We start from the raw sequence: 288,358 nt of genomic DNA on the forward strand, positions 1-288,358 counted from the left end.
GAAGACTCTTGAGAGTGACTTGGACTGCAAGGAGATCAAACCAGTCCATTCTAAAGGAAACCAGTCCTGAATATTCATTGGAAGGACCGATGCTGAAGCTTAAGTCCCAGTACGTTGGCCACCTGATGGAAAGAACTGACTCATTGGAAAAGACCCTTATGCTGGGAAAATTTAAAGGCGGGAGGACAAGGGGATGACAGAGGATTATATGGTTGGATTGCAGTATCGACTAAAGTACACGAATTTGAGCAAATTCTGGAAGGTCATGGAGGACAGGGAACTTGGTGCAGTACAGTTCATGGGGTCATGGAGATTCAGACATGACATAGTGATTTAATATCAATAAGAACAACGTGGCTAACCATGAGTGTATAATTTCTATTTTTTAGGAGTCTCACAGAAAATTTACAACTGGTTTATGAACTAAGATCACGGGGTCTATATTGAGATGGCACATTAGTGCCATTCACTTTTATTTAATTATTTTTAATTTTAATTGGAGGCTAATTACTTTACATTATTGTATTGGTTTTGCCATACATTGACATGAATCTGCTCCGGGTGTACATGTGTTCCCCATCTTGAACCCCCTCCCGCCTCCCTCCCCATCCCATTCCTCTGGTTCATCCCAGTTCACCAGCCCCGAGCATCACTTTTTAAAAACAATCTTATAATATCTGAGTCCATTCAAAGTTAGATGGAGGAACTTGAACTCAAGGAAATCATCGAGAGTTCAACCATAAAGGCAGCTTCTATACAAAGCAATGGGCATGCTGGCTAAGCTTTGTATCTCTGAGCTCTTTATAATGGCCCTAAATAGCATTATTATTTTCACACAGCCTAAAGGAAACATGTTTGATTAAAATTTAAACACATCAATATGTGATCACAACCGTTTCCTAAACGAAGAAGTCACACAGTACATATGGCATAGCCACAAATTAGTAAAATTCATGCCTGAAATATTTCCCCATACTTTGATGGATAGCTTCTGATATTTGAAGTTTTCAAAATTGTGTTTTCATTTTTCTTATTCCCACTATATGGTTTCTTTTCGCTGAATCATGAATGCTTCCACTGTCTTTACCCTTCTCCATTTTTGCAATCCATTTTAGCATGACTTTTACACAGTGACTAAAGAAGGAAGACAACAGAAATGCAAGACTCTAGGGTACCAGCCAAGCCGCGTTCAGGTTTGTTTGGAAACAGTGAAGTGTAGCTACCTCAGGCCCAGTTACCAGCAGTGGCCTTGATGGTGACCTGAAGCCCAGGAGACAGGTTTGCTCTCACTTTTGTATCACATTCATTAACATCACAGTCAATTCATTGATGTTGCTATGTCCACCTTGGTAAATCCATGGTGAACCACAAGTGGTCACTGATAATCTGAGGACATTCGTTGTCTGCATTAAGCTGTCCCAACGTGAGAAAGGCTTGTGGACTCAGCATGGCCTTGGGAAAATTGCTTATTCTTGTCAGGGCTATGAGAGTCTGAAGCTGCTTTGGATGCCTTTTTTTTTTTTTTTATTTTTTTAAGCACACTGATAATTTTCAGTGGCTCAGACACTGAGCAGTGGTGTTTGCAGGCTTCAGTAATACAGATGTTCATTTTCACATTCCATGTTGCTGAATGATTGCAGGAAGGTGAGATGGAGGCCAGGAGAGAGAGAATGGACATAGAGGGTGTGGCGGTGACACACAGTAGGTCAGAGCTGTTTCTTGTCCAGACACGCGGGCAGGGCAGAGGGGAGTTGCAGTGCTCCAGGTGGGGAAGGAGCTCACCACTAGGAGGTCACTGCCTACCTGTCCCAGCAGGTAAGCTGTCTTCACACCAACAGACACGGCAGGGGGCTGTATCATACTCCAGTGTGAAGGGTCGGGAAACACAATACTTAAAGTGCTCAAAAGGTTGCCTGGCCTGATGTCACCACTCAGGAACAGAAGTTGATGAACCCAAGGTAGGCTGACATTGGCCAATAGAAACCAATTCCATGGCTGGGGTCACAGCAATACAAATAATTTTTGAACCTCGATTGGATAATATGTGTATGCTGCTTAAAACACTCTTGGGACTTCCCTGGTGGTCCCGTGAATAAGAATCTGCCAGCCAGGGCAGGAAACATAGGTTCAATCCCTAGTCCAAGAAGATCCCACATGCCATGTCGGAACTAAGCTCATGTACCACAACTACTGATCCTGCACTCTAGAACTCCGAGCTGTAACTACTGAAGCTCATGCACCCCAGTGCTTATGCTCAGCAACAAGAGAAGCCACTGCAGTGAGAAGTTCGCACAACACAATTAGACTGTACTCCACCGTCCCCACTAGTGGACAAAGCCCACGGGCAGCAGGGAAGACTCAGCAAATCAAAAATAATTAATTATAAATGCAGAAAAGAATCTGTTAGGTTTATCAGCACACACGTTCTATAAAGCATCTTAGGCTTCTCAGAACACACATTCTATAAAGCATCTTAGTAAGACAGCAAGGAGTGACTGATTAATTGTAGGAAAAGGTGGGGATGAGGAAAATCGTACCTCCTTCTGTTGCCATGGTTAACAGTAGCATTCTGTGCAGGATGAAGTGAGTGGGTCCATACAGGATGGACCATTCTTCATGCCCGCCGTGTGTCACAATAATCTAACTGACAACAAGTTAAGGTGGGGCTGTTTGTATCTTTTCTCTCTCTCACAGACGCGGGTCACAATGAACTTCAACCCATTAGTGGGGACGAGAACACGCTCTTAGCATATAATGTCAACGTGGATGGACATGGCAAGGAGACAAAACTGGTGGAATTATTTGGTAGGTATGATATTAAATCCCCATAACCATTGTCATGTAACACGCACACTGTAAGGACTTTCATTCAGAATATCAGGAAGTGCTGACAGCATTCCATATTCAGGGTGGAAGGCCTGCGTGTTTATGCTCACCAAATTAAGGATCCTGGAAGGTAATCTACCAAGAAACAGGAGGCCATAGGGTGCAGAATATCACATCATCAGGCATTTCACAATGATTCCTATGTGTTCAAATATTAGAAAATGAAGTTTTGCTGGAATATTTTATTTTACATATGTCAACATATTTCAAGTCTTGTCTATAATGAGGATGACAAATAATCAGAATATACAGTATACCTTAGGAATAATTCCAGCTACTGAATAAATACTTGGTGTTTAACAAATATCAATAGGCTTTTTACCAAATTTATTCTTTGTACCTTGAGAAATGCAAATACAGAAGGCATACTATAAAATTTTTTCAGTATAGGACTTTTGACTTTGAAGAGAGAACTTAACCTAGGCCCGATGTTGTTTCAAGGACAGACACCTTCTCCAAATCTCAGTTACAGGCTCACGTTAATATAAACAGAAGTTCAAAGTTTTAGTGACTGAAAAGTTTTTCATTTTAATGACCCAAATCCCTAAAGTCATGCTGATGAAGTTTTAATATAAAAAATTAGGTAAAATTTTATTTATTTATTTTAAATAAATAAATTTTAAAATTTTATTTATTTTTTAATTGAAGGATAACTGCTTTATAGATTCTATTGTTTTCTGCCATATACCAACACAAATCAGCCATAGGTATACATATGCTTGTGTGAAAGTTGCTCAGTCATATCTGACTCTTTGTGACCCCATGGACTATACAGTCCATTGAATTCATCAGGCCAGAATAATGGAATGGGTATTCTTTCCCTTCTCCAGGGTAACTTCCCAACCCACAGATCAAGCTCAGGGCACCCACATTGCAGCAGAGTTCTTTCCTAGCAGAGTCACAAGGGAAGTCAATAGGTATATATATGACCCTTCCCTTTTGAAACTGCCTCCCATCTCCCTCCCACCCCTCTAGGTTGATATAGAGCCCCTGTTTGAGTTACCTGAGACATACAGCAAATTCCCACTAGCTACCTATTTTAACTATGGTCATGTCATTTTGCATGATACTCTCTCCATATATCGCACCGTCTCCTCCCCTCTCCCCATGCACATACGTCTCTTCTCTATGACTGATTCTCCACTGATGCGCTGAAAATAAGTCCATTTTCAGTACCATCATTCTAGATTCCATAAGTATGTGTTAGTATACAATATCAGTTTTCTGATGCACTGTAAGCCTTGGAACACTTATAAGAAAATCTTTGACCTGTTCCACGTTTCAAATGCATTGTTCTTATGAAAACTGATATCACCCACTCAAGTAACCATGCAGAAGCACTGAGAGGTGTGTGTGCCATGGGGACAACAGTTGTCTATTTCAGAAAATGTTATTGGGTACAATGGCAGGTTCATGAAAGAGTAAATCACGCCCTGTTATTATGTGTGATCCGGTGAATGTGTCCATGGAAGGGGAGAAAGGTGGTTCCTACTAAGCTTGGTGTACAAACAGATATGAGAGGCAGGTATATACGCGAGGAAGGTGAGACAAGCAAGTAGGCTCCATATTAGGATGGACTCAGCCCCAAATTCACGAAGATCCTGGCAAGTTTTTGGGGTCCAGGTCCTGATGCTGAGGAGTAGGGTGTCCTACTCACCAAGTTGGACTGGGGTCAATTCTTAAGACAGAAAGCACATATTTGTCTCGTGGGAACCACTGAAAGCTCTTAGATTCCAGAATTGAACATATGATTGTCACGTTCCATTTCTTCTTCTGTAGATTCAGAAATTTCCATGGGTTCCCCGGGGGTCGACAATTCTGTTTTCTGTTCTGTGATTTTACAGGCAAAGGAAATAATGTAGACTCGAAATACAAAGAGAAGTTTGACAGCATGGTGAGAGAAAAAGGGATTCCGGAAGAAAATGTCCTGAACTTAATCGACATTGGTAAAGGAATCATACTTTTTCCCCTGCCCATATCACTCACTTGTTGTGTATAAACCAGAAAACGAGTCAGCTTATTCAAAATATCTTCTTACACATTTAATCTCTTTGAAGATACTTTATTACAAGAAAGGAAGGAAGGAAGAAAACTTGGAAATGCTGGGGAGTGTTTCATTTCTCCCATTTTGTTTTTCCCTAGATAACTGTCCAGAGGAGTGAAAAAAAAGTGACTCTGGCACTCTCGTAAGTAAACTCAGTCCGTTTTAAACGATGCCCCTTCCAGATGAAGCAATAAGATAACAATGTTATTTCATATGTGTGAAATGTTTGTCCCACCACTTTAAATGTATCACTGAAGAATTTTCTATTCTGTAATATTGCTGCTCTTGAGCCATATTATTGTAAACACTTTGATTAATTAACGCCAAGCAGCTGTGGTGAGAGAGTCTTATCCTACAGAAATCTTGCAGACTAGAGTCATCTGACAGAAGCAGGAATCCCCATGAGTTGGTGGAAATTATTAGTGTTCCCATCAGCCCTGACCTCGTGGTTGTCCCCACACATTCCTCCCCCAAGAGAATCGGTATGAAACAGAGCTCTGCTTCCCTGAAGCAGGGCTTCCCTGATACCTCAGTTGCTAAAGAATCCACCTGCAATGCAGGAGACCCCGGGTCGATTCCGGGGTCTGGAGGATCTGATGGAGAATGGAAAGGCTACTCCAGTATTCTTGGCCTTCCATTGTGGCTCAGTGGGGGAGACCTGGGTTGGATCCCTGGGTTGGGAAGATTCCCTGGAGAAGGGAAAGGTTTCTCCAGTATACTAGTGTGGTGAATTCCATGGATTGTCACGGTCCATAGCATTACAAGGAGTTGGAGATGACCGAGCGACTTCCACTTTCACACTTTTCACAAGACCAGTGTTTGATCTCATATGATTCCGAGAGAAACAGTAGATGCCTTCCCACCACACTGTCTGAAACATGCATTTGCAATATATTCCTACTCAGATGTTATGGCGTTTAATGCTCTGTCGAGAAAGAATCTTAACAAAAAGAGTGACTAAAAGCACGAGCATCCAGGTGAATGTGATAACAGCGATGTGGTACCTATTTTCAATGGAACAATACTCAGCAAGAAAAAGAAGCAACTAACTCTATTTACAGCAACATGGATGGACCAAGATATTTGTCACGCTGAGTGAAAGAACTCAGAAAGAGAAAGACCAATGCCAGAAATGTCACTTCTAGGTTTCAGTTTAGTTCACTAATTGTCATATCCAACTCTTTGTGACCCCATGGACTGCCGTATTCCAGGAATCCCTGTCCATCATGAACTCTCAGAACTTGCTCTAACTCATGTCCATTGAGTCAGTGATGACATCCAACCATCTCATCCTTTCTCGTCCCCGTCTCCAACGCCTCCAATCATCCCCAGCATCAGGATGTTTTCAAATAGGTCATTTATTCGCATTAAGTGGCCAAAGTATTGGAGTTATAGCTTCTACATCAGTACTTCCAATGATTATCAAGACTGATTTCCTTTAGGGTGGACTGGTTGGGTCTCCTTGCAGTCCAAGGGACTCTCAAGGGTCTTCTACAACTCCACAGTTCAAAAGCATCAATTCCTTGGCGCTCAGCTTTCTTTAGAGTCCACCTTTCATTTTAGTGTAGATAAATGCCATGGTTCAGATGGTCACAAATTTGCCAACAATGCAGGAGACCCACATTTGATCCCTGTTTCAGGAAGATCCCCTGGAGAGTGAAATGGTAGCACACTCTCTTATTCTTGCCTGGAGCATCTCCATGGACAGAGGAACCTGGTGGGCTACAGTCCAAGGGGTCACCAAGAGTTGCACACGACAGAGTGACTTTCACTTTCTCAAAGATATCACTTGTGCTTGGAATCTAAACCATGACATAGAGGAAAATATTTACAAAACGGAAACAGGCTCACAGAAGTGGAGAAGAAACTTGTGGTTGTCAAATCGGAGGGACTTGGGGAAGAGAAGAATCGGGAGGTTTGTGGTTGAAAAGGGAAAGTGGAAGAAAGGGCTAGTTGCTCAGTCATGTCCGAATCTCTGCGACCCCATGCACCATAGCCTTCCAGACTCCTCTGTGCATGGGATTCTGTAGGGAAAAATACAGGCGAGGGTAGCCATTCCCTCCTATATAGGATCTCACCAACACAGGGATTGAACCTGGGTCTCCTGAATTGTTTGCAGATATCTTACACTCTGAGAAGTGTGGGGTTAGTAGATGCAAACTATTATATACAGGATGGATAGAGCACAATTTTCAACTGCATAGCACAGGGGACTGTACACAACACTCTGTAAAGCCTAAATGGGAAAAGAATCGGGAAAAGAATAGATCCTTGTTTTTGTATGTATAATCACTTGGCTGTACACCTGAAATCAATGCAACATTGATAATCAACAGTGCTCTATACTTAAAAAGGTAAAGAAGTTAATTCTTGAAGACCCAAACGAAAAAGGTTGCAGGATTAGAGTTGTCTGCTGCAAATACCGAGCCTTAAAATCATCACTAGATGAAGATGTACATGCATTGTGAAATCATTACTCATAGAATCAATCCCCATGGAAAATTCCCAACCTTGTGTACATGCTAGGGAAAATTCCACAGGCAACTTGCTGTCACAGAGATGTGGAGTGCTGAGGTCCACCTGGATTTGGACACTGGATCAGCGACCAACTCCCTGTACCCTGGACAGCTGACTGCCTGAGGCTCACCCCTGTCAGCCATCACACGGTCGACTCTACTAAACTCTGGTTCTGTTTTATTAACCTAGAGAAAGAGTTACTGAGACCAGACATGGCCTTGTCTCCATGGAATCAAGATCAAAAACACGAAGACGACTTTCCTGGTTCCTGATTAACATGATCCTGCTCTCTTCACACTCACACTCCCTCTCCTATCGTATCGCTCCCCGTCACTACATCATGTCTTGATTGGTGTTATTAGATTGCTGAGGGTTTAAATAAATCAATTGCATATCTGCCCTGCACATGCATGTCTATGCAAAAGTCAACTCATTTAAAACACACAAATGTCCACATTAAGTATTCAGGAAACTGTGCCTTTCATAGGACAGGTGTGCATCAGAGACACTCCTTGTGGAGATTTGGTAGACATGCCTTCAGGTGTCCAGGGAAGAGGGAGAAAGGAGACTAAAGCATCATGGGGCAGAGTTATGGATCCTCAACCATACGGGCTTCTCTGATGGATCAGATTGTAAAGAATCTGCCGGCAATGCAGAAGACCCAAGGTCTATCCTTGGGAGAGGAAGATCCTCGGGAAGAGGAAACGGTAACCCACTCCAGTGAAGAATGCCATGGACAGAGGAGCCTGGTTGGCTACAGTCCATAACATCCTAAAGAGATGGACAGGCCTGAGCGACTAACACTTTCACTTCCAGTGTACTGTATGGAAGGGGTCAGTCTGATCAAAGGAGAGTGTCTAAAATGCATCTTATTCATTCCCAAGAAAGGAACATACATTCCACTCACTAAGGCTTGTGCACGGAAAGCGCAGGATGACATTACTATTCAGTTCAGTTCAATCACATAGTCGTGTCCGAATCTTTGCGACCCTATGAATCGCACAACCCAGGCCTCCCTGTTCATCACCAACTCCCGGAGTCCACCCAAAGTCATGTCCATCGAGTCGGAGATGCCATCCAGCCATCTCATCCTCTGTCTTCCCCTTCTCCTCCTGCCCCCAATCCCTCCCACCACAAGGGTCTCTCCCAGTGAATCAAATCTTCACATGAGGTGGTCAAAGTATTGGAGTTTAAGCTTGAGCATCAGTCCTTCCAATGAAACCAAGGACTGATCTCATTTACGATGGACTGCGTGGATCTCCTTGTAGTCCAAGGGACTCTCAAGAGTCTTCTCCAACACCACAGTTCAAAAGCATCGATTCTTCAGTGCTCAGCTCTCTTTTTCAGTCCAACTCTCACATCCATACAAGACCAGTGAAGAAATCATAGCCTTGACTAGACGGACCTTAGTTGACAAAATAATATCTCTGCTTTTTAATATGCTATGTAGGTGGGTCATAACTTTTCTCCCAAGGAGAAAGCGTCTTTTCATTTCATGGCTACAGTCACCATCTGCAGTGATTTTGGAACCCAAAAAATAAAGTTTGACACTGCTTCCACTGTTTCCCAACCTAGTTCACGTGAAGTGTTGGAACCAGATGCCACGATTTTGGTTTTCTGAATGTTGAGCTTTAAGCCAACTTTTTCACTCTCCTTTTTCAATTTCATCAAGAGGCTCTTTAGTTCCTCTTCACTTTCTGCTATAATGGTGGGGTCATCTGCATATCTGAGGTTATTGATATTAGTCCCGACGGTCTTGATTCCAGCTTGTGCTTCTTCCAGCCAAGCATTTCTCATGATGTACTCTGCATATACTTTACATAAGCAGGGTGGCAATATACAGCCTTGACGGACTCATTTTCCTTTTGTGAACCAGTCTGTTGTTCCATGTCCAGTTTTAACTGTTGTCTCCTGACCTGCATACAGGTTCCTCAAAAGGCAGGTCAGGTGGTCTGGTATTCCCATCTCTTTCAGAAGTTTCATAGTTTATTCTGATCCATACAGTCAAAGGCTTTGGCATAGTCAATAAAGCAGAAATAGATATTTTTTCTGGAATTCTCGTGCTTTTTCGATGATTCAGTGGATGTTGGCAATTTGATCTCTGGTTCCTCTGCTTTTTCTAAAACCAGCTTGAACATCTGGAAGTTCATGGTTCACATATTGCTGAAATCTGGCTTCGAGAATTTTGAGCATGACTTTACTAGCATGTGAGATGAGTGCTATTTTGCGGTACTTTGAGCGTTCTTTGGCACTACCTTTCTTTAGGGTTGGAATGAAAAAAAAAACTTTTTCATTCCTGTGTCCACTGCTGAGTTTTCCCAATTTGCTGGCATAATTAGTTAAGCACTTTCACATCATCATCTTTCAGGATTTCAAAGAGCTCAACCGGAACTCCATCACCTCCACTAGGTTTCTTCGTAGTGAGGTTTCCTAAGGCCCACTTGACTGCACATTCCAGGATGTATGACTCTATGTGAGTGATCACACCATCGTGATTATCTGGGTCTTGAAGATCTTCTTTGTACAGTTGTTCTGTGTATTCTTGCCACCTCTTCTTAATATCTTCTGCTTCTGTTAGGTCCCTATAATTTCAGTCCTTTCTACAGCCCATCTTTGCATGAAATGATCCCTTGATATCTCTAATTTTCGTGAAAAGATCTCTAGTCTTTCCCATTCTATTGTTTTCCTTTATTCCTTTGCATTGATCGCTCAGGAAGTCTTTCTTACCTCTCTTTGCTATTCTTTGGAACTCTGCATTCAGATGCTTATATCTTTCCTTTTCTCCTTTGCCTTTTGCTTCTGTTCTTTTCACAACTATTGGTAAGGCCTCCTCAGACACCTTTTTTTTTTTTATTTATTTTTCTTGGGGATGATTTTGCTCCCTGTCTGGTGTACAATGTCATGAACCTCCATCCATTGTTCTTGAGTAACTCTGTCTATCAGATCTAGTCCCTTAAATCTATTTCTCACTTCCACTGTGTAATCATTAGGGTTATGATTTAGGTCATTCCTCCCCATGGTCATATATGAATGTGATAGTTGGACTGTGAAGAAAGCTGATTGCCGAAGAACTGATGCCTTTGATCTGTGGTGCTGGAGAAGATGCTTGAGAGTCCCTTGGACTGCAAGGAGATCCAACCAGTCCATTCTAATGTAGATCAATCCTGGGTGTTGATTGGAAGGACTGATTCTAAAGCTAAAACTCCAATATTTTGGCCACCTCATGTGACTAGTTGACTCACTGGAAAAGAGTCTGATGCTAGGAAGGATTGGCGGTGGGAGGAGACCAGGACGACAGAGAATGAAATGGCTCGATGGCATCACCGACTCAATGGACGAGAGTTTGAGTGAACTCCGGGAGTTGGTGATGGACAGGGAGGTCTGGCGTGCTGTGATTCTTAGGGTCACGACTGAGCGACTGAACTGAACTGAATGGTCTAGTGGTTTTCCCTACTTGCTTCATTTTATGGCTGACTTTGGCAATAAGGAGTTCACGATCTGAGCCACAGTCTGCTGCCGGGCTCGTTTTTGCTGACTGCATAGAGTTTCTCTATCTTTGGTTGCAAAGAATATAATCAATGTGATTTTAGTGCTGACTATCTGATGATATCCATGTGTCTAGACTTCTCTTGTATTTTTGGAAGAGGGTATTTGCTATGACCCGTGCATTCTCTGGGCAGAACACTGTTAGCCTTTGTCCAGCTTCATTCTGTTCTCCAAGTCAAATGTGCCTGTTATCCCAGGTGCTTTTTGACATCCTACATTGTCTTCCACGCCTTATAATGAAAAGGACATCTTTTTTTATTTTGTTAGTTATAGAACGTCTTGTAGGTCTTCATAGTATTGTTGAACTCTAGCTTCTTCAACATTATTGGTCTGGGCATAGACTTGGATTACCGTGATATTGAATAGTTTCTCTTGGAAATGAACAGAGATCATTCTGTCGTTTTTGAGGCTGCATCCAAGTACCGCATTATGGACTCCTATTGACTATGATGGCTGATCCATTTTCTAAGGGATCCCTGCCCACAGAAGTCTATATAATGGTCATCTGAGCTCAATTCACTCAATCCAGTCTATTTTAGTTCGCTGGTTCCGAAAATGTCGACATTCACTCTTGCCACCTCCTGTTTGATCACATTCAATTTACCTTGATTTATGGAACTATCATTCCAGGTTCCTAAGCAATATTGCTCTTTACAGCATCGGACATTGCTTGTATCACCAGTCACATTCACAGCAGGTTACTGTTTTTGCTTTGGCTCCGTCTCTTCATTTTTTCTGGAGATATTTCTCCATTGATCTCCAGTAGCCTATTGGTCACCTACTGACTTGGGGAGGTGATCGTTCAGTGCCTTATCATTTTGCCTTTTCTTACTGTTTATGGGGTTCTCTAGGCAGGAATTCGGAAGTGGTTTGCCATTCCTTTCTCCAATGGACCGCATTTTGTCATATCGCTCCACCACCCCCTGTCCATCTTTGCTGGCCCTTCACAGCCTGGCTCATAGTTTCATTGAGTTAGACAAGGCGGTAGTCCATGTGATTAGATTGTTTAGTTTTCTATGATTGTGATTTTTAGTCTATCTGACCTCTGATGGAAAAGGATCAGAAGCTTATGAAAGATTCCTGAAGGGATAGTCTCACTGAGGGGGATAGTGGGTCATGTTCTAATTGGTGAGGCCCTGCTCAGTAAATCTTTAATCCAATTTTCTGTTGATGGGTGGAGCTGTGTTCGCTCTGGGGCCAAACTATGGTGCAAGTATTGAAGATAATGGTTCAGTTCAGTTCAGTTCAGTTCAGTCGCTCAGTCGTGTCCAACTCTCCGCGACCCCATGAATCACAGCACGCCAGGCCTCCCTGTCCATCACCAACTCCCGAAGTACACTCAAACTCATGTCCACAGAGTCGGTGATGCCATCCAGCCATCTCATTCTCCGTCTTCCCCTTCTCCTCCCGCCCCCAACCTTTCCCAGCATCAGAGTCTTTTCCAGTGAGTCAACTCGTCGCATGAGGTGGCCAAAGTATTGGAGTTTCAGCTTTAGCATCAGTCCCTCCAATGAACATCCAGGATTGATCTCCTTTAGAATGGACTGGTTGGATCTCCTTGCAGTATAAGGGACTCTCAAGAGTCTTCTCCAACACCACAGTTCAAAAGCATCAATTCTTCGGCGATCAGCTTTCTTCACAGTCCAACTCTCACATCCATACATGACCACGGGAAAAAACATTGCCTTGACTAGACGGACCTTGGTTGGCAAAGTAATGTCTCTGCTTTTTAATATACTATCAAGGTTGGTCATAACTTTCCTTCCAAGGAGCAAGCGTCTTTTAATTTCATGGCTGCAATCAGCATCTGCAGTGATTTTGGAGCCCAAAAAATAAAGTCTGACACTGTTTCCACTGTTTTTCCATCTATTTCCCATGAAGTGATGGGACCAGATGCCATGATCTTTGTTTTCTGAATGTTGAGCTTCAAGACAACCTTTTCACTCTCCTTTTTCACTTTCATCAAGAGGCTTTTGAGTTCCTCTTCACTTTCTGCCATAAGGGTAGTGTCATCTGCATATCTGAGGTTATTGATATTTCTCCCAGCAATCTTGATTCCAGCTTGTGCTTCTTCCAGCCCAGCGTTCCTCATGATGTACTCTGCATATAAGTTAAATAAGCAAGGTGACAATATACAACCTTGACGTACACCTTTTCCTATTTGGAACCAGTCTGTTGTTCCATGTCCAGTTCTGACTGTTGCTTCCTGACCTGCATACAGGTTTCTCAAGAGGCAGGTCAGGTGGTCTGGGATTCCCATCTCTTTCAGAATGTTCCACAGTTTATTGTGATCCACACAGTCAAAGGCTTTGGCATAGTCAATGAAGCAGAAAGAGGTGCGGCCGTGAGGAGCTACCCCACGCCTGAGGCCAGGGCCGGTGGCCGAGAGGAGCTACCCCACGTCCAACAGGCGGTGGTTGCGCGGGCGCAGGAGGGCCGAGAGGAGCTACTCCGCGTTCAAGGTCAGGAGGGGCGGCCTTGAGGAGATACCCCTCCTCCAAGGTAAGGTACAGCGGCTGCACTTTGCTGGAGCGGCCGTGAAGAGATTTTCCACGACCAAGGTAAGAGAAACCCAAATAAGACGGTAGGTATTGCTAGGGGGCAAGAGAGGGCAGACAAACTGAAATCATAATCACAGGAAACTAGCCGATCTGATCACATGGACCACAGCCGAATGTGGTCCCCTGGAGAAGGGAATGGCAATCCACTTCAGTATACTTGCCCTGAGAACCCCGTGAACAGTAACAAAGGGCAAAATGATAGGATGCTGAATGAGGAAGATATTGGTGAGCTCCCTCAAATGGTCCCATGCATGTGCTGCTAGAGTTCCTGTGCTTAACCCTGAAGCAGGCCACCACCAATCCACACTGTCACCCACCAGATTCTCCCGGACACCCACAGGCATGTCCGGGACAGTCTCCTGTGGAGTCACTGTTACTTTTCCCTGGGTCCTGGTGCACAAATTCCTGCTGTGTCCTCCAAGAGTCTATTTCGAGTCCTGTGTAAGTTCTGGCAACTCTATGGTAGGGTTAATGGCGGCCTCCTCCAGGAGGAATTATGCCATACCAACACCCAGGGCCCCTGTCCCTTGACACTCCCAGAAGCGTCCTTCTGATGAAGCAGAACAGCAACTACCCACTTTTTCCATAAGATTGTGGAATGGACTTTGAGAGTGTCGAACTTAGCGAAGAACCAAAGGTGACTCCATTTGGAACTGTTTCTTTGACTTGCTTTCTGTTGCCATTCTTACTATAATCATACCTTATGGCCTGCCTCAGAAGGCCCTACCCTTCAGCCTGACATTTCTCAGCTCACAGGGAAATAAACTGACCCTACCCAGCTATGAAAAGAAGAAATTACCCAGGGGAAGGGAACAAGATAGCGGAGGAACAGGACGGAGAGACCACTTTCTCCCCCACAAATTCATCAGGACAATATTTGAACGCAGAGTAAAGTCCACCAAACAACTTCTGAATGCTGGCAGAGGACATCAGGCACCCAGAAAAGCAGTCCATTGTCTTCAAAAGGAGGTAGGAAAAATCATAAAAGATAAAAAGAGAGACAAAAGAAGTAAGGACAGTGCTCTGTCCAGCTAGGGAGGCTTTAAAAAGAGAGAAGATTCCAAACACCAGGAAACACTCACTGGCGAGTCTGTGGCAAGCCTTGGAAACTTAGAGGGCCACATAACCAGCAGGAAAAAGAAAGAAAGAATTCAAACCCACAGATTACCCGCCAAACATTAACTCCAAGAGGAGAAGCAGTGCAGACGCCTGCACCCGCCATTAGCAAGAGGGGGCTGGGCAGGGAGGAGTCGGCTGAACTGCTTAGAGAGAGGACTGGGCATGAATGCCACGAGAACCATTTGAGAGAACTAACAGGGGCTAGCAAAGCAGACTGGGATAGCTTCCCTCGTGAAAAGGCGGAAAGACCTAACCTAAGACTCTGCCAGCCTCGCTCACAGAACAAAGAACCCCATCCCCCTCCGAGATAGGCAGGAAGGGCAGCCAGAGCCAGAGGGGGCATCCGCGGCGCATCCAATACCAAACTGAAGGCTGGCTTGTTGCTAATCAACACTTCTTGGGCTCCGGCCGGTAGATATCCGCCTCAAAAATTGCGTCGGTTGTACACACAGAAAACCGAATGGCAGGGAATGGGTAGGCCATAAGTTACAGAGACCGCACTAGAAAAACACCTGGTCACCTAAGCTGCTTGGACCGGGGATGGCACAAAACGCAGGCCCTAACTAGCCTGCGCCTTTGTGGAGTACCCGAGAAACTGAACTTGAGCCGCTCAGACCTGGGAAGTGCATACAACCCAGCTCCGGCCTCGGACAGTTCCCAGCAGAGCACCTAGAGACTGTGCAGTGTAGACTGGGACAGCATACGTGCTGTGAGTGGGGACAAACCCATTGTGGCTGAGACACTGCGAACACTCCCCACAGATGCCAGAGATATTTGTCTGCAGCGTTCCTTCCTTCCCAGAACAGGATTGAAAACTGACCCTTAAAAAGTGTCCACCACCGCCCCCTAGTGTCAGGGTTGAAATTAGACACTGAAGAGACCAGCAAACAAAAGCTAAAACCGAGGGAACCGCCTTGGAAATGACAGATGGAGAAGTCTAGATGCTATTCCAAGAATAAGACAGAAAACCAGAGGGAAGAAGCTTAGGCCGAATCCTGAGAACACCAGAGAACTCCTGACTGCAGGGAAAATTATTGGATAGGAACTCATCAAACCCCTCCATACCTACACTAAAACCAAGCACCACCCAAGGGTCAACAAGTTCCAGAGCTAGACATACCACGCAAATTCTCCAGCAACACAGGAAAATAGCCCTGAGCTTCAATATAAACGCTGCCCAAAGTCACTCCAAATCCACTGACATCTCATAAATCATTACTGGACAATCCATTACAATCCAGAGAGAAGAAATCCAGCTCCAACCAACAGAACACTGACACAAGCTGCCCTCACCAAGGAACCTTGACAAGTCACCCAACCAACCCCACACACAGCAAGGAAACTACATAATAAAGAGAACTCCACAAACTGCCAGAAGACGGAAAGGTCACCCGGAGCAAAGCAATATAAGCAAGATGAAGAGGCAGAGAAATACCCAGCAAGTAAAGGAACAAGATAAATGCCCACCAACACAAACAAAAGAGGAAGATATGGGGAATCTACCTGATAAAGAATTTCGAATTTTGATGGTGAAAATGATTCAAAATCTTGAAAGCAAAATGGAGTTACAGATAGATAACCTGGAGAAAAGGATTGAGAAGATGCAAGAAAGATTCCATAAGGACGTAGAGGAAATAAAAAGTCAATATACAATGAACAATGCAATAGATGAGATCAGAAACACTTTGGAGGGAACAAACAGTAGAATAACAGAGGCAGAAGACAGGATAAGCAAACCAGATGATAGAACCGTAGAAATAAATGAACCAGAGAGGAAAAAAGAAAAACGAATTGATAGAAATGAGGACAATATTAGAGACCTCTGGGACAATGTTAAACGTCCCAACATTCGAATCATAAGAGTCCCAGAAGAAGAAGAAGACAAAAAGAAAGACCATGAGGAGATAATAGTTGAAAACTTTCCTAAAATAGGGAAAGAAATAATCAACCAAGTCCACGAAACCCAGAGAGTTCCCAACAGGATAATCCCAAGGCGAAATACCCCAAGACACAAATTAAACAAATTAATAAATATCAAACACAAAGAACAAATATTAAAAACAGCAAGGGAAAAGCAGAAAATAAAACACAAGGGGATTCCCATAAGGATAACAGCTGATCTTTCAACAGAAACTCTTCAGGCCAGGAGGGAATGGCAAGACATACTTAAAGTGATGAAAGAAAATAACCTATCCCCTTACTGTACCCAGCAAGGATCTCATTCAAATACGAAGGAGAAATCAAACGCTTTACAGAGAAGCAAAAGCTGAGAGAATTCAGCATCAACAAAACAGCTCTCCAACAAATGCTGAAGGAACTTCTCTAGGCAGGAAGCACAGAAAGGATGTATTAAATTTAACCCAAAGCAATAAAGAAAATGGCAATGGGATCATACATATCAATAATAACCTTAAACATAAATGGGTTGAATGCCCCAACCAAAAGACAAAGGCTGGCTGAATGGATACAAAAATAAGACCCCCATATATGTTGTGTACAAGAGACCCACCTCAAAACGAGGGACACATACAGACTGAAAGTGAAGGGCTGGAAAAAGATATTCCACGCAAATAGAGACCACAAGAAAGCAGGAGTAGCAATACTCATATCAGATAAAACAGAGATTAAAACAAAGATTGTGAAAAGAGACAAAGAAGGAAACTACATAATGATCAAAGGATCAATCCAAGAAGACATAAAAATTATAAATATTTATGCACCCAACATAGGAGCACTGCAATATGTAAGACAATTACTAACAAGTATGAAAGGGGAAATTAACAACAATGCAATAATAGTGGGAGATTTTAATACCCCACTTACATCTATGGATAGATCAACTAAACAGAAAATTAACAAGGAAACACAAACTTTCAATGATACAATAGACCAGGTATACCTAATAGATATCAATAGGACATTTCACCCCAAAACAATGAATTTCACCTTTTTCTCAAGCGCACATGGAACCTTTTCCAGGATAGATCACATCCTGGGCCATAAATCTAGCCTTGGTAAATTCAAAAACATTGAAATCATTCCAAAAATCTTTTCTGACCACAATGCAGTAAGATTAGATCTCAATTACAGGAGAAAAACATTAAAATGCCAACATATTGAGGCAGAACAACACACTGCTGAATAATGAACAAACCACAGAAGAAATCAAAAGAGAAATCAAAATATGCATAGAAATGAATGAAAGTGAAAACACGACAACCCAAAACCTCTGGGACACTGTAAAAGCAGTGCTAAGGGGAAGGTTCAGAGTAATACAGGCACACCTCAAGAAACAAGAAAAAATTCAACTAAATAACCTATCTCTACACCTAAAGAAACTAGAAAAGGAAGAAATGAAGAACCCCAGGGTTAGTAGAAGGAAAGCAATCTGAAACATTAGGGCAGAAATAAATGCAAAAGAAACAAAAGAGGCCATAGCAAAAATCAACAAAACCGAAAGCTGGTTCTTAGAGAGGGTAAATAAAATTGACAAACCACTAGCCAGACTCATCAAGAACCAAAGGGAAAAGAACCAAATCAATAAAATTAGAAATGAAAATGGAGAGATCACAACCGACAACACAGAAATACACAGGATCATTAGAGAATACTATCAGCAGTTATATGGCAATAACATGGACAACTTGGAAGAAATGGACAAAGTCTTGTCAAAGTACAACTTTCCAAAACTGAACCAGGAAGAAATAGAAAATCTGAACAGACCCATCACAAGCACAGAAATAGAAGCTGTAATCAAAAATCTTCCAGCAAACAAAAGCCGAGGTCCAGACGGCTTCAGAGATGAATTCTACCAAAAATTTAGAGAAGAGCTGACACCTATTCTGCTTAAACTCTTCCAGAATATTGCTGAGGATGGTAAACTTCCAAACTCATTCTATGAGGCCGCCAACACACTACTCACAAAGCCTGGTAAGATCCCACAAAGAAAGAAAACTACAGGCCAATATCACTGATGATCATAGATGCAAAAATCCTTCACAAAATTCTAGCAATCAGAATCCAACAACACAATAAGAAGATCATACATCATGACCATGTGGGCTTTATCCCAGGAATGCAAGGATTCTTCAATATCCTCAAATCAATCAATGTAATACACCACATTAACAAACTGAAAAATAAAAATCATATGATTATCTCAGTAGATGCAGAGGAAGCCTTCGACAACATTCAACATCCATTTATGATAAAAACCCTCCAGAAGGTGGGAATAGAAGGAACATACCTCAACATAATAAAAGCTATATATGACAAACCCACAGCAAACATTATCCTCAATGGTGAAAACTGAAAGCATTTCCCCTAAAGTCAGAAACAAGACAAGGGTGGGCACTCTCACAACTACTCTTCAACATAGTTTCAGAAGTTTTGGCCACAGCAGTCAGAGCAGAAAAAGACATAAGAGGAATCCACACGGGAAAAGAAGAAAAACTTTCACTGTTCTCAGATGACATGATCCTCTGCACAGACAACCCTAAAGACTCTACGAGAAAACTACTAGAGCTAATCAATGAATACAGTAAAGTTGCGGGATATAAAATCAACACACAGAAATCCCTTCATTTCTGTACACTAATAATTAGAAAATAGAAAGAGAAATTAAGGAAAGTATTCCATTCACTGTTGCAACGAAAAGAATAAAATGCTTAGGAATATATCTACCTAAAGAAACAAAAGACCTGTACATAGAGAACTATAAAACCCTGGTGAAAGAAATCAGAGAGGACACTAAGAGATGGAGAAATATACCGTGTTGGAGGATTGGAAGAAAAAATAATGTGAAAATGTGTATACTACTCAAAGTAATTTATACATGCAATGCAATGCCTATCAAGCTACCAATGATGTTTTTCACAGAGCTAGTACAAATAATCTCATAATTTGTATGGAAATACAAAAAACTTCGAATACCCCAAGCAATCTTGTAGAAAAATGGAACTGGAGGAATCAACCTGCCGGACTTCAGGCTCTATAACAAAGCCACAGTCATCAAGACAGCATGGTACTGGCATAAAGACAGAAATACAGACCAATAGAACAAAATAGAAAGCCCAGAGATAAATCCAGGCACTTATGGACACCTTATCTTTGACAACGGAGGCAAAAATATAAAATGGAGAAAAGACAGTATCGTTAACAAGTGATGCTGGGAAAACTAGTCAGCCCCTGGGTAAAAGAATGAAACCAGAACACTTCGTAACACCATACACAAAAATAAACTTCAAATGGATGAAAGATCTCAATATAAGACCAGAAACTATAAAACTCCTAGAGGAGAACATAGGCAAAACACACTCCGACATAAATCACAGCAGGATCCTCCATGACCCACCTCCCAGAATATTGGAAATGAAAGCAAAAACATACAAATGGTACCTAATTAAAATTAAAAGCTTCTGTACAACAAAGGATACTACAAGCAAGGTGAAAAGACAGCCTTCAGAATGGGAGAAAATCATAGCAAATTAAATTACTGACAAAAATTAATCTCAAAAATATACAAGCAACACCTGCAGCTCAATTCCAGAAAAATAAATGACCCAATCAAAAAATGGGCCAAAGAACTAAACAGACATTTCTCCAAAGAAGACATACGTTGGCTAACAAACACATGAAAAAATGGTCAACATCTGTCATATTCAGAGAAATGCAAATCAAAACCACAATGAAATACCATTTCACACCAGGGAGAATGGCTGCTATCCAAAAGTCTACATGCAATAAATGCTGGAGAGGGTTTGGAGAGAAGGGAACCCTCTTACACTGTTGGTGGGAATGCAAACTAGTACAGCCACTATGGAGAACAGTGTGGAGATTCCTCAAAAAACTGGAAATAGCACTGCCATATGATCCAACATTCGCATTCCTGGGCATACACACTGAGGAAACCAGAATTGAAAGAGACACGTGTACCCCAATGTTCATCGCAGCACTGTTTATAACATTAAGGACATGGAAGCAACCTAGATGTCCATCTGCAGACGAATGGATAAGAAAGCCTTGGTACATATACACAATGGAGTATTACTCAGCCATTAAAAAGAATGCATTTGAATCAGTTCTAATGAGGTAGATGAAACTAGAGCCTATTATACAGAGTGAAGTAAGCCAGAAAGAAAAACACCAACACAGTATACTAATGCATATATATGGAATTTAGAAAGATGGAAATGACAACCCTGTATACAAGACAGCAATAGAGACACAGATGTATAGAACAGCCTTTGGGACTCTGTGGGAGAGGGCGAGGGTGGGATGATTTGGGAGAATGGCATTGAAACATGTATACTATCATATGTGAAACGAATCACCAGTTCAGGGTTGATGCATGTTACAGGATGCTCGGGGCTGGTGTGCGGGGATGACCCAGAGGAAGCATAAGGGGAAGAGTGAGGTAGGAGAGGGGTTCAAGAAGGGGAACTCATGTACACCCGGGGCAGATTCATGTCAATGTATGGCAGAAGCAACCAATATAATATTGTAACATAATTAGCCTTCAATAAAAAAAAAAAAAGGAATAAATAACCACACACATTCCGAAGGCTGGTCCATCCTGGGATGTTCTTCAAGACTGAAAATACTTTTTACTTTATTTCCACACTGACTCTCACGCGCTATTCTGCCTTTTACTTTAGTTTGTCATCACTGCTCTCCCTCTGGCTCTATAAAAGAACCTGGCCTCCAGACCCTGACAAGACGGTTACTTCGAGACATTCGTCTACCATCTTCTCAGCAGACTGTCCAAAGTAATTCCTATTCCTTGCCTCCCCACCACCTTTATCGAATTCACTGGTCTGTCAGTAGGAAAACTAGAGAGTCCATGTGCCATGACTAAAGACCCCAGCTATGATGAAACAAAGATTTTACGTGCAGCAACTGAGACCTGGTGCAGACAAATAAATTAATGCAGAAATAAATAAAACAAAGATCATGGCATCTGGTCCCATCACTTCATGGGAAATAGATGGAAAAACAGTGGAAACAGTGTCAGACTTTGTTTTTTTGGGCTCCAAAATCACTGCAGATGCTGATTGCAGCCATGAAATTAAAAGACGCTTGCTCCTTGGAAGGAAAGTTATGACCAACCTTGATAGTATATTAAAAAGCAGAGACATTACTTTGCCGACCAAGGTCCGTCTAGTCAAGGCTATGGTTTTTCCCGTGGTCATGTATGGATGTGAGAGTTGGACTGTGAAGAAGGCTGATCGCCGAAGAATCGATGCTTTTGAACTGTGGTGTTGGAGAAGACTCTTGAGAGTCCCTTATACTGCAAGGAGATCCAACCAGTCCATTCTAAAGGAGATCAATCCTGGATGTTCATTGGAGGGACTGATGCTAAAGCTGAAACTCCAATACTTTGGCCACCTCATGAGACGAGTTGACTCACTGGAAAAGACTCTGATGCTGGGAAAGGTTGGGGGCGGGAGGAGAAGGGGACGACGGAGAATGAGATGGCTGGATGGCATCACCGACTCTGTGGACATGAGTTTGAGTGTACTCCGGGAGTTGGTGATGGACAGGGAGGCCTGGCGTGCTGTGATTCATGGGGTCGCGGAGAGTCGGACACGACTGAGCGACTGAACTGAACTGAATACTATATTTTTGTAATAAAAGTCATATACACAATTACTTTCTTAAAAATAGTGGGTTTGTGTTTTGTTAGTTCAACTTTACACTCTAACTGCATTGCAACCTTGACCATGTATGCTTGAGGCAACCTGGAATTTTGAGTGGCCAAGATCAATAGGCCTCCTAGCACTGTTTAGTTAGGAGTTGCACAATATAAAATGTAAAAACAGTGGTTACAGAAAGAAAAAGAAAAGAAAAACAGAAAAGTAAAGCAAAATTCATTATCTGTTGTTAGAAGCTTCTCAGTTACAAAAAATATGAAAAAATTTGAGGAGAAAACAGGAAGCTGTACCAAGCAGTACTTAGCCTTATTTGGAGGGAGTTACAGCAGTACTGTACTTGTAAGATGGTTCTGGTTTTATTTATTATTCTATTGCCTACATTTTCACCAATATTAAGGAGAGTTGGGCTGAAAGGGCATACAAGACCTTTCAGTGCAAAGCAATAGGATTTTTTTTTAAATCAGTTTCCTTAAGAATGAAATCTTATTTCTTTTCAATTCTATCTTTTAATTGGTGGAGAATGTTTTACAATGTTCTCTGGGCTCCTGCCAATGCAAATCAGCCATAATTATTCATTAATCACCTCCTTTTTGTGCCCCCTCCCCTCACCGCATTTCACCCCTCCAGGACATCACAAGCGCCTCTCTGGGCTCCCTGTGTTTCACCAACTTCTCATCAGCTGCATATCGTTTGCGGGGAAGAAACAGAGAGGCAGATACAGAGAACAGAGTGTGAGCACAGGGAGGGAAGAAGAGTACGGGGACCAGTGGAAACCAACACGATTACTACAACTGTCACAAGAATCTCTGAGAAGAACTAGTGTCTCATCTCCCCTTGATTGGCAGTTAGAAAGACTTCCTTAGATGGTATGGGCCTAGGATACACTCCCAGGGGACACATGTTGGTAAGAGTCCAAAAGGAAACCCTGGGAATGCTGGCGGTACAAAATAGAGATGGAAGGGTGATGATGGGTTGATAAGGGGTGTTAGCTGGGATCACAGGACCACTCAAATTTACCCGAGTCAGGGACTTCTCTGGTGGTCCAGTGGTTAGGATCCTGTCCTTCCCCTGCACAGAGTATAGGGTTCATAGGGGTTTCATCCCTGTTGGAGAACTAAGAACCTGCATGCTGCATGGGGCAGCCTAGATAAAGAAACAGACAAAAAAAAAAAAGAAAATTAAATTAATATCTGGGTCAAAGAACAAGGAGAGGAAACGGTTTCAGGATATTCAGAGACATGAAACCTTCAATCACGTAGACTTTCCAGCTGAAAATATGACACGATAATATACAGAGGAATGCATGAACAAAGGAGATAACATGATAGAGTAAAAGGAAAAAATATAGATACTATTGTCAGTCCATGAAGGGAAGTGATTCTCTGAGGATATGAGCTGAGGACAGCCTTGAGATGACAAACTCTCCTCAAAGGTCTGAATTCAATCCAAATGAAGGGATCTGAGCTCCAATCAGTACCAGGAGCAGACAGCACTGGGTCAATTCTCACTTAGTTGACTCAGGAAATGTGAATCTCATTTCTTCTTTTCTATACTCAGAAAAAAATAAATGTTTTAAAGTATTTATTTGACAAATAACAGTGAATGAAGATGAAAATAAGTAAATTTTGATAAAAAAAAAGACCAAAAAATAAAAAAAGACTCACTGTTTCAGTGACCTACTGTTAGGAATTTTTATTTTTCCATTAAAAATTCTAACAATGGCAGGAACCACTGTCCAGCGTTTTTTGCTCACTGTGAGAAACAACTGAGTTAGTGAGTAATATTGTATTACAGATTAAATGGGTAAAAAGGTGTCTGGACAGAAATCACTGAAAATAAACTACTGATACGCCTTCTTCAGATGACTTTAAGCAGTGTATTACCAGATCGACCTCTTAGTACTTAGGAGGAAAAAGCCCACATTGGGGCAGGAAAAGGTGATGAATACTCTGTGCTGCCCTGCTCCCCACCTCAGAATAATAGGATTCTTTCCAAGGTTCTCTTAGGAAATAGTGTTCCCTTGGCTAAACCACACAGTCAATCTTTATTTTTAGAAAATAAATCTTACACTATCTCCTCCATATTAACAGAACCATGCAGAAGTGAGGGATATGTACCTTGGACAGCTCATCTCATTTTGGATCTCGTGATAAGCAGGAAAATAACTAATTGTCCTCTTGCAATATTGGAGGTACTGCAATTTCTCACTTTAATTGTCAAATGCCCACATCCACATATGCTTCTCTTAAAACAAATATCATTATTAAAATGACAGAATGCCAGAAAAGTTTATCTCTACCAACCAGGATATTGAAGATGCCGTCTGTTTTAACTGTGGTCATATGATGAACAACCATTGGTTCACGATGTGTCACGCCAACGGATGCAGTCTATAAAAGTGGCAGCACTTTTGCATCCTTTCCAACCACTGGGACACCCTCAGCTTCTAGAGCAGAAGGGCCACGAGACTCAACAAGATGAAGGCTCTGCTGTTCAGTCTTGTCCTTGGACTGCTTGTTGCCAGTCAAGGTGAAGCTCAGACAGACCTCTCACAGGTACCAGGGCATTTGCACGGTGGTCCAAGCTTGGGAGGAGTTCTTAGCGTGTATCCGTGTGAGTGTCCTTTTCGAGGTTTGGTCATGTGGACTGCTAAGTCTCGCCATCTCCCTGCAACTGAAAATTGCTCCATTCACTGGCTCTACGCCTGCTGTTTGTCATGTCTGTATCATCTCTACCATCCATTCATCGGCTCTCATGTATGTTCACTACACTTGTAAAACCGAAGGATGATCTCACAGCTGTTGGATTGGGTCTCTTGCATTTGACAACATAGCTCAAGCTATCTCATTAATACCTCAATTATTTCCTTTATCTGACTTGAGTTTTCATATGATTTTATACCTAGAGCTGTGTTCATAAAGATAGGTAACTTCTGCTAAGTGAAAGGGCAGGGAACCTCCTGAGGGATGCTGTCGGGCAGAATTTACAGAGATGGACTAAGATTTCTGAACAGATCTTTGCTTTTAGTTTACAGGAAGATGGTTAACCGAATACCTGGCAGCCAGTAACATAGAGAAGATCACCGAGGGGGGCCCATTCCACGCTTTCATGCGTTACGTTGAGCTTGATGAAGATAATGGCACAATACACTTCCAATTTTATGTCAAGTAAGTAAAACTCACCCAAAAGGAAAACACCTGTAAACTCTGGCCTGAGGGAGGATGTCTCTTCCCATCTGCAGGAAGTTCTCTGGGTGATGTTGAGAGGAAGACGCCCTGAGCTGTGGGCCTGAGCAGGGATACTCAGCTGGGGGGAGGGTAGTTTCTCTGTGAGCACCAGGGAATGTCCCGAAAAATCTGCAGAGAGGGGAAACCAGAAGCTCCACTATCATCAGCTCATTAGAGTAAAAAGGGACACAGCCGAGGAAAGAGGCTCATGTCCTGGAACCCACAGTTCCCACCAGGCTCTTGACCCCTTCCTGCAGAATTTGTAAGAGACGGTTCCCACTGAGCCCAGAAGTGAGAACAGTGGGGAGAGCACACAGTGAGCTCTGCCCTCGGGGCTTCCTCACGGGAGGTTTCAACATCACTGAGTTTCCCAAAGTCGTCAGAGCCCCTAGTGACTTTCCCAAGTCCCTTCCCAGGCGCATCCATTGCACGTGACAGCAGTTCGATCACTGGTTTGGGAAGATCCCCTGGAGGAGGAAATGGTGACCCATTTCAGTATTCTTGCCTGGAGAATCCCATGAACAGAGATGCCTGCTGTTCTATATAGTCCAAGGAGTCGCAAAAAGTCAGACGGCACTGAGCAACCAAGCACACACACACATTGATCCAAGTACCATTCATGGAATGTCCACTATACTGCAGACGGTTCCTAGGAACGTGAAAAGTATGGCAGAAATCAACACATTTGTTCAGCAATTATATCCTACCCACTCCATCCGAAAAAACAAACCAGAACATGGAACCTTAGGTATACATTGTGAGGAATAAAAATATTAAGAACAGAAACATCTAAATATGTTATGCTTGGAGATATTGCTTTATAAATATATATCACGGATTATGTATTATATATAAACATACGGTTCATAGCATCAGTTCATTCGCTCAGTCGTGTCTGTCTCTTTGCGACCCCATGAACTGCAGCAAGCCAGGCCTCCCTGTCCATCAACAACTCTCAGACTTCACTGAAACTCATGTCCACTGAGACGGTAATACCATACAACCATCTCATCCTCTTTCGTCCCATTCACCTCTTGCCCTCAATCTTTCCCAGCATCAGGGTTTTTTCCAAGGAGTCAGTTCTTTACATCAGGTGGCCAGAGTATTGGGCTTTCAGCTTAGCATCAGCCTTTCCAATGAATATTCAGGACTGATTTCTTTAGGATGGACTGGTTGGATCTCCTTGCTGTTCAAGTGACTCTCAAGAATCTTCTCCAATACCACAGTTCCAAAACATCTATTTTTCGGTGCTCAGCTTTTTTTTTAAATTCCCGCCTCACATCCATACATGACAACAGGAAAAACCATAGCCTTGACTAGACAGACCACTGTTGGCAAAGTAATGTCTCTGCTTTTTAATGTACCATCTCGATTGGTCATAACTTCCCTTCCAAGGAGTAAGCGTCTTTTAATTTCATGTCTACAGTCAGCATCTTCAGTGAATTTGGAGCCCAAAAAATAAAGTCTGACACTGTTTCCACTGCTTCCCCATCTATTTCCCATGAAGTGGTGGGACCAGATGCCATGATCTTAGTTTCTGAATGTGGAGTTTCAAGCCAAACTTTTCAGTCTCCTCTTTCACTTTCATCAAGAGGCTTTTTAGTTCCTCTTCACTTTCTGCCATAAGGGTAGTGTCATCTTCATATCTGAGGTTATTGATATTTTTCCTGGCAATCTTGATTCCAGCTTGCACTTCTGCCAGCCCAGTGTTTCTCATGATGTACTCTGCATATAAGTTAAATAAGCAGGGTGATATATACAGCCTTGACGAACTCCTTTTCCTATTTGGAACCACCGTGTTGTTCCATGTCCAGTTCTAACTGTTGCTTCCTGACATGCATATACGTTTCTCAAGAGGCAGGTCAGGTGGTCTGGTATTCCCATCTCTTAAAGAATTTTCCACAGTTTATTGTGATTCACACAGTCAAAGGCTATGGCATAGTCATTAAACCCGAAATAGATGTTTTGGAACACTTTTGCTCTTTTGATGATCCAACAGATGTTGTCAATTTGATCTCTGATTCCTCTGCCTTTTCTAAAACCTTCTGGAACATCTGGAAGTTCACGGTTCATGACTTGTTGAAATCTGTCTTGGAGAATTTTGAGCATTACTTTGCTAGTGTGTGAGATGAGTTCAATTGTTTGGTAGTTTGAGCATTCTTTGCTATTCCCTTCCTTTGGCATTGGGATGAAAGCTGGCATTTTCCTGTCCTGTGGCCACTGCTGAGTTGTCCATATTTATTGCCATATTGAGTGGAGCACTTTCATAGCATCATCGTTTAGTATTTGAGATAGCTCAACTGGAATTGCATCACCTCCACTAGCTTTGTTCATAGTGATGCTTCCGAAGACCCACTTCACTTCACATCCCTGGATGTCTGGCTCCTGGTCAGTAATCACACAATCGAGATTATCTGAGCCGTAAAAGTCTTTTTTGTATAGTTTTCTTTGTATTCTTGCCACCTCCTCTTAATATCTTCTGCTCCTGTTCGGTCCATTTCTGTCCTTTATTGTGCCCATCTTTGCATGGAATGTTCTCTTCAGTTCAGTTCAGTTCAGTTCAGTTCAGTTCAGTGTCTCAGTCGTGTCCGACTCTTTACGACCTCACGAATCACAGCACGCCAGGCCTCCCTGTCCATCACCAACTCCCGGAGATCACTCAAACTCATGTTCATCGAGTCAGTGATGCCATCCAGCCATCTCACTCTCCGCCGTCCCCGTGTCCTCCCACCTCCAATCCCTCCCAGCATCATACTACTTTCCAGTGAGTCAATTCGTCGCAAGAAGTGGCCAAAGTATTGGAGTTTCAACTTTAGCATCAGTCCTTCCAATGAACACCCAGGATTGATCTCCTTTTGAATGGACTGGTTGGATCTCCTTGCAGTCCAAGGGACTCTCAAGACTCTTCTCTAGCACCACAGTTCAAAAGCTTCAATTCTTCGGCGATCAGCGTTCTTCACAGTCCAACTCTCACATCCATACACGAGCACGGGAAAAACCATAGCCTTGACCAGACGGACCTTGATTGGCAAAGTAATGTCTCTGCTTTTTACTATGCTATCAAGTTTGATCATAACTTTCCTTCCAAGGAGTAAGCGTCTTTTAATTTCCTGGCTGCAATCAGCCTCTGCTGTGATTTTGGAGCCCCCCAAAATAAAATCTGACACTCTTTCCCCTATTTCCCCATCTATTTCCCATGAAGTGATGGGACCAGAAGCCATGATCTTCGTTTTCTGAATGTTGAGCTTCAAGCCAGACTTTTCACTCTCGTCTTTCACTTTCATCAAGAGGCCTTTGACTTCCTCTTCACATTCTGCCTTAAGGGTGGAGTCATCTGCATATCTGAGGTTATTGATATTTCTCCCGGCAATCTTGATTCTAGCTTGTGCTTCTTCCAGCCCAGTGTTCCTCATGATGTACCCTGCATATAAGTTAAATAAGCAAGGTGACACTATACAACCTTGACGGACTCCTTCTCCTATTTGGAACCAGTCTGTTGTTCCATGTCCAGTTCTAACTGTTGCTTCCTGACCTGCATACTATCTCTAATTTTCTTGAAAAGATCGATAGTCTTCCGCATTATATTATTTTCCTCCTTTTCTTTGCACTGATCACTGAGGAAGGTTTTCTTATCTCTCCCTGCTATTTTTTGGAACTCTGCATGCAAACGGGTGTATCTGTCTTTTTCTCCTTAGCTTTTTGCTCTCTTCTTTTCACAGCTATTTGTAAGGCCCCTCAGATAGCCATTTGCTTTTATTCATTTCTTTACCTTGGGCATGATCTTGCTCCCTGTCTCCCATGCAATGTCACGAACCTCCGTCCATACTTCATCAGGCACTCTGTGTATCAGATCTAGTCCCTGAAATCTATTTCTCATTTCCACTGTTTAATCATAAGGGATTTGATTTAGGTCATATCTGAATGGTCTAGTGGTTTTCCCTACTTTCTTCAATTTAAGTCAGAATTTGGCAATATGGAGCTCATGATCTGAGCCACAGTCAGGTCCCGGTGTTCTTTTGGCGTACTGTATACAGCTTCTCCATCTTTGGCTGCAAAGAACATAATCTATCTGACCTCAGTGCTGGCCATCTGGAGATGTCCATGTGTAGAGTCTTCTCTTGTGCTGTTGAAGAGGATGTTTGCTATAACCAGTTCGTTCTCTTCGCAAACCTCTTTTAGCCTTTACCCTGATTCATTCTGTACTCCATGGTCAAATCTGCTTGTTACTCCAGGAGTTTCTTGACTTCCAACTTTTGCATTCCAGTCCCCTATAATGAAGAGGATTTCTTTTTAGGATGTTCGTTCTAAAACGTCTTGTAGGTCCTCATGAAACCATTCTATTTCAGCTTCTTCAATGTTACTGGTTGGGGCATAGACTTGGATTACCGTGCTATTGATTGGTTTGCCTTGGAAATGAACAGTCACTCTTGCCATCTCTTGTTTTACCGCTTCAAATTGTCTTAATTCTTGCACCTAACATTCCAGGTTCCTATGCAATATTGCTCTTTACAGCATCGGACCTTGCTTCTATCACCAATAACATCCCAAACGGTCGTTGTTTTTGCCATCCCTTCATTCTTTCTGGATTTTGTGTCTACTGATCTCCAGTAGCATACTGGGCACCTACCGACCTGGGGAGTTCACCTTTCAGTGTCTATTATTTGCCTTTTCATACTGTCCTTTTCTTTACTCATCACTACATGTCTATGCCTATAGCCATAGGTAAGAATAGATCTGTATATTCTAAACATTTTGGCTCTTCACGTGAGCAAATTATGCAGTCTGAATCATCTTCCCCAGCGTCCTCTCTCAGCTGCTGCTGCTGCCAAGTCATTTCAGTCGTGTCCGACTCTGCGTGACCCCATAGACGGAAGCCCACCAGGCTCCCCCATCCCTGGGGTTCTCCAGGCAAGAACACTGGAGTGGGTTGGCATTTCCTTCTCCAATGTATGAAAGTGTAAAGTGAAAGTGAAGTCGCTCAGTCGTGTCCGACCCTTAGCGACCCCACGGACTACAGCCTACCAGGCTCCTCCATCCATGGGATTTTCTAGGCAATAGTACTGGAGTGGCTTGCCATTGCCTTCTCCGCCTCTCTCAGCACCAAGTTTAAAACTGTTATCAGTGTCTGCATGTGAAAGGAATCACGTTTTCCAAGCCAAATGAAAGGAGTTTGTCTGCTCAGATAAAATGTTGTGTATTTGCAGTTATGTGGGATAATTGTTGTGTTCCCACTTTGTGGTTGTTTTTCAGTGAGTTCAATGCATTTCAATTCCCTAATGACTAAGAGGGCTTCCCTAATAGTTCAGTTGGTAATAAAAGTCTGCCTGCAATACAGGAGACCCTGGTTCAATTCCTGGGTCAGGAAGATCCCCTGGAGAAGGGATAGATTACCCACTCCCGTATTCTGGCCTGGAGAAGTCCATGGACTATAGAGTCCATGGGGTCACAAAGAGGTAACATGAATGAGTGACTTGCACTTTCACTTTCAATGGCTGAGAACACTCACCACACTTCACTTTGGGCATTCTTTTCCAAGGTGTCTGTTCAAAAATTAATCCAGTTCCTGTGGGGTTAAATGCCTTTTAGTATTTTTTCATGAAAATTCTTTAAGTGGGCCAAATATACCTATATCACAGACATGTACAGAGGACAAATGTGAAGCCACGTACTCCTGTTATAGAGCTGACAATATATACTTATCATATACTATATCGATAAATTTCTTCATGATATCGTACAAACACATCGTGCATATTTAAGTGTTTGCTTGTGTAAGTGTCCGTGTGAGTGTGAAATGTGTCTGTATACAGACTTGTGTCTTTCAAGTTTAATCCTCATATGGTATTGTGATGGAGGAACAGTGTGTGTTTAGAGAAAATTAAACTTTTTTTTTAAATTTTGTGATTTTTGTCTCTCATATTGTCTAATGAGGGCTTCCCTGGGGGCTCTTACATTGTGTAATAAAGCCTGGTGGATTTCATGTTGTCTAATAAGGCCTGGTGGCTCTCATATTGTTTAATAAGGGCTTTCCTGATGTCTCAGAGGGTAAAGAATCTGCCTGCAATGCAGGAGACCCGGATTCGATCTCTGGGTCAGGAAATTCCCATGCAGAAGGAAATGGCAACCCACTCCAGTCTTCTTGCCTGGAGTTTCCCACAGACAGAGGAGGAGACTGGTGGGCTACAGTCCATGGGGTCGCAGAGAGTCAGACACAACTGAGTGACAAACTCTTTCCTTTCATTGTCTAATGAATCACTGCCAGGGTTGTGACCATGCTCAAGGTTTGTCTTGATGGCTATGCCTCTCAGTTCCAGAAACCATATAAAGGAAAAGTTCATTCTTTTTCTTTCTTCCTAAAATTCTAGATTTTGCCATGATTATTGTCTTTACACACGACCTGCTTTGTATCTGCGGTTATCTTCGGAACTACTAGTCAGATTTAGTGTGTCGCCAAATCATCCAGGCCGTTTGATAATTGCTGGATCTGAGACAGCATATGTTGTCTCCTTTGAAGGTCAATTTGTTCACCAGCATTGAGGTGATACCTGACACATATTCTTGGGTGTCATACAGAAAGAATCCTAAATATACATCAAATTTTTATTATGTTAATCAACCAACATGAATATTTTTTGTTTTTAAGGAAGAATGGAGAATGCATCAAAAAATATGTCTCAGGCACAAAGGAAGAAAACTATTATGCTATTGACTGTAAGTATGAATGTTTTACTGGAAAGACGACGTTCAGGTAGAAATCTTGGTCCCAATTTTCTTCAATAACCCCATACACCTGAATTCTACTCCCACTAAAAATCAGAGGTCAGGGACTGGAAAGCCTTCCCTCAATGGAGTGTTACTCAGCGAGACCAGATCCAGACATCCTAGACTGTGAAGTTAAGTGGGTCTTAGGAAGCATTATGGAGAAGGCAATGGCAAGTCACTCCAGTACTCTTGCCTGGAGAATCCCATGGATGGAGGAGGCTGGTAGGCTGCAGTCCGTGGGGTCGCTAAGGGTCGGGCACGACTGAGCGACTTCACTTTCACACATTGGAGAAGGAAATGGCAACCTACTCCAGTGTTCTTGCCTGGAGAATCCCAGGGATGGGGGAGGCTGGTGGGCTTCTGTCTATGGGGTCACACAGAGTCGGACACGACTGAAATGACTTAGCAGCATCAGCAGGAAGCATTATAAAAAACGCTAGTGGAGGTGACAGAATTCAAACTGTGCTCTTTAAAATCCTAAAAAGTAATGCTGTTAAGGGTTGTAAGCAATGTGTCATCAACTTTGGAAACCTTGGCAGTGGCCACAGAACTGGAAAAGGTCAGTTTCCATTTCAATCTCCAAGAAAGACCATGACAAAAAATGTTCAAACTTCCGCACAGCTATGCTCACTTCACATGCGAGCAAGGTTCAGTTCAGTTCAGTTCAGTCGCTCAGTCGTGTCCGACACTTTGCGACCCCATGAATCACAACATGCCAGGCCTCCCTGTCCATCACCAACTCCCGGAGTTCACTCAAACTCATGTCCATCGAGTCAGTGATGACATCCAACCATCTCATTCTCTGTTGTCCCCTTCTCCTCCTGCCCCCAATCCTTCCCAGCATCAGAGTCTTTTCCAGTGAGTGCTCAAGATCCTTCAAGTCAAGATTCAGAGGTACATGATCAGACAACTTCCAGAAATATAGGCTTTTTTTTGGAAAAGGCAGATGAACCCAATTAAATTGTCAAAATTCACTGGATCATGGAGAAAGCAAGGCAGTTCCAGAAAAAAAAACAATTTTTTTTTCTGCTTCATTGATTATGGTAAAACTTTTGACTTTGTGAATCACAACAAACTGTGTAAAATACTTCAAGATATGGTAATACTGGATTGCCTTACCAGGCTTCAGAGAAACCTGTATATGGATCAGTCAGCAATAGTGAGAACTGGACACGCAACAACAGATTGGTTCAAAATTTGGAAAAGAGTACAAGATAGTATATACGGTCATGTGGCTTCTATAACTTATATACAAAGTACATCATGCTGAGTGTCAGGCTGGATGAAAGACAAGGTGGAATCAAGATTGCTGGAAGAAATAGCAACAGCATCAGATATGCAGATGATACAACTTTATGGAAGAGAGTGAAGAGGAACTAAAGAGTCTCATGATAACGGTGAAAGAAGAGACTGAAAAAGCTGGTCTCAAACTCAACATTCAACACCAGGAAGATCATGGCCTCTAGTCCCCTCACTTTATGGCAAATAGAAAGTGCAAGAGTAGACGCAGTGACAGGTTTTCTCTTCTTGGACTCGAAAGTCTCTGTGGATTGTGACTTCAGCCACGTAATTAAATATAACTGATATTTGGAAAGAAGGCTATGACAACCCAAGAGAGCTTAGTAAAATGCAGATACATCACTTTGCCAACAAAGTTCCGTTTAGTCAACAGTATATTTTTTTTTCCCGCATTTATGTATGGATTTGAGCGTTGGACAGTAAAGAAGGCTGCGCAACAAAAAACTGATGCTTTTAAACGGTGGTGAGGGGGAAGACTCTTGAGAGTGACTTGGACTGCAAGGAGCTCAAACTAGTCCATTCTAAAGGAAACCAGTCCTGAATATTCATTGGAAGGACCGATGCTGAAACTGAAGTCCCAGTACATTGGCCACCTGATGGAAAGAACTGACTCATTGGAAAAGACCCTTATGCTGGGAAAATTTAAAGGCGGGAGGACAAGGGGATGACAGAGGATTATATGGTTGGATGGCAGTATTGACTCAAAGTACATGAATTTGAGCAAATTCTGGAAGGTCATGGAGGACAGGGAACTTGGTGCAGTACAGTTCATGGGGTCATGGAGAGTCAGACATGACATAGCGATTTAATATCAACAAGAACAACGTGGCTAACCATGAGTGTATAATTTTTATTTTGTAGGAGTCTCACAGAAAATTTACAACTGGTTTATGAACTAAGATCACGGGATCTATATTGAGATGGCACATTAGTGCCATTCACTTTTATTTAATTATTTTTAATTTTAATTGGAGGCTAATTACGTTATTGTATTGGTTTTGCCATACATTGACATGAATCTGCTCCGGGTGTACATGTGTTCCCCATCTTGAACCCCCCTCCCACCTCCCTCCCCATCCCATTCCTCTGGTTCATCCCAGTTCACCAGCCCCGAGCATCACTTTTTAAAAACAATCTTATAATATCTGAGTCCATTCAAAGTTCGATGGAGGAACTTGAACTCAAGGAAATCATCGAGAGTTCAACCATAAAGGCAGCTTCTATACAAAGCAATGGGCATGCTGGCTAAGCTTTGTATCTCTGAGCTCTTTATAATGGCCCTAATTAGAATTATTATTTTCACACAGCCTAAAGGATACATGTTTGATTAAAATTTAAACACATCAATATGTGGTCACAACCCTTTCCTAAACGAAGAAGTCACACAGTACATATGGCATAGCCACAAATTAGTAAAATTCATGCCTGAAATATTTCCCCATACTTTGATGGATAGCTTCTGATATTTGAAGTTTTCAAAATTGTGCTTTCATTTTTCTTATTCCCACTATATGGTTTCTTTTCGCCGAATCATGAATGCTTCCACTGTCTTTACCCTTCTCCATTTTTGCAATCCATTTTAGCATGAATTTTACACAGTGCCTAAAGGAGGAAGACAACAGAAATGCAAGACTCTAGGGTACCAGCCATTGCCGCGTTAAGGTTTGTTTGGAAACAGTGAAGTGTAGCTACCTCAGGCCCAGTTACCAGCAGTGGCCTTGATGGTGACCTGAAGCCCAGAAGACAGGTTTGCTCTCACTTCCCTATCACCTTCATTAACATCACAGTCAATTCATTGATGTTGCTATGTCCACCTTGGTAAATCCATGGTGAACCACAAGTGGTCACTGATAATCTGAGGACATTCGTTGTCTGAATTAAGCTGTCCCAACGTGAGAAAGGCTTGTGGACTCAGCATGGCTTTGGGAAAATTGCATATTCTTGTCAGGGCTATGAGAGTCTGAAGCTGCTTTGGATGCCTTCTTTTATTTTTTTTTAAGTACACTGATAATTTTCAGTGGCTCAGACTGAGCAGTGGTGTTTGCAGGCTTCAGGAATACAGATGTTCATTTTCACATTCCATGTTGCTGAATGATTGCAGGAAGGTGAGATGGAGGCCAGGAGAGAGAGAATGGACATAGAGGGTGTGGCGGTGACACACAGTAGTTCAGAGCTGCTTCTTGTCCAGACCCGCGGGCAGGGCAGAGGGGAGGGGCAGCGCTCTAGGTGGGGAAGGAGCTCACCACTAGGAGGTCACTGCCTACCTGTCCCAGCAGGCAAGCTGTCTTCACACCAACAGACACGACATGGGGCTGTATCATACTCCAGTGTGAAGGGTTGGGAAACACAATACTTAAAGTGCTCAAAAGGTTGCCTGGCCTGATGTCACCACTCAGGAACAGAAGGTGATGAACACAAGGTAGGCTGACATTGGCCAATAGAAACCAATTCCATGGCTGGGGTCACAGCAATACAAATAATTTTTGAACCTGGATTGGATAATATGTGTATGCTGCTTAAAACACTCTCGGGGACTTCCCTGGTGGTCCCGCGGATAAGAATCTGCCAGCCAGGGCAGGAAACATAGGTTCAGTCCCTTGTCCAAGAAGATCCCACATGCCGTGTCGGAACTAAGCTCATGTACCACAACTATTGATCCTGCTCTCTAGAACTCCGAGCTGTAACTACTGAAGCTCATGCACCCCAGTGCCTATGCTCAGCAACAAGAGAAGCCACTGCAGTGAGAAGTTCGCACACCACAGTTAGACTGTATTCCACCGTCCCCACAAGTGGAGAAAGCCCACGGGCAGCAGGGAAGACTCAGCAAATCAAAAATAATTAATTATAAATGCAGGAAAAGAATCTGTTAGGTTTATCAGCACACACGTTCTATAAAGCATCTTAGGCTTCTCAGAACACACATTCTATAAACCATCTTAGTAAGATAGCAAGGAGTGACTGGTTAATTATAGGAAAAGGTGGGGATGAGGAAAATCGTACCTCCTTCTGTTGCCATGGTTAACGGTAGCATTCTGTGCAGCATGAAGTGAGTTGGTCCATACACGATGGACCGTTCTTCATGCCCGCCGTGTGTCACAATAATCTAACTGACAGCAAGTTAAGGTGGGGCTCTTTTTATCTTTTCTCTCTCTCACAGTCTCGGGTCACAGTGAATTTCAACTCCTTAGTGGGGACGAGAACATGCTCTTAGTGTATGTTGTCAACGTGGTTGGACATGGCAAGGAGACAGAAGTGGTGGGATTATTTGGTAGGTATGATATTCTAAAATTCCCATAACCATTGTCATGTAACCCATACACTGTCAGGACTTTCATTCAGAATATAAGGAAGTGCTGACAGCATTCCATATTCAGGATGCAAGGCCTGCGTGTTTATGCTCACCAAATTAAGGATCCTGGAAGGTAATCTACCAAGAAACAGGAGGCCATAGGGTGCAGAATATCACATCATCAGGCATTTCACAATGATTCCTATGTGATCAAATCTTAAAAAAATGAAGTTTGCTTATAATATATCATTTTACATATGTAAACATATTTCAAGGCATGTCTGTAATGAAGCTGACTTTATTTCATGTTTAAAATTTTATTTATTTTTTAATTGAAGGATAACTGCTTTATAGATTGTACTGTTTTGTGCCAAATACCAACATGAATCAGCCATAGGAATACATATGCTTGTGTGAAAGTTGCTCAGTCATATCTGACTCTTTGTGACCCCATGGACTATACAGTCCATTGAATCCATCAGGCCAGAGTACTGGAATGGGTAGCCTTTCCCTTCTCCAGGGTAACTTCCCAACCCACAGATCAAGCTCAGGGCACCCACATTGCAGGAGAGTTCTTTCCTAGCAGAGTCACAAGGGAAGTCAATAGGTATATATATGACCCTTCCCTTTTGAAACTGCCTCCCATCTCCCTCCCACCCCTCTAGGTTGATATAGAGCCCCTGTTTGAGTTCCCTGAGACATACAGCAAATTCCCACTGGCTATCTATTTTACCTATGGTCATGTCATTTTGCATGATACTCTCTCCATACATCTCACCGTCTCCTCCCCTCTCCCCATGCACATACGTCTCTTCTCTATGACTGATTCTCCACTGATGCCCTGAAAATAAGTCCATTTTCAGTACCATCTTTCTAGATTCCATAGATATGCAGAGTCCATATGTATGTGTTATTATACAATATCAGTTTTCTGATGCACTGTAAGCCTTGGAACACATATAAGATAAATCTTTGACCTGTTCCATGTTTCAAATGCATTGTTCTTATCAACACTGATATCAGCCCCTCAAGTAACCACGCAGAAGCACTGAGAGGTGTGTGTGCCATGGGGACAACAGTTGTCTATTTCAGAAAAGGTTATTGGGTACAATGGCAGGTTCATGAAAGAGGACATCATGCCCTGTTATTATGTGTGATCCGGTGAGTGTGTCCATGGAAGGGGAGAAAGGTGGTTCCTACTCAGCTTGGTCTACAAACAGATATGAGAGTCAGGTATATACGCGAGGAAGGTGAGAGAAGCAAGTAGGTTCCATATTAGGATGGACTCAGCCCCAAATTCATGAAGATCCTGGTAAGTTTTTGGGGTCCAGGTCCTGATGCTGAGGAGTAGGTTGTCCTACTCACCAAGTTGGACTGGAGTCAATTCTTAAGACAGAAAGCACATGTTTGTGTCATGGGAACCATTGAAAGCTCTTAGATTCTACAAGTGAACATCTGATTGTCACGTTCCATTTCTTCTTCTGTAGATTCAGAAATTTCCATGGGTTCCCGGGGGTCGACAATTCTGTTTTTTGCTCGGTGATTTTACAGGCAAAGGAAATAATGTAGACTCGAAATACAAAGAGGAGTTCGACAACACGGTGAGAGAAAACGGGATTCCGGAAGAAAATGTCCTGAACTTCATCGACATTGGTAAAGGAATTATACTTTTTCCCCTGCCCATACCATTCACCTGGTGGGTATAAACCAGAAAACAAGTCAACTTATTCAAAATGTCTTCTTCCACATTTAATCTCTTTTAAAATCCTTTATTACAAGAAAGGAAGGAAGGAAGAAAACTTGGAAATGCTGGGGAGTGTTATTAATCGGTGGCTCTTTCATTTCTCCCATTTTGTTTTTCCCTAGATGACTGTCCAGAGGAGTGAAAAAAAAGTGACTCTGACACTCTCGTAAGTAAACTCAGTCCGTTATAAATGCTGCCCCTTCCAGATGAAGCAATAACGTAACACTGTTATTTCATATGTGTGAAATGTTTGTCCCACCACTTTAAATGTATCACTGAAGAATTTTCTGTTCTGTAATATCGCTTCTCTTGAGCCATATTATTATTTTTTTTTATTTTTTTTATTTCTAAAAAAGAATTTTATTAAAAAAGCACAAATGCAAAGAAATGAACAGAGGAAAATTTATGCGTCGAACCTGGACTGGTCACTTATGATAATATACATGCTACAATTCCATTCTCTCCAATCATTCCACCTTCACCCTCTCCCACAGAGTCCCAAAGACTGTTCTAAATGCCTATGTCTCTTTTGCAGTCTCTTATACAGAGTTTAGGTTACCATTTTTCTAAATTCCATATATATGCGTTAATATACGGTATTGATGTTCTTCTTTCTGGCTTACTTCACTCTGTATAATTGGCTCCAATTTCATCCACCTCATTAAAACTGATTCAAATGCATTCTTTTTGATGGCTGAGAAATACTCCATTGTGTATATGTACCAAAGCTTTCTTATCCATTCATCTGCAGGTGGACATCTAGGTTGCTTCCATGTCCTGGCTATTATAAACAGTGCTGCAATGAACATTGGAGTACATGTGTCTCTTTCAATTCTGGTTTCCTCGGTGTGTATGCCCAGGAGTGCGATCGCTGGATCATATGGCAGTTCTATTTCCAGTTTTCTGAGGAATCTCCACACTGTTCTCCATAGTGGCTGTACTAGTTTGCATTCCCACCAACAGTGTAAGAGGGTTCCCTTCTCTCCACACCCTCTCCAACACTTATTGCATGTAGACTTTTGGATAGCAGCCATTCTGACTGGTGTGAAATGGTATCTCATTGTGGTTTTGATTTGCATTTCTCTGATGATGAGGGATGTTGAGCATTTTTTCATGTGTTTATTAGCCATCTTTATGTCTTCTTTGGAGAAATGTCTGTTTAGTTCTTTGGCCCATTTTTTGATTGGGTCACGTAGTTTTCTGGAATTAAGCTGCAGGAGCTGCTTGTATAATTTGGAGATTAATCCTTTATCAGTTGCTTCATTTGCTATTATTGTCTCCCATTCTGAAGGTTGTCTTCTCACCTTGCTTAGAGTTTCCTTTGCTGTGCAGAAGCTTTTGATTTTAATTAGGTCCCATTTGTTTATTTTTGCTTTTATTTCCAATATTCTGGGAGGTGGGTCTTGGAGGATCCTGCTGTGATTTATGTCGGAGAGTGTTTTGCCTACGTTCTCCTCTAGGAGTTTTATAGTTTCTGGTCTTACATTTAGATCTTTAATCCATTTTGAGTTTATTTTGGTGTATGGTGTTAGGAAGTGTTCTAGTTTCATTCTTTTACAAGTGGCTGACCAGTTTTCCCAGCACCACTTGTTAAAGAGACTGTCTTTTCTCCATTTTATATTCTTGCCTCCTTTGTCGAAGATAAGGTGTCCATAGGAGCGTAGGTTTATCTCTGGGCTTTCTATTTTGAGCCATATTATTATAAACACTTTGATTAATTAACGCCAAGCAGCTGTGGTGAGAGAGTCTTATCCTACAGAAATCTTGCAGACTAGAGTCATCTGACAGAAGCAGGAATCCCCATGAGTTGGTGGAGATTATTAGTGTTCCCATCAGCCCTGACCTCGTGGTTGTCCCCACACATTCCTCCCCCAAGAGAATCGGTATGAAACAGAGCTCCGCTTCCCTGAAGCAGGGCTTCCCTGATACCTCAGTTTCTAAAGAATCTGCCTGCAATACAGGAGACCCCGGATCGATTCCGGGGTCTGGAGGATCTGATGGAGAAAGGAAAGGCTATCCACTCCAGTATTCTTGGACTTCCCTTGTGGCTCAGTGGGAGAGACCTGGGTTGGATCCCTGGGTTTGGAAGAATCCCTGGAGAAGCGAAAGGTTTCTCCAGTATACTAGTGTGGTGAATTCCATGGATTGTCACGGTCCATAGCATTACAAGGAGTTGGAGATGACCGAGCGACTTCCACTTTCACACTTTTCACAAGACTAGTGTTTGATCTCATATGATTCCGAGAGAAACAGTAGATGCCTTCCGACCACACTGTCTGAAACATGCTTTTGCAATATATTTCTACTCAGATGTTCCAAAAGGGAGATATTTAAACTTTCTAAACTAATACAACCTCCAGAAACGACACTAAGCTAAAGTATGGCGTTTAATGCTCTGTCGAGAAAGAATCTTAACAAAAGGAGTGACTAAAACACGAGCATCCAGGTGAATGTGATAACAGCGATGTGGTACCTATATTCAATGGAACATTACTCAGCCAGAAAAAGAAGCAACTAACTCTATTTACAGCAACATGGATGGACCAAGATATTTGTCACGCTGAGTGAAAGAAGTCAGAAAGAGAAAGACCAATGCCAGAAATGTCACTTCTAGGTTTCAGTTTAGTTCACTAATTGTCATATCCAACTCTTTGTGACCCCATGGACTGCCTTATTCCTGGCCTCCCTGTCCATCATGAACTCTCCGAGCTTGCTCTAACTCATGTCCATTGAGTCAGTGATGACATCCAACCATCTCATCCTTTCTCGTCCCCGTCTCCAACGCCTCCAGTCATCCCCGGCATCAGGATGTTTTCAAATAGGTCATTTATTCACATTAATTGGCCAAAGTATTGGAGTTATAGCTTCTACATCAGTACTTCCAATGAATATCAAGACTGATTTCCTTAAGGGTGGACTGGTTGGATCTCCTTGCAGTCCAAGGGACTCTCAACAGTCTTCTCCAACTCCACAGTTCAATAGCATCAATTCCTTGGCGCTCAGCTTTCCTTAGAGTCCACCTTTCATTTTAGTGTAGATAAAATGCCATGGTTCAGATGGTCACAAATTTGCCAACAATGCAGGAGACCCACATTTGATCCCTGTTTCAGGAAGATCTCCTGGAGAGTGAAATGGTCGCACACTCTAATATTCTTGCCTGGAGCATCTCCATGGACAGAGGAACCTGGTGGGCTACAGTCCAAGGGGTCACCGAGAGTTGCACACGGCAGAGTGACTTTCACTTTTGCATAGATATCACTTCTGCTTCGAATTTAAACCATGACATGGAGGAAACAGGCTCACAGACGTGAAGAACAGACTTGTGGTTGTGAAGTCGGAGGGACTTGTGTAAGAGAAGAATCGGGAGGTTTGTGGTTGAAAAGGGAAAGTGGAAGAAAGGGCTAGTTGCTCAGTCATGTCCGAATCTCTGCCACCCCATGCACCATAGCCTTCCAGACTCCTCTGTGCGTGGGATTCTGTAGGGAAAAATACTGGCGAGGGTAGACATTCCCTCCTATATAGGATCTCACCAGCACAGGGATCGAACCTGGGTCTCCTGAATTGTTTGCAGATATCTTACACTCTGAGAAATGTGGGGTTAGTAGATGCAAACTATTATATACAGGATGGATAGAGCACAATTTTCAACTGCATAGCACAGGGGACTGTACACAACACTCTGTAAAGCCTAAATGGGAAAAGAATCGGAAAAAGAATAGATCCTTGTTTTTGTAAGTATAATCACTTGGCTGTACACCTGAAATCAATGCAACATTGATAATCAACAGTGCTCTATACTTAAAAAGGTAAAGAAGTTAATTCTTGAAGACCCAAAGGAAAAAGGTTGTAGGATTAGAGTTGTCTGCTGCAAATACCGAGCCTTAAAATCATCACTAGGTGAAGATGTACATGCATTGTGAAATCATTACTCATAGAATCAATCCCCATGGGAAATTTCCAACCTTGTGTACATGCTAGGGAAAATTCCAAGGCAACTTGCTGTCACAGAGATGTGGAGTGTTGAGGTCCACCTGGAATTGGACACTGGATCAGCGACCAGCTCCCTGTATCCTGGACAGCTGACTGCCTGAGGCTCACGCCTGTCAGCCATCACACAGTCGACTCTACTAAACTCTGGTTCTGTTTTATTCACCTAGAGAAAGACTCACTGAGACCAGACATGGCCTTGTCTCCGTGGAATCAAGATCAACAACACGAAGACGACTTTCCTGGTTCCTGATTAACATGATCCTGCTCTCTTCACACTCACACTCCCTCTCCCATCGTATCGCTCCCCGTCACTACATCATGTCTTGATTGGTGTTATTAGATTGCTGAGGGTTTTAATAAATCAATTGAATATCTGACCTGCACACGCATGTTTGTGCAAAAGTCAACTCATTTAAAACACACAAATGTCCACATTAAGTATCCATGAAACTGTGCCTTTCTTAGGACAGGTGTGCATCAGAGACACTCCTTATGTAGTTTTGGTAGACATGCCTTCAGGTGTCCAGGGAAGAGGGAGAAAGGAGACTAAAGCATCATGGGTCAGAGTTATGGATCCTCCACCATACGGGCTTCTCTGATGGATCAGATTGTAAAGAATCTGCCGGCAATGCAGAAGACCCAAGGTCTATCCTTGGGTGAGGAAGATCCTCAGGAAGAGGAAACGGTAACCCACTCCAGTGAAGAATGCCATGGACAGAGGAGCCTGGTTGGCAACAGTCCATAGCATTCTAAAGAGATGGACAGGCCTTAGCGACTAACACTTTCATTTCCAGTGTACTGTACGGAAGGGGTCAGTCTGATAAAAGGAGAGTGTCTAAAATGCATCTTATTCATTCCCAAGAAAGGAACATTCATTCCACTCACTAAGGCTTGTGCACGGAAAGCGCAGGATGACATTACTATTCCGTTCAGTTCAACCGCTTAGTCGTGTCCGAATCTTTGCAACCCTATGAATCGCACAACCCAGGCCTCCCTGTTCATCACCAACTCCCGGAGTCCACCCAAAGTCATGTCCATCAAGTCGGAGATGCCATCCAGCCATCTCATCCTCTGTCTTCCTCTTCTCCTCCTGCCCCCAATCCCTCCCACCATAGGGGTCGCTCCCAGTGAATCAACTCTTCACATGAGGTGGTCAAAGTATTGGAGCTTAAGCTTCAGCATCAGTCCTTCCAATGAAACCCAGGACTGATCTCATTTACGATGGACTCCGTGGATCTCCTTGCAGTTCAAGGGACTCTCAAGAGTCTTCTCCAACACCACAGTTCAAAACCATCAATTCTTCAGTGCTCAGCTCTCTTTTTCAGTCCAACTCTCCCATCCATACAAGACCACTGAGGAAACCATAGCCTTGACTAGACGGACCTTGGTTGACAAAATAATATCTCTGCTTTTTATTATGCTATGTAGGTGGGTCATAACTTTCCTTCCATGGAGAAAGCGTCTTTTCATTTCATGGCTACAGTCACCATCTGCAGTGATTTTGGAACCTAAAAAATAAAGTTTGACACTGCTTCCACTGTTTCCCCACCTAGTTCACGTGAAGTGTTGGAACCGATGCCACGATTTTGGTTTTCTGAATGTTGAGCTTTAAGCCAACTTTTTCACTCTCCTCTTTCACTTTCATCAAGAGACTCTTTAGTTCCTCTTCACTTTCTGCCATAATGGTGGGGTCATCTGCATATCTGAGGTTATTGATATTAGTCCCAACAGTCTTGATTCCAGCTTGTGCTTCTTCCAGCCCAGCATTTCTCATGATGTACTCTGCATATACGTTATATATGCAGGGTGGCAATATACAGCCTTGACGGACTCTTTTTCCTTTTGGGAACCAGTCTGTTGTTCCATGTCCAGTTCTAACTGTTGTCTCCCGACCTGCATACAGGTTCCTCAAAGGCATGTCAGGTGATCTGGTATTCCCATCTCTTTCAGAAGTTTCATAGTTTATTCTGATCCATACAGTCAAAGGCTTTGGCATAGTCAATAAACAGGAATAGATATTTTTCTGGAATTCTCTTGCTTTTTCGATGATTCAGCGGATGTTGGTAATTCGATCTCTGGTTCCTCTGCTTTTTCTAAAACCAGCTTGAACATCTGGAAGTTCACGGTTGACATATTGCTGAAATCTGGCTTGGAGAATTTTGAGCATGACTTTACTAGCATGTGAGATGAGTGCTATTTTGCGGTACTTTGAGCATTGTTTGGCATTACCTTTCTTTAGGATTGGAATGAAAACTGACCTTTTTCATTCCTGTGTCCACTGCTGAGTTTTCCCAATTGGCTGGCACAATTAGTCAAGCACTTTCACATCATCATCTTTCAGGATTTCAAAGAGCTCAACCGGAACTCCATCACCTCCACTAGGTTTCTTCGTAGTGAGGTTTCCTAAGGCCCACTTGACTGCACATTCCAGGATGTCTGACTCTATGTGAGTGATCACACCATCGTGATTATCTGGGTCTTGAAGATCTTCTTTGTACAGTTGTTCTGTGTATTCTTGCCACTTCTTCTTAATATCTTCTGCTTCTGTTAGGTCCCTACAATTTCAGTCCTTTCTACAGCCCATCTTTGCATGAAATGATCCCTTGATATCTCTAATTTTCTTGAAAAGATCTCTAGTCTTTCCCATTCTATTGTTTTCCTTTATTCCTTTGCATTGATTGCTCAGGAAGTCTTTCTTACCTCTCTTTGCTATTCTTTGGAACTCTGCATTCAGATGCTTATATCTTTCCTTTTCTCCTTTGCCTTTTGCTTCTCTTATTTTCACAACTATTGGTAAGGCCTCCTCAGACACCTTTTTTTTTTTTCCATTTATTTTTCTTGGGGATGGTTTTGCTCACTGTCTGGTGTACAATGTCATGAACCTCCATCCATTGTTCTTGAGTAACTCTGTCTATCAGATCTAGTCCCTTAAATCTATTTCTCACTTCCACTGTGTAATCATTAGGGATATGATTTAGGTCATTCCTCCCCGTGGTTATATATGAATGGCTGACTTTGGCAATAAAGAGTTCACGATCTGTGCCACAGTCTGCTGCCGGGCTTGTTTTTGCTGACTGCATAGAGTTTCTCTATCTTTGGCTGCAAAGAATATAATCAATGTGATTTCAGTGCTGACCATCTGATGATATCCATGTGTCTAGACTTCTCTTGTATTTTTGGAAGAGGGTATTTGCTATGACCCGTGCATTCTCTGGGCAGAACACTGTTAACCTTTGTCCAGCTTCATTCTGTTCTCCAAGTCAAATGTGCCTGTTACTCCAGGTGCGTTTTGACATCCTACTTTGTCTTCCAGGCCTTATAATGAAAAGGACATCTTTTTTTATTTTGTTAGTTATAGAAGGTCTTGTAGGTCTTCATAGTATTGTTGAACTCTAGCTTCTTCAACATTACTGGTCTGGGCATAGACTTGGATTACCGTGATATTGAATAGTTTCTCTTGGAAATGAACAGAGATCATTCTGTCGTTTTTGAGACTGCATCCAAGTACCGCATTTTGGACTCTTTGGTTGACTATGATGGCTGATCCATTTTCTAAGGGATTCCTGCCCACAGAAGTCGATATAATGGTCATCTGAGCTCAATTCACTCAATCCAGTCTATTTAAGTTCGCTGGTTCCTAACGTGTCGACATTCACTCTTGCCACCTCCTCTTTGATCACTTCCAATTTACCTTGATTTATGGAACTATCATTCCAGGTTCCTATGCAATATTGCTCTTTATAGCATCGGACATTGCTTGTATCACCAGTCACATCCACAGCAGGGTACTGTTTTTGCTTTGGCTCCCTCTCTTCATTCTTTCTGGAGATATTTCTCCATTGATCTCCAGTAGCCTATTGGTCACCTACTGACTTGGGGAGGTGATTGTTCAGTGCTGCATCTTTTTGCCTTTTCTTACTGTTTATGGGGTTCTCTAGCCAGGAATTCAGAAGTGGTTTGCCATTCCTTTCTCCAATGGACCACATTTTGTCATATCGCTCCACCACGCCCTGTCCATCTTGGCTGGCCCTACACAGCCTGGCTCATATTTCATTGAGTTAGACAAGGCGGTCGTCCATGTGATTAGATTGTTTAGTTTTCTATGATTGTGATTTTTAGTTTATCTGACCTCTGATGGAAAAGGATCAGAAGCTTATGAAAGATTCCTGATGTGATAGTCTCACTGTGGGGGATACTGGGTCTTGTTCTGATTGGTGTGGTCATGCTCACTAAATCTTTAATCCATTTTTCTGTTGATGGGTGGAGCTGTGTTCCCTCTGGGGCCAAACTATGGTGCAAGTATTGAAGATAATGGTGACCTCCCTCAAATGGCCCCATGCATGTACTGCTAGAGTTCCTGTGCTTAACCCTGAAGCAGGTCACACCAATCCACACTTTCACCCACCAGAGACTCCCGGACACCCACAGGCAAGTCCGGGACAGTCTCCTCTGGGGTCACTGTTCCTTTTTCCTGTGTCCTGGTGCACAAATTCCTGCTGTGCCCTCCAAGAGTCTATTTCGAGTCCTGTGTAAGTTCTGGCAACTCTATGGTGGGGTTAATGGCGGCCTCCTCCAGGAGGAATTATGCCATACCAACACCCAGGGCCCCTGTCCCTTGACACTCCCAGAAGCGTCCTTCTGATGAAGCAGAACAGCCACTACCTTCTTTTTCCATAAGATTGTGGAATGGACTTTGAGAGTGTCGAACTTAGCGAAGAACCAAAGGTGACTCCATTTGGAACTGTTCCTTTGACTTGCTTTCTGTTGCCATTCTTACTATAATCATACGTTATGGCCTGCCTCAGAAGGCCCTACCCTTCAGCCTGACTGTGAAAGTGCCTTTTCTCAGCTCACAGGGAAATAAACTGACCCTACCCAGCTATGAAAAGAAGAAATTACCCAGGGGAAGGGAACAAGATAGCGGAGGAACATGACGGAGAGACCACTTTCTCCCCCACAAATTCATCAAGAGAACATTTGAATGCGGAGTAAAGCCCACCAAACAACTTCTGAATGCTGTCAGAGGACATCAGGCACCCAGAAAAGCAGCCCATTTTCTTCAAAAGGAGGTAGGAAAAAACATAAAAGATAAACAGAGAGACAAAAGAAGTAAGGATGGTGCTCTGTCCAGGCTAGGGAGGCTTTAAAAAGAGAGAAGTTTCCAAACACCAGGAAACACTCACTGGCGAGTTTGTGGCAAGCCTTGGAACCTCAGAGGGCCACATAACCAGCAGGAAAAAGAAAGAAATAATTAAAACTCACAGATTACCCGCCAAACATTAACTCCAAGAGGAGAAGCAGTGCAGACGCCTGCATCCGCCATTAGCAAGAGGGGGCTGGGCAGGGAGGAGTCGGCTGAACTGCTTAGAGAGAAGACTGGGCAGGAATGCCACGAGAACCATCTGAGAGAACTAACTGGAGATAGCAAAGCAGACTGGGATAGCTTCCCTCGTGAAAAGGTGGAAAGACCTAACCTAAGACTCGGCCAGCCCCGCTCACAGAACAAAGGACTGAGCAGAGCGAGCCAGCTGCGATCAGCCCAAAACCCATCCTACACCAAGACAGGCAGGGAGGGCAGCCAGAGCCAGAGGGGGCAACCGCGGCCCCAGAAACGCATCCGATATCAAACTGCAGGCTGGCTTTGTTGCTAATCAACACTTCTTGGGCTCAGGCCGGTTGATATCCGCCTCAGAAAGTGCGTCAGTTGTACACCCAGAAAACCAAGTGTCAGGGACTGGGGAGGCCATAAGTTACAGAGACTGCACTCGCAAAACACCTGGTCACCTGAGCTGCTTGGACCGGGGAAGGCACAAATCGCAGACCCTACCTAGCCTGTGCCTTTGTGGAGTACCCTAGAAAGTGAACTTGAGCCGCTCAGACCTGGGAAGTGCATACAACCCAGCTCCGGCCTCGGACAGTTCCCAGCAGAGCACCTAGAGACTGTGCAGTGTAGACTGGGTCAACACACGTGCTGTGAGTGGGGACAAACCCATTGTGGCTGAGACACTGCGAACACTCCCCACAGATGCCAGAGATATTTGTCTACAGCGTTCCTCCCTTCCCAGAACAGGACTGAAAACTGACCCTTAAAAAGTGTCCACCACTGCCCCCTAGTGTCAGGGCTGAAATTAGACACTGAAGAGACCAGCAAACAGAAGCTAAAACAGAGGGAACCGCCTTGAAAATGACAGATAGAGAAGTCTAGATGCTATTCCAAGAATAAGACAGAAAACCAGAGGGAAGAGGCTTAGGCCGAATCCTGAGAACACCAGAGATCTCCTGACTGCAGGGAAAATTATTCGATAGGAGCTCATCAAATGCCTCCATACCTACAATAAAACCAAGCACCACCCAAGAGTCAAAAGGTTTCAGAGCTAGACATACCACGCATATTCTCCAGCATCACAGGAAAATAGCTCTGAGCTTCAATATACACGCTGCCCAAAGTCACTCCAAATCCACTGACATCTCATAACTCATTACTGGACAATCCATTACAATCCAGAGAGAAGAAATCCAGCTCCACCCACCAGAACACTGACACAAGCTGCCCTAACCAGGGAACCTTGACAAGTCACCCAACCAACCCCACACACAGCGAGGAAACTACATAATAAAGAGAACTCCATAAACTGCCAGAAGACGGAAAGGCGACCCCAAGCAAAGCAATATAAGCAAGATGAAGAGGCAGAGAAATACCCAGCAAGTAAAGGAACAAGATAAATGCCCACCAACACAAACAAAAGAGGAAGATATGGGGAATCTATCTGATAAAGAATTTCGAATTTTGATGGTGAAAATGATTCAAAATCTTGAAAGCAAAATGGAGTTACAGATAGATAACCTGGAGAAAAGGATTGAGAAGATGCAAGAAAGTTTCCATAAGGATGTAGAGGAAATTAAAAGTCAATATGCAATGAATAATGAAATAGATGAGATCAGAAACACTCTGGAGGGAACAAACAGTAAAATAACAGAGGCAGAAGACAGGATAAGCAAACCAGATGATAGAATTGTAGAAATAAATGAACCAGACAGGAAAAAAGAAAAACGAATTGATAGAAATGAGGACAATATTAGAGACCTCTGGGACAATGTTAAACGTCCCAACATTCAAATCATAAGAATCCCAGAAGAAGAAGAAGACAAAAAGAAAGGAGATAATAGTTGAAAACTTTCCTAAAATAGGGAAAGAAATAATCACTCAAGTCCAAGAAAACCAGAGAGTCCCCAACAGGAAAAACCCAAGGCGAAATACCCCAAGACACAAATTAATCAAATTAATAAAGATCAAACACAAAGAACAAATATTAAAAGCAGCAAGGGAAAAACAACAAATAACACCCAAGGGGAGTCCGATAAGGATAACAGCTGAACTTTCAACAGAAACTCTTCAGGCCAGGAGGGAATGGCAAGACATACTTAAAGTGATGAAAGAAAATAACCTAACCCCTTACTATACCCAGCAAGGATATCATTCAAATACGAAGGAGAAATCAAACACTTTACAGAGAAGCAAAAGCTGAGAGAATTCAGCATCACCAAAACAGCTCTCCAACAAATGCTAAAGGATCTTCTCTAGACAGCAAGCACAGAAAGGATGTATTAACTTGAACCTAAAGCAATAAAGAAAATGGCAACGGGATCATACATGTCAATAATCACCTTAAACGTAAATGGGTTGAATGCCCCAACCAAAAGACAAAGGTTGGCTGAATGGATACAAAAACAAGACCCCCATATATGTTGTCTACAAGAGACCCACCTCAAAACGAGGGACACATACAGACTGAAAGTGAAGGGCTGGAAAAAGATATTCCACCAAGTAGAGACCACAAGAAAGCAGGAGTAGCAATATTCATATCAGATAAATCAGAGATTAAAACAAAGACTGTGCAAAGAAACAAAGAAGGAAACTACATAATGATCAAAGGATCAATCCAAGAAGAAGACATAGCAATTATAAATTTTTATGCACCCAATATAGGAGCACCGCAATATGTAAGACAATTACTAACAAGTATGAAATGGGAAATTAACAACAATGCAATAATAGTGGGAGATTTAAATACCCCACTTACATCTATGGATAGATCAACTAAACAGAAAATTAACAAGGAAACACAAACTTTAAAAGATACAATAGACCAGGTATACCTAATAGATATCAATAGGACATTTCACCCCAAAACAATGAATTTCACCTTTTTCTCAAGCGCACACGGAACCTTTTCCAGGATAGATCTCATCCTGGACCATAAATCTAGCCTTGGTAAATTCAAAAACATTGAAATCATTCCAAAAATCTTTTCTGACCACAATGCAGTAAGATTGGATCTCAATTACAGGAGAAAAACATTAAAATGCCAACATATTGAGGCAGAACAACACGTTGCTGAATAATGAACAAACCACAGAATAAATCAAAAGAGAAATCAAAATATGCATAGAAATGAATGAAAATGAAAACACGACAACCCAAAACCTCTAGGACACTGTAAAAACAGTGCTAAGGGGAAGGTTCAGAGCAATACAGGCACACGTCAAGAAACAAGAAAAAAGTCAACTAAATAACCTAACTCTACACCTAAACAAACTAGAAAAGGAAGAAATGAAGAACCCCAGGGTTAGTAGAACGAAAGAAACCTGAAACATTAGGGCAGAAATAAATGCAAAAGAAACAAAAGAGCCCATAGCAAAAATCAACAAAACCGAAAGCTAGTTCTTAGAGAGGGTAAATAAAATTGACAAACCCTAGCCAGACTCATCAAGAAACAAAGGGACAAGAACCAAATCAATAAAATTAGAAATGAAAATGGAGAGATCACAACCAACAACACAGAAGTACACAGGATCATTAGAGAATACTATCAGCAGTTATATGGCAATAAAATGGACAACTTGGAAGAAATGGACAAATTCTTGTCAAAGTACAACTTTCCAAAACTGAACCAGGAAGAAATAGAAAATCTGAACAGACCCATCACAAGCACAGAAATAGAAGCTGTAATCAAAAATCTTCCAGCAAACAAAAGCCGAGGTCCAGACGGCTTCAGAGATGAATTCTACCAAAAATTTAGAGAGAAGCTAACACCTATTCTACTCAAACTCTTCCAGAAAATTGCTGAGGAAGGAAAACTTCCAAACTCATTCTATGAGGCCACCATCACACTAATCGCAAAACCTGGTAAAGATCCCACAAAAAAAGAAAACTACAGGCCAATATCACTGATGAACATAAATGCAAAAATCCTTCACAAAATTCTAGCAATCAGAATCCAACAACACAATAAGAAGATCATACATCATGACCATGTGGGCTTTATCATAGGAATGCAAGGATTCTTCAATATCCGCAAATCAATCAATGTAATACACCACATTAACAAACTGAAAAATAAAAATCATATGATTATCTCAGTAGATGCAGAGGAAGCCTTCGACAACATTCAACATCCATTTATTATAAAAACCCTCCAGAAGTTGGGAATAGAAGGAACATACCTCAACATAAGAAAAGCTATATATGACAAACCCACAGCAAACATTATCCTCAATGGTGAAAACTGAAAGCATTTCCCCTAGAGTCAGGAACAAGACAAGGGTGCGCACTCTCACCACTACTCTTCAACATAGTTTCAGAAGTTTTGGCGACAGCAGTCAGAGCAGAAAAAGACATAAGAAGAATCCACTTTGGAAAAGAAGAAGTAAAATGTTCACTGTTCGCAGATGACATGATCCTGTACACAGACAACCCTAAAGACTCTACGAGAAAACTACTAGAGCTAATCAATGAATACAGGAAAGATGCGGGATATAAAATCAACACACAGAAATCCCTTCATTCCTGTACACTAATAATTAGAAAATAGAAAGAGAAATTAAGGAAACTATTCCATTCACTGTTGCAACGAAAAGAATAAAACACGTAGGAATATATCTACCTAAAGAAACAAAAGACCTGTACATAGAGAACTATAAAACCCTGGTGAAAGAAATCAGAGAGGACACTAAGAGATGGAGAAATATACCGTGTTGGAGGATTGGAAGAAAAAATATTGTGAAAATGAGTATACTACTCAAAGTAATTTATACATGCAATGCAATGCCTATCAAGTTACCAAAGATGTTTTTCACAGAGCTAGTACAAATAATCTCATAATTTGTATGGAAATACCAAAAGCTTCGAATAGCCAAAGCAATCTTGAAGAAAAATGGAAATGGGGGAATCAACCTGCCGGACTTCAGGTTCTATAACACAGCCACAGTCATCAAGACAGTATGGTACTGGCATAAAGACAGAAATATAGACCAATGGAACAAAATAGAAAGCCCAGAGATAAATCCAGGCACTTATGGACACCTTAACTTTGACGAAGGAGGCAAGAATATAAAATGGAGAAAAGACAGTATCGTTAACAAGCGATGCTGGGAAAACTGGTCAGCCACTTGTAAGAGAATGAAACCAGAACACTTCCTAACACCATACACAAAAATAAACTCCAAATGGATGAAAGATCTCAATGTAAGACCAGAAACTATAAAACTCCTAGAGGAGAACATAGGCAAAGCACACTCCGACATAAATCACAGCAGGATCCTCCATGACCCACCTCCCAGAATATTGGAAATGAAAGCAAAAACATACAAATGGTACCTAATTAAAATTAAAAGCTTCTGCACAACAAAGGAAACTATAAGCAAGGTGAAAAGACAGCCTTCAGAATGGAGAAAATCATAGCAAATGAAATTACTGACAAAAATTAATCTCCAAAATATACAAGCAACACCTGCAGCTCAATTCCAGAAAAATAAATGACCCAATCAAAAAATGGGCCAAAGAACTAAACAGACATTTCTCCAAAGAAGACATACAGGTGGCTAACAAACACATGAAAAAATGGTCAACATCTGTCATAATCAGAGAAATGCAAATCAAAACCAGAATGAAATACCATTTCACACCAGGCAGAATGGCTGCTATCCAAAAGTCTACATGCAATAAATGCTGGAGAGGGTTTGGAGAGAAGGGAACCCTCTTACACTGTTGGTGGGAATGCAAACTAGTACAGCCACTATGGAGAACAGTGAGGAGATTCCTCAAAACACTGGAAATAGAACTGCCATATGATCCAGCAATCGCATTTCTGGGCATACACACTGAGGAATCCAGAATTGAAAGAGACACGTGTACCCCAATGTTCATCGCAGCACTGTTTATAATAGCCAGGACATGGAAGCAACCTAGATGTCCACTTGCAGAAAAATGGATAAGAAAGCTTTAGTACATGTACACAATGGAGTATTACTCAGCCATTAAAAAGAATGCATTTGAATCAGTTCTAATGAGGTAGATGAAACTAGAGCCTATTATACAGAGTGAAGTAAGCCAGAAAGAAAAACACCAACACAGTATACTAATGCATATATATGGAATTTAGAAAGATGGAAATGACAACCCTGTATACAAGACAGCAATAGAGACACAGATGTATAGAATAGCCTTTGGGACTCTGTGGGAGAGGGCGAGGGTGGGATGATTTGGGAGAATGGCATTGAAACATGTATATTATCATATGTGAAACGAATCACCAGTTCAGGGTTGATGCATGTTACAGGATGCTCAGGGCTGGTGTGCGGGGATGACCCAGAGGAAGCATAAGGGGAAGAGTGAGGTGGGAGAGGGGTTCAAGAAGGGGAACTCATGTACACCCGAGGCAGATTCATGTCAATGTATGGCAGAAGCAACCAATATAATATTGTAACATAATTAGCCTTCAATTAAAAAAAAAAAGGAATAAATTACCACACACATTCCGAAGGCTGGTCCATCCTGGGATGTTCTTCAAGACTGAAAATACTTTTTACTTTACTTCCACACTGACTCTCACGCGCTATTCTGCCTTTTACTTTAGTTTGTCATCACTGCTCTCCCTCTGGCTCTATAAAAGAACCTGGCCTTCAGACCCTGACAAGATGGTTACTTCGAGACATTCGTCTACCATCTTCTCAGCAGACTGTCCAAAGTAATTCCTATTGATTGCCTCCCCACCACCTTTCTCGGATTCACTGGTCTGTCAGTAGCACAACTAGAGAGTCCATGTGCCATGACTAAAGACCCCAGCTATGATGAAACAAAGATTTTACGTGCAGCAACTGAGACCTGGTGCAGACAAATAAATTAATGCAGAAATAAATAAATCTAATACTATATTTTTGTAATAAAAGTCATATACACAATTACTTTCTTTAAAATAGTGGGCTTGTGTTTTGTTGGTTCAACTTTAGACTCTAACTGCATTGCAACCTTGACCATGTATCCTTGAGGCAACCTGGAATTTTGAGTGGCCAAGATCAACAGGCCTCCTAGCACTGTTTAGTTAGGAGTTGCGCAATCTAAAATGTAAAAACAGTGGTTACAGAAAGAAAAATTTAAGAAAAGAAAAAACAGAAAAGTAAAGCAAAATTAATAACCTGTTGTTAGAGGCTTCTCAGTTACAAAAACATGAATAAGTTTGAGGAGAAAACAGGAAGATGTGCCAAGCAGTACTTAGCATAATTTGGACGTAGTTATAGCAGTAAACTTTATGTAAGATGGTTCTGGTTTTATTTATTATTCTATTGTCTACATTTTCACCAATATTAAAGAGAATTGGGATAAAGGGCATACGAGACCTTTCAGTACAAAGCAATAGGATTTTTTTAATCAGTTTCCTTAAGAATGAAATCTTATATCTTTTCTATTCTCTCTTTTAATTGGTGGAGAATGTTTTACAATGTTCTCTGGGCTCCTGCCATACAACATTGGAAATCAGCCGTAATTATTCATTAATCACCCCCTTTTTGAGCCCCCTCCCCTCACCGCATCTCACCCCTCCAGGTCACCACAGAGCGCCTCTCTGGGCTCCGTGTTTCACCAACTTCTCATCAGCTACATATCGTTTGCAGGGAAGAAACAGAGAGGCAGATATAGAGAACAGAGTGTGAGCACAGGGAGGGAAGAAGAGTGCTGAGACCAGTGGAAACCAACACGATTACTACAACTGTCGCAAGAATCTCTGAGAAGAACTAGTGTCTAAGTTCCACTTGATTGGCTGTTAGAAAGACTTCCTATGATGGGATGGGCCTAGGATACACTCCCAGGGGACACACGTTGATAAGAGTCCAAAAGGAAACCCTGGGAATGCTGGCGGTACAAAATAGAGATGGAAGGGTGATGATGGGTTGATAAGGGGTGTTGGCTGGGATCACAGGACAACTCAAATTTACCCGAGTCAGGGACTTCTCTGGTGGTCCAGTGGTTAGGATCCTGTCCTTCCCTTGCACAGAGTATAGGGTTCATAGGGGTTTCATCCCTGTTGGAGAACTAAGAACCTGCATGCTGCATGGGGCAGCCTAGATGAAGAAACAGACAAAAAAAAAAGAAAGAAAGAAAGAAAATGAATATCTGGGTCAAAGACCAAAGAGAGGAAACGGTTTCAGGATATTCAGAGATATGAAACCTTCAATCACGCAAACTTTCCAGCTGAAAATATGACACGATAATATACAGAGTAATGCAGGAACAATGGAGATAACATGATTTTGTAACTGAAAGAAAAGAGAGTAAAAGGAGAAAATATAGATACTATTTTCGGTCCATGTGAACATGAAGGGAAGTGATCCTCTGAGGATGTGAGATGAAGACGTCCTTGAGACGACAATGTCTCCTCAAAGGTCTGAATTCAATCCAAATGAAGGAATCTGAGCTCCAATCAGTCCCAGGAGCAAACAGCGCTGGGTCAGTTCTCACTTCGTTGACTCAGGAAATCTGAATCTCATTTCTTCTTTTCTGTACTCAGAAAAAAATAAATCTTTTAAAGTATTTATTTGACAAAAAAACAGTGAATAAAGATGAAAATAAGTAAATTTTGATGAAAAATGATGAACAAAATGACTCGCTATTTCTGTGATCTTGAGTTAGGAAATTTGTTTTTTCCATTAAAAATTCTAAAACTTTCAAGAACTGCTGTCCAGCCTTTTTTGCTCACTCGGAGAAACAACTGAGTTAGCGAGTAAATATTATATTAAGAATTAAATGGGTAAAAGGGTGTCTAGACAGAAATCGCTGAAAATAAACTACTGATATGCCTTCAACAGATGACTTTAAGCAGCATATAACCAGATCGCCCTCTTAGTACTTAGGAGGAAAAAGCCCACATTGGGGCAGGAGAAGGTGACGAATACTCTGTGCTACCTGCTCCCCACCTCAGAATAATAGGATTCTTTCCAAGGGACTCTTGGGAAATACTGTTCCCTTGGCTAAATCACAAAGTCAATCTTTACTTTTAGAAAATAAATCTTACACTATCACCTGCATATTAACAGAACCATGCAGAAGTGAGGGATATGTACCTTGGACAGCTCATCTCATTTTGGATCTCGTGATAAGCAGGAAAATAACTAATTGTCCTCTTGCAATATCGGATGTACTGCTGTTTCTTACTTTAATGGTCAAATGCCCACATCCACATATGCTTCTCTTAAAACAAATATCATTATTAAAATGACAGAATGCCAGAAAAGTTTATCTCTGCCAACCAGGATCCTGAAGGTGCCGTCTGTTTTAACTGTGGTCATTTGACGAACAACCATTGGTTCACGATGTGTCACACCAACAGATGCAGGCTATAAAAGTGGCAGCACTTTTGCATCCTTTCCAACCCCTGGGACACCCTCAGCTTCTAGAGCAGAAGGGCCACGAGAGTCAACAAGATGAAGGCTCTGCTGTTCAGTCTTGTCCTTGGACTACTTGTTGCCAGTCAAGATGAAGCTCAGACAGATGTCTCACAGGTACCAGGGCATTTGCACGGTGGTCCAAGCTTGGGAGGAGTTCTTAGCGTTATCCGTGTGAGTGTCCTTTTTGAGGTTTGGTCATGTGGACTGCTAAGTCTCGCCATCTCCCTGCAACTGAAAATTGCTCCATTCACTGGCTCTATGCCTGCTGTTTGTGAGGTCTGTATCATCTCTACCATCCATTCATCGGCTCACATGTATGTTCACTACTCTTGTAAAACCGAAGCATGATCTCACAGCTCTTGGATTGGGTTTCCTGCATTTGACAACATAGCTCAAGCTATCTCATTAATACCGCAATTATTTCCTTTATCTGAATTGAGTTTTCAAGTGATTTTATACGTAGGACTGTGTTCATAAAGATAAGTAACTTCTGCTAAGCGAAAGCACAGGGAATCTCCTGAGGGATGATGTCGAGCAGAATTTACAGAGATGGACTAGGATTTCTGAAGTGAATTTTGCTTTTAGCTTACAGGAAGATGGTTAACCCAATACGTGCAGCGAGTACCAAAGAGAAGATCACCGAGGGAGGGGCCATTCCACGCTTTCATGCGTTACATTGAGCTTGATGAAGAAAATGGAACAATACTGATGCACTTTTATGTCAAGTAAGTAAAAGTCACCCAAAAGGAAAACACCTGTATACTCTAGACTGGGGGAGGGTGTCTCTTCCCCATCTGCAGGCAGCTCTCTGGGTGATGATGAGAGGAAGACGCCCTGAGCTGTGGGGCTGAGCAGGAATCCTGGGCTGGGGGGAGGGCAGTTTCACTGTGAGCACCAGAGAATGTCCCGTAAGTCTGCGGAGAGGGGGAACCAGAAGCTCACTGTCATCAACTCATTACAGTAAAAAGGGACCCAGCCGAGGGAAGAGGCTCATGTCCTGGAACCCACAGTGCCCACCAGGCGCTTTGACCCCTTCCTGCAGAATTTGTAAGAGACGGTTCCCACTCTTACGGTGAGTGAGCCCAGAAGTGAGAGCAGGGGGAGAGCACACAGTGAGCTCTGCACTCGGGGCTTCCTCATGGGAGGTTTCAATATCACTGAGTGTCCCAAAGCCGTCAGAGCCCCTAGTAACTTTCCCAAGTCCCTTCTCAGGCGCTGCCATTGCACGTGACAGCAGTTCGATCACTGGGTCTGGAAGATCCCCTGGAGAGGAAATGTTGACCCACTTCAGTATTCTAGCCTGGAGAATCCCATGAACAGAGATGCCTGCTGGGCTATAGTCCAAGGGTTCGCAATAGGTCAGATAGGACTGAGCAACCAAGCACACACACACAGAGATCCAAGTACCATTCATGGAATGACCACTATACTGCTGATGGTTTCTTAGGAACATGCAAAGTATGGCAGAAATCAACACATTTGTTCAGCAATTATCTCCCACCCCACCCCACCCCACCCGAAAAAAACAAACCAGAACATGTAAACTCAGGTATACATTGTGAGGAATAAAAGTATTAAGAACAGAAACAACTAAATATTTTATGCTTGGAGATATTGCTTTATACATATATATCACGTATTATGTATTGTATATAACCATATGGCTCATAGCATCAGTTCATTCGCTCAGTCATGTCTGTCTCTTTGCGACCCCATGAACTGCAGGAAGTCAGGCCTCCCTGTCCATCAACAACTCTCAGACTTCACACAAACTCATGTCCATTGAGACGGTAATGCCATCCAACCATCTCATCCTCTGTCAACCCATTCACCCCTTACCCTCAATCTTTCCCATCATCAGGGTTTTATCCAAGGAGTCAGTTCTTTGCATCAGGTGGCCAGAGTATTGGAGTTTCAGCTTAGCACGAGCCTTGCCAATGAATAATCAGGACTGATTTCTTTATGATGGACTAGTTGGATCTCCTTGCAGTTCAAGGGACTCTCAAGAATCTTCTCCAATACCACAGTTCAAAAGCATCTAATTTTTGGTGCTCAGCTTTTTTTTACAGTCCAAGCCTCACATCCATATATGACAACTGGAAACACCATAGCCTTGACTAGATAGACCTTTGTTGGCAAAGTAACGTCTCTGCTTTTTAATATGCCGTCTTGATTGGTCACAACTTTCCTTCCAAGAAGTAAGCGTCTTTTAATTTCATGTCTGCAATCAGAATCTGCAGTGATTTTGGAGCCCAAAAACAAAGTCTAACACTGTTTCCACTGCTTCCCCATCTATTTCCCATGACTTGATGAGACCGGATGCCAGGATCTTAGTTTTCTGAATGTGAAATTTCAAGCCAACTATTCCACTCTCCTCTTTCACTTTCATCACGACGCTCTCTAGTTCTTCTTTATTTTTGCCATTAGGGTGGTGTCATCTGCACATCGGTGGTTATTGATATTTTTCCTGGCAATCTTGATTCCAGCTTGCACTTCTGCCAGCCCAGTGTTTCTCATGATGTACTCTGAATGTAAGTTAAATAAGCAGGGTGATAGATACAGCCTTGACGAACTCCTTTTCCTATTTGGAACCAGTCTGTTATCCCATGTCCAGTTCTAACTGTTGCTTTCTGACCTGCATATACGTTTCTCAAGAGGCAGGTCAGGTGATCCAGGATTTCCATCTCTTTAAGAATTTTCCACAGTTTATTGTGATTCACAATGTCAAAGGCTTTGGGCATAGTCAGTAACCTCGAAATAGATGGTTTACTGGAACTCTTTTGCTCTTTTGATGATCCAACAGATGCTGTCAATTTGATCTCTGGTTCCTCTGCCTTTCCTAAAACCTTCTGGAACTTCTGGAAGTTCACGGTTCATGACTTGTTGATGTCTGTCGTGGAGAATTTTGAGCATTACTTTGCTAGTGTGTTAGATGAGTTCAACTGTTTGGTAGCTTGAGCATTCTTTGCTATTCCCTTCCTTTGGCATTGGGATGAAAGCTGGCATTTTCCTGTCCTGTGGCCACTGCTGAGTTGTCCAAATTTATTGCCATATTGAGTGCAGCACTTTCATAGCATCATCGTTTAGTATTTGAGATAGCTCAACAGGAATTGAATCATCTCCACTAGCTTTGTTCATGGTGATGCTTCTGAAGGCCCACTTCATTTCACATTCCCGGATGTTTGGCTCCTGGTCAGTGATCACACCATCGTGATTATCTGGGCCAAAAAAGTTCTTTTTTGTATAGTCTTCTGTGTATTCTTGCCACCTCTTCTTAATATCTTCTGCTTCTGTTCGGTCCATTTCTGTCTTTATTTTGCCCATCTTTTCATGGAATGTTCCCTTTGTATCTCTAATTTTCTTGAAGAGATCGCTAGTCTTTCGCATTATATTATTTTCCTCTATTTCTCTGCATTGATCACTGAGGAAGGCTTTCTTATCTCTCCCTGCTATTCTTTGGATCTCTGCATGAAAACGGGTGTATCTATCTTTTTCTCCTTTGCTTTTTGCTTCTCTTCTTTTCACAGCTATTTGTAAGGCCCTTCAGACAGCCATTTTGCTTTTATTCATTTCTTTACACTGGGGATGATCTTGCTCCCTGTCTCCCATAGTATGTCACGAACCTCCATCCATACTTCATCAGGGACTCTGTCTATCAGATCTAGTCCCTGAAATCTATTTCTCACTTCCACTGTTTAATCAGAAGGCATTTGATTTAGGTCATATCTGAATGGTCTAGTGGTTTTCCCTACTTTCTTCAATTTAAGTCAGAATTTGGCAATATGGATTTCACGATCTGAGCCACAGTCAGGTCCCACTCTTCTTTTGCCGGACTGTATATAGCTTCTCCATCTTTGGCTGAAAGAACATAATCTTCAGCCGGATCCAGACATCTTAGACTGAGAAGTTAAGTGGGTCTTAGGAAGCATTATGAAACAATGCTAGTGGAGGTGACAGAATTCAAGCTGTGCTCTTTAAAATCCTAAAAAGTGATGCTGTTAAAGGGCTGCAGGCAATGTGTCAGCAACTTTGGAAACCTTGGCAGTGGCCACAGAACTGGAAAAGGTCAGTTTCCATTTCAATCTCCAAGAAGGACCATGACAAACAATGTTCAAACTACCGCACGCCTATGCTCACTTCACATGTGAGCAAGGTTCAGTTCAGTTCAGTTCAGTCCCTCAGTCGTGTCTGACCCTTTGCGACCCCATGAATCACAGTACGCCAGGCCTCGCTGTCCATCACCAACTCCCAGAGTTCACTCAAACTCATGTGCATCGAGTCGGTGATGCCATCCAGCCATCTCATTCTCTGTCGTCCCCTTCTCCTCCCTCCCCCAATCCTTCCCAGCATCAGAGTCTTTTCCAGTGAGTGCTCAAGATCCTTCAAGTCAAGATTCAGTGGTACATGATCAGGCAACTTCCAGAAATATAGGCTTTATTTCGAAAAGGCAGATGAACCCGATCAAATTGTCAACATTCACTGGATCATGGAGAAAGCAAGGCAATTCCAGAAGAAAAAAAAAACAACTTTTTTTCTGCTTCATTGACTATGGTAAAACTTTTCACTTTGTGGATCACAACAAACTGTGGAAAATTCTTCAAGATATGGTAATACTGGATTGCCTTAGCAGGCTTCAGAGAAACCTGTATGTGGATCAGTCAGCAATAGTGAGAACTGGACATGTAAAAAAAGATTGGTTAAAAACTGGGAAAAGAGTACAAGATAGTATAGACGGTCATGCAGCTTCTATAACATATATACAGAGTACATCATGCTGAGTGTCAGGTTGGATGAATGACAAGCTGGAATCAAGATTGCTGGAAGAAATAGCAACAGCATCAGATATCCAGATGATACAACTTTATGGAAGACAGTGAAGAGGAACTAAAGAGTCTCATGATAACGGTGAAAGAGGAGACTGAAAAAGCTGGTCTCAAACTCAACATTCAACACCAGGAAGATCATGGCCTCTGGTCCCCTCACTTCATGTCAAATAGAAAGTGCAAGAGTGGATGCAGTGACAGATTTTCTCTTCTTGGACTCGAAAATCTCTGTGGATTGTGACTTCAGCCACGTAATTAACGATGATATTTGAAAAGAAGGCCATGACAACCCAAGAGAGCTTATTAAAATGCAGATACATCACTTTTCCAACAAAGGTCCGTTTAGTCAATAGTATGTTTACTTTTTTCCCCACATTTATGTATGGATTTGAGCGTTGGACCATAAAGAATGGTGCGCACCAAAGAACTGATGCTTTTGAATGGTGGTGCTGGAGAAAACTCTTGAGAATGACTTGGACTGCAAGGAGATCAAACCAGTCCATTCTAAAGGAAACCAGTCCTGAATATTCATTGGAGGGACCGATGCTGAAGCTGACGTCCCAGTACACTGGCCACCTGATGGAAAGAACTGACTCATTGGAAAAGACCCTTATACTGGGAACATTTGAAGGTGGGAGGAAAAGGGGATGACAGAGGATTATGTGGTTGGATGGCAGTATCGACTCAAAGTACATGAATTTGAGCAAATTCTGGAAGATCATGGAGGCCAGGGAACTTGGTGCAGTACAGTTCATGGGGTCATGGAGAGTCAGACATGACATAGCGATTTAATGTCAACAAGAACAACGTGGCTAACCATGAGTGTGTAATTTCTATTTTGTAGGAGTCTCACAGATAATTTACAACTGGTTTATGAACTAAGATCACGGGGTCTATATTGAGATGGCACATTAACGCCATTCACTTTTTTAAATTTATTTTTTATTTTAATGGAGGCTAATTACTTTACATTACTGTATTGGTTTTGCCATACATTGACATGAATCTGCTCCGGGTGAATATGGGTTCCCCGTCTTGAACCCCCCTCCCACCTCCCTCCACATCCCATCCCTCTTGTTCATCCCAGTTCACCAGCCCCGAGCATCACTTTTTAAAGACAATCTTATAATATCTGAGTCCATTCAAAGTTAGATGGATGAACTTGAACTCAAGGAAATCATCGAGAGTTCAACCATAAAGGCAGCTTCTATACAAAGCAATAAGCATGCTGGTTAAGCTTTGTATCTCTGAGCTCTTTATAATGGCCCTAAAGAGAATTATTATTGTCACACAGCCTAAAGGAATCATGTTTGATTAAAATGTAAACACATCAATATGTGATCACAACCCTTTCCTAAACGAAGAAGAAACACAGTACATATGCGATAGCCACAAATTAGTAAAATTCATGCCTGAAATATTTCCCCATACTTTGATGGATAGCTTCTGATATTTGAAATTTTCAAAATTGTGCTTTCATTTTTCTTATTCCCACTATACGGTTTCTTTTGGCCAAATCATGAACGCTTCCACTGTCTTTACTCTTCTCCATTTTTGCAATCCATTTTAGCTTGAATTTTACACAGTGACTTAAGAAGGAAGACAACAAAAGTGCAAGACTTCTTGGAAGGTCTCTAGGTAACCAACCATTGCAGGCTTCCGGTTTGTTTAGAAACGGTGAAGTGAAGCTACCTCAGGCCCAGTTACCAGCAGTGGCCTTGATGGTACCTGATGCCCTGAAGACAGCTTTGTTCTCACTTTCCTATCACCTTCATTAACATCACAGTCAATTCATTGATGTTGCTATTTCCACCTTGGTAAATCCATGGTGAACCACAAGTGGTCACTGATAATCTGAGGACATTCATAGTCTGAATTAAGCTGTCCCAACGTGAGCAAGGCTGGTGGACTCAGCTTGGCCTTGGGAAAATTGCATATTCTTGTCAGGGCTATGAGAGTCTGAAGCTGCTTTGGATGCCTTCTTTTTTTTTTTTTTTTAAGCACACTGATAATTTAAAGAGGCTCAGACACTGAGCAGCGGTTTTTGCAGGCTTCGGGAATACAGATGTGCATTTTTACATTCCATGTTGCTGAGTGATTGCAGGAAGGTGAGATAGAGGCCAGGAGAGAGAGAATGGACATAGGGGGTGTGGCGGTGACACACAGTAGGTCAGGGCTGCTTCTTGTCCAGACATGCGGGCAGGGCAGAGTGGAGGGGCAGAGCTCCAGGTGGGGAAGGAGCTCACCATTAGGAGGTCACTGCTTACCTGTCCCAGCAGGTAAGCTGTCTTCACACCAACAGACACGACAGGGGGCTGTGTCATCGTCCAGTGTGAGAGGCTTGAGAAAAACAATACTTAAAGTGCTCAAAAGGTGACCTGCCTGATGCAACCACTCAGGATCAGAAGGTGATGAACACAAGGTAGGCTGACATTGGCCAATAGAAACCAATTCCATGGCTGGGGTCACAGCAATACAAATAATTTTTGAACCTGGATTGGATAATATGTGTATGCTGCTTAAAACACTTTCAGGGACTTCCCTGGTGGTCCCGCGGATAAGAATCTGCCAGCCAGGGCAGGAAACATAGGTTCAATCCCTAGTTCAAGAAGATCTCACTCACATGGCGTGTGGGAACTAAGCTCATGTACCACAACTACTGATCCTGCTGTCTAGAACCCCAAGCTGTAACTACTGAAGCTCATGCACCCCAGCACCTATGCTCAGCAACAGAGAAGCCACTGCAATGAGAAGCTCGCACACCAAAATTAGACTGTACTCCACCGTCACCACAAGTGGAGAAAGCCCATGGGCAGCAGGGAAGACTCAGCAAATCAAAAAATAAATACTTAAAAATGCAGAAAAGCAATCTGTTAGGTTTATCAGCACACACGTTCTATAAAGCATCTTAGGCTTCTCAGAACACACATTCTATAAAGCATCTTAGTAAAACAGCAAGGAATGACTGGTTAATTGTAGGGATGAGGAAAATCATACCTCCTTCTGTGGCCATGGTTAACGGTAGCATTCTGTGCAGCATGAAATGAGTGGGTCCATACACGATGGACCATTCTTCATGCCCACCGTGTGCCAAAATAATCTAACTGACAACAAGTTAAGATGGGGCTGTTTGTATCTTTTGTCTCTCTCACAGACGCGGGTCACAGTGAATTTCAGCTCCTTAGTGGGGACGAGAACACACTCTTAGTGTAAGATGTCAACGTGGATGGACATGGCAAGGAGACAGAACTGGTGGGATTATTTGGTAGGTATGATATTCTAAAATTCCCATAACCATTGTCATGTAACACTTACACTGTCAGGATTTTCATTCAGAATATCAGGAGGTGCTGCTGACAGCATTCCATATTCAGGATGCAAGGCCTGCGTGTTTATGCTCATCAAATTAAGGATCCTGGAAGGTAATCTACCAAGAAACAGGAGGCCATAGGGTGCAGAATATCACATCATCAGGCATTTCACAATGATTCGTATGTGTTGAAATCTTTAAAAATGAAGTTTTACTAGAATATTTTATTTTACATATGTCAACAAATTTCAAGCCATGTCTGTAATGAAGCTGACTTTATTTAGTGTTTAAAATTTTATTTATTTCTTAATGGAAGGATAACTTCTTTATAGATTGTACTGTTTTCTGCCAAATACCAACATGAATCAGCCATAGGTATACATATGCTTGTGTGAATGTTGCTCAGTCATGTCTGACTCTTTGTGACCCCATGGACTATACAGTCCATAGACTTCATCAGGCCAGAATACTGGAATGGGTAGCCTTTCCCTTCTCCAGGGTAACTTCCCAACCCACAGATCAAGCCCAGGGCACCACATTGCAGGAGAGTCACAGGGAAGTCAATAGGTATATATATGTCCCTTCCCTTTTGAAAATGAATCCCATCTCCCACCCACCCCTCTAGGTTGATATAGAGCCTATGTTTGAGTTCCCTAAGACATACAGCAAATTCCCATTGGCTATCTATTCTACATATGGTCATGTCAGGTTGCATATTTCTCTGACCATACATCTCACCGTCTCCTCCCCTCTCCCCATGCACATACGTCTCTTCTCTATGACTGATTCCCCACTGATGCCCTGCAAATAAGTCCATTATCAGTACCATCTTTCTAGATTCCTTAGATATTCAGATTCCATATGTATGTGCTAGTGTACGATATCAGTTTTCTGATGCACTGTAAGCCTTGGAACAGACACTTATAAATCTTGGTCCTGTTCCACGTTTTAAATACATTGTTCTCATGAACACTGACATCACCCTCTCAAGTAACCACACAGAAGCACTGAGATTGTGTGTGCCATGGGGACAACAGGTGTCTATTCAGAAAAGGTTATTGGGTACAATGGCAGGTTCATGAAAGAGTACATCATGGCCTGTTATTATGTGTGATCAGGTGAATGTGTCCATGGAAGCGGAGGAAGGTGCTTCCTACTAAGTTTGGTGTACAAACAGATATGAGATGCAGGTGTATATGCGAGGATGGTGAGACAAGCAAGTAGGTTCCATATTAGGATGGACTCAGCCCCAAATTCATGAAGATCCTGGCAAGTTTTTGGGGTCCAGGTCCTGATGCTGAGGAGTAGGGTGTCTTACTCACCAAGTTGGACTGGGGTCAATTCTTAAGACAGAAAGCACATGTTTGTGTCGTGGGAACCACTGAAAGCTCTTAAATTCTACAAGTGAACATCTGATTGTCACGATCCATTTCTTCTGTAGACTCAGAAATTTCCATGGGTTCCCCGGGGTCGACAATTCTGTTTTTTGCTCGGTGATTTTACAGGCAAAGGAAATAATGTAGACTCGAAATACAAAGAGAAGTTCGACAACACGGTGAGAGAAAAAGGGATTCCGGAAGAAAATGTCCTGAACTTCATCGACATTGGTAAAGGAATTATACTTTTTCCCCTGCCCATACCATTCACCTGGTGTGTATAAACCAGAAAACAAGTCAACTTATTCAAAATGTCTTCTTCCACATTTAATCTCTTTTAAAATCCTTTATTACAAGAAAGGAAGGAAGGAAGAAAACTTGGAAATGCTGGGGAATGTTAGTAATCGGTGGCTCTTTCATTTCTCCCATTTTGTTTTTCCCTAGATAACTGTCCAGAGGAGTGAAAAAAAGTGACTCTGACACTCTTGTAAGTAAACACAGTCCATTACTAATGCTGCCCTTCCAGACGAAGCATAACTGAACACTGTTATTTCATATGTGTGAAATGTTTGTTCCACCACTTTAAATGTATCACTGAAGAATTTTTGTTCTATAATGTGCCTGCTCTTGAGCCATATTATTGCAAACACTTTGATTAATTAACGCCAAGCAGCTGTGGTGAGAGAGTCTTATCCTGCAGGAATCTTGCAGACCAGAGTCATCTGACAGCAGCAGGAATCCCCATGAGTTGGTGAAAATTATTAGTGTTCCCATCATTCTTGACCTCGTGATTGTCCCCACACAGTCCTCCCCCAAGTGAATCGGTATGAAACAGAGCTCTGCTTCCCTGAAGCAGGGCTTCCCTGATACCTCTGTTGGCAACCAATCCGCCTGCAATGCAGGAGACCCCGGATCGATTTCGGGGTCTGGAGGATCTGCTGGACAAGGGAAAGGCTACCCACTCCAGTATTCTTGGTCTTCCCTTGTGGCTCAGTGGGGGAGACCTGGGTTGGATCCCTGGGTTGGGAAGATTCCCTGGAGAAGGGAAACGTTTCTCCAGTATACTAGTGTGGTGAATTCCATGGATTGTCTCGGTCCATGGCATTACAAGGAGTTGGAGATAACCGAGCGGCTTCCACTCTCACACTTTTCGCAAGACTAGCGTTTGATCTCATATGATTCTGAGAGAATCAGTAGATGCCTTCCCACCACACTGTCTGAAACATGCGTTTGCAGTATATTCCTACTCAGATGTTCCAAAGGGAGATATTTAAACCTTCTAAACTAATAAAACCTCCAGAAAGGACACTGATCCAAGCTAAGGTATGGCGTTTAATGTTCTGTTGAGAAAGAATCTTAACAAAAAGAGTGATTAAAAGCACGAGCATCCAGGTGAATGTGATAACAACGATGTGGTACCTATATTCAATGGAACATTACTCAGCCAGGAAAGGAAGCAACTAACTTTATTTACAGAAACATGGATGGACCTAGATGTTTGTCACTTTGAGTGAAAGAAGTCAGAAAGAGAAAGACCAATACCAGAAATGTCATTTATAGTTTTCAGTTTAGTTCACTAACTGTCATATCCAACTCTTTGTGACCGCATGGACTGCCGTATTCCAGGCCTCCCTGTCCATCATGAACTCTCGGAGCTTAATCTAACTCATGTCCATTGAGTCAGTGATGACATCCAACCATCACATCTTTTCTCGTCCCCATCTCCAACCCTCTCGAATCATACCCAGCATCAGGATGTTTTCAAATAGGTCATTTATTGGCATTAGGTGGAAAAGTATTCGAGTTATAGCTTCTGTATCAGTACTTCCAATGAATATCAGGACTGATTTCCTTTAGGATGGAGTGGTTGGATCTCCTTGCAGTCCAAGGGACTCTCAAGGGTCTTCTCCAACTCCACAATTCAAAAGCATCAATTCTTTGGTGCTCAGCTTTCTTTAGAGTCCACGTTTTATTTTAGTGTAGATAAAATGCCATGGTGCAGATGGTCACAAATTTGCCAACAATGCAGGAGACCCACATTCGATCCCTGTTTCAGGAAGATCCCCTGGAGAGTGAAATGGCAACACACTCCAGTGTTCTTACCTGGAGCATATCCATCGACAGAAGAACCTGGTGGGCTACAATCCAAGGGATCATGGAGAGTTAGACACGACTGAGTGACTTTCACTTTTGCATAGATATCACTTCTGCTTGGAATCTAAACCATGACATGGAGGAACTTATTTACAAAACGGAAACAGGTTCACAGGGGTAGAAAACAGACTTGTGGTTGTCAAGTCGGAGGGACTTTAGTAAGAGAAGAATCGGGAGGTTTGTGGTTGAAAAGGGAAAGTGGAAGAAAGGGCTAGTTGCTCAGTCATGTCCGAATCTCTGCCACCCCATGCACCATAGCCTTCCAGACTCCTCTGTGCATGGGATTCTGCAGGTAAAAATGCTGGCGAGGGTAGCCATTCCCTCCTATATAGGATCTCACCAACACAGGGATTGAACCTGGGTCTCCTGTATTGTTTGCAGATATCTTACACTCTGAGAAGTGTGAGGTTAGTAGATGCAAACTATTATATACAGGATGGATAGAGAATAATTTTCAACTGCATAGCACATGGGACTGTACACAACACTCTGTAAAGCCTAAATGGGAAAAGAATCTGAAAAAGAATAGATCCTAGTTTTTGTATGTATAATCACTTGGCTGTACACCTGAAATCAATGCAACATAGATAATCAACTATACTCTATAATTTAAAAAGCAAAGAAGTTAATTCTTGAGGACCCAGAAGACAAAACTTGCAGGATTAGAGCTGTCTGCTGCAATTACCGAGCCTTAAAACCATCACTAGAGGAAGATGTATATGCATTGTGAAATCATTACTCATAGAACCAATCCCCATGGGGAATTTCCAAACTTGTGTACATCCTAGGGACAATTCCACGGGCAACTTGCTGTCACAGAGATGTGGAGTGTTGAGGTCCACCTGGAATTGGACACTGGCTCAACTACCACCTCCCTGTAACCTGGACAGCTGACTGCCTGAAGCTCACCCCTGTCAGCCATTACACCGTTGACTGAACTAAACCTCTGGTTCTCTTTTATTCACCTAGAAAAAGAGTCACTGAGACCAGACATGTCCTTGTGTCCGTGGAATCAAGATCAACAACACGAAGACGACTTTCCTCGTTCCTGATTAACATGATCCTGCTCTCTTCACACTTACACTCCCACTTCCACCTCATCGCTCCCCATCATTACATCATGGCTTGATTCGTGTTATTTGATTGTTGAGGGTTTAAATAAATCGATTGAATATCTGCCCTGCACACGCATGTCTGTACAAAAGTCACCTCATTTAAAACACACAAAGTCCACATTAAGTATCCAGGAAACTGTGCCTTTCATAGGACAGGGGTTCATCAGAGACACTCCTTATGTAGATTTGGTAGATATGCCCTCAGATGTCCAGGGAAGAGGGAGAAAGGAGACTAAAGCATCATGGGGCAGAGTTATAGATCCTCCACCATACGGGCTTCTCTGATGGATCAGATGGTAAAGAATCTGCCTGAAATGCAGAAGACCCAAGGTCTATCCTTGGGGGAGGAAGATCCTCGGGAAGAGGAAACGGTAACCCACTCCAGTGAAGAATGCCATGGACAGAGGAGCCTGGTTGGCTACAGTCCATAGCATCCTAAAGAGATGGACAGGCCTGAGCGACTAACACTTTCACTTTCTGTCTCTGTTCGGAAGGGGTCAGTCTGATCAAAGGAAAGTGTCTAAAATGCATCTTATTCATTCCCAAGAAAGGAACATACATTCCACTCACTAAGGCTTGTGCACAGAAAGCGCAGGATGACATTACTGTTCTATTCAGTTCAATTATTCAGTCGTCTCTAAATCTTTGCGACCCCATGAATCGCAGCATGCCAGGCCTCCCTGTCCATCACCAACCTCCGGATTTCACACAAACTCATGCTCATTGAGTCGGCGATGCCATCCAGCCATCTCATCCTCTGTCGTCCCCTTCTCCTCCTGCCTCCAATCCCTACCAGCATAAGGGTCTTTCCCAGTGAGTCAACTCTTCACATGAGGTGCCCAAACTATTGAAGCTTCAGCTTCAGCTTCAGTCCTTCCAAGGAACACCCAGCACTTATCTCATTTAAGATGGACTGTTTGGATCTCCTTGCAGTCCAAGGGACTTTCAAGAGTCTTCTCCAACACCACAGTTCAAAAGCATCAATTCTTCAGTGCTCAGCTCTCTTTTATAGTCCAACTCTCACATCCATACATGACCACGGGAAAACCCATAGCCTTGGCTAGATGGACCTTAGTTGACAAAATAATATCTCTGCTTTTTAATATGCTGTGTAGGTGGGTCATAACTTTCCTTCCAATGAGTAAGCGTCTTTCCATTTCATGGCTATAATCACCATCTGCAGTGATTTTGGAACCCAAAAAATAAAGTTTGACACTGTTTCCCCCTCAAGTTCCCATGAAGTGATGGAACCAGATGCCATGATTTTGGTTTTCTGAATGTTGTGATTTCAGTCAACTTTTTCACTCTCCTCTTTCACTTTCATCAAGAGGCTCTTTAGTTCCTCTTCACTTTCTGCCATAACAGTGGTGTCATCTGCATACCTGAGGTTATTGACCATGTATCCTTGAGGCAACCTGGAATTTTGAGTGGCCAAGATCAATAAGCCTCCTAGCAGTGTTAAGTTAGGAATTGTGCAATCTAAAATGTAAAAACAGTGGTTACAGAAAAAAAAAGAAAGAAAAGAAACCAGAAAAGTAAAACAAAATTAATAATCTGTTGTTAGAGGCTTCTCAGTTACAAAAACATGAATGAATTTGAGGAGAAAACAGGAAGATGTACCAAGCAGTACTTAGCATTATTTGTACGGAGTTACAGCAGTAAAAATTTTGTAAGATGGTTCTGGTTTTATTACTATTCTATTGCCTACATTTTGACCAATATTAATGAGAGTTGGGATGAAAGGGTAAAAGAGACCTTTCAGTACAAAGCAATAGAATTATTTTTTTATCAGTTTCCTTAGGAATGAAATCTTATTTCTTTTCTATTCTATCTTTTAGTGAGTGGAGAATGTTTTACAATGTTCTCTTGGCTTCTGCCATGCTGCTGCTGCTGCTAAGTCGCTTCAGTCGTGTCCAACTCTTTTGCAACCCCATAGACGGCAGCCCACCAGGCTTCCCCGTCCCCGGGATTCTCCAGGCAAGAACACTGGAGTGGGTTGCCATTTGCCATACAACAGTGCAAATCAGCAAAAATTATTATTTACTCACCTGCCTTTTGAGCTGCTCCCCTCACACCATCTCACCTTTCCAGAACATCACAAGCGACTCTCTGGGCTCCGTGTTTCACCAACTTCTCACCAGCTACATATCGTTTGCAGGGAAGAAACAGAGAGGCAGATATAGAGAACAGAGTGTGAGCACAGGGAGGGAAGAAGAGTGCTGAGACCAGTGGAAACCAACACGATTACTGCAACTGTCGCAAGAATCTCTGAGAAGAATTAGTGTCTAATTGCCCCTTGGTTGGCAGTTAGAAAGACTTCCTAAGATGGGATGGGCCTAGGATACACTCCCAGGGGACACACGTTTGTAAGAGTCCAAAAGGAAACTTTGGGAATGCTGGTGGTACAAAAGTAGAGATGGAAGGGTGATGATAAGTGGTGTTAGCTGGGATCAATTGACCACTCAAATTTATCTGAGCCAGGGACTTCTCTCGTGGTCCAGTGGTTAGGATCCTGTCCTTCCCCTGCACAGAGTATAGGGTTCATTTGGGTTTCATCCCAGTTGGAGAACTAAGAACCTGCATGCTGCATGGGGCAGCCAAGATAAAGAAACAGACAAAAGAAAGAAAGAAAGAAAATGAATATCTGGGTCAAAGACCAAAGAGAGGAAATGGTTTCAGGATATTCCGAGACATGAAACCTTCAATCACGCAGACTTTCCAGCTGAAAATATGACAGGATAATATACAGAGGAATGCATGAACAAAGGAGATAACATGATTTTGCAACTGAAAGAAAAGAGAGCAAAAGGAGAAAATATAAATACTATTGTCAGTCCATGTGAACATGAAGGGAAGTGATCCTCTGAGGATGTGAGCTGAGGATGCCCTTGAGAGGACAAAGTCTCCTCAAAGGTCTGAATTCATTCCAAATGAAGGAATCTGAGCTCCAATCAGTCCCAGGAGCAGACAGCACTGGGTCAGTTCTCACTTAGTTGACTCGGGAAATCTGAATCTCATTTCTTCTTTTCTATACTCAGAAAAACATCTCTTCACAGCCACTCCAGCAAAGTGCAGCCGCTGTACCTTACCTTGGATGAGGGGTTTTTCCTCAAGGCCGCCCCTCCTGACCTTGAACGCGGAGTAGCTCCTCTCGGCCCTCCTGTGCCCGCTCAGCCACTGCCTGTTGGATGTGGGGTCTCTCCTCTTGGCCGCTGGCCCTGGCATCAGGCGTGGGGTAGCTCCTCTCGGCCGCGCCTCTTTGCCTGGTCGGCTGAAACGGGGCTGGCATCTCTCGCGTGAAGGTAAGAAAAACGCAAATAAGATGGTAGGTATTGCCAGGGGGCATCAGAGGGCAGACACACTGAAATCATAATCACAGGAAACTAGTCGATCTGATCACATGGACCACAGCCGAATGTGGTCCACTGGAGAAGGGAATGGCAAACCACTTCAGTATACTAGCCTTGAGAACCCCATGAAGAATATCAAAGGGCAAAATGATAGGATACTAAATGAGGAATTCCCCAGGTCGGTAGGGGCCCAGTATGCTACTGGAGATCAGAGGAGAAGTAACTCTAGAAGGAATAAAGGGATGGAGCAAAAGCAAAACCAATACCCAGTTGTGGATGTGACTGGTGATGGAAGCAAGGTCCGGTGCTGTAAAGAGCAATATTGCATAGGAACCTGGAATGTTAGGTTCATGAATCAAGGCAAATTGGAAGTGGTCAACCAGGAGATGGCAAGAGTGAATGTCGACATTCTAGGAATCAGTGAACGAAAATGGACTGGAATGGGTGAATTTAACTCAGATGGCTATTATATCTACTACTGTGGGCAGGAATCCCTTAGAAGAAATGGAGTAGCCATCATGGTCAACCAAAGAGTCCAAAATGCATTACTTGGATGCAATCTTAAAAACGACAGAATGATTTCTGTTCTTTTCCAAGGCAAACCATTCACTATTACAGTAACCCAAGCCTATAACCCAACCAGTAACGCTGAAGAAGCCGAAGTTGAACAGTTCTATGAAGACCTCCAAGACCTTTTAGAACTAACACCCAAAAAAGATGTCCTTTTCATTATAGGGGACTGGAATGCAAAAGTAGGAAGTCAAGAAACACATGGAGTAACAGGCAAATTTGGCCTTGGAACACGAAATGAAGCAGGGCAAAGGCTAATAGAGTTTTGCCAAGAGAACGCACTGGTCATAGCAAACACCCTCTTCCAACAACACAAGAGAAGAATCTACACATGGACATCACCAGATGGTCAACACCGAAATCAGATTGATTACATTCTTTGCAGCCAAAGATGGAGAAGCTGTATGCAGTTAGCAAAAACAAGACCAGGAGCTGACTGTGGCTCAGATCATGAACTCCTTATTGCCAAATTCAGACTTAAATTGAAGAAAGTAGGGAAAGCCACTAGACCATTCAGATATGACCTAAATCAAATCCCTTATGATTATAGAAATAGATTTAAGGGTCTAAATCTGATAGATAGAGTACCTGATGAACTCTGGACGGAGGTTCCTGACATTGTACAGGAGACAGGGACCAAGACCATCCCCATGGAAAAGAAATGCAAAAAAGCAAAATGGCTGTCTGAGGAGACCTTACAAATAGCTGTGAAAAGAAGAGAAGCGAAAAGCAGAGGAGAAAAGGAAAGATATAAGCATCTGAATGCAGAGTTCGAAAGAATAGCAAGGAGAGATAAGAAAGCCTTCCTCAGTGATCAATGCAAAGAAATAGAGGAAAACAACAGAATAGGAAAAACAAGAGATCTCTTCAAGAAAATTAGAGATTCCAAGGGAATATTTCATGCAAAGATGGGCTCGATAAAGGACAGAAATGGTATGGACCTAACCGAAGCAGAAGATATTAAGAAGAGGTGGCAGGAATACACAGAAGAACTGTACAGAAAAGATCTCCACGAATAAGATAGTCAAGATAACGTGATCACTGACCTAGAGCCAGACATCTTGGAATGTGAAGTCAAGTGGGCCTTAGAGAGCATCACTACGAACAAAGCTAGTGGTGGTGATGGAAATCCAGTTGAGCTATTTCAAATCTTGAAAGATGATGCTGTAGAAGTGCTGCACTCAATATGCAAGCAAATTTGGAAAACTCAGCAATGGCCACAGGACTGGAAAAGGTCAGTCTTCATTCCAATCCCAAAGGAAGGCAATGCCAAAGAACGCTCAAACTACTGCACAATTGCACTCATCTCACACGCTAGTAAAGTCATGCTCAAAATTCTCCAAGCCAGGCTTCAGCAATATGTGAACCGTGAACTTCCAGATGTTCAAGCAGGTTTTAGAAAAGGCAGAGGCACCAGAGATCAAATTGCCAACAACCGCTGGATCATGGAGAAAGCAAGAGAGTTCCAGAAAAACATCTATTTCTGCTTCATTGACTATGCCAACGCCTTTATGTGTGGATCACAATAAACTGTGGAACATTCTGAAAGAGTTGGGAATAGCAGACCACCTGACCTGCCTCTTGAGAAACCTGTATGCAGGTCAGGAAGCAATAGTTAGAACTGGACATGGAACAACAGACTGGTTCCAAATAGGAAAAGGAATGCGTCAAGGCTGTATTTTGTCACCTTGCTTATTTAACTTATATGCAAAGTACATCATGAGGAACGCTGGGCTGGAAGAAGCACAAGCTGGAATCAAGATTGCTGGAAGAAATATCAATAATCTCAGATATGCAGATGACAATGCCCTTATGGCAGAAAGTGAAGAGGAACTCAAAAGCCTCTTGATGAAAGTGAAAGAGGAGAGTGAAAAGGTTGGCTTGAAGCTCAACATTCAGAAAACAAAGATCATGGCATCTGGTCCCATCACTTCCTGGGAAATAGATGGAAAAACAGTGGAAACAGTGTCAGACTTTATTTTTTTGGGCTCCAAAATCACTGCAGATGCTGATTGCAGCCATGAAATTAAAAGACGCTTACTCTTTGGAAGGAAAGTTATGACCAACCCTGATAATATACTAAAAAGCAGAGACATTACTTTGCAACCAAGGTCCATCTAGTCAAGGCTATGGTTTTTCCCTTGGTCATGTATGAATGTGAGAGCTGGACTGTGAAGAAAGCTGATGGCCGAAGAATTGATGCTTTTGAGCTGTGGTGTTGGAGAAGACTCTTGAGAATCCCTTTTACCGCCAGGAGATCCAACCAGTCCATTCTAAGGGAGATCGCTCCTGGGTGTTCATTGGAAAGACTGATGCTTAAGCTGAAACTGCAATACTTTGGCCACCTCATGCGACGAGTTGACTCACTGGAAAAGATTCTGATGCTGGGAAGGTTTGGGGGCGGGAGGAGAAGGGGACGACCGAGAATGGGATAGCTGGATGGAATCACTGACTCTGTGAACATGAGTTTGAGTGACCTCTAGGAGTTGGTGATGGACAGGGAGGCGTTGCGTGCTGTGATTCATGGGGTCGCAGAGAGTCGGACACGACTGAGCAACTGAACTGAACTGAACTGATACTCAGAAAAAAAAAATCTTTTAAAGTATTTATTTGCCTATTAACAGTGAATGAAGATGAAAATAAGTAAATTTTGATTAAAAAGAAAAAAAAAAAAGACTCACTGTTTCAGTGACCTTGTGTTAGGAATTTGCTTTTTCCATTAAAAACTCTAAGAATTGTAGGAACTGCTATTCAGATTTTTTTTTTGCTCAAGGGAGAAAGAACTGAGTTGGTGAGTAAATATTATATTAAGGATTAAATGGGTAAAAGGGTGTCTAGACAGAAATCGCTGAAAATAAACTACTGATATGCCTTCATCAGATGACTTTAAGCAGCATATAACCAGATCGCCCTCTTAGTACTTAGGAGGAAAAAGCCCACATTGGGGCAGGAGAAGGTGACGAATACTCTGTGCTACCTGCTCCCCACCTCAGAATAATAGGATTCTTTCCAAGGGACTCTTTGGAAATAGTGTTCCCTTGGCTAAATCACAAAGTCAATCTTTACTTTTAGAAAATAAATCTTACACTATCTCCTCCATATTAACAGAACCTTGCAGAAGTGAGGGATATGTAACTTGGACAGCTCATCTCATTTTGGATCTCGTGATAAGCAGGAAAATAAATAATTGTCTTCTTGCATTATTGGATGTACTGCAGTTTCTCACTTTAAAGGTCAAATGCCCACATCCACATATGCTTCTCTTAAAACAAATATCATTATTAAAATGACAGAATGCCAGAAAAGTTTATCTCTGCCAACCAGGATCCTGAAGGTGCCGTCTGTTTTAACTGTGGTCATTTGACGAACAACCATTGGTTCACGATGTGTCACGCCAACAGATGCAGGCTACAAAAGTCGCAGCACTTTTGCATCCTCTCCAACCACTGGGACACCCTCGGCTTCTAGAGCAGAAGGGCCACGAGACTCAACAAGATGAAGGCTCTGCTGTTCAGTCTTGTCCTCGGTCTGCTTGTTGCCATTCAAGGTGAAGCTCAGACAGACGCCTCACAGGTACCAGGGCATTTGAACGGTGGACAAGCTTGGGAGGAGTTCTTAGCGTGTATCCGTGTGAGTGTCCTTTTTGAGGTTTGGTCATGTGGACTGCTAAGTCTCGCCATCTCCCTGCAACTGAAAATTGCTCCATTCGCTGGCTCTATGCCTGCTGTTTGTGATGTCTGTATCATCTCTACCATCCATTTATCGGCTCTCTTGTATGTTCACTACTCTTGCAAAACCAATGGATGATCTCTCAGCTGTTGGATTGGGTCTCTTGCATTTGACAACATAGCTCAAGCTATCTCAGTAATACCTCAATTATTTCCTTTATCTGACTTGAGTTTTCACATGATTTTATACCTAGGGCTGTGTTAGTAAAGATAGGTAACTTCTGCTAAGTGAAAGGGCAGGGAATCTCCTGAGGGATGGTATCGAGCAGAATTTACAGAGATGAACTAAGATTTCTGAAGGTAATTTTGCTTTTAGTTTACAGGAAGATGGTTAACCCAATACACGTCAGCCAGTAACATGGAGAAGATCACCGAGGGGGCGCCATTCCCCGCTTTCATGAGTTACATTGAGCTTGATGAAGAAAATGGAACAATACTGATGCACTTTTATGTAGTAAGTAAAAGTCACCCAAAAGGAAAACACCTCTAAACTCTGGCCTGAGGGAGGGTGTCTCTTCCCAGTCTGCAGGAAGCTCTCTGGCTGATGTTGAGAGGAAGACTCCCTGAGCTGTGGGGCTGAGCAGGGATCCTGGGCTGGGAGGAGGGCAGTTTCACTGTGAGCACCAGCGAATGTCCTGATAATTCTGCGGATTGGGGGAACCAGAAGCTCACTGTCATCAACTCATTACAGTAAAGAGGGACACAGCCGAGGGAAGAGGCTCATGTCCTGGACCCCACAGTCCCCACCAGGCGCTTGACCCCTTCCTGCAGAATTTGTAAGAGATGGTTCCCACTGAGCCCAGAAGTGAGAGCAGGGGGAGCCCACACAGTGAGCTCTGCCCTCGGGGCTTCCTCATGGGAGGTTTCAACATTACTGAGTTTCCCAAAGTCGTCAGAGCCCCTAGTGACTTTCCCAAATCCTTTCCCAGGCACTGCCATTGCACGTGACAGCAGTTCAATCCCTGCGTCAGGAAGATCCCCTGGAGAAGGAAATGGTGACCCACTTCAGTATTTTTGCCTGGAGAATCCCATGAACAGAGATGCCTGCAGGGCGATAGTCCAAGGGTTCGCAATAGGTCAGACAGGACTGAGCAACCAACCACACACACACAGAGATCCAAGTACCATTCATGGAATGTCCACTATATTTTAGGTGGTATGCTAGGAACATGCAAAGTATGGCAAAAATCAACACATTTGTTCAGCCATTATCTCCCACCCCACCCCACCCGAAAAAAACCAGAACATGTAAACTCAGGTATACATTGTGAGGAATAAAAGTATTAAGAACAGAAACAACTAAATATTTAATGCTTGGGGATATTGCTTTATAAATATATATCATGGATTATGTATTATATATAACCATATGGTTGATAGCATCAGTTCATTCGCTGAGTCGTGTCTGTCACTTTACGACCCCATGAACTGCAACAAGCCAGGCCTCCCTGTCCTTCAACAAGTCTCAGACTTCACTCAAACTCATGTCCATTGAGACGGTAATACCATCCAACCATCTCATCCTCTGTCGTCCCATTCACCTCTCGCCCTCAATCTTTCCCAGCATCAGGGTTTTTTTGTCCAAGGAGTCAGTTCTTTACATCAGGTGGCCAGAGTATTGGACTTTCAGCTTTGCATCAGCCTTTCCAATAAATACTCAGGACTGATTTCTTTAGGATGGACTGGTTGGGTGTCCTTGCAGATCAAGGGACTCTCAAGAATCTTCTCCAATACCACAGTTCAAAAGCATCTATTTTTTGATGCTCAGCTTTTTTTTACAGTCCAAGCCTCACATCCGTACATGACAACTGGAAACACCATAGCCTTGACTAGATAGACCTTTGTTGGCAAAGTAAAGTCTCTGCTTTTTAATATGCCATCTCGATTGGTCTTAACTTTCCTTCCAAGGAGTAAGCGTCTTTTAATTTCATGTCTGCAATCAGGATCTGCAGTGATTTTGGAGCCCCAAAAAATAAATTCTGACACTGTTTCCACTGCTTCCCCATCTATTTCGCATGAAGTGATGGGACCGGATGCCAGGATCTTACTTTTCGGAATGTGGAGTTTCAAGCCAACTTTTCCACTCTCCTCTTTCACTTTCATCACGAAGCTCTCTAGTTCTTCTTTATTTTTGCCGTTAGGGTGGTGTCAATTGCACATCTGTGGTTATTAATATTTTTCCTGGCAATCTTGATTCCAGCTTGCACTCTGCCAGCCCAGTGTTTCTCATGATGTACTCTGCATATAAGTTAAATAAGCAGGGTGATATATACAGCCTTGACAAACTGCTTTTCCTATCTGGAACCAGTCTGTTGTTCCATGTCCAGTTCTAACTGTTGCTTCCTGACCTGCATATACGTTTCTCAAGAGGCAGGTCAGGTGGTCCGTTATTCCCATCTCTTAAAGAATTTTCCACAGTTTACTGTGATTCACACAGTCAAAGGCTTTGGCATAGTCAGTAAACACGAAATAGATGTTTTGGAACACTTTTGCTCTTTTGATGATCCAACAGATGTTGTCAATTTGATCTCTGGTTCCTCTGCCTTTTCTAAAACCTTCTGGAACATCTGGAAGTTCACGGTTCATGACTTGTTGAAGTCTGTCTTGGAGAATTTTGAGCATTACTTTGCTAGTGTGTGAGATGAGTTCAATTGTTTGGTAGTTTGAGCATTCTTTGCTATTCCCTTTCTTTGGCATTGGGATGAAAGCTGTCATTTTCTTGTCCTGTGGCCACTGCTGAGTTCTCCAAATTTATTGCCATATTAAGTGCAGCACTTTCATTGCATCATCATTTAGTATTTGAGATAGCTCAACTGGAATTCCATCACCTCCACTAGCTTTGTTCATAGTGATGCTTCAGAAGGCCCAGTTCACTTCTCATTACTGGATGTCTCTCTCCTGGTCAGTGATCACACCATCGTGATTATCTGGGCCGAAAAGGTCTTTTTTGTACAGTTCTTCTGTGTATTCTTGCCAACTCTTCTTAACATCTTCTGCTTCTGTTCGGTCTATTTCTGTCCTTTATTGTGCCCATCTTTGCATGGAAAGTTCCCTTAGTATCTCTACTTGTCTTGAAGAGATCTCTAGTCTTTTGCGTTATATTATTTTCCTCTATTTCTTTGCACTGACCACTGAGGAAAGCTTTCTTATCTCTCCCTGCTATTCTTTGGAACTCTGCATGGAAACGGGTATATCTGTTTTTTTCTCCATTGCTTTTTGCTTCTCTTCTTTTCACAGCTATTTGTAAGGCCCTTCAGATAGCCACTGTGCTTTTATTCATTTCTTGACCTTGGGGATGATCTTGCTCCCTGTCTCCCATGCAATGTCACCAACCACCATCCATAGTTCATCAGGCACTCTTTCTATCAAATCTAGTCCCTGAAAACTTTTTCTCACTTCCACTGTTTAATCATAAGGGATTTGATTCAGGTCATATCTGAATGGTCTAGTGGTTTTCCCTACTTTCTTCAATTTAAGTCAGAATTTGGCAATATGGTGTTCATGATCTGAGCCACAGTCAGGTCCCACTCTTCTTTTGCCGGACTGTATACAGCTTCTCCATCTTTGGCTGAAAGAACATAATCTATCTGATCTCAGTGTTGGCCATCTGGTGATGTCCACGTGTAGAGTCTTCTGTTGTTCTGTTGGAAGACAATGTTTGCTAAGACCAGTTCGTTCTCTTCGCAAAACTCTATTAGCCTTTGCCCTGCTTCATTCTGTACTCCAAGGCCAAATTTACTTGTTACTCCAGGTGTTTCTTGACTTCAAATTTCTCCATTCAAGTACCCTATAATGAAAAGGACTTCTTTTTGGGTTGTTACTTCTAAAACATCTTGTAGATCCTCATAAAACCGTTCTATTTCAGCTTCTTCAATGTTACTGGTTGGGGCATAGACTTGGATTACCGTACTGTTGATTGGTTTGCCTTGGAAACAAACAGAGGACATTCTGTCGTTTTTGAGATTGCATCAAAGTTCTGCATTTCCAACTCTTTTGTTGACTATGATGGCTACTCCATTTCTTCTAAGGGATTCCTGCCCACAGTAGTAGATACAATGGTCATGTGAGTTAAATTCACCCATTCCATGTCCATTTTAGTTCACTGATTCCTAGAGTGTCAGTGTTCACTCTTGCCATCTCTTGTTTGACCACTTCCAATTTGTCTTGATTCATGCACCTAACAGTCCATGTTCCTATGCAATATAGCTCTTTACAGCATAGGACCTTGCTTCTATCACCAGTAACATCCCCAAATGGGTGTTGTTTTTGCCATCCCTTCATTCTTTCTGGACTTCTTTTTCTACTGATCTTCAGTATCATATTGGGCACCTACTGACCTTGGGAGTTCACCTTTCAGTGTCCTATTATTTGCCTTTTCATACCACCCTTTTCTTTACTCGTTATTAAATGTCTACGCCTAGAGCCATAGGTAAGAACAGATCTGCTTATTCTAAACTTTTCTGGCTCTTCACGTGAGAAAATTATGCACTCTGAATCATATTCCCCACCTTCCCTCTCTCAGCACAAAGTTTAAAGATGTAATCAGCGTCTGCATATGCAAGACGTTTTCCAAGCCAAATGAAAGGAGTTTGTCTGCTCAGATAAAATGTTGTGTATTTGCAGTTATGTTGGATAATTGCTGTGTTCCCACTTTGTGGTTGGTTTTCAGTGAATTCAATGCATTTCAATTCCCTAATGACTAAGAGGGCTTCCCTGATAGCTCAGGTAGTAAAGAATCTGCCTGCAATGCAAGAGAGCCTGGTTCAATTCCTGGGTCAGGAAGATGCTCTGGAGAAGGGATAGGCTACCAACTCCAGTATTCTGGCCTGGAGAATTCCATGGACTGTATAGCCCATGGGGTCAGAAAGAGGCAACATGAATGAGTGACTTGCATTTTCACTTTCAATGACTAAGAACACTCACCACACTTCACTGTGGGCATTCTTTTCCAAGGTGTCTGTTCAAAAATCAATCCATTTCCTGTAGAGTTATATTCCTTTTAGTATTTGTTTCATGAAAATTCTTTATATGGGCCAAATACACATTTATCACATACATGTACAGTATGTGAAGCCACGTACTCCTGTTATAGAGGTGACAATATATACTTATCATATACTATATCCATAAATTTCTTCATGATATCATACAAACACATCGTGTGTATTTAAGTGTTTGCTTGTGTAAGTGTCCGTGAGAGTGCAAAATGTGTCTGTATACAGACATGTGTCTTTCAAGTTTAATCCTCATATGGTATTGAGATGGAGGAAGAGTGTGTGTTTGGAGAAAATTAAACTTTCTTTAAATTTTGTGATTTTGGGCTCTCATATTGTCTAATGAGGGCTTCCCTGGGGGCTCTTATATTGTGTAAGAAAGCCTGTTGGATTTCATATTGTCTAATAAGTTCTGGCGGCTCTCTTATTGTCTAAAAAGGGCTTTCTCTGGTGTCTCAGAGTGTAAAAAATCTGTCTATAATGCAGGATACCTGGATCCGATCTCAGGGTCAGGAAACTCCCATGCAGAAGGATTTCACAACCCACTCCAGTCTTCTTGCCTGGAGTTTCCCACAGACAGAGGAGGAGACTGGTGGGCTACAGTCCATGGGCTCGCAGAGAGTCAGACACAACTGAATGACAAACACTTTCCCTTTCATTGTCTAATAAATCAGTGCCAGGGTTGTGACAATGCTCAAGGTTTGTCTTGACGGCTAAGCCTCTCATTTTTCAGAAACCATATAAAGGAAAAGTTCATTGTTTTTCTTTCTTCCTAAAATTCTACATTTCGCCATGTTTATTGTCTTTGGACACGACCTGTTTTGTATCTGTGGTTACCTTTGGAACTACTAGTCAGATTTAGCGTGTAGACAGATCATCCTTGCCGCTTGATATATGCTGGATCTGAGACAACATATTTTGTCTCTTTTGAAGGTAAAATTGTTCACCAGCACTGAGGTGATACCTGACACATATTCTTGGGTGTCACAAAGAAAGAATCCTAAATATACATCAAATTTTTATTATGCTAATCAATCAACATGAACATATTTTGTTTTTAATGAAGAATGGAGAATGCATAGAAAAATATGTCTCAGGCACAAAGGAAGGAAACGTTTATGCTCTTGACTGTAAGTATGAATGTTTCAGTGGAAAGACGACGTTCAGGTAGAAATCTTGGTCTCAGCTTTCTTCACTAACCCCATACACCTGAATTCTACTCCCACTAAATTCAGAGGTCAGGGACTGGATAGCCTTGCCTCAACGGAGTGTTACTCAGAGAGACCAGATCCAAACATCCTAGACTGAGAAGTTAAGTGGGTCTTAGGAAACATTATAAAACAACGCTAGTGGAGGTGACAGAATTCAAGTTGTCTTCTTTAAAATCCTGAAAAATGATACTGTTAAAGGGCTGCAAGCAATGTGTCAGCAACTTTGGAAACCTTGACAGTGGCCAAGGACTGGAAAAGGTCAGTTTCCATTTCAATCTCCAAGAAGGACCATGACAAAGAAGGTTCAAACTACCGCACTGCTGTGCTCATTTCACATGCGAGCAAGATAGTGCTCAAGATCCTTCAAGTCAAGATTCAGAGGTACATGATCAGAAAACTTCCAGAAATATAAGCTTGATTAAGAAAAGGTAGAATAACACGATGAAATTGTCAACATTCAGTGGGTCATGGAGAGAGCAAGGCAATTCCAGAAAAAACAATTTTTTTCCTGCTTCATTATGGGAAAGCTTTTGACTTTGTGGATCACAACAAACTACGGAAAATTCTTCAAGATATGGTAATACTGGATTGCCTTACCAGGCTTCAGAGAAACCTATATGTGGATCAGTCAGCAACAGTGAGAACTGGACAGGGAAAAACATATTGGTTCAAAATTGGGAAAAGAGTACAAGATAGCAAATACGGTCATGCGGCTTCTATAACTTATATGCAGAGTACATCATGCTAAACCCCAGGCTGGATGAATGACAAACTGGAATCAAGATTGCTGGAAAAAGTAGCAACAGCATCAGATATGCAGATGATACAACTTTATGGAAGAGAGTGAAGAGGAACTAAAGAGTCTCATGATAACGGTGCAAGAGGAGACTGAAAAAGCTGTTCTCAAACTCAACATTCAACACCAGGAAGATCATGGCCTCTGGTCCCTCACTTTATGGCAAATAGAAAGTGCAAGAGTGGACGCAGTGACAGGTTTTATCTTCTTGGGCTCGAAAATCTCTGAGGATTGTGACTGTAACCACGTAATTAAAGATAACTGATACTGGGAAGGACAGCTATGACAACCCAAAACAGCTTATTAAAATGCAGAGACATCACTTTACCAAAAAGTTCGTTTTAGTCAACTGAATGTTTTTTTTCCCCCGTATTTATGTATGGATTTGAGAGTTGGACCATAAAGAAGGCTGCCCACCAACGAATTGATGCTTTTGAATAGTGGTGCTGGAGAAGACCCTTGAGAGTCCCTTGGACTACAAGGAGATCCAACCAGTCCATCCTAAAGGAAATCAGTCCTGAATATACATTGGAAAGAATGATGCTGCAGCTGAAGTCCCAGTCCTTTGGCCACCTGATGTGAAGAACTGACTCATTGCACAAGACCCTGATGCTGGGAATATTTGAAGGCTGGTGGAGAAGGGGATGACAGAGGATTAGATGGTTGGATGTAATTATCGGCTCAAAGTACACTAATTTCAGCAAAATCTGGAAGCTCATAGAGGACAGGGAACTTGGTGTGGTACAGCTCATGGGGTAATGGAGAGTCAGACATGACATAGAGATTTAATATCAACAAGAAGGATGTGGTAAACTTGAGTGTATATCGATTTTGTAGGATTCTCACAGATAATTTTCAACAGATTTATGAACTGAGGTCCCGCACACCACAACTAGACTGTACTCCACCGTCACAAGTGGAGAAAGCCAACGGGCAACAGGGAAGACTCAGCAAATCAAAAATAAATAAATAAAAATCAGAAAAAGAATCTGTTAGGTTTCTCTGCATGCACGTTCTATAAAGCATCTTAGGCTTCTCAGAACACACATTCTATAAAGCATCTTAGTAAGACAGCAAAGAGTGGCTGGTTAATTGTAGGAAAAGTTGTGGATGAGGAAAATCGTACCTCCTTCTGTTGCCATGGATAACGGTAGCATTCTGTCCAAGCATGAAGTGAGTGGGTCCATACAGGATGGACCGTTCTTCATGCCCGCCATGTGCCACAATAATCTAACTGACAAGTTAAGGGTGGGCTGCTTGTATCTTTTCTCTCTCTCACAGATGCGGGTCTCAATGAATTTCAACACATTAGTGGGGACGAGAACACTCTCTTAGTGTATAATATCAACGTGGATGGACATGGCAAGGAGACAGAACTGGTGGGATTATTTGGTAGGTATGATATCCTAAAATTCCCATAACCACTGTCATGTAACAGGTACACTGTCAGGACTTTCATTCAGAATATCAGGAGGTGCTGACAGTATTCCATATTCAGGGTGCAAGGCCTGCGTATTTATGCTCACCAAATGAAGGATCCTGGAAGGTAATTTACCAAGAAACAGGAGGCCATAGGGTGCAGAATATCACATCATCAGGCATTTCACAATGATTCCTATGTGCTGAAATCTTAAAAAAAAAATACAGTTTTGCTAGAATATTTTATTTTACATATGTCAACAAATTTCAAGCCATGTCTGTAATGAAGCTGACTTCATTTCATGTTTAAAATTTTATTTATTTTTTAATTGAAGGATAACTGCTTTATAGATTGTACTGTTTTCTGCCAAATATCAACATGAATCAGCCATAGGTAAACATATGATTGTGTGAAAGGTGGTCAGTCTTGTCTGACTCTTTGTGACCCCATGGACTATACAGTCCATCGAATTCATCAGGTCTGAATACTGGAATGGGCAGCCTTTCCCTTCTCCAGGGTAACTTCCCAACACACAGATCAAACCCAGGGCTCCCACACTACAGGAGAGTTCTTTACTAGCAGAGTCACAGGGAAGTCAATAGGTATATATATACATACACATATATGTCCCTTCCATTTTGAAACTGCCTCCTATCTCCCTCCCACCCCTCTAGGTTGAAATAGAGCCTGTGTTTGAGTTCCCTGAGACATACAGCAAATTCCCATTGGCTATCTATTTTTCATATGTTCATGTCATTTTGCATATTTCTCTGACCATACATCTTACCGTCTCCTCCCCTCTCCCCATGCACATACGTCTCTTCTCTATGACTGATTCTCCACTGATGCCCTGCAAATAAGTCCATTATCAGTACCATCTTTCTAGATTCCATAGATATGCAGATTCCATATGTATATGTTAGTATACAATAACAGTTTTTTGATACACTGTAAGCCTTGGAACACTTATTAGATAAACCTTTGACATGTTCCATGTTTCAAATGCATTGTTCTTATCAACACTGATATCACCCCGTCAAGTAACCACACAGGAGCACTAAGAGGTGTGTGTGCCATGCGGACAACAGGTGTCTATTTCAGAAAATGTTACTGGGTAGAATGGTAGGTTCATGAAAGAGTAAATCACGCCCTGTTTTTATGTGTGATCAGGTGAATGTGTCCGTGGAAGGAGAGAAAGGTGGTTCCTACTAAGCCTGGTGTACAAACAGATATGAGAGGCAGGTATATACGCAAGGAAGGTGAGACAAGTAAGTAGGTTCCATAGTAGGATGGGCTCAGCCCCAAGTTCATGAAGATCCTGGCAAGTTTTGGGGGTCCAGCTCCTGATGCTGAGGAGTAAGTTGTTCTACTAACCAAGTTGGACTGGGGTCAATTCTTACGACAAAAGCACATGTTTGTGTCGTGGGAACCATTGAGCGCTCTTGGATTCTACAAGTGAACATCTGATTGTCACGTTCCATTTCTACTTCTGTAGATTGAGAAATTTCCATGGGTTCCCGGGGGTCGACAATTCTGTTTTTTGCTCGGTGATTTTACTGGCAAAGGAAATAATGTAGACTCGAAATAAAAAGAGAAGTTCGACAACGCGGTGAGAGAAAAGGGGATTCCAGAAGAAAATGTCCTGGACTTCATCGACATTGGTAAAGGAATTAAATTTTTTCCCTGCACATACCATTCACCTGTTGTGTATAAACCAGAAAACAAGTCAACTTATTCAAAATGTCTTCTTCCACAAGTAATCTCTTTTAAGATCCGTTATTAAAACAAAGGAAGGAAGGAAGGAAGAAAACTTGGAAATGCTGGGGAATGTTAGTAATCGGTGGCTCTTTCATTTCTCCCATTTTGTTTTTCTTATTTTGTTTTTCATTTCTCCCATTTTGTTTTTCAGAGGAGTGAAAAAAAGTGACTCTGACACTCTTGTAAGTAAACACAGTCCATTATTAACGCTACCCCTTCCAGATGAAGCAACAAGTAACACTGTTATTTCATATTTGTGAAATGTTAGTTCCACCACTTTAAATGTATCACTAAAGAATTTTTTGTTCAATAATGTCGCTGCTCTTGAGCCATATTATTGAAAGCACTTTGATTAATTAATGCCAAGCAGCTGTGGTGAGAGTCTTATCCTGCAGAAATCTTGCAGATTATAGTCATCTGACAGAAGCAGGAATCCCCATGAGTTGGTGGAAATTATTAGTGTCCCCATCCGTCCTGACATCGGGGTTGTGCCCACTCATTCCTCCCCCAAGAGAATCGGTATGAAACAGAGCTCTGCTTCCCTGAAGCAGGGCTTCCCTGATACCTCAATTGGTCAAGAATTCGCCTGCAATGCAGGAGACCCCGGATCGATTCCTGGGTCTGGAGGATCTGCTGGAGAATGAAAGGCTACCCATTCCAGTATTCTTGGGCTTCCCTTGTGGCTCAATGGGGGAGACCTGGGTTGAATCCCTGGGTTGGGAAGATTCCCTGGAGAAGGGAAAGGCTTCTCCAGTATACTGGTGTGGTGAGTTCCATGGACTGTCATGGTTCATGGCATTACAAGGAGTTGGAGATGACCAAGCGACTTCCACTTTCACACTTTCCGCAAGACCACTGTTTGATCTCATATGATTCCGAGAGAAACAGTAGATGCCTTCCAACCACACTGTCTGAAACATGCATTTGCGATATATTCCTTCTCTGGTCTCACCTCCTAGTGGTGAGTTCCTTCCCCACCTGGAGCGCTGCCCCTCCGCTCTGCCCTGCCTGCGTGTTTGGACAAGAAGCAGCTCTGACCTACTGTGTGTCACCGCCACACTCCCTATATCCTGGCCTCCATCTCACCTTCCTGCAATCACTCAGCAACATGGAATGTAAAAATGCACATCTGTATTCCCGAAGCCTGCAAACAGCACTGCTCAGCGTCTGAGCCACTGAAAATTATCAGTGTGCTTAATAAAAAAAAAGGAAAAAAAAAAAAAAAGAAGGCATCCAAAGCAGCTTCAGACTCTCATAGCCCTGACAAGAATATGCAATTTTCCCAAGGCCATGCTGAGTTCACCATCCTTGCTCACGGTAGGACAGCTTAATTGAAACTATGAATGTCCTCAGATTATCAGTGACCACTTGTGGTTCACCATGGATTTACCGAGGTGGACATAGCAACATCAGTGAATTGACTGTGATGTTAATGAAGGTGATAGGAAAGTGAGAGCAAAGCTGTCTTCAGGGCGTCAGGTACCATCAAGGCCACTGCTGGTAACTGGGCCTGAGGTAGCTTCACTTCACTGTTTCTAAACAAACCTGAAGGCTGCAATGATTGGTCCCCTAGAGACCTTCCAAGAAGTTTTGCACTTTTGTTGTCTTCCTTCTTAAGTCACTGTGTAAATTTCAAGCTAAAATGGATTGCAAAAATGGAGAAGAGTAAGGCAGTGGAAGCGTTCATGACTTGGCCAAAAGAAAACATATAGTGGGAATAAGAAAAATGAATCTTGACTTGAAGGATCTTGAGCACTCACTGGAAAAGACTCTGATGCTGGGAAGGATTGGGGGAGGGAGGAGAAGGGGACGACAGAGAATGAGATGGCTGGATGGCATCACCGACTCGATGCACGTGAGTTTGAGTGAACTCTGGGAGTTGGTGATGGACAGCGAGGCCTGGCGTACTGTGATTCATGGGGTCGCAAAGGGTCGGACATGACTGAGGGACTGAACTGAACTGAACTGAACCTTGCTCGCATGTGAAGTGAGCATAGCCGTGCGGTAGTTTGAACATTGTTTGTCATGGTCCTTTTTGGAGATTGAAATGGAAACTGATCTTTTCCAGTTCTGTGGCCACTGCGAAGGTTTCCAAAGTTGCTGACACATTGCCTGCAGCCCTTTAACAGCATCACTTTTTAGGATTTTAAAGAGCACAGCTTGAATTCTGTCACCTCCACTAGCATTGTTTCATAATGCTTCCTAAGACCCACTTAACTTCTCAGTCTAGGATGTCTGGATCTGGCCTCCCTGAGTAACACTCCGTTGAGGGAAGGCTATCCAGTCCCTGACCTCTGATTTTTAGTGGGAGTAGAATTCAGGTGTATGGGGTTAGTGAAGAAAGCTGAGACCAAGATTTCTACCTGAACGTCGTCTTTCCAGTGAAACTTTCATACTTACAGTCAATAGCATAAACGTTTCCTTCCTTTGTGCCTGAGACATATTTTTCTATGCATTCTCCGTTCTTCCTTAAAAACAAAATATATTCATGTTGGTTGATTAACATAATAAAAATTTGGTTTCTTTCTGTATGTCACCCAAGAATATGTGTCAGGTATCACCTCAGTGCTGGTGAACAATTTGACCTTCAAAAGAGATAAAATATGTTGTCTGAGATCCAGCATATATCAATCGGCAAAGATGATTTGTCTACACGCTAAATTTGACTAGTAGTTACAGAGATAACCACAGACACAAAGCAGGTCGTGTGTAAAGCAATAAACATGGCGAAATCTAGAATTTTAGGAAAAAAGGAAAAGAATGAACTTTTCCTTTATATGGATTCTGAAAACTGAGAGGCTTAGCCATCAAGACAAACCTTGAGCATGGTCACAACCCTGGAAGTGATTCATTAGACAATGACAGTGAAAGAGTTTGTCATTCAGTTGTGTCTGACTCTCTGCGAACCCATGGACTGTAGCCCAACAGTCTCCTCCTCTGTCTGTGGGAAACTCCAGGCAAGACTGGAGTGGGTTGCCATTTCCTTCTGCATGGGAATTTCCTGACCCAGAGATCGAATCCGGGTCTCCTGCATTACAGGCAGATTCTTTACCCTCTGAGACACCAGGGAAAGCCCTTATTAGACAATATGAGAGCCACCAGGCCTTATTAGAAAACATAAAATCCACCAGGCTTTCTTTCACAATATACGAGGCCCCAGGGAAGCCCTCATTAGACAATATAAGAGCCCAAAATAACGCAATTTAAAAAAAGTTTAATTTTCTCCAAACACACACTCTTCCTCCATCACAATACCATATGAGGATTAAACTTGAAAGACACGTGTCTGTATACAGACAGATTTTACACTCACACGGACACTTAACAAGCAAAAATTTTAGTACACACGATGTGTTTGTACGATATCATGAAGAAATTTATGGATACACTATATGATAAGTATATATTGTCAGCTCTATAACAGGAGTACGTGGCTTCACATATGTCCTCTCTACATGTATGTGAAAAAGGTGTATTTGGCCCATATAAAGAATTTTCATGAAACAAATACTAAAAGGGAAATAACTCTACAGGGACTGGATTTATTTTTGAACAGACACCTTGGAAAAGAATGCCCACAGTGAAGTGTGGTGAGTGTTCTTAGTCATTGAAAGTGAAAGTGCAAGTCATTCAGGTATGTTACCTATTTGAGACCCCATGGACTATAGATTCCATGGAATTCTCCAGGCCAGAATACGGGAGTTGTAGCCTATCCCTTTTCCAGGGCATCTTCCTGACCCAGGAATTGAACCAGGGTCTCCTGCATTGCAGGCAGATTCTTTACCACCTGAGCTATCAGGGAAGCCCTCTGAGTCATTAGGGAATTGAAAGGCATTGAACTCACTGAAAAACAACCACAAAGTGGGAACACAGCAATTATCCAACATAACTGCAAATACAAAAAAATTTTATCTGAGCAGACAAACTCCTTTCATTTGGCTTGGAAAACGTGATTCCTTGCATATGCAGACACTGATAACTGTTTTAAATTTTGTGCTGCGAGAGGAAGGTGGGGAAGATGATTCAGACTGCATAATTTTCTCACGTGAAGAGCCAAAACTTTTGCAATTTGCTGATCTGTTCTTACCTCTGGCTCTAGGCATAGACATTTAATGATGAGTAAAGAAAAGGACAGTATGAAAAGGCAAAAAATAGGACACTCGAAGGTGAACGCCCTAGGTCGGTAAGGGCATAGTATGCTAGTGGAGATCAGTAGAGAAAGAAGTCCAGAAAGAATGAAGGGATGCCGAAAACAACGCCCATTTGGGGATGTTACTGGTGATAGAAGTAAGGTCTGATGCTGTAAAGAGCAATATTGCATAGGAACCTGGACTGTTAGGTGCATGAATCAAGACAAATTGGAAGTGGTCAAACAAGAGATGGCAAGTGTGAACATTGACACTCTAGGAATCAGTGAACTAAAATGGACTGGAATGGGTGAATATTAACTCAGATGAACAATAAACTTACCACTGTGAGCAGGAATCCCTTAGAAGAAATGGAGTAGCCATCATGATCAAGAAAAGAGTCGGGAATGCAGACCTTTGATGCAATCTCAAAAACGACAGAATGATCTCTGTTCATTTTGAAGGAAAGCCAATCAACATTACGGTAATCCAAGTCTATGCCCCAACCAGTAACATTGAAGAAGCTGAAATAGAATGGCTTTATGAGGACCTACAAGACGTTTTAGAACTAGCATCATAAAAAGAATTCCTTTTCGTTATAGGGGACTGGAATGGAAAAGTTGGAAGTCAAGAAACAGCTGGAGTAACAAGCACATTTGGCCTTGGAGTACAGAATGAAGCAGGGCAAAGTCTAATAAGCTTTGCGAAGAGAACGAACTGGTTATAGCAAACAGCCTCTTCCAACAGCACAAGAGAAGACTCTACATATGGACATCACCAGATGGCCAACACTGAGATCAGATAGATTATGTTCTTTCAGCCAAAGATGGAGAAGCTGTATACAGTACAGCAAAAGAAGACCAGGAGCTGACTGTGGCTCAGATCATGAACTCCATATTGCCAAATTCTGACTTAAATTGAAGAAAGTAGGGAAAACCTTTAGACCATCCAGATATGACCTAAATCAAATGCCTTCTGATTAAACAGTGGAAGTGAGAAATAGATTTCAGGGACTAGATCTGATACACAGAGTCCCTGAAGAATTATGGACGGATGTTCGTGACATTGCATGGGAGACAGGGAGCAAGATCATCCCGAAGGTAAAGAAATGAATAAAACCAAAATGGCTGTCTGAAGGGCCTTACAAATAGCTGTGAAAAGAAGAGAAGCAAAAAGCAAAGGAGAAAAAGACAGATATACCCATTTGCATGCAGAGTTCCAAAGAATAGCAGGGAGAGATAAGAAAGCCTTCCTCAGTGGTCAGTGCAAAGAAATAGAGGAAAATCATAAAATGCGAAAGACTAGCGATCTCTTCAAGAAAAGTACAGATCCTAAGGGAACATCCCATGCAATGATGGGCACAATAAAGACAGAAATGGACCGAACAGAAGCAGAAGATATAAAGAAGAGGTGGCAAGAATACACAGAAAACTATACAAAAAAGACCTTTTCGGCCCAGATATCATGATGGTGTGATCACTGACCAGGAGCCAGACATCCAGGAATGTGAAGTGAAGATGGCCCACGGAAGCATCACTATGAACAAAGCTAGTGGAGGTGATGCAATTCCAGTTGAGCTATCTCAAATACTAAACGATGATGCTATGAAAGTGCTGCACTCAATATGGCAATACATTTGGACAACTCCGCAGTGGCCACAGGACAGGAAAGTGCCAGCTTTCATCCCAATGCCAAAGGAAGGGAATAGCAAGAAATGCTCAAACTACCAAACAATTGAACTCATCTCACACACTAGCAAAGTAATGCTCAAAAATCTCTAAGACAGACTTCAACAAGTCATGAACCGTGAACTTACAGAAGTTCCAGAAGGTTTTAGAAAAGGCAGAGGAACCAGAGATCAAATTGACAACATCTGTTGGATCATCAAAAGAGCAAAATAGTTCCAGAAAACCATCTATTTCGAGTTTACTGACTATGCCAAAGCCTTTGACTGTGTGAATCACAATAAACTGTGGAAATTCTCAAAGAGATGGAAATACCGGATCATCTGACCTCCCTCATGAGAAATGTATATGGAGGTCAGGAAGCAACAGTTAGAACTGGACATGGAACAGCAGACTGGTTCCAAATAGAAAAAGCAGTTTGTCAAGGCTGTATATATCACCCTGCTTATTTAACTTATATGCAGAATACATCATGAGAAACACTGGGCTGGCAGAAGTGCAAGCTGGAATCAAGATTGCCAGGAAAATTATTAATAACCACAGATGTGCTGTTGACACAACCCTAATGGCAAAAATAAACAAGAACTAGAAAGCCTCGTGATGAAAGTGAAAGAGGAGAGTGGAAAAGTTGGCTTGAAACTCCACATTCCGAAAACTAAGATCCTGGCATCCGGTCCCATCACTTCATGGGAAATAGATGGGGAAGCAGTGGAAACAGTGTCAGACTTTATTTTTGGGGGCTCCAAAATCACTGCAGATCCTGATTGCAGACATGAAATTAAAAGACGCCTGCTCATTGGAAGAAAGTTATGACCAATCAAGGTGGCATATTAAAAAGCAGAGACATTACTTTGCCAACAAAGGTCTATCTTGTCAAGGCTATGGTTTTTCCAGTTGTCATGTATGGATGTGAAGCTTGGATTGTAAAAAAAGCTGAGCACCAAAAAATAGATGCTTTTGAACTGTGGTATTGGAGAAGATTCTTGAGAGTCCCTTGAAGTGCAAGGAGATCCAACCAGTCCATCCTAAAGAAATCAGTCCTAAATATTCATTGGAAAGGCTGATGCTAAGCTGAAAGTCCAATACTCTGGCTACCTGATATAAAGAACTGACTCCTTGGAAAAAACCCTGAAGCTGGGAAAGATTGAGGGCAAGAGGTGAATGGGACGACAGAGGATGAGATGGTTGGATGGTATTACCGTCTCAATGGACATGAGTTGGGTGAAGTCTGAGAGCTGTTGATAGACAGGGAGGCCTGGCTTGCTGCAGTTCATGGGGTCGCAAAGTGACAGAAACGACTGAGCGAATGAACTGATGCTATCAACCATATGGTTATATATAATACATAATCGGTGATATATATTTATAAAGCAATATCTCCAAGCATAAAATGTTTAGTTGTTTCTGTTCTTAATACTTTTATTCCTCACAATGTATACCTGAGTTTACATGTTCTGGTTTTTTTCGGGTGGGGTGGGGTGGGAGATAATTGCTGAACAAATGTGTTGATTTTTGCCGTACTTTGCACGTTCCTAGGAAACCATCTGCAGTATAGTGGACATTCCATGAATGGTACTTGGATCTCTGTGTGTGTGTGGTTGGTTGCTCAGTCCTGTCTGACCTATTGCGAACACTTGGACAATAGCCCAGCAGGCATCTCTGTTCATGGGATTCTCCAGGCAAGAATACTGAAGTGGGTCACCATTTCCTTCTCCAGGGGATCTTCCTGATCCAGGGATCGAACTGCTATCACGTGTAATGGCAGCGCCTGGGAAAGGACTTGGGAAAGTCACTAGGGGCTCTGACGACTTTGGAAAACTCAGCAATGTTGAAACCTCCCATGAGGAAGCCCCGAAGTCAGAGCTCACTGTATGCTCTCCCCCTGCTCTCACTTCTGGGCTCAGTGGGAACCGTCTCTTACAAATTCTGCAGGAAGGGGTCAAGCGCCTGTTGGGGACTGTGGGTTCCAGGACATGAGCCTCTTCCCTGGCTGTGTCCCCCTTTACTGTAATGAGTTGATGACAATGAGCTTCTGGTTCCCCCTCTCCGCAGAGTTTTCGGGACAATCCCTGGTGCTCACAGGGATACTGACCTCCCCCCAGCTCAGTATCCCTGCTCAGCCCCACAGCTCAGGGCGTCTTCCTGTCAACATCAACCAGAGAGCTGCCTGCAGATGGGGGAGAGACACCCTCCCTCAGGCCAGAGTTTAGAGGTGTTTTCCTTTTGGGTGACTTTTACTTACTTGACATAAAAGTGCATCAGTATTGTTCCATTTTCTTCATGAAGCTCAATGTAACGCATGAAAGCGTGGAATGCCCCCCCCCCCCCCCCCGCTCGGTGATCTTCTCTTTGTTACTGGCCGCCACGTATTGGGTTAACCATCTTCCTGTAAGCTAAAAGCAAAATTCCCTTCAGAAATCTTAGTCCATCTCTGTAAATTCTGCTCGATACCATCCCTCAGGAGATTCCCTGCCCTTTCACTTAGCAGAAGTTACCTATCTTTATGAACACAGCCCTAGGTACGAAATCACGTGAAAACTCAAGTGAGATAAAGGAAATAATTGAGGTATTACTGAGATAGCTTGAGCTATGTTGTCAAATGCAAGAGACCCAATCCAACACCTGTGAAACCATCCTTCGGTTTTACACGAGTAGTGAACATACATGAGAGCCGATGAATGGATGGTAGAGATGATACAGACCTCACAAACAGCAGGCATAGAGCCAGTGAATGGAGCAATTTTCAGTTGCAGGGAGATGGCGAGACTTAGCAGTCCACATGACCAAAACCTCGAAAAGGACACTCACACGGATACACGCTAAGAACTCCTCCCAAGCTTGGACCACCGTTCAAATGCCCTGGTACCTGTGAGGCGTCTGTCTGAGCTTCACCTTGACTGGCAACAAGCAGACCGAGGACAAGACTGAACAGCAGAGCCTTCATCTTGTTGACTCTTGTGGCCCTTCTTCTCTAGAAGCTGAGGGTTTCCCAGTGGTTGGAGAAGATGCAAAAGTGCTGCCTCTTTTGTAGCCTGCATCTGTTGGCGTGACACATCATGAACCAATGCTTGCTTCTCTTATGACTACAGTTAAAACATAAGGCACCTTCAGTATCCTGGTTTGCAGAGATGAACTTTTCTGGCATTCGGTCATGTTAATAACGATATTTGTTTTAAGAGAAGCATATGTGGATGTGGGCATTTGACCATTAAAGTGAGAAACTGCAGTACGTCCAATATTGCAAGAGGACAATTATTTATTTTCCTGCTTATCACGAGATCCAAAATGAGACGAGCTGTCCAAGGTACATATCCCTCACTTCTGCATGGTTCTGTTAATATGCAGGTGATAGTGTAAGATTTATTTTCTAAAGGTAATGATTGACTGTGTGGTTTAGCCAAGGGAACACTATTTCCAAAGAGACCCTTGGAAAGAATCCTATTATTCTGAGGTGGGGAGCAGGTTAGCACAGAGTATTTGTAACCCTCTCCTGCCCCAATGTGGGCTTTTTTCCTCTAAGTAGTAAGAAGTCGATCTGGTAATGCACTGCTTAAAGTCATCTGAAGAAGGCATATCAGTAGTTTATTTTCAGTGATTTCTGTAGAGACCCCCTTTTACCCATTTTCACCTTAATATAATATTTACTCACTAACTCAGTTGTTTCTCCCAGTGAGCAAAAAAGGCTGGACAGCAGTTCTTGAAATTTTTAGAATTTTTAATGGGAAAAAAAAATTTCCTAACTCAAGATCACAGAAACAGTGAGTCATTTTGTTCATTTTTTAAATCAAAATTTACTTATTTTCATCTTTATTCACTGTTTTTTTTTGTCAAGTAGATACTTTAAAAGATTTATTTTTTTCTTAGTACAGAAAAGAAGAAATGAGATTCAGATTTCCTGAGTCAACGAAGTGATAACTGACCCAGTGCTGTCTGCTCCTGCGACTGATTGGAGATCAGATTCATTCATTTCAATTGAATTCAGACCTTTGAGGAGAGTTTGTCATCTCAAGGGCGTCCTCAGCTCACATCCTCAGAGGATCACTTCCCTTCATGTTCACATGGACCGAAAATAGTATCTATATTTTCTCCTTTTACTCTCTTTTCTTTCAGTTGCAAAGTCATGTTATCTCCATTGTTCATGCATTCCTCTGTATATTATCGTGTCATATTTTCAGCTGGAAAGTCTGTGTGATTGAAGTTTTCATGTCTCTGAATATCCTGAAACCGTTTCCTCTCCTTGTTCTTTGACCCAGATATTAATTTAATTTTTTTTTTGAGTCTGTTTCTTTATCTAGGCTGCCCCATGCAGCATGCAGGTTCTTAGCTCTCCAACAGGGATGAAGCCCGTATGAACCCTATAGTCTGTGCAGGGGAAGGACAGTATCCTAACCACTGGACCACCAGAGAAGTCCCTGACTCGGATAAATTTCAGTGGTCCAGTGATCCCAGCTAACACCCCTTATCAACCCATCATCACCCTTCCATCTCTATTTTGTACCACCAGCATTCCCAGGGTTTCCTTTTGGACTCTTACCAACATGTGTCCCCTGGGAGTGTATCCTAGGCCCATCCCATCTTAGGAAGTCTTTCTAACTGCCAATCAAGGGGAGATTAGACACGAATTCTTCTCAGAGATTCTTGCGACAGTTGTAGTAATCGTGTTGGTTTCCACTGGTCTCCGTACTCTTCTTCCCTCCCTGTGCTCACATTCTGTTCTCTATATCTGCCTCTCGGTTTCCTCCCCGCAAACGATAGGCAGCTGATGAGAAGGTGGCGAAACACAGGGAGCCCAGAGAGGCGCTCTGTGGTGACCTGGAGGGGTGAGATGCAGTGAGGGGAGGAGGCTCAAAAAGGAGGTGATTAATGAATAATTACGGCTGATTTCCAATGTTGTATGGCAGGAGCCCAGAGAACATTGTAAAACATTCTCCACCAATTAAAAGATAGAATTGAAAAGAAATAAGATTTCATTCTTAAGGAAACTGATGTAAAAAATCCTATTGCTTTATACTGCAAAGTCTCGTATGCCCTTTCATCCCAACTCTCTTTAATATTGGTGAAAATGTAGGCAATAGAATAATAAATCAAACCAGAACCATCTTATAAATACAGTACTGCTGTAATTCCCTCCAAATAAGCCTAAGTACTGCTTGTTACAGCTTCCTGTTTTCTCCTCAAATTTATTCATATTTTTGTAACTGAGAAGCCTCTAACAACAGGTTATTAATTTTGCTTTACTCTTCTGTTTTTTCTTTTTTTAAATTTTTCTTTCTGTAACCACTGTTTTTACATTTTAGATTGCGCAACTCCTAACTAAACAGTGCTAGGAGGCCTATTGATCTTGGCCACTCGAAATTCCAGGTTGCCTCAAAGATACATAGTCAAGATTGCAATGCATTTAGAGTCTAAAGTTGAACCAACAAAACACAAGCCCACTGTTTTTAAGAAAGTAATTGTGTATATGACATTTATTACAAAAATATAGTACTAGATTTATTTCTCCATTAATTTATTTGTCTGCACCAGGTCTCAGCTGCTGCACGCAAAATCTTTGTTTCATCATTGCTGGGGTCTTTAGTCATGGCACACGGACTCTCTAGTTGTGCTACTGACAGACCAGTGAACCCGAGAAAGGTGGTGGGGAGGCAAGCAATAGGAATTACTTTGGACAGTCGGCTGAGAAGGTGGTAGAAGAATGTCTCGAAGTAACCATCTTGTCAGGGTCTGGAGGCCAGGTTCTTGTATAGAGCCAGAGGGAGAGCAGTGATGACAAACTAAAGTCAAAAGGCAGAATAGCACGTTAGAGTCAGTGAGGAAGTAAAGTAAAAAGGATTTTCAGTCTTGCAGATCATCCCAGGATGGGCCAGCCTTCGGAATGTGTGTGGTAATTTCTTTTATTTATTTAATTTATTTTTATTGAAGGCTAATTATTTTACAATATTATATCGGCTGCTTTTGCCACACATTGACATGAATCTGCCCCGCCTGTACATGAGTTCCCCTTCTTCAACCCCTCCCTCCTCCCCTTATGCTTCCTCTGGGTCATCCCCGCACACCAGCCCTGAGCATCCTGTAACATGCATCGACCCTGAACTGGCGATTCATTTCACATATGATAATATACATGTTTCAATGCCATTCTCCCAAATCATCCCACCCTCACCCTCTCCCACAGAGTCCCAAAGGCTGTTCTATACATCTGTGTCTCTTTTGCTGTCTTGTATACAGGGTTGTCATCTCCATCTTTCTAAATTCCAAATATATGCATTAGTATACTGTATTGGTGTTTTTCTTTCTGGCTTACTTCACTCTGTATAATAGGCTCTAGTTTCATCTACCTCTTTAGAACTGATTCAAATGCATTCTTTTTAATGGCTGAGTAATACTCCATTGTGTTCATGTATCGAAGCTTTCTTTTCCATTCGTCTGCAGATGGACATCTGGGTTGCTTCCATGTCCTGACTATTATAAACAGTGCTGCGATGAACATTGGGGTACACGTGTCTCTTTCAATTCTGGTTTCCTCATTGTGTATGCCCAGGAATGCGATTTCTGGATCATATGGCAGTTCTATTTCCAGTTTTTTGAAGAATCTCCACACTGTTTTCCACAGTGGCTGTACTAGTTTGATTTCCCACCAACAGTGTAAGAGGGTTCCCTTCTCTCCACACCCTCTCCAGCATTTATTGCTTGTAGACTTTTGGATAGCAGCCATTTTGCCTGGTGTGAAATGGTATTTCATTGTGGTTTTGATTTTCATTTCTCTGATTATGAGGGATGTTGACAATTTTTTCATGTGTTTGTTAGCCACCTGTATGTCTTCTTTGGAGAAATGTCTGTTTAGTTCTTTGGCCCATTTTTTGATTGGGTCGTTTATTTTTCTGCAATTGAGCTGCAGGTGTTGCTTGTATATTTTAGAGATTAATTCTTTGTCAGTTATTTCATTTGCTATGATTTTCTCCCATTCTGAAGGCTGTCTTTTCATCTTGCTTATACTTTCCTTAGTAGTGCAGAAGCTTTTAATTTTAATTAGGTCCCATTTGTATGTTTTTGCTTTTATTTCCAATATTCTGGGAGGTGGGTCATGGAGGATCCTGCTGTGATTTATGTCGGAGTGTGTTTTGCCTATGTTCTCATCTAGGAGTTTTATAGTTTCTGGTCTTACATTGAGATATTTCATCCATTTGGAGTTTATTTTTGTGTATGGTGTTAGGAAGTGTTTTGGTTTCATTCTTTTACAAGTGGCTGACCAGTTTTCCCAGTATCACTTGTTAACGATACTGTCTTTACTCCATTTTATATTCTTGCCTCCTTTGTCAAAGGTAAGGTGTCCATAAGTGCCTGGATTTATCTCTGGGCTTTCTATTTTGTTCCATTGATCTATATTTCTGTCTTTCTGCCAGTACCATACTGTCTTGATGACTGTGGCTTTGTTATACAGCCGGAAGTCTGGCAGGTTGATTCCCCCGGTTCCATTTTTCTTCCTCAAGATTGCTTTGGCTATTCGAGGTTTTCTGTATTTCCATACAAATTGTGAGATTATTTGTTCTAGCTCTGTGAAAAATATCGTTGGTAGCTTGATAGACATTGGATTGAATGTATAAATTACTTTGAGTAGTATACTCATTTTCACAATATTTTTTCTCCAATCCTCGAACATGGTATATTTTTCCATCTATTAGTGTCCTCTCTGATTTCTTTCACCAGGGTTTTATAGTTCTCTATGTACAGGTCTTTTGTTTCTTTAGGTAGATATATTCCTAAGTATATTATTCTTTTCGTTGCAACAGTGAATGGAATAGTTTCCTTAATTTCTCTTTCTATTTTCTCATTATTAGTGTATAGGAATGAAGGGATTTCTGTGTGTTAATTTTATATCCTGCAACTTTACTGTATTCATTGATTAGCTCTAGTAGTTTTCTCGTAGAGTCTTTAGGGTTTTCTGTGTAGAGGATCATGTCATCAGCGAACAGTGAAAGTTTTACTTCTTTTCCAATGTGGATTCCTCTTATGTCTTTTTCTGCTCTGACTGCTGTGGCCAAAGCTTCTTAAACTATGTTGAATAGTAGTGGTGAGAGTGCGCACCCTTGTCTTTTCCTGACTTTAGGGGAAATGCTTTCAGTTTTTCACCATTGAGGATAATGTTTGCTGTGGGTTTGTCATATATAGCTTTTATTATGTTGAGATATGTTTCTTCTTTTCCCAACTTCTGGAGGGTTTTTATCATAAATGGATGTTGAGTTTTGTCGAAGGCTTTCTCTTCATCTATTGAGATAATCATATGATTTTTATTTTTCAGATTGTTAATGTGGTGTATTACGTTGATTGATTTGCGAATATTGAAGAATCCTTGCATCCCTGGGATAAAGCCCATATGTTAATGATGTATGATCTTCTTATTGTGCTGTTGGATTCTGATTGCTAGAATTTTGTGAAGGCTTTTTGCATCTATGTTCATCAGTGATATTGGCCTGTAGTTTTCCTTTTATGTGGGATCTTTACCAGGTTTTGGGATTGGTGTGATGGTGGCCACTTAGAATGAGTTTGGAAGTTTCCCTTCCTCAGCAATTTTCTGGAAGAGTTTGAGTAGAATAGGTGTTAGCTCTTCTCTAAAATTTTGGTAGAATTCAGCTGTGAAGCCGTCTGGACCTCCGCTTTTGTTTGCTGGAAGATTTCTGATTACCGTTTCAATTTCTATGCTTGTGATGGGTCTGTTCAGATTTTCTGTTTCTTCCTGGTTCAGTTTTGGAAAGTTGTACTTTTCTAAGACTTTGTCCATTTCTTCCAAGTTGTCCATTTTATTGCATATAATTGTTGATAGTATTCTCTAATGATCCTTTGTATTTCTGTGTTGTTGGTTGTGATCTCTCCATTTTCATTTCTAATTTTATTGATTTGGTTCTTGTCCCTTTGTTTCTTGATGAGTCTGGCTAGTGGTTTGTAATTTTATTTACCCTCTCTAAGAACCAGTTTTCGGTTTTGTTGATTTTTGCTATGGCCTCTTTTCCTTCTTTTGCATTCATTTCTGCCCTAATGTTTCAGATTTCTTTCGTTCTACTAACCCTGGGGTTCTTCATTTCTTCCTTTTCTAGTTTCTTTAGATGTAGGGTTAGGTTATTTAGTTGACTTTTTTCTTGTTTCTTGAGGTGTGCCTGTATTGCTCTGAACCTTCCCCTTAGCACTGCTTTTACAGTGTCCCAGAGGTTTTGGGTTGTCGTGTTTTCACTTTCATCATTTCTATGCATATTTTGATTTCTCTTTTGATTTCTTCTGTGGTTTGTTCATTATTCAGCAGCGTGTTGTTCAGCCTCCATTTGTTGGCATTTTTAATAGTTTTTCTCCTGTAATTGAGATCTAATCTTACTGCATTGTGGTCAGAAAAGATTTTTGGAATGATTTCAATGTTTTTTAATTTACCAAGGCTAGATTTATGGCCCAGGATGTGATCTATCCTGGAAAAGGTTCCGTGTGCGCTTGAGAAAAAGGTGAAATTCATTGTTTTGGGGTGAAATGACCTATAGATATCTATTAAGTCTACCTGGTCTATTGTATCATTTAAAGTTTGTGTTTCCTTGTTAATTTTCTGTTTAGTTGATCTATCCATAGATGTAAGTGGGGTACTAAACTCTCCCACTATTATTGCATTATTGTTAATATCCTCTTTCATACTTGTTAGTAATTGCCTTACATATTGCAGTGCCTCTATGTTGAGTGCATAAATATTTATAATTGTTATATATTCTTCTTGGATTGATCCTTTGATCATTATGTAGTTTTCTTCTTTGTCTCTTTTCACAGTCTTTGTTTTAATCTCTATTTTATCAGATATGAGTATTGCTACTCCTGCTTTCTTTTGGTCTCTATTTGCATGGAATATCTTTTTCCAGCCCTTCACTTTCAGTCTGTATGTGTCCCTCGTTTTGAGGTGGGTCTCTTGTAGACAACATATATGGGGGTCTTGTTTTTGTATCCATTCAGCCAGCCTTTGTCTTTTGTTTAAGGCATTCAACCCATTTACGTTTAAGGTAGTTATTGATAAGTATGATACCATAGCCATTTTCTTTATTGCTTTGGGTTCAAGTTTATACACCCCTTCTGTGCTTGCTGTCTAGAGAAGATCCTTTAGCATTTGTTGGAGAGCTGTTTTGGTGATGCTGAATTCTCTCAGCTTTTACCGTCTGTAAAGCTTTTGATTTCTCCTTCATATTTGAATGAGATCCTTGTTGGGTACAGTAACCTGGGCTGTAGGTTATCTTCTTTCATCACTTCAAGTATGTCTTGCCATTCCCTCCTGGCCTGAAGAGTTTCTGTTGAAAGAATAGCTGTTATCCATATGGGAATCCCCTTATTTGCAATTTGCTGCTTTTCCCTTGCTGCTTTTAATATTTGTTCTTTGTGTTTGATATTTATTAATTTGATTAATTTGTGTCTTGGGGTATTTCTCCTTGGGTTTTTCCTGTTGGGGACTCTCTGGGTTTCTTGGACTTGGGTGATTATTTCTTTCCCTATTTTAGGACAGTTTTCAACTATTATCTCCTCATGGTCTTTCTTTTTGTCTTCTTCTTCTTCTCGGAATCCTATGATTCGAATGTTGGGACGTTTAGCATTGTCCCAGAGTTCTCTAAAATTGTCCTCATTTCTATCAATTCGTTTTTCTTTTTTCCTCTCTGGTTCATTTATTTCTACAATTCTATCTTCTAGCTCGCTTATCCTGTCTTCTGCCTCTGTTATTCTACTGTTTGCTCCCTCCAGAGTGTTTCTGATCTCATCTATTGCATTTTTCATTGTATATTGACTTTTTATTTCCTCTAAATCCTTATGGAATCTTTCTTGCATCTTCTCAATCCTTTTCTCCAGGTTTTCTATCTGTAACTCCATTTTGCTTTCAAGATTTTGAATCATTTTCACCAGCAATATTCAAGATTCTTTATCGGGTAGATTCCCTATATCTTCCTCTTTTGTTTGTATTGGTGGGCATTTATCTTGTTCCTTTACTTGCTGGATATTTCTCTGCCTCTTCATCTTGCTTATATTGCTTTGCTTGGGGTGGTCTTTCCATCTTCTGGCAGTTTGTAGAGTTCTCTTTATTATGTAGTTTCCTTGCTGTGTGTGGGGTTGGTTGGGTGGCTTGTCAAGGTTTCCTGGTTAGGGCAGCTTGTGTCAGTGTTCTGGTGAGAGGAGCTGGATTTCTTCTCTCTGGAGTGTAATGAATTGTCCAGTAATGAGTTATGAGATGTCAGTGGGTTTGGAGTGACTTTTGGCAGCCTGTATATTGAAGCTCAGGGCTATTTTCCTGTGTTGCTGGAGAATTTGCGTGGTATGTCTAGCTCTGGAACTTGTTGACCCTTGGGTGGTGTTTGGTTTTAGTGTAGGTATGGAGGCAGTTGATGAGCTCCTATCGATTAATGTTCCCTGGAGTCAGGAGTTCTCTGATATTTTCAGGATTCGGGCTTAAGCCTCTTCCCTCTGGTTTTCGGTCTTATTCTTGGAGTAGCCCCTAGACTTCTCTATCTGTCATTTCCAAGGTGGTTCCCTCTGTATTAGCTTCTGCTTGGTGGTCTCTTCCGTGTCTAATTTCAGCCCTGACACTAGGGGGCGGTGGTGGACACTTTTTAAGGGTCAGTTTGTCAGTCCTGTTCTGGGAAGGGAGGAACGCTGCAGACAAATATCTCTGGCGTCTGTGGGGAGTTCTCGCAGTGTCTCAGCCACAATGGGTTTGTCCCCACTCACAGCATGTGTGCTGTCCCAGTCTACAATGCACAGTCTCTAGGTGCTCTGCTGGGAACTGTCTGAGGCCAGAGCTGGGTTGTATGCACTTCCCAGGTCTGAGCGGGTCAAGTTCAGTTTCTTGGGTACTCCACACAGGCGCAGGCTTCGTTGGGCCTGCATTTTGTGCCTTCCCCGGTCCAAGCAGCTCAGGTGACCAGATGTTTTGTCAGTGCGGTCTCTGTAAGTTATGGCCTCCCCAGTCTCTGCCATTTGGTTTTCTGTGTGTACAACCGACGCAATTTTTGAGGTGGATATCTACCGGCCCGAGCGCAAGAAGTCTTGATTAGCAACAAAGCCAGCCTGCAGTTTGGTATCGGATGCGTTTCTGAGGCCGCGGTTGCCCCCTCTGGCTCTGGTTGCCCTCCCTGCCTGTCTCGGTGGGGGATGGGGTTCTTTTTTATGTGAGCGGGGCTGGCAGAGTCTTAGGTTAGGTCTTTCCACCTTTTCACGAGGGAAGCTATCCCAGTCTGCTTTGCTATCCCCAGTTAGTTTTCTCAGATGGTTCTCGTGGCATTCATGCCCAGTCCTCTCTCTAAGCAGTTCAGCCGACCCCTCCCTGCCCAGCCCCGTCTTGCTAATGGCGGATGCAGGCGTCTGCACTGCTTCTCCTCTTGGAGTTAATGTTTGGCGGGTAATCTGTGGGTTTTAATTCTTTCTTTCTTTTCCTGCTGGTAATGTGGCCCTCTGAGGTTCCAAGGCTTGCCACAGACTCGCCAGTGAGTGTTTCCTGGTGTTTGGAAACTTCTCTATTTTTAAAGCCTCCCTAGCCTGGACGGAGCACTGTTCTTACTTCTTTTGTCTCTCTTTTTATCTATTGGTTTTTCCTACCTCATTTTGAAGACAATGGGCTGCTTTTCTGGGTGCCTAATGTCCTCTGCCAGCATTCAGAAGTTGCTTGGTGGACTTTACTCCAAGTTCAAATGTTCTCTTGATGAATTTGTGGGGGAGAAATTGGTCTCTCCGTCCTGTTCCTATGCTATCTTGTTCCCTTCCCCTGGGTAATTTCTTCTTTTCATAGCTGGGTAGGGTCAGTTTATCTCCCTGTGAGCTGAGAAAAGGCACTTTCACAGTCAGGCTGAAGGGTAGGGCATTCGGAGGCAGGCCACAAGGTATGATTATAGTAAGAATGGCAACAGAAAGCAAGTCAAAGAAACAGTTCCAACTGGAGTCACCTTTGGTTCTTCGCTAAGTTCGACACTCTCACAGTCCATTCCACAATCTTATGGAAAAAGAGGGTAGTGGCTGTTCTGCTTCATCAGAAGGACGCTTCTGGGAGTGTCAAGGGACAGGGGCTCTGAGTGTGGGTATGGCATAATTCCTCCTGGAGGAGGCCGCCATTAACCCCACGATAGAGTGGCCAGAACTTACACAGGACTCGAAATAGACTCTTGGAGGGCACAGCAGGAATTTGTGCACCAGGACCCAGGAAAAAGGAACAGTGACCCCAGAGGAGACTGTCCCGGACTTGCCTGTGGGTGTCTGGGAGTCTCTGGTGGGTGAAAGTGTGGATTGGTGTGGCCTGCTTCAGGGTTAAGCACAGGAACTCTAGCAGTACATGCATGGGACCATTTGAGGGAGGTCACCATTATCTTCAATACTTGCACCATAGTTTGGACCCAGAGGGAACACAGCTCCACCCATCAACAGAAACCTGGATTAAAGGTTTACTGAGCAGGGTCTCACCAATCAAAACATGACCCAGTATCCCCCTCAGTGAGACTATCCCATCAGGAATCTTTCATAAGCTTCTGATCCTTTTCCATCAGAGGTCAGATAAACTAAAAATCACAATCATAGAAAACTAAACAATCTAATCACATGGACGACCACCTTGTCTAACTCAATGAAATATGAGCCAGGCTCTGTAGGGCCAGCCAAGATGGACAGGGCGTGGTGGAGAGATATGACAAAATGCGGTCCATTGGAGAAAGGAATGGCAAACCACTTCTGAATTCCTGCGTAGAGAACCCCATAAACAGTAAGAAAAGGCAAAAAGATGCGGCACTGAACGATCACCTCCCCAAGTCAGTAAGTGACCATTAGGCTACTGGAGATCAATGGAGAAATATCTCCAGAAAGAATGAAGAGACGGAGCCAAAGCAAAAACAGTACCCTGCTGTGGATGTGACTGGTGATACAAGCAATGTCCGATGCTGTAAAGAGCAATATTGAAGGAACCTTGAATGATAGTTCCATAAATCACGGTAAATTGGAAGTGATCAAACAGGAGGTGGCAAGAGTGAATGTCGACATGTTAGGAACCAGCGAACTAAAATAGACTGGATTGAGTGAATTGAGCTCAGATGACCATTATATCGACGTCTGTGGGCAGGAATCCCTTAGAAAATGGAGCAGCCATCAGAGTCAACCAAAGAGTCCAAAATGCGGTACTTGGATGCAGTCTCAGAAACGACAGAAGTATCTCTGTTCATTTCCAAGAGAAACTATTCAATATCACGGTAATCCAAGTCTATGCCCAGACCAGTAATGTTGAAGAAGCTAGAGTTCAACAATTCTATGAAGACCCACAAGACCTTCTATAACTAACAAAATAAAAAAAGATGTCCTTTTCATTGTAAGGCCTGGAAGACAAAGTAGGATGTCAAAAAGCACCTGGAGTAACAGGCACATTTGATTTGGAGTACAGAATGGAGCTGGACAAAGGCTAACAGAGTTCTGCCCAGATTATGCACTGGTCATAGCAAGTACCCTCTTCCAAAAATACAAGAGAAGATCCTACACATGGACATCATCAGACAGTCAAAACTGAAGTCAGATTGATCATATTCTTTGGAGCCAAAGATAGAGAAACTCTATGCAGTCAGCAAAAACAAGCCCAGCAGCAGACTGTGGCTCAGATCGTGAACTCTTTATTGCCAAAGTCAGCCATAAAATGAAGAAAGTAGGGAAAACCACTTGACCATTCAGTTCAGTTCAGTCGCTCAGTCGTGACCCTAGGAATCACAGCACTCCAGACCTCCCTGTCCATCACCAACTCCCGGAGTTCACTCAAACTCATGTCCATCGAGTCGGTGATGCCATCCAGCCATCTCATTCTCTGTCGTCCCCGTCTTCTCCCACCGCCAATCCTTCCTAACATCAGATTCTTCCAGTGAGTCAACTCGTTGCATGAGGTGGCCAAAATATTGGAGTTTTAGCTTTAGAATCAGTCCTTCCAATCAACACTCAGGATTGATCTACTTTAGAATGGACTGGTTGGATATCCTTGCAGTCCAAGATACTCTCAAGCATCTTCTGCAGCACCAGAGTTCAAAGGCATCAATTCTTCGGTGATCAGCTTTCATCACAGTCCAACTATCAGATTCAAATATGACCACGGGGAGGAATGACCTAAATCATATCCCTAACGATTACACAGTGGAAGTGAGAAATAGATTTAAGGGACTAGATCTGATAGACAGAGTTACTGAAGAACATTGGACAGAGGTTCATGACCTTGTACTCAAGACAGGGAGCAAAACCATCCCCAAGAAAAATAAATGAAAAAAAAAAAAAAGGTGTCTGAGGAGGCCTTACCAATAGTTGTGAAAAGAAGAGAAGCAAAAGGAAGAGGAGAAAAGGAAAGATATAAGCATCTGAATGCAGAGTTCCAAAGAATAGCAAAGAGAGGTAAGAAAGACTTCCTGAGTAATCAATGCAAAGGAATAAAGAAAAACAATAGAGTAGGAAAGACTCGAGATCTTTTCAAGAAAATTAGAGGTATCAAGGGAATATTTCATGCAAAGATGGGCTGTAGAAAGGACTGGAATTGTAGGGACCTAACAGAAGCAGAAGATATTAAGAAGAGGAGGCAAGAATGCATAAAACAACTGTACAAAGAAGATCTTCAAGACCCAGATAATCACGATGGTGTGATCACTCACATAGAGTCAGACATTCTGGAATGTGAAGTCAAGTGGGCCTTAGGAAGCCTCACTAAGAAGAAACCCAGTGGAGGTGATGGAGTTCAGGATGAGCTCTTTGAAATCCTGAAAGATGATGATGTGAAAGTGCTTGACTAATTATGCCAGCAAATTGGGAAAACTCAGCAGTGGACACAGGAATGAAAAAGCTCAGTTTTCATTCCAACCCTAAAGAAAGATAATGCCAAAGAATGCTGAAAGTACCACAAAATAGCACTCATCTCACATGCTAGTAAAGTCATGCTCAAAATTCTCCAAGCCAGATTTCAGCAATATGTGAACCGTGAACTTCCAGATGTTCAAGCTGGTCTTAGAAAAAGCAGAGGAACCAGAGATCAAATTGCCAACATCTGCTGAATCATCGAAAAAGCAAGAGAATTCCAGAAAAATATCTATTTCTGCTTTATTGACTATGCCAAAGCATTTGACTGTATGGATCAGAATAAACTATGAAACTTCTGAAAGAGATGGGAATAGCAGACCACCTGACCTGCCTTTTGAGAAACCTGTATGCAGGTCAGGAACCAACATTTACAACTGGACATGGAACAACAGACTGGTTCCCAAAAGGAAAAAGAGTCCGTCAAGGCTGTATATTGCCACCCTGCTTATATAACGTAAATGCAGAGTACATCGTGAGAAATGCTGGGCTGGAAGAAGCACAAGCTGGAATCAAGACTGTCGGGACAAATATCAATAACCTCAGATAAGCAGATGACCCCACCATTGTGGCAGAAAGTGAAGAGGAACTAAAGAGCCTCTTGATGAAAGTGAAAGAGGAGAGTGAAAAAGTTGGCTTAAAGCTCAACATTCAGAAAACCAAAATCAGTGCATCTGGGTCCATCACTTCATGTGAATTAGATGGGGAAACAGTGGAAGCAGTGTCAAACTTTATATTTTGGGTTCCAAAATCACTGCAGATGGTGACTGTAGCCATGAAATGAAAAGACGCTTTCTCCTTGGAAGGAAAGTTATGACTCACCTACATAGCCTATTAAAAAGCAGAGATATTATTTTGTCAGCCAAGGTCCATCTAGTCAAGGCTATGTTTCCTCTAGTGGTCATGTACGGATGTGAGAGTTGTACTGAAAAAGAGAGCTGAGCACTGAAGAATTTATGCTTTTGAACTGTGGTGTTGGAGAAGACTCTTGAGAGTCCCTTGGACTGCAAGGAGATTCACGCAGTCCATCCTAAATGAGATCAGTCCTGAGTGTTCATTGGAAGGACTGATGCTGAAGTTTAAGCTCCAATATTTTAACCACCTCATGTGAAGAGTTGATTATGGTGGGAGTAATTGGGGGCAGGAGGAGAAGGGGAAGACAGAGGATGAGATGGCTGGATGGCATCTCCGACTCGATGGACATGACTTTGGGTGAACTCCGGGAGTCGGTGATGGACAGGGAGACCTGGGTGCTGCGATTCATAGGGTCACAAAGATTCGGCCACGACTAAGCGATTGAACTGAACTGAATACTAATGTCATCCTGCGCTTTCCGTGCACAAGCTTTAGTGAGTGGAATGTATGTTCCTTTCTTGGGAATGAATAGGATGCATTTTAGGCATTCTCCGTTGATCAGACTGACCCCTTCCATACAGTACCCTGGAAGTGAAAGTGTTAGTCGCTCAGGCCTGTCCATCTCTTTAGGATGCTATGGACTGTAGCCAACCAGGCTCCTCCGTCCATGGCATTCTTCACTGGAGTGTGTTACCGTTTCCTCTTCCCGAGGATCTCCCTCATTCAAGGATAGACCTTGGGTCTTCTGCATTGCCGGCAGATTCTTTACCATCTGATCCATCAGAGAAGCCCGTATGGTGGAGGATCCATAACTCTGACCCATGATGCTTTAGTCTCCTTTCTCCCTCTTGCCTGGACACCTGAAGGCATGTCTACCAAATCTACATAAGGAGTGTCTCTGATGAACCCCTGTCCTGTGAAAGGCACAGTTTCCTGGATACTTAATGTGGACATTTGTGTGTTTTAAATGAGTTGACTTTTGCACAGTCATGCATGTGCAAGGCAGATATTCAATCGATTTATTTAAACCCTAAGCAATCAAATAACACGAATCAAGACATGATGTAGTGATGGGGAACTATACGATGTGAGAGGGAGTGTGAGTGTGAAGAGAGCAGGATCATGTTAATCAGGAATCAGGAAAGTCTTCTTCGTGTTGTTGATCTTGATTCCACAGAGACAAGGACATGTCTGGTCTCAGTGAATCTTTCTGTAGGTGAATAAAACAGAACCAGACGTTTAGTAGAGTTGACCGTGTGATGGCTGACAGGGGTAGGCCTCAGGCAGTCAGCTGTTCAGGGTACAGGGAGCTAGTCGCTGAGCCAGTGTACAACTCCAGCTGGATGTCAGCACTCCACACCTCTGTGACAGTAAGTTCCCTGTGGAATTGTCCCTAGGATGGACACAAGGTTGGAAATTTCTTTGGGGATTGATTCTATGAATAATGATTTCCCAATGCATGTACATTTTCATCTAGTGATGATTTTAAGGCTTGGTAATTGCAGCAGACAAATCAAATACTGTAAGTTTTGTCTTTTGAGTCTTCAAGAATTAAATTCTTTACTTTTTTAAATATTAGAGTATAGTTGATTATCAATGTTGCATTGATTTCAGGTGTACAGCCAAGTAATTATACATACAAAAATTAGTATCTATTATTTTTCTGATTCCTTTCCCATTTAGGTTTTACAGAGTATTGCGTACAGTCCTCTGTGCTGTGCAGTTGACAACTGTTTTCTATCCATACTGTATATAAAAGTTTGTATCTAATAACCCCACACTTCTCAGAGTGTAAGGTATCTGCAAACAATTCAGGAGACCCAGGTTCGATCCCTGTGTTGGTGAGATACTATATACGATAGAATGGCTACCCTCGCCAGTATTTTTACCTGCAGGATCCCATGCACAGTGAAGTCTGGAAGACTATGGTGCATGGGATCACAGAGGTTTGGATATGACTGAGCAACTAGCCTTTACTTTCACTTTCTCTTTTCAAGCACAAACCTCCCGACTCTTCTCTTCCCCAAGTCCCTCCGAATTGACAACCGCAAGTCTGTTGTCCACGTCTGTGAGCCTGTTTCTGTTTTGTAAATAAATTCCTCCATGTCATGGTTTAGATTCCAAGCAGAAGTGATATCTATGAGAAAGTGAAAGTCACTTAGTCGTGTCCAACTCTCCGTGACCCCTTGGACTGTAGCCCACCAGGTTCTTCTGTCCATGGAGATGCTCCAGGTAAGAATACTGAAGTGTGTTGCCATTTTAGTCTCCAGGGTATCTTCCTGAAACAGGGATCGAATGTGGGTCTCCTGAATTGTTGGCAAATTTGTGACCATCTGAACCATGTCATTTTATCTACACTAAAATGAAAGGTGGACTCTAAAGAAAGATTAGCGCCAAAGAATTGATGCTTTTGAACTGTGGAGTTGGAGAAGACTCTTGAGAGTCCCTTGGATTGCAAGGAGATCCAACCAGTTCATTCTAAAGGAAATCAGTCTTGATATTCATTGGAAGTGCTGATGTAGAAGCTATAACTCCAATACTTTGGCCACGTAATGCGAATAAATGACCTATTTGAAAACATCCTGGTGCTGGGGATGATTGGAGGGTTTGGAGACGGGGACGAGAAAGGATGAGATGGTTGGAGGTCATCACTGACTCAATGGACATGAGTTAGAGCAAGCTTCGGGAGTTCATAATGGACAGGGAGGCCTGGATTATGGCAATCCATGTGGTCACAAAGAGTTGGATATGACAAGTAGTGAACTAAACTGAAGACTATAAGTGATATTTCTGGCATTGTTCTTTCTCTTTCTGACTTGTGCATCCATGTTGCTGTAAATAGAGGTAGTTGCTTCTTTTTCTGGCTGAGAAATGTTCCATTGAATATAGGTACCACATCTGCTCGTGCTTTTAGTCACTATTCTTGTTAAGATTCTTTCTCAACAGAGCATTAAACGCCATAGTTTAGCTTAGATCAGTGTCCTTTCTAGAGATTGTATTAGTTTAGAAAGCTTAAATATCTCCCTTTTGGAACATCTGAGTAGGAATACATCGCAAATGCATGTTTCAGACAGTGTGGTGGGAAGGCATCTACTGTTTCTTTCGGAATCATATGAGATCAAACAGTGGTCTTGCGGAAAGTGTGAAAGTGGAAGTCTCTCGGTCATCTTCAACTCCTTGTAATGCCATGGACCACGACAGTCCATGGAACTCACCACACCAGTATACTGGAGAAGCCTTTCCCTTCTCCAAGGAATCTTCCCAACCCAGGGATCCAACCCAGGTCTCACCCACTGAGCCACAAGGGAAGCCCAAGAATACTGGAGTGGGTAGCCTTTCCTTTCTCCAGCAGATCCTCCAGACCCAGGAATCGATCCGGGGTCTCCTGCATTGCAGGCGGTTTCTTTACCAACTGAGGTATCAGGGAAGCCCTGCTTCAGGGAAGCAGAGCTCTGTTTCATACCGATTCTCTTGGGGGAGGAATGTGTGGGGACAACCACGAGGTCAGGACTGATGGGAACACTAATAATTTCCACCAACTCATGAGGATTCCTGCTTCTGTCAGATGACTCTGGTCTGCAAGATTACTGCAGGATAAGACTCTCTCACCACAGCTGCTTGGCGTTAATTAATCAAAGTGCTTTCAATAATATGGCTCAAGAGCAGTGATATTATTGAACAAAAAATTCTTTAGTGATACATTTAAAGTGGTGGAACTAACATTTCACAAATATGAATAACAGTGTTACTTATTGCTTCATCTGAATAGGGGAGCGTTAATAATGGACTGTGTTTACTTACAAAAGTGTCAGAGTCACTTTTTTTCACTCCTCTGGACGGTTATCTAGGGAAAAACAAAATGGGAGAAATGAAAGAGCCACCGATTACTAACATTCCCCAGCATTTCTAAGTTTTCTTCCTTCCTTCCTTCCTTTGTTTTAATAACGGATCTTAAAAGAGATTACTTGTGGAAGAAGACATTTTGAATAAGTTGACTTGTTTTCTGGTTTATACACATCAGGTGAATTGTATGTGCAGGGAAAAAATTTAATTCCTTTACCAATGTCGATGAAGTTCAGGACATTTTCTTCTGGAATCCCTTTTTCTCTCACCGCGTTGTTGAACTTCTCTTTGTATTTCGAGTCTACATTATTTCCTTTGCCGGTAAAATCACCGAACAAAAAACAGAATTGTCGACCCCTGGGAACCCACGGATTTTTCTGAATCTATAGAAGAAGAAATGAAACGTGACAATCAGATGTTCACTTGTAGAATCCAAGAGCTCTCAATGGTTCCCATGACACAAACATTTGCTTTTGTCTTAAGAATTGACCCCAGTCCAACTTGGTTAGTAGGACACCTTACTCCTCAGCATCAGGAGCTGCACCCCAAAAACTTGCCAGGATCTCATGAATTTGGGGCTAAGCCCATCCTACTATGGAACCTACTTACTTGTCTCACCTTCCTTGCGTATATACCTGCCTCTCATATCTGTTTGTACACCAGGCTTAGTAGGAACCACCTTCCTCTCCTTCCACGGACACATTCACCTGATCACACATAATAACAGGGCGTGATTTACTCTTTCATGAACCTACCATTCTACCCAGTAACATTTTCTGAAATAGACACCTGTTGTCCCTATGGCACACACACCTCTTAGTGTTCCTGTGTGGTTACTTGAGGGGGTGATATCAGTGTTGATAAGAACAATGCATTTGAAACATGGAACAGGTCAAAGGTTTATCTTACAAGTGTTCCCAGGCTTACAGTGTATCAGAAAACTGATATTGTATTCTAACACATACATATGGAATCTGCATATCTATGGAATCTAGAAAGATGGTACTGATAAAGGACTTATTTAGAAAGATGGTACTGATAATGGATTTATTTGCAGGGCATCAGTGGAGAATCAGTCATAGAGGAGAGACTTATGTGCATGTGGAGAGGGGAGGAGACGGTAAAATGTACGGACAGAGAAATATGCAAAATGACATGGACATATGAAAAATAGATAGCCAATGGGAATTTGCTGTATGTCTCAGGGAACTCAAACAGGGGATCTATCTCAACTTAGAGGGTTGGGAGGGAGATAGGAGGCAGTTTCAATATGGAAGGGACATATATATATATATATATATATTGACTTCCCTGTGACTCTGCTAGTAAAGAACTCTCGTGCAGTGTGGGAGCCTTGGGTTTGATCTGTGTGTTGGGAAGTTACCCTGGAGAAGGGAAAGGCTACCCATTCCATTATTCTGACCTGATGAATTCAATGTACTGTATAGTCCATGGGGTCACAAAGAGTCATACATGACTGAGCAACTTTCACACAAGCATATGTATACCTATGGCTGATTCATGTTGGTATTTGGCAGAAAACAGTACAATCTATAAAATAGTTATCCTTCAATTAAAAAATAAATAAAATTTTAAACATGAAATAAAACAGCCTCATTACAGACATGGCTTGACATTTTTCACATATGTAAAATAAAATATTCTGGTAAAATTTCATTTTTTAAGATTTCAACACATAAGAATCATTGTGAAATGCCTGATGTGATGTTCTGCACCCTATGGCCTCCTGTTTCTTGGTAAATTACCTTCTAGGATCCTTAATTTGGTGAGCATCAACACGCAGGCCTTGCACCCTGAATATGGAATACTGTCAGCACCTCCTGATATTCTGAATGAAAGTCCTGACAGTGTACCTGTTACATGACAGTGGTTATGGGAATTTTAGAATATCATACCTACCAAATAATCCCACCAGTTCTGTCTCCTTGCCATGTCCATCCACGTTGATATTATACACTAAGAGAGTGTTCTCGTCCCCACTAATGAGTTGAAATTCATTGTGACCCGCATCTGTGTGAGAGAGAAAAGATACAAGCAGCCCAACCTTAACTTGTCAGTAAGATTATTGTGGCACACGGCGGGCATGAAGAACAGTCCATCGTGTATGGACCCACTCAATTCATGTGTGCACAGAATGCCTCCGTTATCCATGGCAACAGAAGGAGGTACGATTTTCCTCATCCCCACCTTTTCCTACAAATAACCAGCCACTCCTTGCTGTCTTACTAAGATGCTTTATAGAACGTGTGTTCTGAGAAGCCTAAGATGCTTTATAGAACGTGTGTGCTGATAAACCTAACAGATTCTTTTTCTGATTTCTGTTTATTTATTTATTTTTGATTGGCTGAGTCTTCCCTGCTGCCCATGGGCTTTCTCCACTTGTGGTGACGGTGGAGTACAGTCTAGTTTTGGTGAGCGGGACCCCGAGACCTCAGTTCATAAACCTGTCAATAATTATCTGTGAGAATCCTACAAAATCGATATACACTCATGTTTACCACATCCTTCTGGTTGATATTAAATCGCTATGTCATGTCTGACTCTCCATGACCCCATGAACTGTACCACACCAAGTTCCCTGTCCTCCAAGATCTTCCAGAATTTGCTGAAATTCATGTACTTTGAGCCGATAATTCCATCCAGCCATCTAATCCTCTGTCATCCCCTTCTCCTCCAGCCTTCAAATATTCCCAGCATCATTGTCTTTTGCAATGAGTCAGTTCTTCACATCGGGTGGCCAAAGTACTGGGACTTCAGCTTCAGCATCGTCCTTCCAAAAAATATTCAGGACTGATTTCCTTTAGGATGGACTGGTTGGATCTCCTTGCAGTCCAAGGGACTCTCAAGGGTCTTCTCCAGCATCACCTTTCAAAAGCGTCATTTCTTTGGTGCGCAGCCTTCTTTATGGTCCAACTCTCAAATCCACACATAAATACAGCAAAATATATATATATATATATATATATATATATATACATACATATAAATATTCAGTTGAGTAAAACGACCTTTGTTGGTAAAGTGATGTCTCTGCATTTTAATAAGCTGTTTTGGGTTGTCATAGCTGTCCTTCCCAGTATCAATTGTCTTTAATTATGTGGTTGCAGTCACAATCCTCAGAGATTTTCGAGCCCAAGAAGATAAAACCTGTCACTGCGTCCACTCTTGCACTTTCTATTTGCCATAAAGTGAGGGGACCAGAGGCCATGATCTTCCTGGTGTTGAATGTTGAGTTTGAGAACAGCTTTTTCAGTCTCCTCTTGCACCGTTATCATGAGACTCTTTAGTTCCTCTTCACTCTCTTCCATAAAGTTGTATCATCTGCATATCTGATGCTGTTGCTATTTCTTCCAGCAATCTTGATTCCAGTTTGTCATTCATCCAGCCTGACACACAGCATGATGTACTCTGTATATATGTTATAGAAGTCGCATGACTGTATATACTATCTTGTATTCTTTTCCCAATGTTGAACCAATCTGTTGTTCCATGTCCAGTTCTCACTATTGCTGACTGATCCACATACAGGTTTCTCTGAAGCCTGGTAAGGCAATCCAGTATTACTATATCTTGAAGAATTTTCCACAGTTTGTTGTGATCCACAAAGTCAAAAGTTTTACCATAGTCAATGAAGCAGAAAAAAAATTGTTTTTTCTGGAATTGCCTTTCTCTCTCCATGACCCACTGAATGTTGACAATTTGATCGGGTTATTCTACCTTTTCTTATTCAAGCCTATATTTCTGGAAGTTGTCCGATCATGTACTGCTGAATCTTGACTTGAAGGATCTTGAGCACTATCTTGCTCGCATGTGAAATGAGCACAGCAGTGCCGTAGTTTGAACATTCTTTGTCATGGTCCTTCTTGGAGATTGAAATGGAAACTGACCGTTACCTCAGTGCTGGTAAACAATTTGACCTTCAAAAGAGACAAAATATGTTGTCTCAGATCCAGTAATAATTAAGTGGCAAGGATGATTTGTCTACACACTAAATCTGACTAGTAGTTCCAAAGATAACCGCAGACACAAAACAGGTCGTGTGTAAAGCAATAAACCTGGTGAAATCTAGAATTTTAGGAAGAAAGAAAAAGAATGAACTTTTCCTTTATATGGTTTCTGAAAACTGAGAGGCATAGCCATCAAAACAAACCTTGAGCATGGTCACAACCCTGGCAGTGATTCATTAGACAATGACAGTGAAAGAATTTGTCATTCAGTTGTGTCTGACTCTCTGCGACCCCATGGACTGTAGCCGAACAGTCTCCTCCTCTGTCTGAGGGAAACTCTAGGCAAGAAGACTGGACTGGGTTGCCATTTCCTTCTGCATGGGAATTTCCTGACCCAGAGATCGAATCCTGGACTCCTGCATTACAAGCAGATTCTTTACCTTCTGAGACACCAGGGAAAGCCCTTATTAGACAATATTAGAGCCACCAGGCCTTATTAGACAACATGAAATCCACCAGGCTTTCTTACACAATATACGAGGCCCCAGGGAAGCCCTCATTAGGCAATATGAGAGCCCAAAATCACACAATTTAAAAATACTTTAATTTTCTCTAAACACACACTCTTCCTCCATCACAATACCATATGAGGATTAAAATTGAAAGACACGTGTCTGTATACAGACATATTTCACACTCACACGGACCCTTAACAAGCAAACACTTTAGTACACACGATGTGTTTGTATGATATCATGAAGAAATTTATGGATACACTGTATGATAAGTATATATTGTCAGCTCTATAACAGGAATACGTGGCTTCACATATGTCCTATGTACATGTATGTGAAAAAGGTGTATTTGGCCCATATAAAGAATTTTCATGAAACAAATACTAAAAAGGAAATAACTCTACAGGGACTGGATTAATTTTTGAACAGACACCTTGGAAAAGAATGCCCACAGTGAAGTGTGGTGAGTGTTCTCAGTCATTGAAAGTGAAAGCAAGTCATTCAGTCATGTTTCCTATTTGCGACCCCATGGACTATAGATTCCATGGAATGCTCCAGGCCAGAATACGGGAGTTGTAGCCTATCGTTTCTCCAGTGAATCTTCCTGACCCAGGAATTGAACCAGAGTCTCCTGCATTGCAGGCAGATTCTTTACCACCTGAGCTATCAGGGAAGCCCTCTGAGTCATTAGGGAATTGAAAGGCATTGAACTCACTGAAAAACAACCACAAAGTGGGAACACAGCAATTATCCAACATAACTGCAAATACAAAAAAATTTTATCTGAGCAGACAAACTCCTTTCATTTGGCTTGGAAAACGTGATTCCTTGCATATGCAGACACTGATAACTGTTTTAAATTTTGTGCTGCGAGAGGAAGGTGGGGAAGATGATTCAGACTGCATAATTTTCTCACGTGAAGAGCCAAAACTTTTGCAATATGCTGATCTGTTCTTACCTCTGGCTCTAGGCATAGACATTTAATGATGAGTAAAGAAAAGGACAGTATGAAAAGGCAAAAAATAGGACACTGGAAGGTGAACTCCCTAGGTCGGTAAGGGCACAGTATGCTACTGGAGATCAGTAGAGAAAGAAGTCGAGAAAGAATGAAGGGACGGCAAAAACAACGCCCATTTGGGGGTGTTACTGGTGATAGAAGTAAGGTCCGATGCTCTAAAGAGCAATATTGCATAGAAACCTGGACTGTTAGGTGCATGAATCAAGACAAATTGGAAGTGGTCAAACAAGAGATGGCAAGAGTGAACATTGACACTCTAGGAATCAGTGAACTAAAATGGACTGGAATGGGTGAATATTAACTCAGATGAACAATAAACCTGTCACTGTGGGTAGGAATCCCTTAGAAGAAATGGAGTAGCCATCATGAACAACAAATGAGTCGGGAATGCAGAAATTTGATGCAATCTCAAAAACGACAGAATGATCTCTGTTCATTTCCAAGGCAAGCCAATCAACAGTATGGTAATCCAAGTCTATGCCCCAACCAGTAACAATGAAGAAGCTGAAATAGAATGGCTTTATGAGGACCTACAAGACGTTTTAGAACTAGCATCATAAAAAGAATTCCTTTTCATTATAGGGGACTGGAATGGAAAAGTCGGAAGTCAAGAAACACCTGGAGTAACTAGCACATTTGGCCTTGGAGTACAGAATGAAGCAGGGCAAAGGCTAATAATCTTTGTGAAGAGAACGAAATGGTTATAACAAACAGCCTCTTCCAACAGCACAAGAGAAGACTCTACATATGGGCATCACCAGATGGCCAACACTGAGATCAGATAGATTATGTTCTTTCAGCCAAAGATGGAGAACTGTATACAGTACAGCAAAAGAAGACCAGGAGCTGACTGTGGCTCAGATCATGAACTCCATATTGCCAAATTCTGACTTAAATTGAAGAAAGTAGGGAAAACTTTTAGACCATTCATATATGACCTAAATCAAATGCCTTCTGATTAAACAGTGGAAGTGAGAAATAGATTTCAGGGACTAGATCTGATACACAGAGTCCCTGATGATGTATGGAGGGAGGTTCGTGACATTGCATGGGAGACAGGGAGCAAGATCATCCCGAAGGTAAAGAAATGAATAAAAGCAAAATGGCTGTCTAAAGGGCCTTACAAATAGCTGTGAAAAGAAGAGAAGCAAAAAGCAAAGGAGAAAAAGACAGATATACCCATTTGCATGCAGAGTTCCAAAGAATAGCAGGGAGAGATAAGAAACCCTTCCTCAGTGGTCAGTGCAAAGAAATAGAGGAAAATCATATAATGCGAAAGACTAGCGATCTCTTCAAGAAAAGTAGAGATACTAAGGGAACATTCCATGCAAAGATGGGCAAAATAAAGATAGAAATGGACCGAACAGAGCAGAAGATACAAAGAAGAGGTGGCAAGAATACAGAGAAAACTATACAAAAAAGACCTTTTCGGCCCAGATATCATGATGGTGTGATCACTGACCAGGAGCCAGACATTCAGGAATGTGAAGTGAAGATGGCCCACGGAAGCATCACTATGAACAAAGCTAGTGGAGGTGATGCAATTCCAGTTGAGCTATCTCAAATACTAAACGATGATGCTATGAAAGTGCTGCACTCAATATGGCAATACATTTGGACAAATCAGCAGTGGCCACAGGACAGGAAAATGCCAGCTTTCATCCCAATGCCAAAGGAAGGGAATAGCAAAAAATGCTCAAACTACCAAACAATTGAAATCATCTCACACACTAGCAAAGTAATGCTCAAAATTCTCCAAGACAGACTTCAACAAGTCATGAACCGTGAAATTCCAGATGTTCCAGAAGGTTTTAGAAAAGGCAGAGGAACCAGAGATCAAATTGACAACATCTGTTTTATCATCAAAAGAGCAAAATAGTTCCAGAAAAGCATCAATTTCGAGTTTACTGACTGTGCCCAGAGCCTTTGACTGTGTGAATCACAATAAACTGGGAAATTCTTAAAGAGGTGGAAATAACGGACCATCTGACCTCCCTCTTGAGAAACGTATATGCAGGTCAGGAAGCAACAGTTAGAACTGGACATGGAACAACAGACTGGTTCCAAATAGAAAAAGCAGTTTGTCAAGGCTGTATATATCACCCTGCTTATTTAACTTATATGCAGAATACATCATGAGAAACACTGGGCTGGCAGAAGTGCAAGCTGGAATCAAGATTGCCAGGAAAAATGTTAATAACCACAGAGGTGCAGTTGACACCACCCTAACGGCAAAAATAAACAAGAACTAGAGAGCCTCGTGATGAAAGTGAAAGAGGATAGTGGAAAAGTTGGCTTGAAACTCCACATTCCGAAAAGTAAGATCCTGGCATCCGGTCCCATCACTTCATGGGAAATAGATGGGGAAGCAGTGGAAACAGTGTCAGACTTTATTTTTTGGGGCTCCAAAATCACTGCAGATCCTGATTGCAGACATGAAATTAAAAGACGCTTGTTCATTGGAAGAAAGTTATGACCAATCAAGACGGCATAGTGAAAAGCAGAGACATTACTTTACCAACAAAGGTCTATCAAGTCAAGGCTATGGTTTTTCCAGTTGTCATGTATGGATGTGAGGCTTGGACTGTAAAAAAAGCTGAGCACCAAAAATTAGATGCTTTTGAACTGTGGTATTGGAGAAGATTCTTGAGAGTCCCTTGAAGTGCAAGGACACCCAACCAGTCCATCCTAAAGAAATCAGTCCTGAATATTCATTGGAAAGGCTGATGCTAAGCTGAAAGTCCAATACTCTGGCCACCTGATGTAAAGAACTGACTCCTTGGAAAAAACCCTGAAGCTGGGAAAGATTGAGGGCAAGAGGTGAATGGGACGACAGAGGATGAGATGGTTGGATGGTATTACCGTCTCAATGAACATGAGTTTGTGTGAAGTCTGAGAGTTGTTGATGGACAGGGAGGCCTGGCTTGCTGCAGTTCATGGGGTCGCAAAGAGACAGACACGACTGAGCGAATGAACTGACGCTATGAACCATATGGTTATATATAATACATAATCGGTGATATATATTTATAAAGCAATATCTCCAAGCATAAAATATGTAGTTGTTTCTGTTCTTAATACTTTTATTCCTCACAATGTATACCTGAGTTTACATGTTCTGGTTTTTTTCGGGTGGGGTGGGGTGGGAGATAATGGCTGAACAAACGTGTTGATTTCTGCCATACTTTGCACGTTCCTAGGAAACCATCTGCAGTCTAGTGGACATTCCATGAATGGTATTTGGATCTCTGTGTGTGTGTGCTTGGTTGCTCAGTCCTGTCTGACCTACTGCGAACCCTTGGACTATCGCCCAGCAGGCATCTCTGTTCATGGAATTCTCCAGGCAAGAATACTGAAGTGGGTCACCATTTCCTCCTCCAGGGGATCTTCCCTACACAGTGATCGAACTGCTGTCACGTGCAATGTCAGCGCCTGGGAAAGGACTTGGCAAAGTCACTAGGGGCTCTGACGACTTTGGGAAACTCAGTAATGTTGAAACCTCCCGTGAGGAAGCCCCGAGGGCAGAGCTCACTGTGTGCTCTTCCTCTGCACTCACTTCTTGGCTCAATGGGAACCGTCTCTTACAAATTCTGCAGGAAGGGGTCAAGCGCCTGGTGGGGACTGTAGGTTTCCAGGACATGAGCCTCTTCCCTCGGCTGTGTCCCTCTTTACTGTAATGAGTTGATGAGAGTGAGCTTCTGGTTCCCCCTCTCCGCAGAGTTTTCGGGACAATCCCTGGTGCTCACAGGGAAACTGCCCTCCCCCCGGCTCAGTATCCCTGCTCAGCCCCACAGCTCAGGGCGTCTTCCTCTCAACATCAGCCAGAGAGCTGCCTGCAGATGGGGGAGAGACACCCTCCCTCAGGCCAGAGTTTACAGGTGTTTTCCTTTTGGGTGACTTTTACTTACCTGACATAAAAGGGCATCAGTATTGTTCCATTTTCTTCATCAAGCTCAATGTAACGCATGAAAGCGTCGAATGGCCCCCCTCGGTGATCTTCTCTTTTTTTCTGGCCACAACATATTGGGTTTACCATCTTCCTGTAAGCTAAAAGCAAAATTCCCTTCAGAAATCTTAGTCCATCTCTGTAAATTCTGCTCGATACCATTCCTCAGGAGATTCCCTGTCCTTTCACTTAGCAGAAGTTACCTATTTTTATGAACACAGCCCTAGGTATAAAATCACGTGAAAACTCAAGTCAGATAACGGAAATAATTGAGGTATTACTGAGATAGCTTGAGCTATGTTGTCAAATGCAAGAGACCCAATCCAACAGCTGTGAGATCATCCTTCGGTTTTACAAAAGTAGTGAACATACATGAGAGCCGATGAATGGATGCTAGAGATGATACAGACATCACAAACAGCAGGCATAGAGCCAGTGAATGGAGCAATTTTCAGTTGCAGGGAGATGGCGAGACTTAGCAGTCCACATGACCAAACCTCGAAAAGGACACTCACACGGATACACACTAAGAACCCCTCCCAAGCTTGGACCACCGTTCAAATGCCCTAGTACCTGTGAGGCGTCTGTCTGAGCTTCACCTTGACTGGCAACAAGCAGACCGAGGACAAGACTGAACAGCAGAGCCTTCATCTTGTTGACTCTCTTGGCCCTTCTACTCTAGAAGCTGAGGGTGTCCCAGTGCTTGGAAAGGATGCAAAAGTTCTGCCCCTCTTATAGCCTGCATCTGTTGGCGTGACACATCATGAAACAATGCTTGTTTCTCTCATGAACACAGTTAAAACAGAAGGCACCTCCAGTATCCTGGTTGGCAGAGATAAACTGTTCTGGCATTCTGTCATTTTAATAAGGATATTTGTTTTAAGAGAAGCATATGTGGGTGTGGGCATTTGACCTTTAAAGTGATAAACTGCAGTACGTCCAATATTGCAAGAGGACAATTATTTATTTTCCTGCTTATCACGAGATCCAAAATGAGAAGAGCTGTCCAAGGTACATATCCCTCACTTCTGCATGGTTCTGTTAATATGCAGGTAATAGTGTAAGGTTTATTTTCTAAAAGTAAAGATTGACTGTGTGGTTTAGCCAAGGGAACACTATTTCTAAAGAGACCGTTGGAAAGAATCCTATTATTCTGAGGTGTTGAGCAGGTCAGCACAGAGTACTTGTCACCTTCTCCTGCCCCAATGTGGGCTTTTTTCCTCCTAAGTACTAAGAGGGCGATCTGGTAATACACTGCTTAAAGTCATCTGAAGAAGGCATATCACTAGTTTGTTTTCAGCGATTTCTGTACAGACCCCCTTTTACCCATTTAATCCTTAATATAATATTTACTCGCTAACTCAGTTTTTTGTCCCAGTGAGCAAAAAGCCTGGACAGCAGTTCTTGAAATTTTTAGAATTTTTAATGGAAAAAACAAATTTCCTAACTCAAGATCACAGAAACAGTGAGTCATTTTGTTCATCTTTTTTTAATCAAAGGTTACTTATTTTCATTTTTATTCAATGTTTGTTTTTTGTCAAATAAATACTTTAAAAGATTTATTTTTTTCTGAGTACAGAAAAGAAGAAATGAGATTCAGATTTCCTGAGTCAATGAAGTGAGAACTGACCCAGTGCTGTCTGCTCCTGAGACTGATTGGAGATCAGATTCATTCATTTCGATTGAATTCAGACCTTTGAGGAGAGTTTGTCGTCTTAAGGGCGTCCTCAGCTCACATCCTCAGAGGATCACTTCCCTTCATGTTCACATGGACCGAAAATAGTATCTATATTTTATCCTTTTACTATCTTTTCTTTCAGTTGCAAAATCATGTTATCTCCATTGTTCAAGCATTCCTCTGTATATTATCGTGTCATATTTTCAGCTGGAAAGTCTGTGTGATTGAAGGTTTCATGTCTCTGTATATCCTGAAACCGTTTCCTCTCCTTGTTTTTTGACCCAGATATTAATTTAAAAAAATTTTTTTTGGGGTCTGTTTCTTTATCTAGGCTGCCCCACGCAGCATGCAGGTTCTTAGTTCTCCAACAGGGATGAAACCCGTATGAACTCTATACTCTGTGCAGGGGAAGGACAGGATCCTAACCACTGGACCACCAGAGAAGTCTCTGACTCGGATAAATTTGAGTGGTCCTGTGATCCCAGCTAACACCCCTTATCAACCCATCATCACCCTTCCATCTCTATTTTGTACCGCCAGCATTCCCAAAGTTTCCTTTTGGACTCTTACCAACGTGTGTCCCCTGGGAGTGTATCCTAGGCCCATCCCATCTTAGGAAGTCTTTCTAACTGCCAATCAAGGGGAAATTAGACACTAGTTCTTCTCAGAGATTCTTGCGACAGTTGCAGTAATCGTGTTGGTTTCCACTGGTTTCAGCACTCTTCTTCCCTCCCTGTGCTCACACTCTGTTCTCTATATCTGCCTCTCTGTTTCTTCCCCGCAAACGATATGCAGCTGATGAGAAGTTGGTGAAACACAGGGAGCCCAGAGAGGCGCTTGTGATGTCCTGGAGGGGTGAAATGCGGTGAGGGGAGGGGGCACAAAAAGGAGGTGATTAATGAATAATTATGGCTGATTTGCATTGGCAGGAGCCCAGAGAACATTGTAAAACATTCTCCACCAATTAAAAGATAGAATTGAAAAGAAATAAGATTTCATTCTTAAGGAAACTGATAAAAAAAAAAAAACCTATGCTTTGTACTGAAAGGTCTTGTATGCCCTTTCAGCCCAACTCTCCTTAATATTGGTGAAAATGTAGGCAATAGAATAATAAATAAAACCAGAACCATCTTACAAAAACAGTACTGCTGTAACTCCCTCCAAATAAAGCTAAGTACTGCTTGGTACAGCTTCCTGTTTTCTCCTCAAATTTATTCATATTTTTGAAACTGAGAAGCCTCTAACAACAGGTTATTAATTTTGCTTTACTTTTCTGTTTTTCTTTTCTTTTTCTTTCTGTAACCACTGTTTTTACATTTTAGATTGCGCAACTCCTAACTAAACAGTGCTAGGAGGCCTATTGATCTTGGCCACTCAAAATTCCAGCTTGCCTCCAGGATACATGGTCAAGGTTGCAATGCAGTTAGAGTCTAAGGTTGAGCCAACAAAACACAAGCCCACTATTTTTAAGAAAGTAATTGTGTATATGACTTTTATTACAAAAATATAGTATTAGATTTATTTATTTATGCATTAATTTATTTGTCTGCACCAAGTTTTAGTTGCTGCATGCAAAATCTTTGTTTCATCATAGCTGGGGTCTTTAGTCATGGCACATGGACTCTCTAGTTGTGCTATTGACAGACCAGTGAATCCCAGAAAGGGGGTGGGGTGGCAAGGAATCGAAATTACTTTGGACATTTGGCTGAGACGATGGTAGACGAATGTCTCGAAGAAAACATCTTGTCAGGGTCTGGAGGCCAGGTTCTTTTATAGAGCCAGAGGGAGAGCAGTGATGACAAACTAAAGTCAAAAGGCAGAATAGAGTGTGAGAGTCAGTGAGAAAGTAAAGTAAAAAGGATTTTCAGTCTTGCAGAACATCCCAGGATGGTCCAGCCTTCGGAATTTGTGTGGTAATTTATTCTTTTTTTTTAAATTTATTTTTATTGAAGGCTAATTATGTTACATTATATTGGTTGGTTTTGCATACATTGACATGAATCTGCCCCGCCTGTACATGAGTTCCCCATTTTGAACCCTTCTCCCACCTCCCTCTTCCCCTTATGCTTCCTCTGGGTCATCCCCACACACCAGCCCCGAGCATCCTGTAACATGCATCAACCCTGAACTGATTATTCGTTTCACATGTGATAATATACATGTTTCAATGCCATTCTCCCAAATCATCCCACCCTCACCCTCTCCCACAGAGTCCCAAAGACTGTTCTATACATCTGTGTCTCTTTTGCTGTCTTGCATACAGGATTGCCATTTCCATCTTTCTAAATTACATATATATGCATTAGTATACTGTGTTGGTGTTTTTCTTTCTGGCTTACTTCACTCTGTATAATAGGCTCTAGTTTCATCTACCTCATTAGAACTGATTCAAATGTATTATTTTTTTTTTTTGCTTTTTATTTTTATTTTTTTTGTAATTAATTTATTTTTTATTGGAGGCAAATTATTTTACAATATTATATTGGTTGATTTTGCCATACATTGAAATGAATTCGCCCCGGGTTTAAATAAGTTCCTCTTCCTGAACCCCTCTCCCACCTCCCTCCTCCCTTTATCCTCCCTCTGGGTCATCCCCGCATGCCAGCCCCGAGCATCCTATAACATGCATTGACCCTGAACTAGTGATTCATTTCACATATGACAACATACGTGTTTCAATGACATTCTCCCAAATCAAATGTGTTATTTTTAATGGCTGAGTAATACTCCATTATGTTCATGTATCGAAGCTTTCTTTTCCATTCGTATGCAGATGGACATCTAGGTTGCTTCCATGTCCTGACTATTATAAACAGTGCTGCGATGAACATTGGGGTACACGTGTCTCTTTCAATTCTGGTTTCCTCAGTGTGTATGCCGAGGAATGCGATTGCTGGATCATATGGCAGTTCTATTTCCACTTTTTTGAGGAATCTTCACACTGTTTTCCATAGTGGCTGTACTAGTTTGCATTCCCACCAACAGTGTAAGAGGGTTCCCTTCTCTCCACACCCTCTCCAGCATTTATTGCTTGCAGACATTTGGAGATCAGCCATTCTGCCTGGTGTGAAATGGTATTTCATTGTGGTTTTGATTTCCATTTCTCTGATTATGAGGGATGTTGAGCATTTTTTCATGTGTTTGTTAGCCACCTGATGTCTTCTTTGGAGAAATGTCTGTTTAGTTCTTTGGCCTATTGTTTGACTGGGTCGTTTATTTTTCTGGAATTGAGCTGTAGATGTTGCTTGTATATTTTTGAGATTAATTCTTTGTCAGTTGTTTTATTTGCTATGATTTTCTCCCATTCTGAAGGCTGTCTTTTCACCTTGCTTATAGGTTCCTTTGCTATGCAGAAGCTTTTAGTTTTAGTTAGGTCCCATTTGTATATTTTTGCTTTTATTTCCAATATTCTGGGAGGTGGGTCATGGAGGATCCTGCTGTGATTTATTTCGGAGCGTGTTTTGCCTATGTTCTCCTCTAGGAGTTTTATAGTTTCTGGTCTTACATTGAGATCTTTCATCCATTTGGAGTTTATTTTTGTGTATGGTGTTAGGAAGTGTTCTGGTTTCATTCTTTTCCAAGTGTCTGGCCAGTTTTCCCAGCACCACTTGTTAAAGAGACTGTCTTTTCTCCATTTTATATTCTTGCCTCCTTTGTCAAAGGTAAGGTGTCTATAAGTGCCTGGATTTATCTCTGGGCTTTCTATTTTGTTCCATTGGTCTATATTTCTGTCTTTATGCTAGAACAATACTTTCTTGATGACTGTGGCTTTGTTATAGAGGCTGAAGTCCGGCAGGTTGATTCCCCCAGTTCCATTTTTCTTCAACATTGCTTGGGCTATTCGAAGTTTTTGGTATTTCCATACAAATTATGAGATTATTTGTTCTAGCTCTATGAAAAACATCGTTGGTAGCTTGATAGGCATTGCATTGCATGTATAAATTACTTTGAGTAGTATACTCATTTTCACAATATTTTTTCTTCCAATCCTCCAACACGGTATATTTCTCCATCTCTTAGTGTCCTCTCTGATTTCTTTCACCAGGGTTTTATAGTTCTCTATGTACAGGTCTTTTGTTTCTTTAGGTAGATATATTCCTAAGTATTTTATTCTTTTCGTTGCAACAGTGAATGGAATAGTTTCCTTAATCTCTCTTTCTATTTTCTCATTATTAGTGTACAGGAATGAAGGGATTTCTGCGTGTTGATTTTATATCCCGCATCTTTACTGTATTCACTGATTAGCTCTAGTAGTTTTCTCGTAGAATCTTTAGGGTTGTCTGTGTAGAGGATCATGTCATCTGCGAACAGTGAAAGTTTTACCTCTTCTTTTCCAATGTGGATTCCTCTTATGTCTTTTTCTGCTCTGACTGCTGTGGCCAAAACTTCTGAAGCTATGTTGAAGAGTAGTGGTGAGAGTGCTCACCCTTGTCTTGTTCCTAACTTTAGGGGAAATGCTTTCAGTTTTCACCATTGAGGATAATGTTTGCTGTGGGTTTGTCATATATAGCTTTTATTATGTTGAGGTATGTTCCTTCTATTCCCAACTTCTGGAGGTTTTTTATCATAAATGGATGTTGAATTTTTTCGAAGTCTTTCTCTGCATCTACTGAGACAATCATATGATTTTTATTTTTCAGTTTGTTAATGTGGTGTATTACATTGATTGATTTGCGGATATTGAAGAATCCTTGCATTCCTGGGATAAAGCCCACATGGTCATGATGTATGATCTTCTTATTGTGTTGTTGGATTCTGATTGCTAGAATTTTGTGAAGGAATTTTGCATCTATGTTCATCAGTGATATTGGCCTGTAGTTTTCTTTCTTTGTGGGATCTTTACCAGGTTTTGGGATTAGTGTGATGGTGGCCTCATAGAATGAGTTTGGAAGTTTCCCTTCCTCAGCAATTTTCTGGTAGAGTTTGAATAGAATAGGTGTTAGCTCTTCTCGAAATTTTTGGTAGAATTCATCTCTGAAGCTGTCTGGACCTCAGCTTTTGTTTGCTGAAAGATTTTTGATTACAGCTTCTATTTTTGTGCTTGTGATGGGTGTGTTCAGATTTTCTATTTCTTCCTGGTTCAGTTTTGGAAAGTTGTACTTTGACAAGACTTTGTCCATTTCTTCCATGTTGTCCATTTTATTGCCATATAACTGCTGATAGTATTCTCTAATGATCCTTTGTATTTCTCTGTTGTCGGTTGTGATCTCTCCATTTTCATTTCTAAGTTTATTGATTTGGTTCTTGTCCCTTTGTTTCTTGATGAGTCTGGCTAGTGGTTTGTCAATTTTATTTACCCTCTCTAAGAACCAGTTTTCGGTTTTGTTGATTTTTGCTATGGCCTCTGTTGTTTCTTTTACATTTATTTCTGCCCTAATATTTCAGATATCTTTCGTTCTACTAACCCTGGGGTTCTTCATTTCTTCCTTTTATAGTTTGTTTAGGTGTAGAGTTAGGTTATTTAATTGACTTTTTTCTTGTTTCTTGAGGTGTGCCTCTATTGCTCTGAACCTTCCCCTTAGCACTGCTTTTACAGTGTCCCAGAGGTTTTGGGTTGTCGTGTTTTCAGTTTCATTCATTTCTATGCATATTTTGATTTCTCTTTTGATTTCTTCTGTGGTTTGTTCATTATTCAGGAGCGTGTTGTTCTGCCCCCATATGTTGGCATTTTAATATTTTTCTCCCGTAATTGAGATCTAATCTTACTGCATTGTGGTCAGAAAAGATTTTTGGAAAAATTTCAATGTTTTTGAATTTACCAAGGCTAGAATTATGGCCCAGGATGTGATCTATCATGGAAAAGGTTCCGTGTGCGCTTGAGAAAAAGGTGAAATTCATTGTTTTGAGGTGAAATGTCTTATAGATTTAGGTCTAACTGGTCTATTGTATCATTTAAAGTTTGTGTTTCCTTGTTAATTTTCTGTTTAGTTGATCTATCCATAGATGTAAGTGGGGTATTAAAATCTCCCACTATTATTGCATTGTTGTTAATTTCCCCTTTCATACTTGTTAGTAATTGTCTTACATATTGCAGTGCTCCTATGTTGGGTGCATAATTATTTATAATTGTTATGTCTTCTTCTTGTATTGATCCTTTGATCATTATGTAGTTTCCTTCTTTGTCTCTTTTCACAGTCTTTGTTTTAATCTCTGTTTTATCTGATATGAGTATTGCTACTCCTGCTTTCTTTTGGTCTCTATTTGCGTGGAATATCTTTTTCCAGCCCTCCACTTTCAGTCTGTATGTGTCCCTCGTTTTGAGGTGGGTCTCTTGTAGACAACATATATGGGGGTCTTGTTTTTGTATCCATTCAGCCAGCCTTTGTCTTTTGGTTGGGGCATTCAACCCATTTATGTTTAAGGTGATTATTGATATGTATGATCCCGTTGCCATTTTCTTTATTGCTTTGGGTTGAAGTTAATACATCCTTTCTGTGCTTCCTGCCTAGAGAAGTTCCTTTAGCATTTGTTGGAGGGCTGTTTTCTTGATGCTGAATTCTCTCAGCTTTTGCTTCTCTGTAAAGCGTTTGATTTCTCCTTCGTATTTGAATGATATCCTTGCTGGGTACAGTAAGGGTTTAGGTTATTTTCTTTCATCACTTTAAGTATGTCTTGCCATTCCGTCCTGGCCTGAAGAGTTTCTGTTGAAAAATCAGCTGTTATCCTTATGGGAATCCCCTTGTGTGTTATTTGCTGCTTTTCCCTTGCTGCTTTTAATATTTGTTCTTTGTGTTTGATCTTTATTAATTTGATTAATTTGTGTCTTGGGGTATTTCTCCTTGGGATTATTCTGTTGGGGACTCTCTGGTTTTCTTGGACTTGGTTGATTATTTCTTTCCCTATTTTAGGAAAGTTTTCAACTATTATCTCCTCATGGTCTTTCTTTTTGTCTTCTTCTTCTTCTGGGACTCTTATGATTCGAATGTTGGGACGTTTAGCATTGTCCCCGAGGTCTCTAATATTGTCTTCATTTCTATCAATTCGTTTTTCTTTTTTCCTCTCTGGTTCATTTATTTCTACAGTTCTATCATCTGGTTTGCTTATCCTGTCTTCTGCCTCTGTTATTCTACTGTTTGTTCCCTCCAAAGTGTTTTTGATCTCATCTATTGCATTGTTCATTGTATATTGACTTTTTATTTCCTCTACGTCCTTATGGAATCTTTCTTGCATCTTCTCAATCCTTTTCTCCAGGTTATCTATCTGTAACTCCATTTTGCTTTCAAGATTTTGAATCATTTTCACCATCAAAATTCGAAATTCTTTTTCAGGTAGATTCCCTATATCTTCCTCTTTTTTTTTGTGTTGGTGGGCATTTATCTTGTTCCTTTACTTGCTGGGTATTTCTCTGCCTCTTCATCTTGCTTATATTGCTTTGCTTGCGGTGGCCTTTCCGTCTTCTGGCAGTTTGTGGATTTCTCTTTATTATGTATCTTCCTCGCTGTGTGTGGGGTTGGATGGGTGACTTGTCAGGGTTCCCTGGTTAAGGAAGCTTGTGCCGGTGTTCTGTTGGATGGAGCTGGATTTCTTCTCTCTGGAATTTAATGAATTGTCCAGTAATGAGTTATGAGGTGTCAGTGGGTTTGGAGTGACTTTGGGCAGCGTGTATATTGAAGCTCAGGTCTATTTTCCGGCCTTGCTGGAGAATTTGCGTCGTATGTCTAACTCTGGAACTTGTAGACCCTTGGGTGGTGCTTGCTTGTAGTGTAGGTATGGAGGCGTTTGATGAGCTCCTATCGATTAATGTTCCCTGCAGTCAGGAGTTCTCTGGTGTTCTCAGGATTCGGGCTTATGCCTCTTCCCTCTGGTTTTCGGTCTTATTCTTGGAGTAACCTCTAGACTTCCCTATCTATCATTTCTAAGGTGGTTCTTTCTGTTTTAAGCTTCTGTTTGCTGGTCTCTTCAGTGTCTAATTTCAACCCTGACACTAGGGGGCAGTGGTGGACACTTTTTAAGGGTCATTTTTCTGTCCTGTTCTGGGAAGGGAGGAACGCTGCAGACAAATATCTCTGGCATCTGTGGGGAGTGCTCACAGTGTCTCGGCCACAATGGGTTTGTCCCCACTCATAGCACGTGTGCTGTCCCAGTCTATACTGCACAGGCTCAAGCTTGCGCTACTGGGAACTGTCCGAGGCCGGAGCTGGGTTGTATGCACTTCCCAGGTCTGAGCGGCTCAAGTTCAGTTTCTAGGGTACTCCACACAGGCGCAGTTTTCTTTGGGCCTGCGTTTTGTGCCTTCCCCTGTCCAAGCAGCTCAGGTGACCAGGTGTTTTGTGAGTGCGTTCGCTGTGACTTATCGCCTCCCTGGTCTCTACCGCTCGGTTTTCTGGGTATACAACTGGGGCACTTTCTGAGGGGATATCAGCCGGCCCGACCTCAAGAAGTCTTGATAAGCAACATAGCCAGCCTGTAATTTGGTATCGGATGCGTTTCTGGGGCCGCGGTTGTCCCCTCTGACTATGGCTGCCCTCCCTGCCTGTCTCGGCGGGGGATGGGGTTTGGGCCGACCCCAGCCAGCTCACTTTGCTCAGTCCTTTTTTCTGTGAGCGGGGCTGGTGGAGTCTTAGGTTAGGTCTTTCCACCTTTTCACGACGGACGCTATCCCAGTCTGCTTTGCTAGCCAGAGTTAGTTCTCTCAGATTGTTCTCTTAGCCCTCTGAGGTTCCAAGGCTTGCCACAGACTCGCCAGTGAGTGTTTCCTGGTGTTTGGAAACTTCTCTCTTTTTCAAGCCTCCCTACCCAGGACGGAGCTCCATCCTTACTTCTTTTGTCTCTCTTTTTATCTTTTATGTTTTTTCCTACCTCCTTTTGAAGACAATGGGCTGCTTTTCTGGGTGCCTGATGTCCTCTGCCAGCATTCAGAAGTTGTTTGGTGGACTTTACTCCGCGTTCAAATGTTGTCTTGATGAATTTGTGGGAGAGAAAGTGGTCTTGCCGTCCTATCCCTCCGACTCTTGTTCCCTCCCCCTCTGTAATTTCTTCTTTTCATAGCTGGATAGGGTCAGTTTATCTCCGTGTGAGCTGAGAAAAGGCACTTTAACAGGCAGGCTGAAGGGTAGGGCCTTCTGACGCAAGCCATAATGTATGATTATAATAAGAATGGCAACAGAAAGCAAGTCAAAGAAACAGTTCCAACTGGAGTCATCTTTGGTTCTTCGCTAGATTTCAACACTCTAAAAGTCCATTCCACAATCTTATGGAAAAAGAGGGCAGTGGCTGTTCTGCTTCATCAGAAGGACGCTTCTGGGAGTGTCAAGGGACAGGGACTCCAGGTATGGGTATGGCATAATTCCTCCTGGAGGAGGCCGCCATTAACCTCACCATAGAGTTGCCAGAACTTACACAGGACTCGAAATAGACTCTTGGAGGGCACAGCAGGAATTTGTGCACCAGGACCAAGGAGAAAGGAACAGTGACCCCACAGGAGACTGTCCTGGAATTACCTGAGGGTGTCGGGGAGTCTCTGGTGGTTGAAGGTGTGGATTGATGATGGCCTGCTTCAGGGTTAAGCACAGGAACTCTAGCAGTATATGCATGGGACCATTTGAGGGAGGTCACCATTATCTTCAATACTTGCACGATAGTTTGGCCCCAGAGGGAACACAGCTCCACCCATCAACAGAAAACTGGATTAAAGATTTTGTGAGCAGGGCTTCACCAATCAGAACAAGATCCAGTATCCCCCTCAGTGAGACTATCCCATCAGGAATCTTTCATAAGCTTCTGATCCTTTTCCATCAGAGGTCAGATAAACTAAAAATCACAATCGTAGAAAACTTAACAATTTAATCACATGGACAACCGCCTTGTCTAACTCAATGAAACTATGAGCCAGGCTGTGTAGGGCCAGCCAAGATGGACAGGGCGTGGTGGAGAGATATGACAAAATGCGGTCCATTGGAGAAAGGAATGGAAAACCACTTCCGAATTCCTGCGTAGAGAACCCCATAAACAGTAAGAAAAGGCAAAAAGATGCGGCACTGAACGATCACCTCCCCAAGTCAGTAGGTGACCAATAGGCTACTGGAGATCAATGGAGAAATATCTCCAGAAAGAATGAAGAGACGGAGCCAAAGCAAAAACAGTACCCTGCTGTGGATGTGACTGGTGATACAAGCAATGTCCGATGCTGTAAAGAGCAATATTGCATAGGAACCTGGAATGATAGTTCCATAAATCACGGTAAATTGGAAGTGATCAAACAGGAGGTGGCAAGAGTGAATGTCGACATGTTAGGAACCAGCGAACTAAAATAGACTGGATTGAGTGAATTGAGCTCACATGACCATTATATCGACTACTGTGGGCAGGAATCCCTTAGAAAATGGATCAGCCATCAGAGTCAACCAAAGAGTCCAAAATGCGGTACTTGGATGTAGTCTCAAAAACGACAGAATGATCTCTTTTCATTTCCAAGAGAAACTATTCAATATCACGGTAATCCAAGTCTATGCCCAGACCAGTAATGTTGAAGAAGCTAGAGTTCAACAATGCTATGAAGACCTACAAGACCTTCTATAACTAACAAAATAAAAAAAGATGTCCTTTTCATTGTAAGGCCTGGAAGACAAAGTAGAATGTCAAAAAGCACCTGGAGTAACAGGCACGTTTGTCTTGGAGTACAAAATGAAGATGGACAAAGGCTAACAGAGTTCTGCCCAGAGAATGCACTGGTCATCGCAAATACCCTCTTCCAAAAATGCAAGAGAAGTCTAGACACATGGACATCATCAGATGGTCAGCACTGAAATCACATTGATTGTATTCTTTGCAGCCAAAGATAGAGAAATTCTGTGCAGTCAGCAAAAACAAGCCCGGCAGCAGACTGTGGCTAAGATGGTGAACTCCTTTTTGCTAAGTTCAGTTCAGTTCAGTTCAGTGGCTCAGTCGTGTCTGACTCTCCACGACCCCATGAACTACAGCATGCCAGGTTTCCCTGTCCATCACCAACTCCCGGAGTACACTCAAACTCATGTCCACAGAGTCGGTGATGCCATCCAGCCATCTCATTCTCCGTCGTCCCCTTCTCCTCCCGCCCCCAACCTTTCCCAGCATCAGAGTCTTTTCCAGTGAGTCAACTCGTAGCATGAGGTGGCCAAAGTATTGCAGTTTCAGCTTTAGCATAAGTCCTTCCAATGAACATCCAGGATTGATCTCTAGAATGGACTGGTTGGATCTCCTTGCAGTATAAGGGACTCTCAAGAGTCTTCTCCAACACCAAAAGTCAGCCATAAAATGAAGATAGTAGGGAAACCCATTAAACCATTCAGTTCAGTTCAGTCGCTCAGTCGTGACCCTAGGAATCACAGCACGCCAGACCTCCCTGTCCATCACCAACTCCCGGAGTTCACTCAAACTCATGTCCATCGAGTCGGTAATGCCATCCAGCCATCTCATTCTCTGTCATCCCCGTCTCCTCCCACCGCTAATCCTTCCTAGCATCAGATTCTTCCAGTGAGTCAACTCGTAGCATGAGGTGGCCAAAATATTGGAGTTTTAGCTTTAGAATCAGTCCTTTCAATCAACACCCAGGATTGATCTAATTTAGAATGGACTGGTTGGATATCCTTGCAGTCCAAAATACTCTCAAGCATCATCTCCAGCACCACAGTTCAAAGGCATCAATTCTTCGGTAATCAGCTTTCATCACAGTCCAACTATCACATTCAAATATGACCATGGGGAGGAATGACCTAAATCATATCCCTAATGATTACACAGTGGAAGTGAGAAATAGATTTAAGTGACTAGATCTGATAGACAGAGTTACTGAAGAACATTGGACAGAGATTCATGACATTGTACAGCAGACAGTGAGCAAAACCATCCCCAAGAAAAAGAAATGAAAAAAAAAAAGGTGTCTGAAGAGGCTTTACCAATAGTTGTGAAAAGAAGATAAGCAAAAGGCAAAGGAGAAAAGGAAAGATATAAGCATCTGAATGCAGAGTTCCAAAGAATAGTAAAGCGTGGTAAGAAAAACTTCCTGAGCGATCAGTGCAAAAGAATAAAGGAAAATAATAGAATAGGAAACACTAGAGATTTTTTCAAGAAAATTAGCGATATGAAGGGAATATTTCATGCAAAGATGGGCTGTAGAAAGGACTGGAATTGTAGGGACCTAACAGAAACAGAAGATATTAAGAAGAGGTGGCAAGAATACACAAAACAACTGTACAAAGAAGATCTTCAAGACCCAGATAATCACGATGGTGTGATCACTCACATAGAGTCAGACATCCTGGAATGTGCAGTCAAGTGGGCCTTAGGAAGCCTCACTACGAAGAAACCTAGTGGAGGTGATGGAGTTCCGGAAGAGCTCTTTGAAATCCTGAAAAATGATGATGTGAAAGTGCTTGACTAATTATGCCAGCAAATTGGGAAAACTCAGCAGTGGACACAGGAATGAAAAAGCTCAGTTTTCATTCCAACCCTAAAGAAAGATAATGCCAAAGAATGCTCAAAGTACCACAAAGTAGCACTCATCTCACATGCTAGTAAAGCCATGCTCAAAATTCTCTAAGCCAGATTTCAGCAATATGTGAACCGTGAACTTCCAGATGTTCAAGCTGGTTTTAGAAAAGGCAGAGGAACCAGATATCAAATTGCCAACATCTGCTGAATCATCGAAAAAGCAAGAGAATTCCAGAAAAAATATATATTTCTGCTTTATTGACTATGCCAAAGCCTTTGACTTTATGGATCAGAATAAACTATGAAACTTCTGAAAGAGATGGGAATAGCAGACCACCTGACCTGCCTTTTGAGAAACCTGTATGCAGGTCAGGAACCAACATTTAGAACTGGACATGGAACAACAGACTGGTTCCCAAAAGGAAAAAGTGTCCGTCAAGGCTGTATATTGCCACCCTGCATATATAACGTATATGCAGAGTACATCATGAGAAATGATTGGCTGGAAGAAGCACAAGCTGGAATCAAGACTGTCGGGACAAATATCAATAACCTCAGATAAGGAGATGACCCCACGATTATGGCAGAAAGTGAAGAGGAACTAAAGAGCCTCTTGATGAAAGTGAAAGAGGAGAGTGAAAAAGTTGGCTTAAAGCTCAACATTCAGAAAACCAAAATCATTGCATCTGGTTCCATCACTTCATGTGAATTAGATGGGGAAACAGTGGAAGCAGTGTCAGACTTTATTTTTTGGGTTCCAAAATCACTGCAGATGGTGACTGTAGCCATGAAATGAAAAGACGCTTTCTCCTTGGAAGGAAAGTTATGACCCACCTACATAGCATATTAAAAAGCAGAGATATTATTTTGTCAGCCAAGGTCCATCTAGTCAAGGCTACGGTTTCTCCAGTGGTCATGTATGGATGTGAGAGTTGGACTGAAAAAGAGAGCTGAGCACTGAAAAATTGATGCTTTTGAACTGTGGTGTTGGAGAAGACTCTTGAGAGTCCCTTGAACTGCAAGGAGATTCACGCAGTCCATCCTAAATGAGATCAGTCCTGAGTGTTCATTGGAAGGACTGATGCTGAAGTTTAAGCTCCAGTATTTTAACCACGTCATGTGAAGAGTTGATTATGGTGGGAGTAATTGGGGGCAGGAGGAGTAGGGGAAGACAGAGGATGAGATGGCTGGATGGCATCACCGACTCGATGGACATGAGTTTGGGTGGACTCCGGGAGTTGGTGATGGACAGGGAGACCTGGGTGCTGCGATTCATAGGGTCACAAAGATTCGGACACGACTAAGCGATTGAACTGAACTGAATACTAATGTTATCCTGCACATTCCGTGCACAAGCCTTAGTGAGTGGAATGTATGTTCCTTTCTTGGGAATGAATAGGATGCATTTTAGACACTCTCCTTTGATCAGACTGACCCCTTCCGTACAGTACACTGGAAGTGAAAGTGTTATTCGCTCAGGCCTGTCCATCTCTTTAGGATGCTTTGGACTGTAGCCAACCAGGCTCCTCTGACCATGGCATTCTTCACTGGAGTGGGTTACCGTTTCCTCTTTCCGAGGATCTTCCTCACACGAGGATAGACCTTGGGTCTTCTGCATTGCCGGCAGATTCTTTACCATCTGATCCATCAGAGAAGCCCGTATGGTGGAGGATCCATAACTCTGACCCATGATGCTTTAGTCTCCTTTCTCCCTCTTGCCTGGACACCTGAAGGCATGTCTACCAAATCTACATAAGGAGTGTCTCTGATGAACACCTGTCCTATGAAAGGCACAGTTTCCTGGATACTTAATGTGGACATTTGTGGGTTTTAAAAGAGTTGACCTTTGCACAGACATGCATGTGCAGGGCAGATATTCAATCGATTTATTTAAACCCTCAGCAATCAAATAACACTAATCAAGACAAGATGTAGTGACGGGGAGCAATACGATGTGAGAGGGAGTGTGAGTGTGAAGAGAGCAGGATCATGTTAATCAGGAACCAGCAAAGTCGTCTTCATGTTGTTGATGTTGAATCCACGGAGACAACGATATGTCTGGTCTCAGGGAATCTTTCCGTAGGTGAATAAAAGAGAACCAGAGGTTTAGTAGAGTTGACCGTGTGATGGCTGACAGGGGTAGGCCTCAGGCAGTCAGCTGTCCAGGGTAAAGGGAGCTGGTCGCTGAGCCAGTGTCCAAATCCATGTGGACGTTAGCACTCCACATCTCTGTGACAGTAAGTTCCCTGTGGAATTGTCCCTAGGATGGACACAAGGTTGGAAATTTACTTGGGGATAGATTCTATGAATAATGATTTCACAATGCATGTACATTTTCATCTAGTGATGATTTTAAGGCTTGGTAATTTCAGCAGACAAATCAAATCCTGCAAGTTTGTCTTTTGGGTCTTCAAGAATTAAATTCTTTACTTTTTTCACATATTAGAGTATAGTTCATTATCAATGTTGCATTGATTTAAGGTGTACATTCAAGTAATTATATATACAAAAATTAGTATCTATTATTTTTCTGATTCCTTTCCCATTTAGGTTTTACAGAGTATTGCGTACAGTTCTTTGTGCTGTGCAGTTGAAAACTGCTCTCTATCCAAACTGTATATAATAGTTTGTATCTAATAACCCCACACTTCTCAGAGTGTAAGGTATCTGCAAACAATTCAGGAGACCCAGGTTCGATCTATGTGTTGGTGAGATCCAGTATAGGATGGAATGGCTACCCTCGCCAGAATATTTACCTGCAGAATCCCATGCACAGTGAAGTCTGGAAGGCTATGGTGCATGCGGTCACAGAGGTTTGGACATGACTGAGCAACTAGCCCTTTCTTTCACTTTCTCTTTTCAAGCACAAACCTCCCCACTCTTCTCTTCCCCAAGTCCCTCCGACTTGACAACCACAAGTCTGTTGTCCACGTCTGTGAGCCTGTTTCTGTTTTGTAAATAAATTCCTCCATGTCATGGTTTAGATTCCAAGCAGAAGTAATATCTATGAGAAAGTGAAAGTCACTCAGTCGTGTCCAACCCTCCGTGACCCATTGGACTGTAGCCCACCAGGTTCTTCTGTCCATGGAGATGCTCCAGGTAAGAATACTGGAGTGTGTTGCCGTTTCAGAATCCAGGGGATCTTCCTGAAACAGGGATCGAATGTGGGTCTCCTGAATTGTTGGCAAATTTGTGACCATCTGAACCATGGCATTTTATCAACACTAAAATGAAAGGTGGACTCTAAAGAAAGATTAGTGCCGAAGAATTGATGCTTTTGAACTGTGGAGTTGGAGAAGACTCTTGAGAGTCCCTTGGACTGCAAGGATATCCAACCAGTTCATCCTAAAGGAAATCAGTCCTGATATTCATTGGAAGTACTGATGTAGAAGTTATAACTCCAATACTTTGGCCACCTAATGCGAATAAATGACGTATTTGAAAACATCCTGATGCTGGGGATGATTGGAGGGTTTGGAGACGGGGAGGAGAAAGGATGAGATGGTTGGAGGTCATCACTGACTCAATGGACATGAGTTAGAGCAAGCTTCGGGAGTTCATAATGGATAGGGAGGCCTGGAATACGGCAATCCATGTGGTCACAAAGAGTTGGATATGACAAGTAGTGAACTAAACTGAAGACTATAAGTGATATTTCTGGCATTGGTCATTCTCTTTCTGACTTGTGCATCCATGTTGCTGTAAATAGAGTTAGTTGCTTCTTTTTCTGGCTGAGTAATGTTCCATTGAATATAGGTACCACCTCTTTGTTATCACATTCACCTGGATGCTCGTGCTTTTAGTCAGTCTTTTTGTTAAGATTCTTTCTCAACAGAACATTAAGCGCCATACTTTAGCTTAGATCAGTGTCCTTTCTGGAGGTTGTATTAGTTTAGAAAGCTTAAATATTTCCCTTTTGGAACATCTGAGAGACCAGATCCAGACATCCTAGACTGAGAAGTTAAGTGGGTCTTAGGAAGCATTATAAAACAACGCTAGTGGAGGTGACAGAATTCAAGTTGTCTTCTTTAAAATCCTGAAAAATGATGCTGTTAAAGGGCTGCAAGCAATGTGTCAGCAACTTTGGAAACCTTGGCAGTGGCCAAGGACTGGAAAAGGTCAGTTTCCATTTCAATCTCAAAGAAGGACCATGACAAAGAATGTTCAAACTACCGCACTGCTGTGCTCATTTCACATGCGAGCAAGATAGTGCTCAAGATCCTTCAAGTCAAGATTCAGAGGTACATGATCAGAAAACTTCCAGAAATATAGGCTTGATTAAGAAAAGGTAGAATAACACGATGAAATTGTCAACATTCAGTGGGTCATGGAGAGAGCAAGGCAATTCCAGAAAAAACAATTCTTTTACGGCTTCATTATGGGAAAGCTTTTGACTTTGTGGATCACAACAAACTGCTGAAAATTCTTCAAGATATGGTAATACTGGATTGCCTTACCAGGCTTCAGAGAAACCTGTATGTGGATCAGTCAGCAACAGTGAGAATTGGACATGGAACAACATATTGTTTCAAAATTGGAAAAGAGTACAAGATAGCAAAAACGGTCATGAGGCTTCTATAACTTATATGCAGAGTACATCATGCTAAACCCCAGGCTGGATGAATGACAAACTGGAATCAAGATTGCTGGAAGAAATAGCAACAGCATCAGACATGCAGATGATACAACTTTATGGAAGAGAGTGAAGAGGAACTAAAGAGTCTCATGATAACGGTGCAAGAGGAGACTGAAAAAGCTGGTCTCAAACTCAACATTCAACACCAGGAAGATCATGGCCTCTGGTCCCTCACTTTATGGCAAATAGAAAGTGCAAGAGTGGGCGCAGTGACAGGTTTTATCTTCTTGGGCTCGAAAATCTCTGAGGATTGTGACTGTAACCACGTAATTAAACATAACTGATACTGGGAAGGACAGCTATGACAACCCAAAACAGCTTATTAAAATTCAGAGGCATCACTTTACCAACAAAGGTTATTTTAGTCAACTGAATGTTTTTTTTTCCCCGTATTTATGTATGGATTTGAGAGTTGGACCATAAAGAAGGCTGCGCACCAACGAACTGATGCTTTTGAATAGTGGTGCTGGAGAAGACCCTTGAGAGTCCCTTGGACTGCAAGGAGATCCAACCAGTCTATCCTAAAGGAAATCAGTCCTGAATATTCATTGGAAGGACTGATGCTGAAGCTGAAGTCCCAGTCCTTTGGCCACCTGATGTGAAGAACTGACTCACTGCAAAAGACCCTGATGCTGGGAATATTTGAAGGCTGGTGGAGAAGGGGATGAAAGAGGATTAGATGGTTGGATGGCATTACAGGCTCAAAGTACATGAATTTGAGCAAACTCTGGAAGATCATGGAGGACAGGGAACTTGGTGTGGTACAGCTCATGGGGTAATGGAGAGTCAGACATGACATAGTGAGTTAATATCAACAAGAAGGATGTGGTAAACTTGAGTGTATATCGATTTTGTAGGATTCTCACAGATAATTTTCAACAGATTTATGAACTGAGGTCCCGCACACCACAACTAGACTGTACTCCACCATCACCACAAGTGGAGAAAGCCCAAGGGGAAAAGGGAAGACTCAGCAAATCAAAAATAAATAAATAAAAATCAGAAAAAGAATCTGTTAGGTTTATCTGCACGCACGTTCTATAAAGCATCTTAGGCTTCTCAGAACACACATTCTATAAAGCATCTTAGTAAGACAGCAAGGAGTGGCTGGTTAATTGTAGGAAACGGTGTGGATGAGGAAAATCATACCTCCTTCTGTTGCCATGGATAACGGTAGCATTCTGTCCAAGCATAAAGTGAGTGGGTCCATACAGGATGGACCGTTCTTCATGCCCGCCATGTGCCACAATAATCTAACTGACAAGTTAAGGGTGGGCTGCTTGTATCTTTTCTCTCTCTCACAGATGCGGGTCTCAATGAATTTCAACTCATTAGTGGGGACTAGAACACTCTCTTAGTGTATAATATCAACGTGGATGGACATGGCAAGGAGACAGAACTGGTGGGATTATTTGGTAGGTATGATATTCTAAAATTCCCATAACCACTGTCATGCAACAGGTACACTCTCAGGACTTTCATTCAGAATATCAGGAGGTGCTGACAGTATTCCATATTCAGGGTGCAAGGCCTGCTTATTTATGCTCACCAAATGAAGGATCCTGGAAGGTAATTTACCAAGAAAGAGGAGGCCATAGGGTGCAGAATATCACATCATCAGGCATTTCACAATGATTCCTATGTGTTGAAATCTTAAAAGAAATGAAGTTTTGCTAGAATATTTTATTTTACATATGTCAACAAATTTCAAGCCATGTCTGTAATGAAGCTGACTTTATTTCATGTTTAAAATTTTATTTATATTTTAATTGAAGGATAACTGCTTTATAGATTGTACTGTTTTCTGCCAAATACCAATATGAATCAGCCATAGGTAAACATATGATTGTGTGAAAGGTGCTCAGTCTTGTCTGATTCTTTGTGACCCCATGGACTCTAAAGTCCATAGACTTCATCAGGCCAGAATACTGGAATGGGTAGCCTTTCCCTTCTCCAGGGTAACTTCCCAACACACAGATCAAACCCAGGGCTCCCACACTCCAGGAGAGTTCTTTACTAGCAGCGTCACAGGGAAGTATATATATATATATATATATATGTCCCTTCCATTTTGAAACTGCCTCCTATCTCCCTCCCACCCCTCTAGGTTGAAATAGAGCCCCTGATTGAGTTCCCTGAGACATACAGCAAATTCCCATTGGCTACCTATTTTACATATGTTCATGTCATTTTGCATATTTCTTGACCATACATCTTACCGTCTCCTCCCCTCTCCCCATGCACATACGTCTCTTCTCTATGACTGATTCCCCACTGATGCCCTGCAAATAAGTCCATTATCAGTACCATCTTTCTAGATTCCATAGATATGCAGATTCCATATGTATATGTTAGTATACAATAACAGTTTTTTGATACACTGTAAGCCTTGGAACACTTATAAAATAAACCTTTGACCTGTTCCATGTTTCAAATGCATTGTTCTTATCAACACTGATATCACCCCGTCAAGTAACCACACAGGAGCACTAACAGGTGTGTGTGCCATGCGGACAACAGATGTCTATTTCAGAAAAGGTTACTGGGTAGAATGGTAGGTTCATGAAAGAGTAAATCACACCAGTTATTATGTGTGATCAGGTGAATGTGTCCGTGGAAGGACAGAAAGGTGGTTCCTACTAAGCCTGGTGTACAAACAGATATGAGAGGCAGGTATATATGCGAGGAAGGTGAGACAAGTAAGTAGGTTCCATAGTAGGATGGGCTCAGCCCCAAATTCATGAAGATCCTGGCAAGTTTTGGGGGTCCAGCTCCTGATGCTGAGGAGTAAGTTGTTCTACTAACCAAGCTGGACTGGGGTCAATTCTTAAGACAAAAGCACATGTTTGTGTCGTGGGAACCACTGAGAGCTCTTAGATTCTACAAGTGAACATCTGATTGTCACGTTCCATTTCTTCTTCTGTAGACTGAGAAATTTCCATGGGTTCCCGGGGGTTGACAATTCTGTTTTTTGCTCGGTGATTTTACAGGCAAAGGAAATAATGTAGACTCGAAATACAAAGAGAAGTTCGACAAGGCGGTGGGAGAAAAAGGGATTCCAGGAGAAAATGTCCTGGACTTCACCGACATTGGTAAAGGAAGTAAATTTTTTCCCTGCACATACCATTCACCTGTTGTGTATAAACCAGAAAATAAGTCAACTTATTCAAAATGTCTTCTTCCACAAGTAATCTCTTTTAAGATCCGTTATTAAAACAAAGGAAGGAAGGAAGGAAGAAAACTTGGAAATGCTGGGGAATGTTAGTAATCGGTGGCTCTTTCATTGCTCCCATTTTGTTTTTCCCTAGATAACTGTACAGAGGAGTGAAAAAAAGTGACTCTGACACTCTTGTAAGTAAACACAGTCCATTATTAACTCTGCCCCTTTCAGATGAAGCAACAAGTAACACTATTATTTCATATTTGTGAAATGTTAGTTCCACCACTTTAAATGTATCACTAAAGAATTTTTTGTTCAATAATGTCGCTGCTCTTGAGGCATATTATTGAAAGCACTTTGATTAATTAACGCCAAGCAGCTGTGGTGAGAGAGTCTTATCCTGCAGAAATCTTGCAGACCAGAGTCATTTGACAGAAGCAGGAATTCCCATGAGTTGGTGGAAATTATTAGTGTTCCCATCAGTCCTGACCTCGTGGTTGTCCCCACACATTCCTCCCCCAAGAGAATCGGTATGAAACAGAGCTCTGCTTCCCTGAAGCACGGCTTCCCTGATACCTCAGTTGGTAAAGAAACCGCCTGCAATGCAGGAGACCCCGGATCGATTCCTGGGTCTGGAGGATCTGCTGGAGAAAGGAAAGGCTACCCACTCAAGTATTCTTGGGCTTCCCTTGAGGCTCAGTGGGGGAGACCTGGGTTGAATCCCTGGGTTGGGAAGATTCCCTGGAGAAGGGAAAGGCTTCTCCAGTATACTGGTGTGGTGAGTTCCATGGACTGTCATGGTCCATGGCATTAAAGGAGTTGGAGATGACCGAGCGACTTCCACTTTCACACTTTCCGCAAGACCAGTGTTTGATCTCATATGATTCCGAGAGAAACAGTAGATGTCTTCCCACCACACTGTCTGAAACATGCATTTGCGATGTATTCCTACTCAGATGTTCCAAAAGGGAGATATTTTAGCTTTCTAAACTAACACAACCTCCAGAAAGGACACTGATATAAGCTAAACTGTGGCGTTTAATGTTCTGTTGAGAAAGAATCTTAACAAAAAGTGTGACTAAAAGCACGAGCATCCAGGAAAATGTGATAACAAAGATGTGGTACCTATATTCAATGGAACATTACTCAGCCAGAAAAAGAAGCAACTAACTCTATTACAGCAACAGGGATGCACAAGTCAGAAAGAGAATGACCAATGCCAGAAATATCACTTATAGTCCTCAGTTTAGTTCACTACTTGTCATATCCAACTCTTTGTGACCACATGGATTGCCGTATTCCAGGCCCCCCTGTCCATTATGAACTTCCGAAGCTTACTCTAACTCATGTCCATTGAGTCAGTGATGACCTCCAACCATCTCATCCTTTCTCCTCCCCGTCTCCAAACCCTCCAATCATCCCCAGCATCAGGATGTTTTCAAATAGGTCATTTATTCGCATTAGGTGGCCAAAGTATTGGAGTTATAGCTTCTACATCAGTACTTCCAATGAATATCAGGACTGATTTCCTTTAGGATGAACTGGTTGGATATCCTTGCAGTCCAAGGGACTCTCAAGAGTCTTCTCCAACTCCACAGTTCAAAAGCATCAATTCTTCGGCACTAATCTTTCTTTAGAGTCCACCTTTCATTTTAGTGTTGATAAAATGCCATGGTTCAGATGGTCACAAATTTGCCAACAATTCAGGAGACCCACATTCTATCCCTGTTTCAGGAAGATCCCCTGGATACTGAAACGGCAACACACTCCAGTATTCTTACCTGGAGCATCTCCATGGACAGAAGAACCTGGTGGGCTACAGTCCAATGGGTCACGGAGGGTTGGACACGACTGAGTGACTTTCACTTTCTCATAGATATCACTTCTGCTTGGAATCTAAAGCATGACATGGAGGAATTTATTTACAAAACAGAAACAGGCTCACAGACGTGGACAACAGACTTGTGGTTGTCAAGTCGGATTGACTTGGGGAAGAGAAAAGTGGGGAGGTTTGTGCTTGAAAAGAGAAAGTGAAAGAAAGGGCTAGTTGCTCAGTCATGTCCAAACCTCTGTGACCCCATGCACCATAGCCTTCCAGACTTCACTCTGCATTGGTTTCTGCAGGTAAAAATACTGGCGAGGGTAGCCTTTCCATCCTATACAGGATCTCACCAACACAGGAATCGAACCTGGGTCTCCTGAATTGTTTGCAGATACCTTACACTCTGAGAAGTGTGGGGTTATTAGATACAAACTATTATATACAGTATGGATAGAGAACAGTTTTCTCTGCACAGCACAGAGGACTGTACGCAATACTCTGTAAAACCTAAATGGGAAAGGAATCAGAAAAATAATAGATACTAATTTTTGTATGTATAATTACTTGGCTTTACACCTGAAATCAATACCACATTGATAATCAACTATACTCTAATATTTAAAAAAGTAAAGAATTTAATTCTTGAAAACCCAAAAGAAAAAAGTTGCAGGATTTGATTTGTCTGCTGAAATTACCAAGCCTTAAAATCATCACTAGATGAAAATGTACATGCATTGTGAAATCATTATTCATAGAATCAATCCCCAAGTAAATTTCCAACCTTGTGTCTATCCTAGGGACAATTCCACAGGGAACTTACTGTCACAGAGATGTGGAGTGCTGACATCCACCTGAAGTTGGACAATTGCTCAGCGACCAGCTCCCTGTACCCTGAACAGCTGACTGCCTGAGGCCTACCCCTGTCAGCCATCACACGGTCGACTCTACTAAACCTCTGGTTCTCTTTTATTCACCTACAGAAAGATTCACTGAGACCAGACATGTCTTTGTCTCTGTGGAATCAAGATCAACAACACGAAGACGACTTTCCTGGTTCCTGATTAACATGATCCTGCTCTCTTCACACTCACACTCCCTCTCACATCGTATTGCTCCCAGTCACCACATCTTGTCTTGATTAGTGTTATTTGATTGCTGAGGGTTTAAATAAATCGATTGAATATCTGCCCTGCACATGCATGTCTGTGCAAAGGTCAACTCTTTTAAAACACACAAATGTCCACATTAAGTATCCAGGAAACTGTGCCTTTCATAGGACAGGTGTTCATCAGAGACACTCCTTATGTAGATTTGGTAGACATGCCTTCAGGTGTCCAGGGAAGAGGGAGAAAAGAGACTAAAGCACCATGAGTCAGAGTTATGGATCCTCCACCATACGGGCTTCTCTGATGGATCAGATGGTAAAAAATCTGCCTGAAATGCAGAAGACCCAAGGTCTATCCGTGGGTGAGGAAGATCTTCGGAAAGAGGAAACGGTATCCCACTCCAGTGAAGAATGCCATGGACAGAGGAGCCTGGTTGGCTATAGTCCATAGCATCCTAAAGAGATGGACAGGCCTGAGCGACTAATACGTTCATTTCCAGTGTACTGTAAGGAAGGGGTCAGTCTGATCAAAGGAGAGTGTCTAAAATGCATCCTATTCATTCCCAAGAAAGGAACATACATTCCACTCACTAAGGCTTGTGCACAGAAAGCGCAGGATGACATTACTATTCAGTTCAGTTCAATCACTTCGGCGTGTTCGAATCTCTGCGAACTGATGAATCGCAGCACCCAGGTCTCCCTGTCCATCACCAACTCCCGGAGTTCATCCAAACTCATGTCCATCGAGTTGGTGAGGCCATCCAGCCATCTCATCCTCTGTCTTCCCCTTCTCCTCCTGCCCCCAATCCCTCCCACCATAAGGATCTCTCCCAGTGAATCAACTCTTCACATGAGGTGGTCAAAGTATTGGAGTTTAAGCTTCAGCATCAGTCCTTCCAATGAACACCCAGGACTGATCTCATTTAGGATGGACTGCGTGGATCTCCTTGCAGTCCAAGGGACTCTCAAGAGTCTTCTCCAACACCACAGTTCAAAAGCATCAATTCTTCAGTGCTCAGCTCTCTTTTTCAGTCCAGCTCTCACATCCATACATGACCACTGGAGAAACCATAGTCTTGACTAGATGGACCTTGGTTGACAAAATAATATCTCTGCTTTTTAATATGCTATGTAGGTGGGTCATAACTTTCCTTCCAAGAAGAAAGCGTCTTTTCATTTCATGGCTACAGTCACCATCTGCAGTGATTTTGGAACCCAAAAAATAAAGTCTGACACAGTTTCTACTGTTTCCCCATCTAGTTCATGTGAAGCGATGGAACCAGATGCCATGATTTTGGTTTTCTGAATGTTGAGCTTTAAGCCAACTTTTTCACTCTCCTCTTTCACTTTCATCAAGAGGCTTTTTAGTTCCTCTTCACTTTCTGCCATAATCGTGGGGTCATCTGCATATCGGAGGTTATTGATATTTGTCCTGAAAGTCTTGATTCCAGCTTGTGCTTCTTCCAGCCAAGCATTTCTCATGATGTACTCTGCATATACTTTACATAAGCAGGGTGGCAATATACAGCCTTGATGGAATCTTTTTCCTTTTGGGAACCAGTCTGTTGTCCCATGTCCAGTTCTAACTGTTGTTTCCTGACCTGCATACAGGTTTCTCAAAAGGCAGGTCAGGTGATCTGGTATTCCCATCTCTTTCAGAAGTTTCATAGTTTATTCTGATCCATACAGTCAAAGGCTTTGGCATAGTCAATAAAGCAGAAATAGATATTTTTCTGGAATTCTCGTGCTTTTTCGATGATTCAGCAGATGTTGGCAATTTGATCTCTGGTTCCTCTGCTTTTTCTAAAACCAGCTTGAACTTCTGGAAGTTCACAGTTCACATATTGCTGTAATCTGACTTGGAGAATTTTGAGCATGACTGTACTAGCATGTGAGATGAGTGCAATTTTCGGTACTTTGAGCATTCTTTGGCATTACCTTTCTTTAGGATTGGAATGAAAACTGACCTTTTTCATTCCTGTGTCCACTGCTGAGTTTTCCCAATTGGCTGGCACAATTAGTCAAGCACTTTCACATCATCATCTTTCAGGATTTCAAAGAGCTCAACTGGAACTCCATCACCTCCACTAGGTTTCTTCGTAGTGAGGCTTCCTAAGGCCCACATGACTTCACATTCCAGGATGTCTGACTCTATGTGAGTGATCATACCATTGTGATTATCTGGGTCTTGAAGATCTTCTTTGTGCAGTTGTTCTGTGTATATTTGCCCCCTCTTCTAAATATCTTCTGCTTCTGTTAGGTCCCTACAATTTCAGTCCTTTATCGAGCCCATCTTTGCATGAAGTGTTCCCTTGATATCTGTAATTTTCTTCAAAAGATCTCTAGTCTTTCCCATTTATTGTTTTCCTTTATTCCTTTGCATTGATCGCTCAGGAAGTCTTTCTTACCTCTCTTTGGTATTCTTTGAAACTCTAAATTCAGATGCTTATATCTTTCCTTTTCTCCTTTGCCTTTTGCTTCTCTTCTTTTCACAACTATTGGTAAGGCCTCCTCAGACACGTTTTTTTGTTTTTTTTTTTTTTTTTTCTTCATTTCTTTTTCTTGGGGATGGTTTTGCTCCCTGTCTGTTGTACAATGTCACAAACCTCCGTACATTGTTCTTCAGTAACTCTGTCTATCAGATTTAGTCCCTTAAATCTATTTCTCACTTCCACTGTTTAATCGTTAGAGATATGATTTGGTCATTCCTTCCCATGGTCATATATGAATGCGAGAGTTGGACTGTGAAGAAAGCTGATCGCCGAAGAATTGATGCCTTTGAACTGTGGTGCTGGAGAAGACGCTTGATAGTCCCTTGGATTGCAAGGAGACCCAACCAGTCCATTCTAAAGGAGATCAATCCTGGGTGTTGATTGGAAGGACTGATTCTAAAGCTAAAACTCCAATACTTTGGCCAACTCATGCGACGAGTTGACTCACTGGAAAAGAGTCTGATGCTAGGAAGGATTAGGGGTGGGAGGAGACTATGGTGCAAGTATTGAAGATAATGGTGACCTCCCTCTAATGGTCCCATGCATGTACTGCTAGAGTTCCTGTGCTTAACCCTGAAGCAGGTCAACATCAATCCACACCTTCAACCACCAGAGACTCCCCGACACCCATAGCTAATTCCGGGACAGTCTCCTGTGGGGTCACTGTTCCTTGCTCCTTGGTCCTGGTGCACAAATTCCTGCTGTGCCCTCCAAGAGTCTATTTCGAGTCCTGTGTAAGTTCTGGCAACTCTATGGTGGGGTTAATGGCGGCCTCCTCCAGGAGGAATTATGCCATACCCACACCTGAAGCCCCTGTCCCTTGACACTCCCAGAAGCGTCCCTCTGATGAAGCAGAACAGCCACTGCCCTCTTTTTCCATAAGATTGTGGAATGGACTTTTAGAGTGTCGAACTCTAGTGAAGAACCAAAGATGACTCCAGTTGGAACTGTTTCTTTGACTTGCTTTCTGTTGCCATTCTTATTATAATCATACATTATGGCTTGCGTCAGAAGGCCCTACCCTTCAGCCTGAAAGTTAAAGTGCCTTTTCTCATCTCACACGGAGATAAACTGACCCTACCCAGCTATGAAAAGAAGAAATTACCGAGGGGGAGGGAACAAGAGTCGGAGGGATAGGACGGCAAGACCACTTTCTCCCCCACAAATTCATCAAGACAACATTTGAACACGGATTAAAGTCCACCAAACAACTTCTGAATGCTGGCAGAGGACATCAGGCACCCAGAGAAACAGCCCATTGTCTTCAAAAGAGTTAGGTAAAACATAAAAGATAAAAAGAGAGACAAAAGAAGTAAGGATGGAGCTCCGTCCTGGGTAGGGAGGCTTGAAAAAGACAGAAGTTTCCAAACACCAGGAAACACTCACTGGCGATTCTGTGGAAGCCTTTGAACCTCAGAGGGCTAAGAGAACAATCTGAGAGAACTAACTGGGGCTAGAAAAGCAGACTGGGATAGCGTATCTCGTGAAGGGTGGAAAGACCTAACCTAATACTCCACCAGCCCCGCTCACAGAACAAAGGACTGAGCAGAGTGAGATGGCTGCGGTCGGCCCAAACCCCATGCCCCGCCAAGACAGGCAGGGAGGGCAGCCAGAGTCAGAGGGGGCAACCACGGTCCCAGAAACGCATCTGATACCAAACTGCAGGCTGGCTTTGTTGCTAATCAAGACTTCTTGAGCTCGGGCCTGTTGATATCCGCCTCAGAAAGTGCGCCAGTTGTATACCCAGAAAACCGAGCGGCAGAGACTGGGGAGGCCATAAGTTACAGAAACCGCACTCACAAAACACCTGGTCACCTGAGCTGCTTGGACAGGGGAAGGCACAAAACGCAGGCGCAACGAAGCCTACGCCTGTGTGGAGTACTCTAGAAACTGAACTCGAGCCGATCAGACCTGGGAAGTGCATAGAACCCAGCTCCGGTTTCAGACAGTTCCCAGCAGAGCAACCTAGAGCCTATGCAGTATAGACTGGGACAGCACACGTGCTGTGAGTGGGGACAAACCCACTGTGGCTGAGACACTGTGAGCACTCCCCACAGATGCCAGAGATATTTGTCTGCAGCGTTCCTCCCTTCCCAGAACAGGACTGAAAAATGACCCTTAAAAAGTGTCCACCACTGCCCCCTAGTGTCAGGGTTGAAATTAGACACTGAAGAGACCAGCAAACAGAAGCTTAAAAGAGAGAGAACCACCTTGGAAATGACAGATAGGGAAGTCTAGAGGCTACTCCAAGAATAAGACCGAAAACCAGAGGGAAGAGGCTTAAGCCCGAATCCTGAGAACACCAGAGAACTCCTGACTGCAGCGAAAATTAATTGATAGGAGCTCATCAAACACCTCCATACCTACACTACAACCAAGCACCACCCAAGGGTCAATAAGTTCCAGAGCTAGACATACCACGCAAATTCTCTAGCAAGACTGGAAAATAGCCCTGAGCTTCAATATACACGCTGCCTAAAGTCACTCCAAACCCACTGACATCTCATAACTCATTACTGGACAATTCATCAAATTCCAGAGAGAAGAAATCCAGCTCCACCCACCAGAACACTGACACAAGCTTCCCTATCCAGGGAACCTTGACAAGTCACCCATCCAACCCCACACACAGCGAGGAAACTACATAATAAAGAGAACTCCACAAACTGCCAGAAGACGGGAAGGCCACTCCAAGCAAAGCATTATAAGCAAGATGAAGAGACAGAGAAATACCCAGCAAGTAAAGGTACAAGATAAATGCCCACCAACACAAACAAAAGAGGAAGATACAGGGAATCTACCTGAGAAAGAATTTCGATTTTTGATGGTGAAATTGATTCAAAATCTTGAAAGCAAATTGGAGTTACAGATAGATAACCTGGAGAAGAGGATTGAGAAGATGCAAGAAAGATTCCATAAGGATGTAGAGGAAATAAAAAGTCAATATACAATGAACAATGCAATAGATGAGATCAGAAACACTCTGGAGGGAACAAACAGTAGAATAACAGAGGCAGAAGACAGGATAAGCAAACCAGATGATAGAATTGTAGAAATAAATGAACCAGAGAGGATAAAAGAAAAACGAATTGATAGAAATGAGGACAATATTAGAGACCTCTGGGAAAATGTTAAACGTCCCAACATTCGAATCATAAGAGTCCCAGAAGAAGAAGAAGACAAAAAGAAAGGAGATAATATTTGAAAACTTTCCTAAAATAGGGAAAGAAATAATCACCCAAGTCCAAGAAAGCCAGAGTCCCCAACAGGATAATCCCAAGGTGAAATACCCCAAGACAGAAATTAATCAAATTAATAAAGATCAAACATAAAGAACAAATATTAAAAGCAGCAAGGGAAAAGCAGCAAATAACACCCAAGGGGATTCCCATAAGGATAACAGCTGATCTTTCAACAGAAACTCTTCAGGCCAGGAGGGAATGGCAAGACATACTTAAAGTGATGAAAGAAAATAACCTAACCCCTTATTGTACCCAGCAAGGATCTCATTCAAATACGAAGGAGAAATCAAACGCTTTACAGAGAAGCAAAAGCTGAGAGAATTCAGCATCACCAAAAGAGCTCTCCAACAAATGCTAAAGGATCTTCTCTAGACAGGAAGCACAGAAAGGATGTATTAACTCGTACCCAAAGCAATAAAGAAAAAGGCAACGGGATCATACATATCAATAATCACCTTAAACATAAATGGGTTGAATGCCCCAACCAAAAGACAAAGGCTGGTTGAATGGATACAAAAACAAGACCCCCATATATGTTGTGTACAAGAGACCCACCTCAGAATGAGGGACACAAACAGACTGAAAGTGAAGGGCTGGAAAAAGATATTCCACGCAAATAGAGACCAAAAGAAAGCAGGAGTAGCAATACTCATATCAGATAAAATAGAGATTAAAACAAAGAGTGTGAAAAGAGACAAAGATGGAAACTACATAATCATCAAAGGATAAATCCCAGAACAAGATATAACAATTATAAATAATTATGCACCCAACATAGGAGCACTGCAATATGTAAGACAATTACTAACAAGTATGAAAGGGGAAATTAACAACAATGCAATAATAGTGGGAGATTTTAATACCCCACTTACATCTATGGATAGATCAACTAAACAGAAAATTAACAAGGAAACACAAACTTTCAATGATACAATAGACCAGGTAGACATAATATATATCTATAGGATATTTCACCCCAAAACAATGAATTTCACCATTTTCTCAAGCGCACATGGAACCTTTTCCAGGATAGATCACATCCTGGGCCATAAATCTAGCCTTGGTAAATTCAAAAACATTGAAATCATTCCAAGCATCTTTTCTGACCACAATGCAGTAAGATTAGATCTCAATTACAGGAGAAAAACATTAAAATGCCAACATATGGAGGCAGAAAAACACACTGCTGAATAATGAACAAACCACAGAAGAAATCAAAAGAGAAATCAAAATATGCATAGAAATGAATGAAACTGAAAACACGACAACCCAAAACCTCTGGGACACTGTAAAAGCAGTGCTAAGGGGAAGGTTCAGAGCAATACAGGCACACCTCAAGAAACAAGAAAAAAGTCAACTAAAGAACCTAACTCCACACCTAAAGAAACTAGAAAAGGAAGAAATGAAGAACTTCAGGGTAAGTAGAAGGAAAGAAATCCGAAACATTAGCGCAGAAATAAATGCAAAAGAAGGAAAAGAGGCCATAGTAAAAAACAAAACCGAAAGCTGGTTCTTAGAGAGGGTAAATAAAATTGACAAACCACTAGCCAGACTCATCAAGAAAAAAAGGGACAAGAACCAAATCAATAAAATTAGAAATGAAAATGAAGATCACAACCGACAACACAGAAATACAAAGGATCATTAGAGAATACTATCAGCAGTTATATGGAAATAAAATGGACAACTTGGAAGAAATGGACAAAATCTTGTCAAAGTACAACTTTCTAAAACTGAACCAGGAAGAAATAGAAAATGTGAACAGACCCATCACAAGCACAGAAATACAAGCTGTAATCAAAAATCTTCCAGCAAACAAAAGCCGAGGTCCAGACGGCTTCATAGACGAATTCTACCAAAAGTTTAGAGAAGAGCTAACACCTATTCTACTCAAACTCTTCCAGAAAATTGCTGAGGAAGGGAAACTTCCAAACTCATTCTATGAGGCAACCAACACACTAATCCCAAAACCTGGTCAAGATCCCACAAAAAAAGAAAACTACAGGCCAATATCACTGATGAACATAGATGGAAAAATCCTTCACAAAATTCTAGCAATCAGAATCCAACAACACAATAAGAAGATCATACATCATGACCATGTGGGCTTTATCCCAGGAATGCAAGGATTCTTCAATATCCGCAAAATCAATCAATGTAATACACCACATTAACAAACTGAAAAATAAAAATCATATGATTATCTCAGTAGATGCAGAGAAAGCTTTCGACAAAATTCAACATCCATTTATGATAAAAACCCTCCAGAAGTTGGGAAAAGAAGGAACATACCTCAACATAATAAAAGCTATATATGACAAAACCACAGCAAACATTATCCTCAATGGTGAAAATTGAAAGCATTTCCACTAAAGTTAGGAACAAGACAAGGGTGTGCACTCTCACCACTACTATTCAACATAGTTTCAGAAGTTTTGGCGACAGCAGTCAGAGCAGAAAAAGACATAAGAGGAATCCACATTGGAAAAGAAGAGGTAAAAGTTTCACAGTTCGCAGATGACATGATCCTCTACACAGACAACCCTAAAGACTCTACCAGAAAACTACTAGAGCTAATCAATGAATACAGTAAAGATGCGGGATATAAAATCAACACACAGAAATCCCTTCATTCCTGTACACTAATAATTAGACAATAGAAAGAGAGATTAAGGAAACTATTCCATTCACTGTTGCAACGAAAAGAATAAAATATTTAGGAATATATCTACCTAAAGAAACAAAAGACCTGTACATAGAGAACTATAAAACCCTGGTGAAAGAAATCAGAGAGGACACTAAGAGATGGAGAAATATACCGTGTTGGAGGATTGGAAGAAAAAATATTGTGAAAATGAGTATACTACTCAAAGTAATTTATACATGCAATGCAATGCCTATCAAGCTACCAACGATGTTTTTCACAGAGCTAGAACAAATAATCTCATAATTTGTATGGAAATACCAAAAACTTCGAATAGCCCAAGCAATGTTGAAGAAAAATGGAACTGGGGGAATCAACCTGCCGGACTTCAGCCTCTATAACAAAGCCACAGTCATCAAGAAAGTATTGTTCTAGCATAAAGACAGAAATATAGACCAATGGAACAAAATAGAAAGCCCAGAGATAAATCCAGGCACTTATGGACACCTTACCTTTGACAAAGGAGGCAAGAATATAAAATGGAGAAAAGACAGTGTCTTTAACAAGTGGTGCTGGGAAAACTGGTCAGACACTTGGAAAAGAATGAAACCAGAACACTTCCTAACACCATACACAAAAATAAACTCCAAATGGATGAAAGATCTCAATGTAAGACCAGAAACTATAAAACTCCTAGAGGAGAACATAGGCAAAACACGCTCCGAAATAAATCACAGCAGGATCCTCCATGACCCACCTCCCAGAATATTGGAAATAAAAGCAAAAATATACAAATGGGACCTAAGTAAAATTAAAAGCTTCTGCACAGCAAAGGAACCTATAAGCAAGGTGAAAAGACAGCCTTCAGAATGGGAGAAAATCATAGCAAATAAAACAACTGACAAAGAATTAATCTCAAAAATATACAAGCAACACCTGCTGCTCAATTCCAGAAAAATAAACGACCCAATCAAATAATGGGCCAAAGAACTAAACAGACATTTCTCCAAAGAAGACATCAGGTGGCTAACAAACACATGAAAATGTGCTCAACATCCCTCATAATCAGAGAAATGCAAATCAAAACCACAATGAAATACCATTTCACACCAGGCAGAATGGCTGCTATCCAAAAGTCTACATGCAATAAATGCTGGAGAGGGTGTGGAGAGAAGGGAACCCTCTTACACTGTTGGTGGGAATGCAAACTAGTACAGCCACTGTGGAGAACAGTGTGGAGATTCCTCAAAACACTGGAAATAGAACTGCCATATGATCCAGCAATCGCATTCCTCGGCATACACACTGAGGAAACCAGAATTGAAAGAGACACGTGTACCCCAATGTTCATTGCAGTACTGTTTATAACAGTCAGGACATGGAAGCAATCTAGATGTCCATCTGCAGACGAATGGAAAAGAAAGCTTCGATACATGAACATAATGGAGTATTACTCAGCCATTAAAAAAATACATTTGAATCAGTTCTAATGAGGTAGATGAAACTAGAGCCTATTATACAGAGTCAAGTAAGCCAGAAAGAAAAACACCAGCACAGTATACTAATGCATATATATGTAATTTAGAAAGATGGAAATGGCAACCCTGTATGCAAGACAGCAAAAGAGACACAGATGTATAGAACAGTCTTTGGGACTCTGTGGGAGTGGGTGAGGGTGGTATGATTTGGGCGAATGGCATTGAAAAATGTACATTATCACATGTGAAACGAATCACCAGTTCAGGGTTGATGCATGTTACAGGATGCTCGGGGCTGGTGTGTGGGGATGACCCAGAGGAAGCATAAGGGGAAGAGGGAGGTTGGAGAGGGGTTCAAAAGGGGAACTCATGTACACGCGGGGCAGATTCATGTCAATGTATGCAAAACCAACCAATATATTGTAACATAATTAGCCTTCAATAAAAATAAATTAAAAAAAAAAGAATAAATTACCACACAAATTCCGAAGGCTGGACCATCCTGGGATGTTCTGCAAGACTGAAAATCCTTTTTACTTTACTTTCTCACTGACTCTCACACTCTATTCTGCCTTTTGACTTTAGTTTGTCATCACTGCTCTCCCTCTGGCTCTATAAAAGACCTGGCCTCCAGACCCTGACAAGATGGTTTCTTCGAGACATTCGTCTACCATCGTCTCAGCCAAATGTCCAAAGTAATTTCAATTCCTTGCCGCCCCACCACCTTTCTGGGATTCACTGGTCTGTCAGTAGCACAACTAGAGAGTCCATGTGCCATGACTAAAGACCCCAGCTATGATGAAACAAAGATTTTGTGTGCAGCAACTAAAACCTGGTGCAGACAAATAAATTAATGCAGAAATAAATAAATCTAATACTATATTTTTGTAATAAAAGTCATATACACAATTACTTTCTTAAAAATAGTGGGCTTGTGTTTTGTTGGCTCAACCTTAGACTCTAACTGCATTGCAACCTTGACCATGTATCCTGGAGGCAAGCTGGAATTTTGAGTGGCCAAGATCAATAGGCCTCCTAGCACTGTTTAGTTAGGAGTTGCGCAATCTAAAATGTAAAAACAGTGGTTACAGAAAGAAAAAGAAAAGAAAAACAGAAAAGTAAAGCAAAATTAATAACCTGTTGTTAGAGGCTTCTCAGTTTCAAAAATACGAATGAATTTGAGGAGAAAACAGAAAGCTGTACCAAGCAGTACTTAGCTTTATTTGGAGGGAGTTACAGCAGTACTGTTTTTGTAAGATGGTTCTGGTTTTATTTATTATTCTATTGCCTACATTTTCACCAATATTAAGGAGAGCTGGGCTGAAAGGGCATACAAGACCTTTCAGTACAAAGCAATAGGTTTTTTTTTTTTTTTTTATCAGTTTCCTTAAGAATGAAATCTTATTTCTTTCCAATTCTATTTTTTATTTGGTGGAGAATGTTTTACAATGTTCTCTGGGCTCCTGCCAATGCAAATCAGCCATAATTATTCATTAATCACCTCCTTTATGTGCCCCCTCCACTCACCGCATTTCACCCCTCCAGGACATCACAAGCGCCTCTCTGGGCTCCCTGTGTTTCACCAACTTCTCATCAGCTGCATATCGTTTGCGGGGAAGAAACAGAGAGGCAGATATAGAGAACAGAGTGTGAGCACAGGGAGGGAAGAAGAGTACGGAGACCAGTGGAAACCAACACGATTACTGCAACTGTCGCAAGAATCTCTGAGAAGAACTAGTGTCTAATTTCCCCTTGATTGGCAGTTAGAAAGACTTCCTAAGATGGGATGGGCCTAGGATAAACTCCCAGGGGACACACGTTGGTAAGAGTCCAAAAGGAAACTTTGGGAATGCTGGCGGTACAAAAGTAGAGATGGAAGGGTGATGATAAGGGGTGTTAGCTGGGATCAATTGACCACTCAAATTTATCTGAGTCAGGGACTTCTCTTGTGGTCCAGTGGTTAGGATTCTGTCCTTCCCCTGCACAGAGTATAGGGTTCATACGGGTTTCATCCCTGCAGGAGAACTAAGAACCTGAATGCTAAATGGGTCAGCCTAGATAAAGAAACAAACCAAAAAAAAAAAAAAAAAAAACAAAGAAAATTAATATCTGGGTCAAAGACCAAGGAGAGGAAACGGTTTCAGGATATTCAAAGATATGAAACCTTCAATCACGCACTTTCCAGCTGAAAATATGACACGATAATATACAGAGGAATGCAGGAACAATGGAGATAACATGATAAAGTAAAAGGAAAAAATATAGATACTATTGTCGGTCCAGGTGAACATGAAGGGAAGTGATCCTCTGAGGATGTGAGCTGAGGCTGCCCTTGAGATGACAAACTCCCCTCAAAGGTCTGAATTCAATCCAAATGAAGGAATCTGAGCTCCAATCAGTCCCAGGAGCAGACAGCACTGGGTCAATTCTCACTTAGTTGACTCAGGAAATGTGAATCTCATTTCTCCTTTCCTATACTCAGAAAAAAATGAATCTTTTAAAGTATTTATTTGACAAATAACAGTGAATGAAGATGAAAATAAGTAAATTTTGATTAAAAAAAAAGACCAAAAAATAAAAAAAGACTCGCTGTTTCAGTGACCTACTGTTAGGAATTTTGATTTTTCCATTAAAAATTCTAACAATGGCAGGAACCTCTGTCCAGCGTTTTTTGCTCACTGTGAGAAACAACTGAGTTAGTGAATAAATATTGTATTACAGATTAAATTGGTAAAACGGTGTCTGGACAGAAATCACTGAAAATAAACTACTGATAGGCCTTCTTCAGATGACTTTCAGCAGTGTATTACCAGATCGCCCTCTTAGTACTTAGGAGGAAAAAGCCCACATTGGGGCAAGAGAAGGTGACGAATACTCTGTGCTGACCTGCTCCCCACCTCAGAATAATAGGATTCTTTCCAAGGTTCTCTTAGGAAATAGTGTTCCCTTGGCTAAACCACACTGTCAATCTTTACTTTTACAAAATAAATCTTACACTCTCTCTTCCATATTAACAGAACCATGCAGAAGTGAGGGATATGTACCTTGGACAGCTCATCTCATTTTGGATCTCTTGATAAGCAGGAAAATAAATAATTGTCCTCTTGCAATATTGGAGGTACTGCAGTTTCTCACTTTAAAGGTCAAATGCCCACATCTACATATGCTTCTTTTAAAACAAATATCATTATTAAAATGACAGAATGCCAGAAATTTTATCTCTGCCAACCAGGATACTGAAGGTGCCGTCTGTTTTAACTGTGGTCATATGACGAACAACCATTGGTTCAGGATGTGTCACGCCAACAGATACAGGCTATAAAAGCGGCAGCACTTTTGCATCCTTTCCAACCACTGGGACACCCTCGGCTTCTAGAGCAGAAGGGCCACGAGAGTCAACAAGATGAAGGCTCTGCTGTTCAGTCTTGTCCTCGGTCTGCTTGTTGCCAGTCAAGGTGAAGCTCAGACAGACGCCTCACAGGTACCAGGGCATTTGAACGGTGGACAAGCTTGGGAGGAGTTCTTAGCGTGTATCCGTGTGAGTGTCCTTTTCGAGGTTTGGTCATGCGGACTGCTAAGTCTCGCCATCTCCCTGCAACTGAAAATTGCTCCATTCACTGGCTCTATGCCTGCTGTTTGTGAGGTCTGTATCATCTCTACCATCCATTCATCGGCTCTCGTATATGTTCACTACTCGTGTAAAACCGAAGGATAGTCTCACAGGTGTTGGATTGGGTCTCCTGCATTTGACAACATAGCTCAAGCTATCTCAGTAATACCTCAATTATTTCCTTTATCTGACATGAGTTTTCACGTGATTTTATACGTAGGGCTGTGTTGATAAAGATAGGTAACTTCTGCTAAGTGAAAGGGCAGGGAACCACCTGAGGGATGGTATCGGGCAGAATTTACAGAGATGGACTAAGTATTCTGAACGGATCTTTGCTTTTAGTTTACAGGAAGATGGTTAAGCCAATTCGTGGCAGCCAGTAACAAAGAGAAGATCACCGAGGGGGGGCCATTCCATGCTTTCAAGCGTTATATTGAGTTTGATGAAGAAAATGGCACAATACACTTTCAATTTTATGTCAAGTAAGTAAAACTCACCCAAAAGGAAAACACCTGTAAACTCTGGCCTGAGGGAGGGTGTCTCTTCCCCGTCTGCAGGAAGTTCTCGGGGTGATGTTGAGAGGAAGACACACTGAGCTGTGGGGCTGAGCTGGGGAGAGGGCAGTTTCTCTGTGAGCACCAGGGAATGTCCCGAAAAGTCTGCAGAGAGGGGAAACCAGAAGCTCCACTGTCATCAACTCATTAGAGAAAATAGGGACACAGCCGAGGAAAGAGGCTCATGTCCTGGAACCCACAGTTCCCACCAGGCGCTTGACCCCTTCCTGCAGAATTTGTAAGAGACGGTTCCCATTGAGCCCAGAAGTGAGAACAGTGGGGAGAGCACACAGTGAGCTCTGCCCTCGGGGCTTCCTCACGGGAGGTTTCAACATCACTGAGTTTCCCAAAGTCGTCAGAGCCCCTAGTGACTTTCCCAAGTCCCTTCCCAGGCGCATCCATTGCACGTGACAGCAGTTCGATCACTGGTTTGGGAAGATCCCCTGGAGGAGGAAATGGTGACCCATTTCAGTATTCTTGCCTGGAGAATCCCATGAACAGAGATACCTGCTGTTCTATATAGTCCAAGGGGTCGCAAAAAGTCAGACAGCACTGAGCAACCAAGCACACACACACAGAGATCCAAGTACCATTCATGGAATGTCCACTATACGGCAGATGGTATCCTAGGAACATGCAAAGTATGGCAGAAATCAACACGTTTCTTCAGCAATTATCTCCTACCCAACTCCACCCGAAAAAAGCAAACCAGAACATGGAACCTTAGGTATACATTGTGAGGAATAAAAATATTAAGAACAGAAACAACTAAATATGTTATGCTTGGAGATATTGATTTATAAATATATATCACGGATTATGTATTGTATATAACCATATGTTACATAGCATCAGTTCATTCGCTCAGTTGTGTCTGACTCTTTGTGACCCCATGAACTGCAGCAAGCCAGGCATCCGTGTCCATCAACAACTCCCATAGTTCACTGAAACTCATGTCCATTGAGATGGTATTGCCATCCAACCATCTCATCCGCTGCCGTCCCATTCTCCTATTGCCCTCCATCTTTCCCAGCATCAGGGTCTTTTCCGAGGAGTCAGTTCTTTGCATCAGGTGGCCAGAGTATTGGACTTTCAGCTTAGCATCAGCCTTTCCAATGAATATTCAGGACTGATTTCTTTAGGATGGTCTGGTTGTATCTCCTTGCACTTCAAGGGACTCTCAAGAATCTTCTCCAATACCACAGTTCAAAAGCATCTATTTTTCGGTGCTCAGCTTTTTTTTTACATTCCCGCCTCACATCCATACATGACAACTGGAAAATCCATAGCCTTGTCTAGATAGACCTTTGTTGGCAAAGTAATGTCTCTGCTTTTTAATATACCATCTCGATTGGAAGGGATAACTTCCCTTCCAAGGAGTAAGCGTCTTTTAATTTCCTGTCTGCAATCAGCATCTGCAGTGATTTTGGAGCCCCCAAAGATAAAGTCTGACAGTGTTTGCACTGCTTCCCCATCGATTTCCCATGAAGTGGTGGGACCAGATGCCATGATCTTAGTTTTCTGAATGTGGAGTTTCAAGCCAAACTTTTCATTCTCTTCTTTCATTTTCATCACGAGGCGCTTTAGTTCCTCTTCACTTTCTGCTATATGGGTAGTGTCATCTGCATATCTGAGGTTATTAATATTTTTCCTGGCAATGTTGATTCCAGCTTGCACTTCTGCCAGCCCAGTGTTTCTTATGATGTACTCTGCATATAAGTTAAATAAGCAGGGTGATATATACAGCCTTGACGAACTCCTTTTCCTATTTGGAACCACTCTGTTGTTCCATGTCCAGCTCAAACTGTTGCTTCCTGACCTGCATATACGTTTCTCAAGAGGCAGGTCAGGTGGTCTGGTATTCCCATCTTTTAAAGAATTTTCCACAATTTATTGTGATTCACACAGTCAAAGGCTATGGCATAGTCAGTAAACCCGAAATAGATGTTTTGGAACACTTTTGCTCTTTTGATGATCCAACAGATGTTGTCAATTTGATCTCTTGTCCCTCTGCCTTTCCTAAAAACCTTCTGGAACATCTGGAAGTTCACGGTTCATGACTTGTTGAAGTCTGTCTTGGAGAATTTTGAGCATTACTTTGCTAATGTGTGAGATGATTTCAATTGTTTGGCAGTTTGAACATTCCTTGCTATTCCCTTCCTTTGGCATTGGGATGAAAGCTGGCATTTTCCTGTCCTGTGGCCACTGCTGAGTTGTCCAAATGTATTGCCATATTGAGTGCAGCACTTTCATAGCATCATCATTTAGTATTTGAGATAGCTCAACTGGAATTGCATCACCTCCACTAGCTTTGTTCATAGTGATGCTTCCGTGGGCCATCTTCACTTCACATTCCTGGATGTCTGGCTCCTGGTCAGTAATCACACAATTGAGATTATCTGAGCCGTAAAAGTCTTTTTTGTATAGTTTTCTTTGTATTCTTGCCACCTCCTCTTAATATCTTCTGCTTCTCTTCGATCCATTTCTGTCTTTATTATGCCCATCTTTGCATGGAAAGTTCTCTTCAGTTCAGTTCAGTTCAGTGCCTCAGTCGTGTCCGAATCTTTGCGACCCCATGAATCACAGCCCGCCAGGCCTCCCTGTCCATCACCAACACCCGGAGTTCATGCAAACTCATGTCCATCGAGTCAGTAATGCCATCCAGCCATCTCACTCTCCGTCGTCCGCGTGTCCTCCCACCTCCAATCCCTCCCAGCATCATACTACTTTCCAGTAAGTCAATTCGTCGCATGAAATGGCCAAAGTATTGGAGTTTCAACTTTAACATCAGTCCTTCCAATGAACACCCAGGATTGATCTCCTTTTGAATGGACTGGTTGGATCTCCTTGCAGTCCAAGGGACTCTCAAGAGTCTTCTCTAGCACCACAGTTCAAAAGCATCAATTCTTCGGCGATCAGCGTTCTTCACAGTCCAACTCACACATCCATACACGAGCACGGGAAAAACCATAGCCTTGACTAGAAGGACCTTGATTGGCAAAGCAATGTCTCTGCTTTTTACTATGCTATCAAGTTTGCTCATAACTTTCCTTCCAAGGAGTAAGAGTCTTTTAATTTCCTGGCTGCAATCAGCCTCTGCAGTGATTTTGCAGCCCCCAAAAATAAAGTTTGACACACTTTCCCCTATTTCCCCATCTATTTCCCATGAAGTGATGGGACCAGATGCCATGATCTTCATTTTCTTAACGTTGAGCTTCAAGCCAACCTATTCACTCTAGTCTTTCACTTTCATCAAGAGGCCTTTGACTTCCTCTTCACTTTCTGCCATAAGGGTGGTGTCATCTGCATATCTGAGGTTATTGATATTTCTCCCGGCAATCTTGATTCCAGCTTGTGCTTCTTCCAGCCCAGTGTTCCTCATGATGTACCCTGCATATAAGTTAAATAAGCAAGGTGACACTATACAACCTTGACGGACTCCTTCTCCTATTTGGAACCAGTCTGTTGTTCCATGTCCAGTTCTAACTGTTGCTTCCTGACCTGCATACTATCTCTAATTTTCTTGAAAAGATCGCTAGTCTTCTGCATTATATTATTTTCCTCTATTTCTTTGCCTTGACCACTGAGGAAGGTTTTCTTATCTCTCCCTGCTATTCTTTGGAACTCTGCATGCAAACGGGTGTATCTGTCTTTTTCTCCTTAGCTTTTTGCTCTCTTCTTTTCACAGCTATTTGTAAGGCCCCTCAGATAGCCATTTGCTTTTATTCATTTCTTTACCTTGGGCATGATCTTGCTCCCTGTCTCCCATCCAATGTCACGAACCTCCGTCCATACTTCATCAGGCACTCTGGGTATCAGATCTAATCCCTTAAATCTATTTCTCACTTCCACTGTTTAATCATAAGGGATTTGATTTAGGTCATATCTGAATGGTCTAGTGGTTTTCCCTACTTTCTTCAATTTAAGTCAGAATTTGGCAATATGGAGTTCATGATCTGAGCCACAGTCAGGTCCCACTCTTCTTTTGGCGGACTGTATACAGCTTCTCCATCTTTGGCTGCAAAGAACATAATCTATCTGACCTCAGTGTTGGTCATCTGGAGATGCCCATGTGTAGAGTCTTCTCTTGTGCTGTTGAAGAGGATGTTTGCTATAACCAGTTCGTTCCCTTCGCAAAGCTCTTTTAGCCTTGACCGTGATTCATTCTGTACTCCAAGGTCAAATTTGCTTGTTACTCCAGGAGTTTCTTGACTTCCAACTTTTGCATTCCAGTCCCCTATAATGAAGAGGATTTCTTTTTAGGATGTTCGTTCTAAAACGTCTTGTAGGTCCTCATGAAACCATTCTATTTCAGCTTCTTCAATGTTACTGGTTGGGGCATAGACTTGGATTACCGTGCTATTCATTGGTTTGCCTTGGAAATGAACAGAGGTCATTCTGTCGTTTTTGAGACTTCATCCAAGGTCTGCATTCCAGACTCTTTTGTTGACCATGATGGCTACTCCATTTCTTCTAAGGCATTCCTGCCCACAGTAGTAGGTATACTGTTCATCTGAGTTAATAATTCACCCATTCCAGTCCATTTTAGTTCACTGATTCCTAGAGTGTCAATGTTCACTCTTGCCATCTCTTGTTTTACCCCTTCAAATCGTCTTAATTCTTGCACCTAACATTCCAGGTTCCTATGCAATTTTGCTCTTTACAGCATCGGACCTTGCTTCTATCACCAATAACATCCCAAATGGTCGTTGTTTTTGCCATCCGTTCATTCTTTCTGGACTTTTTGTCTACTGATCTCCAGTACCATATTGGGCACGTACCGACCTGGTGAGTTCACCTTTCAGTGTCTAATATTTGCCTTTTCATACTGTCCTTTTCTTTACTCATCACTACATGTCTACGCCTAGAGCCATAGGTAAGAATAGATCTGCATATTCTAAACATCTTGGCTCTTCACGTGAGCAAATTATGCAGTCTGAATCATGTTTCCCAGCGTCCTCTCTCAGCACCAAGTTTAAAACTGTTATCAGTATCTGCATATGAAAGGAATCACGTTTTCCAAGCCAAATGAAAGGAGTTTGTCTGCTCAGATAAAATGTTGTGTACTTGCAGTTATGTTGGATAATTGTTGTGTTCCCACTTTGTGGTTGTTTTTCAGTGAGCTCAATACATTTCAATTCCCTAATGACTAAGAGGGCTTCCCTAATTGTTGAGTTGGTAACAAAAGTCTGCCTGCAATGCAGGAGACCCTGGTTCAATTCCTGGGTCAGGAAGATCCCCTGGAGAAGGGATAGACTACCACTCCCGTATTCTGGCCTGGAGAAGTCCATGGACTCTATAGTCCATGGGGTCACAAAGAGGTAGCATGAATGAGTGACTTGCACTTTCACTTTCAATGGCTGAGAACACTCACCACACTTCACTGTGGGCATTCTTTTCCAAGGTGTCTCTTCAAAATTTAATGCAGTTCCTATGGGGTAAAATGCCTTTCAGTATTTGTTTCATGAAAATTCTTTAAATGGGCCAAATACACCTTTATCACATACATGTACAGAGGACAAATGTGAAGCCACGTACTCCTGTTATAGAGCTGACAATATATACTTATCATATACTATATCCATAAATTTCTTCATGATATCGTACAAACACATCTTGCGTATTTAAGAGTTTGCTTGTGTAAGTGTCAGTGTGAGTGTGAAATGTGTCTTTATACAGACATGTGTCTTTCAAGTTTATTCCTCGTATGGTATTGTGATGGAGGAAGAGTGTGTGTTTAGAGAAAATTAAACTATTTTTTTAAATTTGTGATTTTTTTCTCTCATATTGTCTAATGAGGGCTTCCCCGGGGGCTCTTACATTGTGTAATAAAGCCTGGTGGATTTCATGTTGTCTGATAAGGCCTGGTGGCTCTCATATTGTTTAATAAGGGCTTTCCTGATGTCTCAGAGGGTAAAGAATCTGCCTGCAATGCAGGAGACCCGGATTCGATCTCTGGGTCAGGAAATTCCCATGCAGAAGGAAATGGCAACCCACTCCAGTCTTCTTGCCTGGAGTTTCCCACAGACAGAGGAGGAGACTGGTGGGCTACAGTCCATGGGGTCGCAGAGAGTCAGACACAACTGAGTGATAAACTCTTTCCTTTCATTGTCTAATGAATCACTGCCAGGGTTGTGACCATGCTCAAGGTTTGTCTTGATGGCTGTGCCTCTCAATTTTCAGAAACCATATAAAGGAGAAGTTCATTCTTTTTCTTTCTTCCTAAAATTCTAGATTTCACCATGGTTATTGTCTTACACACGACCTGCTTTGTATCTGCGGTTATCTTCGGAACTACTAGTCAGATTTAGTGTGTCAACAAATCATCCTTGCCGCTTGATAATTGCTGGATCTGAGACAGCATATGTTGTCTCTTTTGAAGGCCAATTTGTTCACCAGCACTGAGGTGATACCTGACACATATTCTTGGGTGTCATACAGAAAGAATCCTAAATATACATCAAGTTTTTATTATGTTAATCAACCAACATGAATATATTTTGTTTTTAAGGAAGAATGGAGAATGCATCAAAAAATATGTCTCAGGCACAAAGGAAGAAAACTATTATGCTACTGACTGTAAGTATGAATGTTTCACTGGAAAGACGACGTTCAGGTAGAAATCTTGGTCTCAGCTTTCTTCACTAACCCCATACACCTGAATTCTACTCCCACTGAAAATCAGAGGTCAGGGACTGGAAAGCCTTCCCTCAACGGAGTGTTACTCAGCGAGACCAGATCCAGACATCTTAGACCGTGAAGTTAAGTGGGTCTTAGGAAGCATTATGGAGAAGGCAATGGCAAGTCACTCCAGTACTCTTGCCTGGCGAATCCCATGGATGGAGGAGCCTGGTAGGCTGCAGTCCGTGGGGTCGCTAGGGTCGGACACGACTGAGAGACTTCACTTTCACTTTCACACATTGGAGAAGGAAATGGCAACCCACTCCAGTGTTCTTGCCTGGAGAATCCCGGGGTCGGAGGAGCCTGGTGAGTTTCCATCTATGGGGTCACACAGAGTCGGACACGACTGAAATGACTTAGCAGCAGCATCAGGAAGCATTATAAAATACGCTAGTGGAGGTGACAGAATTCAAACTGTGCTCTTTAAAATCCTAAAAAGTGATGCTGATAAGGGTTGTAAGGAATGTGTCAGCAACTTTGGAAACCTTGGCAGTGGCCACAGAACTGGAAAAGGTCAGTTTCCATTTCAATCTCCAAGAAAGACCATGACAAAAAATGTTCAAACTACCGAACAGCTATGCTCACTTCACATGCGAGCAAGGTTCAGTTCAGTGCAGTTCAGTCGCTCAGTCGTGTCCGACACTTTGCGACCCCATGAATCACAGCATGCCAGGCCTCCCTGTCCATCGCCAACTCCCGGAGTTCACTCAAACTCATGTCCATCGAGTCAGTGATGCCATCCAGCCATCTCATTCTCTGTCGTCCCCTTCTCCTCCTGCCCCCAATCCTTCCCAGCATCAGAGTCTTTTCCAGTGAGTGCTCAAGATCCTTAAAGTCAAGATTCAGCGGTACATGATCAGACAACTACCAGAAATATAGGCTTTTTTTGGAAAAGGCAGATGAACCCGATCAAATTGTCAGCATTCACAGGATCATGAAGAAAGCAAGGCAATTCCAGAAAAAAAACAGTTTTTTTTTTTTTCTGCTTCATTGACTGTGGTAAAACTTTTGACTTTGTGGAACACAACAAACTGTGGAAAATTCTTCAAGATATGGTAATCCTGGATTGCCTTACCAGGCTTCAGAGAAACCTGTATGTGGATCAGTCAGCAATAGTGAGAACTGGACACGCAACAACAGATTGGTTCAAAATTGGGAAAAGTGTACAAGATAGTATATACGGTCATGCGGCTTCTATAACTTATATACAAAGTACATCATGCTGAGTGTCAGGCTGGGTGAAAGACAAGGTGGAATCAAGATTGCTGGAAGAAACAGCAACAGCATCAGATATGCAGATGATACAACTTTATGGCTGAGAGTGAAGAGGAACTAAAGAGTCTCATGATAACGGAGCAAGAGGAGACTGAAAAAGCTGGTCTCAAACTCAACATTCAACACCAGGAAGATCATGGCCTCTGGTCCCCTCACTTTATGGCAAATAAAAAGTGCAAGAGTGGACGCAGTGACAGGTTTTCTCTTCTTGGACTCGAAAATCTCTGTGGATTGTGACTTCAGCCACGTAATTAAAGATAACTGATATTTGGAAAGAAGGCTATGACAACCCAAGAGAGCTTAGTAAAATGCAGATACATCACTTTGCCAACAACGGTCCATTTAGTCAAAAGTATGTTTATTTTTTTCCCGCATTTATGTATGGATTTGAGCGTTGGACTGTAAAGAAGGCTGCACACCAAAGAACTGACGCTTTTAAACGGTGGTGCTGGGGAAGACTCTTGAGAGTGACTTGGACTGCAAGGAGATCAAACCAGTCCATTCTAAAGGAAACCAGTCCTGAATATTCATTGGAAGGACCGATGCTGAAGCTGAAGTCCCAGTACGTTGGCCACCTGATGGAAAGAACTGACTCATTGGAAAAGACCCTTATGCTGGGAAAATTTAAAGGCGGGAGAACAAGGGGATGACAGAGGATTATATGGTTGGATGGCAGTATCGACTAAAGTACACGAATTTGAGCAAATTCTGGAAGGTCATGGAGGACAGGGAACTTGGTGCAGTACAGTTCATGGGGTCATGGAGAGTCAGACATGACATAGTGATTTAATATCAATAAGAACAACGTGGCTAACCATGAGTGTATAATTTTTATTTTGTAGGAGTCTCACAGAAAATTTACACTGGTTTATGAACTAAGATCACGGGATCTATAATGAGATGGCACATTAGTGCCATTCACTTTTATTTAATTATTTTTAATTTTAATTGGAGGCTAATTACTTTACATTATTGTATTGGTTTTGCCATACATTGACATGAATCTGCTCCGGGTGTACATGTGTTCCCCATCTTGAACCCCCTCCCGCCTCCCTCCCCATCCCATTCCTCTGGTTCATCCCAGTTCACCAGCCCCGAGCATCACTTTTTAAAAACAATCTTATAATATCTGAGTCCATTCAAAGTTAGATGGAGGAACTTGAACTCAAGGAAATCATCGAGAGTTCAACCATAAAGGCAGCTTCTATACAAAGCAATGGGCATGCTGGCTAAGCTTTGTATCTCTGAGCTCTTTATAATGGCCCTAAATAGCATTATTATTTTCACACAGCCTAAAGGAAACATGTTTGATTAAAATTTAAACACATCAATATGTGATCACAACCGTTTCCTAAACGAAGAAGTCACACAGTACATATGGCATAGCCACAAATTAGTAAAATTCATGCCTGAAATATTTCCCCATACTTTGATGGATAGCTTCTGATATTTGAAGTTTTCAAAATTGTGTTTTCATTTTTCTTATTCCCACTATATGGTTTCTTTTCGCTGAATCATGAATGCTTCCACTGTCTTTACCCTTCTCCATTTTTGCAATCCATTTTAGCATGAATTTTACACAGTGACTAAAGAAGGAAGACAACAGAAATGCAAGACTCTAGGGTACCAGCCATTGCCGCGTTCAGGTTTGTTTGGAAACAGTGAAGTGTAGCTACCTCAGGCCCAGTTACCAGCAGTGGCCTTGATGGTGACCTGAAGCCCAGAAGACAGGTTTGCTCTCACTTTTGTATCACCTTCATTAACATCACAGTCAATTCATTGATGTTGCTATGTCCACCTTGGTAAATCCATGGTGAACCACAAGTGGTCACTGATAATCTGAAGACATTCGTTGTCTGAATTAAGCTGTCCCAACGTGAGAAAGGCTTGTCGACTTGGCATGGCCTTGGGAAAATTGCATATTCTTGTCAGGGCTATGAGAGTCTGAAGCTGCTTTGGATGCCTTTTTTTTTTTTTTATTTTTTTAAGCACACTGATAATTTTCAGTGGCTCAGACACTGAGCAGTGGTGTTTGCAGGCTTCAGGAATACAGATGTTCATTTTCACATTCCATGTTGCTGAATGATTGCAGGAAGGTGAGATGGAGGCCAGGAGAGAGAGAATGGACATAGAGGGTGTGGCGGTGACACACAGTAGGTCAGAGCTGTTTCTTGTCCAGACACGCGGGCAGGGCAGAGGGGAGTTGCAGTGCTCCAGGTGGGGAAGGAGCTCACCACTAGGAGGTCACTGCCTACCTGTCCCAGCAGGTAAGCTGTCTTCACACCAACAGACACGGCAGGGGGCTGTATCATACTCCAGTGTGAAGGGTCGGGAAACACAATACTTCAGTCAGTTCAGTTCAGTTCAGTCGCTCAGTCGTGTCCGACTCTCCGCGACCCCATGAATCACAGCACGCCAGGCCTCCCTGTCCATCACCAACTCCCGGAGTACACTCAAACTCATGTCCACAGAGTCGGTGATGCCATCCAGCCATCTCATTCTCCGTCGTCCCCTTCTCCTCCCGCCCCCAACCTTTCCCAGCATCAGAGTCTTTTCCAGTGAGTCAACTCGTCTCATGAGGTGGCCAAAGTATTGCAGTTTCAGCTTTAGCATCAGTCCCTCCAATGAACATCCAGGATTGATCTCTTTTAGAATGGACTGGTTGGATCTCCTTGCAGTATAAGGGACTCTCAAGAGTCTTCTCCAACACCACAGTTCAAAAGCATCGATTCTTCGGCGATCAGCTTTCTTCACAGTCCAACTCTCACATCCATACATGACCACGGGAAAAACCATTGCCTTGACTAGACGGACCTTGGTCGGCAAAGTAATGTCTCTGCTTTTTAATATACTATCAAGGTTGGTCATAACTTTCCTTCCAAGGAGCAAGCGTCTTTTAATTTCATGGCTGCAATCAGCATCTGCAGTGATTTTGGAGCCCAAAAAAACAAAGTCTGACACTGTTTCCACTGTTTTTCCATCTATTTCCCATGAAGTGATGGGACCAGATGCCATGATCTTCGTTTTCTGAATGTTGAGCTTCAAGCCAACCTTTTCACTCTCCTCTTTCACTTTCATCAAGAGGCTTTTGAGTTCCTCTTCACTTTCTGCCATAAGGGTAGTGTCATCTGCATATCTGAGGTTATTGATATTTCTCCCAGCAATCTTGATTCCAGCTTGTGCTTCTTCCAGCCCAGCGTTCCTCATGATGTACTCTGCATATAAGTTAAATAAGCAAGGTGACAATATACAACCTTGACGCACTCCTTTTCCTATTTGGAACCAGTCTGTTGTTCCATGACCGGTTCTAACTGTTGCTTCCTGACCTGCATACAGGTTTCTCAAGAGGCAGGTCAGGTGGTCTGGGATTCCCATCTCTTTCAGAATGTTCCACAGTTTATTGTGATCCACACAGTCAAAGGCTTTGGCATAGTCAATGAAGCAGAAATAGATGTTTTTCTGAAACTCTCTTGCTTTCTCCATGATCCAGCGGATGTTGGCAATTTGATCTCTGGTGCCTCTGCCTTTTCTAAAACCTGCTTGAACATCTGGGAGTTCACGGTTTACATACTGCTGAAGCCTGGCTTGGAGAATTTTGAGCATGACTTTACTAGCGTGTGAGATGAGTGCAATTGTGCGGTAGTTTGAGCATTCTTTGGCATTGCCTTTCTTTGGGATTGGAATGAAGACTGACCTCTTCCAGTCCTGTGGCCACTGCTGAGTTTTCCAAATCTGCTGGCATATTGAGTGCAGCACTTTCACAGCATCATCTTTCAAGACTTGAAATAGCTCAACTGGAATTCCATCACAATACTTAAAGTGCTCAAAAGGTTGCCTGGCCTGATGTCACCACTCAGGAACAGAAGTTGATGAACCCAAGGTAGGCTGACATTGGCCAATAGAAACCAATTACATGGCTGGGGTCACAGCAATACAAATAATTTTTGAACCTCGATTGGATAATATGTGTATGCTGCTTAAAACACTCTTGGGACTTCCCTGGTGGTCCCGTGAATAAGAATCTGCCAGCCAGGGCAGGAAACATAGGTTCAATCCCTAGTCCAAGAAGATCCCACATGCCATGTCGGAACTAAGCTCATGTACCACAACTACTGATCCTGCACTCTAGAACTCCGAGCTGTAACTACTGAAGCTCATGCACCCCAGTGCCTATGCTCAGCAACAAGAGAAGCCACTGCAGTGAGAAGTTCGCACAACACAATTAGACTGTACTCCACCATCCCCACTAGTGGACAAAGCCCACGGGCAGCAGGGAAGACTCAGCAAATCAAAAATAATTAATTATAAATGCAGAAAAGAATCTGTTAGGTTTATCAGCACACACGTTCTATAAAGCATCTTAGGCTTCTCAGAACACACATTCTATAAAGCATCTTAGTAAGACAGCAAGGAGTGACTGATTAATTGTAGGAAAAGGTGGGGATGAGGAAAGTCGTACCTCCTTCTGTTGCCATGGTTAACAGTAGCATTCTGTGCAGGATGAAGTGAGTGGGTCCATACAGGATGGACCATTCTTCATGCCCGCCGTGTGTCACAATAATCTAACTGACAACAAGTTAAGGTGGGGCTGTTTGTATCTTTTCTCTCTCTCACAGACGCGGGTCACAATGAACTTCAACCCATTAGTGGGGACGAGAACACGCTCTTAGCATATAATGTCAACGTGGATGGACATGGCAAGGAGACAAAACTGGTGGAATTATTTGGTAGGTATGATATTAAATCCCCATAACCATTGTCATGTAACACGCACACTGTAAGGACTTTCATTAAGAATATCAGGAAGTGCTGACAGCATTCCATATTCAGGGTGGAAGGCCTGCATGTTAATGCTCACCAAATTAAGGATCCTGGAAGGTAATCTACCAAGAAACAGGAGGCCATAGGGTGCAGAATATCACATCATCAGGCATTTCACAATGATTCCTATGTGTTCAAATATTAGAAAATGAAGTTTTGCTGGAATATTTTATTTTACATAGGTCAACATATTTCAAGTCTTGTCTATAATGAGGATGACAAATAATCAGAATATACAGTATACCTTAGGAATAATTCCAGCTACTGAATAAATACTTGGTGTTTAACAAATATCAATAGGCTTTTTACCAAATTTATTCTTTGTACCTTGAGAAATGCAAATACAGAAGGCATACTATAAAATTTTTTCAGTATAGGACTTTTGACTTTGAAGAGAGAACTTAACCTAGGCCCGATGTTGTTTCAAGGACAGACACCTTCTCCAAATCTCAGTTACAGGCTCACGTTAATATAAACAGAAGTTCAAAGTTTTAGTGACTGAAAAGTTTTTCATTTTAATGACCCAAATCCCTAAAGTCATGCTGATGAAGTTTTAATATAAAAAATTAGGTAAAATTTTATTTATTTATTTTAAATAAATAAATTTTAAAATTTTATTTATTTTTTAATTGAAGGATAACTGCTTTATAGATTCTATTGTTTTCTGCCATATACCAACACAAATCAGCCATAGGTATACATATGCTTGTGTGAAAGTTGCTCAGTCATATCTGACTCTTTGTGACCCCATGGACTATACAGTCCATTGAATTCATCAGGCCAGAATACTGGAATGGGTAGCCTTTCCCTTCTCCAGGGTAACTTCCCAACCCACAGATCAAGCTCAGGGCACCCACATTGCAGCAGAGTTCTTTCCTAGCAGAGTCACAAGGGAAGTCAATAGGTATATATATGACCCTTCCCTTTTGAAACTGCCTCCCATCTCCCTCCCACCCCTCTAGGTTGATATAGAGCCCCTGTTTGAGTTCCCTGAGACATACAGCAAATTCCCACTGGCTACCTATTTTAACTATGGTCATGTCATTTTGCATGATACTCTCTCCATATATCGCACCGTCTCCTCCCCTCTCCCCATGCACATACGTCTCTTCTCTATGACTGATTCTCCACTGATGCCCTGAAAATAAGTCCATTTTCAGTACCATCATTCTAGATTCCATAAGTATGTGTTAGTATGCAATATCAGTTTTCTGATGCACTGTAAGCCTTGGAACACTTATAAGAAAATCTTTGACCTGTTCCATGTTTCAAATGCATTGTTCTTATGAAAACTGATATCACCCACTCAAGTAACCATGCAGAAGAACTGAGAGGTGTGTGTGCCATGGGGACAACAGTTGTCTATTTCAGAAAATGTTATTGGGTACAATGGCAGGTTCATGAAAGAGTAAATCACGCCCTGTTATTATGTGTGATCCGGTGAATGTGTCCATGGAAGGGGAGAAAGGTGGTTCCTACTAAGCTTGGTGTACAAACAGATATGAGAGGCAGGTATATACGCGAGGAAGGTGAGACAAGCAAGTAGGCTCCATATTAGGATGGACTCAGCCCCAAATTCACGAAGATCCTGGCAAGTTTTTGGGGTCCAGGTCCTGATGCTGAGGAGTAGGGTGTCCTACTCACCAAGTTGGACTGGGGTCAATTCTTAAGACAGAAAGCACATATTTGTCTCGTGGGAACCACTGAAAGCTCTTAGATTCCAGAATTGAACATATGATTGTCACGTTCCATTTCTTCTTCTGTAGATTCAAAAATTTCCATGGGTTCCCCGGGGGTCGACAATTCTGTTTTCTGTTCTGTGATTTTACAGGCAAAGGAAATAATGTAGACTCGAAATACAAAGAGAAGTTTGACAGCATGGTGAGAGAAAAAGGGATTCCGGAAGAAAATGTCCTGAACTTAATCGACATTGGTAAAGGAATCATACTTTTTCCCCTGCCCATATCACTCACTTGTTGTGTATAAACCAGAAAACGAGTCAGCTTATTCAAAATATCTTCTTACACATTTAATCTCTTTGAAGATACTTTATTACAAGAAAGGAAGGAAGGAAGAAAACTTGGAAATGCTGGGGAGTGTTTCATTTCTCCCATTTTGTTTTTCCCTAGATAACTGTCCAGAGGAGTGAAAAAAAAGTGACTCTGGCACTCTCGTAAGTAAACTCAGTCCGTTTTAAACGCTGCCCCTTCCAGATGAAGCAATAAGATAACAATGTTATTTCATATGTGTGAAATGTTTGTCCCACCACTTTAAATGTATCACTGAAGAATTTTCTATTCTGTAATATTGCTGCTCTTGAGCCATATTATTGTAAACACTTTGATTAATTAACGCCAAGCAGCTGTGGTGAGAGAGTCTTATCCTACAGAAATCTTGCAGACTAGAGTCATCTGACAGAAGCAGGAATCCCCATGAGTTGGTGGAAATTATTAGTGTTCCCATCAGCCCTGACCTCGTGGTTGTCCCCACACATTCCTCCCCCAAGAGAATCGGTATGAAACAGAGCTCTGCTTCCCTGAAGCAGGGCTTCCCTGATACCTCAGTTGCTAAAGAATCCGCCTGCAATGCAGGAGACCCCGGGTCGATTCCGGGGTCTGGAGGATCTGATGGAGAATGGAAAGGCTACTCCAGTATTCTTGGCCTTCCATTGTGGCTCAGTGGGGGAGACCTGGGTTGGATCCCTGGGTTGGGAAGATTCCCTGGAGAAGGGAAAAGTTTCTCCAGTATACTAGTGTGGTGAATTCCATGGATTGTCACGGTCCATAGCATTACAAGGAGTTGGAGATGACCGAGCGACTTCCACTTTCACACTTTTCACAAGACCAGTGTTTGATCTCATATGATTCCAAGAGAAACAGTAGATGCCTTCCCACCACACTGTCTGAAACATGCATTTGCAATATATTCCTACTCAGATGTCATGGCGTTTAATGCTCTGTCGAGAAAGAATCTTAACAAAAAGAGTGACTAAAAGCACGAGCATCCAGGTGAATGTGATAACAGCGATGTGGTACCTATTTTCAATGGAACAATACTCAGCAAGAAAAAGAAGCAACTAACTCTATTTACAGCAACATGGATGGACCAAGATATTTGTCACGCTGAGTGAAAGAACTCAGAAAGAGAAAGACCAATGCCAGAAATGTCACTTCTAGGTTTCAGTTTAGTTCACTAATTGTCATATCCAACTCTTTGTGACCCCATGGACTGCCGTATTCCAGGAATCCCTGTCCATCATGAACTCTCAGAACTTGCTCTAACTCATGTCCATTGAGTCAGTGATGACATCCAACCATCTCATCCTTTCTCGTCCCCGTCTCCAACGCCTCCAATCATCCCCAGCATCAGGATGTTTTCAAATAGGTCATTTATTCGCATTAAGTGGCCAAAGTATTGGAGTTATAGCTTCTACATCAGTACTTCCAATGATTATCAAGACTGATTTCCTTTAGGGTGGACTGGTTGGGTCTCCTTGCAGTCCAAGGGACTCTCAAGGGTCTTCTACAACTCCACAGTTCAAAAGCATCAATTCCTTGGCGCTCAGCTTTCTTTAGAGTCCACCTTTCATTTTAGTGTAGATAAATGCCATGGTTCAGATGGTCACAAATTTGCCAACAATGCAGGAGACCCACATTTGATCCCTGTTTCAGGAAGATCCCCTGGAGAGTGAAATGGTAGCACACTCTCTTATTCTTGCCTGGAGCATCTCCATGGACAGAGGAACCTGGTGGGCTACAGTCCAAGGGGTCACCAAGAGTTGCACACGACAGAGTGACTTTCACTTTCTCAAAGATATCACTTGTGCTTGGAATCTAAACCATGACATAGAGGAAAATATTTACAAAACGGAAACAGGCTCACAGAAGTGGAGAACAAACTTGTGGTTGTCAAATCGGAGGGACTTGGGGAATAGAAGAATCGGGAGGTTTGTGGTTGAAAAGGGAAAGTGGAAGAAAGGGCTAGTTGCTCAGTCATGTCCGAATCTCTGCGACCCCATGCACCATAGCCTTCCAGACTCCTCTGTGCATGGGATTCTGTAGGGAAAAATACAGGCGAGGGTAGCCATTCCCTCCTATATAGGATCTCACCAACACAGGGATTGAACCTGGGTCTCCTGAATTGTTTGCAGATATCTTACACTCTGAGAAGTGTGGGGTTAGTAGATGCAAACTATTATATACAGGATGGATAGAGCACAATTTTCAACTGCATAGCACAGGGGACTGTACACAACACTCTGTAAATCCTAAATGGGAAAAGAATCGGAAAAAGAATAGATCCTTGTTTTTGTATGTATAATCACTTGGCTGTACACCTGAAATCAATGCAACATTGATAATCAACAGTGCTCTATACTTAAAAAGGTAAAGAAGTTAATTCTTGAAGACCCAAACGAAAAAGGTTGCAGGATTAGAGTTGTCTGCTGCAAATACCGAGCCTTAAAATCATCACTAGATGAAGATGTACATGCATTGTGAAATCATTACTCATAGAATCAATCCCCATGGAAAATTCCCAACCTTGTGTACATGCTAGGGAAAATTCCACAGGCAACTTGCTGTCACAGAGATGTGGAGTGCTGAGGTCCACCTGGATTTGGACACTGGATCAGCGACCAACTCCCTGTACCCTGGACAGCTGACTGCCTGAGGCTCACCCCTGTCAGCCATCACACGGTCGACTCTACTAAACTCTGGTTCTGTTTTATTAACCTAGAGAAAGAGTTACTGAGACCAGATATGGCCTTGTCTCCATGGAATCAAGATCAAAAACACGAAGACGACTTTCCTGGTTCCTGATTAACATGATCCTGCTCTCTTCACACTCACACTCCCTCTCCTATCGTATCGCTCCCCGTCACTACATCATGTCTTGATTGGTGTTATTAGATTGCTGAGGGTTTAAATAAATCAATTGCATATCTGCCCTGCACATGCATGTCTATGCAAAAGTCAACTCATTTAAAACACACAAATGTCCACATTAAGTATTCAGGAAACTGTGCCTTTCATAGGACAGGTGTGCATCAGAGACACTCCTTGTGGAGATTTGGTAGACATGCCTTCAGGTGTCCAGGGAAGAGGGAGAAAGGAGACTAAAGCATCATGGGGCAGAGTTATGGATCCTCAACCATACGGGCTTCTCTGATGGATCAGATTGTAAAGAATCTGCCGGCAATGCAGAAGACCCAAGGTCTATCCTTGGGAGAGGAAGATCCTCGGGAAGAGGAAACGGTAACCCACTCCAGTGAAGAATGCCATGGACAGAGAAGCCTGGTTGGCTACAGTCCATAACATCCTAAAGAGATGGACAGGCCTGAGCGACTAACACTTTCACTTCCAGTGTACTGTATGGAAAGGGTCAGTCTGATCAAAGGAGAGTGTCTAAAATGCATCTTATTCATTCCCAAGAAAGGAACATACATTCCACTCACTAAGGCTTGTGCACGGAAAGCGCAGGATGACATTACTATTCAGTTCAGTTCAATCACATAGTCGTGTCCGAATCTTTGCGACCCTATGAATCGCACAACCCAGGCCTCCCTGTTCATCACCAACTCCCGGAGTCCACCCAAAGTCATGTCCATCGAGTCGGAGATGCCATCCAGCCATCTCATCCTCTGTCTTCCCCTTCTCCTCCTGCCCCCAATCCCTCCCACCACAAGGGTCTCTCCCAGTGAATCAAATCTTCACATGAGGTGGTCAAAGTATTGGAGTTTAAGCTTGAGCATCAGTCCTTCCAATGAAACCAAGGACTGATCTCATTTACGATGGACTGCGTGGATCTCCTTGTAGTCCAAGGGACTCTCAAGAGTCTTCTCCAACACCACAGTTCAAAAGCATCGATTCTTCAGTGCTCAGCTCTCTTTTTCAGTCCAACTCTCACATCCATACAAGACCAGTGAAGAAATCATAGCCTTGACTAGACGGACCTTAGTTGACAAAATAATATCTCTGCTTTTTAATATGCTATGTAGGTGGGTCATAACTTTTCTCCCAAGGAGAAAGCGTCTTTTCATTTCATGGCTACAGTCACCATCTGCAGTGATTTTGGAACCCAAAAAATAAAGTTTGACACTGCTTCCACTGTTTCCCAACCTAGTTCACGTGAAGTGTTGGAACCAGATGCCACGATTTTGGTTTTCTGAATGTTGAGCTTTAAGCCAACTTTTTCACTCTCCTTTTTCAATTTCATCAAGAGGCTCTTTAGTTCCTCTTCACTTTCTGCCATAATGGTGGGGTCATCTGCATATCTGAGGTTATTGATATTAGTCCCGACGGTCTTGATTCCAGCTTGTGCTTCTTCCAGCCAAGCATTTCTCATGATGTACTCTGCATATACTTTACATAAGCAGGGTGGCAATATACAGCCTTGACGGACTCATTTTCTTTTTGTGAACCAGTCTGTTGTTCCATGTCCAGTTTTAACTGTTGTCTCCTGACCTGCATACAGGTTCCTCAAAAGGCAGGTCAGGTGGTCTGGTATTCCCATCTCTTTCAGAAGTTTCATAGTTTATTCTGATCCATACAGTCAAAGGCTTTGGCATAGTCAATAAAGCAGAAATAGATATTTTTTCTGGAATTCTCGTGCTTTTTCGATGATTCAGTGGATGTTGGCAATTTGATCTCTGGTTCCTCTGCTTTTTCTAAAACCAGCTTGAACATCTGGAAGTTCACGGTTCACATATTGCTGAAATCTGGCTTCGAGAATTTTGAGCATGACTTTACTAGCATGTGAGATGAGTGCTATTTTGCGGTACTTTGAGCGTTCTTTGGCACTACCTTTCTTTAGGGTTGGAATGAAAAAAAAAACTTTTTCATTCCTGTGTCCACTGCTGAGTTTTCCCAATTTGCTGGCATAATTAGTCAAGCACTTTCACATCATCATCTTTCAGGATTTCAAAGAGCTCAACCGGAACTCCATCACCTCCACTAGGTTTCTTCGTAGTGAGGTTTCCTAAGGCCCACTTGACTGCACATTCCAGGATGTATGACTCTATGTGAGTGATCACACCATCGTGATTATCTGGGTCTTGAAGATCTTCTTTGTACAGTTGTTCTGTGTATTCTTGCCACCTCTTCTTAATATCTTCTGCTTCTGTTAGGTCCCTACAATTTCAGTCCTTTCTACAGCCCATCTTTGCATGAAATGATCCCTTGATATCTCTAATTTTCGTGAAAAGATCTCTAGTCTTTCCCATTCTATTGTTTTCCTTTATTCCTTTGCATTGATCGCTCAGGAAGTCTTTCTTACCTCTCTTTGCTATTCTTTGGAACTCTGCATTCAGATGCTTATATCTTTCCTTTTCTCCTTTGCCTTTTGCTTCTCTTCTTTTCACAACTATTGGTAAGGCCTCCTCAGACACCTTTTTTTTTTTTTTCATTTATTTTTCTTGGGGATGATTTTGCTCCCTGTCTGGTGTACAATGTCATGAACCTCCATCCATTGTTCTTGAGTAACTCTGTCTATCAGATCTAGTCCCTTAAATCTATTTCTCACTTCCACTGTGTAATCATTAGGGTTATGATTTAGGTCATTCCTCCCCATGGTCATATATGAATGTGATAGTTGGACTGTGAAGAAAGCTGATTGCCGAAGAACTGATGCCTTTGATCTGTGGTGCTGGAGAAGATGCTTGAGAGTCCCTTGGACTGCAAGGAGATCCAACCAGTCCATTCTAATGTAGATCAATCCTGGGTGTTGATTGGAAGGACTGATTCTAAAGCTAAAACTCCAATATTTTGGCCACCTCATGTGACTAGTTGACTCACTGGAAAAGAGTCTGATGCTAGGAAGGATTGGCGGTGGGAGGAGACCAGGACGACAGAGAATGAAATGGCTCGATGGCATCACCGACTCAATGGACGAGAGTTTGAGTGAACTCCGGGAGTTGGTGATGGACAGGGAGGTCTGGCGTGCTGTGATTCTTAGGGTCACGACTGAGCGACTGAACTGAACTGAATGGTCTAGTGGTTTTCCCTACTTGCTTCATTTTATGGCTGACTTTGGCAATAAGGAGTTCACGATCTGAGCCACAGTCTGCTGCCGGGCTCGTTTTTGCTGACTGCATAGAGTTTCTCTATCTTTGGTTGCAAAGAATATAATCAATGTGATTTTAGTGCTGACTATCTGATGATATCCATGTGTCTAGACTTCTCTTGTATTTTTGGAAGAGGGTATTTGCTATGACCCGTGCATTCTCTGGGCAGAACACTGTTAGCCTTTGTCCAGCTTCATTCTGTTCTCCAAGTCAAATGTGCCTGTTATCCCAGGTGCTTTTTGACATCCTACATTGTCTTCCACGCCTTATAATGAAAAGGACATCTTTTTTTATTTTGTTAGTTATAGAACGTCTTGTAGGTCTTCATAGTATTGTTGAACTCTAGCTTCTTCAACATTATTGGTCTGGGCATAGACTTGGATTACCGTGATATTGAATAGTTTCTCTTGGAAATGAACAGAGATCATTCTGTCGTTTTTGAGACTGCATCCAAGTACCGCATTATGGACTCCTGTTGACTATGATGGCTGATCCATTTTCTAAGGGATCCCTGCCCACAGAAGTCTATATAATGGTCATCTGAGCTCAATTCACTCAATCCAGTCTATTTTAGTTCGCTGGTTCCGAAAATGGCGACATTCACTCTTGCCACCTCCTGTTTGATCACATCCAATTTACCTTGATTTATGGAACTATCATTCCAGGTTCCTATGCAATATTGCTCTTTACAGCATCGGACATTGCTTGTATCACCAGTCACATTCACAGCAGGTTACTGTTTTTGCTTTGGCTCCGTCTCTTCATTTTTTCTGGAGATATTTCTCCATTGATCTCCAGTAGCCTATTGGTCACCTACTGACTTGGGGAGGTGATCGTTCAGTGCCTTATCTTTTTGCCTTTTCTTACTGTTTATGGGGTTCTCTAGGCAGGAATTCGGAAGTGGTTTGCCATTCCTTTCTCCAATGGACCGCATTTTGTCATATCGCTCCACCACCCCCTGTCCATCTTTGCTGGCCCTTCACAGCCTGGCTCATAGTTTCATTGAGTTAGACAAGGCGGTAGTCCATGTGATGAGATTGTTTAGTTTTCTATGATTGTGATTTTTAGTCTATCTGACCTCTGATGGAAAAGGATCAGAAGCTTATGAAAGATTCCTGAAGTGATAGTCTCACTGAGGGGGATAGTGGGTCATGTTCTAATTGGTGAGGCCCTGCTCAGTAAATCTTTAATCCAATTTTCTGTTGATGGGTGGAGCTGTGTTCGCTCTGGGGCCAAACTATGGTGCAAGTATTGAAGATAATGGTTCAGTTCAGTTCAATTCAGTTCAGTCGCTCAGTCGTGTCCGACTCTCCGCGACCCCATGAATCACAGCACGCCAGGCCTCCCTGTCCATCACCAACTCCCGGAGTACACTCAAACTCATGTCCACAGAGTCGGTGATGCCATCCAGCCATCTCATTCTCCGTCTTCCCCTTCTCCTCCCACCCCCAACCTTTCCCAGCATCAGAGTCTTTTCCAGTGAGTCAACTCGTCGCATGAGGTGGCCAAAGTATTGGAGTTTCAGCTTTAGCATCAGTCCCTCCAATGAACATCCAGGATTGATCTCCTTTAGAATGGACTGGTTGGATCTCCTTGCAGTATAAGCAACTCTCAAGAGTCTTCTCCAACACCACAGTTCAAAAGCATCGATTCTTCGGCGATCAGCTTTCTTCACAGTCCAACTCTCACATCCATACATGACCACGGGAAAAACCATTGCCTTGACTAGACGGACCTTGGTTGGCAAAGTAATGTCTCTGCTTTTTAATATACTATCAAGGTTGGTCATAACTTTCCTTCCAAGGAGCAAGCGTCTTTTAATTTCATGGCTGCAATCAGCATCTGCAGTGATTTTGGAGCCCAAAAAGATAAAGTCTGACACTGTTTCCACTGTTTTTCCATCTATTTCCCATGAAGTGATGGGACCAGATGCCATGATCTTTGTTTTCTGAATGTTGAGCTTCAAGACAACCTTTTCACTCTCCTTTTTCACTTTCATCAAGAGGCTTTTGAGTTCCTCTTCACTTTCTGCCATAAGGGTAGTGTCATCTGCATATCTGAGGGTATTGATATTTCTCCCAGCAATCTTGATTCCAGCTTGTGCTTCTTCCAGCCCAGCGTTCCTCATGATGTACTCTGCATATAAGTTAAATAAGCAAGGTGACAATATACAACCTTGACGTACACCTTTTCCTATTTGGAACCAGTCTGTGTTCCATGTCCAGTTCTGACTGTTGCTTCCTGACCTGCATACAGGTTTCTCAAGAGGCAGGTCAGGTGGTCTGGGATTCCCATCTCTTTCAGAATGTTCCACAGTTTGTTGTGATCCACACAGTCAAAGGCTTTGGCATAGTCAATGAAGCAGAAAGAGGTGAGGCCGTGAGGAGCTACCCCACGCCTGAGGCCAGGGCCGGTGGCCGAGAGGAGCTACCCCACGTCCAACAGGCGGTGGCTGCGCGGGCACAGGAGGGCCGAGAGGAGCTACTCCGCGTTCAAGGTCAGGAGGGGCGGCCTTGAGGAGATACCCCTCCTCCAAGGTAAGGTACAGCGGCTGCACTTTGCTGGAGCGGCTGTGAAGAGATTTTCCACGACCAAGGTAAGAGAAACCCAAATAAGACGGTAGGTATTGCTAGGGGGCAAGAGAGGGCAAACAAACTGAAATCATAATCACAGGAAACTAGCCGATCTGATCACATGGACCACAGCCGAATGTGGTCCCCTGGAGAAGGGAATGGCAATCCACTTCAGTATACTTGCCTTGAGAACCCCGTGAACAGTAACAAAGGGCAAAATGATAGGATGCTGAATGAGGAAGATATTGGTGAGCTCCCTCAAATGGTCCCATGCATGTGCTGCTAGAGTTCCTGTGCTTAACCCTGAAGCAGGCCACCACCAATCCACACTGTCACCCACCAGATTCTCCCGGACACCCACAGGCATGTCCGGGACAGTCTCCTGTGGAGTCACTGTTACTTTTCCCTGGGTCCTGGTGCACAAATTCCTGCTGTGTCCTCCAAGAGTCTATTTCGAGTCCTGTGTAAGTTCTGGCAACTCTATGGTAGGGTTAATGGCGGCCTCCTCCAGGAGGAATTATGCCATACCAACACCCAGGGCCCCTGTCCCTTGACACTCCCAGAAGCGTCCTTCTGATGAAGCAGAACAGCCACTACCCACTTTTTCCATAAGATTGTGGAATGGACTTTGAGAGTGTCGAACTTAGCGAAGAACCAAAGGTGACTCCATTTGGAACTGTTTCTTTGACTTGCTTTCTGTTGCCATTCTTACTATAATCATACCTTATGGCCTGCCTCAGAAGGCCCTACCCTTCAGCCTGACTTTTCTCAGCTCACAGGGAAATAAACTGACCCTACCCAGCTATGAAAAGAAGAAATTACCCAGGGGAAGGGAACAAGATAGCGGAGGAACAGGACGGAGAGACCACTTTCTCCCCCACAAATTCATCAGGACAATATTTGAACGCGGAGTAAAGTCCACCAAACAACTTCTGAATGCTGGCAGAGGACATCAGGCACCCAGAAAAGCAGTCCATTGTCTTCAAAAGGAGGTAGGAAAAATCATAAAAGATAAAAAGAGAGACAAAAGAAGTAAGGACAGTGCTCTGTCCAGGCTAGGGAGGCTTTAAAAAGAGAGAAGATTCCAAACACCAGGAAACACTCACTGGCGAGTCTGTGGCAAGCCTTGGAAACTTAGAGGGCCACATAACCAGCAGGAAAAAGAAAGAAAGAATTCAAACCCACAGATTACCCGCCAAACATTAACTCCAAGAGGAGAAGCAGTGCAGACGCCTGCACCCGCCATTAGCAAGAGGGGGCTGGGCAGGGAGGAGTCGGCTGAACTGCTTAGAGAGAGGACTGGGCATGAATGCCACGAGAACCATTTGAGAGAACTAACAGGGGCTAGCAAAGCAGACTGGGATAGCTTCCCTCGTGAAAAGGCGGAAAGACCTAACCTAAGACTCTGCCAGCCTCGCTCACAGAACAAAGAACCCCATCCCCCTCCGAGATAGGCAGGAAGGGCAGCCAGAGCCAGAGGGGGCATCCGCGGCACATCCAATACCAAACTGAAGGCTGGCTTGTTGCTAATCAAGACTTCTTGGGCTCCGGCCGGTAGATATCCGCCTCAAAAATTGCGTCGGTTGTACACACAGAAAACCGAATGGCAGGGAATGGGTAGGCCATAAGTTACAGAGACCGCACTAGAAAAACACCTGGTCACCTAAGCTGCTTGGACCGGGGATGGCACAAAACGCAGGCCCTAACTAGCCTGCGCCATTGTGGAGTACCCGAGAAACTGAACTTGAGCCGCTCAGACCTGGGAAGTGCATAAAACCCAGCTCCGGCCTCGGACAGCTCCCAGCAGAGCACCTAGAGACTGTGCAGTGTAGACTGGGACAGCATACGTGCTGTGAGTGCGGACAAACCCATTGTGGCTGAGACACTGCGAACACTCCCCACAGATGCCAGAGATATTTGTCTGCAGCGTTCCTTCCTTCCCAGAACAGGATTGAAAACTGACCCTTAAAAAGTGTCCACCACCGCCCCCTAGTGTCAGGGTTGAAATTAGACACTGAAGAGACCAGCAAACAAAAGCTAAAACCGAGGGAACCGCCTTGGAAATGACAGATAGAGAAGTCTAGATGCTATTCCAAGAATAAGACAGAAAACCAGAGGGAAGAAGCTTAGGCCGAATCCTGAGAACACCAGAGAACTCCTGACTGCAGGGAAAATTATTGGATAGGAACTCATCAAACCCCTCCATACCTACACTAAAACCAAGCACCACCCAAGGGTCAACAAGTTCCAGAGCTAGACATACCACGCAAATTCTCCAGCAACACAGGAAAATAGCCCTGAGCTTCAATATAAACGCTGCCCAAAGTCACTCCAAATCCACTGACATCTCATAAATCATTACTGGACAATCCATTACAATCCAGAGAGAAGAAATCCAGCTCCAACCAACAGAACACTGACACAAGCTGCCCTAACCAAGGAACCTTGACAAGTCACCCAACCAACCCCACACACAGCAAGGAAACTACATAATAAAGAGAACTCCACAAACTGCCAGAAGACGGAAAGGTCACCCGGAGCAAAGCAATATAAGCAAGATGAAGAGGCAGAGAAATACCCAGCAAGTAAAGGAACAAGATAAATGCCCACCAACACAAACAAAAGAGGAAGATATGGGGAATCTACCTGATAAAGAATTTCGAATTTTGATGGTGAAAATGATTCAAAATCTTGAAAGCAAAATGGAGTTACAGATAGATAACCTGGAGAAAAGGATTGAGAAGATGCAAGAAAGATTCCATAAGGACGTAGAGGAAATAAAAAGTCAATATACAATGAACAATGCAATAGATGAGATCAGAAACACTTTGGAGGGAACAAACAGTAGAATAACAGAGGCAGAAGACAGGATGAGCAAACCAGATGATAGAACCGTAGAAATAAATGAACCAGAGAGGAAAAAAGAAAAACGAATTGATAGAAATGAGGACAATATTAGAGACCTCTGGGACAATGTTAAACGTCCCAACATTCGAATCATAAGAGTCCCAGAAGAAGAAGAAGACAAAAAGAAAGACCATGAGGAGATAATAGTTGAAAACTTTCCTAAAATAGGGAAAGAAATAATCAACCAAGTCCACGAAACCCAGAGAGTTCCCAACAGGATAATCCCAAGGCGAAATACCCCAAGACACAAATTAATCAAATTAATAAATATCAAACACAAAGAACAAATATTAAAAGCAGCAAGGGAAAAGCAGAAAATAAAACACAAGGGGATTCCCATAAGGATAACAGCTGATCTTTCAACAGAAACTCTTCAGGCCAGGAGGGAATGGCAAGACATACTTAAAGTGATGAAAGAAAATAACCTATCCCCTTACTGTACCCAGCAAGGATCTCATTCAAATACGAAGGAGAAATCAAATGCTTTACAGAGAAGCAAAAGCTGAGAGAATTCAGCATCAACAAAACAGCTCTCCAACAAATGCTGAAGGAACTTCTCTAGGCAGGAAGCACAGAAAGGATGTATTAACTTTAACCCAAAGCAATAAAGAAAATTGCAATGGGATCATACATATCAATAATAACCTTAAACATAAATGGGTTGAATGCCCCAACCGAAAGACAAAGGCTGGCTGAATGGATACAAAAATAAGACCCCCATATATGTTGTCTACAAGAGACCCACCTCAAAACGAGGGACACATACAGACTGAAAGTGAAGGGCTGGAAAAAGATATTCCACGCAAATAGAGACCACAAGAAAGCAGGAGTAGCAATACTCATATCAGATAAAACAGAGATTAAAACAAAGATTGTGAAAAGAGACAAAGAAGGAAACTACATAATGATCAAAGGATCAATCCAAGAAGAAGACATAAAAATTATAAATATTTATGCACCCAACATAGGAGCACTGCAATATGTAAGACAATTACTAACAAGTATGAAAGGGGAAATTAACAACAATGCAATAATAGTGGGAGATTTTAATACCCCACTTACATCTATGGATAGATCAACTAAACAGAAAATTAACAAGGAATCACAAACTTTAAGAGATACAATAGACCAGGTATACCTAATAGATATCAATAGGACATTTCACCCCAAAACAATGAATTTCACCTTTTTCTCAAGCGCACACGGAACCTTTTCCAGGATAGATCTCATCCTGGACCATAAATCTAGCCTTGGTAAATTCAAAAACATTGAAATAATTCCAAAAATCTTTTCTGACCACAATGCAGTAAGATTGGATCTCAATTACAGGAGAAAAACATTAAAATGCCAACATATTGAGGCAGAACAACACGTTGCTGAATAATGAACAAACCACAGAATAAATCAAAAGAGAAATCAAAATATGCATAGAAATGAATGAAAATGAAAACACGACAACCCAAAACCTCTGGGACACTGTAAAAACAGTGCTAAGGGGAAGGTTCAGAGCAATACAGGCACACCTCAAGAAACAAGAAAAAAGTCAACTAAATAACCTAACTCTACACCTAAACAAACTAGAAAAGGAAGAAGTGAAGAACCCCAGGGTTAGTAGAACGAAAGAAACCTGAAACATTAGGGCAGAAATAAATGCAAAAGAAACAAAAGAGCCCATAGCAAAAATCAACAAAACCGAAAGCTAGTTCTTAGAGAGGGTAAATAAAATTGACAAACCACTAGCCAGACTCATCAAGAAACAAAGGGACAAGAACCAAATCAATAAAATTAGAAATGAAAATGGAGAGATCACAACCGACAACACAGAAGTACACAGGATCATTAGAGAATACTATCAGCAGTTATATGGCAATAAAATGGACAACTTGGAAGAAATGGACAAATTCTTGTCAAAGTACAACTTTCCAAAACTGAACCAGGAAGAAATAGAAAAGCTGAACAGACCCATCACAAGCACAGAAATAGAAGCTGTAATCAAAAATCTTCCAGCAAACAAAAGCCGAGGTCCAGACGGCTTCAGAGATGAATTCTACCAAAAATTTAGAGAGAAGCTAACACCTATTCTACTCAAACTCTTCCAGAAAATTGCTGAGGAAGGAAAACTTCCAAACTCATTCTATGAGGCCACCATCACACTAATCGCAAAACCTGGTAAATATCCCACAAAAAAAGAAAACTACAGACCAATATCACTGATGAACATAAATGCAAAAATCCTTCACAAAATTCTAGCAATCAGAATCCAACAACACAATAAGAAGATTATACATCATGACCATGTAGGCTTTATCATAGGAATGCAAGGATTCTTCAATATCCGCAAATCAATCAATGTAATACACCACATTAACAAACTGAAAAATAAAAATCATATGATTATCTCAGTAGATGCAGAGGAAGCCTTCGACAACATTCAACATCCATTTATGATAAAAACCCTCCAGAAGTTGGGAATAGAAGGAACATACCTCAACATAAGAAAAGCTATATGTGACAAACCCACAGCAAACATTATCCTCAATGGTGAAAACTGAAAGCATTTCCCCTAAAGTCAGGAACAAGACAAGGGTGCGCACTCTCACCACTACTCTTCAACATAGTTTCAGAAATTTTGGCGACAGCAGTCAGAGCAGAAAAAGACATAAGAAGAATCCACTTTGGAAAAGAAGAAGTAAAATTTTCACTGTTCGCAGATGACATGATCCTGTACACAGACAACCCTAAAGACTCTACGAGAAAACTACTAGAGCTAATCAATGAATACAGTAAAGATGCGGGATATAAAATCAACACACAGAAATCCCTTCATTCCTGTACACTAATAATTAGAAAATAGAAAGAGAAATTAAGGAAACTATTCCATTCACTGTTGCAACGAAAAGAATAAAACACTTAGGAATATATCTACCTAAAGAAACAAAAGACCTGTACATAGAGAACTATAAAACCCTGGTGAAAGAAATCAGAGAGGACACTAAGAGATGGAGAAATATACCGTGTTGGAGGATTGGAAGAAAAAATATTGTGAAAATGAGTATACTACTCAAAGTAATTTATACATGCAATGCAATGCCTATCAAGCTACCAATGATGTTTTTCACAGAGCTAGTACAAATAATCTCATAATTTGTATGGAAATACCAAAAGCTTCGAATAGCCAAAGCAATCTTGAAGAAAAATGGAAATGGGGGAATCAACCTGCCGGACTTCAGGTTCTATAACACAGCCACAGTCATCAAGACAGTATGGTACTGGCATAAAGACAGAAATATAGACCAATGGAACAAAATAGAAAGCCCAGAGATAAATCCAGGCACTTATGGACACCTTACCTTTGACAAAGGAGGCAAGAATATAAAATGGAGAAAAGACAGTATCGTTAACAAGCGATGCTGGGAAAACTGGTCAGCCACTTGTAAAAGAATGAAACCAGAACACTTCCTAACACCATACACAAAAATAAACTCCAAATGGATGAAAGATCTCAATGTAAGACCAGAAACTATAAAACTCCTAGAGGAGAACATAGGCAAAGCACACTCCGACATAAATCACAGCAGGATCCTCCATGACCCACCTCCCAGAATATTGGAAATGAAAGCAAAAACATACAAATGGTACCTAATTAAAATTAAAAGCTTCTGCACAACAAAGGAAACTATAAGCAAGGTGAAAAGACAGCCTTCAGAATGGAGAAAATCATAGCAAATGAAATTACTGACAAAAATTAATCTCCAAAATATACAAGCAACACCTGCAGCTCAATTCCAGAAAAATAAATGACCCAATCAAAAAATGGGCCAAAGAACTAAACAGACATTTCTCCAAAGAAGACATACAGGTGGCTAACAAACACATGAAAAAATGGTCAACATCTGTCATAATCAGAGAAATGCAAATCAAAACCAGAATGAAATACCATTTCACACCAGGCAGAATGGCTGCTATCCAAAAGTCTACATGCAATAAATGCTGGAGAGGGTTTGGAGAGAAGGGAACCCTCTTACACTGTTGGTGGGAATGCAAACTAGTACAGCCACTATGGAGAACAGTGAGGAGATTCCTCAAAACACTGGAAATAGAACTGCCATATGATCCAGCAATCGCATTCCTGGGCATACACACTGAGGAATCCAGAATTGAAAGAGACACGTGTACCCCAATGTTCATCGCAGCACTGTTTATAATAGCCAGGACATGGAAGCAACCTAGATGTCCACTTGCAGAAAAATGGATAAGAAAGCTTTAGTACATATACACAATGGAGTATTACTCAGCCATTAAAAAGAATGCATTTGAATCAGTTCTAATGAGGTAGATGAAACTAGAGCCTATTATACAGAGTGAAGTAAGCCAGAAAGAAAAACACCAACACAGTATACTAATGCATATATATGGAATTTAGAAAGATGGAAATGACAACCCTGTATACAAGACAGCAATAGAGACACAGATGTATAGAACAGCCTTTGGGACTCTGTGGGAGAGGGCGAGGGTGGGATGATTTGGGAGAATGGCATTGAAACATGTATATTATCATATGTGAAACGAATCACCAGTTCAGGGTTGATGCATGTTACAGGATGCTCAGGGCTGGTGTGCGGGGATGACCCAGAGGAAGCATAAGGGGAAGAGTGAGGTGGGAGAGGGGTTCAAGAAGGGGAACTCATGTACACCCGAGGCAGATTCATGTCAATGTATGGCAGAAGCAACCAATATAATATTGTAACATAATTAGCCTTCAATTAAAAAAAAAAAAGGAATAAATTACCACACACATTCCGAAGGCTGGTCCATCCTGGGATGTTCTTCAAGACTGAAAATACTTTTTACTTTACTTCCTCACTGACTCTCACGCGCTATTCTGCCTTTTACTTTAGTTTGTCATCACTGCTCTCCCTCTGGCTCTATAAAAGAACCTGGCCTTCAGACCCTGACAAGATGGTTACTTCGAGACATTCGTCTACCATCTTCTCAGCAGACTGTCCAAAGTAATTCCTATTCCTTGCCTCCCCACCACCTTTCTGGGATTCACTGGTCTGTCAGTAGCACAACTAGAGAGTCCATGTGCCATGACTAAAGACCCCAGGTATGATGAAACAAAGATTTTACGTGCAGCAACTGAGACCTGGTGCAGACAAATAAATTAATGCAGAAATAAATAAATCTAATACTATATTTTTGTAATAAAAGTCATATACACAATTACTTTCTTAAAAATAGTGGGCTTGTGTTTTGTTGGTTCAACTTTAGACTCTAACTGCATTGCAACCTTGACCATGTATCCTTGAGGCAACCTGGAATTTTGAGTGGCCAAGATCAACAGGCCTCCTAGCACTGTTTAGTTAGGAGTTGCGCAATCTAAAATGTAAAAACAGTGGTTACAGAAAGAAAAATTTAAAAAAAGAAAAAACAGAAAAGTAAAGCAAAATTAATAACCTGTTGTTAGAGGCTTCTCAGTTACAAAAACATGAATAAGTTTGAGGAGAAAACAGGAAGATGTGCCAAGCAGTACTTAGCATTATTTGGACGTAGTTATAGCAGTAAACTTTATGTAAGATGGTTCTGGTTTTATTTATTATTCTATTGTCTACATTTTCACCAATATTAAAGAGAATTGGGATGAAAGGGCATACGAGACCTTTCAGTACAAAGCAATAGGATTTTTTTAATCAGTTTCCTTAAGAATGAAATCTTATATCTTTTCTATTCTCTCTTTTAATTGGTGGAGAATGTTTTACAATGTTCTCTGGGCTCCTGCCATACAACATTGGAAATCAGCCGTAATTATTCATTAATCACCCCCTTTTTGAGCCCCCTCCCCTCACCGCATCTCACCCCTCCAGGTCACCACAGAGAGCCTCTCTGGGCTCCGTGTTTCACCAACTTCTCATCAGCTACATATCGTTTGCAGGGAAGAAACAGAGAGGCAGATATAGAGAACAGAGTGTGAGCACAGGGAGGGAAGAAGAGTGCTGAGACCAGTGGAAACCAACACGATTACTACAACTGTCGCAAGAATCTCTGAGAAGAACTAGTGTCTAAGTTCCACTTGATTGGCTGTTAGAAAGACTTCCTATGATGGGATGGGCCTAGGATACACTCCCAGGGGACACATGTTGGTAAGAGTCCAAAAGGAAACCCTGGGAATGCTGGCGGTACAAAATAGAGATGGAAGGGTGATGATGGGTTGATAAGGGGTGTTGGCTGGGATCACAGGACAACTCAAATTTACCCGAGTCAGGGACTTCTCTGGTGGTCCAGTGGTTAGGATCCTGTCCTTCCCTTGCACAGAGTATAGGGTTCATAGGGGTTTCATCCCTGTTGGAGAACTAAGAACCTGCATGCTGCATGGGGCAGCCTAGATGAAGAAACAGACAAAAAAAAAGAAAGAAAGAAAGAAAATGAATATCTGGGTCAAAGACCAAAGAGAGGAAACGGTTTCAGGATATTCAGAGATATGAAACCTTCAATCACGCAAACTTTCCAGCTGAAAATATGACACGATAATATACAGAGTAATGCAGGAACAATGGAGATAACATGATTTTGTAACTGAAACAAAAGAGAGTAAAAGGAGAAAATATAGATACTATTTTCGGTCCATGTGAACATGAAGGGAAGTGATCCTCTGAGGATGTGAGATGAAGACGTCCTTGAGACGACAATGTCTCCTCAAAGGTCTGAATTCAATCCAAATGAAGGAATCTGAACTCCAATCAGTCCCAGGAGCAAACAGCGCTGGGTCAGTTCTCACTTCGTTGACTCAGGAAATCTGAATCTCATTTCTTCTTTTCTGTACTCAGAAAAAAATAAATCTTTTAAAGTATTTATTTGACAAAAAAACAGTGAATAAAGATGAAAATAAGTAAATTTTGATGAAAAATGATGAACAAAATGACTCGCTATTTCTGTGATCTTGAGTTAGGAAATTTATTTTTTCCATTAAAAATTCTAAAACTTTCAAGAACTGCTGTCCAGCCTTTTTTGCTCACTCGGAGAAACAACTGAGTTAGCGAGTAAATATTATATTAAGAATTAAATGGGTAAAAGGGTGTCTAGACAGAAATCGCTGAAAATAAACTACTGATATGCCTTCAACAGATGACTTTAAGCAGCATATAACCAGATCGCCCTCTTAGTACTTAGGAGGAAAAAGCCCACATTGGGGCAGGAGAAGGTGACGAATACTCTGTGCTACCTGCTCCCCACCTCAGAATAATAGGATTCTTTCCAAGGGACTCTTTGGAAATAGTGTTCCCTTGGCTAAATCACAAAGTCAATCTTTACTTTTAGAAAATAAATCTTACACTATCACCTGCATATTAACAGAACCATGCAGAAGTGAGGGATATGTACCTTGGACAGCTCATCTCATTTTGGATCTCGTGATAAGCAGGAAAATAACTAATTGTCCTCTTGCAATATCGGATGTACTGCAGTTTCTTACTTTAATGGTCAAATGCCCACATCCACATATGCTTCTCTTAAAACAAATATCATTATTAAAATGACAGAATACCAGAAAAATTTATCTCTGCCAACCAGGATCCTGAAGGTGCCGTCTGGTTTAACTGTGGTCATATGACGAACAACCATTGGTTCACGATGTGTCACACCAACAGATGCAGGCTATAAAAGTGGCAGCACTTTTGCATCCTTTCCAACCCCTGGGACACCCTCAGCTTCTAGAGCAGAAGGGCCACGAGAGTCAACAAGATGAAGGCTCTGCTGTTCAGTCTTGTCCTTGGACTACTTGTTGCCAGTCAAGATGAAGCTCAGACAGACGTCTCACAGGTACCAGGGCATTTGCGCGGTGGTCCAAGCTTGGGAGTTCTTAGCGTTATCCGTGTGAGTGTCCTTTTTGAGGTTTGGTCATGTGGACTGCTAAGTCTCGCCATCTCCCTGCAACTGAAAATTGCTCCATTCACTGGCTCTATGCCTGCTGTTTGTGAGGTCTGTATCATCTCTACCATCCATTCATCGGCTCACATGTATGTTCACTACTCTTGTAAAACCGAAGCATGATCTCACAGCTCTTGGATTGGGTTTCCTGCATTTGACAACATAGCTCAAGCTATCTCATTAATACCGCAATTATTTCCTTTATCTGAATTGAGTTTTCAAGTGATTTTATACGTAGGACTGTGTTCATAAAGATAAGTAACTTCTGCTAAGCGAAAGCACAGGGAATCTCCTGAGGGATGATGTCGAGCAGAATTTACAGAGATGGACTAGGATTTCTGAAGTGAATTTTGCTTTTAGCTTACAGGAAGATGGTTAACCCAATACGTGCAGCGAGTACCAAAGAGAAGATCACCGAGGGAGGGGCCATTCCACGCTTTCATGCGTTACATTGAGCTTGATGAAGAAAATGGAACAATACTGATGCACTTTTATGTCAAGTAAGTAAAAGTCACCCAAAAGGAAAACACCTGTATACTCTAGACTGGGGGAGGGTGTCTCTTCCCCATCTGCAGGCAGCTCTCTGGGTGATGATGAGAGGAAGACGCCCTGAGCTGTGGGGCTGAGCAGGAATCCTGGGCTGGGGGGAGGGCAGTTTCACTGTGAGCACCAGAGAATGTCCCGTAAGTCTGCGGAGAGGGGGAACCAGAAGCTCACTGTCATCAACTCATTACAGTAAAAAGGGACCCAGCCGAGGGAAGAGGCTCATGTCCTGGAACCCACAGTGCCCACCAGGCGCTTTGACCCCTTCCTGCAGAATTTGTAAGAGACGGTTCCCACTCTTACGGTGAGTGAGCCCAGAAGTGAGAGCAGGGGGAGAGCACACAGTGAGCTCTGCACTCGGGGCTTCCTCATGGGAGGTTTCAATATCACTGAGTGTCCCAAAGCCGTCAGAGCCCCTAGTAACTTTCCCAAGTCCCTTCTCAGGCGCTGCCATTGCACGTGACAGCAGTTCGATCACTGGGTCGGGAAGATCCCCTGGAGAGGAAATGTTGACCCACTTCAGTATTCTAGCCTGGAGAATCCCATGAACAGAGATGCCTGCTGGGCTATAGTCCAAGGGTTCGCAATAGGTCAGATAGGACTGAGCAACCAAGCACACACACACAGAGATCCAAGTACCATTCATGGAATGACCACTATACTGCAGATGGTTTCTTAGGAACATGCAAAGTATGGCAGAAATCAACACATTTGTTCAGCAATTATCTCCCACCCCACCCCACCCCACCCGAAGAAAACAAACCAGAACATGTAAACTCAGGTATACATTGTGAGGAATAAAAGTATTAAGAACAGAAACAACTAAATATTTTATGCTTGGAGATATTGCTTTATACATATATATCACGTATTATGTATTGTATATAACCATATGGCTCATAGCATCAGTTCATTCGCTCAGTCATGTCTGTCTCTTTGCGACCCCATGAACTGCAGGAAGTCAGGCCTCCCTGTCCATCAACAACTCTCAGACTTCACACAAACTCATGTCCATTGAGACGGTAATGCCATCCAACCATCTCATCCTCTGTCAACCCATTCACCCCTTACCCTCAATCTTTCCCATCATCAGGGTTTTATCCAAGGAGTCAGTTCTTTGCATCAGGTGGCCAGAGTATTGGAGTTTCAGCTTAGCACGAGCCTTGCCAATGAATAATCAGGACTGATTTCTTTATGATGGACTAGTTGGATCTCCTTGCAGTTCAAGGGACTCTCAAGAATCTTCTCCAATACCACAGTTCAAAAGCATCTAATTTTTGGTGCTCAGCTTTTTTTTACAGTCCAAGCCTCACATCCATATATGACAACTGGAAACACCATAGCCTTGACTAGATAGACCTTTGTTGGCAAAGTAACGTCTCTGCTTTTTAATATGCCGTCTTGATTGGTCACAACTTTCCTTCCAAGAAGTAAGCGTCTTTTAATTTCATGTCTGCAATCAGAATCTGCAGTGATTTTGGAGCCCAAAAACAAAGTCTAACACTGTTTCCACTGCTTCCCCATCTATTTCCCATGAAGTGATGAGACCGGATGCCAGGATCTTAGTTTTCTGAATGTGAAATTTCAAGCCAACTATTCCACTCTCCTCTTTCACTTTCATCACGACGCTCTCTAGTTCTTCTTTATTTTTGCCATTAGGGTGGTGTCATCTGCACATCGGTGGTTATTGATATTTTTCCTGGCAATCTTGATTCCAGCTTGCACTTCTGCCAGCCCAGTGTTTCTCATGATGTACTCTGAATGTAAGTTAAATAAGCAGGGTGATAGATACAGCCTTGACGAACTCCTTTTCCTATTTGGAACCAGTCTGTTATCCCATGTCCAGTTCTAACTGTTGCTTTCTGACCTGCATATACGTTTCTCAAGAGGCAGGTCAGGTGATCCAGGATTTCCATCTCTTTAAGAATTTTCCACAGTTTATTGTGATTCACAATGTCAAAGGCTTTGGGCATAGTCAGTAACCTCGAAATAGATGGTTTACTGGAACTCTTTTGCTCTTTTGATGATCCAACAGATGTTGTCAATTTGATCTCTGGTTCCTCTGCCTTTCCTAAAACCTTCTGGAACTTCTGGAAGTTCACGGTTCATGACTTGTTGATGTCTGTCGTGGAGAATTTTGAGCATTACTTTGCTAGTGTGTTAGATGAGTTCAACTGTTTGGTAGCTTGAGCATTCTTTGCTATTCCCTTCCTTTGGCATTGGGATGAAAGCTGGCATTTTCCTGTCCTGTGGCCACTGCTGAGTTGTCCAAATTTATTGCCATATTGAGTGCAGCACTTTCATAGCATCATCGTTTAGTATTTGAGATAGCTCAACAGGAATTGAATCATCTCCACTAGCTTTGTTCATGGTGATGCTTCTGAAGGCCCACTTCATTTCACATTCCCGGATGTTTGGCTCCTGATCAGTGATCACACCATCGTGATTATCTGGGCCAAAAAAGTTCTTTTTTGTATAGTCTTCTGTGTATTCTTGCCACCTCTTCTTAATATCTTCTGCTTCTGTTCGGTCCATTTCTGTCTTTATTTTGCCCATCTTTTCATGGAATGTTCCCTTTGTATCTCTACTTTTCTTGAAGAGATCGCTAGTCTTTCGCATTATATTATTTTCCTCTATTTCTCTGCATTGATCACTGAGGAAGGCTTTCTTATCTCTCCCTGCTATTCTTTGGAACTCTGCATGAAAACGGGTGTATCTATCTTTTTCTCCTTTGCTTTTTGCTTCTCTTCTTTTCACAGCTATTTGTAAGGCCCTTCAGACAGCCATTTTGCTTTTATTCATTTCTTTACACTGGGGATGATCTTGCTCCCTGTCTCCCATACTATGTCACGAACCTCCATCCATACTTCATCAGGGACTCTGTCTATCAGATCTAGTCCCTGAAATCTATTTCTCACTTCCACTGTTTAATCAGAAGGCATTTGATTTAGGTCATATCTGAATGGTCTAGTGGTTTTCCCTACTTTCTTCAATTTAACTCAGAATTTGGCAATATGGATTTCACGATCTGAGCCACAGTCAGGTCCCACTCTTCTTTTGCCGGACTGTATATAGCTTCTCCATCTTTGGCTGAAAGAACATAATCTTCAGCCGGATCCAGACATCTTAGACTGAGAAGTTAAGTGGGTCTTAGGAAGCATTATGAAACAATGCTAGTGGAGGTGACAGAATTCAAGCTGTGCTCTTTAAAATCCTCAAAAGTGATGCTGTTAAAGGGCTGCAGGCAATGTGTCAGCAACTTTGGAAACCTTGGCAGTGGCCACAGAACTGGAAAAGGTCAGTTTCCATTTCAATCTCCAAGAAGGACCATGACAAACAATGTTCAAACTACCGCACGCCTATGCTCACTTCACATGTGAGCAAGGTTCAGTTCAGTTCAGTTCAGTCCCTCAGTCGTGTCTGACCCTTTGCGACCCCATGAATCACAGTACGCCAGGCCTCGCTGTCCATCACCAACTCCCAGAGTTCACTCAAACTCATGTGCATCGAGTCGGTGATGCCATCCAGCCATCTCATTCTCTGTCGTCCCCTTCTCCTCCCTCCCCCAACACTTTCCAGCATCAGAGTCTTTTCCAGTGAGTGCTCAAGATCCTTCAAGTCAAGATTCAGTGGTACATGATCAGGCAACTTCCAGAAATATAGGCATTATTTCGAAAAGGCAGATGAACCCGATCAAATTGTCAACATTCACTGGATCATGGAGAAAGCAAGGCAATTCCAGAAGAAAAAAAAAACAACTTTTTTTCTGCTTCATTGACTATGGTAAAACTTTTCACTTTGTGGATCACAACAAACTGTGGAAAATTCTTCAAGATATGGTAATACTGGATTGCCTTAGCAGGCTTCAGAGAAACCTGTATGTGGATCAGTCAGCAATAGTGAGAACTGGACATGTAACAAAAGATTGGTTCAAAACTGGGAAAAGAGTACAAGATAGTATAGACGGTCATGCAGCTTCTATAACATATATACAGAGTACATCATGCTGAGTGTCAGGTTGGATGAATGACAAGCTGGAATCAAGATTGCTGGAAGAAATAGCAACAGCATCAGATATCCAGATGATACAACTTTATGGAAGACAGTGAAGAGGAACTAAAGAGTCTCATGATAACGGTGAAAGAGGAGACTGAAAAAGCTGGTCTCAAACTCAACATTCAACACCAGGAAGATCATGGCCTCTGGTCCCCTCACTTCATGTCAAATAGAAAGTGCAAGAGTGGATGCAGTGACAGATTTTCTCTTCTTGGACTCGAAAATCTCTGTGGATTGTGACTTCAGCAACGTAATTAACGATGATATTTTAAAAGAAGGCCATGACAACCCAAGAGAGCTTATTAAAATGCAGATACATCACTTTTCCAACAAAGGTCCGTTTAGTCAATAGTATGTTTACTTTTTTCCCCACATTTATGTATGGATTTGAGCGTTGGACCATAAAGAATGGTGCGCACCAAAGAACTGATGCTTTTGAATGGTGGTGCTGGAGAAGACTCTTGAGAATGACTTGGACTGCAAGGAGATCAAACCAGTCCATTCTAAAGGAAACCAGTCCTGAATATTCATTGGAGGGACCGATGCTGAAGCTGACGTCCCAGTACACTGGCCACCTGATGGAAAGAACTGACTCATTGGAAAAGACCCTTATACTGGGAAAATTTGAAGGTGGGAGGAAAAGGGGATGACAGAGGATTATGTGGTTGGATGGCAGTATCGACTCAAAGTACATGAATTTGAGCAAATTCTGGAAGATCATGGAGGCCAGGGAACTTGGTGCAGTACAGTTCATGGGGTCATGGAGAGTCAGACATGACATAGCGATTTAATGTCAACAAGAACAACGTGGCTAACCATGAGTGTGTAATTTCTATTTTGTAGGAGTCTCACAGATAATTTACAACTGGTTTATGAACTAAGATCACGGGGTCTATATTGAGATGGCACATTAACGCCATTCACTTTTTTTAATTTATTTTTTATTTTAATGGAGGCTAATTACTTTACATTACTGTATTGGTTTTGCCATACATTGACATGAATCTGCTCCGGGTGAATATGGGTTCCCCGTCTTGAACCCCCCTCCCACCTCCCTCCGCATCCCATCCCTCTTGTTCATCCCAGTTCACCAGCCCCGAGCATCACTTTTTAAAGACAATCTTATAATATCTGAGTCCATTCAAAGTTAGATGGATGAACTTGAACTCAAGGAAATCATCGAGAGTTCAACCATAAAGGCAGCTTCTATACAAAGCAATAAGCATGCTGGTTAAGCTTTGTATCTCTGAGCTCTTTATAATGGCCCTAAATAGAATTATTATTGTCACACAGCCTAAAGGAATCATGTTTGATTAAAATGTAAACACATCAATATGTGATCACAACCCTTTCCTAAACGAAGAAGAAACACAGTACATATGCGATAGCCACAAATTAGTAAAATTCATGCCTGAAATATTTCCCCATACTTTGATGGATAGCTTCTGATATTTGAAGTTTTCAAAATTGTGCTTTCATTTTTCTTATTCCCACTATACGGTTTCTTTTGGCCAAATCATGAACGCTTCCACTGTCTTTACTCTTCTCCATTTTTGCCATCCATTTTAGCTTGAATTTTACACAGTGACTTAAGAAGGAAGACAACAAAAGTGCAAGACTTCTTGGAAGGTCTCTAGGTAACCAACCATTGCAGGCTTCCGGTTTGTTTAGAAACGGTGAAGTGAAGCTACCTCAGGCCCAGTTACCAGCAGTGGCCTTGATGGTGACCTGATGCCCTGAAGATAGCTTTGTTCTCACTTTCCTATCACCTTCATTAACATCACAGTCAATTCATTGATGTTGCTATGTCCACCTTGGTAAATCCATGGTGAACCGCAAGTGGTCACTGATAATCTGAGGACATTCATAGTCTGAATTAAGCTGTCCCAACGTGAGCAAGGCTGGTGGACTCAGCTTGGCCTTGGGAAAATTGCATATTCTTGTCAGGGCTATGAGAGTCTGAAGCTGCTTTGGATGCCTTCTTTTTTTTTTTTTTAAGCACACTGATAATTTAAAGAGGCTCAGACACTGAGCAGCGGTTTTTGCAGGCTTCGGGAATACAGATGTGCATTTTTACATTCCATGTTGCTGAGTGATTGCAGGAAGGTGAGATAGAGGCCAGGAGAGAGAGAATGGACATAGGGGGTGTGGCGGTGACACACAGTAGGTCAGGGCTGCTTCTTGTCCAGACATGCGGGCAGGGCAGAGTGGAGGGGCAGAGCTCCAGGTGGGGAAGGAGCTCACCATTAGGAGGTCACTGCTTACCTGTCCCAGCAGGTAAGCTGTCTTCACACCAACAGACACGACAGGGGGCTGTGTCATCGTCCAGTGTGAGAGGCTTGAGAAAAACAATACTTAAAGTGCTCAAAAGGTGGCCTGCCTGATGCAACCACTCAGGATCAGAAGGTGATGAACACAAGGTAGGCTGACATTGGCCAATAGAAACCAATTCCATGGCTGGGGTCACAGCAATACAAATAATTTTTGAACCTGGATTGGATAATATGTGTATGCTGCTTAAAACACTTTCAGGGACTTCCCTGGTGGTCCCGCGGATAAGAATCTGCCAGCCAGGGCAGGAAACATAGGTTCAATCCCTAGTTCAAGAAGATCTCACATGGCGTGTGGGAACTAAGCTCATGTACCACAACTACTGATCCTGCTCTCTAGAACCCCAAGCTGTAACTACTGAAGCTCATGCACCCCAGCACCTATGCTCAGCAACAGAGAAGCCACTGCAATGAGAAGCTCGCACACCACAATTAGACTGTACTTCACCGTCACCACAAGTGGAGAAAGCCCATGGGCAGCAGGGAAGACTCAGCAAATCAAAAAATAAATACTTAAAAATGCAGAAAAGCAATCTGTTAGGTTTATCAGCACACACGTTCTATAAAGCATCTTAGGCTTCTCAGAACACACATTCTATAAAGCATCTTAGTAAAACAGCAAGGAATGACTGGTTAATTGTAGGGATGAGGAAAATCATACCTCCTTCTGTGGCCATGGTTAACGGTAGCATTCTGTGCAGCATGAAATGAGTGGGTCCATACACGATGGACCATTCTTCATGCCCACCGTGTGCCAAAATAATCTAACTGACAACAAGTTAAGATGGGGCTGTTTGTATCTTTTGTCTCTCTCACAGACGCGGGTCACAGTGAATTTCAGCTCCTTAGTGGGGACGAGAACACACTCTTAGTGTAAGATGTCAACGTGGATGGACATGGCAAGGAGACAGAACTGGTGGGATTATTTGGTAGGTATGATATTCTAAAATTCCCATAACCATTGTCATGTAACACTTACACTGTCAGGATTTTCATTCAGAATATCAGGAGGTGCTGCTGACAGCATTCCATATTCAGGATGCAAGGCCTGCGTGTTTATGCTCATCAAATTAAGGATCCTGGAAGGTAATCTACCAAGAAACAGGAGGCCATAGGGTGCAGAATATCACATCATCAGGCATTTCACAATGATTCGTATGTGTTGAAATCTTTAAAAATGAAGTTTTACTAGAATATTTTATTTTACATATGTCAACAAATTTCAAGCCATGTCTGTAATGAAGCTGACTTTATTTAGTGTTTAAAATTTTATTTATTTTTTAATGGAAGGATAACTTCTTTATAGATTATACTGTTTTCTGCCAAATACCAACATGAATCAGCCATAGGTATACATATGCTTGTGTGAATGTTGCTCAGTCATGTCTGACTCTTTGTGACCCCATGGACTATACAGTCCATAGACTTCATCAGGCCAGAATACTGGAATGGGTAGCCTTTCCCTTCTCCAGGGTAACTTCCCAACCCACAGATCAAGCCCAGGGCACCACATTGCAGGAGAGTCACAGGGAAGTCAATAGGTATATATATGTCCCTTCCCTTTTGAAAATGAATCCCATCTCCCACCCACCCCTCTAGGTTGATATAGAGCCTATGTTTGAGTTCCCTAAGACATACAGCAAATTCCCATTGGCTATCTATTCTACATATGGTCATGTCAGGTTGCATATTTCTCTGACCATACATCTCACCGTCTCCTCCCCTCTCCCCATGCACATACGTCTCTTCTCTATGACTGATTCCCCACTTATGCCCTGCAAATAAGTCCATTATCAGTACCATCTTTCTAGATTCCTTAGATATTCAGATTCCATATGTATGTGCTAGTGTACGATATCAGTTTTCTGATGCACTGTAAGCCTTGGAACAGACACTTATAAATCTTGGTCCTGTTCCACGTTTTAAATACATTGTTCTCATGAACACTGACATCACCCTCTCAAGTAACCACACAGAAGCACTAAGAGGTGTGTGTGCCATGCGGACAACAGGTGTCTATTCAGAAAAGGTTATTGGGTACAATGGCAGGTTCATGAAAGAGTACATCATGGCCTGTTATTATGTGTGATCAGGTGAATGTGTCCATGGAAGCGGAGGAAGGTGCTTCCTACTAAGTTTGGTGTACAAACAGATATGAGATGCAGGTGTATATGCGAGGATGGTGAGACAAGCAAGTAGGTTCCATATTAGGATGGACTCAGCCCCAAATTCATGAAGATCCTGGCAAGTTTTTGGGGTCCAGGTCCTGATGCTGAGGAGTAGGGTGTCTTACTCACCAAGTTGGACTGGGGTCAATTCTTAAGACAGAAAGCACATGCTTGTGTCGTGGGAACCACTGAAAGCTCTTAAATTCTACAATTGAACATCTGATTGTCACGATCCATTTCTTCTGTAGACTCAGAAATTTCCATGGGTTCCCCGGGGTCGACAATTCTGTTTTTTGCTCGGTGATTTTACAGGCAAAGGAAATAATGTAGACTCGAAATACAAAGAGAAGTTCGACAACACGGTGAGAGAAAAAGGGATTCCGGAAGAAAATGTCCTGAACTTCATCGACATTGGTAAAGGAATTATACTTTTTCCCCTGCCCATACCATTCACCTGGTGTGTATAAACCAGAAAACAAGTCAACTTATTCAAAATGTCTTCTTCCACATTTAATCTCTTTTAAAATCCTTTATTGCAAGAAAGGAAGGAAGGAAGAAAACTTGGAAATGCTGGGGAATGTTAGTAATCGGTGGCTCTTTCATTTCTCCCATTTTGTTTTTCCCTAGATAACTGTCCAGAGGAGTGAAAAAAAGTGACTCTGACACTCTTGTAAGTAAACACAGTCCATTACTAATGCTGCCCTTCCAGACGAAGCATAACTGAACACTGTTATTTCATATGTGTGAAATGTTTGTTCCACCACTTTAAATGTATCACTGAAGAATTTTTGTTCTATAATGTGCCTGCTCTTGAGCCATATTATTGCAAACACTTTGATTAATTAACGCCAAGCAGCTGTGGTGAGAGAGTCTTATCCTGCAGGAATCTTGCAGACCAGAGTCATCTGACAGCAGCAGGAATCCCCATGAGTTGGTGAAAATTATTAGTGTTCCCATCATTCTTGACCTCGTGATTGTCCCCACACAGTCCTCCCCCAAGTGAATCGGTATGAAACAGAGCTCTGCTTCCCTGAAGCAGGGCTTCCCTGATACCTCTGTTGGCAACCAATCCGCCTGCAATGCAGGAGACCCCGGATCGATTTCGGGGTCTGGAGGATCTGCTGGACAAGGGAAAGGCTACCCACTCCAGTATTCTTGGTCTTCCCTTGTGGCTCAGTGGGGGAGACCTGGGTTGGATCCCTGGGTTGGGAAGATTCCCTGGAGAAGGGAAACGTTTCTCCAGTATACTAGTGTGGTGAACTCCATGGATTGTCTCGGTCCATGGCATTACAAGGAGTTGGAGATAACCGAGCGGCTTCCACTCTCACACTTTTCGCAAGACTAGCGTTTGATCTCATATGATTCTGAGAGAATCAGTAGATGCCTTCCCACCACACTGTCTGAAACATGCGTTTGCAGTATATTCCTACTCAGATGTTCCAAAGGGAGATATTTAAACCTTCTAAACTAATAAAACCTCCAGAAAGGACACTGATCCAAGCTAAGGTATGGCGTTTAATGTTCTGTTGAGAAAGAATCTTAACAAAAAGAGTGATTAAAAGCACGAGCATCCAGGTGAATGTGATAACAACGATGTGGTACCTATATTCAATGGAACATTACTCAGCCAGGAAAGGAAGCAACTAACTTTATTTACAGCAACATGGATGGACCTAGATGTTTGTCACTTTGAGTGAAAGAAGTCAGAAAGAGAAAGACCAATACCAGAAATGTCATTTATAGTTTTCAGTTTAGTTCACTAACTGTCATATCCAACTCTTTGTGACCGCATGGACTGCCGTATTCCAGGCCTCCCTGTCCATCATGAACTCTCGGAGCTTAATCTAACTCATGTCCATTGAGTCAGTGATGACATCCAACCATCACATCTTTTCTCGTCCCCATCTCCAACCCTCTCGAATCATACCCAGCATCAGGATGTTTTCAAATAGGTCATTTATTGGCATTAGGTGGAAAAGTATTCGAGTTATAGCTTCTGTATCAGTACTTCCAATGAATATCAGGACTGATTTCCTTTAGGATGGAGTGGTTGGATCTCCTTGCAGTCCAAGGGACTCTCAAGGGTCTTCTCCAACTCCACAATTCAAAAGCATCAATTCTTTGGTGCTCAGCTTTCTTTGGAGTCCACGTTTTATTTTAGTGTAGATAAAATGCCATGGTGCAGATGGTCACAAATTTGCCAACAATGCAGGAGACCCACATTCGATCCCTGTTTCAGGAAGATCCCCTGGAGAGTGAAATGGCAACACACTCCAGTGTTCTTACCTGGAGCATATCCATCGACAGAAGAACCTGGTGGGCTACAATCCAAGGGATCATGGAGAGTTAGACACGACTGAGTGACTTTCACTTTTGCATAGATATCACTTCTGCTTGGAATCTAAACCATGACATGGAGGAACTTATTTACAAAACGGAAACAGGTTCACAGGGGTAGAAAACAGACTTGTGGTTGTCAAGTCGGAGGGACTTTAGTAAGAGAAGAATCGGGAGGTTTGTGGTTGAAAAGGGAAAGTGGAAGAAAGGGCTAGTTGCTCAGTCATGTCCGAATCTCTGCCACCCCATGCACCATAGCCTTCCAGACTCCTCTGTGCATGGGATTCTGCAGGTAAAAATGCTGGCGAGGGTAGCCATTCCCTCCTATATAGGATCTCACCAACACAGGGATTGAACCTGGGTCTCCTGAATTGTTTGCAGATATCTTACACTCTGAGAAGTGTGAGGTTAGTAGATGCAAACTATTATATACAGGATGGATAGAGAATAATTTTCAACTGCATAGCACATGGGACTGTACACAATACTCTGTAAAGCCTAAATGGGAAAAGAATCTGAAAAAGAATAGATCCTAGTTTTTGTATGTATAATCACTTGGCTGTACACCTGAAATCAATGCAACATAGATAATCAACTATACTCTATAATTTAAAAAGCAAAGAAGTTAATTCTTGAGGACCCAGAAGACAAAACTTGCAGGATTAGAGCTGTCTGCTGCAATTACCGAGCCTTAAAACCATCACTAGAGGAAGATGTATATGCATTGTGAAATCATTACTCATAGAACCAATCCCCATGGGGAATTTCCAAACTTGTGTACATCCTAGGGACAATTCCACGGACAACTTGCTGTCACAGAGATGTGGAGTGTTGAGGTCCACCTGGAATTGGACACTGGCTCAACTACCACCTCCCTGTAACCTGGACAGCTGACTGCCTGAAGCTCACCCCTGTCAGCCATTACACCGTTGACTGAACTAAACCTCTGGTTCTCTTTTATTCACCTAGAAAAAGAGTCACTGAGACCAGACATGTCCTTGTGTCCGTGGAATCAAGATCAACAACACGAAGACGACTTTCCTCGTTCCTGATTAACATGATCCTGCTCTCTTCACACTCACACTCCCACTTCCACCTCATCGCTCCCCATCATTACATCATGGCTTGATTCGTGTTATTTGATTGTTGAGGGTTTAAATAAATCGATTGAATATCTGCCCTGCACACGCATGTCTGTACAAAAGTCACCTCATTTAAAACACACAAAGTCCACATTAAGTATCCAGGAAACTGTGCCTTTCATAGGACAGGGGTTCATCAGAGACACTCCTTATGTAGATTTGGTAGATATGCCCTCAGATGTCCAGGGAAGAGGGAGAAAGGAGACTAAAGCATCATGGGGCAGAGTTATAGATCCTCCACCATACGGGCTTCTCTGATGGATCAGATGGTAAAGAATCTGCCTGAAATGCAGAAGACCCAAGGTCTATCCTTGGGGGAGGAAGATCCTCGGGAAGAGGAAACGGTAACCCACTCCAGTGAAGAATGCCATGGACAGAGGAGCCTGGTTGGCTACAGTCCATAGCATCCTAAAGAGATGGACAGGCCTGAGCGACTAACACTTTCACTTTCTGTCTCTGTTCGGAAGGGGTCAGTCTGATCAAAGGAAAGTGTCTAAAATGCATCTTATTCATTCCCAAGAAAGGAACATACATTCCACTCACTAAGGCTTGTGCACAGAAAGCGCAGGATGACATTACTGTTCTATTCAGTTCAATTATTCAGTCGTCTCTAAATCTTTGCGACCCCATGAATCGCAGCATGCCAGGCCTCCCTGTCCATCACCAACCTCCGGATTTCACACAAACTCATGCTCATTGAGTCGGCGATGCCATCCAGCCATCTCATCCTCTGTCGTCCCCTTCTCCTCCTGCCCCCAATCCCTACCAGCATAAGGGTCTTTCCCAGTGAGTCAACTCTTCACATGAGCTGCCCAAACTATTGAAGCTTCAGCTTCAGCTTCAGTCCTTCCAAGGAACACCCAGCACTTATCTCATTTAAGATGGACTGTTTGGATCTCCTTGCAGTCCAAGGGACTTTCAAGAGTCTTCTCCAACACCACAGTTCAAAAGCATCAATTCTTCAGTGCTCAGCTCTCTTTTATAGTCCAACTCTCACATCCATACATGACCACGGGAAAACCCATAGCCTTGGCTAGATGGACCTTAGTTGACAAAATAATATCTCTGCTTTTTAATATGCTGTGTAGGTGGGTCATAACTTTCCTTCCAATGAGTAAGCGTCTTTCCATTTCATGGCTATAATCACCATCTGCAGTGATTTTGGAACCCAAAAAATAAAGTTTGACACTGTTTCCCCCTCAAGTTCCCATGAAGTGATGGAACCAGATGCCATGATTTTGGTTTTCTGAATGTTGTGATTTCAGTCAACTTTTTCACTCTCCTCTTTCACTTTCATCAAGAGGCTCTTTAGTTCCTCTTCACTTTCTGCCATAACAGTGTTGTCATCTGCATACCTGAGGTTATTGACCATGTATCCTTGAGGCAACCTGGAATTTTGAGTGGCCAAGATCAATAAGCCTCCTAGCAGTGTTAAGTTAGGAATTGTGCAATCTAAAATGTAAAAACAGTGGTTACAGAAAAAGAAAGAAAGAAAAGAAACCAGAAAAGTAAAACAAAATTAATAATCTGTTGTTAGAGGCTTCTCAGTTACAAAAACATGAATGAATTTGAGGAGAAAACAGGAAGATGTACCAAGCAGTACTTAGCATTATTTGTACGGAGTTACAGCAGTAAAAATTTTGTAAGATGGTTCTGGTTTTATTACTATTCTATTGCCTACATTTTGACCAATATTAATGAGAGTTGGGATGAAAGGGTAAAAGAGACCTTTCAGTACAAAGCAATAGAATTATTTTTTTATCAGTTTCCTTAGGAATGAAATCTTATTTCTTTTCTATTCTATCTTTTAGTGAGTGGAGAATGTTTTACAATGTTCTCTTGGCTTCTGCCATGCTGCTGCTGCTGCTAAGTCGCTTCAGTCGTGTCCAACTCTTTTGCAACCCCATAGACGGCAGCCCACCAGGCATCCCCGTCCCCGGGATTCTCCAGGCAAGAACACTGGAGTGGGTTGCCATTTGCCATACAGTGCAAATCAGCAAAAATTATTATTTACTCACCTGCCTTTTGAGCTGCTCCCCTCACACCATCTCACCTTTCCAGAACATCACAAGCGACTCTCTGGGCTCCGTGTTTCACCAACTTCTCACCAGCTACATATCGTTTGCAGGGAAGAAACAGAGAGGCAGATATAGAGAACAGAGTGTGAGCACAGGGAGGGAAGAAGAGTGCTGAGACCAGTGGAAACCAACACGATTACTGCAACTGTCGCAAGAATCTCTGAGAAGAATTAGTGTCTAATTGCCCCTTGATTGGCAGTTAGAAAGACTTCCTAAGATGGGATGGGCCTAGGATACACTCCCAGGGGACACACGTTGGTAAGAGTCCAAAAGGAAACTTTGGGAATGCTGGTGGTACAAAAGTAGAGATGGAAGGGTGATGATAAGTGGTGTTAGCTGGGATCAATTGACCACTCAAATTTATCTGAGTCAGGGACTTCTCTCGTGGTCCAGTGGTTAGGATCCTGTCCTTCCCCTGCACAGAGTATAGGCTTCATTGGGGTTTCATCCCTGTTGACTAAGAACCTGCATGCTGCATGGGGCAGCCAAGATAAAGAAACAGACAAAAGAAAGAAAGAAAGAAAATGAATATCTGGGTCAAAGACCAAAGAGAGGAAATGGTTTCAGGATATTCCGAGACATGAAACCTTCAATCACGCAGACTTTCCAGCTGAAAATATGACAGGATAATATACAGAGGAATGCATGAACAAAGGAGATAACATGATTTTGCAACTGAAAGAAAAGAGAGCAAAAGGAGAAAATATAAATACTATTGTCAGTCCATGTGAACATGAAGGGAAGTGATCCTCTGAGGATGTGAGCTGAGGATGCCCTTGAGAGGACAAAGTCTCCTCAAAGGTCTGAATTCATTCCAAATGAAGGAATCTGAGCTCCAATCAGTCCCAGGAGCAGACAGCACTGGGTCAGTTCTCACTTAGTTGACTCGGGAAATCTGAATCTCATTTCTTCTTTTCTATACTCAGAAAAACATCTCTTCACAGCCACTCCAGCAAAGTGCAGCCGCTGTACCTTACCTTGGATGAGGGGTTTTTCCTCAAGGCCGCCCCTCCTGACCTTGAACGCGGAGTAGCTCCTCTCGGCCCTCCTGTGCCCGCTCAGCCACTGCCTGTTGGACGTGGGGTCTCTCCTCTTGGCCGCTGGCCCTGGCATCAGGCGTGGGGTAGCTCCTCTCGGCCGCGCCTCTTTGCCTGGTCGGCTGAAACGGGGCTGGCATCTCTCGCGTGAAGGTAAGAAAAACGCAAATAAGATGGTAGGTATTGCCAGGGGGCATCAGAGGGCAGACACACTGAAATCATAATCACAGGAAACTAGTCGATCTGATCACATGGACCACAGCCGAATGTGGTCCACTGGAGAAGGGAATGGCAAACCACTTCAGTATACTAGCCTTGAGAACCCCATGAAGAATATCAAAGGGCAAAATGATAGGATACTAAATGAGGAATTCCCCAGGTCGGTAGGGGCCCAGTATGCTACTGGAGATCAGAGGAGAAGTAACTCTAGAAGGAATAAAGGGATGGAGCAAAAGCAAAACCAATACCCAGTTGTGGATGTGACTGGTGATGGAAGCAAGGTCCGGTGCTGTAAAGAGCAATATTGCATAGGAACCTGGAATGTTAGGTCCATGAATCAAGGCAAATTGGAAGTGGTCAACCAGGAGATGGCAAGAGTGAATGTCGACATTCTAGGAATCAGTGAACGAAAATGGACTGGAATGGGTGAATTTAACTCAGATGGATATTATATCTAATACTGTGGGCAGGAATCCCTTAGAAGAAATGGAGTAGCCATCATGGTCAACCAAAGAGTCCAAAATGCATTACTTGGATGCAATCTTAAAAACGACAGAATGATTTCTGTTCTTTTCCAAGGCAAACCATTCACTATTACAGTAACCCAAGCCTATAACCCAACCAGTAACGCTGAAGAAGCCGAAGTTGAACAGTTCTATGAAGACCTCCAAGACCTTTTAGAACTAACACCCAAAAAAGATGTCCTTTTCATTATAGGGGACTGGAATGCAAAAGTAGGAAGTCAAGAAACACATGGAGTAACAGGCAAACTTGGCCTTGGAACACGAAATGAAGCAGGGCAAAGGCTAATAGAGTTTTGCCAAGAGAACGCACTGGTCATAGCAAACACCCTCTTCCAACAACACAAGAGAAGAATCTACACATGGACATCACCAGATGGTCAACACCGAAATCAGATTGATTACATTCTTTGCAGCCAAAGATGGAGAAGCTGTATGCAGTTAGCAAAAACAAGACCAGGAGCTGACTGTGGCTCAGATCATGAACTCCTTATTGCCAAATTCAGACTTAAATTGAAGAAAGTAGGGAAAGCCACTAGACCATTCAGATATGACCTAAATCAAATCCCTTATGATTATAGAAATAGATTTAAGGGTCTAAATCTGATAGATAGAGTACCTGATGAACTCTGGACGGAGGTTCCTGACATTGTACAGGAGACAGGGACCAAGACCATCCCCATGGAAAAGAAATGCAAAAAAGCAAAATGGCTGTCTGAGGAGACCTTACAAATAGCTGTGAAAAGAAGAGAAGCGAAAAGCAGAGGAGAAAAGGAAAGATATAAGCATCTGAATGCAGAGTTCGAAAGAATAGCAAGGAGAGATAAGAAAGCCTTCCTCAGTGATCAATGCAAAGAAATAGAGGAAAACAACAGAATAGGAAAAACAAGAGATCTCTTCAAGAAAATTAGAGATTCCAAGGGAATATTTCATGCAAAGATGGGCTCGATAAAGGACAGAAATGGTATGGACCTAACCGAAGCAGAAGATATTAAGAAGAGGTGGCAGGAATACACAGAAGAACTGTACAGAAAAGATCTCCACGAATAAGATAGTCAAGATAACGTGATCACTGACCTAGAGCCAGACATCTTGGAATGTGAAGTCAAGTGGGCCTTAGAGAGCATCACTACGAACAAAGCTAGTGGTGGTGATGGAAATCCAGTTGAGCTATTTCAAATCTTGAAAGATGATGCTGTAGAAGTGCTGCACTCAATATGCCAGCAAATTTGGAAAACTCAGTAATGGCCACAGGACTGGAAAAGGTCAGTCTTCATTCCAATCCCAAAGGAAGGCAATGCCAAAGAACGCTCAAACTACTGCACAATTGCACTCATCTCACACGCTAGTAAAGTCATGCTCAAAATTCTCCAAGCCAGGCTTCAGCAATATGTGAACCGTGAACTTCCAGATGTTCAAGCAGGTTTTAGAAAAGGCAGAGGCACCAGAGATCAAATTGCCAACAACCGCTGGATCATGGAGAAAGCAAGAGAGTTCCAGAAAAACATCTATTTCTGCTTCATTGACTATGCCAACGCCTTTATGTGTGGATCACAATAAACTGTGGAACATTCTGAGAGTTGGGAATAGCAGACCACCTGACCTGCCTCTTGAGAAACCTGTATGCAGGTCAGGAAGCAATAGTTAGAACTGGACATGGAACAACAGACTGGTTCCAAATAGGAAAAGGAATGCGTCAAGGCTGTATTTTGTCACCTTGCTTCTTTAACTTATATGCAAAGTACATCATGAGGAACGCTGGGCTGGAAGAAGCACAAGCTGGAATCAAGATTGCTGGAAGAAATATCAATAATCTCAGATATGCAGATGACAATGCCCTTATGGCAGAAAGTGAAGAGGAACTCAAAAGCCTCTTGATGAAAGTGAAAGAGGAGAGTGAAAAGGTTGGCTTGAAGCTCAACATTCAGAAAACAAAGATCATGGCATCTGGTCCCATCACTTCCTGGGAAATAGATGGAAAAACAGTGGAAACAGTGTCAGACTTTATTTTTTTGGGCTCCAAAATCACTGCAGATGCTGATTGCAGCCATGAAATTAAAAGACGCTTACTCCTTGGAAGGAAAGTTATGACCAACCCTGATAATATACTAAAAAGCAGAGACATTACTTTGCAACCAAGGTCCATCTAGTCAAGGCTATGGTTTTTCCTTTGGTCATGTATGGATGTGAGAGCTGGACTGTGAAGAAAGCTGATGGCCGAAGAATTGATGCTTTTGAACTGTGGTGTTGGAGAAGACTCTTGAGAATCCCTTTTACCGCCAGGAGATCCAACCAGTCCATTCTAAGGGAGATCGCTCCTGGGTGTTCATTGGAAAGACTGATGCTTAAGCTGAAACTGCAATACTTTGGCCACCTCATGCGACGAGTTGACTCACTGGAAAAGATTCTGATGCTGGGAAGGTTTGGGGGCGGGAGGAGAAGGGGACGACCGAGAATGGGATAGCTGGATGGAATCACTGACTCTGTGAACATGAGTTTGAGTGACCTCTAGGAGTTGGTGATGGACAGGGAGGCGTTGCGTGCTGTGATTCATGGGGTCGCAGAGAGTCGGACACGACTGAGCAACTGAACTGAACTGAACTGATACTCAGAAAAAAAAAATCTTTTAAAGTATTTATTTGCCTATTAACAGTGAATGAAGATGAAAATAAGTAAATTTTGATTAAAAAGAAAAAAAAAAAAGACTCACTGTTTCAGTGACCTTGTGTTAGGAATTTGCTTTTTCCATTAAAAACTCTAAGAATTGTAGGAACTGCTATTCAGATTTTTTTTTGCTCAAGGGAGAAAGAACTGAGTTAGTGAGTAAATATTATATTAAGGATTAAATGGGTAAAAAGGTGTCTAGACAGAAATCGCTGAAAATAAACTACTGATATGCCTTCAACAGATGACTTTAAGCAGCATATAACCAGATCGCCCTCTTAGTACTTAGGAGGAAAAAGCCCACATTGGGGCAGGAGAAGGTGACGAATACTCTTTGCTACCTGCTCCCCACCTCAGAATAATAGGATTCTTTCCAAGGGACTCTTTGGAAATAGTGTTCCCTTGGCTAAATCACAAAGTCAATCTTTACTTTTAGAAAATAAATCTTACACTATCTCCTCCATATTAACAGAACCTTGCAGAAGTGAGGGATATGTAACTTGGACAGCTCATCTCATTTTGGATCTCGTGATAAGCAGGAAAATAAATAATTGTCTTCTTGCATTATTGGATGTACTGCAGTTTCTCACTTTAAAGGTCAAATGCCCACATCCACATATGCTTCTCTTAAAACAAATATCATTATTAAAATGACAGAATGCCAGAAAAGTTTATCTCTGCCAACCAGGATCCTGAAGGTGCCGTCTGTTTTAACTGTGGTCATTTGACGAACAACCATTGGTTCACGATGTGTCACGCCAACAGATGCAGGCTACAAAAGTCGCAGCACATTTGCATCCTCTCCAACCACTGGGACACCCTCAGCTTCTAGAGCAGAAGGGCCACGAGACTCAACAAGATGAAGGCTCTGCTGTTCAGTCTTGTCCTCGGTCTGCTTGTTGCCATTCAAGGTGAAGCTCAGACAGACGCCTCAAAGGTACCAGGGCATTTGAAAGGTGGACAAGCTTGGGAGGAGTTCTTAGCGTGTATCCGTGTGAGTGTCCTTTTTGAGGTTTGGTCATGTGGACTGCTAAGTCTCGCCATCTCCCTGCAACTGAAAATTGCTCCACTCGCTGGCTCTATGCCTGCTGTTTGTGATGTCTGTATCATCTCTACCATCCATTTATCGGCTCTCTTGTATGTTCACTACTCTTGCAAAACCAATGGATGATCTCTCAGCTGTTGGATTGGGTCTCTTGCATTTGACAACATAGCTCAAGCTATCTCAGTAATACCTCAATTATTTCCTTTATCTGACTCGAGTTTTCACATGATTTTATACCTAGGGCTGTGTTAGTAAAGATAGGTAACTTCTGCTAAGTGAAAGGGCAGGGAATCTCCTGAGGGATGGTATCGAGCAGAATTTACAGAGATGAACTAAGATTTCTGAAGGTAATTTTGCTTTTAGTTTACAGGAAGATGGTTAACCCAATACACGTCAGCCAGTAACATGGAGAAGATCACCGAGGGGGCGCCATTCCCCGCTTTCATGAGTTACATTGAGCTTGATGAAGAAAATGGAACAATACTGATGCACTTTTATGTAGTAAGTAAAAGTCACCCAAAAGGAAAACACCTCTAAACTCTGGCCTGAGGGAGGGTGTCTCTTCCCCGTCTGCAGGAAGCTCTCTGGCTGATGTTGAGAGGAAGACTCCCTGAGCTGTGGGGCTGAGCAGGGATCCTGGGCTGGGAGGAGGGCAGTTTCACTGTGAGCACCAGCGAATGTCCTGATAATTCTGCGGATTGGGGGAACCAGAAGCTCACTGTCATCAACTCATTACAGTAAAGAGGGACACAGCCGAGGGAAGAGGCTCATGTCCTGGAACCCACAGTCCCCACCAGGCGCTTGACCCCTTCCTGCAGAATTTGTAAGAGACGGTTCCCACTGAGCCCAGAAGTGAGAGCAGGGGGAGCCCACACAGTGAGCTCTGCCCTCGGGGCTTCCTCATGGGAGGTTTCAACATTACTGAGTTTCCCAAAGTCGTCACAGCCCCTAGTGACTTTCCCAAATCCTTTCCCAGGCACTGCCATTGCACGTGACAGCAGTTCAATCCCTGCGTCAGGAAGATCCCCTGGAGAAGGAAATGGTGACCCACTTCAGTATTTTTGCCTGGAGAATCCCATGAACAGAGATGCCTGCTGGGCGATAGTCCAAGGGTTCGCAATAGGTCAGACAGGACTGAGCAACCAACCACACACACACAGAGATCCAAGTACCATTCATGGAATGTCCACTATATTTTAGGTGGTATGCTAGGAGCATGCAAAGTATGGCAAAAATCAACACATTTGTTCAGCCATTATCTCCCACCCCACCCCACCCGAAAAAAACCAGAACATGTAAACTCAGGTATACACTGTGAGGAATAAAAGTATTAAGAACAGAAACAACTAAATATTTAATGCTTGGGGATATTGCTTTATAAATATATATCACGGATTATGTATTATATATAACCATATGGTTGATAGCATCAGTTCATTCGCTCAGTCGTGTCTGTCACTTTACGACCCCATGAACTGCAACAAGCCAGGCCTCCCTGTCCTTCAACAAGTCTCAGACTTCACTCAAACTCATGTCCATTGAGACGGTAATACCATCCAACCATCTCATCCTCTGTCGTCCCATTCACCTCTCGCCCTCAATCTTTCCCAGCATCAGGGTTTTTTTGTCCAAGGAGTCAGTTCTTTACATCAGGTGGCCAGAGTATTGGACTTTCAGCTTTGCATCAGCCTTTCCAATAAATACTCAGGACTGATTTCTTTAGGATGGACTGGTTGGGTGTCCTTGCAGTTCAAGGGACTCTCAAGAATCTTCTCCAATACCACAGTTCAAAAGCATCTATTTTTTGATGCTCAGCTTTTTTTTACAGTCCAAGCCTCACATCCGTACATGACAACTGGAAACACCATAGCCTTGACTAGATAGACCTTTGTTGGCAAAGTAAAGTCTCTGCTTTTTAATATGCCATCTCGATTGGTCTTAACTTTCCTTCCAAGGAGTAAGCGTCTTTTAATTTCATGTCTGCAATCAGGATCTGCAGTGATTTTGGAGCCCCAAAAAATAAAGTCTGACACTGTTTCCACTGCTTCCCCATCTATTTCCCATGAAGTGATGGGACCGGATGCCAGGATCTTACTTTTCGGAATGTGGAGTTTCAAGCCAACTTTTCCACTCTCCTCTTTCACTTTCATCACGAAGCTCTCTAGTTCTTCTTTATTTTTGCCGTTAGGGTGGTGTCAATTGCACATCTGTGGTTATTAATATTTTTCCTGGCAATCTTGATTCCAGCTTGCACTCTGCCAGCCCAGTGTTTCTCATGATGTACTCTGCATATAAGTTAAATAAGCAGGGTGATATATACAGCCTTGACAAACTGCTTTTCCTATCTGGAACCAGTCTGTTGTTCCATGTCCAGTTCTAACTGTTGCTTCCTGACCTGCATATACGTTTCTCAAGAGGCAGGTCAGATGGTCCGTTATTCCCATCTCTTAAAGAATTTTCCACAGTTTACTGTGATTCACACAGTCAAAGGCTTTGGCATAGTCAGTAAACACGAAATAGATGTTTTGGAACACTTTTGCTCTTTTGATGATCCAACAGATGTTGTCAATTTGATCTCTGGTTCCTCTGCCTTTTCTAAAACCTTCTGGAACATCTGGAAGTTCACGGTTCATGACTTGTTGAAGTCTGTCTTGGAGAATTTTGAGCATTACTTTGCTAGTGTGTGAGATGAGTTCAATTGTTTGGTAGTTTGAGCATTCTTTGCTATTCCCTTTCTTTGGCATTGGGATGAAAGCTGTCATTTTCTTGTCCTGTGGCCACTGCTGAGTTCTCCAAATTTATTGCCATATTAAGTGCAGCACTTTCATTGCATCATCATTTAGTATTTGAGATAGCTCAACTGGAATTCCATCACCTCCACTAGCTTTGTTCATAGTGATGCTTCAGAAGGCCCAGTTCACTTCTCATTACTGGATGTCTCTCTCCTGGTCAGTGATCACACCATCGTGATGATCTGGGCCGAAAAGGTCTTTTTTGTACAGTTCTTCTGTGTATTCTTGCCAACTCTTCTTAACATCTTCTGCTTCTGTTCGGTCCATTTCTGTCCTTTATTTTGCCCATCTTTGCATGGAAAGTTCCCTTAGTATCTCTACTTGTCTTGAAGAGATCTCTAGTCTTTCGCGTTATATTATTTTCCTCTATTTCTTTGCACTGACCACTGAGGAAGGCTTTCTTATCTCTCCCTGCTCTTCTTTGGAACTCTGCATGGAAACGGGTATATCTGTTTTTTTCTCCATTGCTTTTTGCTTCTCTTCTTTTCACAGCTATTTGTAAGGCCCTTCAGACAGCCACTGTGCTTTTATTCATTTCTTGACCTTGGGGATGATCTTGCTCCCTGTCTCCCATGCAATGTCACCAACCACCATCCATAGTTCATCAGGCACTCTTTCTATCAAATCTAGTCCCTGAAATCTATTTCTCACTTCCACTGTTTAATCATAAGGGATTTGATTCAGGTCATATCTTAATGGTCTAGTGGTTTTCCCTACTTTCTTCAATTTAAGTCAGAATTTGACAATATGGAGTTCATGATCTGAGCCACAGTCAGGTCCCACTCTTCTTTTGCCGGACTGTATACAGCTTCTCCATCTTTGGCTGAAAGAACATAATCTATCTGATCTCAGTGTTGGCCATCTGGTGATGTCCACGTGTAGAGTCTTCTCTTGTGCTGTTGGAAGACGCTGTTTGCTAAGACCAGTTCGTTCTCTTCGCAAAGCTCTATTAGCCTTTGCCCTGCTTCATTCTGTACTCCAAGGCCAAATTTACTTGTTACTCCAGGTGTTTCTTGACTTCCAATTTCTCCATTCAAGTACCCTATAATGAAAAGGACTTCTTTTTGGGATGTTACTTCTAAAACATCTTGTAGGTCCTCATAAAACCGTTCTATTTCAGCTTCTTCAATGTTACTGCTTGGGGCATAGACTTGGATTACCGTTCTGTTGATTGGTTTGCCTTGGAAACAAACAGAGGACATTCTGTCGTTTTTGAGATTGCATCCAAGTTCTGCATTTCCAACTCTTTTGTTCACTATGATGGCTACTCCATTTCTTCTAAGGGATTCCTGCCCACAGTAGTAGATACAATGGTCATGTGAGTTAAATTCACCCATTCCATATCCATTTTAGTTCACTGATTCCTAGAGTGTCAGTGTTCACTCTTGCCATCTCTTGTTTGACCACTTCCAATTTGTCTTGATTCATGCACCTAACAGTCCAGGTTCCTATGCAATATAGCTCTTTACAGCATCGGACCTTGCTTCTATCACCAGTAACATCCCCAAATGGGCGTTGTTTTTTCCATCCCTTCATTCTTTCTGGACTTCTTTTTCTACTGATCTCCAGTATCATATTGGGCACCTACTGACCTTGGGAGTTCACCTTTCAGTGTCCTATTATTTGCCTTTTCATACCACCCTTTTCTTTACTCGTTATTAAATGTCTACGCCTAGAGCCATAGTTAAGAACAGATCTGCATATTCTAAACTTTTCTGGCTCTTCACGTGAGAAAATTATGCACTCTGAATCATATTCCCCACCTTCCCTCTCTCAGCACAAAGTTTAAAGATGTTATCAGCGTCTGCATATGCAAGACGTTTTCCAAGCCAAATGAAAGGAGTTTGTCTGCTCAGATAAAATGTTGTGTATTTGCAGTTATGTTGGATAATTGCTGTGTTCCCACTTTGTGGTTGGTTTTCAGTGAGTTCAATGCATTTCAATTCCCTAATGACTAAGAGGGCTTCCCTGATAGCTCAGGTGGTAAAGAATCTGCCTGCAATGCAGGAGACCCTGGTTCAATTCCTGGGTCAGGAAGATGCTCTGGAGAAGTGATAGGCTAACAACTCCAGTATTCTGGCCTGGAGAATTCCATGGACTGTATAGCCCATGGGGTCACAAAGAGGCAACATGAATGAGTGACTTGCATTTTCACTTTCAATGACTAAGAACACTCACCACACTTCACTGTGGGCATTCTTTTCCAAGGTGTCTGTTCAAAAATCAATCCAGTTCCTGTAGAGTTATTTCCCTTTTAGTATTTGTTTCATGAAAATTCTTTATGTGGGCCAAATACACATTTATCACGTACATGTTCAGTATGTGAAGCCACGTACTCCTGTTATAGAGGTGACAATATATACTTATCATATACTATATCCATAAATTTCTTCATGATATCATACAAACACATCGTGTGTTTTTAAGTGTTTACTTGTGTAAGTGTCCGTGAGAGTGCAAAATGTTTCTGTATACAGACATGTGTCTTTCAAGTTTAATCCTCATATGGTATTGAGATGGAGGAAGAGTGTGTGTTTGGAGAAAATTAAACTTTCTTTAAATTTTGTGATTTTGGGATCTCATATTGTCTAATGAGGGCTTCCCTGGGGGCTCTTATATTGTGTAAGAAAGCCTGTTGGATTTCATATTGTCTAATAAGTTCTGGCGGCTCTCATATTGTCTAAAAAGGGCTTTCTCTGGTGTCTCAGAGGGTAAAGAATCTGTCTATAATGCAGGAGACCTGGATCCGATCTCAGGGTCAGGAAACTCCCATGCAGAAGGATTTCGCAACCCACACCAGTCTTCTTGCCTGGAGTTTCCCACAGACAGAGGAGGAGAGTGGTGGGCTACAGTCCATGGGGTCGCAGAGAGTCAGACACAACTGAATGACAAACACTTTCCCTTTCATTGTCTAATAAATCAGTGCCAGGGTTGTGACAATGCTCAAGGTTTGTCTTGATGGCTAAGCCTCTTATTTTTCAGAAACCATATTAATGAAAAGTTCATTCTTTTTCTTTCTTCCTAAAATTCTACATTTTGCCATGTTTATTGTCTTTGCACACGACCTGTTTTGTATCTGTGGTTACCTTTGGAACGACTAGTCAGATTTAGCGTGTAGACAGATCATCCTTGCCGCTTGATATATGCTGGATCTGAGACAACATATTTTGTCTCTTTTGAAGGTCAAATTGTTCACCAGCACTGAGGTGATACCTGACACATATTCTTGGGTGTCACAAAGAAAGAATCCTAAATATACATCAAATTTTTATTATGCTAATCAACCAACATGAACATATTTTGTTTTTAAGGAAGAATGGAGAATGCATAGAAAAATATGTCTCAGGCACAAAGGAAGGAAACGTTTATGCTCTTGACTGTAAGTATGAATGTTTCAGTGGAAAGACGATGTTCAGGTAGAAATCTTGGTCTCAGCTTTCCTCACTAACCCCATACACCTGAATTCTACTCCCACTAAATTCAGAGGTCAGGGACTGGATAGCCTTTCCTCAACGGAGTGTTACTCAGAGAGACCAGATCCAGACATCCTAGACTGAGAAGTCAAGTGGGTCTTAGGAAGCATTATAAAACAACGCTAGTGGAGGTGACAGAATTCAAGTTGTCTTCTTTAAAATCCTGAAAAATGATGTTGTTAAAGGGCTGCAAGCAATGTGTCAGCAACTTTGGAAACCTTGGCAGTGGCCAAGGACTGGAAAAGGTCAGTTTCCATTTCAATCTCAAAGAAGGACCATGACAAAAAATGTTCAAACTACCGCACTGCTGTACTCATTTCACATGCGAGCAAGATAGTGCTCAAGATCCTTCAAGTCAAGATTCAGAGGTATATGATCAGAAAACTTCCAGAAATATAGGCTTGATTAAGAAAAGGTAGAATAACACAATGAAATTGTCAACATTCAGTGGGTCATGGAGAGAGCAAGGCAATTCCAGAAAAAACAATTTTTTTCCGGCTTCATTATGGGAAAGCTTTTGACTTTGTGGATCACAACAAACTGCGGAAAATTCTTCAAGATATGGTAATACTGGATTGCCCTACCAGGCTTCAGAGAAACCTGTATGTGGATCAGTCAGCAACAGTGAGAACTGGACATGGAACAACATATTGGTTCAAAATTGGGAAAAGAGTACAAGATAGCAAATACGGTCATGCGGCTTCTATAACTTATATGCAGAGTACATCATGCTAAACCCCAGGCTGGATGAATGACAAACTGGAATCAAGATTGCTGGAAGAAAAAGCAACAGCATCAGACATGCAGATGATACAACTTTATGGAAGAGAGTGAAGAGGAACTAAAGAGTCTCATGATAACGGTGCAAGAGGAGACTGAAAAAGCTGGTCTCAAACTCAACATTCAACACCAGGAAGATCATGGCCTCTGGTCCCTCACTTTATGGCAAATAGAAAGTGCAAGAGTGGACGCAGTGACAGGTTTTATCTTCTTGGGCTCGAAAATCTCTGAGGATTGTGACTGTAACCACGTAATTAAAGATAACTGATACTGGGAAGGACAGCTATGACAACCCAAAACAGCTTATTAAAATGCAGAGACATCACTTTACCAACAAAGGTCGTTTTAGTCAACTGAATGTTTTTTTTTTTTTCCCCGTATTTATCTATGGATTTGAGAGTTGGACCATAAAAAAGGCTGCGCACCAACGAACTGATGCTTTTGAATAGTGGTGCTGGAGAAGACCCTTGAGAGTCCCTTGGAGTGCAAGGAGATTCAACCAGTCCATCTTAAAGGAAATCAGTCCTGAATATTCATTGGAAGGAATGATGCTGAAGCTGAAGTCCCAGTCCTTTGGCCACCTGATGTGAAGAACTGACTCATTGCACAAGACCCTGATGCTGGGAATATTTGAAGGCTGGTGGAGAAGGGGATGACAGAGGATTAGATGGTTGGATGTAATTATCGGCTCAAAGTACACGAATTTGAGCAAAATCTGGAAGCTCATAGAGGACAGGGAACTTGGTGTGGTACAGCTCATGGGGTAATGGAGAGTCAGACATGACATAGAGATTTAATATCAACAAGAAGGATGTGGTAAACTTGAGTGTATATCGATTTTGTAAGATTCTCACAGATAATTTTCAACAGATTTATGAGCTGAGGTCCCGCACACCACAACTAGACTGTACTCCACCGTCACCACAAGTGGAGAAAGTCCACGGGCAACAGGGAAGACTCAGAAAATCAAAAATAAATAAATAAAAATCAGAAAAAGAATCTGTTAGGTTTATCTGCACGCACGTTCTATAAAGCATCTTAGGCTTCTCAGAACACACATTCTATAAAGCATCTTAGTAAGACAGCAAGGAGTGGCTGGTTAACTGTAGGAAAAGGTGTGGATGAGGAAAATCGTACCTCCTTCTTTTGCCATGGATAACGGTAGCATTCTGTCCAAGCATAAAGTGAGTGGGTCTATACAGGATGGACCGTTCTTCATGCCCGCCATGTGCCACAATAATCTAACTGACAAGTTAAGGGTGGGCTGCTTGTATCTTTTCTCTCTCTCACAGATGCGGGTCGCAATGAATTTCAACTCATTAGTGGGGATGAGAACACTCTCTTAGTGTATAATATCAAGGTGGATGGACATGGCAAGGAGACAGAACTGGTGGGATTATTTGGTAGGTATGATATTCTAAAATTCCCATAACCACTGTCATGTAACAGGTACAATGTCAGGACTTTCATTCAGAATATCAGGAGGTGCTGACAGTATTCCATATTCAGGGTGCAAGGCCTGCGTATTTATGCTCACCAAATTAAGGATGCTGGAAGGTAATTTACCAAGAAACAGGAGGCCATAGGGTGCAGAATATCACATCATCAGGCATTTCACAATGATTCCTATGTGCTGAAATCTTAAAAAAAATGAAGTTTTGCTAGAATATTTTATTTTACATATGTCAACAAATTTTAAGCCATGTCTGTAATGAAGCTGACTTCATTTCATGTTTAAAATTTTATTTATTTTTTAATTGAAGGATAACTGCTTTATAGATTGTACTGTTTTCTGCCAAATATCAACATGAATCAGCCATAGGTAAACATATGATTGTGTGAAAATTACTCAGTCTTGTCTGACTCTTTGTGACCCCATGGACTATACATTCCATCGAATTCATCAGGTCTGAATACTGGAATGGGGAGCCTTTCCCTTCTCCAGGGTAACTTAACAACACACAGATCAAACCCAGGGCTCCCACACTGCAGGAGAGTTCTTTACTAGCAGAGTCACAGGGAAGTCAATAGGTATATATATATATATATATATATATATATATATACACACACATATATGTCCCTTCCATTTTGAAACTGCCTCCTATCTACCTCCCACCCCTCTAGGTTGAGATAGAGCCCCTGATTGAGTTCCCTGAGACATACAGCAAATTCCCATTGGCTATCTATTTTTCATATGTCCATGTCATTTTGCATATTTCTCTGACCATACATCTTACCGTCTCCTCCCCTCTCCCCATGCACATATGTCTCTTCTCTATGACTGATTCTCCACTGATGCCCTGCAAATAAGTCCATTATCAGTACCATCTTTCTAGATTCCATAGATATGCAGATTCCATATGTATATGTTAGAATACAATAACAGTTTTTTGGATACACTGTAAGCCTTGGAACACTTATAAGATAAACCTTTGACATGTTCCATGTTTCAAATGCATTGTTCTTATCAACACTGATATCACCCCGTCAAGCAACCACACAGGAGCACTAAGAGGTGTGTGTGCCATGCGGACAACAGGTGTCTATTTCAGAAAATGTTACTGGGTAGAATGGTAGGTTCATGAAAGAGTAAATCACGCCCTGTTATTATGTGTGATCAGGTGAATGTGTCCGTGGAAGGAGAGAAAGGTGGTTCCTACTAAGCCTGGGGTACAAACAGATATGAGAGGCAGGTATATACGCAAGGAAGGTGAGACAAGTAAGTAGGTTCCATAGTAGGATGGGCTCAGCCCCAAATTCATGAAGATCCTGGCAAGTGTTTTGAGTCCAGCTCCTGATGCTGAGGAGTAAGTTGTTCTACTAACCAAGTTGGACTGGGGTCAATTCTTACGACAAAAGCACATGTTTATGTCGTGGGAACCATTGAGAGCTCTTGGATTCTACAAGTGAACATCTGATTGTCACGTTCCATTTCTTCTTCTGTAGATTGAGAAATTTCCATGGGTTCCCAGGGGTCGACAATTCTGTTTTTTGCTCGGTGATTTTACCGGCAAAGGAAATAATGTAGACTCGAAATACAAAGAGAAGTTCGACAACGCGGTGAGAGAAAAAGGGATTACAGAAGAAAATGTCCTGGACTTCATCGACATTGGTAAAGGAATTAAATTTTTTCCCTGCACATACCATTCACCTGTTGTGTATAAACCAGAAAACAAGTCAACTTATTCAAAATGTCTTCTTCCACAAGTAATCTCTTTTAAGATCCGTTATTAAAACAAAGGAAGGAAGGAAGGAAGAAAACTTGGAAATGCTGGGGAATGTTAGTAATCGGTGGCACTTTCATTTCTCCTATTTTGTTTTTCTTATTTTGTTTTTCATTTCTCCCATTTTGTTTTTCAGAGGAGTGAAAAAAAGTGACTCTGACACTCTTGTAAGTAAACACAGTCCATTATTAACGCTACCCCTTCCAGATGAAGCAACAAGTAACACTGTTATTTCATATTTGTGAAATGTTAGTTCCACCACTTTAAATGTATCACTAAAGAATTTTTTGTTCCATAATGTCGCTGCTCTTGAGCCATATTATTGAAAGCACTTTGATTAATTAATGCCAAGCAGCTGTGGTGAGAGTCTTACCCTGCAGAAATCTTGCAGATTAGAGTCATCTGACAGAAGCAGGAATCCCCATGAGTTGGTGGAAATTATTAATGTCCCCATCCGTCCTGACGTCGGGGTTGTCCCCACTCATTCCTCCCCCAAGAGAATCGGTATGAAACAGAGCTCTGCTTCCCTGAAGCAGGGCTTCCCTGATACCTCAATTGGTAAAGAATCCACCTGCAATGCAGGAGACCCCGGATTGATTCCTGGGTCTGGAGGATCTGCTGGAGAATGAAAGGCTACCCATTCCAGTATTCTTGGGCTTCCCTTGTGGCTCAATGGGGGAGACCTGGGTTGGATCCCTGGGTGGGAAGATTCCCTGGAGAAGGGAAACGCTTCTCCAGTATACTCGTGTGGTGAGTTCCATGGACTGTCATGGTTCATGGCATTACAAGGAGTTGGAGATGACCAAGCGACTTCCACTTTCACACTTTCCGCAAGACCACTGTTTGATCTCATATGATTCCGAGAGAAACAGTAGATGCCTTCCAACCACACTGTCTGAAACATGCATTTGCGATATATTCCTTCTCTGGTCTCACCTCCTAGTGGTGAGTTCCTTCCCCACCTGGAGCGCTGCCCCTCCGCTCTGCCCTGCTTGCGTGTCTGGACAAGAAGCAGCTCTGACCTACTGTGTGTCACCGCCACACTCCCTATGTCCTGGCCTCCATTTCACCTTCCTGCAATCACTCAGCAACGTGGAATGTAAAAATGCACATCTGTATTCCCGAAGCCTGCAAACAGCACTGCTCAGTGTCTGAGCCACTGAAAATTATCAGTGTGCTTAATAAAAAAAAAGAAAAAAAAATAGAAGGCATCCAACGCAGCTTCAGACTCTCATAGCCCTGACAAGAATATGCAATTTTCCCAAGGCCATGCTGAGTTCACCATCCTTGCTCACGTTGGGACAGCTTAATTGAAACTATGAATGTCCTCAGATTATCAGTGACCACTTGTGGTTCACCATGGATTTACCAAGGTGGACATAGCAACATCAATGAATTGACTGTGATGTTAATGAATGTGATACAAAAGTGAGAGCAAAGCTATCTTCAGGGCGTCAGGTCACCATCAAGGCCACTGCTGGTAACTGGGCCTGAGGTAGCTTCACTTCACCGTTTCTAAACAAACCTGAAGGCTGCAATGGTTGGTCCCCTAGAGACCTTTCAAGAAGTTTTGCACTTTTGTTGTCTTCCTTCTTAAGTCACTGTGTAATATTCAAGCTAAAATGGATGGCAAAAATGGAGAAGAGTAAAGACAGTGGAAGCGTTCATGATTTGGCCAAAAGAAACCGTATAGTGGGAATAAGAAAAATGAATCTTGACTTGAAGGATCTTGAGCACTCACTGGAAAAGACTGAGGCTGGGAAGGATTGGGGGAGGGAGGAGAAGGGGACGACAGAGAATGAGTTGGCTGGATGGCATCACCGACTCGATGCACATGAGTTTGAGTGAACTCTGGGAGTTGATGATGGACAGGGAGGCCTGGTGTACTGTGATTCATGGGGTCACAAAGGGTCGGAAACGACTGAGGGACTGAACGGAACTGAACTGAACCTTGCTCGCATGTGAAGTGAGCATAGCCGTGCGGTAGTTTGAACATTGTTTGTCATGGTCCTTTTTGGAGATTGAAATGGAAACTGATCTTTTCCAGTTCTGTGGCCACTGGGAAGGTTTCCAAAGTTGCTGACACATTGCCTGCAGCCCTTTAACAGCATCATTTTTTAGGATTTTAAAGAGCACAGCTTGAATTCTGTCACCTCCACTAGCATTGTTTCATAATGCTTCCTAAGACCCACTTAACTTCTCAGTCTAGGATGTCTGGATCTGGTCTCCCTGAGTAACACTCCGTTGAGGGAAGGCTATCCAGTCCCTGACCTCTGATTTTTAGTGGGAGTAGAATTCAGGTGTATGGGGTTAGTGAAGAAAGCTGACACCAAGATTTCTACCTGAACGTCATCTTTCCAGTGAAACTTTCATACTTACAGTCAATAGCATAAACGTTTCCTTCCTTTGTGCCTGAAACGTATTTTTCTATGCATTCTCCGTTCTTCCTTAAAAACAAAATATATTCACGTTGGTTGATTAACATAATAAAAATTTGGATTCTTTCTGTATGTCACCCAAGAATATGTGTCAGGTATCACCTCAGTGCTGGTGAACAATTTGACCTTCAAAAGAGATAAAATATGTTGCCTGAGATCTAGCATATATCAATCAGCAAGGATGATTTGTCTACACGCTAAATCTGACTAGTAGTTCCAAAGATAACCACAGACACAAAGCAGGTCGTGTGTAAAGCAATAAACATGGCGAAATCTAGAATTTTAGGAAGAAAGAAAAAGAATGAACTTTTCCTTTATATGGATTCTGAAAACTGAGAGGCTTAGCCATCAAGACAAACCTTGAGCATGGTCACAACCCTGGCAGTGATTCATTAGAGAATGACAGTGAAAGAGTTTGTCATTCAGTTGTGTCTGACTCTCTGTGAACCCATGGACGGTAGCCCACCAATCTCCTCCTCTGTCTGTGGGAAACTCCAGGCAAGAAGACTGGAGTGGGTTGCCATTTCCTTCTGCATGGGAATTTCCTGACCGAGAGATCGAATCCGGGTCTCCTGCATTACAGGCAGATTCTTTACCCTCTGAGACAGCAGGGAAAGCCCTTATTAGACAATATGAGAGCCACCAGGCCTTATTAGACAACATGAAATCCACCAGGCTTAATTTCACAATATACGAGGCCCCAGGGAAGCCCTCATTAGACAATGTAAGAGCCCAAAATAACGCAATTTAAAAAAAGTTTAATTTTCTCCAAACACACACTCTTCCTCCATCACAATACCATATGAGGATTAAACTTGAAAGACACGTGTCTGTATACAGATAGATTTTACACTCACACGGACACTTAACAAGCAAAAACTTTAGTACACACGATGTGTTTTTACGATATCATGAAGAAATTTATGGATACACTATATGGTAAGTATATATTGTCAGCTCTATAACAGGAGTACGTGGCTTCACATATGTCCTCTGTACATGTATGTGATATAGGTGTATTTGGCCCATTTAAAGAATTTTCATGAAACAAATACTCAAAGGAAAATAACTCTACAGGGACTGGATTAATTTTTGAACAGACACCTTGGAAAAGAATGCCCACAGTGAAGTGTGGTGAGTGTTCTTAGTCATTGAAAGTGAAAGTGCAAGTCATTCAGTCATGTTACCTATTTGCTACCCCATGGACTATAGATTCCATGGAATTCTCCAGGCCAGAATACGGGAGTTGGTAGCCTATCCCTTCTCCAGTGCATCTTCCTGACCCCGCAATTGAACCAGGGTCTCCTGAATTGCATGCAGATTCTTTACCAGCTGAGCTATCAGGGAAGCCCTCTGAGTCATTAGGGAATTGAAAGGCATTGAACTCACTGAAAAACAACCACAAAGTGGGAACACAACAATTATCCAACATAACTGCAAATACAAAATAATTTTATCTGAGCAGACAAACTCCTTTCATTTGGCTTGGAAAACGTGATTCCTTGCATATGCAGACACTGATAACTGTTTTAAATTGTGTGCTGAGAGAGGAAGGTGGGGAAGATGATTCAGACTGCATAATTTTCTCACGTAAAGAGCCAAAACGTTTGCAATCTGCTGATCTGTTCTTACCTCTGGCTCTAGGCATAGACATTTAATGATGAGTAAAGAAAAGGGTGGTATGAAAAGTCAAAAAATAGGACACTGGAAGGTGAACTCCCTAGGTCGGTAAGGGCACAGTATGCTAGTGGAGATCAGTAGAGAAAGAAGTCCAGAAAGAATGAAGAGATGCCGAAAACAACGCCCATTTGGGGATGTTACTGGTGATAGAAGTAAGGTCCGATGCTGTAAAGAGCAATATTGCATAGGAACCTGGACTCTTAGGTGCATGAATCAAGACAAATTGGAAGTGGTCAAAAAAGAGACGGCAAGAGTGAACATTGACACTCTAGGAATCAGTGAACTAAAATGGACTGGAATGGGTGAATATTAACTCAGATGAACAATAAACCTACCACTGTGAGCAGGAATCCCTTAGAAGAAATGGAGTAGCCATCATGGTCAAGAAAAGAGTCGGGAATGCAGAACTTTGATGCAATATCAAAAATGACAGAATGATCTCTGTTCATTTCCAAGGCAAGCCAATCAACAGTACGGTAATCCAAGTCTATGCCCCAACCAGTAACATTGAAGAAGCTGAAATAGAATGGCTTTATGAGGACCTACAAGACGTTTTAGAACTAGCATCATAAAAAGAATTCCTTTTCATTATAGGGGACTGGAATGGAAAAGTTGGAAGTCAAGAAACACCTGGAGTAACAAGCACATTTAACCTTGGAGTACAGAATGAAGCAGTGCAAAGGCTAATAAGCTTTGCGAAGAGAACGAACTGGTTATAGCAAACAGCCTCTTCCAACAGCACAAGAGAAGACTCTACATATGGACATCACCAGATGGCCAACACTGAGATCAGATAGATTATGTTCTTTCAGCCAAAGATGGAGAAGCTGTATACAGTCCGGCAAAAGAAGAGTGGGACCTGACTGTGGCTCAGATCATGAACTCCATATTGCCAAATTCTGACTTAAATTGAAGAAAGTAGGGAAAACCATTAGACCATTCAGATATGACCTAAATCAAATGCCTTATGATTAAACAGTGGAAGTGAGAAATAGATTTCAGGGACAAGATCTGATACACAGCGTCCCTGATGAAGTATGGACGGAGGTTCGTGACATTGCATGGGAGACAGGGAGCAAGATCATCCCCAAGGTAAAGAAATGAATAAAAGCAAAATGGTTGTCTGAAAGGCCTTAAAAATAGCTGTGAAAAGAAGAGAAGCAAAAAGCAAAGGAGAAAAAGACAGATATACCCATTTGCATGCAGAGTTCCAAAGAATAGCAGGGAGAGATAAGAAAGCCTTCCTCAGTGGTCAGTGCAAAGAAATAGAGGAAAATCATATAATGCGAAAGACTAGCGATCTGTTGAAGAAAAGTAGAGATACTAAGGGAACATTCCATGCAAAGATGGGCACAATAAAGACAGAAATGGACTGAACAGAAGCAGAAGATATTAAGAAGAGGTGGCAGAATACACAGAAAACTATACAAAAAAGACCTTTTCAGCCCAGATATCATGATGGTGTGATCACTGACCAGGAGACAGACATCCAGGAATGTGAAGTGAAGATGGCCCATGGAAGCATCACTATGAACAAAGCTAGTGGAGGTGATGCAATTCCAGTTGAGCTATCTCAAATACTAAACGATGTATCTATGAAAGTGCTGCACTCATTATGGCAATAATTTTGGACAACTCAGCAGTGGCCACAGGACAAGAAAATGCCAGCTTTCATCCCAATGCCAAAGGAAGGGAATAGCAAAGAATGCTCAAACTACCAACAATTGAACTCATCTCACACACTAGCAAAGTAATGCTCAAAATTCTCCAAGACAGACTTCAACAAGTCATTAACCGTGAACTTCCAGAAGTTCCAGAAGGTTTTAGAAAAGGCAGAGGAACCAGAGATCAAATTGACAACATCTGCTGGATCATCAAAAGAGCAAAAGAGTTCCAGAAAACCATCTATTTCTGGTTTACTGACTATGCCCAAAGCCTTTGACTGTGTGAATCACAATAAACTGTGGAAAATTCTTAAAGAGATGGAAATACCGGACCACCTGACCTCCCTCTTGGGAAATGTATATGCAGATCAGGAAGCAACAATTAGAACTGGACATGGAACAACAGACTGGTTCCAAATAGGAAAATCAGTTTGTCAAGGCTGTATATATAATCCTGCTTATTTAACTTATATGCAGAGTACATCATGAGAAACACTGGGCTGGCAGAAGTGCAAGCTGGAATCAAGATTGCCAGGAAAAATATTAATAACCACAGAGGTGCAGTTGACACCACCCTAATGGCAAAAATAAATAAGAACTAGAGAGCCTCGTGATGAAAGTGAAAGAGGAGAGTAGAAAAGTTGGCTTGAAACTCCACATTCCGAAAACTAAGATCCTGGCATCCGGTCCCATCACTTCATGGGAAATAGATGGAGAAGCAGTGGAAACAGTGTCAGACTTTATTTTGGGGGGCTCCAAAATCACTGCAAATGCTGTTTCCAGACAGGAAATTAAAAGGCGCTTACTCCTTGGATGAAAGTTATGACCAATCAAGACGGCATATTAAAAAGCAGAGACATTACTTTACCAACAAAGGTCTATCTAGTCAAGGCTATGGTGTTTCCAGTGGTCATGTATGGATGTGAGGCTTGGACTGTAAAAAAAAGCTGAGCACCAAAAATAGATTCTTTTGAACTGTGGTATTGGAGAAGATTCTTAAGAGTCCTTAGAAGTGCAAGGAAAACCAACCAGTCCATCCTAAAGAAATCAGTCCTGAATATTCATTGGAAAGGCTGATGCTAAGCTGAAAGTCCAATACTCTGGCCATCTGATGCAAAGAACTGACTCCTTGGAAAAAACCCTGATGCTGGGAAAGATTGAGGGCAAGAGGTGAATGGGACGACAGAGGATGAGATGGTTGGATGGTATTACCATCTCAATGGAAATGAGTTTGAGTGAAGTCTGAGAGTTGTTGATGGACAGGGAGGCCTGGTTTGCTGCACTTCATGGGGTCGCAAAGTGACAGACACGACTGAGCGAATGAACTGATGCTATGAACCATATGGTTATATATAATACATAATCGGTGATATATATTTATAAAGCAATATCTCCAAGCATAAAATATTTAGTTGTTTCTGTTCTTAATACTTTTATTCCTCACAATGTATACCTGAGTTTACATGTTCTGGTTTTTTTCGGGTGGGGTGGGGTGGGAGATAATTGTTGAACAAATGTGTTGATTTCTGCCATACTTTGCATGTTCCTAGGAAACCATCTACAATATAGTGGACATTCCATGAATGGTACTTGGATCTCTGTGTGTGTGTGCTTGGTTGCTCAGTCCTGTCTGACCTATTGCGAACCCTTGGACTATAGCCCAGCAGGCATCTCTGTTCATGGGATTCTCCAGGCAAGAATACTGAAGTGGGTCACCATTTCTTTCTCCTGGGGATATTCCCGACCCAGTGATCGAACTGCTGTCACTTGCAATGGAAGAGCCTGGGAAAGGACTTGGGAAAGTCACTAGGGGCTCTGACGACTTTGGGAAACTCAGTGATGTTGAAACCTCCCGTGAGGAAGCCCCGAGGGCAGAGCTCACTGTGTGCTCTCCCCCTGCTCTCACTTCTGGGCTCAGTGGGAACCGTCTCTTAAAAATTCTGCAGGAAGGGGTCAAGCGCCTGGTGGGAACTATGGGTTCCAGGACATGAGCCTTTCCCCTCGGCTGTGTCCCTCTTTACTGTAATGAGTTGATGACAGTGAGCTTCTGCTTCCCCTTCTCCGCAGAGTTTTCGGGACAATCCCTGGTGCTCACAGGGAAACTGCCCTCCCTCCAGCTCAGTATCCCTGCTCAGCCCCACAGCTCAGGGCGTCTTCCTCTCAACATCAGCCAGAGAGCTGCCTGCAGATGGGGGAGAGACACCCTCCCTCAGGCCAGAGTTTACAGGTGTTTTCCTTTTGCGTGACTTTTACTTACTTGACACAAAAGTGCATCAGTATTGTTCCATTTTCTTCATCAAGCTCAATGTAGCGCATGAAAGCATGGAATGGCCCCCCCTCGGTGATCTTCTCTTTGTTACTGGCTGATGTGTATTGGGTTAACAATCTTCCTGTAAACTAAAAGCAAAATTCCCTTCATAAATCTTAGTCCATCTCTGTAAATTCTGCTCGATACCATCCCTCAGGAGATTCCCTGCCCTTTCACTTAGCAGAAGTTACCTATCTTTACGAACGCAGCCCTAAGTATAAATCACGTGAAAACTCAAATCAGATAAAAGAAATAATTGAGGTATTAATGAGATAGATTGAGCTATGTTGTCAAATTCAAGAGACCGAATCCAACAGCTGTGAGATCATCCATTGGTTTTGCAAGAGTAGTGAACATACATGAGACCCGATGAATGGATGGTTGAGATGATACAGACCTCACAAACAGCAGGCATAGAGCCAGTGAATGGAGCAATTTTCAGTTGCAGGGAGATGGCGAGACTCAGCAGTCCACATGACCAACCTCGAAAAGGACACTCACATGGATACACTAAGAACTCTTCCCAATCTTGGACCACAGTTCAAATGCCCTGGTACCTGTAAGACGTCTGTCTGAGCTTCACCTTGACTGGCAACAAGCAGACCGAGTACAAGACTGAACAGCAGAGCCTTCATCTTGTTGACACCCGTGGCCCTTCCCTTCTGCTCTAGAAGCTGAGGGTGTCCCAGTGGTTTGAAAGGATGCAGAAGTGCTGCCACTTTTATAGCCTGCATCTGTTGGTGTGACACATCGTGAACCAATGGTTGTTCGTCATATGACCACAGTTAAACCAGACGGCACCTTCAGTATCCTGGTTGGCAGAGATAAACTTTTCTGGCATTCTTTCATTTTAATAATGATATTTGTTTTAAGAGAAGCATATGTGGATGTGGGCATTTGACCATTAAATGAGAAACTGCAGTACGTCCAATATTGCAAGAGGCCGATTAGTTATTTTCCTGCTTATCACGAGATCCAAAATGAGATGAGCTGTCCAAGGTACATATCCCTCACTTCTGCATGGTTCTGTTAATATGGAGGTGATAGTGTAAGATTTATTTTGTAAAAGTAAATACTGACCGTGTGGTTTAGCCAAAGGAACACTATTTCCAAAGAGACCCTTGGAAAAAATCCTATTATTCTGAGGTGGGGAGCAGGTACCTTCTCCTGCCCCAATATGGGCTTTTTCCTCCTAAGTACTAAGAGGGCGATCTGGTTATACGCTGCTTAAAGTCAGCTGAAGAAGGCATATCAGTAGTTTATTTTCAGCGATTTCTGTCCAGACACCCTTTTACCCATTTAATCCTTAATATAATATTTACTCACTATCTCAGTTGTTTCTCCCAGTGAGCAAAAAAATCTGGACAGCAGTTCCTTCAATTTTTAGAATTTTTAATGGAAAAAGCAAATTTCCTAACACAAGGTCACTGAAACAGTGAGTCTTTTTTTTTTTTTTTGCCTTTTTTATCAAAATATACTTTTTTCATCTTCATTTACTGTTAAGTGGCAAATAAATACTTTAAAAGATTTACTTTTTTCTGAGCATAGAAAAGAAGAAATGAGATTCAGATTTCCTGAGTCAACGAAGTGAGAACTGACCCAGTGCTGTCTGCTCCTGGGACTGGTTGGAGAACACATTCATTCATTTCGATTGAATTGAGATCTTTGAGGAGAGTTTGTCGTCTCAAGGGCGTCCTCAGCTCACATCCTCAAAGGATCACTTCCCTTCATGTTCACATGGACCGAAAATAGTATCTATATTTTCTCCTTTTACTCTCTTTTCTTTCAGTTGCAAAGTCATGTTATCTCCATTATTCATGCATTCCTCTGTATATTATCGTGTCATATTTTCAGCTGGAAAGTCTCGTGATTGAAGGTTTCATGTCTCTGAATATCCTGAAACCGTTTCCTCTCCTTGTTCTTTGACCCAGATAATAATTTAATTTTTTTTTCTTTTGTCTGTTTCTTTATTTAGGCTGCCCCTTGCAGCATGCAGGTTCTTAGTTCTCCAACTGTTATGTCACCCCTATGAACCCTTTACTGTGTGCAGGGGAAGGACAGGATCCTAACCACACCAGAGAAGTCCCTGACTTGGATAAATTTAGGTGGTTCTGTTATCCCAGCTAAAACCCTTATCAACCCATCATCACCCTTCCATCTCTATTTTGTACCACCAGCATTTCCAGGGTTTCCTTTCGGACTCTTACCAACATGTGTCCCCTGGGAGTGTATCCTAGGCCCATCGCACCTTAGGAAGTCTTTCTAACTGCCAATCAAGGGGAGATTAGACACTAGTTCTTCTCAGAGATTCTTGCGACAGTTGCAGTAATCGTGTTGGTTTCCATTGGTCTCCGTACTCTTCTTCCCTCCCTGTGCTCACACTCTGTTCTCTATATCTGCCTCTCTGTTTCTTCCCTGCAAACGATATGTAGCTGATGAGAAGGTGGCGAAACACAGGGAGCCCAGAGAGGCGCTTTGTGTTGACCTGGTGGGGTGAGATGCAGTGAGGGGAGGGGGCTCAAAAAGGAGGTGATTAATGCATAATTACGGCTGATTTCCAATGTTGTATGGCAGGAGCCCAGAGAACATTGTAAAACATTCTCCACCAATTAAAAGATAGAATTGAAAAGAAATAAGATTTCATTCTTAAGGAAACTGATAAACGTAACTTCTATTGATTCCTACCGAAAGGTCTCATATGACTTTTCATCCCAACTCTCCTTAATATTGGTGAAAATGTAGGCAATAGAATAATAAATAAAACCAGAACCTTCTTACAAAAACAGTACTGCTGTAACTCCCTCCAAATAAGGCTAAGTACTGCTTGGTACAGCTTCCTGTTTTCTCTTCAGCTTTATTCATGTTTTGTAACTGAGAAGCCTCTAACAACAGGTTATTAATTTTGCTATATTTTTCTGTTTTTTTTTTTTTTGTTGTTGTTGTTGTTGTTTGTTTGTTTATCTTTCTGTAACCACTGTTTTTACATTTTAGATTGTGCAACTCTTAACTAAACAGTGCTAGGAGGCCTATTGATCTTGGCCACTCAAAATTCCATGTTCCCCCAAGGATACATGGTCAAGGTTGCAATGCAGTTAGAGTCTAAAGTTGAGCCCAAAAAGCACAAGCCCACTATTTTTAAGAAAGTAATTGTGTATATGACTTTTATTACAAAAATATAGTATTAGATTTATTTCTGCATTAATTTATTTGTCTGCACCAGGTCTCAGTTGCTGCATGCAAAATCTTTGTTTCATCATAGCTGGGGTCTTTAGTCATGGCACATGGACTCTCTAGTTGTGCTACTGACAGACCAGTGAATCCGAGAAGGGTGGAGGGGAGGCAAGCAATAGGCATTACTTTGGACAGTCGGCTGAGAAAATGGTAGACGAATGTCTCGAAGTAACCATCTTGCCAGGGTCTGGAGGCCAGGTTCTTGTATAGAGCCGAGGGAGAGCAGTGATGACAAACTAAAGTCAAAAGGCAGAATAGCACATGAGAGTCAGTGAGGAAGTAAAGTAAAAAGGATTTTCAGTCTTGCAGAACATTCCAGAATGGGTAAGCCTTCGGAATGTGTGTGGTAATTTCTTCTTTTCATAGTTGGGCAGGGTCAGTTTATTTCCCTGTGAGCGGAGAAAAGGCACTTTAAGAGTCAGGCTGAAGGGTAGGGCCTTCTGAGTCAGGCCATGATGTATGATTATAGTAAGAATGGCAACAGAAAGCAAGTCAAAGAAACAGTTCCAAATGGAGTCACCTTTGGTTCTTCGCTAGAGTTTGACACTCTCAAAGTCCATTCCACAGTGTTGTGGAAAAAGAGGGCAGTGGCCATTCTGCTTCATCAGAAGGACGCTTCTGGGAGTGTCAAGGGACAGGGGCTCTTGGTGTGGGTATGGCATAATTCCTCCTGGAGGAGGCCGCCATTAACCCCACCATAGAGTTTACAGAACTTATGCAGGACTCGAAATTTACTCTTGGAGGGCACAGCAGTAATTTGTGCACCAGGACCCAGGAGAAAGGAACAGTAACCCCACAGGAGACTGTCCGGGACTTGCCTGTGGTTGTCCGGGAGTCTCTGGTGGGTGAAGGTGTGGATCGGTGGTGGCCTGCTTCAGGGTTAAGCACAGGGCCTCTTGCAGTATATGCATGGGACCATTTGAGGGAGGTCACCATTATCTTCAATACTTGTACCATACACAGCTCTACCCATCAACAGAAAATTGGATTAAAGATTTACTGAGCAGGGCCTCACCAATCAGAACAAGACCCAGTATCCCCCTCAGTGAGACTATCCCATCAGGAATCTTTCATAAGCTTCTGATCCTTTTCCATCAGAGGTCAGATAAATAAAAATCACAATCATAGAAAACTAAACAATCTAATCACATGGACGACCGCCTTGTCTAGCTCAATGAAACTATGAGCCAGGCCATTTAGTGTCACCCAGGATGGTCAGGTCATGGTGAAGAGATATGACAAAATGTGGTCCATTAAAGAAAGGAATGGCAAACCACTTCAGCATTCCCGCCTTCAGTTCAGGTCAGTTTAGTCGCTTAGTCGTGTCCGACTCTTTGCCACCCCATGAATCACAGCACGCCATGCCTCCCTGTCCATCACCAACTCCCGGAGTTCACTCAAACGCATGTCCATCGAGTTGGTGATGCCATCCAGCCATCTCATTCTCTGTCGTCCCCGTCTCCTCCTGCCCCCAATCCCTCCCAGCATCAGAGTCTTTTCCAGTGAGTCAACTCATCGCATGAAGTGGCCAAAGTATTGCAGTTTCAGCTTTAGCATCAGTCCTTCCAATGAACACCCAGGACCTATCTCCCTTAGAATGGGCTGGTTGGATCTCCTTGCAGTCCAAGGGACTCAAGAGTCTCCTCCAACACCACAGATCAACAGCATCAATTCTTCGGCAATCAGCTTCCTTCATGTCCAACTCTCACATCCAAACATGGCCACGGGAAAAACCATAGCCTTGACTAGACGGACCTTGGTTGGCAAAGTAATGTCTCTGATTTTTAATATGCTATCTAGTCTGGTCATAGCTTTCCTTCCAAGGAGTAAGCTTCTTTTAATTTCATGGCTGCAATCAGCATCCGAAGTGATTTTGGAGTGCCAAAAATTAAAGTCTGACACTGTTTCCACTGTTTCCCCATCTATTTCCCATGAAGTGATGGGACAAAATGCCATGATCTTCGTTTTCTGAATGTTGAGCTTCAATCCAACCTTTTCACTCTCATCTTTCACTTTCATCAAGAGGCTCTTGAGTTCCTCTTCACTTTCTGCCATAAGGGTAGTGTCATCTGCATATCTGAGGTTATTGATACTTCTCCCGCCAATCTTGATTCCAGTTTGTGCTTCTTCCAGCCCAGCGTTCCTCATGATGTGCTCTGCATATAAGTTAAATAAGCAGGGTAACAGCATACAACTTTGACGAACTCCTTTTCCTATTTGGAACCAGTCTGTTGTTCCATGTACAGTTCTGACTGTTGCTTCCTGACCTGCATACAGGTTTCTCAAGAGGCAGGTCAGGTGGTCTAGTATTCCCATCTCTTTCAGAATGTTCCACAGTTTATTGTAATCCACACAGTCAAAGGCTTTGGCATAGTCAATGAAGCAGAGATAGATGCTTTTCTGGAACTCTCTTGCTTTCTCCATGATCCAACGGATGTTGGCAATTTGATCTCTGGTGCCTCTGCCTTTTCTAAAATCTGCTTGAACATCTGGAAGTTCACGATTCACATATTGCTGAAGCCTGGCTTGGAGAATTTTGAGCATGACTTTTCTAGCGTGTGAGATGAGTGCAATTGTGTGGTAGTTTGAGCATTCTTTGGCATTGCCTTTCTTTGGGATTGGAATGAAAACTGACCTTTTCCAGTCCTGTAGCCATTGCTGAGTTTTCCAAATTTGGTGGCATACTGAGTGCAGTACTTTCACAGCATCATCTTTCAGGATTTGAAATAGCTCAATTGGAATTCCATAACCTCCACCAGCTTTCTTCGTAGTGATGCTCTCTAAGGCCCACTTGACTTCACATTCCAAGATGTCTGGCTCTAGGTCAGTGATCACGTTATTGTGACTATCTTGGTCGTGAAGATCTTTTTTGTACAGTTCTTCTGTGTATTCTTGCCACCTTTTCTTAATATCTTCTGCTTCTGTTAGGTCCATAACTTTTCTGTGCTTTTCGAGCCCATCTTTGCATGAAATGTTCCCTTGATATCTTTAATTTTCTTGAAAAGATGTCTTGTTTTTCCTATTCTATTTTTTTCCTTTTTTTTTTTTTGCATTGATCGCTGAAGAAGGCTTTTTTACCTCTCCTTGCTATTCTTTGGAACTCTGTATTCAGATGCTTATATCTTTCTTTTCCTCCTTTGCTTTTCGCTTCTCTTCTTTTCACAGCTATTTGTATCGCCTTCTCAGACAGCCATTTTGCTTTTTGGCATTTCTTTTCCATGGGGATGGTCTTGGTTCCTGTCTCCTGTACAATGTCACGAACTACCATCCAGAGTTCATCAGGCACTCTATCTATCAGATCTAGACCCTTAAATCTATTTCTCACTTCAACTGTATAATCATAAGGGATTTGATTTAGGTCATATATGAATGGTCTAATGGTTTTCCCTACTTTCTTCAATTTAAGTCTGAAGTTGGTAATAAGGAGTTCATGATCTTAGCCACAGTCAGCTTCTGGTCTTGTTTTTGCTAACTGTATAGAGCTTCTTCATCTTTGGCTGCAAAGAATATAATCAATCTGATTTCAGTGTTGACCATCTGGTGATGTCCATGTGTAGAGTCTTCTCTTGTGTTGTTGGAAGAGGGTGTTTGCTATGACCAGTGCGTTCTCTTGGCAAAACTCTATTAGCCTTTGCCCTGCTTCATTCCGTGCTCCAAGTCCAAATTTGCGTTACTCCAGGTGTTTCTTGACTTCCTACTTTTGTATTCCAGTCCCTATGATGAAAAGGACATTTTTTTTGGGTGTTAGTTCTAAAAGGTCTTGTAGGTTTTCATAGAACTGTTCAACTTCGGCTTCTTCATCATTACTGGTTGGGGCATAGACTTCGATTACTGTAATATTGAATGGTTTGCCTTGGAAACGAACAGAAATCATTCTGTCATTTTTAAGATTAAACAAAGTACTGCATTTCGGACTCTTTTGTTGACCATGATGGCTACTCCATTTCTTCTAAGGGATTCCTGCCCACAGTAGTAGATAAAATGGTCATCTGAGTTAAATTCACCCATTCCAGTCCATTTTAGTTCACTGATTCCTAGAATGTCGACGTTCTCTATTGCCATCTCCTGTTTGACCACTTCCAATTTGCCTTGATTCATGGACCTAACATTCCAGGTTCCTATGAAATATTGCTCTTTACAGCATCGGACCTTGCTTCTATCACCAGACACATCCACAATTGAGTATTTGTTTCGCTTTGGCTCCATCCCTTCATTCTTTCTGGAGTTAATTTTCCACTGATCTCCAGTAGCATACTGGGGAACTACCAACCTGGGGAATTCCTCATTTAGTATCCTATCATTTTGCCTTTTGATACTGTTCTTGGGGTTCTCAAGGCAAGTATACTGAAGTTTTTTGCCATTCCCTTCTCCAATGGACAACATTCTGTCAGACCTCTCCACCATGACCCGTCCATGTTGGGTGGCCCCAACGGCATGGCTTAATTTCATTGAGTTAGACAGGGCTGTGGTCCATATGATCAGATCAACTAGTTTTTTGTGATTATGATTTCAGTGTACCTACCCTCTAATGCCCCCTACTGCATAGAGAATCCCATAAACTGTATGAAAAGGCAAATGGATACGGCACTGAACGATCACCTCCCCAAGTCGGTAGATGACCAAAAGGCTACTAGAGATCAACGGAGAAATATCTCCAGAGAGAATAAAGAGACGGAGCCAAAGCAAGAACAGCACCCTGCTGTGGATGTGACTGGTGATACAAGCAATGTCTGATGCTGTAAGAGCAATATTGCATAGGTACCTGGATGATAGTTCCATAAATCAAGGTAAATTGGAAGTGATCAAACAGGAGGTGGCAAGAGTGAATGTCGACATTTTTGAAACTAGCGAACTAAAATAGACTGGATTGAGTGAATTGAGCTCAGATGACCATTATATCGACTTCTGTGGGCAGGAATCCCTTAGAAAATGGATCAGCCATCATAGTCAACCAAAGAGTCCAAAATGCGGTACTTGGATGCAGTCTCAGAAATGACAGAAGGATCTCTGTTCATTTCCAAGAGAAACTATTCAATATCACGGTAATCCAAGTCTATGCCCAGACCAGTAATGTTGAAGAAGCTAGAGTTCAACAATACTATGAAGACCTACAAGACCTTCTATAACTAACAAAATAAAAAAGATGTCCTTTTCATTATAAGGTCTGGAAGACAATGTAGGATGTCTAAAAGCACCTGGAGTAACAGGCACATTTGACTTGGAGTACAGAATGAAGCTGGACAAAGGCTAACAGAGTTCTGCCCAGAGAATGCACTGGTCATAGCAAATACCCTCTTCCAAAAATACAAGAGAAGTCTAGACACATGGACATCCTCAGATGGCTAACACTGAAATCAGATTGATTATATTCTTTGCGGCCAAAGATAGAGAAACTCTATGCAGTCAGCAAAAACGAGCCCGGCAGCAGACTATGGCTCAGATCGTGAACTCCTTATTGCCAAAGTCAGCCATAAAATAAAGAAAGTAGGGAAAACCATTAGACCATGTAGGAATGACCTAAATCATATCCATAATGATTATACAATGGAAGTGAGAAATAGATTTAGAGGGACTAGATCTGATAGACAGAGTTCCTGAAGAACAATGGATGGAAGTTCATGACATTGTACAACAGACAGGGAGCAAAACCATCCCCAAGAAACAGAAAAAAACAAACAAACAAATGGCTGCCTGAGGAGGCCTTACTAATAGCTGTGAAAAGAAGAGAAGCAAAAGCAAAAAAGAAAAGGAAAGATATAAACATTTGAATGCAGAGTTCCAAAGAATAGCAAAGAGAGATAAGGAAGACTTCCTGAGCGATCAGTGCAAAGGAATAAAGGAAAACAATAGAATGGGAAAGACTAGAGATCTTTTCAAGAAAATTAGAGATACCAAGGGAACATTTCATGCAAAGATGGGGTCGATAAAGGACAGAAATGGTATGGACCTAAGAGAAGAAGAAGATATTAAGAAGAGGTGGCAAGAATACACAGAACAACTGTACAAAAAGATCTTCAGGACCCACATAATCACAGTGGTGTGATCACTCACCTAGAGCCAGACATCCTGGAATGTGAAATCAAGTGGGCCTTCGCAGGCTGACTACGAAGAAACCTAGTGGAGGTGATGGAGTTCCAGTTGAGCTATTTCAAATCCTGAAACGTAATGATATGAAAATGCTTGACTCATTATGGCAACAAACTGGGAAAACTCAGCAGTGGCCAAAGGACTGGAAAAGGTCAGTTTTCATTCCAATCCTAAAGAAAGGTAATGCCAATGTGTGCTCTAACTACCACACAATTGGCACTCATCTCACATGCCAGTAAAGTAGTGCTCAAAATTCTCCAAACCAGACTTCAGCAATACGTGACCCGTGAGCTTCCAGATGTTCAAGCTGGTTTTAGAAAAGGCAGAGGAACCAGAGATCAAATTGCCAACATCTGCTGAATCCACGAAAAAGCAAGAGAATTCCAGAAAATTATAGATTTCTGCTGCATTGACTATGCCAAAGCCTTTGACTGTACGGTTAAGAATAAGCTATGAAAATTCTGAAAGAGATAAGAATAGCAGACCACCTGACCTGCCTTTTGAGAAACCTGTATGCAGGTAAGGAAGCAACAGTTAGAACTGGACATGGAACAACAGACTGGTTCCCAATTGGAAAAGGAGTCCGGCAAGGCTGTATATTGCCACCCTGCTCAGAGTACATCATGAGAAATGCTGGGCTCAAAGAAGCACAAGCTGGAATCAAGATTGTCGGGAGAAATATCAATAACCTCAGTTATGCAGATGACACCATCGTTATGGCAGAAAGTGAAGAGGAACTAAAGAGCCTCTTGATGAAAGTGAAAGAGGAGAGTGAAAAAGTTGGCTTAAATTTCAACATTCAGAAAACGAAAATCATGGCGTCTGGTTCCATCACTTCATGGGAACTAGATGGGGAAACAGTGGAAACAGTGTCAAACTTTATTTTTTGGGTTCCAAAATCACTGCAGATGGTCATTGTAGCCATAAAATGGAAAGACGCTTTCTCTTTGGGAGGAAACTTATGACCCACCTACATAGCATATTAAAAAGCAGAGATATTATTTTGTCAACCAAGGTCCATCTAGCCAAGGCTATGGGTTTTCCCGTGGTCATGTATGGATGTGAGAGTTGGTCTATAAAAGAGAGCTGAGCACTGAAGAATTGTTGCTTTTGAACTGTGGTGTTGGAGAAGACTCTTGAGAGTCCCTTGCAATGCAAGGAGATCCAAGCAGTCCATCTTGAATGAGATCAGTCCTGGGTATTCATTGGAAGGACTGATGCTGAAGCTGAAGCTTCAATACTTTTGCCACCTCATGTGAAGAGTTGACTCACTGGGAAAGGCCCTTATGCTGGTAGGGATTGGGGGCAGGAGGAGAAGGGGACGACAGAGGATGAGATGGCTGGATGGCATCACCGACTCAATGAACATGAGTTTGGGTGAACTCCGGGAGTTGGTTATGTACAGGGAGGCCTGGCATGCTGTGATTCATGGCATTGAAAACATTCAGAGATGACTGAATAATTGAACTGAACAGAACAGTAATGTCATCTTGTGCTTTCCCTGCACAAGCCTTAGTGTGTGGAATGGATATTGCTTTCTTGGGAATGAATAAGATGCATTTTAGACACTCTCCTTTGATCAGACTGCCCCCTTCCGTACAGTACACTGGAAGTGAAAGTGTTAGTTGCTCAGGCCTGTCCATCTCTTTAGGATGCTATGGACTGTAGCCAACCAGTCTCCTCCGTCCATGGCATTCTTCACTGGAGTGGGTTACCGTTTCCTCTTCCCGAGGATCTTCCTCACCCAAGGATAGACCTTGGGTCTTCTGCATTGCCGGCAGATTCTTTACCATCTGATCCATCAGAGAAGCCCGTATGGTGGAGGATCCATAACTCTTCCCCATGATGCTTTAGTCTCCTTTCTCCATCCTCCCTGGACACCTGAGGGCATATCTACCAAATCTACTTAAGGAGTGTCTCTGATGAACCCCTGTCCTATGAAAGGCGCAGTTTCCTGGATACTTAGTGTGAACTTTGTGTGTTTTAAATGAGTTGACTTTTGCAAAGACATGCGTGTGCAGGGCAGACTTTAAATTGATTTATTTAAACCCTCAACAATCAAATAACACGAATCAAGACATGATGTAGTGACGGGGAGCGATGAGGTGGAAGAGGGAGTGTGAGTGTAAAGAGAGCAGGATCATGTTAATCAAGAACCAGGAAAGTCGTCTTCGTGTTGTTGATCTTGATTCCACGGACACAAGGACATGTCTGGTCTCAGTGACTCTTTTTCTAGGTGAATAAAAGAGAACCAGAGGTTTAGTAGAGTCAACGGTGTGATGGTTGACAGGGGTGAACTTCAGGCAGTCAGCTGTCCAGGTTACAGAGAGGTGGTAGCTGAGCCAGTGTCCAATTCCAGGTGGACCTCAACACTCCACTTCTGTGACAGCAAGTTGCCTGTGGAATTGCCCGTAGGATGTACACAAGGTTGGAAATTCCCCATGGGGATTGGTTCTATGAGTAATGATTTCACAATGCATATACATCTTCCTCTAGTGATGGTTTTAAGGCTCGGTAATTGCAGCAGACCGGAGAAGGCAATGGCAAGCCACTCCAGTACTCTTGCCTAGAAAATCCCATGGATGGAGGAGCCTGGTAGGCTGCAGTCCGTGGGGTTGCTAAGGGTCAGACGCGACTGACTGACCTCACTTTCACTTTTCACTTTCACACATTGGAGAAGGAAATGGCAACCCACTCCAGTGTTCTTGCCTGGAGAATCCCAAGGACGGGGGAGCCTGGTGGGCTTCCATCTATGGGGTCACACAGAGTCGGACACGACTGAAGTGACTTAGCAGCAGTAGCAATTGCAGCAGACAACTCTCATCCTGCAAGTTTTGTCTTTTGGGTCCTCAAGAATTAACTTCTTTGCATTTTAAATTATAGAGTATAGTGGATTATCAATGTTGCATTGATTTCAGGTGTACAGCCAAGTGATTATAAATACAAAAACTAGGATCTATTCTTTTTCAGGTTCTTTTCCCATTTAGGTTTTACAGAGTATTGCGTACAGTCTCCTGTGCTATGCAGTTGAAAATTATTCTCTATCCATCCTGTATATAATAGTTTGCATCTACTAACCCCACACTTCTCAGAGTGTAAGATATCTGCAAACAATTCAGGAGACCCAGGTTCAGTCCCTGTGTTGGTGAGATCCTATATAGGAGGGAATGGCTACCCTCGCCAGTATTTTTACCTGCAGAATCCCATGCACAGAGGAGTCTGGAAGGCTATGGTGCGTGGGGTCACAGAGATTCGGACATGACTGAGCAACTAGCCCTTTCTTCCACTTTCCCTTTTCAACCACAAACCTCCCGATTCTTCTCTTCCCCAAGTCCCTCCGACGTGACAACCACAAGTCTGTTTTCCACGCCTGTGAGCATGTTTCCGTTTCGTAAGTTCCTCCATGTCATGGTTTAGATTCCAAGCAGAAGTGATATCTATGCGAAAGTGAAAGTCACTCAGTCGTGTCCAACTCTCCGTGACCCCTTGGACTGCAGCCCTCCAGGTTCTTCTGTCCATGGATATGCTCCAGGTAAGAATATTGAAATGTGTTGCCATTTCACTCTCCAGGGGATCTTCCTGAAACAGGGATCGAATGTGGGTCTCCTGAATTGTTGGCAAATTTGTGACCATCTGAACCATGGCATTTTATCTACACTAAAATGACAGGTGGACTCTAAAGAAAGCTGAGCACCAAAGAATTGATGTTTTTGAATTGTGGAGTTGGAGAAGACCCTTGAGAGTCCCTTGGACTGCAAGGAGATCCAACCACTCCATCCTAAAGGAAATCAGTCCTGATATTCATTGGAAGTATTGATGCAGAAGCTATCACTCGAATACTTCTGCACCTAATGTGAATAAATGACCTATTTGAAAACATCCTGATGCTGGGTATGAGTCGAGAGGGTTGGAGATGGGGATGAGAAAAGATGAGATGGTTGGATATCATCACTGATTCAATGGGCATGAGTTAGAGCAAGCTCGGAGAGTTCATGATGGACAGGGAGGCCTGAAATACGGCAGTCCATGCGGTCACAAAGAGTTGGATATGGCAATTAGTGAACTAAACTGAACACTATAAGTGACATTTCTGGTACTGGTCTTTCTCTTTCTGACTTCTTTCACTCAAAGTGACAAATATCTAGGTCCATCCATGTTGCTGTAAATAGAGTTAGTCGCTTCTTTTTCTGGCTGAGTAATGTTCCATTGAATATAGGTACAACATCGCTGTTATCACATTCACCTGGATGCTCGTGCTTTTAGTCACTCTTTTTGTTAAGATTCTTTCTCGACAGAGCATTAAACGCCATACTTGAGCTTAGATTAGTGTCCTTTCTGGAGGTTTTATTAGTTTAGAAAGTTTAAATATCTCCCTTTGGAACATCTGAATAGGAATATATTGCAAATGCATGTTTCAGACAGTGTGGTGGGTAGGCATCTACTGATTCTCTCAAAATCATATGAGATCAAACGCTAGTCTTGCAAAAAGTGTGAGAGTGGAAGTCGCTCGGTCATCTCCAACTCCTTGTAACGCCATGGACTGTGACAATCCATGGAATTCACCACACTAGTATACTGGAGAAACCTTTCCCTTCTCCAGGGAATCTTCCCAACCCAGGGATCCAACCCAAGTCTCCCTGACTGAGCCACAAGGGAAGCCCTAGGATACTGGAGTGGGTAGCCTTTCCCTTGTCCAGCATATCCTCCAGACCCCGGAATCGATCCGGGGTCTCCTGCATTGCAGGCAGATTCTTTACCAACTGAGGTATCAGGGAAGCCCTGCTTCAGGGAAGCAGAGCTCTGTTTCATACCAATTCATTTGCCGGGGGGAAATGTGTGGGGACAATCACGAGGTCAGGACTGATGGGAACACTAATAATTTTAACCAACTCCTGGGGATTCCTGCTTCTGTCAGATGACTCTGGTCTGCAAGATTTCTGTAGGATAAGACTCTCTCACCACAGCTGCTTGGCGTTAATTAATCAAAGTGTTTGCAATAATATGGGTAAAGAGCAGCGACATTACAGAAGAAAAAAAATTTTAGTGATACATTTAAAGTGGTGGAACCAACATTTCACACATATGAAATAACAGTGTTACCTTATTGCTTCATCAGGAAGAAGCAGCATTAGTAATGGACTGTGTTTACTTACAAGAGTGTCAGAGTCACTTTTTCTTCACTCCTCTGGACAGTTATCTAGGGAAAAACAAAATGGGAGAAATGAAAGAGCCACTGATTACTAACATTCCCCAGCATTTCCAAGTTTTCTTCCTTCCTTCCTTTCTTGTAATAAAGGATCTTAAAAGAGGTTAAATGTGGAAGAAGACATTTTGAATAAGTTGACTTCTTTTCTGGTTTAAACACAACAGGTGAATGGTATGGGTAGGGGAAAAAGTATAATTCCTTTACCAATGTCGAATAAGTTCAGGACATTTTCCTCCGGAATCCCTTTTTCTCTCACCGTGTTGTCGAACTTCTCTTTGTATTTCGAGTCTACATTATTTCCTTTGCCTGTAAAATCACCGAGCAAAAAACAGAATTGTCGACCCCCGGGAACCCACGGAAATTTCTGAATCTACAGAAGAAGAAATGGAACGTGACAGTCAGATGTTCACTTGTAGAATCTAAGAGCTTTCAATGGTTCCCACGACACAAACATGTGCTTTCTGTCTTAAGAATTGACCCCAGTACAATTTGATGAGTAGGACACCCTACTCTTCAACATCAGGAGCTGGGCCACAAAGACCTGCAAGGATCTTCATGAATTTTGGGCTGAGTCCATCCTAATATGGAACCTACTTGCTTCTCTCACCTCCTCGCATATGTACCTGCCTCTCATATGTTTTTGTACACCAAGCTTAGTAGGAACCACCTTTCTCCCCTTCCACGGACATATTCACCTGATCACACGTAATAACAGTGCTTGATTTACTCTTTCATGAACCTACCATTCTACCCAGCAACCTTTTCTGAAATAGACACCTGTCGTCCGCATGGCACACACACCTCTTAGTGCTCCTGTGCAGTTACTTGAGGGGATATCAGTGTTCATAAGAACAATGCATTTGAAACATGGAACAGGACCAAGATATTTCTTACAAATGTCTGTTCCAAGGCTTACAGTGCATCAGAAAACTGATATTGTATACTAACACATACATATGGAATCTGCATATCTATGGAATCTAGAAAGACGGTACTGATAATGAACTTATTTGCAGGGCATCCGTGGGGAATCAGTCATAGAGAAGAGACATATGTGCATGGGGAGAGGGGAGGAGATGGTGAGGTGTATGGACAGAGAAATATGTAACCTGACATGACCATATGTAGAATAGATAGCCAATGGGAATTTGCTGTATGTCTCAGAGAACTCAAACATAGGCTCTATATCAACATAGAGGGGTGGGAGGGAGATGGGATTCATTTTTAAAAGGGAAGGGACATATATATACCTATTGACTACCCTGTGACTCTGCTAGTAAAGAACTCTCCTGCAATGTGGTGCCCTGGGCTTGATCTGTGGGTTGGGAAGGTACCCTGGAGAAGGGAAAGGCTACCCATTCCAGTATTCTGGCCTGATGAATTCTATGGACTGTATAGTCCATGCGGTCACAAAGAGTCAGACATGACTGAGCAACATTCACACAAGCATATGTAAACCTATGGCTGATTCAAGTTGGTATTTGGCAGAAAACAGTACAATCTATAAAGAAGTTATCCTTCAAGTAAAAAGTAAATAAAATTTTAAACATGAAATAAAGTCAGCTTCATTACAGACATGGCTTGAAATTTGTTGACACATGTAAAATAAAATATTCTAGGAAAACTTCATTTTTTTAAGATTTGAACACATAGGAATCATTGTGAAATGCCTGATAATGTGATATTCTGTACCCTATGGCATCCTGTTTCTTGGTAGATTACCTTCCAGGATCCTTAATTTGGTGAGCATAAACACGCAGGCCTTGCATCCTGAATATGGAATGCTGTCAGCACCTCCTTATATTCTGAATGAAAGTCCTGACAGTGTACGTGTTACATGACAATGGTTATGGGAATTTTAGAATACCATACCTACCAAATAATCCCACCAGTTTTGTCTCCTTGCCATGTCCATCCACGTTGACATCATACACTAAGAGCGTGTTCTCGTCCCCACTAAGGAGTTGAAATTCATTGTGACCCGCGTCTGTGAGAGAGAGAAAAGATACAAACAGCCCCACCTTGACTTGTTGTCAGTTAGATTATTGTGGCACACGGCGGGCATGAAGAACGGGCCATCGTGTATGGACCCACTCACTTCATGCTGCACAGAATGCTACCGTTAACCATGGCCACAGAAGGAGGTATGATTTTCCTCATCCCCACCTTTTCCTACAATTAACCAGTCACTCCTTGCTGTCTTACTAAGATGCTTTATAGGATGTGTGTTCTGAGAAGCGTAAGATGCTTTATAGAACGTGTGTGCTGATAAACCTAACAGATTGCTTTTCTGCATTTTTAAGTATTTATTTTTTGATTTGCTGAGTCTTCCCTGCTGCCTGTGGGCTTTCTCCACTTGTGGTGATGGTGGAGTACAGCCTAATTGTGGTGTGCGGGCTTCTCACTGCAGTGGCTTTTCTTGTTGCTGAGCATAGGCACTGGAGTGCATGAGCTTCAGTAGTTACAGATCGGAGTTCTAGAGAGCAGGATCAGTAGTTGTGGTACATGAGCTTAGTTCCCACACGGCATGTGAGATCTTCTTGGACTAGGGATTGAACCTATGTTTCCTGCCCTGGCTGGCAGATTCTTATCCGCGGGACCAAAAGGGAAGTCCCGAGAGGGTTTTAAGCAGCATACACATATTATCCAATCCAGGTTCAAAAATTATTTGTATTGCTGTGACCCCAGCCATGGAATTGGTTTCTATTGGCCAATGTCAGCCTACCTTGTGTTCATCACCTTCTGTTCTTGAATGGCTCCATCAGGCAGGCCACCTTTTGAGCACTTTAAGTATTGTGTTTCCCGAGCCTTCACACTAGAGTATGATACAGCCCCCTGCCGTGTCTGTTGGTGTGAAGACAGCTTACCTGCTGGGACAGGTAGACAGTGACCTCCTAGTGGTGAGCTCCTTCCCCACCTGGAGCGCTGCCCCTCCACTCTGCCCTGCCCACGTGTCTGGACAAGAAGCAGCTCTGACCTACTGTGTGGCACCGCCACACTCCCTATGTCCTGGCCTCCATCTCACCTTCCTGCAATCACTCAGCAACGTGGAATGTAAAAATGCACATCTGTATTCCCGAAGCCTGCAAACACCACTGCTCAGTGTCTGAGCCACTGAAAATTATCAATGTGCTAAAAAAAAAGAAAAAGAAAAAAGAAAGCATCCAACGCAGCTTCAGACTCTCATAGCCCTGACAAGAATATGCAATTTTCCCAAGGCCATGCTGAGTTCACCAGCCTTGCTCACGTTGGGACAGCTTAATTGAAACTATGAGTGTCCTCAGATTATCAGTGACCACTTGTGGTTCACCATGGATTTACCGAGGTGGACATAGCAACATCAATGAATTGACTGTGATGTTAATGAAGGTGATAGGAAAGTGAGAGCAAACCTATCTTCAGGGCATCAGGTCACCATCAAGGCCACTGCTGGTAACTGGGCCTGAGGTAGCTTCACTTCACTGTTTGTAAACAAACCTGAAGGCTGCACTGGCTGGCCCCTAGAGACCTTCCAAGAAGTCTTGCACTTCTGTTGTCTTCCTTCTTAAGTCACTGTGTAAAATTCAAGCTAAAATGGATTGCAAAAATGGAGAAGAGTAGACAGTGGAAACGTTCATGATTTGGCCAAAAGAAACCGTATAGTGGGAATAAGAAAAATGAAAGCACAATTTTGAAAACCTCAAATATCAGAAGCTATCCAGCAAAGTATGTGGAAATATTTCAGGCATGAATTTTACTAATTTGTGTCTATCGCATATGTACTGTGTGACTTCTTCGTTTAGGAAAGAGTTGTGATCACATATTGACGTGTTTAAATTTTAATCAAACATGATTCCTTTAGGCTGTGTGAAAATAATAATGTTATTTAGGGTCATTATAAAGAGCTCAGAGATACAAAGCTTAGCCAACATGCCCATTGCTTTGCATCAGTTCAGTTCAGTTCAGTTCAGTCGCTCAGTCGTGTCCGACTCTCCGCGACCCCATGAATCACAGCACGCCAGGCCTCCCTGTCCATCACCAACTCCCGGAGTTCACTCAAACTCATGTCCACAGAGTCGGTGATGCCATCCAGCCATCTCATTCTCTGTCGTCCCCTTCTCCTCCCGCCCCCAACCTTTCCCAGCATCAGAGTCTTTTCCAGTGAGTCAACTCGTCGCATGAGGTGGCCAAAGTATTGCAGTTTCAGCTTTAGCATCAGTCCCTCCAATGAACATCCAGGATTGATCTCCTTTAGAATGGACTGGTTGGATCTCCTTGCAGTATAAGGGACTCTCAAGAGTCTTCTCCAACACCACAGTTCAAAAGCATCGATTCTTCGGCGGTCAGCCTTCTTCACAGTCCAACTCTCACATCCATACATGACCACGGGAAAAACCATTGCCTTGACTAGACGGACCTTGGTTGGCAAAGTAATGTCTCTGCTTTTTAATATACTATCAAGGTTGGTCATAACTTTCCTTCCAAGGAGCAAGCGTCTTTTAATTTCATGGCTGCAATCAGCATCTGCAGTGATTTTGGAGCCCAAAAAAACAAAGTCTGACACTGTTTCCACTGTTTTTCCATCTATTTCCCATGAAGTGATGGGACCAGATGCCATGATCTTTGTTTTCTGAATGTTGAGCTTCAAGCCAACCTTTTCACTCTCCTCTTTCACTTTCATCAAGAGGCTTTTGAGTTCCTCTTCACTTTCTGCCATAAGGGTAGTGTCATCTGCATATCTGAGGTTATTGATATTTCTCCCAGCAATCTTGATTCCAGCTTGTGCTTCTTCCAGCCCAGCGTTCCTCATGATGTACTCTGCATATAAGTTAAATAAGCAAGGTGACAATATACAACCTTGACGTACACCTTTTCCTATTTGGAACCAGTCTGTTGTTCCATGTCCAGTTCTAACTGTTGCTTCCTGACCTGCATACAGGTTTCTCAACAGGCAGGTCAGGTCATCTGGGATTCCCATCTCTTTCAGAATGTTCCACAGTTTATTGTGATCCACACAGTCAAAGGTTTTGGCATAGTCAATGAAGCAGAAATAGATGTTTTTCTGAAACTCTCTTGCTTTCTCCATGATCCAGCGGATGTTGGCAATTTGATCTCTGGTGCCTCTGCCTTTTCTAAAACCTGCTTGAACATCTGGGAGTTCACGGTTTACATACTGCTGAAGCCTGGCTTGGAGAATTTTGAGCATGACTTTACTAGCGTGTGAGATGAGTGCAATTGTGCGGTAGTTTGAGCATTCTTTGGCATTGCCTTTCTTTGGGATTGGAATGAAAACTGACCTCTTCCAGTCCTGTGGCCACTGCTGAGTTTTCCAAATCTGCTGGCATATTGAGTGCAGCACTTTCACAGCATCATCTTTCAAGACTTGAAATAGCTCAACTGGAATTCCATCACCTCCACTAGCTTTGTTCGTAGTGATTCTTTCTAAGGCCCACTTGACTTCACATTCCAAGATGTCTGGCTCTAGGTCAGTGATCACGTTATCGTGACTATCTTGGTCGTGAAGATCTTTTTTGTACAGTTCTTCTGTGTATTCCTGCCACCTCTTCTTAATATCTTCTGCTTCTGTTAGGTCCATACCATTTCTGTCCTTTATCGAGCCCATCTTTGCATGAAATGTTCCCTTGGAATCTCTAATTTTCTTGAAGAGCTCTCTTGTTTTTCCTATTCTGTTGTTTTCCTCTATTTCTTTGCATTGATCACTGAGGAAGTCTTTCTTATCTCTCCTTGCTATTCTTTGGAACTCTGCATTCAGATGCTTATATCTTTCCTTTTCTCCTTTGCTTTGCATAGAAGCTGCCTTTTTGGTTGAACTCTCGAAGATTTCCTTGAGTTCAAGTTCCTCCATCTAAATTTGAATGGACTCAGATATTATAAGATTTTTTTAAAAAAGTGATGCTCGGGACTGGTGAACTGGGATGAACCAGAGGGATGGGATTGGGAGGGAGGTGGGAGGGGGGTTCAAGATGTGGGAACACATGTACACCCGGAGCAGATTCTTGTCAATGTATGGAAAACCAATACAATAATGTAAAGTAATTAGCCTCCAATTAAAATTAAAAATAATTTTTAAAAAAGTGAATGGCACTAATATGCCATCTCAATATAGACCCTGGGATCTCAGTTCATAAACCAGTTGTAAATTATCTTTGAGTTTCCTACAAAATAGAAATAATACACTCATGGTTAGCCACGTTGTTCTTGTTGATATTAAATCGCTATGTCATGTCTGACTCTCCATGACCCCATGAACTGTACTGCACCAAGTTCCCTGGCCTCCATGATCTTCCAGAATTTGCTCTAATTCATGTACTTTGAGTCAATACTGCCATCCAAGCATATAATCCTCTGTCATCCCCTTGTCCTCCAGCCTTCAAATTTCCCCAGGATAAGGGTCTTTTGCAATGAGTCAGTTCTTTCCATCAGGTGGCCAACGTACTGGGACTTCAGCTTCAGCATCGGTCCTTCCAATGAATATTCAGGACTGGTTTCCTTTAGAATGGATTGGTTTGATCTCCTTGCAGTCCAAGTCATTCTCAAGAGTCTTCTGCACCACCACCATTCAAAAGCGTCAGTTCTTTGGTGCGCAGCCTTCTTTATGGTCCAACGCCCAAATCCATAAATAAATGTGGGGAAAAAAATAAACATACTGTTGACTAAACGGACCTTTGTTGGAAAAGTGATGTATCTGCATTTTAATAAGCTCTCTTGTGTTGTCATAGCCTTCTTTCCAAATATCAGTTATCTTTTACTACGTGGCTGAAGTCACAATCCATAGAGATTTTCGAATCCAAGAATAGAAAATCTGTCACTGCATCCACTCTTGCACTTTCTATTTGCCATAAAGTGAGGGGACCAGAGGCCATGATCTTCCTGGTTTTGAATGTTGAGTTTGAGACCAGCTTTTTACGTCTCCTCTTGCACCATTATCATGAGACTCTTTAGTTCCTCTTCACTCTCTTCCATAATGTTGTATCATCTGAATATCTGATGCTGTTGCTATTTCTTCCAGCAGTCTTGATACCAGCTGGGCATTCATCCAGCATGACACTCAGCATGATGTACTCTGTATATATGTTATAGAAGTCGCATGACCATATATACTATCTTGTATTCTTTTCCAAATCTTGAACCAATCTGTTGTTGCCTGTCCAGTTCTCACTATTGCTGACTGATCCACATACAGGTTTCTCTGAAGCCTGGTAAGGCAATCCAGGATTACCATATCTTGAAGAATTTTCCACAGTTTGTTGTGATCCACAAAGTGAAAAGTTTTACCATAGTCAATGAAGCAGGAAAAAAATTGTTTTTTTTTTCTGAAACTGCCTTGCTTTCTCCATGATCCAGTGAATGTTGACACTTTGATCGGGCTCATCTGCCTTTTCCAAATAAAGCCTATATTTCTGGAAGTTGTCTGATCATGTACCGTTGAATCTTGACTTGAAGGATATTGAGCACTCACTGGAAAAGACTCTGATGCTGGGAAGGATTGGGGGAGGGAGGGGAAGGATTGGGGAAGGGAGGAGAAGGGGACGACAGAGAATGAAATGGCTGGATGGCATCACCGACTCGATGCACATGAGTTTGAGTGAACTCTGGGAGTTGGTGATGGACAGGGAGGCCTGGCGTACTGTGATTCATGGGGTCGCAAAGGGTCGGACACGACTGAGGGACTGATCTGAACTGAACTGAACCTTGCTCGCATGTGAAGTGAGCATAGCCGTGCGGTAGTTTGAACATTGTTTGTCATGGTCCTTCTTGGAGATTGAAATGGAAACTGACCTTTTCTAGTTCTGTGGCCACTGCCAAGGTTTCCAAAGTTGCTGACACATTGCTTGCAGCCCTTTAACAGCATCAGTTTATAGGATTTTAAAGAGCACAGCTTGAATTCTGTCACCTCCACTAACATTGTTTCATAATGCTTACTAAGACCCACTTAACTTCTAAGTCTAGGATGTCTGGATCTGGTCTCCCTGAGTAACACTCCGTTGAGGGAAGGCTATCCAGTCCCTGACCTCTGATTTTTAGTGGGAGTGGAATTCAGGTGTATGGGGTTAGTGAAGAAAGCTGAGACCAAGATTTCTACCTGAACGTCATCTTTCCAGTGAAACTTCCATACTTACAGTCAATAGCATAAACGTTTCCTTCCTTTGTGCCTGAGACGTATTTTTCTATGCATTCTCCGTTCTTCCTTAAAAACAAAATATATTCATGTTGTTTGATTAACATAATAAAAATTTGGATTCTTTCTGTATGTCACCAAAGAATATGTGTCAGGTATCACCTCAGTGCTGGTGAACAATTTGACCTTCAAAAGAGACGAAATATGTTGTCTGAGATCCAGCATATATCAATCGGCAAGGATGATTTGTCTACCCGCTAAATCTGACTAGTAGTTCCAAAGATAACCACAGACACAAAGCAGGTCGTGTGTAAAGCAATAACTGTTGCGAAATCTAGAATTTTAGGAAGAAAGGAAAAGAATGAACTTTTCCTTTATATGGATTCTGAAAACTGAGAGGCTTAGCCATCAAGACAAACCTTGAGCATGGTCACAACCCTGGCAGTGATTCATTAGACAATGACAGTGAAAGGGTTTGTCACTCAGTTGTGTCTGACTCTCTGCGAACCCATGGACTGTAGCCCACCAATCTCCTCCTCTGTTGTGGGAAACTCCAGGCAAGAAGACTGGAGTGGGCTGCCATTTCCTTCTGCATGGGAATTTCCTGACCCAGAGATGGAATCCGGGTCTCCTGCATTACAGGCAGATTCTTTACCCTCTGAGACACCAGGGAAAGCCCTTATTAGACAATATGAGAGACACCAGGCCTTATTAGACAACATGAAATCCACCAGGCTTTCTTTCACAATATACGAGGCCCCAGGGAAGCCCTCATTAGACAATATGAGAGCCCAAAATCACACAATTTTAAAAAAGTTTAATTTTCTCCAAACACACACTCTTCCTCCATCACAATACCATATGAGGACTAAACTTGAAAGACAAGTGTCTGTATACAGACATATTTCACACTCACACGGACACTTAACAAGCAAACACTTTAGTACACACGATGTGTTTGTACGATATCATGAAGAAATTTTTGGATACACTATATGATAAGTATATATTGTCAGCTCTATAACAGGAGTACGTGGCTTCACATATGTCCTCTGTATATGTATGTGAAAAAGGTGTATTTGGCCCATTTAAAGAATTTTCATTAAACAAATACTAAAAGGGAAATAACTCTACAGGGACTGGATTAATTTTGGAACAGACACCTAGGAAAAGAATGCCCACAGTGAAGTGTGGTGAGTGTTCTTAGTCATTGAAAGTGAAAGTGAAAGTCACTCAGTCATGTTACCTCTTTGCGACCCCATGAACTATAGATTCCATGGAATTCTCCAGGCCAGAATACGGGAGTTGGTAGCCCATCCCTTCTCCAGTGCATCTTCCTGACCCAGGAATTGAACCAGGGTCTCCTGCATTACAGGCAGATTCTTTACCACCTCAGCTATCAGGGAAGCCCTCTGAGTCATTAGGGAATTGAAAGGCATTGAACTCACTGAAAAACAACCACAAAGTGGGAACACAGCAATTATCCAACATAACTGCAAATACAAAAAAAATTTTATCTGAGCAGACAAACTCCTTTCATTTGGCTTGGAAAACGTGATTCCTTGCATATGCAGACACTGATAACTGTTTTAAATTTTGTGCTGAGAGAGGAAGGTGGGGAAGATGATTCAGACTGCATAATTTTCTCACGTGAAGAGCCAAAACTTTTGCAATATGCTGATCTGTTCTTACCTCTGGCTCTAGGCATAGACATTTAATGATAAGTAAAGAAAAGGACACTATGAAAAGGCAAAAAATAGGACACTGGAAGGTGAACTCCCTAGGTCGGTAGGTGCACAGTATGGTACTGGAGATCAGTAGAGAAAGAAGTCCAGAAAGAATGAAGGGATGGCAAAAACAACGCCCATTTGGGGGTGTTACTGGTGATAGAAGTAAGGTCCGATGCTGTAAAGAGCAATATTGCATAGGAACCTGGACTCTTAGGTGCATGAATCAAGACAAATTGGAAGTGGTCAAAAAAGAGACGGCAAGAGTGAACATTGACACTCTAGGAATCAGTGAACTAAAATGGACTGGAATGGGTGAATATTAACTCAGATGAACAATAAACCTACCACTGTGAGCAGGAATCCCTTAGAAGCAATGGAGTAGCCATCATGGTCAACAAAAGAGTCTAGAATTCAGAACTTTGATGCAATCTCAAAAACGACAGAAAGATCTCTGTTCATTTCCAAGGCAAACCAATCAACAGTACGGTAATCCAAGTCTATGCCCCAACCAGTAACATTGAAGAAGCTGAAATAGAATGGCTTTATGAGGACATACAAGACGTTTTAGAACTAGCATCTTAAAAAGAATTCCTTTTCATTATAAGCGACTGGAATGGAAAAGTTGGAAGTCAAGAAGCACCTGGAGTAACAAGCACATTTGGCCTTGGAGTACAGAATGAAGCAGTGCAAAGGCTAATAAGCTTTGCGAAGAGAACGAACTGGTTATAGCAAACAGCCTCTTTCAACAGCACAAGAGAAGACTCTACATATGGACATCACCAGATGGCCAACACTGAGATCAGATAGATTATGTTCTTTCAGCCCAAGATGGAGAAGTTGTATACAGTCCGGCAAAAGAAGAGTGGGACCTGACTGTGGCTCAGATCATGAACTCCATATTGCCAAATTCTGACTTAAATTGAAGAAAGTAGGGAAAACATTTAGACCATTCAGATATGACCTAAATCAAATGCCTTATCATTAAACAGTGGAAGTGAGAAATAGATTTCAGGGACTAGATCTGATACACAGAGTCCCTGATGAAGTATGGAAAGAGGTTCGTGACATTGCATGGGAGACAGGGAGCAAGATCATCCCCAAGGTAAAGAAATGAATAAAAGCAAAATGGCTGTCTGAAGGGCCTTACAAATAGCTGTAAAAAGAAGAGAAGCAAAAAGCAAAGGAGAAAAAGACAGATATACCCATTTGCATGCAGAGTTCCAAAGAATAGCAGGGAGAGATAAGGAAGCCTTCCTCAGTGGTCAGTGCAAAGAAATAGAGGAAAATAATATAATGCGAAAGACTAGCGATCTCTTCAAGAAAAGTAGAGATACTAAGGGAACATCCCATGCAAAGATGGGCACAATAAAGACAGAAATGGACCGAACAGAAGCAGAAGATATAAAGAAGACGTGGCAAGAATACACAGAAAACTGTACAAAAAAGACCTTTTTGGCCGAGATATCATGATGGTGTGATCACTGACCAGGAGCCAGACATCCAGGAATGTGAAGTGAAGATGGCCCACGGAAGCATCACTATGAACAAAGCTAGTGGAGGTGATGCAATTCCAGTTGAGCTATCTCAAATACTAAATGATGATGCTATGAAAGTGCTGCAGTCAATATGGCAATAAATTTGGACTACTCAGCAGTGGCCACAGGACAGGAAAATGCCAGCTTTCAACCCAATGCCAAAAGAAGGGAATAGCAAAGAATGCTCAAACTACCAAACAATCGAACTCATCTCACACACTAGCAAAGTAATGCTCAAAATTCTCCAAGACAGACTTCAACAAGTCATGAATCGTGAACTTCCAGAAGTTCCAGAATGTTTTAGAAAAGGCAGAGGAACCAGAGAACAATTTGACAACATCTGCTGGATCATCAAAAAAGCAAAAGAGTTCCATAAAAGCATCTATTTCGAGTTAACTGACTAGGCCCAAAGCCTTTGTCTGTGTGAATCACAATAAAGTGTGGAAATTCTTAAAGAGGTGGAAATACCGGGCCATCTGACCTCCCTCTTGAGAAACGTATATGCAGGTCAGGAAGCAACAGTTAGAACTGGACATGGGATAACAGACTGGTTCCAAATAGGAAAAGGAGTTCGTCAAGGCTGTATCTATCACCCTGCTTATTTAACTTACATGCAGAGTACATCATGAGAAACACTGGGCTTGCAGAAGTGCAAGCTGGAATCAAGATTGCCAGGAAAAATATTAATAACCACAGATGTGCAGTTGACACCACCCTAATGGCAAAAATAAACAAGAACTAGAGAGCCTCGTGATGAAAGTGAAAGAGGAGAGTAGAAAAGTTGGCTTGAAACTCCACATTTCGAAAACTAAGATCCTGGCATCCGGTCCCATCACTTCATGTGAAATAGATGGAGAAGCAGTGGAAACAGTGTCAGACTTTATTTTTGGGGGCTCCAAAATCACTGCAGATGCTGATGGCAGACAGGAAATTAAAAGACGCTTGCTCATTGGAAGAAAGTTATGACCAATCAAGACGGCATATTAAAAAGCAGAGACATTACTTTGCCAACAAAGGTCTATCTTGTCAAGGCTATGGTTTTTCCAGTTGTCATGTATGGATGTGAGGCTTGGACTGTAAAAAAAAGCTGAGCACCAAAAAATAGATGCTTTTGAACTGTGGTATTGGAGAAGATTCTTGAGAGTCCCTTGAACTGCAAGGACACCCAACCAGTCCATCCCAAAGAAATCAGTCCTGAATATTCATTGGAAAGGCTGATGCTAAGCTGAAAGTCCAATACTCTGGCCACCTAATGTAAAGAACTGACTCTTTGGAAAAAACCCTGAAGCTGGGAAAGATTGAGGGCAAGAGGTGAATGGGACGACAGAGGATGAGATGGTTGGATGGTATTACCGTCTCAATGGACATGAGTTTGGGTGAAGTCTGAGAGTTGTTGAAGGACAGGGAGGCCTGGCTCGCTGCAGTTCATGGGGTCGCAAAGAGACAGACACGACTGAGCGAATGAACTGATGCTATGAACCATATGGTTATATATAATACATAATCGGTGATATATATTTATAAAGCAATATCTCCAAGCATAAAATATTTAGTTGCTTCTGTTCTTAATACTTTTATTCCTCACAATGTATACCTGAGTTTACATATTCCGGTTTTTTTCGGGTGGGGTGGGGTGGGAGATAATGGCAGAACAAATGTGTTGATTTTTGCCATACTTTGCATGTTCCTAGCATACCACCTACATTATACCACTATACCATGTGGTATACTGGTATACCACATTCCATGAATGGTACTTGGATCTCTGTGTGTGTGTGCTTCGTTGCTCTGTCCTGTCTGAACTATTGCGAACCCTTGGACTATAGCCCAGCAGGCATCTCTGTTCATGGGATTCTCCAGGCAAGAATACTGAAGTGGGTCAACATTTCCTTCTCCTGGGGATCTTCCTGACCCAGTGATCGAACTGCTGTCAAGTGCAATGGCAGCGCCTGGAAAAGGACTTGGGAAAGTCACTAGGGGCTCTGACGACTTTGGGAAACTCAGTTATGTTGAAACCTCCCATGAGGAAGCCCGGAGGGCAGAGCTCACTGTGTGCTCTCCCCCTGTTCTCACTTCTGGGCTCAGTGGGAACCGTCTCTTAAAAATTCTGCAGGAAGGGGTCAAGCGCCTGGTGGGGACTGTGTGTTCCAGGACATGAGCCTCTTCCCTCGGCTGTGTCCCTCTTTACTGTAATGAGTTGATGACAGTGAGATTCTGGTTCCCCCTCTCCGCAGAGTTTTCGGGATAATCCCTGGTGCTCACAGGGAAACTGCCCTCCCCCCAGCTCAGTATCCCTGCTCAGCCCCACAGCTCAGGGCGTCTTCCTCTCAACATCAGCCAGAGAGCTGCCTGCAGATGGAGGAGAGACACCCTCCCTCAGGCCAGAGTTTAGAGGTGTTTTCCTTTTGGGTGACTTTTACTTACTTGACATAAAAGTGCATCAGTATTGTTCCATTTTCTTCATCAAGCTCAATGTAACGCATGAAAGCGTGGAATGGCCCCCCCTCGGTGATCTTCTCTTTGTTACTGGCTGATGTGTATTGGGTCAACCATCTTCCTGTAAACTAAAAGCAAAATTCCCTTCATAAATCTTAGTCCATCTCTGTAAATTCTGCTCGATACCATCTCTCAGGAGATTCCCTGCCCTTTCACTTAGCAGAATTTACCTATCTTTATGAACGCAGCCCTAGGTGTAAATCACGTGAAAACTCAAGTCAGGTAAAGGAAATAATTGAGGTATTACTGAGATAGCTTGAGCTATGTTGTCAAACGCAGGAGACCCAATCCAACAGCTGTGTGATCATCCACTGGTTTTGCAAGAGTAGTGAACATACATGAGAGCCGATGAATGGATGCTAGAGATGATACAGACATCACAAACAGCAGGCATAGAGCCAGTGAATGGAGCAATTTTCAGTTGCAGGGAGATGGCGAGACTTAGCAGTCCACATGACCAAACCTCGAAAAGGACACTCACACGGATACACGCTAAGAACTCCTCCCAATCTTGGACCACCGTTCAAATGCCCTGGTACCTGTGAGGCGTCTGTCTGAGCTTCACTTTGACTGGCAACAAGCAGACCGAGGACAAGACTGAAAAGCAGAGCCTTAATCTTGTTGACTCTCGTGGCCTTTCTGCTCTAGAAGCTGAGGGTGTCCCAGTGGTTGGTGATGATGCAAAAGTGCTGCCACTTTTGGAGCCTGCATCTGTTGGCGTGACACATCATGAACCAATGCTTGTTTCTCTTATGACCACAGTTAAAACAGAGGGCATCTTCAGTATCCTGGTTGGCAGAGATAAACTTTTCTGGCATTCTGTCATTTTAATAACGATATTTGTTTTAAGAGAAGCATATGTGGATGTGGGCATTTGACCTTTAAAGCGAGAAACTGCAGTACGTCCAATATTGCAAGAGGACAATTATTTATTTTTCTGCTTATCACGAGATCCAAAATGAGATGAGCTGTCCAAGGTACATATCCCTCACTTCCGCATGGTTCTGTTAATATGCAGGTTATTGTGTAAGATTTATTTTCTAAAAGTAATGATTGACTGTGTGGTTTATCCAAGGGAACACCATTTCCAAAGAGACCCTTGGAAAGAATCCTATTATTCTGAGGTGGGGAGCAGGTCAGCACAGAGTATTTGTAACCTTCTCCTGCCCCAATGTGGGCTTTTTTCTCCTAAGTAGTAAGAGGTCGTTCTGGTAATGCACTGCTTCAAGTCATCTGAACAAGGCATATCAGTAGTTTATTTTCAGTGATTTCTCTACAGACCCCTTTTTACCCATTTAATCCTTAATATAATATTTACTCACTAACTCAGTTGTTTTTCCCAGTGAGCAAAAAAGGCTGGACAGCAGTTCTTGAAATTTTTAGAATTTTTAATGGAAAAAACAAATTTCCTAACTCAAGATCCCAGAAACAGTGAGTCATTTTGTTCACCTTTTTAAATTAAAATTTACTTATTTTCATCTTTATTTACTGCTTTTTTTTTGTCAAATAAATACTTTAAATGATTTTTTTTCTTAGTACAGAAAAGAAGAAATGAGATTCAGATTTCCTGAGTCAACGAAGTGAGAACTGACCCAGTGCTGTCTGCTCCTGCGACTGATTGGAGATCAGATTCATTCATTTCAATTGAATTCAGACCTTTGAGGAGAGTTTGTCGTCTCAAGGGTGTCCTCAGCTCACATCCTCAGAGGATCACTTCCCTTCATGTTCACATGGACCGAAAATAGTATCTATATTTTATCCTTTTACTCTCTTTTCTTTCAGTTGCAAAGTCATGTTATCTCCATTGTTCATGCATTCCTCTGTATATTATCGTGTCATATTTTCAGCTGGAAAGTCTGCGTGATTGAAGGTTTCATGTCTCTGAATATCCTGAAACCGTTTCCTCTCCTTGTTCTTTCACCCAGATATTAATTTAATTTTTTTTTTTGGTCTGTTTCTTTATCTAGGCTGCCCCCATGCAGCATGCAGGTTCTTAGTTCTCCAACAGGGATGAAACCCGTATGAACCCTATACTCTGTGCAGGGGAATGACAGGATCCTAACCACTGGACCACCAGAGAAGTCTCTGACTCGGATAAATTTCAGTGGTCCAGTGATCCCAGCTAACACCCCTTATCAACCCATCATCACCCTTCCATCTCTACTTTTCTACCGCCAGCATTCCCAGGGTTTCCTTTTGGACTCTTACCAACATGTGTCCCCTGGGAGTGTATCCTAGGCCCATCCCATCTTAGGAAGTCTTTCTAACTGCCAATCAAGGGGAGATTAGACACTAATTCTTCTCAGAGATTCTTGCGACAGTTGCAGTAATCGTGTTGGTTTCCACTTGTCTCCGTACTCTTCTTCCCTCCCGGTGCTCACACTCTGTTCTCTATATCTGCCTCTCTGTTTCTTCCGTACAAACGATATGCAGCTGATGAGAAGGTGGCGAAACACAGGGAGCACAGAGAGGCGCTCTGTGGTGACCTGGAGGGGTGAGATGCAGTGAGGGGAGGGGGCTCAAAAAGGATGTGATTAATGAATAATTACGGCTGATTTCCAATGTTGTATGGCAGGAGCCCAGAGAACATTGTAAAACATTCTCCACCAATTAAAAGATAGAATTGAAAAGAAATAAGATTTCATTCTTAAGGAAACTGATTAAAAAAATCCTATTGTTTTATACTGCAAAGTCTCGTATGCCCTTTCATCCCAACTCTCTTTAATATTGGTGAAAATGTAGGCAATAGAATAATAAATAAAACCAGAACCATCCTATAAAAACAGTACTGCTGTAATTCCCTCCAAATAAGGCTAAGTACTGCTTGTTACAGCTTCCTGTTTTCTCCTCAAATTTATGCATATTTTTGTAACTGAGAAGCCTCTAACAACAGGTTATTAATTTTGCTTTACTTTTCTGTTTTTTCTTTTTTTTAATTTTTCTTTCTGTAATCACTGTTTTTACATTTTAGATTGCGCAACTCCTAACTAAACAGTGCTAGGAGGACTATTGATCTTGGCCACTCAAAATTCCAGGTTGCCTCAAGGATACATGGTCAAGGTTGCAATGCAGTTAGAGTCTAAAGTTGAACCAACAAAACACAAGCCCACTATTTTTAAGAAAGTAATTGTATATATGACTGTTATTACACAAATATAGTACTAGATTTATTTCTGCATTAATTTATTTGTCTGCACCAGGTCTCAGTTGCTGCATGCAAAATCTTTGTTTCATCACAGCTGGGATCTTTAGTCATGGCACATGGGCTCTCTAGTTGTCCTACTGACAGACCAGTGAATCCGAGAAAGGTGTTGGGGAGGCAAGCAATAGGAATTACTTTGGACAGTCGGCTGAGAAGATGGTAGAAGAATGTCTCGAAGTAAACATCTTGTCAGGGTCTGGAGGCCAGGTTCTTGTATAGAGCTGAGGGAGAGCAGTGATGACAAACTAAAGTCAAAAGGCAGAATAGCACGTGAGAGTCAGTGAGGAAGTAAAGTAAAAAGGATTTTCAGTCTTGCAGATCATCCCAGAATGGGCCAGCCTTCGGAATGTGTGTGGTAATTTCTTTTATTTCTTTAATTTATTTTTATTGAAGGCTAAATATTTTACAATATTATATTGGCTGCTTTTGCCATACATTGACATGAATCTGCCCTGGGTGTACATGAGTTCCCCTTCTTCAACCCCTCCCTCCTCCCTCCTCTCCTTATCCTTCCTCTGGGTCATCCCTGCACACCAGCCCTGAGCATCCTGTAACATGCATGGACCCTGAACTGGCGATTCATTTCACATATGATAATATACATGTTTCAATGCCATTCTCCCAAATCATCCCACCCTCACTCTCTCCCACAGAGTCCCAAAGACTGTTCTATACATCTGTGTCTCTATTGCTGTCTTGTATACAGGGTTGTCATCTCCATCTTTCTAAATTCCATATATATGCATTAGTATACTGTGTTGGTGTTTTTCTTTCTGGCTTACTTCACTCTGTATAATAGGCTCTAGTTTCATCTACCTCATTAGAACTGATTCAAATGCATTCTTTTTAATGGCTGAGTAATACTCCATTGTGTACGTGTACCAAAGCTTTCTTATCCATTTTTGTGCAAGTGGACATCTAGGTTGCTTCCATGTCCTGACTGTTATAAACAGTGCTGCGATGAATATTGGGGTACACGTGTCTCTTTCAATTCTGGTTTCCTTAGTGTGTATGCCCAGGAATGCGACTGCTGGATCATATGGCAGTTCTATTTCCACTTTTTTGAGGAATCGCCACACTGTTCTCCATAGTGGCTGTACTAGTTTGCATTCCCACCAACAGTGTAAGAGGGTTCCCTTCTCTCCACACCCTCTCCAGCATTTATTGCTTGTAGACTTTTGGATAGCAGCCATTCTGCCTGGTGTGAAATGGTATCTCATTGTGGTTTTGATTTGCATTTCTCTGATTATGAGGGATGTTGACCATTTTTTCGTGTTTGTTAGCCACCTGTATGTCTTCTTTGGAGAAATGTCTCTTTAGTTCTTTGGCCCATTGTTTGATTGGGTGGTTTATTTTTCTGGAATTGAGCTGCAGGTGTTGCTTGTATATTTTAGAGATTAATTCTTTGTCAGTTATTTCATTTGCTATGATTTTCTCCCATTCTGAAGGCTGTCTTTTCACCTTGCATATAGTTTCCTTTGTTGTGCAGAAGCTTTTAATTTTAATTAGGTACCATTTGTATGTTTTTTCTTTTATTTCCAATATTCTGGTAGGTGGGTCATGGAGGATCCTGCTGTGATTTATGTCGGAGTGTGTTTTGCCTATGTTCTCCTCTAGGGGTTTTATAGTTTCTGGTCTTACATTGAGATCGTTCATCAATTTGGAGTTTATTTTTGTGTATGGTGTTAGGAAGTGTTCTGGTTTCATTCTTTTACAAGTGGCTGACCAGTTTTCCCAGCATCACTTGTTAACGATACTGTCTTTTCTCCATTTTATATTCTTGCCTCCTTTGTCAAAGATAAGGTGTCCATAAGTGCCTGGATTTATCTCTGGGCTTTCTATTTTGTTCCATTGGTCTATATTTCTGTCTTTATGCCAGTACCATACTGTCTTGATGACTGTGGCTTTGTTATACAGCCTGAAGTTCGGCAGGTTGATTCCCCCAGTTCCATTTTTCTTCCTCAAGATTGCTTTGGCTATTCAAGGTTTTTTGTATTTCCATACAAATTGTGAGATTATTTGTTCTAGCTCTGTGAAAAATATTGTTGGTAGCTTGGTAGACATTGCATTGAATGTATAAATTACTTTGAGTAGTATACTCATTTTCACAATATTTTTTCTTCCAATCCTCGAACACGGTATATATTTCCATCTATTAGTGTCCTCTCTGTTTTCTTTCACCAGGGTTTTATAGTTCTCTATGTACAGGTCTTTTGTTTCTTTAGGTAGATATATTCCTAAGTATTTTATTCTTTTCATTGCAACAGTGAATGGAATAGTTTCCTTAATTTCTCTTTCTATTTTCTCATTATTAGTGTATAGGAATGAAGAGATTTCTGTGTGTTGATTTTATATCCTGCAACTTTACTGTAATCATTGATTAGCTCTAGTAGTTTTCTGGTAGAGTCTTTAGGGTTGTCTGTGTAGAGGATCATGTCATCAGCGAACAGTGAAAGTTTTACTTCTTCTTTTCCAATGTGGATTCCTCTTATGTCTTTTTGTGCTCTGACTGCTGTGGCCAAAGCTTCTAAAACTATGTTGAATAGTAGTGGTGAGAGTGCGCACCCTTGTCTTTTCCTGACTTTAGGGGAAATGCTTTCAGTTTTTCACCATTGAGGATAATGTTTGCTGTGATTTTGTCATATATAGCTTTTCTTATGTTGAGGTATGTTCCTTCTATTCCCAACTTCTAGAGGGTTTTTAATCATAAATGGATGTTGAATTTTGTTGAAGGCTTTCTCTACATCTACTGAGATAATCATATGATTTTTATTTTTCAGTTTGTTAATTTGGTGTATTACGTTGATTGATTTGCGGATATTGAAGAATCCTGGCATCCTTGGGATAAAGCCCACATGGTCATGATGTATGATCTTCTTATTGTGCTGTTGGATTCTGATTGCTAGAATTTTGTGAAGGATTTTTGCATCTACGTTCATCAGTGATATTTTCCTGTAGTTTTCCTTTTATGTGGGATCTTTACCAGGTTTTGGGATTGGTGTGATGGTGGCCTCATAGAATGAGTTTGGAAGTTTCCCTTCCTCAGCAATTTTCTGGAAGAGTTTGAGTAGAATAGGTGTTAGCTCTTCTCTAAATTTTTGGTAGAATTCAGCTGTGAAGCCGTCTGGACCTCGGCTTTTGTTTGCTGGAAGATTTCTGATTACCGTTTCAATTTCTATGCTTGTGATGGGTCTGTTCAGATTTTCTATTTCTTCCTGGTTCAGTTTTGGAAAGTTGTACTTTTCTAAGACTTTGTCCATTTCTTCCAAGTTGTCCATTTTATTGCATATAATTGCTGATAGTATTCTCTAATGATCCTTTGTATTTCTGTGTTGTCAGTTGTGATCTCTGCATTTTCATTTCTAATTTTATTGATTTGGTTCTTGTCCCTTTGTTTCTTGATGAGTCTGGCTAGTGGTTTGTCAATTTTATTTACCCTCTCTAAGAACCAGCTTTCGGTTTTGTTTTTTGCTATGGCCTCTTTTCCTTCTTTTGCATTTATTTCTGCCCTAATGTTTCAGATTACTTTCCTTCTACTAACCCTGGGGTTCTTCATTTCTTCCTTTTCTAGTTTCTTTAGGTGTAGAGTTCGGTTATTTAGTTGACTTTTTACTTGTTTCTTCAGGTGTGCCTGTATTGCTATGAACCTTCCCTTTAGCACTGCTTTTACAGTGTCCCAGAGGTTTTGGGTTGTCGTGTTTTCACTTTCATCATTTCTATGCATATTTTGATTTCTCTTTTGATTTGTTTGTGATTTGTTCATTATTCAGCCGCGTGTTGTTCAGCCTCCATATGTTGGCATTTTTAATAGTTTTTCTCGCGTAATTGAGATCTAATATTACTGCATTGTGGTCAGAAAAGATGCTTGGAATGATTTCAATGTTTTTGAATTTACCAAGGCTAGATTTATGGCCCAGGATGTGATCTATCCTGGAAAAGGTTCCATGTGCGCTTGAGAAAAAGGTGAAATTCATTGTTTTGGGGTGAAATGACCTATAGATATCTACTAAGTCTAACTGGTCTATTGTATCATTTAAAGTTTGTGTTTCCTTGTTAATTTTCTGTTTAGTTGATCTATCCATAGATGTAAGTGGGGTGCTAAAGTCGCCCACTATTATTGCATTGTTGTTAATATCCCCTTTCATACTTGTTAGTAATTGTCTTACATATTGCGGTGCTCCTATGTTGGGTGCATAAATATTTATAATTGTTATATCTTCTTCTTGGATTGATCCTTTGATCTTTACGTAGTTTTCTTCTTTGTTTCTTTTCACAGTCTTTGTTTTAATCTCTATTTTATCTGATATGAGTATTGCTACTCCTGCTTTCTTTTGGTCTCTATTTGCGTGGAATATCATTTTCCAGCCCTTCACTTTCAGTCTGTATGTGTCCCTCGTTTTGAGATGGGTTTCTTGTAGACAACATCTATGGGGGTCTTGATTTTGTATCCATTCAGCCAGCCTTTGTCTTTTGTTTAGGGCATTCAACCCATTTACGTTGAAGGTAGTTATTGATAAGTACGATACCATAGCCATTTTCTTTATTGCTTTGGGTTCAAGTTTATACACCCTTTCTGTGCTTGCTGTCTAGAGAAGATCCTTTAGCATTTGTTGGAGAGCTGTTTTGGTGATGCTGAATTCTCTCAGCTTTTGCTTCTCTGTAAAGCGTTTGATTTCTCCTTCATATTTGCATGAGATCCTTGCTGGGTACAGTAAGGCGTTAGGTTATTTTCTTTCATCACTTTAAGTATGTCTTGCCATTCCCTCCGGGCCTGAAGAGTTTCTGTTGAAAGATCAGCTGTTATCCTTATGGGAATCCCCTTGTGTGTAATTTCCTGCTTTTCTCTTGCTTCTTTTAATATTTGTTCTTTGTGTTTGATGTTTATTAATTGGATTAATTTGTGTCTTGGGGTATTTCGCCTTGGGTTTATCCTGTTGGGGACTCTCTGGGTTTCTTGGACTTGGGTGATTATTTCTTTCCCTTTTTTTAGGACAGTTTTCAAGTATTATCTCCTCATGGTCTTTCTTTTTGTCTACTTCTTTTTCTGGGAATCCTATGGTTCGAATGTTGGGAAGTTTAGCATTGTCCCAGAGTTCTCTAAAATTGTCCTCATTTCTATCAATTCGTTTTTCTTTTTTCCTCGCTGGTTCATTTATTTCTACAATTCTATCTTCTAGCTCGCTTATCCTGTCTTCTGCCTCTGTTATTCTACTGTTTGTTCCCTCCAGAGTGTTTCTGATCTCATCTATTGCATTTTTCATTGTATATTGACTTTTTATTTCCTCTAAATCCTTATGGAATCTTTCTTGCATCTTCTCAATACTTTTCCCCAGGTTATCTATCTGTAACTCCATTTTGCTTTCAAGATTTTGAATCATTTTCACCAGCAAAATTCAAGATTCTTTATCAGGTAGATTCCCTATATCTTCCTCTTTTGTTTGTGTTGGTGGGCATTTATCTTGTTCCTTTACTTCCTGGATATTTCTCTGCCTCTTCATCTTGCTTACATTGCCTTGCTTGGGGTGGCCTTTCCGTCTTCTGGCCGTTTGTGGAGTTCTCTTTATTATGTAGTTTCCTCACTGTGTGTGGAGTTGGACGGGTGACTTGTCAAGCTTCCCTGGTTAGGGCAGCTTGTGTCAGTGTTCTGTTGAGAGGAGCTGGATTTCTTCTCTCTGGAGTGTAATGAATTGTCCAGTAATGAGTTATGAGATGTCAGTGGGTTTGGAGTGACTTTTGGCAGCCTGTATATTGAAGCTCAGGGCTATTTTCCTGTGTTGCTGGAGAATTTGCGTGGTATGTCTAGCTCTGGAACTTGTTGACCCTTGGGTGGTGTTTGGTTTTAGTGTAGGTATGGAGGCAGTTGATGAGCTCCTATCGATTAATTTTCCCTGGAGTCAGGAGTTCTCTGATATTCTCAAGATTCGGGCTTAAGCCTCTTCCCGCTGGTTTTCGGTCTTATTCTTGGAGTAACCTCTAGACTTCTCTATCTGTCATTTCCAAGGTGGTTCCCTCTGTATTAGCTTCTGCTTGGTGGTCTATTCAGTGTCTACTTTCAGCCCTGACACTAGGGGGCGGTGGTGGACACTTTTTAAGGGTAAGTTTTTCAGTCTTTTTCTGGGAAGGGAGGAATGCTGCAGGCAAATATCTCTGGAGTCTGTGGGGAGTTCTCGCAGTGTCTCAGCCACAATGGGTTTGTCCCCACTCACAGCATGTGTGCTGTACCAGTCTACAATGCACAGTCTCTAGGTGCTCTGCTGGGAACTGTCCGAGGCCAGAGCTGGGTTGTATGCACTTCCCAGGTCTGAGTGGCTCAAGTTCAGTTTCTCGGGTACTCCACACAGGCGCAGGCTTCGTTGGGCCTGCGTTTTGTGCCTTCCCCGGTCCAAGCAGCGCAGGTGACCAGGTGTTTTTTCAGTGTGGTCTCTGTAACTTATGGCCTCCCCAGTCCCTTCCATTTGGTTTTCTGTGTGTACAACCGACGCAATTTTTGAGGCGGATAGCTACCGGCCCGAGCGCAAGAAGTCTTGATTAGCAACAAAGCCAGCCTGCAGTTTGGTATCGGATGCATTTCTGAGGCCGTGGTTGTTCCCTCTGGCTCTGGTTGCACTCCCTGCCTGTCTCGGAGGGGGATGAGGTTCTTTGTTCTGTGAGCGGGGCTGGCAGAGTCTTAGGTTAGGTCTTTCCACCTTTTCACGATGGAAGCTATCCCAGTCTGCTTTGCTATCCCCAGTTAGTTCTCTCAGATGGTTCTCGTGGCATTTATGCCCAGTCCTCTCTCTAAGCAGTTCAGCCGACTCCTCCCTGCCCAGCCCCCTCTTGCTAATGGCGGATGCAGGCGTCTGCGCTGCTTCTCCTCTTGGAGTTAATGTTTGGCGGGTAATCTGTGGGTTTTAATTCTTTCTTTCTTTTTCTGGCTGGTAATGTGGCCCTCTGAGGTTCCAAGGCTTGCCACAGACTCGCCAGTGAGTGTTTCCTGGTGTTTGGAAACTTCACTCTTTTTAAAGCCTCCCTAGCCTGGACGGAGCACCGTCCTTACTTCTTTTGTGTCTCTTTTTATCTTTGATGTTTTTTCCTACCTCCTTTTGAAGACAATGGACTGCTTTTCTGGGTGCCTGATGTCCTCTGCCAGCATTCAGAAGTTTTTTGGTGGACTTTACTCTGCCTTAAAATGTTCTTTTGATGAATTTGTGGGGGAGAAAGTGGTCTCTCCGTCCTGTTCCTACACTATCTTGTTCCCTTCCCCTGGGTAATTTCTTCTTTTCATAGCTGGGTAGGGTCAGTTTATCTCCCTGTGAGCTGAGAAAAGGCACTTTCACAGTCAGGCTGAAGGGTAGTGCCTTCTGAGGCAGGCCATAAGATATGATTATAGTAAGAATGGCAACAGAAAGCAAGTTAAAGAAACAGTTACAAATGGACTCACCTTTGGTTCTTCGCTAAGTTCGACACTCTCACAGTCCATTCCACAATCTTATGGAAAAAGTGGGTAGTGGCTGTTCTGCTTCATCAGAAGGACGCTTCTGGGAGTGTCAAGGGACGGGGCTCTGAGTGTGGGTATGGCATAATTCCTCCTGGAGGAGGCCGCCATTAACCCCACCATAGAGTTGCCAGAACTTACACAGGACTCGAAATAGACTCTTGGAGGGTACAGCAGGAATTTGTGCACCAGGACCCAGGAAAAAGGAACAGTGACCCCACAGGAGACTGTCCCGGACTTGCCTGTGGGTGTCCGGGAGTCTCGTGGGTGAAAGTGTGGATTGGTTCTGGCCTGCTCAGGGTTAAGCACAGGAACTCTAGCAGTACATGCATGGGAATATTTGAGGGAGGTCACCATTATCTTCAATACTTGCACCATAGTTTGGCCCCGAGGGAACACAGCTCCACCCATCAACAGAAAACTGGATTAAAGATTTAGTGAGCAGGGCCTCACCAATCAGAACAAGACCCAGTATCCCCCTCAGTGAGACTATCCCATCAGGAATGTTTCATAACCTTCTGATCCTGTTCCATCAGAGGTCAGATAAACTAAAAATCACAATCATAGAAAACTAAACAATCTAATCACATGGAAGACTGCCTTGTGTAACTCAATGAAATATGAGCCAGGCTGTGTAGGGCCAGCCAAGATGGACAGGGCGTGGTGGAGAGATATGACAAAATGCGGTCCATTGGAGAAAGGAATGGCAAACCACTTCAGAATTCCTGCCTAGAGAACCCCATAAAGAGTAAGAAAAGGCAAAAAGATACGGCACTGAACGATCACCTCCCCAAGTCAGTAGGTGACCAATAGGCTACTGGAGATCAATGGAGAAATATCTCCAGAAAGAATGAAGAGACGGAGCCAAAGCAAAAACAGTACCCTGCTGTGGATGTGACTGGTGATACAAGCAATGTCTGATGCTGTAAAGAGCAATATTGAAGGAACCTAGAATGATAGTTCCATAAATCAAGGTAAATTGGAAGTGATCAAACAGGAGGTGGCAAGAGTGAATGTCGACATTTTCGGAACCAGCGAACTAAAATAGACTGGATTGAGTGACTTGAGCTCAGATGACCATTATATCGACGTCTATGGGCAGGAATCCCTTAGAAAATGGATCAGCCATCATAGTCAACCAAAGAGTCCAAAATACAGTACTTGGATGCAGTCTCAGAAACGACAGAATGATCTCTGTTCATTTCCAAGAGAAACTATTCAATATCACGGTAATCCAAGTCTATGCCCAGACCAGTAATGTTGAAGAAGCTAAAGTTGAAAAATACTATGAAGACCCACAAGACCTTCTATAACTAACAAAATAAAAAAGATATTCTTTTCATTATAGGGCCTGGAAGGCAAAGTAGGAAGTCAAAAAACACCTGGAATAATAGGCACATTTGACTTGGAGTAAAGAATGAAGCTGGACAAAGGCTAACAGAGTTCTGCCCAGAGAATGCACTGGTCATAGCAAATACCCTCTTCCAAAAATACAAAAGAAGTCTAGACACATGGACATCATCAGATGGTCAGCACTGAAATCACATTGATTATATTCTTTGCAGCCAAAGATAGAGAAACTCTATGCAGTCAGCAAAAACGAGCCCGGCAGCAGACTGTGGCTCAGATCGTGAACTCCTTATTGCCAAAGTCAGCCATAAAATGAAGCAAGTAGGGAAAACCACTAGACCATTCAGTTCAGTTCAGTCGCTCAGTCGTGACCCTAGGAATCACAGCATGCCAGACCTCCCTGTCCATCACCAACTCCCGGAGTTCACTCAAACTCATGTCCATCGAGTCGGTAATGCCATCCAGCCATCTCATTCTCTGTCGTTCCCATCTCCTCCCACCGCCAATCCTTCCTAGCATCAGATTCTTCCAGTGAGTCAACTCGTTGCATGAGGTGGCCAAAATATTGGAGTTTTAGCTTTAGAATCAGTCCTTCCAATCAACACCCAGGATTGATCTACTTTAGAATGGACTGGTTGGATATCCTTGCAGTCCAAGATACTCTCAGGCATCTTCTCCAGCACCACAGTTCAAAGGCATCAATTCTTCAGTGATCAGCTTTCATTACAGTCCAAATATCACATTCAAATATGACCACGGGAAGGAATGACCTAAATCATATCCCTAACGATTACACAGTGGAAGTGAGAAATAGATTTAAGGGACTAGATCTGATAGACAGACTTACTGAAGAACATTGGACAGAGGTACATGACATTGTACACAAGACAGGGAGCAAAACCGTCCACAAGAAAATAAATGAAAAAAAAAAAGGTGTCTGAGGAGGCCTTACCAATAGTTGTGAAAAGAAGAGAAGCAAAATGCAAAGGAGAAAAGGAAAGATATAAGCATCTGAATTCTGAGTTCCAAAGAATAGCAAAGAGAGGTAAGAAAGACTTCCTGAGCGATCAATGCAAAGGAATAAAGGAAAACAATAGTATGGGAAAGACCAAAGATCTTTTCACGAAAATTAGAGATATCAAGGGATCATGTCATGCAAAGATGGGCTGTAGAAAAGACTGAAATTATAGGGACCTAACAGAAGCAGAAGATATTAAGAAGAAGTGGCAGGAATACACAGAACAAGTGTTCAAAGAAGATCTTCAATACCCAGATAATCACGATGGTGTGATCACTCACATAGAGTCAGACATCCTGGAATGTGCAGTCAAGTGGCCTTAGGAAACCTCACTACGAAGAAACCTAGTGGAGGTGATGGAGTTCCGGAGGAGCTCTTTGAAATCCTGAAAGACGATGATGTGAAATTGCTTGACTAATTATGCCAGCTAAATGGGAAAGCTCAGCAGTGGACACAGGAATGAAAAAGTTCTTTTTTCATTCCCACCCTAAAGAAAGGTAGTGCCAAAGAACGCTCAAAGTACCGCAAAATAGCACTCATCTCACATGCTAGTAAAGTCATGCTCAAAATTCTCCAAGCCAGATTTCAGCAATATGTGAACCGTGAACTTCCAGATGTTCAAGCTGGTTTTACAAAAAGCAGAGAAACCAGAGATCAAATTGGCAACATCTGCTGAATTATCGAAAAAGCACGAGAATTCCAGAAAAATATCTATTTCTGCTTTACTGACTATGCTAAAGCCTTTGACTGTATGGATCAGAAAAAACTATGAAACTTCTGAAAGAGATGGGAATAGCAGACCACCTGACCTGCCTTTTGAGAAACCTGTATGCAGGTCAGGAACCAACATTTAGAACTTGACATGGAACAACAGACTGGTTCCCAAAAGGAAAAAGAGTCCGTCAAGGCTGTATATTGCCACCCTGCTTATATAACGTATATGAAGAGTACATCATGAGAAATGCTTGGCTGGAAGAAGAACAAGCTGGAATCAAGACTGTCGGGACAAATATCAATAACCTCAGATAAGCAGATGACCCCACGATTATGGCAGAAAGTGAAGAGGAACTAAAGAGCCTCTTGATGAAAGTGAAAGAGGAGAGTGAAAAATGTGGCTTAAAGCTCAACATTCAGAAAACCAAAATCATTGCATCTGGTTCCATCACTTCACGTGAATTAGATGGGTAAACAGTGGAAGCAGTGTCAGACTTTATTTTTTGGGTTCCAAAATCACTGCAGATGGTGACTGTAGCCATGAAATGAAAAGACGTTTTCTCCTTGGAAGGAAAGTTATGACCCACCTACATAGCATATTAAAAAGCAGAGATATTATTTTGTCAGCCAAGGTCCATCTAGTCAAGGCTATGGTTTCTCCAGTGGTCATGTATGGATGTGAGAGTTGGACTGAAAAAAGAGAGCTGAGCACTGAAAAATTGATGCTTTTGAACTGTGGTGTTGGAGAAGACTCTTGAGAATCCCTTGAACTGCAAGGAGATTCACGCAGTCCATCCTAAATGAGATCAGTCCTGAGTGTTCATTGGAAGGACTGATGCTGAAGTTTAAGCTCCAATATTTTAACCACGTCATGTGAAGAGTTGATTATGGTGGGAGCAATTGGGGGCAGGAGGAGAAGGGGAGACAGAGGATGAGATGGCTGGATGGCATCACCGACTCGATGGACATGAGTATGGGTGAACTCAGGGAGTTGGTGATGGACAGGGAGACCTGGGTGCTGCGATTCATAGGGTCACAAAGATTCGGACACGACTAAGTGATTGAACTGAACTGAATACTAATGTCATCCTGGGCATTCCGTGCACAAGCCTTAGTGAGTGGAATGTATGTTCCTTTCTTGAGAATGAATAGGATGCATTTCAGACACTCTCCTTTGATCAGACTGACCCCTTCCGTACAGTACACTGGAAGTGAAAGTGTTAGTCGCTCAGGCCTGTCCATCTATTTAGGATGCTTTGGACTGTAGCCAACCAGGCTCCTCTGTCCATGGCATTCTTCACTGGAGTGGGTTACCGTTTCCTCTTCCCGAGGATCTTCCTCACCCAAGGATAGACCTTGGGTCTTCTGCATTGCCAGCAGATTCTTTACCATCTGATCCATCAGAGAAGCCCGTATGGTGGAGGATCCATAACTCTGAACCATGATGCTTTAGTCTCCTTTCTCCCTCTTCCCTGGACACCTGAAGGCATGTCTACCAAATCTAGATAAGGAGTGTCTCTGATGAACACCTGTCCTATAAAAGGCACAGTTTCCTGATTACTTAATGTGGACATTTGTGTGTTTTAAATGAGTTGACTTTTGCACAGTCCTGCATGTGCAGGGCAGATATTCAATCGATTTATTTAAACCCTCAGCAATCAAATAACACGAATCAAGACATGATGTAGTGATGGGGAGCAATACGATGTGAGAGGGAGTGTGAGTGTGAAGAGAGCAGGATCATGTTAATCAGAAACCAGCAAAGTCGTCTTCATGTTGTTGATCTTGATTCCACGGAGACAAGGGTATGTCTGGTCTCAGTGAATCTTTCCGTAGGTGAATAAAAGAGAACCAGACGTTGAGTAGAGTTGACCGTGTGATGGCTGACAGGGGTAGGCCTCAGGCAGTCAGCTGTCCAGGGTACAGGGAGCTGGTCGCTGAGCCAGTGTCCAACTCCAGATGGACGTTAGCACTCCACATCTCTGTGACTGTAATTCCCTGTGGAATTGTCCCTAGGATGGACACAAGGTTGGAAATTTACTTGGGGATTGATTCTATGAATAATGATTTCACAATGCATGTACATTTTCATCTAATGATGATTTTAAGGCTTGGTAATTTCAGCAGACAAATCAAATCCTGCAAGTTTTGTCTTTTGGATCTTCAAGAATTTAATTCTTTACTTTTTTCACATATTAGAGTATAGTTCATTATCAATGTTGCATTGATTTCAGGTGTACATCCAAGTGATTATATATACAAAAATTAGTATCTATTATTTTTCTGATTCCTTTCCCATTCAGGTTTTACAGAGTATTGCGTACAGGTCTTTGTGCTGTGCAGTTGAAAACTGTTCTCTATCCATACTGTATATAATAGTTTGTATCTAATAACCCCACACTTCTCAGAGTGTAAGGTATCTGCAAACAATTCAGGAGACCCAGGTTCGATCCCTGTGTTGGTGAGATCCTGTGTAGGATGGAATGACTACCCTCGCCATAATTTTTACCTGCAGAATCCCATGCACAGTGAAGTCTGGAAGGCTATGGTGCATGGGGTCACAGAGGTTTGGACATGACTGAGCAACTAGCCCTTTCTTTCACTTTCTCTTTCCAAGCACAAACCTCCCCACTTTTCTCTTCCCCAAGTCCCTCCGACTTGACAACCACAAGTCTGTTGTCCACGTCTGTGAGCCTGTTTCTGTTTTGTAAATAAATTCCTCCATGTCATGGTTTAGATTCCAAGCAGAAGTGATATCTATGAGAAAGTGAAAGTCACTCAGTCGTGTCCAACCCTCCGTGACCCATTGGACTGTAGCCCACCAGGTTCTTCTGTCCATGGAGATGCTCCAGGTAAGAATACTGGAGTGTGTTGCCGTTTCAGTATCCAGGGGATTTTCCTGAAACAGAGATCGAATGTGGGTCTCCTGAATTGTTGGCAAATTTGTGACCATCTGAACCATGGCATTTTATCAACACCAAAATTAAAGGTGGACTCTAAAGAAAGCTGAGCACCAAAGAATTGATGCTTTTGAACTGTGGAGTTGGAGAAGACTCTTGAGAGCCCCTTGGACTGCAAGGATATCCAACCAGTTCATCCTAAAGGAAATCAGTCCTGATATTCATTGGAAGTACTGATGTAGAAGCTATAACTCCAATACTTTGGCCACCTAATGCGAATAAATGACCTATTTGAAAACATCCTGATGCTGGGGATGATTGGAGGGTTTGGAGACGGGGAGGAGAAAGGATGAGATGGTTGGAGGTCATCACTGACTCAATGGACATGAGTTAGAGCAAGCTTCGGGAGTTCATAATGGACAGGGAGGCCTGGAATACGGCAATCCATGTGGTCACAAAGAGTTGGATATGACAAGTAGTGAACTAAACTGAAGACTATAAGTGATATTTCTGGCATTGGTCATTATCTTTCTGACTTGTGCATCCATGTTGCTGTAAATAGAGTTAGTTGCTTCTTTTTCTGGCTGAGTAATGTTCCCTTGAATATAGGTACCACTTCTTTGTTATCACATTCACCTAGATGCTCGTTCTTTTAGTCACTCTTTTTGTTAAGATTCTTTCTCAACAGAACATTAAGCGCCATACTTTAGCTTAGATCAGTGTCTTTTCTGGAGGTTGTATTAGTTTAGAAAGCTTAAATATCTCCCTTTTGGAACATCTGAGAGACCAGATCCAGACATCCTAGACTGAGAAGTTAAGTGGGTCTTAGGAAGCATTATAAAACAACGCTAGTGGAGGTGACAGAATTCAAGTTGTCTTCTTTAAAATCCTGAAAAATGATGCTGTTAAAGGGCTGCAAGCAATGTGTCAGCAACTTTCGAAACCTTGGCAGTGGCCAAGGACTGGAAAAGGTCAGTTTCCATTTCAATCTCAAAGAAGGACCATGACAAAGAATGTTCAAATTACCGCACTGCTGTGCTCATTTCACATGCGAGCAAGATAGTGCTCAAGATCCTTCAAGTCAAGATTCAGAGGTACATGATCAGAAAACTCCCAGAAATATAGGCTTGATTAAGAAAAGGTAGAATAACACGATCAAATTGTCAACATTCAGTGGGTCATGGAGAGAGCAAGGCAATTCCAGAAAAAACAATTTTTTTCCGGCTTCATTATGGGAAAGCTTTTGACTTTGTGGATCACAACAAACTGCGGAAAATTCTTCAAGATATGGTAATACTGGATTGCCTTACCAGGCTTCAGAGAAACCTGTATGTGGATCAGTCAGCAACAGTGAGAACTGGACATGGAACAACATATTGGTTCAAAATTGGAAAAGAGTACAAGATAGCAAAAACGGTCATGAGGCTTCTATAACTTATATGCAGAGTACATCATACTAAACCCCAGGCTGGATGAATGACAAACTGGAATCAAGATTGCTGGAAGAAATAGCAACAGCATCAGACATGCAGATGATACAACTTTATGGAAGAGAGTGAAGAGGAACTAAAAGTCTCATGATAACGGTGCAAGAGGAGACTGAAAAAGCTGTTCTCAAACTCAACATTCAACACCAGGAAGATCATGGCCTCTGGTCCCTCACTTTATGGCAAATAGAAAGTGCAAGAGTGGACGCAGTGACAGGTTTTATCTTCTTGGGCTCGAAAATCTCTGAGGATTGTGACTGTAACCACGTAATTAAAGATAACTGATACTGGGAAGGACAGCTATGACAACCCAAAACAGCTTATTAAAATTCAGAGGCATCACTTTACCAACAAAGGTTATTTTAGTCAAATGAATGTTTTTTTTTTCCCCGTATTTATGTATGGATTTGAGAGTTGGACCATAAAGAAGGCTGCGCACCAACGAACTGATGCTTTTGAATAGTGGTGCTGGAGAAGACCCTTGAGAGTCCCTTGGACTGCAAGGAGATCCAACCAGTCTATCCTAAAGGAAATCAGTCCTGAATATTCATTGGAAGGACTGATGCTGAAGCTGAAGTCCCAGTCATTTGGCCACCTGATGTGAAGAACTGACTCACTGCAAAAGACCCTGATGCTGGGAATATTTGAAGGCTGGTGGAGAAGGGGATGAAAGAGGATTAGATGGTTGGATGGCATTATCGGCTCAAAGTACATGAATTTGAGCAAACTCTGGAAGATCATGGAGGACAGGGAACTTGGTGTGGTACAGCTCATGGGGTAATGGAGAGTCAGACATGACATAGCGAGTTAATATCAACAAGAAGGATGTGGTAAACTTGAGTGTATATCGATTTTGTAGGATTCTCACAGATAATTTTCAACAGATTTATGAACTGAGGTCCCGCACACCACAACTAGACTGTACTCCATCATCACCACAAGTGGAGAAAGCCCAAGGGGAAAACGGAAGACTCAGCAAATCAAAAATAAATAAATAAAAATCAGAAAAAGAATCTGTTAGGTTTATCTGCACGCACGTTCTATAAAGCATCTTAGGCTTCTCAGAACACACATTCTATAAATCATCTTAGTAAGACAGCAAGGAGTGGCTGGTTAATTGTAGGAAACGGTGTGGATGAGGAAAATCGTACCTCCTTCTGTTGCCATGGATAACGGCAGCATTCTGTCCAAGCATGAAGTGAGTGGGTCCATACAGGATGGACCGTTCTTCATGCCCGCCATGGGGCACAGTAATCTAACTGACAAGTTAAGGGTGGGCTGCTTGTATCTTTTCTCTCTCTCACAGATGCGGGTCTCAATGAATTTCAACACATAAGTGGGGACGAAAACACTCTCTTAGTGTATAATATCAACGTGGATGGACATGGCAAGGAGACAGAACTGGTGGGATTATTTGGTAGGTATGATATTCTAAAATTCCCATAACCACTGTCATGCAACAGGTACACTGTCAAGACTTTCATTCAGAATATCAGGAGGTGCTGACAGTATTCCATATTCAGGGTGCAAGGCCTGCTTATTTATGCTCACCAAATGAAGGATCCTGGAAGGTAATTTACCAAGAAAGAGGAGGCCATAGGGTGCAGAATATCACATCATCAGGCATTTCACAATGATTCCTATGTGTTGAAATCTTAAAAGAAATGAAGTTTTGCTAGAATATTTTATTTTACATATGTCAACAAATTTCAAGCCATGTCTGTAATGAAGCTGACTTTATTTCATGTTTAAAATTTTATTTATATTTTAATTGAAGGATAACTGCTTTATAGATTGTACTGTTTTCTGCCAAATACCAATATGAATCAGCCATAGGTAAACATATGATTGTGTGAAAGGTGCTCAGTCTTGTCTGACTCTTTGTGACCCCATGGACTATAAAGTCCATAGACTTCATGAGGCCAGAATACTGGAATGGGTAGCCTTTCCCTTCTCCAGGGTAACTTCCCAACACACAGATCAAACCCAGGGCTCCCACACTACAGGAGAGTTCTTTACTAGCAGAGTCACAGGGAAGTCAATAGGTATATATATATATATACACACACACACATATATGTCCCTTCCATTTTGAAACTGCCTCCTATCTCCCTCCCACCCCTCTAGGTTGAAATAGAGCCCCTGTTTGAGTTCCCTGAGACATACAGCAAATTCCCATTGGCTATCTATTTTTCATATGTTCATGTCATTTTGCATATTTCTCTGACCATACATCTTACCGTCTCCTCCCCTCTCCCCATGCACATACGTCTCTTCTCTATGACTGATTCTCCACTGATGCCCTGCAAATAAGTCCATTATCAGTACCATCTTTCTAGATTCCATAGATATGCAGATTCCATATGTATGTGTTAGTATACAATAACAGTTTTTTGATACACTGTAAGCCTTGGAAAACTTATAAGATAAACCTTTGACCTGTTCCATGTTTCAAATGCATTGTTCTTATCAACACTGATATCATCCCGTCAAGTAACCACACAGGAGCACTAACAGGTGTGTGTGCCATGCGGACAACAGATGTCTATTTCAGAAAAGGTTACTGGGTAGAATGGTAGGTTCATGAAAGAGTAAATCACACCTGTTATTATGTGTGATCAGGTGAATGTGTCCGTGGAAGGACAGAAAGGTGGTTCCTACTAAGCCTGGTGTACAAACAGATATGAGAGGCAGGTATATATGCGAGGAAGGTGAGACAAGTAAGTAGGTTCCATAGTAGGATGGGCTCAGCCCCAAATTCATGAAGATCCTGGCAAGATTTTGGGGGTCCAGCTCCTGATGCTGAGGAGTAAGTTGTTCTACTAACCAAGCTGGACTGGGGTCAATTCTTAAGACAAAAGCACATGTTTGTGTCGTGGGAACCACTGAGAGCTCTTAGATTCTACAAGTGAACATCTGATTGTCACGTTCCATTTCTTCTTCTGTAGACTGAGAAATTTCCATGGGTTCCCGGGGGTTGACAATTCTGTTTTTTGCTCGGTGATTTTACAGGCAAAGGAAATAATGTAGACTCGAAATACAAAGAGAAGTTCGACAAGGCGGTGGGAGAAAAAGGGATTCCAGAAAAAAATGTCTTGGACTTCACCGACATTGGTAAAGGAATTAAATTTTTTCCCTGCACATACCATTCACCTGTTGTGTATAAACCAGAAAACAAGTCAACTTATTCAAAATGTCTTCTTCCACAAGTAATCTCTTTTAAGATCCGTTATTAAAACAAAGGAAGGAAGGAAGGAAGAAAACTTGGAAATGCTGGGGAATGTTAGTAATCGGTGGCTCTTTCATTGCTCCCATTTTGTTTTTCCCTAGATAACTGTCCAGAGGAGTGAAAAAAAGTGACTCTGACACTCTTGTAAGTAAACACAGTCCATTATTAACTCTGCCCCTTTCAGATGAAGCAACAAGTAACACTATTATTTCATATTTGTGAAATGTTAGTTCCACCACTTTAAATGTATCACTAAAGAATTTTTTGTTGAATAATGTCGCTGCTCTTGAGGCATATTATTGAAAGCACTTTGATTAATTAACGCCAAGCAGCTGTGGTGAGAGAGTCTTATCCTGCAGAAATCTTGCAGACCAGAGTCATTTGACAGAAGCAGGAATTCCCATGAGTTGGTGGAAATTATTAGTGTTCCCATCAGTCCTGACCTCGTGGTTGTCCCCACACATTCCTCCCCCAAGAGAATCGGTATGAAACAGAGCTCTGCTTCCCTGAAGCACGGCTTCCCTGATACCTCAGTTGGTAAAGAAACCGCCTGCAATGCAGGAGACCCCGGATCGATTCCTGGGTCTGGAGGATCTGCTGGAGAAAGGAAAGGCTACCCACTCAAGTATTCTTGGGCTTCCCTTGAGGCTCAGTGGGGGAGACCTGGGTTGAATCCCTGGGTTGGGAAGATTCCCTGGAGAAGGGAAAGGCTTCTCCAGTATACTGGTGTGGTGAGTTCCATGGACTGTCATGGTCCATGGCATTAAAGGAGTTGGAGATGACCGAGCGACTTCCACTTTCACACTTTCCGCAAGACCAGTGTTTGATCTCATATGATTCCGAGAGAAACAGTAGATGTCTTCCCACCACACTGTCTGAAACATGCATTTGCGATGTATTCCTACTCAGATGTTCCAAAAGGGAGATATTTTAGCTTTCTAAACTAACACAACCTCCAGAAAGGACAATGATCTAAGCTAAAGTGTGGCGTTTAATGTTCTGTTGAGAAAGAATCTTAACAAAAAGTGTGACTAAAAGCACGAGCATCCAGGAAAATGTGATAACAAAGATGTGGTACCTATATTCAATGGAACATTACTCAGCCAGAAAAAGAAGCAACTAGCTCTATTTACAGCAACAGGGATGCACAAGTCAGAAAGAGAATGACCAATGCCAGAAATATCACTTATAGTCCTCAGTTTAGTTCACTACTTGTCATATCCAACTCTTTGTGACCACATGGATTGCCGTATTCCAGGCCTCCCTGTCCATTATGAACTTCCGAAGCTTACTCTAACTCATGTCCATTGAGTCAGTGATGACCTCCAACCATCTCATCCTTTCTCCTCCCCGTCTCCAAACCCTCCAATCATCCCCAGCATCAGGATGTTTTCAAATAGGTCATTTATTCGCATTAGGTGGCCAAAGTATTGGAGTTATAGCTTCTACATCAGTACTTCCAATGAATATCAGGACTGATTTCCTTTAGGGTGAACTGGTTGGATATCCTTGCAGTCCAAGGGGCTCTCAAGAGTCTTCTCCAACTCCACAGTTCAAAAGCATCAATTCTTCGGCACTACTCTTTCTTTAGAGTCCACCTTTCATTTTAGTGTTGATAAAATGCCATGGTTCAGATGGTCACAAATTTGCCAACAATTCAGGAGACCCACATTCGATCCCTGTTTCAGGAAGATTCCCTGGATACTGAAACGGCAACACACTCCAATATTCTTACCTGGAGCATCTCCATGGACAGAAGAACCTGGTCGGCTACAGTCCAATGGGTCACGGAGGGTTGGACACGACTGAGTGACTTTCACTTTCTCATAGATATCACTTCTGCTTGGAATCTAAACCATGACATGGAGGAATTTATTTACAAAACAGAAACAGGCTCACAGACGTGGACAACAGACTTGTGGTTGTCAATTCGGAGGGACTTGGGGAAGAGAAGAGTGGGGAGGTTTGTGCTTGAAAAGAGAAAGTGAAAGAAAGGGCTAGTTGCTCAGTCATGTTCAAATCTCTGTGACCCCATGCACCATAGCCTTCCAGACTTCACTGTGCATGGGATTCTGCAGGTAAAAATACTGGCGAGGGTAGCCTTTCCATCCTATACAGGATCTCACCAACACAGGGATCGAACCTGGGTCTCCTGAATTGTTTGCAGATACCTTACACTCTGAGAAGTGTGGGGTTATTAGATACAAACTATTATATACAGTATGGATAGAGAACAGTTTTCTCTGCACAGCACAGAGGACTGTACGCAATACTTTGTAAAACCTAAATGGGAAAGGAATCAGAAAAATAATAGATACTAATTTTTGTATGTATAATTACTTGGCTTTACACCTGAAATCAATGCCACATTGATAATCAACTATACTCTAATATTTAAAAAAGTAAAGAATTTAATTCTTGAAAACCCAAAAGAAAAAAGTTGCAGGATTTGATTTGTCTGCTGAAATTACCTAGCCTTAAAATCATCACTAGATGAAAATGTACATGCATTGTGAAATCATTATTCATAGAATCAATCCCCAAGTAAATTTCCAACGTTGTGTCTATCCTAGGGACAATTCCACAGGGAACTTACTGTCACAGAGATGTGGAGTGCTGACGTCCACCTGAAGTTGGACAATTGCTCAGCGACCAGCTCCCTGTACCCTGAACACCTGACTGCCTGAGGCCTACCCCTGTCAGCCATCACACGGTCGACTCTACTAAACCTCTAGTGCTCTTTTATTCACCTACAGAAAGATTCACTGAGACCAGACATGTCTTTGTCTCTGTGGAATCAAGATCAACAACAGGAAGACGACTTTCCTGGTTCCTGATTAACATGATCCTGCTCTCTTCACACTCACACTCCCTCTCACATCGTATTGCTCCCCGTCACTACATCTTGTCTTGATTAGTGTTATTTGATTGCTGAGGGTTTAAATAAATCGATTGAATATCTGCCCTGCACATGCATGTCTGTGCAAAGGTCAACTCTTTTAAAACACACAAATGTCCACATTAAGTATCCAGGAAACTGTGCCTTTCATAGGACAGGTGTTCATCAGAGACACTCCTTATGTAGATTTGGTAGACATGCCTTCAGGTGTCCAGGGAAGAGGGAGAAAAGAGACTAAAGCACCATGAGTCAGAGTTATGGATCCTCCACCATACGGTCTCCTCTGATGAATCAGATGGTAGAAAATCTGTCTGAAATGCTGAAGACCCAAGGTCTATCC

General features: G+C 42.2%; 3 protein-coding genes across 3 annotated transcripts; 1 reads left to right on the top strand and 2 right to left on the bottom strand.

The window, feature by feature from the left end:
• The first annotated feature begins 24,802 nt into the window (after positions 1-24,802).
• On the top strand, positions 24,803-95,981 carry LOC148773025 (odorant-binding protein-like). Its single transcript, XM_088834376.1, has 8 exons — positions 24,803-24,880; positions 25,353-25,492; positions 32,196-32,263; positions 36,771-36,881; positions 38,454-38,555; positions 65,501-65,599; positions 66,993-67,094; positions 95,824-95,981. Exons 1-8 carry the CDS (start codon positions 24,803-24,805, stop codon positions 95,979-95,981), a joined length of 858 nt encoding a protein of 285 aa, XP_088690502.1.
• Positions 95,982-114,302: 18,321 nt separating this feature from the next.
• LOC148773026 (odorant-binding protein-like) lies at positions 114,303-235,976 on the bottom strand. The gene is made up of 7 exons (XM_088834377.1): positions 235,899-235,976; positions 235,291-235,430; positions 229,631-229,698; positions 116,242-116,352; positions 116,122-116,127; positions 114,539-114,634; positions 114,303-114,322 (listed from the first exon to the last, which is right to left on the bottom strand). Exons 1-7 carry the CDS (start codon positions 235,974-235,976, stop codon positions 114,303-114,305), a joined length of 519 nt encoding a protein of 172 aa, XP_088690503.1.
• A 13,860-nt stretch (positions 235,977-249,836) lies between these two features.
• LOC148773027 (odorant-binding protein-like) lies at positions 249,837-274,406 on the bottom strand. Its single transcript, XM_088834378.1, has 8 exons — positions 274,368-274,406; positions 266,127-266,231; positions 264,285-264,389; positions 263,674-263,813; positions 257,986-258,053; positions 251,742-251,852; positions 250,070-250,171; positions 249,837-249,856 (listed from the first exon to the last, which is right to left on the bottom strand). The coding sequence occupies exons 1-8, from the start codon at positions 274,404-274,406 to the stop codon at positions 249,837-249,839; spliced, it is 690 nt and encodes a 229-aa protein (XP_088690504.1).
• Positions 274,407-288,358: the final 13,952 nt, after the last annotated feature.

The sequence above is a fragment of the Moschus berezovskii genome, chromosome Y (genome assembly GCF_049115385.1).
Source record: "Moschus berezovskii isolate FMDL1 chromosome Y, NW_MosBer_1.0, whole genome shotgun sequence".
Taxonomy (NCBI): Eukaryota; Metazoa; Chordata; class Mammalia; order Artiodactyla; family Moschidae; genus Moschus; species Moschus berezovskii.

Excerpts from the sequence above, each read along its gene's own strand:
- LOC148773025 (XM_088834376.1), top strand. The coding sequence starts at position 24,803 with ATGAAGGCTCTGCTGTTCAGTCTTGTCCTTGGACTGCTTGTTGCCAGT. Across the intron at positions 25,493-32,195 it reads CACTTCCAATTTTATGTCAA|GAAGAATGGAGAATGCATCA; the intron begins GTAAGTAAAACT and ends TTTGTTTTTAAG. Across the intron at positions 65,600-66,992 it reads CAAATTAAGGATCCTGGAAG|GCAAAGGAAATAATGTAGAC; the intron begins GTAATCTACCAA and ends GTGATTTTACAG.
- LOC148773026 (XM_088834377.1), bottom strand. The coding sequence starts at position 235,976 with ATGAAGGCTCTGCTGTTCAGTCTTGTACTCGGTCTGCTTGTTGCCAGT. Across the intron at positions 235,431-235,898 it reads CTCAGACAGACGTCTTACAG|TTTACAGGAAGATTGTTAAC; the intron begins GTACCAGGGCAT and ends TTTTGCTTTTAG. Across the intron at positions 229,699-235,290 it reads CTGATGCACTTTTGTGTCAA|GAAGAACGGAGAATGCATAG; the intron begins GTAAGTAAAAGT and ends TTTGTTTTTAAG.
- LOC148773027 (XM_088834378.1), bottom strand. The coding sequence starts at position 274,406 with ATGGACTGTGAGAGTGTCGAACTTAGCGAAGAACCAAAG. Across the intron at positions 266,232-274,367 it reads AACTTAGCGAAGAACCAAAG|GTCACCACAGAGCGCCTCTC; the intron begins GTGAGTCCATTT and ends TCACCCCTCCAG. Across the intron at positions 263,814-264,284 it reads CTCAGACAGACGCCTCACAG|TTTACAGGAAGATGGTTGAC; the intron begins GTACCAGGGCAT and ends TTTTGCTTTTAG.